Source organism: Lagenorhynchus albirostris, chromosome 13 (genome assembly GCF_949774975.1).
Source record: "Lagenorhynchus albirostris chromosome 13, mLagAlb1.1, whole genome shotgun sequence".
NCBI classification, from domain to species: Eukaryota; Metazoa; Chordata; class Mammalia; order Artiodactyla; family Delphinidae; genus Lagenorhynchus; species Lagenorhynchus albirostris.
The window spans coordinates 49,306,653-49,595,010 of record NC_083107.1 but is presented as its reverse complement, the minus strand read 5'-3'; the positions used below and the strand labels follow the sequence as shown (position 1 = coordinate 49,595,010).

The following is a 288,358-nucleotide window of genomic DNA, read 5'->3' as shown; positions in this document are numbered from 1 at the left end:
ACACTTAGGAGTAAACTTGGGACATTTAACCTTTGTATATGACATTCTGACGTCCATGTTTTTGTATATTCAACTTGCTTGTAGTTTCTCATACTATTTTACCCTTGTTTCACCTTTGTGCTGCTCTCTTTATCTACTTTCTTTCTTTACCAAACTGTCTTATATTTTGTAAACTGCTTCAAACTCTCTTAGAATGAGTTAGAATATCAGTAACTTAGTTAATTAAAAAATAAATATGGAGTTATATTTCCTTCACAGAGGAGAATATCCTTACCACTTGTCCACACAGTAATTTTTTTGCCTTGTTGTCTGTCACCTCTGGGCTGATACGAAACTTGTTTGGTTCACTCTCCTACTTAGGCCACCCTCATCTCCACCCTAGGCCACCGCATGGTGTCCAGTTCTATGGGTGACTCACACATTCACACCTCTAGATATGATTTCAGTTCTGTACCACAAACCCATAGGTAATAGGTAATATCTTTCAAGAGCTCCAATTCTGAATCTGTGTTTTCCCCTCAAACCTGTACCTCCTCATGTATCCCTAATGCAGTGAATGGGGTCACCATCCCTGAAGATACCTATCAAAGAAATGGGAGACACCCTAGACTTGTCCCTGTCTCTGTTCCTCTGTATCCAATTCATCCACTAATCTGACTGATTCTTCCTCTTGGATGTATTGTTAATTCTTCTACTCATCTCCACCTCCGCCACTAGTTCAGGTCTTGTCATTTCTAGCCTAGGCTATAGCTCTGCACAGAACCACTTCCAGCCCATTCTCTACACAGCTTCCAAAGTAATATTTCTGAAATACAAATCTGACTATACCAGCTACTAAAAAACCTTCAGCAGAACCCTGTTCTAAGGGGATAAAGTTCAAACCTCTGTATATTGCATAAAAATGCTACCAGAGGTTGTGAGGAGAATGACCATCTACCACGCCAATCTTATTTCCTGCCACACTTCTCTTCACTGTCTTTATATCTGATTATTTTGGATTATTCCGTTGGCTTTCTTTTTAAGGGTTAACTTCCTAGTGCCAGCTCTAAATAAAAGCCAGTTTGGTTGCTCACTCATGATGGGATTGAGGGGCAAGTAACCCCCCTTCCTATCAGGGTGCTTATGATTCCCTGGAAGAGTAATAGCTTAATTCTTCATTAGCCATGACTATTTTGTGCTAAGGTGAATCAGTTAGATCCAACAGGCACTTACCTAAAGGAGCGGGACGTAAAAACTGAAAGAAACAGGCAACAGATTGGTGGTTGCCAGAGGCGGGGGGACGGGTGGAGGAAATGGGTGAAGGTGGTCAAAAGGTACAACAAAAGAAAAAGAAGTGGGACAAAAAGTAGGTTCATTTGGATGAGAGAAGAGGGGAAGGGAAAGTCTGGCCACGGGGTTCTGGACAGCTCTGTCATGTCTCTGAAGTGGGGTTGCCTAGGGCGCAGGATGAGGGCACAGAGTGAAAGAAGGAGGGTCCCCTGCAGGGCGTGAAGATGAACATGTGTTCATCTGGCAACCACCAATCTGTTGTCTCTTTCTTCAGTTTTTATGTCCCACTCCTTTAGGTAAGCGCCTGTTTGAACCAACTGATTCACCTTAGCACAAAATAGTCATGGCTATCACAACTTTTCCAAAGATTAGAATGGATTCTGACACTTTTACTACATCCTAGAAGGTTAGTTATTTGATGGAATAATTCTGTTTGTGAGCTGTGAGGCGTAGGTTGTGTGAGGTTGGGGTGGGGAAGCATGTGATGAAGACAGCGTAGATCAGTCATCATCAGCCTTACATCAGGGAGAACAGGACGATGGGAAGCCACACCTCTGTGCAGAATACTTTCAATTTAATGTGGCTCAACGAGCATTTGTGGGATATCTTATTAGGCCTTGGAGGGGTGTTTATTGTCAAGGTGGTAGAAAGTCATCTCTAAGAAAGGTAGGGTATATCAGCATAATGTGCTAAATTAAAAAAAAACATTTTGAATTCATGAGCTCAAAAACGAATATCTTTTCCAGTTCTATCACCGCCAAAAGTGGTCCAGCAGCAAAAGCAGCCCTTTTGACCGCTACTGACTCTCATATACACTCCTAGCTTCCCACGTATTGACCCCCAGTAGGAGCCAAATCTTCCTGGAGGGGAAATGATTCCATGTCGTGGCACAGGAAAATTCAAGAATATTCTGTGCTTGCTGGAAAAAAAAAGGTACTTTCGAGGATGTCAGGTGGCTCTAAAAGGACAAAGGAACCAGGTTATAGAACCAAGTTGTAACAATTTGAGCATCAGAAAATCAAGGGGGTTAATATATGTGAGTATTTTGTTTCTTCTACTAAGTGTATATCTGTCCTTATGGCATCTTAGAGATATTGTTAAAAATGGATTACCAAATAGTCCAGGGAAAAATAGTAGAAACTATTAAGAACAGGACAAACTGGTCAGTATCCCTTGTCTCACATAAAAATGACGTAGAGGGCCCAAGATTTAATTGGTGCAGTGATAGCCCACACTAAGTTGAGAGAGAGGTTAACATTGTGTGGGCAAGGTTTTCAATTGTCCAGATGTCCTAAGGAGGAGAAGTAATTGCACAGACTCAATCTCTCGTCTCCTAGGAAGCAGGGCACTTGGATGGCCTTACTAATCATAATTATATAGTATTTAGGAATATAAGCTTTTCTAATAACGTTAACAAACCGGGGCAATGATAGGACAAAGTTCATGCTGACCAAAAGCTGTACATAATTTCAATGGGAGATATTAAAACCTGTGTGAAAAGTGTGATCTTAGAGTCTTACTGACATAAGAAAGGAAGTTTAATTCCTAAAATAGCTTAACCAGATCCCATGTCAGACAAAAACTCCAAACCAAAATGAAAACAAACAAAAAAATCAAAACAGACACCCACACTATCCCCCCCCTCAAAATCTCAAAGGCTCAATAACACAAAACTTGCAAACTCAATTGACTAGTCTGATATTTTTTTGAGAGGGAGGGGGAGTGGATTTGATATCATTGCTTATGCAGCCCCAGGAAGATACAGAATTTAAACTAATGTTATTAACACTTAAAGTAGTTTTAGTTTAAATTTAATAACAAGTTTATAATATCTATGGTACTTTGTGATAGTTTTGTCTACTTCTACTATGATTAAAGCATTTATGAGAACATGACATACCAGATTTGAGATTGTAATTAAATGTTTAGGAGAGTTTGTGCAAAAATGTTTGTATTCAACGTTTGAATGTTTAGGAAAATCTAATTGTTATGTCATAGGCATTGATTTATTATTTGTATAACTGAACTGTAAATTTTGAGCACTATTGATTCCTTTACATTTAAAGGAATGTTAATTATTTTATAGATTTATAAATGTTGTATACTGGGTATGAAACAATAGTTGAAGTTCCTCTCCATGAGCAAAAACCAGGAAAGAATCTTTTGTCATGGTACTGTAAGGCATGGTTACTGGTCTCAAGTTTCTCTCAAATTTATCATGGGCTGTAAAAGTAGCCTGCAAGTAATTATTTAGAGTTTAGCTGTGGTGACAAAAGAGTTCAAGGCCTGAGGCAGGTGTGATAGACATGGATCTGAGGCAAAATTGTGCTGGATGCTTTTCTTAGGCAACAGGACCTATGGTTGTAGAAACTTATATTTGTACAAAGTAGATGCATCCAACTCTGGGGGTTGGTTGGGAGAACTCAGTGAGGTCACTGACACTAGAGAGATTACAAGCTATGTCCAGCTTGTTGGGGCAGAGGTGAGGCTCTGTTCACTTTGCCAGCACCGCTTACATGGGACTGTATATGACATGCACATAGTAAGCAGCCAATAAATGAGATTAGCAATGCTAAACACAGAGATAACATAGCAGCAGTAATGTATTCCCTCATGAGAAGTTTACAGTTCAGCTGGGCAGATGAAACAAACTTAGCAAGAAGAAAAAAGTCACTGTGGAAACAAAGTTCTAACGTGTATGGGGAAGGTAGAAGAAAGAGTATTTCTACTCTTTCAGATTACTCAAAAAAAAAGACAAACAACCCAACCAAAAAGTGGACAAAAAATGCAGGCAATTCATAAAACAAGATATCCTAATGGGCAATAAACATATGAAAAGATGTTCAGCCCTACTAGTAATCATGGGAATGAAAAGAAAACAAGTTATAATTTCTCATCTCTGAGACTGATAAATATTTAAAAGAGTGTGATATTCATTGTGGGCAAGGATGGGAGGAAACAGGTCTCTTACACGGTGTCGGTTTTGATTCATTGGCCTTGGCTTTCTTTCATCTTCCCTGGCTCTCTGCTCCCATGGTCTGGCACCCTTGTTCCTGATGGTAATTGTTCCAGGACCAACCTGCTCTGCAAGGCTGCCTAGACACAATCAGCTGGCCCTTACTCACAGCTCTCCCTGGATTATGATCTGCCTGTGGCCCTTTGGCTTCGTCTTGGCCCATAGCCACAGAACAGGCTTGGCTAACCCTCTAGGATTTTCTAAGCAGGGGAGGGGACCAGGTGACAACGTGGCCAGGCAGTGTGCTGGGGACTATGCCGTGGGTGGGAGGAGTTAGGGCTCTAAAGATTCATTCATTCATTCATTCATTCAAGACAGAAGATTTTAAAAATATGTAAAATATACAGTCTGTCAGATTTTGAGAATTGCTTTAAAAAAACACGTAAAGGGGAGAAAGGGTATTGGGGTAGGAATAGGGGTAGCAATTTAATAGGGAATTTCGAGAACGCCTCACTCACCAGGAAGTCAGGCTTGTGAATGGCTTAGGGAGAAAAATACTCTAGACCAAGGGAGGAGCAAGGACAATGGCTCTGAGGTGAGAGCTTGCCTGGAAGGTTGGAGAAGAGTGAGAAGGGCAGGGTGAAGAGTGAGAAGGGCAGGGTGAGCAGTGAGGGGGGACGAGGGTAGGGTCCTGAAGCTGAGTGCTGTAATACATGGCCAGAGTGGGCAGTGCTCCGTGGTCCTTTGTCACGGCTTCAGCTCTCAGTTTCCGAGGAGACGGTCGCTGCTAGTGGGGGAGTCTCGTGGATAGAGGTGCACACCCACTCAGTGCCCTACGTTTGCACCATCTCATTCGAGGTGATGGCAAGGCTGAGTGGGAACAGCCACCTCTGCCCGGGGGAGTTGGGAAGTCTGGAAGCGTGAGGAGTTTTTCAGGCAGAGGGACTAGCGTAGGCGAGGGCTAGGACGTGCGACATCATGACATTTTGGAGAAAGGAGGATGGTTTGCTGTGGCTTGAGACGGCCGTGCAAGAGTGGAGAGGCGGGAAGGGAGCAGAGAGGAGACTGGTGAGGTAGGGGATGCCAGCTCGGAAGGGTCTTATTTGATTGAATAGTGTGGTTAGGTTTAACTCTACAGTCATGGAAAATCACGGGAGGTTTTCACATAGGGCAGTGTGACATAATTGTTGTGAAAATGAAAATAATTTTCACTCTTATGTCTCAAGTTGTCGTGTCGTCTAACAGTAGGAAGGCTCAGGATCTAGGGAAAGAGTTCTCACTTCTTATATAATCTGAACTTTCCTGATCTGTAAAGTGGAGGTTTTAATCTGTTTTATCTACCAGCCTTCTGTGAGGAATAAATGAGATAACATATATTAAAGAGCATTGCAGTCTGCCAAGCACCCATTATTTCCATGACCCCAAATGGGATGGGTGGAGTCAGCAAAATGTGTGGACATTGTGCTCAAGTGGAAAATGCATGGCTCTGGAGTTGTTCTTCAGTTGGAGTCTTGACTCCACTACGCACTGGCTGTGTGATCTTGGACTATGTGCTGGACCATTCAGAGCCTCAGTTTCCCCATCGGCAAAATGGGTTCATTTTACTTCCCAGGATTGGTGTGTAGACTGGAAACAATGTGTATGAAATACCTAGCCCTGCGCATGGTCCAGAGAAGCAGCTCGGTAACTGACAGCTGTTCTTTTTCTGAGAGTGAGCCTGGTGAGCACGTGATCAGATGGATACTTACAATAGCCCTATCGTGGGCACGTTACTGTGCCTAGTGGTGTTAGGATAGTACTGCTGCTGCAGGTAGGATGTGTCATCTGAATCTGAGCTGTTTCTTTCATAGTGAGGATGGGTTTGTGCTGATCCTTTACCTCACCTGGACCTGTTTGTACCCGTGGCATGCCGTCCATCTGTGGTTGAGGGCGTGATATGAATGTGTAAAGGAAGTGTAGCTAATGGGCCCTTAGGAGCAACAGGCTCAGGGCGGGCATGATGTAAACTCTAGGCTCTGTCCAAAAGAGAGACTGGCTGCAGCCTGACTTATGGCCATTGATTTAGACAGGACAAAGGGAAATGGGGGCTGAAACATGGGTTCATAGAACTAGTTCATAATTTTCTGCTACTGAGGGGGAAAAGGCTTATTTTGTCTGAATTTAGGAGAACAATTGTCCACGTTGATTGAATGCTTCAAATAATTTCTTATTTCCTTGCCCTGTTTTGTTTCAGAGCACACAGCTTAACATTTAAAGGAGAGAAAAAGAGGAAAATTACTGTCCAGCTGCAATTTCTCATGTCACAGGCACGCAGCCATAGGCTTTGATAGACTGTGATCTCTCATTTAACTTGCTTCCTAATACTGCCCCTGGGAAAGACTGAGTTGAATCAGACCCCGGTGCCATCATTATCTTGGCTGAAGATTCGCACCTACAGTTCTTCCTATAGATTGTTCAGTGCAACCACAGTGGACTCTGAAAAAAACAATCAGAAAACAATGTCCTTGCCAAACCGAAACTGGGCTCACTGCTGTTTCCAACAGGGCTGCCTTGCTTCTGCCTTTTAATAATTCTCCCCAGTCATTAGTCATTCATTCGTTCAATAAATAATTAAGCAGCGGCCATGGTGCAAATGCAAATAGTATAATCTATGATCTCTTCACTCAGGGAACTTACAGTTTATTAGAGAAGATAAGATGTGCACAAATAACTAGGCTCTAATATAGGAGCACATAAGTGGATGACAAATAGGCAAGAATCGGATTTGAGAGCGGGGGGAAGACAAGTTATTGCCGGGAATTATTTCGTGGAGCAGGTGGAATGGTTTGGGTGGTGAGTTGAAGGAGTGGGGTATGCAGAGATTGAAATGAGGGGAAGTAGGTGAGTATTCCAAGCTTGAGTGGTGGGAGAAGTAAGAATGTTGTGTTCTGTAATGGTGTTTTGAATTGAACTGAAATAAGCATCATTTGGAGCAGTGCAATAGCAATCCAACAGCTTGAAACTTTTCAAGAGGCTGCATAGAACGAGACCAGTTAGGAAGCTAGTGCAATAGTCAAGGTGAGAGGAAAGGTGATTTAGATGAAATTAGTAGTGATGAAGATGGTGAGAAAGGGTGGGGTTGTAATTTTAGACTTTCTGGTCTCAGCTTCCACATGTGCTGCCCCTTCCTAGAAGATCTGTGTCCCTCAGTTTTGAAAAAAAGGTACTATTGAGGGCAGTAGCTCTCTTTGTATGACCAGAATACATTTCCTCACCTCAGTCATGGCATGGCTGCCCTTTGAGTTACGGCTCTGCCCCGTTTGCATCTGTGATACTTAGGATCACAGATCCATAGAAGGAGAGAACTGGGTCTTAGGGTCCTGTAGTCCCCTGGTTTACAGATGGGAAAACCAAGGCTTAGGGAGCGATGAACTGGCTTGCCTAAGACCTGACAGGTGGTCAGTAGTGGGACTGAAATCGGGTGGCCTGATTCTGAGTCCAGTGGTCTTCCTAGATCACCACTCCCTTGTGGCAGAGACTGGCTAGCTGCACACCAAACTCCTTTCCTCTTGCTAGTCTACATTTCCCAATTTCTCCTGCAGTTGGGTGTGACCATGTGACTGAGTTCTGGCCAGTGGAATGTGGGTGGAAGTAGGACTCCTTACCCTCAGGCCTGGCCCATGTAAACCTCCCTGCTCAAGCCTCAACCTCTTCCCTCATTTCCTAACAAGATATTGATATCCCCAGCAAACTTGAAAACAATTTTGAAGATGGCAGAGCCTCCATTACCCTGGAGCCTCGAATGACTTCATAGAGCAGACACTCCTCCCACCCATGATTATAAATTCTGTTGTGTTAAGCCACTGAGATTTGTGAATTTATTTGTTAAGGTAACTAATATTAACATAAGTAATTATATCTTGCCACCCTATATCTAGAGAGAGGGACGTCAGTAAGACCACCTGAAGAGGTTAATATATGTTCCCTGCAGTTGGTTGGCACCATGGACTTGGGTTTGACTCCTGTCCTAGAAATTTAGAGGATACAACTGTTTGGCAGCAGAACAAGGATGGATGGCTCGAGATTAACCTGCACTCGCAGAATTTGTCAGGGCAAAAGGAATATGAACTAGATATTGGTCATGAAGTAGAGAAAACCTGCCTGGAGGTTTGTTTCTTTTCCTTTTTTTTTTAGTTTCATACTTTTTAATTGAGGTAAAATTGACTTACAATATTATATTAGTTTCAGGTGTACAACATAGTGATTCAAAATTTTTATGGATTATATTCCATTTAAGTTATTATAAATTATTGGCTGTATTTCCTGTGCTGTACAATATATCCTTGTAGCTCATTTATTTTGTACATAGTAGTTTGTACCTCTTAATTCCCTACCCCTATTTTGCTCCTCCTCCTTCTTTCTTCCACTAGTTTGTTCTCCATACTTGTGAGTCTGTTTCTTTTTTGTTACATTCATTTGTTTGTTTCATTTTTTAGATTCCACATATAAGTGATAATGTACAATATTTGTCTTTCTCCATCTTTCTCTGTCTGACTTATTTCACCAAGTGTAATGCCCTCCAGGTCCATCCATGTTGTTGCAAATGGAGGAATTTTATTCTTTTTTATGGCTGAGTAGTATTCCATTGCATATATACACCATATCTTCTTTATCCATTCATCTGTTTATGGACACTTAAGTTGCTTCCACATCTTGGCAATTATAAATGATGCTTCTATGAACATTGAGGTTTTTGATGATAGCCATTGTGATAGGTGTGAGGTGATATCTCAGTGTAGTTCTGATTTGCATTTCTCTGATGATTAGTGATGTTGCACATCTTTTCATATACCTTTTGACCATCTGTATATCTTCTTTAGAAAAATGTCTGTTTAGGTCTTCTGCCCATTTTTTAATGTGGTTGGTTGTTTTTTTGATATTGAGTTGTATGAGCTGTTTCTATATTTTGGAAATTAACCTATTATCAATCATATCATTTGCAATATTTTCTCCCATTCAGTAGGTTGTCTATTTGTTTTTTTGATGGTTTCCTTTGCTGTGCAAAAACTTTTAGTTTTAATTAGGTCCCATTTGTTTATTTTTGCTTTTGTTTCATTTGCCTTAGGAGACAGATCCAAAAAATATTTCTATGATATATGTCAAAGAGTGTTCTGCCAATGTTCTCTTCTAGTAGTTTTATGGCTTCCAGTCTTACATTTAGGTCTTTAATCCATTTTGAGTTTATTTTTGTGTATGGTGTGAGAAAATGTTCTAATTTCATTCTTTTACATGTAGCTGTTCAGTTTTCCCAGCACCACTTATTGAAGAGACTGTATTTTCTCCACTGTATATTCTTGCCTCCTTTGTCAGAGATTAATTGATCATAAGTGCATGGGTTTATATTGGGGCTCTTTATTCTGTTCCATTGATCTATGTATCTGTTTTTGTGCCAGAACCATACTGTTTTGATTACTGTACCTTTGTAGTATAGTCTGATGTCACAGCACATGTTACCTCCAGCTCTGTTCTTCTTTCTCAAGATTGCTTTAGCTATTCAGGGTCTCTTATGTTTCCATACAAATTTCAGGATTATTTGTTCTAGTTCTGTGAAAAATGCCTTTGGTATTCTGAAAGGGGTTGCACTGAATCTGTAGATTGCCTTGGGTAGCGTGGTCATTTTAACAATATTAATTCTTCCAATTCATGAACATGATACATCTTTCCATCTGTTTGTGTTTTCTTCAGTTTCTTTTAGTATCTTATAGTTTTCTGAGTACAGGTCTTTCATCTCCTTCTTAGATTTATTCCTAGGTATTTTATTCTTTTTGATGCACTGGTAAATGGGATTGTTTCCTTAATTTCTCTTTCTGATAGTTTGTTGCTAGTCTATAGAAATGCAACAGATCTCTGTATATTAATTTTGTATCCTACAACTTTACTGAATTTATTGATGAGCTCTAGTAGTTTTTTGGTGGCATCTTTAGGATTTTCTGTGTATAGTATCATGTCATCTGTAAACAGTGACAGTTTTACTTCTTCTTTTCCAATTTGGATTCCTTTTATTTCTTTTTCTTCTGTGATTGCCTGACTAGGGCTTCCAAAACTATGTTGAGTAAAAGTGGCAAGAATGGACATCCTTGTCTTGTTCCTGATCTTAGAGGAAATGCTTTCAGCTTTTCACTGTTGAGGGTGATTTTAGCTGTGGACTTATATATGGCCTTTATTATGTTTCACTGAGGTATTTTCCACTTTGCGGAAAGTTTTTTTTTTTATCACAAATCAATTCTGAATTTTGTCAAAAGCTTTTTCTGCATCTATTGAGATGATCATATGGTTCTTATTCTTCAATTTGTTAACGTGGTGTATCATGTTGATTGAGTTGAGGATATTGAACCATCCTTGCACGGCTGGGATAAATCCCATTTGATCATGGTGTATGATCCTTTTAATGTACTGTTGAATTTGGTTTGCTAATACTTTATATAGGATTTTTGCACATATGTTCATCAGTGATACTGTCCTGTAATTTTTGTGTGTATTTGTGTGTGTGTGTGTGTGTGTGTGTGTATGTATGTGTGTGTGTGATATCTTTGTCTGGTTTTGCTCTCAGGGTGATACTGCCTCATAGAGTGAGTCTGTAATATTCCTTCCTCTGCAATTTTTTCGAATGGTTTGAGAAGGATAGGTGTTAAGTCTTCTCTAAATGTTTGGTAGAAATTCACCTGTGTAGCCATCTGGTCTGGTACTTTTGTTTGCTGGGATTTTTTTTTTTAATTACTGATTTAATTTCATTACTGATAATTGGTCTGTTCATATTTTCTAGTTTTTCCTGGTTCAGTCTGGGGAGATTGTACATATCTAGGAACTTGTCCATTTCTTCTAGGTTGTCCATTTTATTGGTGTGTTGTTGTTTGTGGTAATCTTTTATGATCCTTTGTATTTCTGTGGTGTTGGTTGTAACTTCTCCTTTTTCATTTCTGATTTTATTGATTTGGGGCCTCTCTCATTTTTTTCTGGATGAGTCTGGCTAAAGGTTTATCAATTTTGTTTATCTTTTCAAAGAACTAGCTTGTAGTTTCAGTGACCTTTTCTATTTTTTAAATTTATTTCATTTATTTCTGCTCTGATCTTTATGGTTTCTCTCTTTCTAACTTTGGGTTTTGTTTGTTCTTTTTCTAGTTCCTTTAGATGTAAGGTTAGGTTTATTATTTGAGATTTTTCTTGTTTCTTGATGTAGACTTGTATTGCTATAAACTTCCCTCTTAGAACTACTTTTGCTGCATCCCATAGATTTTAGATCCTTGTATTTTCATTTTCATTTGTCTCCAGGTATTTTTTTATTTCTGTTTTGATTTTCTTTGGTGATCCATACCTGGAGCTATTTTGACTCCTGTACAAGTAGAGTACAGAGCAAGGAGACATTGATGATGGAGGGAGTCTCTGGGTGGTAGAGACAACCAGAAAGCCTGAGGTATAGGGAGAAGAAGCATCAGCAGAAGAACCAATGGCACTGCCCACATTATCAGAGTTGCAAGTCAGGGGATCCCACCTGGGGAACCAAAGAGGTTGGAACCTCCAAAGAACCTGGAAGTCACTCACAAAGAAAGAACCAGATTTAAACATTAGTTTGGTGAGAGTAAGACATCATCTTAAGATTATACCAGTCAGGTAAGAACCTTCTGTGTCCTTTCCCATTCTCTCTCCTTAATGTTCCTACTCCAGAGAGGGAACAGGAGATGAAGTCAACCATATGCCCTTTCTCTAAGGCAGGAGGTCTACCTACCATAGGTTTCTAGCTGGTGAAGAAGTGGAAAGGAGTCTTAATTATGAATGAAGAGAGAAATATGGATTAATAGATTGGAGTGTAAATTCTACTTTCTCAATTGAGACTATACTTTACCACTTGAAGTGACCAAACTACATCTTGTTTCTAAAAGGGATGAAAAAAATCAGAGGGCCTGCCAGAGTGTTCATCCAGTGGAAGGGAAAAATACTCTCTGATGATAAATACCTTAGGAGCAGAGGGAAGCAAAGAATAAAGGTGATTCATTCATCCAGCAGTGTTTGTTCAAGGTAATATCAGTGGTTCTAAACACTATGATAAACTCTTGGATGATAGTAAGGGCTCAGATGCTAAGGAAGCATTTGGGAGGGGCACTGAACCCAGACTTGCTGGAAATGACACCAAAGGTGAAAACTAAGGGAGGGAGGAAGCACACTGAAGTGTAGAAGGAGCAGATACAACAGTGAGCAAGCTGGAAAAAGAAAAAAAGACACTGAAAACTGTTGTAACACAAGAAGTGGGGCGGTGCAGAAGCCAGGTTATGAAGCACATGGTGGTAAACATGTTGAGAAATTTGGATCAACCTGAGGCACTCTGGGAACTCTCGGAAGGTTTTTTAAACAGAAGAGTGACATGATCAGATTTGTGTTTTAGAAAAATCACTCTGCCCTACGTGTCCAGGGGCAGGATCTCACCCCAACCCTCTAAAATTTATTGTATGGAACTTTCCCCCTCAGTCTCTGAACTTTAGCTACATAGGTCTACTTTCAGTTCTGTAAACACACCAGGCTCTATCCTACTTCAAGGCTTTTGCACATGCTCTTCTCTCTGCCTGGAATACGTTTCCTTCATCTCATGACCTTTACTCATTTTGGGGGTCGGTTTTTTTTCCTTTTCTTTGCTGTACGCGGGCCTCTCACTGTTGTGGCCTCTCCTGTCGTGGAGCACAGGCTCCGGACGTGCAGGCTCGGCGGCCATGGCTCACGGGCCCAGCCATTCTGCGGCATGTGGGATCTTCCCGGACCGGGGCACGAACCTGCGTCCCCTGCATCGGCAGGCTGACTCTCAACCACTGCGCCACCAGGGAGGCCCTGGGGGGGGGGTCTGTTTTAAGTGCCATTTCCTTAGTAAAAAGGCTTTACCGTCCACTCTATCTGAATTAGTTTTCTGGGGCCAACATAACAAAACAACACAAAGTTAGAGTTTAAGCAGTGCAGACTTATTACCTTACTGATCTCGAGGTCAGAAATCCAAAGTCAAGGTTTTGGCAGGGCTGAGTTTCTTCTGGAGAACGTGCTTCCTTTCCTTTCCCAACGTCTGTAGGTCATCTGAAGTCCTTGGCTCGTGACCTTTTCCTCCATCTTCAAAGCTGGAAACAGTGAATTACACCCTTCTCACACTGCCATCTTTTTGGTTATCTAATGCTCTCTTCCACCTTTAAAGACAGGTTAATCTCCCCATTTTAAGATAATCTGATTAGCAATATTAATTCCATCTGCAGTCTTAAGGCCGCTTTGGCCTGTAACCTAACACTTTCACAGGTTCTAGGTATTAAGACACAGACATTTGCGGGAGCGGGTGTGTGTGCATATTCGGTCTACTACATATTTAAAGTAGATCTCCTTGAGAGTCTCTTATTTAGCTCTTGTTTGCTTTCATGGCATTAGTCACAAATTTGAATTTACTTACTTTTGCCTGTTTTTTGTTCTTTCTCTCATCAGAGTGTATTCTCTATTAGGGCAGGAACTGTTGGTCTCTGTTGCCTGTGTGTGCCTGACCAGTGGATGCTCAGTAAACATTGATTGAATGAATTGACGAATGAGTGAAGAGTTGTTGAAAGGATGGATCATGGAATTTAAATTGGATGGGGATTAAAGTGAAACATTGAAGAGAAGATGGATACTCAGACATCAGTGGAATAGCTAAGGGAAGAAGACGGAAAGATGGGAGGCTGTCGACAGGTGAAAATACTAAGGGCAATTTTAATATCTAGGAAAGTTTTTCTTAACTATCTTTGGGGGAAGTTATGGTGTATCTTGCAAATAAAAAGTATAGGCTCCCTCTCAAGGAAAATACATAACTAACACAAAATTTTGCATCTATTTCAGGAGACCCACAGCTATCCAAATCTTTAGTGACCGAGGGGGTGACTAGGAGGTCAGAAAATTACAGTATAAAGAGGATAGAGAGTTATAGAGGTTAATGGCATTGAGCCTTAAAGGATCGTTGCTTTCAATACTCCTTTACGACACCTTAACTGATGCCAAAATTAGAGGGTTGCAAGCAGAAGACACATGGGTCACTTGGAATTGGTTATTGGGCCAAGATGGGGCAAAAGGGAATGAGACTTCCTCCTTCTCTTTATTTTAGGATAGAAACTATAACTCATGCTATTAAATAATAAAAGAGCTACTCAAGTTGTCAGCATTGTTCTCTTGGGACCACATGCTCTTTGAGGATGAATCTGGGGGGAATGGATAAGAGAGTTGCTGTCATGGACTCATGCAAGGGAGATGGTAAATGTTGAGTCTGGGGCCAGGGTGGTTTTTCTGACAGCTCTTCTGACAAGTTCATATCTCACAATTCTCACTACAAAGCAGAGAATGAAATCTGCAGCTTTTATGCAATCACAATGAAAGAATCTTTTATTGTTGTTAACTCTGCAGGGTTGGGAATGTTGAAAATGAAACACAGAGATAGGCAGTTGCCGGATTACAGTATCAGTTGGACTAACATCTTCGGCACCACTCTGGCTAGTTAGAACATTGTTTGGGAAGGATTGGAACCTAGACAACTGACAGGGGAGAATCTGGATCTCCACGGTGCTCTAGGACGCACCCCCTTACCCCTTTCCTATGGGAGAAAAATCTCAATTCCCACTGACTCTGAGTGGCAGAGACCACTGGTTATCCCTGAATATCCCTTTTCCCTTTCCTCTAGATAAATAGAACTCCTGATTATTTTGCAGTGCCCATGGCTGTCCAGAATAAAGATTCCATTTTCCAGTTCCCTTGTAGTTCAGTGGGACTGGGTGACTAAATCCTGGCAAATGGGATGTGAGCAACTAGTGCAGCTTTCAGGAGGGAATCTTCTCTTCTCCTTCTCCTTTCTAGTTAGTAGAATTCAGACATATTGGCTTGGACCACGTCAATCTATTGGACCATCAGGAGCCTGTTGGACATGATGGAGCCTCATGATATCCATGATAGCAACCATGGAATGCCATCCTAACCCTGTGCTACCTACCTGGACTTATACACGAGACAAGTATACTTCTGTCTTGTTTAAGACGTTGTTATTTGAAGTTTTGTTACTCTCATCTGCCTACTTCTCTCTCACCCTTCATTGCTGTTCACCCAGTGAGTCGGGAGGATCTAATAATTTTATATAGCAACCTGCTTTCTGAATTTTGGTCCTTGTTCCTGGGAATCTGGCTTCTGCTGGTTTAGAGGTCTTGGTAACCAAATGTAAGATTCTTTCATTGGGGCAGGAATGGGTCCACTGAATTGGAAGTTGAGACAGGCCATGTTAGGCTCCTCATACCATTTAGGAAGGGGGAAAGGTGGTGATGGAGTTGACTGGAGTGATTCACCTCGATTATCAAGAAGTCACATGCCTGCTACATAAAGAAAATGTGTGCAATCTAAGGAAGCCGTTATTGTGCCACGCCACGTGGTCAAATTCAATGTGTATTTGTTCTATCCCTCTACGGGAAAGACTGTCAAGGGCTAAGGTCCCTTAGAAGAGTCACTTCTCCTGTCATTACGGAACCTCAGCTGGTTCTATCAGAAGTTCTGGTCAAAGATCAGAGAAACATGAAGCAGATATTAGAGGTGGTGGTGAGTCATAAACACCGGCTATAGTTTTATGGCCAGCTGGGGAGGTGAAGCTATAGCCTCTACTTGAATCTTCTTGTTTACTGTATTATATGTATATATGAAGATTTTTCTTTTATTTTCTCTCTTCCTCAGGTTATTTGGGATTGTTTATCATTTAATCTATAAGTGTAGACAAAGAGATATGATCATTATGGAATTTTCCAGGAACGCTGGACCTAGAGAAACGTGTGTGCATGTGTATGTATTTGTGTCCTGGGCAGCCACCAAGCTGTGGACCAAGGTAGCAATTTATTTTTACCTGCCTGTTGTGTTTTCTGGACCCCCTTCCCATCCCTTCTTCTGCTAACAGTTGCTGTATCCCTGACACTGTTCCAGTCTGGGCCTCCAAATAGTATCCCACATCCTGGTTCCAGGAATAAGTTGGGCCAATTGCATTCTCTCTACTGGAACTTCTAAACCTGAGCCAAGGTATAGGAGGATGGAAGGCTGTCAGTGCAGAACCACCCCATGGTAGTACCCTTGAGTGAAGGTCTGCAAGTTCTGTGCTTGGGATTTCCAACACTTCTTTGGTTTGTGTCTTCCCTAGGGCTAAGAGTTCAGTTCTTTCTGCAGTTTTGTAAGTGATCTCAGGCTCCTTTCAGTTTTTTATTTACATTAACCAGAGTAATATTCTGTTGCTTGCAACCAAGAACATTAACACAGGATCCATAAATTTCAAAATAAACATGGGCTTCACACCTGTCCTGTGAAGTTCAGTTGTACCCACTTCACAGAAAAGAGAAGACACATGACTGTCTAAGGCAATCCAGAAAATTGGAGAAGCCAACTAGAATCAGGTTATTTGACTCTTTGTTGAGTATTCTTTGGACTTGTCTATATTATCCTCAATCTGCTTCCTATAATAAAAATACAAACAGCTAATCTTTTTCTTCAAAGTACAGTGAGTGTAAACATGATGGTACAGGTTATGAAACAAGGGAAAATGTGAAGCATTTTCGTCCATATTGGGCTTAGAAGCCAACAAGCAAAAAATTTTTGAAAAAGAAAACAAAATCTTTAAGTGTTGATTAAAGACAGAACAAATTGTCCCCAAAGTTTACAACATAAAACAAGACAAATCCTGAAGATTAAGTTGACAAGCATATACAGCAGTGTAATTTTTTCTTAATTAAACTGATAAAGATCCCCAGTTCCACATAAATCAATGAAAAACAACAAACCTACAGTGCCTAAAGGAAGGAAATTAAGAGTTGCTGAAAGGAGAATGTAAGAAAAAAACGTAATGAAATAATCCATGCTTTGCTGACCTCCTTTCCTTGGGGCAAGTGATTGGTTGCGGGGTGGGGAAGGGAAGCCGGGGAGGAAGAGAGATAGCAGATTCTACAAGTTAATTTCTAGGGTTGTCCCTAGTGGGAGGTACATCAGGCAGGAACAGTGAATACCTTCTTCCACCCTGAGAATAAAAGGAGCACAAAATTAAAATAAAGATTAAAAGAAGCATTGATTCTTGGGAGACACTCCTGATGGATTCTCTTCGTGGCCCTGTTGATACATTGCACAAGATAGATGTGCTCCTGTAATTTTGCATCAAGTTAATTTTTACAAATTCAAACCATTTAAAAATTTTAATTTCATTATCTGTAAGAAATGGCTTAATTTCCAGTAGATGGATGCAAAATACGCATGCCTCCTGTTCTCACAGAGTCACTGGCAATCAGTAACGGCACTGTTTCCCAGGGAGCTAGTTATGACATCAGAATCCTTCTCAACACAGATTCTAGGGAGCCACACCAGCCAGTCAGAGTGGGCGCACGAGGTGAAATCTGTTTGCCATCTCTGCACTCGTTATGAGGGTAGGTTTTAGAGGCAGGTGGATGAGGATGTACAGCATCCTTGCCTGCCGTGTAGCCTTGGGCAAATGATTGAACTGCTCGGAGCCCCCCTGGTAAGAACTGAGGCATATGTTGTCTTAAAGAAACATATGTGCAGCTGGATCATATTTTGAGCTATTAATTTATGTCTTTTTTCTGCCTAGATTTCTCCATCTACCTCCCTGTCTCCTACCCACTGAAGCACAGTGCAATGTCCAAGAGGAGCTGGGTGGGGGGAAAGGAAGGAGAAGTAGCCTTCAGAGACACACCAGCTTTTGTTTTTAAAAATGGAGGCGCACCAGAGAATATAGAGGTTCCAGAGGAAGTAGAAGGGAGAAGAGGAATTGTGGAAGAAGCAGAGTTGTTAGAAGAAGTAATAGGAAGGGATGCTTTCCTCAGACTAAAAGGAGACTCTCTAGATTTCGTGAGAGGTTCTGCGTGTCTTTGGGCAGTGGGGACCCGGGTCCTACTTCCTGGCAGGACCCCAGAAGACAGTGGCCACAGGTGCGTGAGACTTGCTGGGGTTCTGTGTCTCAGTAGAAGGGCTCGGGCCTCAGCTAGTGTGTGTCAAAGGAGCCACTGGATCTGAAAGACTGTGCCAGCTGGGACAGTGGATATTCTGGAGGGAGCCTGTGTGCATAGGTGACTCAGGCTAGAGGGCCCTTGCACCAGGCGCCATGGTACCCTGGTGCCGAGTACCACGGCCTCTTGGATTGGCAAGGCCCAAAAGATGACCGAGGTGAAGTTTCCTGTCATCCTGATAGGATACGAGCTCAAAATAAAAATTAGCTTATAGAAAATAAAAAGGTGTAATATTCCTTGCACCCTTGAATCTGAACTGAGATTCGTACCTACTACTTCTGCATAGCACCTAGAACAGTGCCAGGCCCACAGTGAACACCTTAAACCACAGTTATTGTTACTAAGAAAGGTATTAAAGAAATCCTTTTGGAAAAGTGAAGAATGCATTTACGCTGTGCATATCCATCCCAGTAAAACCACATTTTTCTCTTCCTGTGGATTATTCTCTACTTCCCTATGCCCCCAGTCCAGACCCATCCACTCCCTCCCCTGCTCTATTCCATGCCCCAGGAGGCTGACCTTTATGGGCTGCCTGATCCAGGCTCTCTTGCTGGCAGGCTTCTAGTTGGGTCTGAGCAGACTGAGGCAACAGCAGGAGCTGGGAAGGTGGGAAAGCTGGAGCTTTCCAACCAGCTCCCTCCCTGCTAGGTACCAAGGGTCTGGACATGGCTGCATCCCTGGGTGATCACAGCTCCTCCTTGTGGCCCCTCTTTCACCAGGCTACAATCACACTCCTTTTCCCTCTGCCCCTTTAGGCCCCAGGGTGGGAATGGCTTCCTCCTGTTGTTAATTTCTGGCAGCTGCACACCTCTTGTCGTTTCTCTAGCCCTTCCCATTCCTCTGAGGGCAGTTCTTTCTTTATCTTCATTTGAAGCATGTGAGTAGAATTGTTTCCCGCTAGGACCTTGACTGATAACATAAGCAAGATTATTCTTTGGGTTGTTTTCCCAGTGGTGGGAATGGTTATAGTGATCTGGTCACTTTGTCCAGCTCAGATTCTAGGAGGGCCCACAGCTCCTATCAGTCAGCGTGGAGACTGATGGGGACTGCAGGTCAGTCAGTGGCTGGCACCGTGGGGTAGTACTAGCTGAGTTAAAGATTAGGAAGATGTGGTCAGGGCCTTAGAAGGTGTTGGGATCACTCTGACCTGAGTTCAAGTTTCATTTCTACTTAGGATTTACTTGCACTTGGGTAATTTAAATACCCTCTCTGAGTATTCATCTCTTCATCTGTAATGTATGCTCGATATGAGCATTCACCTCCTAGGGTTGAGGAGAGAGCACATGAGAGGGTGGAAGTGCTTAGCACACACGTGTCGGCTCTGAGTATGTGAATGTGCTCAAAAGTGTTGCTCTTTGGCATCAGCAATTAGCTTCTGTAAAGTCAAGCCATTGTTTTAGCTGTGCAGGGTTCTGCTCAGTTCCAATAACATAGCTTCTCTGGTAAAGTCTTTACTGTGCAGGAATAGGAATCTAGGTGGTGATTGTTAACCCTGGCTGACCATTGGAATCATCTGGGGAGCTATAAAAAATACTTACTATGCCTGGGGCCCACCTCTAAAGAGTCTAGTTTAATTCACTTGGAGTGGGATCTGGGCATCTAGATTTTTCAGAGCTTCCCAAATGATTCCAACTGCAACCAGAATGAAGAACCACTTGTCAGGACGTTACACTGTCTAAGTTTGGTAGTGAAGGTCTTAGGTGTGGGCATCTAGGGACCCATCAATGAAGAGAGACCAACATTGAATACCAGCAATGGAGCAGGTATTTTACCTACTTTGTCCTTTAATCCCCTCAACAATCTCATGGCCTTTCCATTCCCACAGTGAAGATGAGGAAACAGACTCAGAGGTTAACATTCCCAAGGTCACACTCCTGGGGAAATGGCAGAGCTGGGATTAGAACCCATGCCTTTCTGACCCCATGGCCACAGACTTCCAGGACCTTTGTATGTTTCTTATACATTCCTTTAGAGTTAATTCATTCTTTGTAGGCAGGTCAGGTATCTCAGGATTTGTCATTATTTTTTAATTTTTTGGTAAACCAGATGGCCAGAAAAAAAATTAATTACATACTCAAGATTCTCCTGTGACAGGCTCATAATTTTAAAATGGTCCAACTTCCTTTAAAATAAACCACCGTGTCTTTCTTCTTTTCATCTGGGATTTTATCAAAGGCCTCCCCTTTGATCATATGGCACTTATGCACTGTGTGGTGTGGATGTTTGAAAGTAAGTTTCTCACATTGAAAAACATGTTGTGAGACTTGCTGCTTCATCCTGATGTAGCCAGGGACTTCCAAGCGGACTCGGGAAGGTTTTGATTTGAGAACCTGCAGCCTCATCTCATGCTTGTGTGTATGTGTGTATGTGTGGCTGTGTACACATGTGCACACATGCCTTTACATGCACTGGTGTCCATTGTGGCGGGAAGCGGGGAAGGTGTGCTTGGTGCTTGAGATGATGAGTAGCCGGAAGGCAGAAGTGAGGCAGCCCCCCCAAACCCAAACATCCCATCATAGTACCAAGAACAACTCAGTTCACTGGAGTATTCCATAAACGGGAGTCTGGATGACCGAATTTTTGAGGAAACTTAAAGATTATAAACTGGAACACATGGGTTAGAATTCTTGCTCTGATACAACTGCATGACCATAAACAACATCTTTCATTGTCCATAGTTCAGCTGTCTTACATGTACAGCAGTGATTTAAAAGCAAAGAACAACTGCAAAACCTGGTCTCATAGGACTGTAGGCAAATATAGCTAGCATAGTACCTGGCATGTAATAGGAACTTGATATATGCTAAGCAATCTTAAAAATCTTGATTGTTGGAAATATTGAAGGCTTGTTTTAGTTGACTGAGAATATGGCAAGGTGTGGGAGCCAACGGTTCTGAGTCGTAACCCTCTTTGCAGTTCCTGGGGAGATGCTTTCAGGGGAGGAGGAACTGGAATGACCTGGGAGGATGAAAAGGATTCGGGTAAAGCCTGCTTTTGAACCTTAGCTCCACCCTTCACATATGCATCACTGGCACGTTCTTCAGCCTTCCTGTGCCTCAGTTTCTTGAGGTAAAACAGGGTAGAGTGAGCTCTCTAGCCCATGCACAGGGCTTTTGTGAAGGTCCGATGAGATGCTGCTCATACTGGTAAACTGTAAAGTGCCATAGATATGTGAATAGTCATGTATTTAAGATGCATGTAAGCTGCATGTAAGTGGAGATGGGCAAGTGTCCTGAGTGTTGGGAAGGGCCGAGCTGGGGAGGAACTGAGCCAGCACAAAGGGCTCTCTTCTTAACGGAATCCCTTTAACCCACTGGCCCACGCTGTTCACTGGCCATCCAGTGCCGTTTCCTTCATTTCTGGCTTTGTTCAGGTCCCTGTCTTATAATCTCCCCTCCCGCCAACTCACCCACACAGTGGACTTAACTCTTCGAGGGCACTGACTACCTTCTATTATTAAATAATATTTACCCCTGATTAGGGTCCTAAAATATCTGTTTGCATTTCAAGTCTGCTTCTGTCCCCTTCGCGGGAGGAGTAGGTGCTGTTTTAGGGGGTTATTAACTCCAGATTAGACCGAACCCTCAGCATGTGCTAAGGGAACAACTGTTGCCTTGCTGGGGGCTTGCCTGAAACCTGCCAGGCTCCTCTTTGGGCTTCAGGACAGGCAAGCCAGTTGGGGAAGATGGGGAGAGGAAAGCACTTTATGATCTGCGGAGCAGTAGTTACTTCGTTATCCCTTCCTGCTTGGTGGGAATTTCCAAGCACAGAGGCAAGCTGAGCTGGTGGTTCCTGCACCGGCACTCCTGCCTCTGGACTACTCCTTGATTTAAATTGGTTTCTGGGTGGTAGCTAGAATAACTCCCCTCCCATTTCCTCCTGCCCCGCTCCTTCCTTGGACTTAGCAGTCCTCACCACAGTCTCTGGTGCTCAGCAGTGAGTAAATAAGTGAATGAATGAATGAATGTATACCTACCTTCTTTGCTGGGGGGGCTTTCGGGGGCTGGAGTCCCATGAGTAACTGCCCTCGTGTGCAGGGCTCTTCACCACCGGCATATAGATTCTCAGCAGCTCAGTCCCCAGGAAGAGCTTCCTCCTTTGGAACTCCTTGTTAGCCGCTCCTCTCTGCTCCGGTTAACAGCCCCTGTCCCCCACTGCCACAGTTGGTCACTGTGGCCATCCTGTCAAGCCCTGCCATGTTGAAGCCCTCGGTCTCAAACTGGCCGTCCAGTGGGCCTTTGCTAGGACACGGAGGGTGTTTTCATTTAAAATGACAATTTGGGACCAAAGCAGGAAGTGAAACCAAGCCTGGCAGTCGAGCTGGGATTCTGAGCAGTATGGCTGGGAAATCTCAGCTCTAGGCAAAACTCTGTCTCAGGCCTTAATTAGCTTGTATAACCTTGGGTGAATTGCTGATCACTTCTGGGCCTCAGTTTCCCCTTCAGCAAGTTTAGGGGAATGAAGTAAATGATTTCTAACGTCTCTCCTGGCATTCGTTCTCTACACTGCTCTCTGGCTAGACCTCTGAGACAGAAGTGGCCTCACTGGCTGCTAACCACCAGCTGTTCTGTCTGGAGCCCAGGAGCCTACGGTGGGGAAAAATGCCCACAGTGCCCTGGTAGGAAGCCATTTCCAGCCTGAGTACAATCTCTGTCCATGACTGAGGTCGTGGATACCTCGAATCGCTATGCCATTCTCACCTCTCAGCATTAGCCCCCTCTTTAAAGATTAAATGTTCTTGAAAAGGGATCATTTCAGGGACAGGGGCTGAGCTGAGCTGGGAGGGTGACTGGGTTTATGGAACAGAGTTGGACTTGGAGGAGAGCTAGGGCTTCTCTCACCTGTGCAGAAACTTAGTTCCTTCATCTATCCGTACCTTTCCTACAACACAGGTGGGCCAGTGGAGACCAAAACCCAGGCTTCATGTATCTTTTTTTTCTCCCTAGATACTCTGGCAGAGACCAGGTTACAACCCAAGCATCCTTTTGAATTGACATAGCATTTGGCAACAAATCTTTTATAAATGACAGCATTGACATTATATCTCTGTTTGAGTAATTTACTCCCCACAGTCATTTTGACTTTGTTCTGTACAGAGGGTTATTTTAATCATCCTTTCAGTTGTTATTGATGAGGGCTCTTGGAAAAATGATTAGAAGATTAGTTTAAAATTATCCCCAGCGAATTTCAAACAATAACAGGGATGTGAATACAGACTAAAGCAAATCAAGGGCTGTCATAGATGTATTAAAAGTCTGTTGTTTGATAAACTGCGGACATAATGTCAGCACTAATGGCGAGGCTTGGATCCACCGTGTCTTGGTCCGCTTGTCCTTGTTGACCCTCCCTCTCCCCCGTCCTGCCCTTTCGAGGTGCTCATCTTGGCGTCTGTGCCTCTGCTCTTCCCTTTTTGTGCCATGCTTGGCCCCTCCAGATCTCTCCAGTTCAAAGAATCCTTTTCATTCCCACCTATCCCTGGAAGCTTTCATTAGAATCAACGTTGTTACCTTCAAGGGACAGGTCGGTATTATCTGTAAAAGTGCCAGTTATTTTAGGAAGGATTTCTATTAGTTTCCCAAGATACTAATAGTTATTATGAGAAAGCAAGTCGGGGTGGGGTGTGAACAAGTTCTTTGGGGAATGTTGCGTTAAAGGTAAAAAGGTTCGTTTGTTTGTTTTTTGCAAGACTTATCAGAGCCTTTAGTATACTGTTGAGCTTTGTGAATCCCCCAATAGAAAGCCACAGTGTGCAGCTTTCTCCAGAATCCCTTGGTTTACCTCTAGTCATGGGTGTGTGTAGTGTAAGGGTACATGGGAGAATAAGGAAAATATGAACCTCTCTAAAAATCAGGGCAGTCACACTGGTGGGCCTTATGGAGATGGTGATGTGTTCAAGGGCTGGGAGGCTCCCGTGAGGATCCAAGTTGCTCACATGCAGAGCCCGTGGACTCTGGTGTCTTCTCACACATAGGACCCCCATAGTTGCTGGAGTGTGCTTCTCACTACTATAATGACCCATTCTCTATGTATTTCCAATTCAGATTCGTGAGAAAGTTCCTCCTATCTGAACCAGCTAATGACTACTGTCCCCGGTTGGGCAGAGTCTCGTGCCAGGCCATGCTGTAGGCCACTAAAAAGAATGTGAATGTGCTGCCCCGTGGGCTCGAATGCAGTCAGTGGTCGCCTCTGTGGCGAGTCAGAGCAGAGGCTGTAGGCTGCTGGAGAGGCAATCTCGTGAGTGATATATCTAAGACAGTTCACCTCTTGAGCACTGTGCGTATACCTCCCGCCCCTGCCCTTTCCTCTCTATTCATTTGCAAAGCCACCACACCTCACGTGATCTATCAAGTCTACAGCTGCGAAGCCCTCTCACCCACACGTGGATGGCAGCACACGTCATGGCAAATAGCGCATGGAGGGTCTCAGTTGTTCCGGAGCCTTATGTGACCGTTGAGTGCACAGTCTCTGGATAATTTGCTAAAAGCAAAGGATCTCAGCCTGGGGAGACTCTGTGCATTTTGGCCTCCGTGTTGAAACGCACCTCGTGTCTCCCATCTAGTGAGGGTACTGATGGCTGCGAAGCATTTGGATTAGTGGGTATCTGCATGGTTCTTGCAAACATGCAGCAAAGTGGCATATGGTCAAACACACCTTTTCCCGCCAAAGCAAGAAATCGCTCTCCAGGTTTGAAGGAAAGAAAAGTGAGTTCTATTGTAGATTCTCTGGTAGATGAGTGCTTCACTTTGCAGCGTACTGTCAGGAGTTCAGCTCAGTCAAACGCATCTCTGCTTCTTTATTTCTGTGTGGTCTCAGCTGACTCTCTAGGAAGGCATGCTGCCAGAGAAAACCCAGCTGCATGTGGTGGTTCTCTTTTTAAAAACATAGTCAACCAACCCAGCATTTAAAGATTTGTAACAGCAAATTTTCTGTTAGTCGTGGTTTTAGAGGGGTTGGAGAATGTGGTCGTATAAGTGGGTTTGAATTTATGGAGGAACCTCAAGCTGTGTTATAGGTGAAACCATCTTATGTGTCATAAACTGCCTATTCCTGGTTTCTTAGCGTGATGCTATGTTCAGTGGGGCAGGTGGGTGAATCAGCACTAGGTGCCGACAAACACAGGTGGCACCAGGAGAGCTGACCAAGACAGCGGTAGTCAGCGCTGCAGGCCAGGGGGTCCAAGGCATTCTAACCATTGCCTATCCAGGCTGACTGCTGTCGGTGTCCAGATAGTCTGATTTACAGGCTCAGGGGTGGTATCAGTCCCGCTGGGCCGCAGTGATTCTGGCTGATTCTCTGGGTTAAGTGTGTGCCTGTTAGAGGCCATGTGACAGAGTTGAAGGTGAACACATTTGAGAAGCAAACAGACCTGTGGTTGAATTTTGATTTTGCCACTTACTAGATGTTTGACCTTAGGCTCATTTTGGCTTAAATTTCTGTGAGGCTCGACATTCTTGTCTATGAGTCAACATAATAATACCTACTCCGCAGAGTTTTTTGTGTATATTACAAGAGATGATGTATGCAAAGGTTTGGAAAAATACCTGATACCTTATTAGCGCTCAGTAAATGCTCGCTGTCTCTTTGAATCAGAGGATAAGGGGATCTTCCTCTTTTACTCAACAAAACCAGCAGGCTTACCCTGGCACACACATCTCCCCACACTGCTGCCTCATTTCTTGTTCTCTTTTATTAAGCGGGGAAAAAAACCCCGGTTTTCTGAAGGTGATGGAGAGGAATTTGAATCAAAAAGCTCAACTCCTACCTGGTGTGTTTCACCCTTCCTTTTGGGTTCTTATAATTATTATTGCTGGTACCACCCTGCCACCCTCAGGAGTATATCCTCCTCTCCATCCTCTGACTTTAAATTACTTAAAAGCATGGATATACTCGTAACTCAGCTCTGAAGTTTGACTTAGATATGACCTAAGCAGACAGTCTATGGGAAGGCATCTTTCCCAAGAGAATAAAAATCCTGTCTCTTGCTTCTCTCAGTACAGCTGAAGCAGCTGACCTTTTTGCAAGCACTCCCCTAAGTATTAGGGAACAACGAGTAGGAATAGTTTACATACTTCACGCATGATTCTGCCCCAAGTCGTTTGTTCTCAAGGCTCTCAGGCCCTGTCCTGTGATCCTTCCTGACACCCTACGCTCTAGGGGTGTGTGTGTGGGGGGGGGGGGTCGTGGGTACAGGGAGCTGGGGGATGGAAAGGGAGGGAAGACGGGCACAACTTTGCAGGCATGAGCTCCTCATCCTCAGATCCTTGTTCCTCTTCACTAGGAGGTGACGACTGATGCCTTCCTCCAACGTAGACTGCAGCCACTTCACCACTTTGTAGTTTCCCTGAGGGTTCAGGCTTCCAGTTTAAGAGCCAGTTTGTCACACCCCCAACTAGTTAAAGCCAAGAATGACTTAGCCTGTAGGTGACTCCCAGCCCTTTTGCACAGGGAGGGCTCTTTCTTTGTAAGATCTGACCACATAATGGTCATAGCATCCACGTAATGACAGTACCCACAGACAGCAACTGATCTCTCCCATGGGCTCTCAAGCAGCTGAGAAAGGATGATAGAGAGGAAACCCAGTGTGGAGTCCAGTCAGAGGAGAGGCTGGCAGGGGTTACGGCAGAAGGTCTAGGGCTTCCGTGCGGGAAAGCTGAGGTCGAAAGGCCACCCCCAAGTCATTTGTACTCAGGGCTCTCAGGCCACCCCCAAGAGTACGGGTGGGGATGTTTGCAGCCCAGTGCTCATTTAGGTGTGCAGAGACTAAAAACCGTCATTCCCGAGTTAGAGGCCAGCTGTGGAGGAGCCAGACCATGCCTGGGCCCCCCCCCGATGTTTGGGGAGGGGCTTATATAGGATCGACAGTTCTGGCTCTTGTGGGCACAAGCCTTGGCAGGACTGACCTTGAACCTGCAGGAGCAGAGCTTGTTAAGGGCAGCTGTGGGAGGTGTGCTGGGGTAATGACTGGGACCTCTCTCTTGGTCTTGCCTTCAGCTCTGTGTGTCTCCTTGTCTCTCACCCTGCTTTTAGCCTTTTCTTTCTTTTCCCAGCTCTTCCTTAGATGCATAAGAATCCCCTGGGTGCCTGTTAAAATTGCAGTTTCCTGGGACTCATCCCCAGTGATTCCGATTCAGTAGTTCTGGGTGGACTGGGGCCCCACAACCTGAAAATTTAACAGCCACACAGGCTTATTCTGAAACAGGGGTCTATGGACCCCACTTGACAAGTGTTACGTTCGATGAGTACAGAAAACCTAGAACTGGAGTTTACTTACCCTTATCTGAAGTGGTATGAAGACACTCTGTTCTGAATGTCCACACACCACTGATAACTGTTGACTAAGCTTGAACTTGCTGTTGACTTTCTGACTACATCCTGGTTATTAGCCAGGAGATAAAACTAATGTAACGAAAAGCTATAATTTTAATTCGCCAGAAGCACACATGTATAGGCATATACTTCACAGCTCTGTGCTTATCTCTCTGCACCCACAGAGCTCATTTATCTCGACTCTGAGTGGCAGGATTGCCATTCAGGAATTTCTATAAATTGATAGTAGCTGCTATTGCTTCTGACTCTGGACTGAATGAACAAACAGAAAAGCTAACGTTCCTCTGTGTCATTATTGCTGCAATGTGATGTTTTCCCCCCAAACCCTAAAAGCCTTTGCAATGTTTTTATCTAATGAGGATGTGAATCACAGATGTTTCCAAAGTAATAAGATAATGTCTATGCAGGGCCTCAGAGTTTAACCATTTCTTCTCTCATGTGTGGAGCAGAAGAAACGTTTGAGGAGGCTCACTCTTCAAGTGTGTGGTGGGCAGCATCTAGTCTCCTTCCTGGGGACACTTGCTGAGGATGGTTCTAGAAGGTCAGCACTCTTCCGGTGGAGGGCCACGTTGCTGCTGCAGCCAGAGACTTCTGGCTAGTCGTGCTGATCCTAGGTTAATATGAGCACATGGATAGAAGAACAGAGTATGGGTTATATGGGAGTGTGTGCGTAGGGGGAGGCTCTTCTGGCTACAAGGAGCAGAGCCCCAGGGAAGAGGAAAAGGGATAAGGCCACAGGAACCTGGACCTCACCTGGAATGGAAAAAACCCCAGGGTCGAGGTGCACCGTTACGGGCTGCGTGGTTTCTCCTCCTCCATGTGACATCGTCACCGCCCTCTGTGTGACGTCTCTACCTCATCCTTGTCACTAGGTCCTCTAGTTCTTACTCGTAGTTTCTTCTTCCTCATAACTATGTGGTTTGCACATGGCTTCAGCGTGCCCTGGCTGCACTCTACCTTAAGGCATTTTTTTTTTTTTTTTTTTTTTTTTTTTTTGCGGTACGTGGGCCTCTCACCGTTGTGGCCTCTCCCGTTGCGGAGCACAGACTCCGGACGCGCAGGCTCAGCGGCCATGGCTCACGGGCCCAGCCGCTCCGCGGCATGTGGGATCTTCCCAGACCGTGGCACGAACCCGTGTCCCCTGCATCGGCAGGCGGACTCAGCCACTGCGCCACCAGGGAAGCCCCTTAAGGCATTTTTAAAGTTTGGGCTCCTGCTAATGACGGAGCAGTCTTTTCCATGTTTCTTAGCTTAAATTTCAGAGATAGAAAGTGTTTTTTATGGGCTGCTGACCAGCCTGCTGTTTGGTTGTCTTTGGTTCAAGAGTTCACCTCTGGCCCCATAAGCTATGGCCAGGGGACGGGTGGGGAAGGCACTTGTGGGACAAAACACGGCTCCCTATGCCTTTCCCTTGAGCAGAGACTATAGGTTGGGCAGTATTACTTAGAATGCCTCAGAATTGACAGCTTTAATATAGTGAAACAGGAGACTGTGGAGAAGTGGACACCTTGGTGGTTCCAGTGGACATTGGGACTCTAACAAGAGAAGGGAAGAACAGAGAAAAGAGAGCACACTCCCGTGAAGGGGATTCAATTTCTCCCACCCATTCTGTAGTGGCCGGATTTGTTCTGTGATGAAAAGTCATGAACCAAGATAGGCAGCTAAATTGGTCACCATGGGGGCATGACTCTTAGATTTGCCAGAAGGTGCTAGCTACCGCAGAGAGGAGCCCATGTTGTGAGGGATGTGTTGGGCCAGGCAGACATCACGTCTGCAGAGAAGCCCTGACTCACAAAGCAGCACGCTTCTGCCTGTTTCACAGGCGGGTGAGGGCAATGGCTTTTCCAGGCCGATGTATCCCAGGAATCCCCATGTGTCTTTGCAGCAGCGTCCGCAAGGTTAGAAATATGTGTAATGTTGTATTTTCCACTGATTGTCTTAGTGTACTTTTGTGGAACGAAGGTTTGTCCGGTTTGTCCCGATGTATCCAGCGGGAAAAGGAGAGTAAGCTGGAGAGAGGGTATTCCCCTGGCATCATTCCAAGACGCTGAATGCCTGGAATGCCTAGCATGTTCACCTGCCCCAAGGTTAACGTGGAGGGAGCGCTGCCAAGAAGGCGTCCAGATTTGACATTGAGGACGTTAACTGCAGGCTGTAGCAAGTGACAGATACTCTGGATGTCTGTGCAGCCTCAGGCAGAGAGGTGCCTCAGGAGTCTTTGGTCTCTGGCATCCGTTTTGTGTGCCAGGAAGAGGAAACCCCTCCCGTCCTGTCATAGAGTTTTAGGGAGGGGCGCTGTACTAAGCAGTCTGATCTTCAGCTCACAAAACTTCTGGCTCTAGGCACGCGGGCTTCAGTAGTTGTGACGCACGGGCTTAGTTGCTCCACGGCATGTGGGATCTTCCCGGACCAGGGCTCGAACCCGTGTCCCCTGCACTGGCAGGCGGATTCTTAACCACTGCGCCGCCAGGAAAGCCCTCACCTGTGTCTTATAGCTGCACTGGTTCGGTACCAAATTCAGCATAAAGTATCTTGCAACTGGGTCACTTAGTCAATATGTGTAACTGGCTATTTACTCACAATCACTTTTGAATGAGTTGAGTGGTTGGCTCATCCAGGCCACTCGAGGGTCACCCAATTAGTGTTCTTAAGATCCTGCTGTCCCCATGTCCCTCCTTGTTCCAGATCCCACCATGAGCTACCCATGACTGTGCCTTGAAGTCCACTCTCCTCCAGTCTCTCAGCGTCTCCTCCGATCTGCCCACCCCATGCCTCTCCAGTCCCCTTTCCCCTTCTCCCCAGGTGGCTCTATCCTTCTCGGTCCTGCCATCCCCACACCTGTTCTTGGTAGGGGCTCACCCCTCTGCCTGCATCAGGTCGCCTAGTTAAGTCTCATCCAGCCTGCAAAGTCTGCCTCAGTTCTTACCTTTTTGTGAAGCCCCCTAACTGTCTTCTTTCTCCTATACCGTTTCTTCTTGCCCTGAGTTTTTAAGGAGCCAGATGCTTGAGGAGAAAGTTATTACTGCTTTTAAGTTCCCAAAGCTTTGAGTATGAAGGGAAGTATGTGAATGACTTAAAGAGTCTTTATGAGTCATAGAGTAGGAGAGAATGCATGGGATGACTGAGTAGTTTTTGGACATAAGAATCCTTTCTGGGCTGCTGGTGAGGTGTTTTGGGGAGGGGATTGGGAGAGGAGAGCAAAAGAGTTTAGAGCTGCTGTTGGGCCCTGTTCCATCTCTGGGTTTGGAGGGTAGATGTAGGTGCTCCTGGACGGGTTTGGGGTCCGAGGCCACGCGGCCACACACCTCGCTTCCTGAGGGGAGCTTTGTGGGGAGGAAGCTCAGCATGTGCTTTTCTGAAGCGTGGAAACGGCCGCACAGTAATTTTGGGCAGAAAGAGGGCCTCGTTAGGTGTCCTCCTTCCCTTTACAGACAGGCCTCATTTGGCTTCCGGGAGGCGTGGAGAAGCTCTGAAAAGTCTCCTAGGTAACCGGTAGTTTAAAACCTGTGGGTTTGACAGGGATTCACCCTGGTTTAGGTCAGGGAGCCCAAAGCAGAGGCTGTTGGGTGGACATTTCGCGTCTGAGAATGAATGGAGAGAGGAGTGGCCAAGCTGGGTGGGGGGGGTCCGAGTCTTTCCAGGAGTCATCCCGAGCTTTGCTTGTGCTGAGGGGACCGGTGGCAAGTTATTTCTGAGGAGAGGGAACCTGGACACTCAGTGGTTAATCATGATGAAGGACATGAATCAGGTGTGGCGCTAGCGGATTCCAGGTGTGATGGGCAGCAGAGGAGACGTTTGAGTTGGATGCAGAAGGAGAAGGAGATGGTCACGCAGGAGGAAGGGTTCTAGGAGGGGGGACAGTGTGCGAAGGCTCTGGGAGCAGAGAGCATGTTGGGTTTGGAGGACTGAAAGGCGGTCAGAGCACTGGCTCTGGCGCTGCAGGAAGACGGTGGTATGCGACAAAGTCTGTAAGGTCACGCAAGCCTCGTGGCTCTGGAACTGAGTTTGGACTTTTTGTCTTCAGCTTCAGATGGAAGCTATCAAAGGGATTGAACAAAGGAGTGACACCATCTGATTGGCTCTTGAAAGATTATTATGGCTGTTCTGTGGAGTCCAGATTGGGAGGGGTCAAGGGTCCGGAATGGCAGCCCAGGGACGAGATCCTCCCCCCACACAGGAAAGCCCAGCATATTCAATCTCATTCTCCACCTGGTTCCTTTGCCCTGAGCATCCTTTCTGTCCTGGGCTTTGACATGGGACTGAAGTGCCTAAAAGCCTCTCAATTCAATGCAGTATATATTGTTGACTACCTGCATGTGCTCACCCTTCAGCAGGGCACTCTAGGGGATTCAAGAGACAGGACCTGATTTCTGTCCCCCAGGAGCTTTAAAATTACACAAAGAGGAAAGACATTTGTTTTTTTTGTTTTTGTTTTTTTTATTTATTTTTTTTGGGGTACGCGGGCCTCCCGCTGCTGTGGCCTCTCCCGTTGCGGAGCACAGGCTCCGGACACGCAGGCTCAGCGGCCATGGCTCACGGGCCCAGCCGCTCCGCAGCATGTGGGATCTTCCCGGACCGGGGCACGAACCCGTGTCCCCTGCATCGGCAGGCGGACTCTCAACCACTGCGCCACCAGGGAAGCCCAAGACATTTGTTTATTGATCAAATAGACAACCATCCTCTACCATCCAGGCACAGGACTTAGGGGAAGGGTAAGATATGATCTTTGCCCTTTCTTCTGGGGAGACAGAAGTTTAAAGAAAAGTTTGCACAATTTTATGTAATAGTGGTACGTGCTGAATGTTAGGGAAGGGAGGGAGGGAGGGAGGTACTGTGTCAGGAAAGCTTCTCACAGGAAGTGATATTTGTAGTGGATCTTAACCAGGCATCAGGACTAGGGATGGGCTGGCGGTGAAGGTGAGAAAGGACGTTTTAGGCTTAAGACTAGTCTTATTCAACAGTAGGCTTGCTGGACACTACACTCAATATGAGTCAGCAGTGTGAAGTGGTTGCTGAGAAAGCGAGTGCCATTTAGGTTGTATTAATGAAAGCATAGTTCCTAGAATGAGGAAGGAGATGATTGTGTGGTGCCGTTCTGATTATAGAGCTGTTATGTATAGATGAAGGATGTACATGTAGAATTGGATGGATGTGTTAATCTGGGACCTCTGAGAACTAGATGCCAAAATGAGGTTAAACATGTAATAATTGTACTAAGGGAAATTCCTTGGGAGAATAATAGGGAGAGAGTCAGGGAAGGCTGGGAGAGCCATCAGACCACAATATAAGTCTTACCCCAGTTGCAGGAGAGAGGGGAGAAAGGTTGGGTCGAAGCATTCTAGACTGTCATGCAGGCTAAGGAAGGGCAGGCAAGGGCCTCAAGGAGTCCTCCAGCCAAAGTCAGCTGTCTGAGCATCCTGTGTTTTGCCAGGATTTAATATTCCTAACGCACTTGATCGTTGGCTGGGAGCAGCCTGGTGGGAGTGTGGTCTTAGTGCAAACTTGGGAGTGGATTTCTGAGGCAGCAACTGGGGCCCTTGACTGATCAAACTCCCTATAGCTGGGGGACTGGGAGATTCACGTGGCTGCCTGTAGAGGATGCCTGGGGCAGCGAGAAAATTCAACACCATACACGGGAAAGAAGAAGCCTGAAGAAGTCTCAGAGGTGACCCTTATCAGTCATTTTCTAAAAAGTTATTTATTTGACATTATTTATTCATATGGCTATATGCTGGGGATATCTATAGTAACAGATACATCCCTCAAGGAGCTCATAGTCTAGTGGGGCTAGGCTAGAAATCGGGGGGCTGCAGCCCGATATGTACTGTGATGACGGTATGAACACAGAACGCTGGGAGCACAGCCTGGTGATGATGCTGGTGGTGACAGCGTCACTAGATTCCTGCAGGAGCTCGAGCTGGGTTGTAAGGACAAACTGCAAGTCTTTGGGTAGAGGTGGGGGAAAGGATTCCGCTAATATTCAAGGACACATGGTATATGGGATGAGACTTAATTTTCACGTGAAAAACATAATTGGATTGTTTGACCCCAATGTGTGGAAACTGTGGGCAGACAAATTTGGAATCAAAATAAACACGAACTTTCTGATGGATGGAGCTTTGCCAAGGTGGGAACGGGTGCATTTCCAGTGCCATTCAGATCTAGCTGGGCAAGCTGTTAGTAGGGGTGGAATCGAGTCAGGGAAGGTTGGTTGTAATTCTCAAGGTGATTGTTAGAGTCCATCTTATCCTTGAGATTCTGTGATTCAAAGGACCCCTTTCTGCCCTACAGTACCTGGAAGGCAGCCACTGGGGTAACCCTCTGCACCCTCTCAGCCTCAGGCTGTGAACTGGTCTGCAATTGCCTCTTGGCCAGGGATGGGAACAGGGGGCCCTATTTCTTATAAGAACATACAACATCGGCCAGGAGTCCCAGGCAGTGACTTTCTCTGGCTGATCAGGGGAGAGATTTCCACCAGCACTCTTCTGATTGGCCTCTCCAAAGAAGGAAGCCAGGCCATGAATATGCGCGATGCACTGTAATTACTGCAAAGGCTTCTCAAAAGCTCTCTCCTTCCTGGAGAAGCCCTCCCTAGAGGCTTGACAAGTATCTGAGAGAAAACAGGCTGCTAATTAGCAAAGAAGTTAGATTACATATATTCCTGACAATACCAATTTTTAATAGAATTGGATGTTAGTTGTTTAAATCTGATAGCAGAACCTACAATCAAAAAGGTGTTCGTTTTCAGAAGAGAAGTCAGAGCAGTGACAGCTGCACAGGCTGTTCATAAGACGTAACTTACTGGTAATTCTGAAAACTGAGTGTCATGGACGGAGCATTAGCCACATGCTAGCTGTGGGGTCCTGGGAAAATGTCAGTCTTTCTGGATCTAATTTTCCTTATCTGTAAAAGGGGGCTTCAAAACCTATCTGTACCTGTTAGAGTTCTCTGCTGAAAACAACAGACACAGACTTTGGCTGATGGATGCAGAAAAGCAGTGTATTAGAGGATGTAGGGAGCTCCTAGAATCAATGGGGAAAGTGGCAGAAACCAGGAAGGGCCACGAAGCAGAGATCCCAGCCCAGGCCATAGCCGGGAGCCCTCTGGTGAGGATGCCCATGTCGCTCCTGCCTTCCGGTGCTCTTCACTCACTGCTGCCCCTGAATGACTGTCAACTGTCTCTTGTGTCTGTGAGTCACTCCTCACAGATTCAAAGGCCCAGGAAGGAGCATGTGATCGCTGCATCTGGACCCTATGCTAGGCCCAAGCCGGTGAAGGAAGGAAGAAAGAATGTCCGCTCTTTCGGCTTCTATTCTGTCTCCCAAAAGTCCCAGAGAATCCCCTCAACAGGAAGGTTTTTGGACGCTGGGTGGTCAAATACAAAACAAAACAAATGGGCAGTGGCCACTATATTACCTGTCCATAATTTGTGAAGCTGATGACTGTAGATTAAGCTATCTCATACACACTAACGTGCACTGCAGTTGTCGGGAGTTACTGAGGTTAGGATTATCATCCTTCCATATATGGTTTTTCCTCCCAGGTACAGCTTGTTATTTCTTGCGCCTCCATTTCTTTGCTCTAATTCACCTTTCCCAGGAAGTCCTCCCAGATTGGCCATCTCAGCTTCTAGCTCTCCCTGGACTTCTTCAGTGCTCTGGCCTTCCCCTGTTAGATTTGTAGCGTTGTTGCATTTGAACTTTTGGAGGAATCAGTGAAGTGGTTTTCACACTGGGTTCCACGGAGCACTAGGGTTTAGCTTAGGCAGGAGCTGTTGTGGGTGGGTAGAGGGGGAGACTGAAGGACAGTCTGCTGACCTCTTTGTAGCCAGTTGGGTTTCCCAGGAAGCCAACCCAGAGAGCTAGAGTTTAAAGTGGAGGATGTTTATTAAGGAGCAGCCTTGGGATGGATCGCTATGTTGGGGTGTGGGAAAGCAGGCGTGGGCAGGGGGAGAAGCCGAGCTGTGATGCAGCCCGACAATGGTGCCAGTCAACTGCTCAGGGGTCTGGAGCTCGAATGGTCCTTCATAGTTGTCCTGAGTTGGGCCAAGATGTCTGGGCCATCACTGAATGTGGGCTGCCCGGGGAAGGGAGTGTGATCTTGGTTGAGGGACCTCTCTGCAGCTGAGGCCATCCCTGAAGCTACAGCTGAAGGCTGTCTGTTATCCTCAGCCCCAGCAGGTGTGGCATCAAGTTCTTCCTTAAAAGGATTCTGGGTGGCACATGGCAGTGTCCACCACAGGCCACCTCCCTGCTTCCTCATCCAACTTCAACAAGAGAGAAGCAGCTTTGCTTTGACCTGTTTTTATAGTTAGGGTTTCTACACAAGAGCCCCTTTGAAAGATAGATTCTATTGCTAAAAAATCTGAGGCCTCACTGTTCTTGTCCAGCCCTCTTATTTTTTAGGGGAAGAAATGGAGGCCCGGCTTCCCTGATTTCTAACATAGTGTCCTTTCTATTATACCAGGGCTGGCATCTCTTTATCTTTGTTTCCTTTCTTTATATATAACAGCTGTAAGGACAGACTGACTGAATGTGGCACTGTTGGTTTCCTAGTCATATTTATACTCTCTTTGTTTCTTCCTATAGAACCTCGGTTTGGTTTGTGCTCAGTGGCACGTGCTCAGTTAAAGAACCTCATTTCCCAGTCTACTTTGCAGCAAGTGGTACCCATGCAACAAAGTTCTGGCTCATAAGAATTAAGCTGAAGCCTTCTGGGAAAACGCTACTTCCTTAATATTGCTTATATTTAGTGCCTCCACCACTTCTTGCTGCTACCCCTTTGACTTTCTCCTGCTGCCTGGAATACAGACATGATGGATGGAGATTCAGCAGCTATTCTGAGAGAATAAGGACAAAGTTCATATCCTAAGAATGGCAGAGCAGAAAGCTAGAAGTGCCTGAGTCTAGATAGGCTTTGTGGAGCTCTCATCTGTTGCGCCTGGACTTACGTTACTTGAGGAAAATAAAAATCCCTATCTATTTAAGGTGCTGCTGTTTGGAATTTGGGTTGTCAAATCTAGTCTCAGATGGATAACACTGAGTTAAACAGAGAAAGCAGGATCTTGGACACAATGTGTTCAGATTAATATCTTCACTTGCCCTGGTTTCAGAGACATCAAAATCTCAGACCGGAAGAATCCGAGGCTTCCTGCCTGAAGACTTAGTGAAGGAAAAGGACATTGAACTGAGAACTTAGAAAACTGGATTCCAAGAAAACTGGGTTCCAAGTCCATTTCTGCCATTCACTAGTTGTGTAATTTGGACAAGTTGGGTAGCTTCACAGGGGCTCAACTTCCCTTAATTATAAAGACAGAGAGTAGAAGTAGATCTCAAAGTTTCCTTCTCTTGTTCTAAGCCACTGTTTCTCTCAACCCGTGACTGAGTCTACACTGGAAGTGGATCTGTGTAGAGGCACATTTTGGGGCAGTAGTTACAGGTTGGGATGTTGTGGGTGGCACAAGTATGAGAAATAGCTTTGCTTTCAAAGGCTCTTTCTTGCTACGTATAATCCAGTTTACTAAGGATTTTCTTCATACAAAAGTCTTTGTATTTTTTTGTGGGTTGATTATTGGCTTAATTAGTGTAATTAAGCAGAATTACAAAATTAGTGCAGATCTCTGTAATTAGGTACCAATAACGTGTAATTAAGTAACTACATCTTGTAATTATAGACTTGAAAATGCAGTGCCACTTCAGAGTCTTTGTTCTATTTTGTCAAAAAGTTGTTCTAAATCTACACACAGAACATTTAAGACATTCATTTTACCCCATAGTTGAATGGGTGTTTTTTTATTCTTGTAAATTATTAACAACACCGTTTTTTCCTATTAGATAAAAATAACATTGTATTTTATTTTCCAATCAAACATCTTTTTTTGTGGAGGGTCACAGAGTTAAAATAAATTTCCTTCACACTTTAAGAAAAAGTAGTTGTGATTCAAAAATCAAGTCGAGGGTCTGAGAAATGAAAGGAGAGAAATGCTGGTTTCAATTTAGAGCATATAAAATCGAAGCTGGCAGGCTTGAGAAGAGTGATTTGAATTCTAGAAAAGGAAACCCACAATAGCGCTGCATGAATCACACTGAAGTCACATCATTAGTTGTTGGAAGTAGAGTTTGGCTAATTTTCCAGGTATTTTATATACATTTTATTTGCATCCAAAATTTTAGATGCATAATATTTTTATCATTTGACAAATTTATTACAAGGGTTCCAAGATGATGGAAATGCTCCAGATTTGTGACATCCCTAGTCTTTTCAAATAGATTTGCAAGAATGGTCCTCCAGAGAGAGCACCCCGAAAGCTTCAAAGGGAATCTTCTGCTCCTGTTCTGTTCTAAAGAATAGCATGTCCTATTGCTGTGTGAATGGGTTAGGAGCTGGGTGTAGTCGCCGTGTTGGTGGAGTAGAAAACCATAAATAGTGACTCACATTCGAGGCTGAAGCAAAATGATATGGCCTCTAATGCTCCCCTTCCGTAGAACTTGGGGGTTGTGACTTCCTTAGAACTTAGAACCCCTAAGAGGTAGATGAGACGCCCTAGGCTGGGGGTTAGTGTATACTTAATTTGGGTGCAGGTTCTCCCTTTGACTAGTCTTGTGATTTTTCTGTTTCCTCACCTGGGATATGTACCTAAAAAGTGGTTCTTTTAGTTTATCTAGTTGTCAGGGTCAAATGGACAAAGGGTATGGAAAAGACCAAAGACAGTTGTAAAGCATATCTTTGTGTTAGGTTTTATTTCCTATTATTATTTGGGGATATGGGAGATTTGGGGGATGCCCTTCCATTTTCTTCGTGTAGGTCACTACTCACTCCTCTTATTTATACAGATGTAGCTTTTTAATGAAACACCCTCATTTTTCAGATGAAACTGAGGCCCAGAGAAGTCAAGTGGTTTGTGTAAAGTTCAAAGTTGTCTAGCAACGGAGCCATTTTTTAGAATGCAATGTTTTTTGACTTCCCATCAAGTTCCCTTTCCAATCACTCTTATTACTTATGGCTAGTGTTGTCCTCGGGGACTGATGGGAGTTGGGGAACCATCTATCCTCGTGGATATATCTCTAGGAGTAAAGCAGACCCTTCTTATGTTGACATTTTCCCGGAGGAGATCTGGATGTCGATGCTTCTCAGTATACATCTGAGACTAGATTTGACAACCCAAATTCCAAACAGCCCTTTTCCTGAAAGATAGGAGGAGGCAAGAATTGCATTTGTTGAACTAAGATGACGCTTTCTCGGGTGAATTATGAAAACTTGGGATGAAGAGGAAAAGCATAGGGTGAACTGGCTCTGCCTTATGCAGTGTGTGGGGCGATAGTCTGGGGACTCGAGATGAGAATAGAGGGGGTGAAGTTGTTAGGGCAGTGGACGAGATGCTGGGTGTCAAGGAGCTTTTTATTGTATAACAGAAGGAGTTTCGTGGCTTTGGGTAGAGCAGGTTGGTGGTAGATCCAGAGCTATGGTGTATAAATACTCTAGTTATTATGTTCTTGTAACACAAGTTGAAATACGCTTTCTTATGTCTCCACTGGTTACCATTTGCTGACTCTTAACTGAGATGTTTGTCGATCTGCTTCAGGACTTTCTCTTACAATTGGTGGAAAGAGTGCTCTTCCCTTAGGATTGGATAAAAGGATTCATTTTGAACGACTGAACCCACTCTGTGGAATGGATGTACAATTTACAGAGGACTTAAATATAGCTTATAGGCAGAACTACAACCATAGTATAGTATGATTTTTATTACCTCATCTCTCCTTACTAAGAAATGGAAAAAATTTGAGACATTTCTAGTTTCTATTCAGCTTCTCTTCTTTCAACACTTTAATTTTTAATTTCTTGTCTATGTTTCCCTGCACTTTGCATTCCATACTAAACTGCCTTAGAAAGTTTTTTTAATTGAATGGTGAACTGTAGTATCAATGAAGGAGACTATTCAGTGTCTTTACATACATATTCGGGTTCAGACTGGATTTCTAAATGGACCACTTCTCTGAAGCTCTAGTTACCTTAATTCCCATTCCTAATATCATGCTAAAACTTCGAATTCACACTTTAAACAATGCCTGCCACTTCTTTGGTATTGGGAAAGCCTATTGGGTTTTATATCTCTGCACAGGGCTGAACTACTCAGAATTGTTCTGTGGCAACAAGTTTACCAACCCTAAATTTTGTTGACCAGATGAGAACAATAGCTAGGAAGTTTAATCACCGTCTGTAGACGTGCATCAAATTATATGAAATTCTTTTATCATCTGGTATTGATGAACAGGACATCATATATTTTGTCTACCCTGGATCAAGGGCATTGTATTTTCCGTTTAAGTATTTTAAGCCCACTGTGTTAGGTCAGAAACAGTGAAGGGTCTGAGATTTTATTCTACATGCAAGCTAACGAGTCATCCTGCCATTGCGTGTCCTCTGTGTATATGTGTGTGTACTAACAGAAAACAGAAGACCTCTGGGTCAGACACAAAGACAGTTCATTATGTACAGAAAAACCTGCAACTTCTTAGCTCAGTTCTCCAAGCCCCAATCTGCACGTGGTGATACGGTGAGGGCCAGATAGTAACTGCGCATGTGGTAGGGTGCATTACAGGAGAGGAACTCCACAATAAGGAAGCTCTGATCTTATATAGGGCCTCTGGCAACTTGCCCATCCTTCACTTCCAAAAGAAAGAGACCTCTCTTTAGTCCCTTTAGATCTTTCTTTAGTAAACCAGTGTTTTTCAGGTTGGGAAGAAGTCTTCACCTCTACTACCCTGGAATGTCTCTGGAGAGGGGTCTTTAAACTTTCCCATATTGGCCAGGAAACAGATCCTTCCTCTGACGTGGAGGGATACACTGTCTCTAGTTTCCAAAGTTGTTTGCTAGTCGAACATTCTGGAAGAGATAGTTTGAGATGTGCATAAACATCAGACTCATGAAGAATTATCTCTCAACATATATGTAGACAACATCTTTCCCATAAACAAATTAATAAAAAAACAAAAACACATAAACGTTTGAGGCTCCTCGTGAACTATAGGATAAAATCTAAACATCTTAGCCTGGCATTCAAGGCCCTTCTCTCTCTGTCTGCCTTCTACAATTCCCCATCTCTAATCCTCTGCTTGGACATAACTGACTTCTCAGTGCTGTCTTTTCCTTTCTGCACCTACTTTCTCATGGCCTTCATTCTCGCTTTCCCCTGCTTTTGGAGTGCCTTCCCTCATCTCCTTTCTATTTTATTAATTCCTTCCTGTATTTCAAGAACTAGTTCATCAAGGGTGCATCACACATCAGGCACCCATTCTTTTCAGTTGTAGGGTAGGTACATCTTCCTATCTGAGCTAATACTAAAACCTGGCATTCATTGTATGCAAAAGCATGCATACAATATGACCTGATTTCCTTGCAAGGAGACTATCACCCCCAGGGCTCAGCTATTTTAAGGTCGGGATGCAGTGGTGAGTAGAGTGGATCACACTACAGGTCTGTGGCCTGGTTAGCCTGGTACCTCAGTCCTTCACAGGCCCCTTAGATTAAAAGCAGGTTGCGGAGGAAGCCAAGGCTGCGGACTGTATTCTGATCCCCTAAACTCAGGATTAAAATGCGCCCCCAGCCTCTTCAGCTATGTCCCACGTCCAGCTCCAATCAGCCTTCTAGAGAAGGGCTTCTCAAAGCTTAACATGCATGAGAAATACCTGAGGAACCTTATTTAGTAGGTCAGGGGAAGGACTTGAGAATTTGTATGTCTAAAAAGCTCCTGAGTTGTACTGATGCTGCTGGGCCATGGATCACACTTTAAGAGGAAAGGTTCTAGATAATTTTTAGTGATCAGGGTATGTGTGTACATACATGTGAATCTCTGCAAATGCTGTTTACCTAGAAAAAGAATCCAGAAAAGGAACTGATGTTTCTGAGAATATTATATCAGAGGCAGGATTTTTTTTCTTTTCCATTTTACAGCTGAGAAAACTGAGGTTAGAAAGGATAAATCTTTCTGATAATAAGCAAAAGAGCTAGAATCCATACTCATTCCTTCTCATTCCAAGTCCTCAGTCTGTCCACCACACTAAGGTCAAGGTATTTCAGGCCTGTTGACTGACACGTGGAAATAATACCCTAGGCAGCCCGCAGGCCCTGAATAACTATGCAGTGCTTTCAGTTGAGGTGTCTTGCGGAGCAGGCAGGCGGGGTATGTGGTCAGCTTGGATCCAGTTGACGAGAGCCCCTTGGAAGACAAGGTACCTTGTATACAGAAGCATGTCGGAAAGTTCACAGAGTTCTCTTCTTGCTCTGTAACTTTCTCTGAATTTTCCAGGCCATGGAAATCCTCTGTAATTTCCCAAACCTAATAGCTTTTATTTTATTATTTATTTATTGAAGTATAGTTGATTTACAGTGTTGTGTTAATTACTGCTCTACAGCAAAGTGATTTGGTTATACAAATATATACATTCTCTTCTAATATATATTCTTTTCCATTATGGTTTATCATAGGATATTGAATATAGTTCCCTGTGCTATACAGTAGGACCTTGTTGTTTATCCATTCTATATATAATAGCTTACATCTGCTAACCCCAACCTCCCACTCCATCTCTCCCCCAGCCCCCTCCCCCTGGCAACCACCAGTCTGTTCTCTATGTCCGTGATTCTGTTTCTGAGATAGGTTCATTTGTATCATATGTTAGATTCCACATATTAGCGATATCATGTGGTATTTGTCCTTTTCTGACTTACTTCACTTAGTATGATAATCTCCAGTTGCCACCATGTTGCTGCAAATGGCATTATTTTGTTCTTTTTTATGACTGGGTAGTATTCTATCGTATATATGTACCACATCTTCTTTCTGCATTCATCTGTCGATGGACATTTAGACATTTAGGTTGCTTCCATGTTTTGGCTTTTGTGAATAGTGCTGCTATGAACATAGGGGTGCATGTACCTTTTTGAATTATAGTTTTGTCCAAATATATGCCCAGGAGCAGATTTGCTGGAGAACCTAATAGCTTTTAATGGTTTTTTCCAGTGTTTATTCATTGCTCTCCTGATTAAGGTATTTAGCTTTTAACCACATGGCCTGTACAGTGGGAAGTCAATACCAGGAAATAGCCTCATGGGGCTGGGCAGAGGTGCTGCCCCTCCCCTGGCCTCTTTCTCCTCCCCTCCCTGCCCCAGCCCTACCTTCTCCTGACCACACCTGTGGTCTCTGTGCGGTCTTGGGGGTAGAGACTGGTCAGTGAGCCATGGGCAGGGTTGTTTCAACCCTCATCTTCTGGTACTCCCTTCACTAGCAGGGGCTCCCTGAAAGTGCAGGACTCCTGGGCCATCAGTCCCAGGAAGGCCCAGCAAAAGCAAGTGAGCTTAGTGACTCTCAGACTTAGCAACGTGTCACAGTCACTTGGGGAACTGAAAAAAAATACTGATTCCCAGCCTCACTCGGCTCTAGTGATTCTGAGTCTCTGTAGATGGGGATCCCATACTCTGTCTTCTTAGAAGAGCTACCTGGGTGGTACTGAAACAGCTGGTTCTTTGACCAGCCGTCAGGACTCTTGTGTGTAGGAGGGAAAAGACCCGCACACCAGGTTGGCAGTCAGGGTTGATTCCTATCACCACTTACTCCTGGGCCCTCAGGCAGGGTCATTTTCCCCTGTCCTAGGTCTCTGTTTTCACATGTATAAAATGAGGGATCAGGTTAGGTAAGTTATTTGACTGCTTATGGTTTTAAGTTTCAAAGACTCCACTGGGGTTGCTGTGGCCCTAGAGAAAGCTCAGAGTGGCCTCAGCGTTGCAGTCACCAAAGGTCCTCCGAAGTGTGGCTCCCTGTTTAGTCTTGCTTGTTCCCCTCTTCAGGCATAAGACGGAGTTCTTCCCCTCCAGGGCGCTGTAGGACGAGCCACTGCCGGGGTTTGTGCTACTTCCAGGGCTCACCTCCTTCCCCACGAGTCATGTGGAGACACTAGATATTACCATTTGGGGGTTAGTAATATTTTAACTGGTTTAATTCGATTTTGCCTAAACTTAATCAGCATTACGACATGTCTAGCCCTCTGCAAGAGTTTATGAGCTACAGTTCCTATAGATGAGTGGCATTTCCATCTGGCTGCAGCAACATGATGTCAATATGCTGAACTCAATAGGGATTCCAGGTGGGATAGTAGGTGTTCAGGGCTGGGAAGCTGGGAATGGGCTAGGAAGCTGGGAAGGCTTCATGGAGAAGCTGGTGCAGTTTTAACTGAGATTCTAGGCACAGGCAGAAGTCCCAGATGGGCAGAGATAGAAGAAGGAGGAGGCTAACGTAAGAAGACAGATCATCCTGGACACACATCCTGGGCCATTTCTAGAACAGGCAGGAGACTAACTGGAAGGAACATACTGGGGAGTGTAAGATGAGGCCAGGGTGATAAACTGACACACTGAAGGGTTCAGACCCTGTCCTGTGGCAACAGGGAGTCATGGTAGACTCTTGAATGAGGTAGGGATGTGATAAAAGCATTGTTCGGGGACGACAGTTTGGGTAAGAGTCTACCGAATAGTCTAGAGAAGAGAGAGAGCTATTGTAGTTAATACAATACAAGTCAGGGAGTTAATCCGTGGCTGTGGCTGGTGTCCTGAGAGCCCAGTTCTGGGGCTGCCTTGGCTCTTCGGCCTGATGAAAACCCTTCACCTTGGGTTGGATTCCTCTGGTGCAGTATGACCTCAGTCAATTGAGTACACATCCACCCAAACACTTCTCTGTCTGCAGCATTCAGTTAGGTTCTCTAGAGGATATGACGCCAATCAGGACAGCGACCCTCCTTTCAAGATTGTAATCTAGTAAATAGCTGTGTTCCTGACTTCTGTGACCTGGCCCCATGCCAGTAAGGTTCAGGAACTGTCTGTCATGCATCTGTTCCCGTATCCATTCTCTGAGCACCTTATTGTGCACTAGGAACTATCAAAGGCAATAATGAGAATTCAACTCACTAACTCTCATGAACCTCGGAGTTTATGCGGAGAAACCTGTGGACTTGGGATGACAAAATTAACAGTCGCCTGCTGAATGATGAGATCTCCTTAATGAAATGAAATGAACTCTTAATGAAATAGAAGCCAAAGAAGGAAGAGAAGGTGGTGACGAGAGAGGCCGGAGAAGCCTTTGTTACTGAGCAAAAGGGCTCGTGTGCCCGTGGGACAGAAAGCCAAACTCTGATGGCGGGTGTTTGCAGCAAAGCAAGGGTTTATTGCTGGGTGCCAAGCAAGGGAGTGGGAGACAATTCTTGGATCCACTCCTAACTGGTCTTTGAGTGACGGGTTTTTATAAAGGGGAAGAACTAAGAAGTTGGGATTAATCATCTTCTTGTCACATTTCTTAATCATAGTTTTGGGAGGCCAGATGCCTACAGTTTACAAGTCTCTGGTCTGGTGGCCCATGATCTAGGGGGTCTGGTAGCTCACCTTGCCCTGGAGAAACAACCTGAGTCTTTATGTTAACATCCAGACATAATGTTATTGACCACAGCACTTTTAGTCCTCTGACTCTGTTTGATTATTGTTCAGTTAGCACAGGATTGAGGTCAGAGGCAACAAGAAAGGGGATAACATTTTGGATAGAGAGGTTAATCATAAACTCGGCAGGGGAACTCGGTGTTAGGAGCACTCGGTTTCACCTTCTTGGAGGAGCTGAGACTTCATCTAGCAGTGAGAGAGGATGTGCTCAGAATGGCACAGTTCAACTGCAATATGACGCAAGCCAGAAATGTCATTTTAAGTTTTCGAGTAGCCACATTAAAAAACTAAAAAGAAATAGGCGAAATTCATTTTGATATGTTTTATTTAACCTAATACAACCGAAGTATCAATATTATTATTTCAACATGTAAGCAATATAGAAATTATTAATGAGGTATTTTACCGTCTTTTTTTTTTTTTTTGTACTGAATCTTTGATGATTTTAGAGGTGTATTTTACACATACAGCTCATCTCGCTTTGGACTAGCCACATTTCAAGTGCTCAATAGCAACATGTAATGGACATCACAGGAGGGTGGGTAGACAAGCAATTCCACATAGCTGTATTAACCCTAAATATATGGGTCTCAGTGCAGCTGTCCCAGGAGGGAAAAGCCCTGGGCCCAAGGAAGCAGACACACTATGGGAAAATGAGGAATAAAAATAAGTTAAGTTCCAGGGACTTAAAAGACTTGGCACAGGGAGGTACCCATGTTTTCTGACACAACAAATTGTAAATGGCTCTGGGAGAAAAGAGGCCCTGAATAGGAGCTGCATTTCCAGAGAAATGAGAGTCCTTAAAGCTGTCTGAATAGAAAATAAGGTTATCATTATTCCTTATCATTAGAAGAGAGAAGAATATTAAAAGGACTCAGTTCAGCTTGAATAAAAAAGATAAATTTCAAGGAAACTGGCGTACAGTTTATCCATGGCTGGATTTGCTGTAATAAAGTCAGCCAGGGAATAAGCCCGGTGATTTACAGGGACCTTGCTTCTGTAAAATTTACCAACTGCTGTGATAAAATGTCACCTTTTATGATGCATTCCACCCGGGCTGCATATATAAAAGGCACTACAATGGAAAGAGTTGCAAAAACAAAGCGGTGGCCTGGCTCCCCAGCTGCCTTTGTCTGCTTTTCCAGCAGAACTGGGGATTTATGGAAAGATGACCCAACCACTCGCCTTTTACAGTTGTGGTCTGCAAACTGCCCGTGAAATGGCATCATTTCCTTTGGTTTTATTTTGCCTCCTCAGGGCCTGCTTTCAATAATTTCGACTAGGAGAGCTTGGGGTGGGGTGCAAAAGGCTGGGATGAGAGAGACAAGACCCCTGATTCCAAGGGTTTCCAATCCAGTGGGGAAAGCAAGCATGCCCCCGAGTGATTTAACACAAATGTGGCAGGTAGGAACGTTTAATACAATCCATGTCATAATCCTTTACTTTTGTAGATCAAAATTTATCTGCTCTGAGTCTCCATCTGCCTGTTTGGTGGGAAATTAAATTCCAGTCATTACTGGGGTTCCTTCCCTACTCTATGAGATCATAGATGAATCCTGGGCTTTCACGGTACCCCAAGCCCAGGAGAGCCAGGTCCTCAGGCCATGATTTGTCCATCTTCACATTTGTCCTTTGGCCTTCACAGTGGCCCTGTTGAGAATGATCCTGTCCGTCTGCCTCTCAGTCCTCGTGTTCTGGGGGAGTCACAGGGATAGCCCTCTGGTACCTCCCCCAGTGACCGCGGCCATCCACCCAACGGCCCCAAACAGATCTCCTATCCCCACCCACCCAGGGCACTGCCTCTCAGTGAGGCCACTGGCATCTCGCCTTAACACCAGTCTCAAAGGAAACTTCACTCTCCTCAAGTCGGTGGCTTCTCTCTCCCCTCTCAGCACTCAAATCCATGTCCCCTTTTCAGCAACCCCAGCTCTATGTTCCTCAGTGGATCTGAAATATAAATTCTGTGTGTGTGTGTGTGTGTGTGTGTGTGTGTGTGTCTGTGCACATATGTGCATGTATGTGTGTGAAGATAAACTTGGATCTTGAAAAAAAAGCAGTGTTGGCTCCTTTGTCCCGAGGTGGATGTAGGGAAATCAATGTTCACACCAGTTACTTAGTTTCTCTTCTGATAATTTTTTTGGCTATACTAGGTAGACAAGGATCTGTGCTATAACGAGGCTAGAAGCAAAGTGCCTGGGGATGTCAAGGGTGAGAGAGAGGACTTTGAACATGGAGGAGCCAGGGGAGGCTCCAGGGAAGAGGTGAGGTCTGATCAGGCTGTGAAGGACAAGAGAAGCTTGCTCTGTAGGCAAGGTCAGTTCAGGCGAGGCTAATTCAGGCCTGAGCTGGGCCTGCAGTGGGGGGATGGGCGAGGAAAGAACCTTCCCTTTGTGTGTGGGTGAGACGGGAGGCTGTGGAGGAGGAGGAAGTGGGGCTACAGGGTTTGGATACAAGGAGGAGGGGTGGTGGCTGCTGTGTGGGCTGCTAAGCAATGTGAAATGTACTGTCACGTGGCTGTATCAAGTACTTAAGCTCATCCTTGGCAGTTCTCAAGTAGTAGATGTAATTTAGCTTATGAAACTGGATACGTGGTATGTGGGTGGCACTGAAAACAAAAATACATTCCTGAGACCCTGCCACAAAAATGTTTGTCCATCAGATACCAGGAAAAAATCCAGGCTGTCATAGCCAGACAGGTACGTGGATAACTTTATCCAAAGTGTGCTCCTTGACATTAACTTACCCGATACCTAACTCTCCATTGCACCGGGGGCCTGGGGCAGTGTGCAGCACTGAGATCCCTCCTAATGCCCTAATCCCTACCCACTCCCCTCGCCCCTCTATCTCTGTTGTGCAGGTACTGATGTCCGGCTCCTGCCTGTTAGACCTGGTAATCCTGGAAGGAGGAGGGCCAGTCTCTCAGGAGACAGAGTCCAACAGAGGCTCCTGGGGTTGCATTGGCCAGGGAGGCTGGCAGCTGGAGACAGGCTTTCAGGAAGGAGAACCCCAGGATACGGTAGTGGGAAAACCACTATTATAGTCAGTAGCAAGTTGGGAACAGACAACAAAACAAGCAAGCAATCCATTTAGAGGCAAGGAGAATTGAGAGTAAATCAGTTCAGGAATGGGATCAGGTCAGTGGTTCAGAACCCAGGCTTAATCAGCAGCAGAATACTGAATTCCTTGGTTACGTACTGCTTGGTATGTGTGATGCTGGGTGGCCGTGGGGATTTGCAGGGGCTGTAGACCTAGTTTGCTAAAGAGGGAATGAAGCTGGTTGCTTTGAACTTCCACTTCCCCTGAGATCTGAACCCTCTTAGCTGGAAAAGGGAAACATCAGCTTCCTTGTTCCACTCTCCCTTGGTTAGAAGGTGCCAGGGGGTCTGGTAGGAGAGTAGCCTGGACGGCTGGATAAGGTCCCAAATCCAAACTGTTGGGCAGCCCTTCTGTGTCCTGGTTCTCTGCCTCCTCAGTCATCAGGCTTCGGGAACTGTCCATTAAGGATCTGTCACTTGCAAAAGATGTATCTCCCAAATTAAGAGTTTAACTAGATTTTATTCTGGGAATTGAGCAAGGATTGGCAATAATTTAGCTTATAAAACTGTAGTTTAATGAAAGTATAGGACAATAGGCCTGGAAGAGGCTTTTTACTATCATAAGATGAGAGTTTCTATGGGTGTTCTGACAGATTTACTGTTGTTTAAACTTAATAAACGATTTCTGTTTTAGCGTTGTTACTGTTCCCGTGGTTATAGGACACTCTATATTGTTTTATTATATTATCCCTCCCCCTCGGTTTTTATGGTGGCATTTTTCTCTTTGCTTAGCTTGTAAATATACACATTTCTTCTGATCCTCCCAACTCTTCCAGGCACATGTAGAAATACCAGGTTGTCAGTACATGGGGTGGAATTTGCCCCAACCCATCCTTCCTTTCTTCCTTCTGGCTCATAAGGGCAGATTCTTCTTGAAGTCAGTACCCTCCTCCCAAATTGTTTTCATTTCTTCCCTCAAGCCATCCAAATAAAAATAACAGTTATAAGGTCTTATGCTTATAAAGCATTTTTAGCTTTAAAATATGTTGTCTGGTGTGACCTTTATGATTGTCTGTGTGGTGGGCCATATGGAGGATGGGGATGTGTTACTGTGTCCATTTTACATTGGGAAATGCAGTTCTCAGAGGATAAGTAGGATGCTGAGGATTGCTTAACAAGTCAGTGGTAGAGGCTGGACCAGAGCTCAGGTTTCCTGGCCGGGGGTCAAGGCACTTCCCAGGTTGGAAGGGCTGGGTGGAGGCAGAAGGACCAATCATCAAAGTGGTAGCCTGTTGGCCATGGAATACTCCATCGCTGTTCCATTACCCACTCAACAGATTATACAGAGCCTTAGCCTCTCTTTTCTTCTCTTCTTATTCCCCAAGAGAGAAATCGCTGCCAGGAAGGAAAAGCAAATTTAAATCTATATCCTTCACTGTCACTGGACAGAGCCCATCAACATTAGGTGGACAACAAGGTGGTCAACATTATGTAGGGGAGTTAGGACCGGCTGGAAGGGAAACCAGATCAAGTAGGAAAGGAATGGAAGAGAACCAATACCTGTGCCTGCTACCTCGTCTCAGTTAATTCTTTTAACAACCCTGCAAGGTAGGTGAGTCCCAACTTCAAAAGACAAATCTGGACAAAAAGAGTCAGGGACAAAAATGGGGGTCAAGCTCCCAAGCACGTGACAGCACTAGATTCAAATTTTCCTCTAAAACCCAGAGTCTTGGGCCCCTGTCCACTTGTCCACCTTTTACCCGTTTTTCTTCCTCAGTACCCAGGAGCCCATGTCTCTCATCAGAGTCCCCATTCTCTCCCAGGACTAGGGGTTTAAAATTTGGTAACATCTGATCAGAGTCAAAATATTGTTAAGAGATAAAGGGCTAACAAACCTAAACCTTTTGTCTATATTTGAATTTTAAAGAAGATTAAGTAAACTATTGTTTTAGATTGATCTTTTTCTGGAGGATGATTTGGGATGGGAAAAGGTGAAATGACTGTTCCTGGAGCCTCTGGCAGCCAATCAGGATGAAGCTGCAGTCCTCATCCCTCAACATCCATCAGCTGCCGGCTCCTCAGATGTGATGGAAAGATCTTTTCCAGTTCTAACACTCTATGTTTCTGTGACTGAATTCACCTAAGTTGGCCTCAGTCTGGGCCTGGACCCTGTGCTCCGTTCAGGAAGGACACGCACCAAGCCTGTGCTTCTCATCTAGCTTTTTATTTGTTGCAGCTGGTCCCTTACCCAGTTCACCTCCTCCTTCCTGTGGATAGGCTCAATTACAGCCCTCGGGGAATTTCCTGCCCAAAGTCCTTAACCCAGCCGAAGATCCAGAGTCTGGGGGAGAAGGGGGCTTCCGCTTATCAGGGTTCACACTCTCTACTGTGTCTCTTTATGTTTTCCCTCCCTCTTAAGTCTTTTAAGATTTCTGGGATTTGAGTTTCAGAATGATAGGGAGAGAGCGCTTTTCCTAGAGACTGGGCATTCTCCTTGACCTGTAAAGATCCCGTGTACCTCTCTAGTTTACTGAGGCTTCGTACGGTGTAACTTTCTTTCCTCTCTTCTTTTCCTTTCCTTCCCTCCCATTCTTCTTTTTTAATATTCGTTCATAAGGTTTTTGCTGAACCCTATCAGAGGGAATGCTAAGCAGGATGGATCACGGGGGTCACCCTAGGAAACACTGTGATGTTCTTAGGGTCCGTGCCCTGCCTGGTTCAGAAGTGCCGGAACTGCTAACTTGGGGTTGAGCTTCGGGATTTCTTATATTCCAGGAGAGTATTTTTCCTATTATTAGTAGTAGTCTTTTTTCTGCTCTATCAGCATGAGCCTTCCTAGCTCCAGGTGACTATCTGATTCACCACCAATATTTTAATTTCAGCCAATTCGGCTGTTTCTCTGAGCTCCAAGTCAGCACCCCAAATCTCAGCGTCGTAATTCTGAGAGGAGGTGTAGGGCACGGGCCCGGGCTCCGATACGGCTGGTTACAACCCCCAGTCATTATTCTGTAAGCACAGAATTGAATTTGCACTAAAAACCAACAGCCGGGGCCCAGACAGCTTTTGGGCAACGATTGTGGATCCCTGACCATAAAGTGCTGCCGAAAATTGTTTGAGGAGGTGACAGACAGAGTCAACGTATCACTTTATGAAGTATTTACTGAGATATTAAGATACTTCGGGTCAGTGACTGTGTTTTACTCAGCTTTCATTCCCAGTGCAGAGCTCAGCTCTGAGAATATAGAGGCGTGAATACTTTGAGTAGGATTAATGAATAAGTGAATGGATAAATCTGTGCATGGCACTGATTGTAGAGAGGCGAAATCAGAGGCTGGGAACGTTTTCAAAAGGCCGTGGTAATCGTAAGATAAAATGACATGGTGATTGATCACATATGGAGGGAAGGAAATAATAAAGATTGATTTTAAGTGTATTATTAAAACTTTGGAGACATTATGGCTTTGGAAATAGAAGAGATAGATAAGACTGCTGGATTGAGGTGGGGGGAGGAGATGTCAACATTAGTATAGGCATGTAGAGATTGAAGTGATACTGGGACATCCAGATGAACACACAGAACAGGCAGCTAGAGAGAGGATGGGAGATCAAGACAGAGGTCTGGGCTTGGGGTGGGGATGCTGACGTTCTTTTCTAGTAGGTGGTATTTTCTGTGGAAGAAAATTAGATATCTAAGGGAGGGAGTACAGAGAGAATAAAAGAATGTCTGAAGAATGTGACTCGATGGGAAACTATGAAGTCTTTATATGGGGCTGATGGGTTAGTCTGAATATACTTCAGTGACACAGAAAACTAAATTAGTTATGGTACCATTTCCAATGCTATACACCAATTCCTGATGACCACTGTTTAAGAGTACTTCTGTCTGCAAGCCAAGAATGAATCTTTATATGTGGTATAGAGACCCACCCATTCATCTACCCTCCCATCCATGTCTGTTTACCTCCACATACCTCCATCTATCCATCCTTCCATCAACCTACCCTCCCACTCACCCATCCATAATCTCTCCAACATTTATGGAATGGCTTTTCTAGGGTAGGCTAATGAACAGAGACTTTTTAGCATTACTGATAAATCTTAACACACAGCCACATTTGCACTGAGTCTGCCCACATGTGTGTCCCGGTAGTACCAACTCCTCAACATGTCTATCTCCTTTTCCTTCTGCTCCAGATCATATGAAAATGTGACACCCCACAACCTGCTGTGTCCTTGTAAATTTCCCTTCTGTAACCACTTCTCCCTCTTGAGCTTTCTTTTTTTCTGTTTTGTTTTGGGTTTTTTTTTGCGGTACGCGGGCCTCTCACTGCTGTGGCCTCTCCTGTTGTGGAGCGCAGGCTCCGGACGCGCAGGCTCAGCGGCCATGGTTCACGGGCCCAGCCACTCTGCGGCATGTGGGATCTTCCCGGACCAGGGCACGAACCCGTGTCCCCTGCATCGGCCGGCAGACTCTCAACCACTGCGCCACCAGGGAAGCCCTTGAGGCTTCTTGTTACCAGCTCAGTGTAGCTCCTGTCCAAGCCTGCTCTTCCCAGGAGATGCCTCTGTTTTCAGTCCACCTCCCAAACAAAACAAAACTTAGGACAAAGTCAGTAACCCTAGAATTCCATTCTCTGGTAATCCTTTTGCAACTGCCCATCTGCTGGCGGGCGGGGGTCGGGGGGGTGGAGGGGGTGTGTTCCTATTTATAGAAGGAACTTAGAGTGAGATAGCTTACCTTGAAGGGCTAATAGCAACTGTGGTTGACTCATGGGGAGATATTTGGGTAGGGCGTCTTCCCAGAGCTCGTCCAGCTACTCTGTGATGCCTGTTCTGTCAAGGCTGGTCTTTGAACAAGTCACAGTGGTTAACACCATGGACCTTGGAATTGAATAAGCTTGATCTGAAGCTGGCTTTGCCAGTTCCCATCTGTTTGACCTTAGATACTTTCTGTTACTTCTCTGAGCCCCCTTTTCTGCATTACCAAAGTGCTGATGGTATCTATCTCACAGGGCTGAATGAGAGTTAAATGGAACAGTAACAATATAGCTGTTTATCTGTGGTGCTTAGTGTGTACCAGGAACCAGTCTAAGTGATCACTATGGGAATTACATAATTTAATCCCTTATAACAACTATATTATCCCCATTTGGTAGCTAAGGCTCAGAGGGGCTAAGTAACTTGCCAAGGTCACACAGTTAGCGAGTGGCAGAGTTGAGCATGACTCTGACAGTAAGATTTTGTAGCCATGCTCTTAACCAGTTCACCATATTGCCTCCTAGATCGTGAGGGTTCAGCCCTTGACGTGTGGTTAGCACTCAGTAACTGTCAACCATTACCGTACAAATATCCTCCCTAAGGCCTCAATTTATTCAGTGCTTTTACTCATTTACTTAGTCACTCACTCAATTTCTAGGATATAAGTTCCATGTGGGCAGGAATGGGATTTTTGTCTGTTTTACTTAACTGTTGCATTCTTGGTGTCTAGAACAGAGGTTGGTATAGAATAAGCACTCAATAAATTGGTAAATGAATGCATCTACTCACTCACCCATTTGTCAGAAAAGGTGTATTAAGCACCTTCTAAGTGCGAGACTCTGTGCCGGGTGCTGTGATGGGTTAGAGTCTCTGACCTCAGGGAGCTCATGATCTGACAAGGGAAACAAACTTGTGAGCCAGTAACTCAATTTCAACATGATGTATCCAAGCGTTACCGAGCGCTGGGGTGAACGGATGAGACCCCTATCTGTTCCTTTGGGATGCCGCCTAATGTTCATTTAGTGTTGCTCCCTGCTGTCTCTCAAGTCAGCAAATTCCTGTCTATGAGAGTGAGTTTACATTCAGCTGGATGAGGTACAAGTTCCTGCACAGAGGAGGAGGAGGTGGCGGCAGGGCTGAGGCTGGAAGTGTTTTGCTGTGCAGGCTGTGCACTGCACAACCCTAGGGGGTGCCATTCATGTAGACCCTGACGGGAGGGCTGCCATTGTAGCTGTGCAGCATGGCAGCCCTGTGACAGCAGCCTTTAAGGCCACCTCTGAATCATTCCTTTCACTAGGGACCTTGGGGATTGCAGGTGACTAAGACAGAACCTCTGAGGGCACTTCCCAATGCATTTTTCTTGGTCCCAGTGACCTGTGTGAAGAGCCAGGCACATAAGCAGTATGAACAGCCTGCATTGCTAAAGGGAATGAACTCCACTGGGGTCCAGTTGCTGTTTAAGCCTTAGTTGGGTGTGGGCCACAGTGACATCACTGACATCATCAGGGACATGACTCTGACCTCCAGGTTTCTCCTTATGACAACCTTGGGCACCTTTTATTTGCCACATACTGTCTACTCAGTACCATATTGTCACCTAATAGGGTGGGGAGCAAGTTCAGTCCTTGGCAACCTAGTGGAATTGAAATGAGCAGTTTTGGGGTTTTTTAAAACAAGTTTTCTCATGCTTTCTCAGCTCTTCCTACTGGGAACTGGGGCGAAGCTTCTGAAACTCATTACCCTGGGATGGCAGGGACTGCATGCCAAGGGGACCCTAGGGTTGTAGCAGAAGACTTTGGAAAACAGTGATACTTGTCCCCAAAGGGAGGAGGATGCTCCAGTGATGGGATTTTTGTCTTGCTGAGTAGGCTGTGTCCCTTACATTAGAGCTTATAAACGTGCCCTGTATCTGGGCATGGGGCTCCTGGTACGGTGTGTGCCTCATCCTTCTTTCCAGGACCTAAATGCCACCGTATAGGGTTTTGAGGCAACCACAAAGCTTGGCCCTCTCCATGGCAAATTAGTTCCTGTCTTCTGACCTGGAACTCCAAAGAATGGGTCAGTGTTTCAGAGTATGGTGGAAAAGTTAGAAAACTGAGCCCTAGACTTGTCTCTGTCACTCTCTGGCCATGTAAGTTTGGGGTAAGTCAATTTCCATTCTGGGTCACAGTTTCTCCATCTGTAAATGGTATCATCACATCACTTAGGTCTTCCTCCTTGAGCTTTTATGAGGATAGAACAAGATAATGAATGAGAAGGGATTGCAAGCAATATTTGTGCTATAGGAAGGAGTCATGTTGCATGTTGGCTGTTTCAGCATAGTTTGACTTGATCACATGGGCCTCTGGACACAGAGAGGTGCTTTTTAGTTCAGATATCAGGGATTGAGCCCAGTGGTAGGTAGGACCAGTGAGAAGCATCTTAAGCTTCCTTTGGAATAAAGAGTAAAGTCTGGATTTTTAATGGGCTACATTAGTTAGAGTAATACTGGTGGCTGTAAGAAATAAAACCCCAAAGTATCAGTAGCTTAAAACACACTAGAAGTTTGTTTCTCGCTCATTAACAATCAAATGCATGTCAAATGCATGTGTTTATTGTCAGTGGGTGGATTTTCTCCTTGCAGTGTTTGGAGACCCAGGTTTCTTCCATCTTGTGGCTTCACCATCTCCTTAGGACAGTGGTTCTCAAGCTTGGTTTCCCTTGCAGCTTTAAAAAGGATTCTTGGTTCCCACCCCAGAGATTCTGATTTAATTGGTTTCTGGTGTGGCCGTTAAGTTGGGTTTTTTTTAAAGCCTTAGGTGATTCTAATGTGTAGTTGAGGTTGGGCACGCCCACACTTCGTGGCGTCCTCGCACTCCGTGGCGTCCTCTCCTTTCGACCATGAGAAGGAGAAAGAAACAGAGAAGAGGGTGTATTTACTTCTTAAAAACGTCAGCCCATGTTTGGTGGACATCGCTTCTGCTCACCACCCTGGCTGCAAGGTAGGCTGTGAGAGACGGCCCCAGGCCCGGCGCTGTTTCCCCATTTCCCAGCAATGGTTGTGTACTTTGGAAGGCGAGCATTTTGGTCTGTTATTTATCTGTGTCCCCGGGGCCAACAAATTGACTTACCCAGATGCTAAGAGACCTAACCTGTGGCACAGAAGCTTCGAGCTGTAGTCAGTTCAAAGAGGCTTTCCTGAGGGTTGGCAGAGGAAGGGGTATCACCTAATTGTCTGGGGTTTGGTGGCTGTGGTCACCCACTTGCTTGTTTATATCCTGGGATTAGAGAATAGTTTCTTGTTGTAAAGAGCACAGACTTTGCAGGCAGGCAAACTTGGTTGAAATCCTCACTTACTGTTATTAAACTTGTGGTTTGGGGCATGTTAATCAACATCTGTAAACTTCACTCTTCCCAAATGTAAAGTATATATAATTACATCTAAGTTGAAAGGTTTTATAATAATCACACACGAATGCCTACCTTGCCTTAAATAAGATAATGTCTGTTATGGTGCTAAGAATGACAGGCATAGGGCAGGGGTAGGGTCCTTGGAGGTCTTCTCTCCTCTCAGAAGGGAGGGATGGCGGAGCTCCCTGCAGTGGCGGGGAACCAGGGAGTGAGGAGAGAGGCTGAGTTTCACTGCTAGGCTGGGAAGCAGCCTCAGGACCACACTTGCCCGGTTAGGTTGGAATAATGGGACTGGCTTCCCCCAACAGATGGGACCCCCCTGGATCAGGCTTCTCTGCTCAGTCCAGGGGCATCAGCCCCCTCTTTCCTTTACATCTCCCCAGTCCCAGCTCCCCACCCCGCCAAGGAGGAGACTTAACTTCTAGGTCCTAAGCAGCTTGGGAGAAAGACTCCTACCCCGGAACAAGACTGTTGCAGCCGGGCTTGGGCTCATCAGAAGCCTGGCTGGAGGCTTCCCGCTGGGGTTGCTGCAGCTGCCGCCTGGGGCTGTTGATGAGGAAGATGGGGAGATAGCAGGACGCCTTCCTGTTAGTGCCTGTGAAGAGCCGGCCTGTGCAGATAACAGCCTGTCAGCTCATAGCCTGGAGTGTGACAAGACTGCCTTTGTGTGGCTCTAATTAGTTCTGTATGTGTCTGGTTGGCAGTGGCGGTGGGGAGGACAGTGGCTGCCGGAGGAGAGAGGCCTGGGCAGGACTGTGGAAACTGACAAAGATGCTTTTGGGGGGCTTTCCCTCTCCCGTCTTCACGACTCTTTCCTTTTCAGCTACTCAGCCCCTTTGGTTTCTACCACAACCCCTTTCTCCATGGGTTGACGTGGATGAGGTGGGGCTGAGGTTACTCCAGGTTATTTGGGGTGATTATCTCCTAGGATCCCAAGACAGGAAAGGTGAAGCAGCTTCTGCTGGGGGGTAGGGGGGCGCACTGCCTGACATCTCATGCTGATGGGTCTGCCACACTCCGGGAAGACGGCAGCAGGACTACAACATCATCAGTACCCCTGGGGAACCCCCCCCCCACCGCTCACCTTATAGTTTCTCTTTTGGGGTCCTTTAAGACCTTATCTTTTTGTTTCTCCTGGTATGCAAGTCTGCAGATAAAGCTTCTGTGGTCCTTCGTACAAATTGCTGAAAATGACATCAAGCACCTAGTGTGTGCAATGCACTGTGCTTGACACAGTTTCTAGTGATGGTTCAAGCTTCACAGCAGACATTCAGGGTGTCTATTTTTATCCCATTTTTACTGATGAGAAGAGGGTCCTGGAGAAGCTGAGGAATGTGTCAAGTGTCATACATCTTGTTGAGAGGTGCTGGACTGTCTGTTTTCAAAGCTGCCTCCTCTGTGCTCTGGTCCCCAGCTGGTTTTCTAAAGCACCTTTGTAGATGAACAGTGCATTATATAATAAGAGAAGGCATGCTGTTTTATGAGGCAGAATTTTATAATTCCGAATCCAAACATATCATTCTCTGTCCTCTTAAAAAAATTATTATCTGGAGTTAGAAAATTAAACCCTAAGATCTCAACATGCCTCCTGCATCTCCTTGGCCTAAGATCGCTTTTCCCAGATGACACCCCATTATTTTGGTACAATATTCAGCAAGCCCGCTCCTGTTTCCTCTTATACTCTGGCCAACCAGTACTAAGCAGTTTCAGTTTGTTTCTTAAACTATGTTCTCAGCCAGTGTCTAAGATGGGGCTCAACCAATATGATGGGATATGGTGAGTGTGTGAGCCGTCTGGGACAGAAGGATCAGAAGTTCTGGAGGGCGTGTGTATATTTTAGAAAGCGTATTCAATGTTGTAATTACTTTGATTTGTTTTAGTCATAATACTTGTGATAATGTTAAATAATAGTCGTAAGTTAATCCTGAGAAATATAAAAATTTACAATAATGTGTGAATGTTGAACATAAAATGACCTTTCTCCAAATATTTTAATTCTAACATTAATTCTAATGTGGCTGTGACAAAGGAATGATGAAATGTCTACAATGAGGCAGGCCAGTGAGAGAGATGAGCGGGAGAAGTTATAGGAGCCAGAGAGTTTCTGGGACTCACCCCCAAGTCATCCCCCGCAGAGCCCAAGGACGGGTTTGAGTAGCTTGGGGAGATTAGAGTCCTCAGTCCCCCTCTTGACTCTCCAGGTGGTAACTGTCTCCATGAATGCTCTTCAGAAAACTTCCATCAGGTGGTGTGTTTGTGGTGGGGATGCGGGGATAATGAAGGGCAGGAGAGCTTGTTTGGAATGGAGGGCGAACCCATTGGAATGGAGAGAAAACCCGCTGGACCATTTTGTTCTAATTGTCAGGGAGGACATGGTTGCAGGTGTACTCACAATGTGTTGACTTGTGATCAGTGTGTAGAGGAAGCAGGACTTGTGTGGGAAAGAGAACACCACATCACCTACCTTCAGATGTGACTCATTGAGGAGCTCTTTCTCGGCCCCTGGAGGACTGTTCTGAAAAGCTCCATGGCTCCTATGCTCATCCTCAGGAAATGCAGGCCAGTGGACTCGATCGGTTACACTACTTAATCCAGGAATCAGAATATCCAGTCCAAAATACGTATTAAGTCTTGAACATAGGAGCTCTTCTCCTGCGTCACCCCCATGATTGCACCTGTCTCACTCTGGAAGTCCCCACGTAGGACTTGCCTTGTGCTTCTCCTGCCCACCCTGAGCCTCTGTTTGTTGCTGTTTTGATCTCCTAGGAACTGGTGTGAGAAGAGGGGAGGGGATAGCTAGTTTTCATTCGCTGGGTGGCTGCATTCCTCCCGGGAATGGAAAGTAGTTAAAGAAGCCTTTGAGTGTTGACTACTGTTGATAAGCTCTTTGGGGTTTCCCTGCTGGGTCCCCTTCCCTGCCCTGCTATTCCAGGTGTTCCCTCAGGGTTCCTTCCTCAGCTCCTGGACACTGTGTGCACTTTCAGCCTCTTTCAGCTGAGGTCTTCCCATCCTTCCAGGCCACTTCTCAGGGCCCACGATGACCCCATGCCGGTTTTCATCCGTGGGTGGCGCATGTGTGGCTCACAGGGAGATCTTCCAACATTCCTTGGGAGTACAGGTGCATCCTAAAGCAGTGACCTCTCTCAGCTCCCACCAAGCAGTTCCTCTTTCTTGACTTTTACATTTCCTGGGCAGGAATAAGACCTCAGTCTACAGTCCCTGTGATCTTCCCGGACGTGAGTCAGGCACCTGTCTTCAGCATCTCCCAGCTGCAGAGATCACACTTCAGAGCATCCAGTGGTTGCCTTGGGGCCCTTCTCTAGGTGAATTGTTAGAGGCAGCACATCCCTATCCCTGAACAGAGAAGGGCAGGGTGGGGAATCACAGCTCACAACCCCTCTCTCCAAGGAAATCTCAACCAACTTCTCTTAAAATCCTTCTCTAACCCAGTTTTGTATCCTTGATCTTGTTGTGGGGTCCACACATTCACGGACTAGGTTCTCCTTCATTTTCTGTAAATTCTTACCCTATGTGTGTCTGCTTGGGAGGTCTGCTTACCACTTCCTTTGATATCCCGATATCTATGGCATTTCTGTCAAAACTGCAGCAGAAAGAATGCTGTTCTAATATCCTTTGCGTGATCCATCTGAATCTGGCTGTCATTCTTCAAGTAGACGCTTTGCTGAGTGGAGATACAGGAGACTTGACAGCCGTTGATCTGAGAGTTCCCACTATACCAGTCACAGAGCAGTAGGGATTGGGGGTGGCATAGTACAGAAGGGCACAGGTGATCAGGGGAAATAAGTGGATGGAGGAAAGGGCACCTGATGTCCCCTGTGGTGATAGAGTCCCTTGGCTGAGGCTTTGACCCCATGTGAGAACTGCAGTCTCCCAGGGGTGGGACTCTAACACTTCCATCAGCATCAGCCCATGTCCCTAAGCCACAGGCACTTGGCAAGGGCACAGGGCTCCCCTAGGAGCAGGAGGGGGCTTTCTGGGATGCTAACACTTTGATTCACTGCAGAACCTCCAAAGCACATCCTCCATCATGGTCCTGACTTGGCCTTTTCTCAGCTCCTTGTGCATTTTATCACTGTGTCCTGTTGAAGTCAGGTATAAAAATGGGCCAGATTTATGCAGCTCTTGGGGGCAGGGCCCAGGGATGAGTGCAGGTTGCCTGAGTCCTGGGGCTGGCAAATCCAAGGGCATGTCCCCATTGCCAAGAAATGCCTCTTGCATTGCAAGCAGTCCGCCTAGTAGAGAGCTCCACTCTGAGTGAGGACCTCAGTACAGAGCTCTGAGGAGGCACAAACTCCTTCAGAATCTCCATGCTTCGGTCTGTTGGCTCCTTGCAGTGGAAAGCAGCACCATGCAGGGTTTAGGAACCCTATTCCTGGGGTCAGGTGACCTTGGTTTGAATCTCTACCATTTAAATGTCAAATTGTATAATGTTGAGCAGGTTTTTCTCTGGGCCTTAGTATTCCCATCTGGGAAATGGGGGAGTAATAGCAACATGATTAATTGAGAAAAATCCTTGTAAATCACATGGCTCATAACTCTCTCTCTAACCATTACTCTTGCGAAATTACATTGTGGAAGCCCCAGAAAGACACTAGTTGGTACTCAGAAACAACTCCTTCTGAACTCGTTATGTTATTGGCCTCTTGTCTGTCCTCCTTTTTGCCCCCCTACATCTCCTTTCACTTTGGCACATAGAACTATTGCCAGATGAATTATTTGAAATGAAAACATTTTAACTTATTTGAACTCTCAAAAAATTAAAATGCCCCATGTTTTATTCACGAAAACAAACCAACAAAAACACTAAACAGCAACAATGCTTCTCATCACTGCCCCCCTACCCTCACCCAAAATACACACACAACACTCCACAGGTAGTGGGAGAATCTTTCTTGGGGATAGACCCTTAAGTTGTCAATCAACCACAGAATTAATAATATCCACGCCCCCATGGTTTTAGCACAAGGGCATGCTGTCTCATTCCATCGGAGCGCAGGTTCTGTCTTCCTTGGAATTGCATTTCCCTAAAAGCAACCTGGATTAGTGAGCAAGGGGCAGTGAGAAGGAGCCCCATTAAACTGGGCAATCCTGTTTAGGAACCACGTTTGATCCCCAGTTTTCCCTGCCCACATACCCCCAGCCCCATCTACCATCTTAATATTTGTAGTTGCAGTTTGCTGCTCCACTAGAAAAAGCCAGAGTGTTCACAAATTGCCTCATAAAAGAAACTTCATTTAGAAGGTCTTATTCACTAAGGATTTATTTAGCTCTTTATACTCTGGAAGCCTGGCATTTTAATTATTCCAGAAATCCCTAAGTTTTAATTACTTAAATAGATGGTGGGGGTGGAGATAGGGCCGACATCTCTACAAATTCATTGTCCAAGAAGATTAACAGTAAAATGTGCAGGTAATGTAAGCTCTGTATGTGGCCAGAGGCAGGGTGGAACAATAAAGAAAGGTCCCACTTGAAGAGTTAAGTGTCAGTAGGAGGCAACCTTGTCAAGGGGGTGTCAAGGGTCCAGATGAGTAACTGTGAGCTGAATGGTATAATGGTGAGAGCCAGGTGTTGAGAGGAGGATTGGTCAGGGTACAATGGGCTGGTCAGGGAAGGCTCCATGGAAAGCAGAATTTTAACTGGGCCTACAAGCATGAGTTTTATTTGGACAGGCAAAGAGGAAGGGGAAATGCTTCAACTTTCTAGCTCCCTCCACCCTGCCCCCAAGGCTTAAGAACTGAGTAACTAATGCAGGTCTAAGGGAAAATAAAAGTTGGAAGTTATTTAGTACTGGAAGTACAATCCAGAGCAATTAGGCAAGAAAAAGCAATAAAAGGAATCACAAATTGGAAAGGAAGAAGTAAAATTGTCACTATTTGCAAATCATATATGTAGAAACCCCTAAAGACTCCATGAAAAACCTGTTAGAAGTCACGAACAAATTTAGTAAAATTTCAGGGTATAGAATTGTTGCACAAAAACCTGTTGCATTTCTATGCACTAATAATGAACTATCAGGGAAATTAAAACAATCCCATTTACAATTGCATCAGAAAGAATAAAATACCTGGGAATAGATTTAACCAAGGAAGTGAAAGACCTGTATGTTGTAAACTACAAGACATTAATTAAAGAAATTGAAGACACAAATAAATGGAAAAATATTCCATGTTCATAGATTGGAAGAATTAATAGTTAAAATGCCCATACCACCCAAAGCAAACTACAGATTCAATGCAATCCCTATCAAAATTCCAATGACATTTTTCACAGAAATAGAACAAACCTAAAATTTGTATGGAACCATAAAAGACCACGAATAGCCAAAGCAATCTTGAGAAAGAAGAACAAAGCTGGAGGCATCACACTGCCTGATTTTAAAGTATATTACAAAGCTATAGTAATTAACACAATAGGTATTGGCATGAAAACAGACACATAGATAAATGGAATAGAAGAGAGAGCCCAGAAATAAACCCACTCATATATGGGCAATTTCTGACAAAGGATATACAGTGGGGAAATATACAACGGGGAAAAGGATATACAGCAGTATACAATGGGGAAAAGAGCAGTTTCTTCAGTAAATGGTGTTGGGAAAATTGGACAGCCACATGTGAATGAAACCAGACCATTATATTAGACCATGAACAAAAATTAACTCAAAATGGATTAAAGACTTGAATGTAAGACTGAAACCATTAAACTCCCAGAAGAAAACATAGTTGGTAAGCTCCTTGGCATAGGTACTGGTGATGATTTTTTGAATCTGACACCCAAAACAAAAGCAACAAAAGTAAAAATAAACAAGTGGGACTATGTGAAACTAAAAAGCTTCTGCACAGTAAAGGAGACCATCAACAAAATGAAAAGGCAACCTACTGAATTGGGGGAAATATTTGTAAATCACATATCTTTATAAGCCCCAAACCTAATTTTTTTTACTTTACATTTACTTTGTCTACTTTATATTGTCTATTTTATCAGAAGATATTATATCACACTCTTTACTCAGAGGCTGTTGACCGAATACTGGAAATGAAAAAGAAGTTTATCAATCCTTCCCACCATTCTAGTGCCAAAGCTCGGAGAAATGTCCCACAATCAGCCATGGTCACCACAAAGTGACAAGTTAAGTCCACATAGACCATCCCTATGTTTTCAGGAAGAGCTGAGGTAAAGGAATTCTGAAATAGTTACGTACAGTACAGTTTTGGAGAATCTATTTTTTAAAAAGTTGTAAGTTACGTATGTATTTTTTGTATTTAGACACCTGCATCTATGGCAGGTGTCTCCAGAATTTTTTTGGTGGGGGGTGTATTTCAACAACCTGAAAAACATCCACAGATGTGGAAGTGGGATCCAAAGACCTCTGAGGACCAAGGAGAGGAGCTGGCACAAAGCCTGTGACTATCACGCTGTAAGAGAGGCTGCAGGGGCGCCTCCTGGCCAGAGTCTGGTTTAAGCTATGTGAAAATTAAGGTTTGCCGAGGCAAAGCAAGGAAGGGGAAGAATGGAGATGGAGGGAGGGAGGGCTGCTTGAAGCTGACGCTCTGAGAAGTTCCTGAAAAGAGGAAGAAGATAGAACAATTGGAAGCCGCTCAGTGTAGAGGCAAAGTCTTCCATCTTGATTACGATACCATAGAATAACCCATATGGAGATTAGGCTAAGATCAATGAAATCAATATCAAGATTAGGGATATTAAGAAAAGCTGAAAAGATGTACTTTTTTTTTTTCCCATTTAGGTCGAGGAAGAATGTTAGCTTTCTCTAAAAGTTGGTCTCAATGGGATGAGAGAAATAGGTGAGGGAGATTAAAAGGTGCTAACTTCCAGTTACAAAATGAGTCTTGGGTATGCACAGTGTGGGGAATATAGTCAATAATAATGTAATATCTTTCTGTGGCAAAAAAAAAAAAAAAGTTGGTCAGCAATGTATTGGCATGTAAAGGGGGAGTGTGAATGCCTGCTTCGGAAGGAGGGACCTCTCTCCTGGGGACTTAGTGTGTTGGGTGCCCTCAGCCATTGTATCCTTTGGTCATCACAGCTCTGGTGAGATATTCCATTTTATCTTTGTGGAAACTGAGGCTCAGAGCGATCAGGTAACTTGCTTGTAGTCATACAGCTGCTGAGTAGTTGAGGAAGGATTCAGACCCACTCCTTAGGCCATTATAAATTCTACGACCGTTTATGTAGAAACCTTGTTTTTCAGTAATGCTCATGTCAGAGGTTTTGTTGTTCTACTTTCTGTGGGTCCTCTGCTGGGGACCTGAAGTAAAACCACCTGAGGACAGGCACTAGCTTGGTTTAATGTGAAGAATCAGCGTCTGTGCCATCCAGTATTTAATAAAGGTTTTCCAAGGATCGGAGGATGAGCTGTGATAATTCATATACAGTGCCTTGCACAGAAGAATTCAGTAACTGTTATCTATCATGACGATAATGATGATGGTAATGAAGATGATTAAACAGTCTCTGCCCAGAAGGATTTCCTCTGACAGACTATTGATTTCTGCAAAAGAATCGGCCTAATAGGATAGAGATTGTCATCTCCACGTCATTAATTATGAGGCATTTATCAAGTGGAGATGAGCAAACAGGCTCTGGAGCCCAGAGCTTAACCTCTTGTTCTACTGCCTCCCTGTGCTGCTCCAGGGCTGGACAAGGTACATTTTGTTTTGGTTTCTTGAGTCAGTGAGAAACATTAGAGGCTTCTCTCCTCTCAGAGCTAACTTGCTGAATGATCTTGCAGAGATTTTCCTTTAAGAATATTCCCAGCCGCTTCTGCTGAGTGACAGGTGTCCCCTTAGCCAGTAATCCTCTGGCTCTCCTTTTGCATATCTGGCCCATCTTCCCTTGACCTTTATCCCCTCCATCCCCTTTGTGATGACAGAGTACTCTGCATGGTGAAGACCCTCATCTTGGCCCGAGGGAAAGAGAGGGGGCACCATCTTTTGGCCTTGACTTCCATACAAGAATACCAGATGGGGAATTAATTGCCAAATGAATTATACTAAAAATAATTGCTAGAGGACTTCAGAGGAGGAGCGGGTTTTATATCTGGGCTGGGGTGGTCAGGTAGACTTCTTGGAGAACATGGGTCCTGAACTGGTGGGGCCTGAGCTGGTCCTTCAGAGTTGACTGGTCCTTAAAGCTAGACTCCTTAGCATTGAATCTCAGCTCCACCACTTAGTACCTGTGTGACCTTGGTAGGTTGTTTTTTTTTTTTTAAAATCTTTCTGTGCCTCAGTTTCCTCATTTGTAAAATAGGGATAATAATGGTACCTGCCCCATAAGATTGTTGTGAGGATTAAATGGGTTGGTAGATCTCAAGTGCTGGGAGCAGTGCCTAGCGTCTAGGAAGAGTTCAATAAATATTTAGCTATTTTTACTGAAGACTGGGGGATTTGGATAGAGTGACACCAGATCTCAGAGGCAGGAGAGAGAATTCAGGTCAAATTTATGTTCCCTTGCAGCCAGGGCAGGAGACCTGACTCATCCTGCTTCACTAGTGACACAGCCGAGGACAAAATGTGTATTGTTTGTCTTCCCCAAAGGCATAAGTGGCTCCTGGGGTGGCTGCAGTGTGGAAAACAGTTTTCTGAAGAGCTTAATTTGCTCTGTGGGAATATATTTGGGCCTGGGAAAATGCGGGCCCTGAGGGGGGACATTTTTGTTTCTTTTAGAAAACGTGGCCTGCTGGGAATCCGGAAGACTTGCCTGCTCAGCTTCACTAAAAGCCATGCCTGAGCCCAGCTGTTGGTTTACATATGGTTTATAGGGAAGACCTGGGTCTAACCTGGTCTTGCATCTGTTCTGAGGCAACATCTGGATTCTTTTCACTACTCAGTAGGCATTTATTGATTGTCTTCAGTGTGCCACTGAAGTTTCTGCCTCTACAGAGCTGCCGATTTCCTAGGTGACAGACGAGTAAAGAGGCAGTTACATTGAAGTGTGACAAATGCTCTCATGGGGGAAGTGTAGGGTACCTGGGGAGCAAGTGGGAGGGGACAACCAGTCTAGTCCAGGACAATGGAAGAAGGGACTTGCAAATTAAGCCCCAAAGGAGGAGGGGGAATTAGCCTAGAGCAGCAGGGTTGGCGGTGAGGGACAGCTGGTGTACTGGCCTGCTGACGTGGGCCAAGGTTAATGCTGTGTGTGTATGTGAGCCCAGGTGTGTGTGTGAAGGGGAAGAAAGATGCGAGAGGGGCAGTCTGGGGGAGTGAAGAGAGACCTGATCTGGATTAAGGAGAGGAATCCAGTTTTTGCAATATTTTACTGGCCGACTTTGGGCAAGTCACTTCACGGGTATGGAACTTAATTTCTTCGTCTGTGAAATGGAGGTGAGAATATAAATTTGGCCTATTTCCTAAGGCTATTTCCTAATAATAGATATGAAAGGGCTTAAAACATACATTACTGTATTCTTTTAAGGAATTATCATTGTCATCATATGATTTCATTTTGTAAGGCTGACAGTACTTCTTTCATAAACCCACGGTACCGTGGGTATGTCAAAGTGAGTGATTAGGAATCACGTGACGTCATGAACAATATCTATAATGCTTCCAATGCCTTTATCAGAAGCAGAGAAGTACAGCTTCTCGTTATGGTGGTTGACAGTGTTAGTCTATTAGCAGACAGAGTAAGTGGTCACCTTTGCTGTCCCTTCCTCCTGTCCTACAGCCATCCTCCACCTACTCATGCCCCAGAGGTGATGACTAACAGGATATACACAAAAGATGGAGACTCTTTCTTTCTAAATCCCAGTTACCACACGTCAATCCTTGCTATTTTCCATTACTTGTTTACAGAGATTACTTGGTCAGATGGCTCAGCTGATGGTGGGAATATTGTGGACAGTGGAACAATATGATACAGGAGGGGGACTTTTTCCTCAGCAGAGAGGTGATGGGAGGACTTCAGAGACAAGCTCTAGGCATGAGAGGATGGTAATCTTGTGATCTGGTAAGGCAAGTAGTCTTCCATCCCAATCCTAGTTTCAAGGTCACTGTGTGACCTTGGCGGGTTACTTTCCTTCTTTTATTTTTTATTTTATTTTTTTAACATCTTTATTGGAGTATAATCGCTTTACAATGAATGGTGTGTTAGTCTCTGCTTTATAACAAAGTGAATCAGCTATACATATACATACATCCCCATATCTCCTCCCTCTTGCGTCTCCCTCCCACCCTCCCTATCCCACCCCTCTAGGTGGTCACAAAGCACCGAGCTGATCTCCCTGTGCTATGCAGCTGCTTCCCACTAGCTATCTGTTTTACATTTGGTAGCGTATATATGTCCATGCCACTCTCTCACTTCGTCCCAGCTTACCCGTCCCCCTCCTCGTGACCTCAAGCCCATTCTCTACATCTGTGTCTTTATTCCTGTCCTGCCCTTTGGTTCTTCAGAACTATTTTTTTGTTTTTTAGATTCCATATATATGTGTCAGCATACGGTATTTGTTTTTCTCTTTCTGACTTACTTCACTCTGTATGACAGACTCTAGGTCCATCCGCCTCACTACAAATCACGCAATTTCGTTTCTTATGGCTGAGTAATATTCCATTGTATATATGTGCCACATCTTCTTTATCCATTCATCTGTCGATGGACACTTAGGTTGCTTCCATGTTCTGGCCATTGTAAATAGAGCTGCAGTGAACATTGTGGTACATGACTCTTTTTGAATTACGGTTTTCTCAGGATATATGCCCAGTAGTGGGATTGCTGGGTCAAATGGTAGCTCTATTCTTAGTTTTTTTAAGGCACCTCCATACTGTTCTCCATAGTGGCTGTATCAATTTACTACTTTCCTTCTTGAAGCCTCGGTTTCTTTATAAGCTGGTGATAATAATATACCAATTTTATAGAGTTGTTGTAAGAATTATTAAAAAGTAAAATCATGACATACAAATATAAAATGAACACCTGTCAAAGATTGTGTATAACTCATTAATTTAAAAGGAAAGCAGTAAGATGATACTACTGGCTTAAAGGAGAATTCAAAGAACCACATGTGATATAGGCAATAAGGAATGCCGAAATGAATTTCAAAATAGGTGCAAACTGAGTTTATCCACAAGGCAGTAATCAATTGCATTCCACTGGGCACATTTCATTTGCATTTCAACTGACAAATTTATTTGCATTGTTATTAGTTTTCTACATCTCACAGAGTTGTAGAATAGGTAAAAAAAGAAATCATAACCCAGCTCATGCCCAGTTTTCTATTGAAAAAATCCTGTAATCTTTTTGGTCCATTTCAGAGTCTTTCTCACACTTAATTAAATAGAGGTAATGCATATAGAGTGCTGGGCAAAGAGTAAGTGCTCAATAAAAGCTAGCTATTATAAAAGTCAGTGAAATTAATAGTAATAATAAAAATCTTTTGCACTGCTGGCAGAGTTATCATCCTGAAGTGAAGCTTTGGTCATGATACCTCCTTCTCAGAACTTTCAGTGACTCATCATTGTCTCTGAAATAAATTCTGCACTTAGCTGGACATTCAAGGTTCTCTGATCTGTCCCCATCCAGACTTGCCAGTTCATTTCCTACACCTAACTCCCTGCAAGATTTGTCATGGTGCCTGGAATTTCACCCTTAGGGATCAAGCTTTGTGGATATTGAAGACTTTTGGGTCTCTAAGCACTCCCTCTGAAAATGTAAATGCCACCAAAGGAGGATTTTGCCTGGACATGATCTGACAGCACCACAGTTGTCCAACTAGTAAGTGTATCAGTCTGCTCAGGCTGCTACAACAAAATACCATAGGCTGGTGACTTAAACAACAGACGTTTACCTTCTCACAGTTCGGGAGACTGGAAGTCCATGATCAAGGTGCCAGCTGATTTGATTTCTGATGAGTGCTCCCTTTGAGGTTTGCAGACAGCTGTGCTCACATGGCCTTTCCTCTGTGCACGAGGAGGGAGAGAAAGATCTCTGTTGGCTCTTGCTCCTCGTATAAGGGCACTAGTCCTATTGGATCAGGGCACCACCCTTATGACATTTTTTAACCTTAATTACGTCCCTAGAAGCCCTATCTCCAAATATAGTTATATTGGGGGTTAGGGCTTCGACCTTTGGATTTTAGGGGGATACAATTCAGTCCATAACAGCAAGGTATAAGAAAACAGAAGGTGACCAAAAATGGAGATGGGGAAGTCTGGCCTCATCATTATACCACAAACCAGTTCTGCTGAGCTTTCCTTGTGGTAAGACCAGCTCTCACTGGGATGACTCTGCACATGGCTCCCATATCTCAGAACACCAACCCCAGCTGGGGAGGATGGTGGGTGGGTGGACTGGGTTCTTTCTTGCCATCTCTCAGCCTCCAGTGGGTGTCTCATGTAATTTAAAAACCTTGGACAGCTGCCTAGGTCTGGCTGAGATTTTCACTGGGAGAGAAATACCTAGCAATGCTACCAGGGTCTCTTTACAGGTTCTTAAGATTATATGGTTTACATTTCTCAGCAGCTGAAACGTGATTTTCTTTGTTCACACGTTTGATTTTTTTTTTTTTTTTTTTTTTTGGTCCAGACGTGTTTGTTTCAAAGAGGTCTTTCTTTCATACCACCTTTTTAGAGACATTATAGGGAATAATGTGTTGCCCTGGAAACTGTGTGTCCCAACCCAGGAGGATTTGGTAATGTGGTAAAGAGTTTTATAGCAATGGTTCAAGGGTGGGGTTGCTAATAAGATTAGGATATGTGCAGGGCCTGCACTCCTTTAATCTGGTCTCAGGTAATCTCTTGATGAGCTTCTCTGGTTCCTTTAATCAGGTGGTCTTTTCTGGAATGAAGAATGCTAACTCCATTTGTTGGGGGTTTTGGTTCTGTAAAGAGCTCAAAGATACTGTTACGTGTATCCCTTGAGGCAGAACCAGGACCCTGCCCCGAGGCTGCACTATTGTTTCTTGGCTGCTTCTCCCTTGTCTCTGCATCCACTCCTTCCTCTGATTAGCAGCTGTTTGAACCTGCCCTTTGGAACTCAGGGAAGGTCATGGAGGCCGGACAGAAAGGCTTCTGTACCCAGGAGCCCCACAGGGTCCTGCTCGGTTTTAATATCTGGAATATTTATTAGGATATGTCTTGGTACTGGCCGTTAACATCATTTATCTCTAATATATGGTGTGCCCTTTCAATAGGTAGGTTCAAGTTTTTAAAAATTATATCTTACAGTATTGTGGAAATAAACTCAGAGCACCCAAACAACAACGAACCAAGGCTATTTATTCAGAGCTTACTATACAAGGAAGTCAGTAAATATCATTTGTGTTTGACAGAAACTCAAAGTAGGCAGAGGAGTGGGACAGCTTTATGGTGGCCAAAAGGGTAGACTTCAGGTGTGCCCTGATTGGAGGAAGATTTGGGCGTGGGGAAACTTTAGGTAGTCTAACGATAAGCGGGGTATCCTATGTGACTGGTTTGGGGAGCATATTTGGCTTTCTCTGATTATCTCTAAATGGAAGTGTGGGCAAAATTAAGGAGGCTGGCAGTATTGATCAGGTCCTGCCCATTTTGGGCTACTTGCTACTAGGAAAATTGTTCAGTTTCCTGGGCTGCAGAGAGTGAATCATAATTGTATTCTTACATGTGGTCTGAATATTGTCCAATTGTATATTCAGTCTCAATTTTTATTTCTTCCATTATTTACACTTTCTTCCTTGGCATTCTAATTATGCTTACTTTGACTACCCTTTATCTTCATATCAATCATCTCTCAAGTCCTTTTAAACGTCCACTTGTCCTGTGTGTTTTTTATGTCTCATACAGTGTTCACTGGTGTTTATTTTTCCTTTTGCTCCTTCTGATTTTGCCTTTCTTTTTGTGATTGCTTTATTTCTATTTGTTCTACTTCATTCCCGAATGCTGCCAGTCCATATTTAATCTCCTTTTCTTGTGCTATGCATTCCCTGAGCTCTTGCATCTGTGCTTTATACTCCCGTTTAATAGAAGGAATTGTTTTATTAGGTATTTTAAATTTCCATCACAGTTTCATTTTCTCCATGACAGCACTGTTCTGTGTTCTTCATAGCCATTTGCTTTTCTTGATTTTTTTCTTCATTTTAAAATTCTTATATTATTTTTGTGTAAATCCTATGCTTTTAAAAAAATTATTCCGCTTTAAAGGAGGCAAGTTATTCTTGGTCTACTAAATGTTATATAAGGGAGGAGCCAAGGCTATTTAGATTAAATTTTTTTGTTTGTTTTTGTTTTGTTTGGTGATCCAGGGTTTTGTGTGTGAGTTTATTTAGACTTCTCTTCATCTAGTGAAGACAGTCAGCTTTGTTGCTCTTTATTTATTATTTATTTACTATTACTATTATATGTATGACTGTCTTCTCCTCTGATGCCACAGACACAGACTGAAAACATGCCATTTATCCCAGCCTCTGTTTCTGGTATCTCACTAGTGCATCCCAGTTTGTATATTCCTGTCCTTCCTATTACAAACTAACATTTACATCATGGTGTGTACCCCTCATGGTGTACCCCTCACCTTCAAGAAGTATATGTTGTCTCATACTTTAGGGTAGCTGTGGTTGAGTCTTCCTTTGCAGAATCTTTTTTTTTCTTTTTTCCTGCTTCTTCCTACATGGCCCCTTCTCACTTACAGTGGTTGTTTAAAGCTCTTGCATTTTTGGGCGTGGGGGTGAAGGTGGGGAACTGAGGTTTTAACTGTCTACCAGTTGTTGAAAATGGACTTTGTTTCTTTTTGTTCTTGCCACTTTTGGATGATTTTGTATATTTTTTTAGGAAAATAAGAGGGAAATGTTGATTCTTTGCCATCATGTTGAAACCATTTCAAAGTTGCCCTGTAAGGGACACAGGGAAAGATGGCATCTGGCAGTGACTGGGAATGTCCCATGGCATGGCTGACTCAAAAGAAGGGATCCCAACACTTCTGTGGCCAGATCAGTCTCTTACTCTGATCTGTTCCCCCACTTCAAGTGGCATTTAAATTGTTGCACAGTAGTCCTCATTTAAAAAAAAAACTTAATTATAAGGTATAACAATCAGGCCTCTGGTGTCTGCCTTTAGAAAAAAATACATCTTCTTTATCTTTTTATTGTCACATGGTGGAAGACAGACTGCAGATCAGTGTTAGAATTAGTATTTTGGGGAGAAATTGAGAAATAAAGTTTAGACTTTGGTCTTGGTGGCATATGATAGAGAAAATATTAGGGGGGAAAACTGCGGTGGGGTGGGGATGGTGGTGTGCTGAATTGGGCGATGGGATTGACATGTATACACTGATGTGTATAAAATTGATGACTAATAAGAACCTGCAGTATAAAAAAACGAACAAACAAACAAAACAACTAATACTAAACTTTCATTGGGTTATTTGTATGGAAATATGTTAATATAAATGTTTCAGACATTACATGAAATTTCTAAAAATCTTATATGTTCTGGTATAATGTTATAAGTCATAATGCTAGTTATTACTTTACAATGTATATCTCAGAAATAACTAAATTTCCTTGTCAATTGCATTATTATGAACTTTCATCAAATCTTTAAGTGTGGTCATTTTTAAATCTTCTGTCATTTACAGACAGCTCTGGGTGTACTCTGATGCTTTTGCAAATATGTTTCTATAAAAGGGTTTCATCTTCAAGGAATTCATGACAAGTACAGGTTTCTAGTAACTGACTGTAGTGCTGAACTGAATGAATAAGCATTTTCAGAACTCTAATGAAAAACTGATGAACTCATAAAAGTGCTAACAGAAGGTCAAGATGAAAAAAAAATTACATGGGACTGAGTGAACTGGTGAGGATGATTATAATTTTGGTGACTTTCTGTTTGAATTAAAAAAAAAAAAATCCCACAAAGACTCAGAGGCAAAGAACATACAAATCAATTTTCACTGCAAAGTAAAGGAGTGTTACAGTGGAGGACTACTGGACTGAATGTCAATATTATGACATAGTATGAGAGTGTTTTTGTGTTTGGTTAATTGCAATCATTGTTGCTTTTGTTGTGGTCATCCATTTACAATGCTTGGTGTCAGTCTGTTTATCTCTTGTAAAAATAAAATACAGTGGGTGTGTGTGAAAAAAAAAAGTAAAAAAAATTTTTTTTTCTCATTGAATCAACTTTTCCTATAAAATCATCCTAGATCTGGTCTTAGAAGAAGATGAAAAGACAGTAATCTTTGGAATGTGATTTTGAGAGGAAAGCCCCCTGGAAACCCGCCCGCGCCCCCCCAGTGTGTCATCCAGGGGCTCTTTTTCCTGCTTGAGTTTGCAAGGACAGCCATGAATCCCTTCAAGCCTGCGCCTTCAGTCCTCTTCCAGATTTCCATGGGCAAGGCAAAGCACTAAGGATGTGTTCTAATCAGTACTGAACTATTAGCCATTCTTCTTCTCATTTGATTCTGTTAAAAATCAAAATTGAACAGAGTTAATTTAAATATCTAAATGGTTTTATTCAATGATTCATGAATCAGGCAGCATTCCATCTAGCAACTAGAAGGGTTCTCTGAGGGGGTTATACAAAATGGGAGGTTTTTATAGGAAGAAAGGTGGGGCAGGGAAGCTATTAGCAAAAGAAAAGAGAGGATTATTTTTAGGCCAGGACATATTTTTTTTTGTGGGGGGAAGAGAATGGTACAGGTTTTATCATGCAGATTGCCCCTTCTTCCTCTGGGGGATGGAGAGGGCTCACGTGGCAGATTACTTCCAAACTGGTTGATTAAGTTTATATTTCTGGGGAAGGTTGAAACCACAGTGAGGTTGGGTATTAAATCTCAGTTTGGTATCACAGGCTTTTACCATAACTGATACTATTTTGGGCCTGTGGTTTTTCTGTTTAACAATTCTCACAGTAGTCCTTTGAACAAAACCTCCCAGACAGTTTTCTGACTCTTCCTCCTAGGGTGACAGCTGTTGGAGCTGAGGGCAGGCTGACCTCAAATATGCCTCAAGGGTATATTGATTATTTTGAATTAAAGTTTCTTAAGAAATGGCCAATGCAAGGGAGACACTTTGACCCTCCTCTCTCTCCCTGAAAATAGGAACTCTTCCATGTGAAAGGTGCCTTCCCTGTGCCAGGAGATAGAAGGACACCCTTATCACCAGAGATAGGGAATTAGGGTATGAGAAACCTGTATTTAAAAACAAAACAAAACAAAAAACAAACAAAAACACCCCTTCTTACTTCTTTAATTTACTATCCCAAGCCCAAACTTCACTTAAATTCCTTGCTAATTAAGCACCCAAAGCCTAAGTTTCTTTATCCTATCAATTCCTCACAATTTTGTTTCTCTGTGTTGGGGAACAAAACTTGCCACACTAAAATGTGTCTTTTTAGCATACAGATAGTTTTGAGCTGAAAACAGTCAAGGCCCAAAAGATTCAGGAAGAAACTGTGACCTTAACTGCCTAAAAGAATTCAGATAGAGGGCCTGTTCCTGGAATACAGCTATCATCAGTGATATCTGCAAAGAATATGGGCTAAGTGTGGTGGTAGTGGTAAACTTAGTGGAGCCTAGAGATCAGAGTCCATTCTGTGTCCCAATCTCTGCAAGGCCCAGCAAATATTTGTTTATCAAACATTTGATTTTCCATCTCCGTGTGAATTACCTTCCTTCCCTTTGAGGTTCCAAACCACTATCCCCAATATCCCCTTTTGTCTTTAGCTGAACATGATATTTGAGATGAGGGTTTTGGTCATTTTGGTGAGTCTTTCCCATGTATACATGCCATTAAACTTGTCCACCAGCGGGTAGACAGCAGAAGCAAGAAGAACTACAATTCTGCACCCTGTGGAAGGAAAGCCACATCCACAGAAAGATAGACAAAATGAAAAGGCAGAGGATTTGGTACCAGATGAAGGAACAAGATAAAACCCCAGAAAAACAATTAAATGAAGTGGAGATAGACAACCTTCCAGAAAAAGAATTCAGAATAATGATAGTGAAGGTGATCCAGGACCTCAGAAACAGAATGGAGGCAAAGATCAAGAAGATGAAAGAAATGTTTAACAAAGACCTAGAAGAATTAAAGAACAAACAGAGATGAACAACACAATAACTGAAATGAAAAATACACTAAAAGGAATCAATAGCAGAAAAACTGAGGCAGAAGAACGGGTAAGTGACCTGGAAGACAGAATGGTGGAATTCACTGCCACGGAACAGAATAAAGAATGAAAAGAAATGAAGACAGCCTAAGAGACCTCTGGGACAACATTAAATGCACCAACATTTGCATTATAGGGGTCGCAGAAGGAGAAGAGAGAGAAAAAGGACTAGAGAAAATATTTGAGGAGATTATAGTCGAAAACTTCCCTAACATGGGAAAGGAAACAGTCACCCAAGTCCAGGAAGCACAGAGGGTCCCAGGCAGGATAAACCCAAGGAGAAACATGCCAAGACACATAGTAATCAAACTGACAAAAATTAAAGACAAAGAAAAATTATTGAAAGCAACAAGGGAAAAAATGACAAACATACAAGGGAACTCCCATAAGGTTAACAGCTGATTTCTCAGCAGAAACTCTACGAGCCAGAAGGGAGTGACACGATATATTTAAAGTGATGAAAGGGAAGAAACTACAACCAAGATTACTCTACCCAGCAAGGATCTCATTCAGATTCGACAGAGAAATCAAAAGCTTTACAGACAAGCAAAAGCTAAGAGAATTCAGCACCACTAAACCATCTCTACAACAAATGCTAAAGGAACTTCTCTAAGTGGGAAAGCAAAGAGAAGGAAAGGACCTACAAAAATAAACCCATAACAATTAAGAAAATGGTAGTACAAATATACATATTGATAATTACCTTAACCATGAATGGATTAAATGGTCCAACCAAAGGACACAGGCTTGCTGAATGGATACAAAAACAAGACCCATCTATATGCTATCTACAAGAGACCCACTTCAGACCTAGGGACACATACAGACTGAAAATGAGGGGATGGAAAAAGATATTCTATGCTAATGGAAATCAAAAGAAAGCTGGTGTAGCAATACTCAGATCAGATAAAATAAACTTTAAAATAAAGAATATTACAAGAGACAAGGAAGGACACTACATCATGATCAAGGGATCAATCCAAGAAGAAGATAGAACAATTATAAATACATATGCACCCAACATAGGAGCACCTCAGTACATAAGGCAACTGCTAACAGCTATAAAAGGGGAAATCAACAGTAACACAAAAATAGTGGGGAACTTTAACACCTCACTTACACCACTGGACAGATCATCCAAACAGAAAATTAATAAGGAAACACAAGCTTTAAATGACACAATAGACCAGATAGATTTAATGGATATTTATACATAGGTTTTTTTTTAAAATATTTATTTATTTATTTATTTTTGGCTGTGTTGGGTCTTCGTTTCTGTGCGAGGGCTTTCTCTAGTTGCGGCAAGTGAGGGCCACTCTTTATCACGGTGCGTGGGCCTCTCACTATTGCGGCCTCTCGTTGCGGAGCACAGGCTTCAGACGCGCAGGCTCAGTAGTTGTGGCTCACGGGCCTAGTTGCTCCGTGGCATGTGGGATCTTCCCAGACCACGGCTCGAACCCGTGTCCCCTGCATTGGCAGGCAGATTCTCAACCACCGCGCCACCAGGGAAGCCCGATTTAATTGATATTTATAGGACATTCCATCCAAAAATAGCAGGTTGCACTTTCTTCTCAAGGGCACATGGAACGTTCTTCAGGATAGATCACATCTTGGGTCAGAAATCATGCCTTGGTAAATTTAAGAAAATTGAAATTATATCAAGCATCTTTTCTGACCACAGTGCTATGAGATTAGAAATCAATTACAGGGAAAAAAACGTAAAAAAACACAAACACATGGAGGCTAAATAATACGTTACTAAATAACCAAGAGAGCACTGAAGAAATCAAAGAGGAAATCAAAAAATACCTAGAGACAAATTACAATGAAAACATGACGATCCAAAACCTATGGGGTGCAGCAAAAGCAGTTCTAAGAGGGAAGTTTATAGCAATACGAGGCTACTTCAAGAAACAAGAAAAATCTCAAATAAACAATCTAACGTTAAACCTAAAGGAACTAGAGAAAGAAGAACAAACAAAACCCAAAGTTAGCAGAAGGAAAGAAATCATCAAGATCAGAGCAGAAATAAATGAAATAGAAACAAAGAAAACAATAGCAAAGATCAATAAAACTAAAAGCTGGTTCTTTGAGAAGATAAACAAAATTGATAAACCATTAGCCAGACACATCAAGAAAAAGAAGGAGAGGTCTCAAATCACTAAAATTAGAAATGAACAAGGAGAAGTTACAGTGGACACTGCAGAAATACAAAGCACCCTAAGAGGCTACTACAAGCAACTCTATGCCAATAAAATGGACAACCTGCAAGAAATGGACAAATTCTTAGAAAGGTATAAGCTTGCAAGACTGAACCAGGAAGAAATAGAAAATATGAACAGACCAGTCACAACTAATGAAATTGAAACTATGATTTAAAATCTTCCAACAAACCAAAGTCCGGGACCAGATGGCTTCACAGGTGAATTCTATCAAACATTTAGAGAGGAGCTAACACCCATCCTTCTCAAGCTCTTCCAAAAAATTGCAGAGGGAGAAACACTCCCAAACTCATTCTATGAGGCCAGCATCACCCTGATACCAAAACCAGACAAAGATACTACAAAAAAAGAGAATTACAGACCAATATCACTGATGAATATAGATGCAGAAATCCTCAACAAAATACTAGCAAACAACAACACATGCAACAACACATTAAAAGGATCATACACCATGATCAAGTGGGATTTATCCCAGGGATGCAAGGATTCTTCAATATATACAAATCAATCAGTATTGATACACCATATTAAAAAATTTGAAGAATAAAAACCATATGATCATCTCAATAGATGCAGAAAAAGCTTTTGACAAAATTCAACACCCATTTATGATAAAAACTCTCCAGGAAGTAGGCATAGAGGGAACCTATCTCAACATAATAAAGGCCATATATGACAAACCCACAGCAAACATCATTCTCAGTGGTGAAAAATTGAAAGCATTTCCTCTAAGATCAGGAACAAGACAAGAATGTCCACTTTCGCCACTATTATTCAACATAGTTTTGGAAGTCCTAGCCATGGCAATCAGAGTATAAAAAGAAATAAAAGGAATACAAATTTGAAAAGAAGAAGTAAAACTGTCACTGTTTGCAGATGACATGATACTATACATAGAGAATTCTAAAGATGTTACCAGAAAACTACTAGAGCTAATCAATGAATTTGGTAAAGTAGCAGGATACAAAATCAATGCACAGAAATCTCTTGCATTCCTATGCATTAATGATGAAAAGTCTGAAAGAGAAATTAAGGAAACACACCCATTTACCATTGTAAAAAAAGAATAAAATACCTAGGAATAAACCTACCTATGGAGACAAAAGACCTGTATACAGAAAACTATAAGACACTGATGAAAGAAATTAAAGATTTTACAGATGGAGAGATATACCATGTTCTTGGATTGGAAGAATCAACATTGTGAAAATGGCTATACTACCCAATGCAATCCACAGGTTCAGTGTAATCCCTATCAAACTACCAATGGCATTTTTCACAGAAGTGGAACAAAAAATTTCACAATTTGTATGGAAACACAAAAGACCTTGAATAGCCAAAGCAATCTTGAGAAAGGAAAATGGAGCTGGAGGAATCAGGCTCCTGGACTTCAGGCTATACTGTAGCTTTGTCGAGACAGTATGGGACTGGCACAAACACAGAAATATAGATCAATGGGACAGGACAGAAGGCCCAGAGATCAACCCACGCACCTATGGTCAACTAATCTATGACAAAGGAGGCAAGGATATACAGTGGAGAAAAGACAGCTTCTTCAGTGAGTGGTGCTGGGAAAACTGGCCAGCTACATGTAAAAGAATGAAATTAGAACACTCCCTAACAGCATACACAAAAATAAACTCAAAATGGATTAAAGACCTAAATGTAAGGCCAAAAACTATAAAACTCTTAGAGGAAAACATAGGCAGAACACTCTATGACATAAATCACAGCAAGATCCTTTTTGACCCACCTCCTAGAGAAATAGAAATAAAAACAAAAATAAACAAATGGGACCTAATGAAACTTCAAAGCTTTTGCACAGCAAAGGGAAACATAAACAAGATGAAAAGACAAGCCTCAGAATGGGAGAAAATATTTGCAAGCGAAGCAACTGACAAAGGATTAATCTCCAAAATTTACAAGCAGCTCATGTGGCTCAATATCAAAAAAACAAACAACGCAATCCCAAAATGGGCAGAAGACCTAACTAGACATTTCTCCAAAGAAGATATACAGACTGCCAACAAACACATGAAAGGATGCTTAACATCACTAATCATTAGAGAAATGCAAATCAAAACCACAATGAGATATCATCTCACACCGGTCAGAATGGCCATCATCAAAAAATCGAGAAACAATAAATGCTGGAGAGGGTGTGGAGAAAAGGGAACCCTCTTGCACTGTTGGTGGGAATGTAAATTGATACAGCCACTATGGAGAACAGTATGGAGTTTCCTTAAAAAACTAAAAATAGAACTACCATACGACCCAGCAATCCCACTACTGGGCATATACCCTAAGAAAACCATAATTCAAAAAGAGTCATGTACCACAGTGTTCACTGCAGCACTATTTACAATAGCCAGGACATGGAAGCAACCCAAGTGTCCATCGACAGATGAATGGATAAAGAAGATGTGGCACATATATACAATGGAATATTACTCAGCCATAAAAAGAAAAGAAATTGAGTTATTTGCAGTGAGGTGGATGGACCTAGAGTCTGTCATACAGAGTGAAGTAAGTCAGAAAGAGAAAAACAAATACTATATGCTAACATATATATGGAATCTAAAAAAAAAAATGGTTGTGAAGAACCTAGGGGCAGGGCAGGAATAAAGACACAGACGTAGAGAATGGATTTGAGGACACGGGGAGGGGGAAGGGTAAGCTGGGACGAAGTGAGAGAGTGGCATGGACATATATACACTACCAAATGTAAAATAGATAGCTAGTGGGAAGCAGCCGCATAACACAGGGAGATCAGCTCGGTGCTTTGTGACCACCTAGAGGGGTGGGATAGGGAGGGTGGGAGGGAGGGAGATGCAAGAGGGAAGAGATATGGGAACATATGTATATGTATAGCTGATTCACTTTGTTATAAAGCAGAAACTAACACACCATTGTAAAGCAATAAAGATGTTAAAAAAATATGCTAGAAAAAAAAAAGATGCTGAGGAGAGGAGGCTTGCGCCAAATTGCCACTGTTTCTGTCCCCTGTCCGAGTTCCATTCACTTGGGACCTCTCTAGATTTTGACTATTAACTGGTTCCCGGCTAAGGCAGTGGCTCGTGACTACTGATGATATTACCTCTCAGAAAAAATTGTGTTACAATAGCAGAGGCTTGGGCATAAACACACTGCCCTCATGCTAAGGCATCAGTGGGGCCTTTCACAGGCTCTTCCTTTCCTACTGGCTCAAACCAAGCTCTGAATGGAAAACCTACACCCTCTCTCCCCCACATACACATACAGGTACTGCTCTATTGACAGAAGCTTCTTGCAACTGATTAGCTTCCTAATAAATGCTCTTAATAAATGCACGCCCACCCACTCCATTCCCCAGTCACACTTAAACTTCAACCCAGGTGGCTCCCTCTTTCTCTGGACTTCCATTTCATCAGAGAATGAATTAGTCACTCAACTAGCAAACCTGATGAGTGAGCTATCCCTAGAATCCAACACTGTTAAAACATCGAGCAGATTATGTCACGTCTCTGCCTAAAACCCTTCAAAGCCTTCCCATTTCCAATGGAATAAAAGCTCCTTAACCTGTGCTCGGGGCCTTGCCTGCTGTGCGCTGCCCACTTCTCCATTCTCCTCTCCTATAGGCTCCTGTTTGCAATGGCACCTTTCAACTCCAGGAACTGAAAGCTGGTCCCATCTCAGGGATTTTACACACAGTATTCCTCTGCTGGGAACACTGGTCCCTTTTCAATTGACTAGTCTGTTACATGACAGCTCAAATGTCACCTCCTCAGAATAGGTTGTCTATAGCAGATTCTAAATTAAGCTGCTTTGGTTAGGCTACATAACACATTCTTGTTTGTGTTTTTGCTGATTTAATATTTTTCTCTCCATGTAGACAGTCAGCTCCATGAAGAGAAGGACCACAATTCATTACTAAACACCTAAGCCTACCATCATAATCATACCTGGCACATGAAGTGCACCCAATAAATATTGGCTAAATATGTTTTCCTAATTGTTTCCTATCTATCTATCTGTAATTTTTCCTCTCTCCCCATCATGCAAACTCTTGGGGCCCAAGATTTCTGCTTCTCCTGTTTCTACCGCAGCACCTAGTACAGGGTCCACTCAATAACTGTTCACCTGAAGCACTGTTTTCAATACATAGAGAAGGGACCTTGGGGAATCATGGCTTCATGAGAGGCTATTTCTTTAATTTTATAGTTTTCTTGTATAGGATATAATGTAGTTTTTAAAAATAGACTTTATTTTTTAGGGCAGTTTTTTAGAGCAGCTACATCACAGCAAAACTGAGCAGAAAGTACAGAGAATTTTCCCATATACCCCCTGACTCTGCACATACATAGCCTTTCATACCATCAACACCTCCCATCAGAGAGGTACACTTGTTACAATGGATGAACCTGCACTGACACATCATTATCACTTAAAGTCTGTAGTTTGTGTTAGCGTTCATTCTTGGTGTTATAATTCCATGGGTTTGGACTAATGTACAATGACACGTATCCACCATTATAGTATCATACAAGATAGTTTCACCACTCTAAAAATCCTCTGTGCTCTGCCTGTTCATTGCTCCCTACCCCGTAAGCCCCTGAAAACCACTGATCTTTACTGTCCCCATAGTTTTGCCTTCTCCAGAGCATCGTATAATTGGAATCAAATAGTAGGTAGCCTTATCTGATTGGCTTCTTTCACTTAGTTGCATTTAAGGTTCTTAATATAGTTTTTTTTTAAGCTATAATAGTATTTAACTCGATGTATGTTTCATGGTCCCTGCACCTCTAGATGAAAAAGTGGTCCGTGCTCAGTTAGCTTGGAAAGCCTGAGTACCCTCTCCTTAGGGAGGGTCAGGTTCACATTGCATTATTAGCATTGCTAACCCACTGTTTGCCTCCGAGACTTTTCCAGGGAGAGCTGTTAGTTCTTTGCCATGGGATGCGGTCCATGAAACCTTTTTGGAACCCAGTCCCTTGTCTTACTCCCTCTTCTTCTGTTTTGGTTCCTCCTCAGAGACAGTGGCTCATTATATCCTCTTTAACTCTTCTGGTGGAAATAATACCAGAAAGTACTTCATAAAGCAATATTTTAGCAGTACCACCTGTTCTGTGTCCACCTGTTGCTGTGGTAACAACAAAAACAGCCAAACACTAGATAACACAAACCAGCAGGCAGAACTAAATTTGCTCTTAATAAATTCATGGTTGCCTTGGGAAAGCTGGGCATGCTGATGAGATGTTAATTTAAGTTCTTGGAAGAATTGCGCTATGACTAAAGGCAGAGTCAGTGGCTGAAAGTTTCTATCCATATAGCATGGTCAAGGTCATTTGAGTACATGTCAAGCAAGCTAATGTCAGAAGCTGGCTACCGTCTGCCAATTTTGTGCAAGTATGACAATGCATTGACATTTCCGTTCAAGTTTGATAACTGGTTTATTCCCCCTCTGTTATCTAAAGTTGGGACTCTTATGTCAGGTATTGGCAGTTGCCCCAGTGGATGTTCTATTGTGTCACACCCCTGAGTACATCTTTTTCCTTCTCTCTGCAATACTCTTCCCCATCTCAACTGAAAAACACTCATCTCTCGAGACCCAACCTAAGTTGTCTTTTTTTGGTGAGGCTTTGCTTGACTCCTAACCATCCTCTCTTCCCACAGAACTTTGAGTTTTGTTGTAACTCTCACCTCTCTCACTGTTTCACAAAAATTCTTGTCATGCTAGATTGTGAATTTCTTGAGGATAGTCACAATGTCATATTTCTCTACCCCAGAAACCAGTCCCACGTCTGGCACGTAGTAAGCATTCTAAAGCATTCTGTAATAAATGTTTGTTAAACGAAAGAAAGAATTAAATGAATAAATCAATCACTCAAGTATATAAGGCCTTAAAAATCAGAAGTTAATGCTGAGGATATGAACAAACGCAAATCTTGTTGATTGCTTTTTAGGCTTAATTAGCATCAGTTGATGGGAATACCTTTTAGTAAGGACAATAAACATAATTTAGACTTTCAGGTTTCCAACTAAATGATCAAAGCAGGCACACAATACTAACTTTGCCTCCAAGTAACAAAAGTTGTTCGTTTCACACTTTTTGCTGTGGCAAAGCACATGTACAATTTTTTGCCTAATTAACTCTCAAAAGTTTAGAAGTTGTTTCTTAATTTATGAAAATGATTTTAAAGTTAAGCAAGAGTTTAACATTTACGGAAACAATTTCCTTTTGCTTTTCTGCTTTTTGCCATCAACTATGCAAAAATTGGAATTTCTCTGAGTTTCATTACAGGTCACATATGAAAGGTAGAGCAGAATAACTAAGAAACTAAAGGTTCGAGATGATGATGGAGATTTTGTTCTGTTGAATCAAGGAGACAAGGATGAGAATGTTGAAGTTTTCCTTTCTGCCTTTCCTCATTTCTTATATTTGTTTGTTTTCTCTTTCTCGACAGTAACAAATAAAACGCATCAGAGCAAGTCTGCTATCTCATTTGGCCCCTGCTGTATTGCCAGTGCCTGGTAAATGCCTGGTATGTGATAGGTTCTCAGCAAATATACAGAGAACAAATAATAGTTGAAAAATTGTGGTCAGAGTGGAAGAGAATGAGGGCCTGAATCAGAGTAGTGGCCTTGGGGAGAGAAGGGAGAAAGGGATGGGGAGAGATCAATGCAGATACAGACCTGACTGCCCCTGGAGATGGTTAGATGAGAGTGCATTGGGAAAAGAAGGAGTTAAAAGAGCAACAGAGTATGGAGACTGATGGATTGAAATGGTGAATAAAGGGCAGTGGAGTTGGAGGGTAAGTTGCTGCTCTCTGATTTAGGCATGTTGAGTTTGAAATTCCAGTGGGGAGATATCCAGTAGGCAGTTAAAGATGTGACACTAGAGCTTAAAAGAAAAGTCAGGAATGGAGATACCGACATGATAGTTGAAGTCACAAATGTGACGGATTGTCAGGATAAAGTGAAAAGAATAAAAGGAGTCCCAAGCTAGATCTTTGGGGGATATAGCCATAGCTTCAGAGGCATGGTGGGGGAGGGGGGGACTAAAACTAGAGGCGTGATCAGAGAGGTATGCATATCATCAAGAGAGTATATAGGCCAAGGAATTAAAGATAGAGAGTTTGAGGAAGAGCACTTGGTCAAGGGTGCTAAAAGCTTCAGAGAACCTCATGTTTAGGACCGAAAAAAGATGACAGAATTGAGCACTGAAAAATACTCGTTTAATAGGATTCCATAGGATTCCATAGGATTCTATGGAATAGTGAATGGTGTGTGCAAAAGCAGGCTTGCTAGAGGACTGTTCAATACTTACCTAGCATATTCATGTTATTTTTGAAGCCTAGAGCATGTGTTCAAAAAATACTTGATGTTTGAGCATAGAATCAGAATTCATGTTATTTTTAGAAGTAGCTTGTTTTGCTTGAGTAGTGCTTGCTCAATTTTCAGGAAGTTGCTAAGATGCTTTGAGGTCCTTTAGTGAAGTAGAGTCTAGCTCTTACCCCGAGTTGTGTTCATCTATAATGATCTGCCATGTGGTCCGTATCTAGTCTTCTTTCGATGCTTCTTTGCATGTCAAGCTCTAGGCTAAGAACAGTCCACTGGCAGGGTAGATCGTTACCTATACATGAGTCTGAGTGTATTGACTTAGTAAATGCCTAAATATTAAAATCATTTAAAATTTACTCTGTTTTATATAAAAATTCCTTATTCCCTCTGTAAATTATTTCTGTATGTTTGATGGAAATAATGACGGGGTGAGAGGTGGGCGTGGGAAGAGGGCAAAAGGGGTGCAAGGATCTGCCAAGATGTGGTGTGTAGCCTGTAGTTAGTAGCTCTTACCACTAGATGGTGACCTTGCATTGGCCTGGAGATTGCCTGTTAAAGGGTGGCAGAAAGTCAACTGTAGGGGGTTGAAACCCACCACAGTGAAATAGAGAAGCTTTTTTGAGGTTGTGAAATAACATGGTTGATGAGAATTGAAGTAATAAAAGTGGAGAAATGCCATTGCCCTCCCAACTCTTTGCACAGGCTATGATGCATTGAGAATACTTGAACATCTAGTTAAAAACCTACAGTGTTGGGCGATGGGGAGAAGACTGTTTTAAGAAGTACAAAAGCTGCATTCTAGTTCACCCGTTGCCACTTGTTTGTGGTATATTTGGCAAGTCATTTAACTTCTAGGAGCCTCAGTTGCTTCATCTGTAAAATGGGAGATGATGATACCTAACTTGTCAGAGGCTGGGCCAGTTTTCCCCAAGACCTTCTCCTGAGGTTCAGTGTCTCTTTGAAAGGAGAAGAAAGGGACTAAAGAATCTTGGTTGGTCATTATCTACTTTTCTCAATTTTTAACTTTCTTTTTTTGGTCAGGTGGGTGGAGTCTTAGTAGATATTTCTCTCATTGGGAGAACCATATGTATGAGTTTTGGCTACAGGTTGGGAACAGAGAAGGAAATAAAGGCAAAGGCTGAGAGGGGAAAACATTCTGTAATGGTGTTGTGTGTGTCTGTGTGTCTGTGTCTGTGTGTCTGTCTGTGTCTGCCTGCGTGTGGGTCTACTTAGGTCTAGAACCAAAGAGAGGAGGAGAAATCAGAAATGCTCCTTATCGCTGGGAACTGTATTGTTATTGACCTGTAATGATGATCTCATGTCCTTGTTTTACAGTAGAGGGACTTGGGGGAAGTCTTGTAATGTTCAATATATTAAAGATTTAGGGAAGTCTTGTAATGTTCAATATATTAAAGATTTACTTTCAATCTCACCATTAATATAATTCATAATGACAGCATTTTTATTTCATGCTTATTCAAAGTGCTTTGTATGAGGAACACTTTAACCATTTATCCAGAAGTGATTTGGCTTTTAAATTGATATTATTTCATTAGGTGAAAATAATGTCTCCAGCAGGGCAAATTCCCAGGAGTCGCAAGTCATGGCCGCCTTTCTCAGTTTTCCATGGGATACTGTGGAGATACTGAGTTGACTTTGGCAGAATAAGGGAGCTTGATTCTGTCCTCTGTAATCCAGAATTTCTGTAATTGAGCCATGGGAGTGTCTTGCTCAGTCTCAGAGTAATTAGTGTTTACCCAGAATTCATTGAAGGAACCAGATTGTAGCCTTTCTGATATGAGAACCCATGAAACCCTGAAGGACTCTTTGTCCCAGCCATTGTTCATATCTTTTCATTGGAACAGAATCAATAAAATTAGAATAGATGAGTATTTGATATCAGAGAGGGAAAGGAACAGAGAGCTATGAAAATGTGAAAAGATATGTTAAAAGTAAAGGTGAATTAAATGAGGTCACAGACTATGCCCTATAGGATATATTTCTGTGAGTGTGTATGCATTCCTCTCAGGAGTTATTGCCTTTGGGCAATCGTTGGAAGTAGTCAGACGTTCTCTCTCTAGTGCCCCTGGTGGGCTTTGATTAAATTAAATTGATTCTAAAGTTCTCTCTTTGGCTTGAGGATGGTCAGGAAAGCTATGCAGCCTGAGCTGGGAGCTGGCATGTAATCTAGCTCTGTACTCAGTCATCAATACCTTTGTCTTAGTGTATTTTAAAAAAACTTCTCTTGACAAAGTTTTTATTGTGTAGCCTAAATATACCTGGGGTCCCTTATCACTCAGTATTTGCATGGTGTTGGCTTTCTTCTCTGAACCCAACAGTGGAGATGTCACAGGAAAAAAGATTGGTGGATCTCAGCCGTTTTCATTAACTAATGCAAAAACTGTGAGAACCCCAGGGAGATGAATGTGATTTGTTGCCAGACTGGAGCGGAAGAAGGCCAGGGACATCTGAGGGACTGGCTGGCAGAGACTTTGAGTGTGTCCTTTCTCTTCCCCACATTACTCTGGTGCTGCATTTCCTGCCGCCTTTGTGGACAGGAAAGCAGTGGCACTAGGCAGAAGTGGCAGGGTAGTGCCAGGGCAACCCCAGAGCCAAAGTGAGAAGCCAGTAGCCACAATACCTGTGTGCCCCCTGAGCGCTCCCTTATCGAGCCTTCTCCTTCCATCCTGTGGGCTAGGCAGTGATACGAGAGACTATCTGTGCTTATAAGAACATGCCTGGTGATGAGATGTTCCCTAGGCCGGGTTGGTGGTGATGGTCAGAAAATGATTGAATTCAGGTTGCAAACTTTGAGATATTTTTCCTTGAAGATCATCTTCCTTTAACTCACTTGGAAAACAAGCAAAGCCTAAGTTTTTACATCTCTCTCAGGTATTAGCAAAACAGTTGATAGTCCTAAAGGAATACAAGATGAGCTTACAAGGAAAAATGGTGAGATATGTGAGGAGTAAATGTTCTATGAAGAAATTTAACAAACAAGATAAACCAGGGGAAATAGAATGAACAATAATTTAAAAATTAAGCACAGTAATTATCCTTATAAATAAAGGAGAATATTGAAAAAAATAAAGGAGAAGCAAATAGGAAGAGAAACCAGTTGGAAATATTGGGTACCTAAATATAATTGTTGAAACAAAGAACTCAGTGGCTGGGCTGTATATGGGAATGGATACAGCCAAAGAACACTTTAGTAGGCTGAAATACTGGAATGAGGAGTTTTCTCAGAAGGCATTGGAAAAGGATGAAGAGATAGCAGTTTGATAGAGACGAAGGTTTGAAGTAGAAGTGGAAATTTGCATCAACAGAATCACAGAAGATCCTGAACTGACAGGACACAGTGTGTGGAAGAGGAGAGGTGACCTCACACAGAAACATTCCACAGTGACAGTAAAGAATATAAAGAAAAAGAGAAAATTCTGAAAGATTTCACAAATAGAAAAACACATTACCCAAAAGGAGCAAGAAAATGAGATTATAATCAGACTTTGTATGATTATACTTATATACCTTGTATGACCATATGTATAATCAGCTACACCAGATATGGGAAAGCAGTGAATTAATATCTTCAAAATGTTGAAGAAAAGACAATAAAAGTAGAGTTTTATAGTGAGCAAGATTATTATTTAAATGTGAGGGTGGAATACAGATATTTGGGGGCATACATTGTCTCATAGTAATTACTACCAAGGGTTTACTGTGAAAGAGGTGAAGGATGTATTCCAGCTAGAAATGAAGTGAATCTGGGAGGAAGCAGTTAAATCGAGGAAGAAAGGTAAATAAGCAATGAACAAACACAGAATGCACATCAGTTTGAGTAAAAAAGATTACTTAAAAAAACTGGCCATGAAACTATGCCACAAAGGATTTATCATTAAATTCTAAAGAATCAACTTCATTCAGACCAGTTCTCCAATATGAATAGTTCAACAGTAATTAAAAGCAACTTATATGTTTATTGGTGTTTTTAAAAGAATGGTGCAGTGATCATTTTTGTACATGGCTTTTTGTGCATAAGGATAAGACTTTTCCTTGGAACATATTCTAGAAGTCAGAATTCTAAGTTTCATGATATGTGCATCTTTACTTGATACAGCCAAGTTGGTTTCTAAAGTTCCATGAATCTCTACCTGTGAACTAAAGCTGGGAATTTCATTGAATTTATACAGTCATTTGGGGGGAGGGGATAATATCTTTACAATATTAAAAGTTCACATTGGTGAACATTATTTTATCTTCACTTAGGTCTATTCTCAATAAGTTTTATAATTTTCTTTGTGAAAGTCTTACACTTCTTTTCTTATTTACTCCTATGCTTTATAGGTTTCATTGCTATCATGAGGGTTTTTTTTTCCCCTCCTCTGCTATGTTTTCTAATTGCTACTAAAGGAGCACTATCAGACTTCTTTTGTGGATTGTCAAAAAATTGAGGTATAATTTACACACAATAAAATGCACAGATCTTAAGTGTTCAGTATGGTAGGTTTGATAATTATTTACATCTGTGTAACCACCACACAAACCATAGACTATGTCCATCACCACAGAATGTTCCCCTTTCCAGTCAAGGCCTCATCCCAAGACAATCACTTACCATAGAATGTTCCCCTTTCTAGTCAAGGCCTCATCCCAAGACAATCACTTTGGACTTCTGTCACCACAGGTTAGTCTTGCCTGTTCTTGAACTTTATAAAAATGGAATCATACAGTATTTACTCCTTTGTGCGTGGCTTCATTCATTTCACATAATGTTTTTGAGATTTACCAGTGTGCGGTATGTATCAGTAGTTTATTCATTTTTATTTCTGAATAATATTCCGTTGTTTAAATATACCAAAGTTTATGTAGCCATTCACCTTTTTTTATAACCTTTTTTTTTTTTTTTTTTTTTTTTGTGGTACACGGGCCTCTCACTGTTGTGGCCTCTCCCGTTGCGGAGCACAGGCTCCGGACACACAGGCTCAGCGGCCATGGCTCACGGGCCCAGCCGCTCCACGGCATGTGGGATCCTCCCAGACCGGGGCACGCACCCGTGTCCCCTGCATCGGCAGGCGGACTCTCAACCGCTGCGCCACCAGGGAAGCCCTCCATTCATCTTTTGATGGACATTTGGGTTTGGAAACGTTTTTGGTTTTATGAATAAGGGTGCTATGTACATATCTTTTTTTGAAGTATTTTAAACGAATTTGTGTAAATATCTAAGAATGGAGTTGTTGGGGCATATGGTAGATGTGTTTGTTATCCTCTTATTTCTTAGATTATCTTTTTATTGTTCATTTGTAGTTTTTTAATGTGCAATCCTTTGTCAGATATATATTTTGAGGGTATTTTTTCTCAGCCTTTGGCTTGTGTTTTAATTTTCTTAATGTGTCTTAATTTTGATCAAATCCAAATGATCATTTTTTTAAATAGCACTTTTAGGGTATAAGAAATCTTGGCTGACTTTAAGGTCATGAAGATAATTTTCTGTGTTTTATTTAAAAGCTTTATAGTTTTAGCTTTTACAAGCTAAATGTTATATTGCCATTTTTATTTTGTTGTGTTTCCATTAAGTGATTATCCTTTTATTTTAAGCATACATTTTTTTTCTTTTTGGTGGCAAAATATTTCATTGCTGCCATCCCCACGGTGGACCACTGGGGGTTATGAGGATTGAAGTTGGTAAGCATACATTGTTTACTAAATTTTTTTCTCCATCTAAAGTTATTTTCTTTCTTTCCTTATCCAAGACATAAGGAGTTAATACTCTATACAGTTTGAACAACTTGGTATTGATTTTTAAGCAACGAAAAAACAGTTGTTCTTAAAAGACTCAGTAGTTGATGACATTGACTCATATATGTTGTTTCTGTGCTTACCACTACTTCTTACACCTCCTATTTCCCTGTGAATTTAATTCCTCTCACAGGTTTAAGGTGGTCAACTCTCACAGTCATTGTAGTCTGGAAAGTCTGCTTTGCCCTCATACTTGAACAATGTTGGCAGAAAGAGTACAGAACTGTCCATATTGAAGCTGTAGCCGAGTTTTACTAAGTATTGATTTCTGTTGATAATCCTGCCTTCCTGGTTGGTCCTTTGTGACTGACTCTCCCACTAGGGCCCATGCTGGGCTCTCACTGTCCTCTGGGCTGGGCCCTGGCAATGGAGGAGTCTGAGTCATGTGACATGGACTGGGTTGTTCTTCAACACTCCTTCATTTCCTTCCAGCTGTTTCTTCTCAAGGATGTCTTGAGTTTGCATAACTCACTGAGGACGTATGAAGGCCTTGAGTTTGGTTAATTCACTCTCTCCAAAGTTCTCATGTTGCCTATCTGGCTGCCCAATAAGTTCTCATTTTACGTGCGTCTGCCCTGTCTCCCCAGCACCCTGACTCTCCTTCCTCTATCAGGCAAGCCCTTGGGTGCCCTGTTCTCTAAGAGTAAAGCAGTAAGAGGCAGCAGGAGCTCAGTTAATTAAATCACTCTGAGTTAGACACTTTTCCCAAGAAACTTTTACATTTCAACTGGGCCAATATTCATGATGTTTGGGTAGTTTCCAGTGTTCTTTCATGCATTCTAAATCATACATTCTTTCCAGAAATAGGATATTTCCCCTTATTTATAGTTGCAGAAACTGAGACTCCTAGACAGAAATTGAGAATCCTCGTGATTTCCTTAAGGTCACAAAACCAGTGAGAGGTTTAAACTTCAAACTAGGTCTTTGGGCATGTTGTTCCTTGCTCTTTCCACCATAATGCATCTGATTGATAGGGTGGGGATTTCAGGTATTGCAGGACACTGGTAGGGATGGGACTCTGGATTTGGTGGGGGAGAGGGTGGTGGTGATGAGGGAAAGAGGTGAGTAAGCTTTACTTTCCTTCAAATCACATCACGTGTGGGACACTCCCACCACACATGCAGCCTGCAGATCATAGTGTCCTAAGTAATTATCCATAGGCAGCAAAGCATACACTAATAATTTTCTTATGATCCTTCATCTTTGGTCATGCATCGATACAGGCACAGACCTCCTTTTTATTCTGTTGAGGGTGAGAAGCATTTTATGAATTCTGCAGCATCTTAGGAAAAGACTCCGAGAGTCATTGGCAATGGTACGGTTTGCAAATATTTGCTAGACTTGGAGTTAGTTGTTGAACATGTGGAATGAAAGTGGATTGTCACATAAACTGCAGAGGCACACTGGAGGGATGGAAGGGGTCATGGAAAGAGCTGTGGTTTGCAACTAGACAGATCCTTTATCATCCTGTCTCAGCATACATCCCCTTCCCAGATCCTCCTGATTATATCCCTCTGTTCATTTATTTATAGCACTGTACCAATCTGTCTTTGTGTTGCTTCTTTCTTGACTTAGTTGTTCGTTATCTGCCTTCCCTGGCAGAAGGCGATCTTCATCTGGGCAGTGGCCACCTTGGCTATTGTGTTTATGTCTGTATCCAGGAGCCTGGCATAATACTCAGAACATACTAGGAGCTCAATAACCATTGAAGGAAGGGAAAGAGGGAGGGAGGAAGGGAGGGATGAATCAATCCTGGCTCTGCCACTTGCCAGCCATGCAATGTTGGATAACTTCTTTCCCTTTCCTCCTAGCTTTATTGAGATAAAATTGACATTATAAATTTAAGGTATACAGCATAATGATTTGGTATATGTATTTATTGAGACATGATTACCATACTGTTTTAATTACTATAGCTTTGTAATATAGTTTGAAATCAGGAAGTGTGATGCCTCCACCTTTGTTCTTTCTCAGGATTGCTTTGACTATTCATGGTTTTTTGTGGTTCCATATGAATTTTAGGATTTTTTTTTCTATTTCTGTAAAAAACATGCTGTTGGAATCTTGATAGAGATTGCATTGAATCTATAGATGGCTTTGGGAAGTATGGAAATTTTAACAACGTTAATTCTAATCCATGAACAATCTTTCTGTTTGTGTCTTCAGTTTTTTTCATACCTGTCTTACAGTTTTCTTTGTACAGATCATTTTGTACAATAAATTTAGGTTAAATTTATTCCTAAATATTTTATTGTTTTTGATGCTATTGTAAATGGGATTTTTTCTTTTTCAGATAATATATTGTTAGTATATAGAAGTGCACCTGATTTTTGTATGTTGATTTTTGTATCCTGTAGTTTCACTGATTAGATATAACAGGCTTTTGGTGGAGTCTTTAGGATTTTCTATATACAAAATCATGTTGTCTGCACACAGAGATAATTTTACTTCCTGTTTTCCAGTTCTGAATTCTTTTTTTCTTTTCTTTTCGGGGGGGGGGCGGTACGCGGGCCTCTCACTGTTGTGGCCTCTCCCGTTGCGGAGCACAGGCTCCGGACGTGCAGGTTCAGCGGCCATTGCTCACAGGCCTAGCCGCTCCGCAGCATGTGGGATCTTCCCAGACCGGGGCACGAACCCGTGTCCCCTGCATCGGCAGGCGGACTCTCACCCACTGCACCACCAGGGAAGCCCCTGAATCCTTTTATTTCTTTTTCTTGCCTGATTTCTCTGGCTTAAGACTTCCAGTACATGTTGAATAGAAGTGTTGAGGGTAGGCACCTATGTCTTATTCCTTATCTTAGAGGAAAAGCTTTCAACCTTTCACCATTGAGTATGATGTTAGCTGTGGGCTTGTCATATATAACCTTTATTATGTTGAGGTATGTTCCTTCTATACTCAATTTGTTGAGCATTTTTATCATGAATGGATGTTCAGTTCTGTTAAATGCATCTATTGAGATGATCATGAGTTTTATTCTTCAGTGTATTCATATTATGTACTACATTCATTGATTTATGTATGTTGAACCATCCTTGCATCCCAGGGATGAGTACCACTTGATCATGGTATATGATCCTTTTAATATGCTGTTGAATTCAGTTTGTTAGAATTTTACTAAGAATTTTTGCATCTACATTCATAAAGGATATTAGCCTTTAGTTTTTGTTTCTTGTAGTGTCATTATCTGGCTTTGTATCAGACTAATGCTGGCCTCATAAGATGAATTTGGGAGTGTTCAGCTTTTTGGAAGAGTTTGAGAACTATGGTAATGATTCTTCTTTAAGTGTTTGGTATAATTCACCAGTAAAACCATCTGGTTCTGGGCTTCTCTTTGTTGAGATGTTTTTGATTACTGATTCAATCTTCTTATTGGTCTGTTCAGATTTTTTATTTCATCATGATTCAGTCTGGTGGTTGTATTTTTTAGTAATTTAATCTATTTCTTCTGGGTTGTCCTGTTTGTTGATGTATAATTGTTCATAATAGTCTCATTATCCTTTGTCTTTCTGTGGTATCAATTGTAGTGTCTCCTCTTTCAGTTGTAATTTTATTTATTTGGGTCCTCTCTTTTCTCTTGTTGCTTAGTCTAGCTAGAGGTTTGCCAATTTTCAAAGAGCCAACGTTTAGTTTTGGTTTTTTAATTTATTTTATTTAGTTATTTTTGGCCGTGTTGGGTCTTTGTTTTTATGTGTGGGCTTTCTCTAGTTGTGGCGAGCGGGGGCCACTCCTCATTGCGGTGCACGGGCCTCTCACTGTCGCGGCCTCTCTTGTTGCGGAGCACAAGCTCCAGATGCGCAGGCTTAGTAGTTGTGGCTCACGGGCCTAGTTGCTCCGTGGCATGTGGGATCTTCCCAGACCAGGGCTCGAACCCGTGTCCCCTGCATTGGCAGGCAGATTCTCAACCACTGCGCCACCAGGGAAGCCCCAACTTTTAGTTTTGTTAATCTTTTCTATTATTTTCCTGTTCTGTCTTTCACTTATCTGCTCTGGTCTTTAGTTCCTTCCTTCTGCTAACTTTGGGTTAGTTCTTCCTTTTTCAGTTCCTTGAGGTATAAAGTTAGGTTGTTTGAGAGCTTTCTTTTTTCTTAATGTAGACATTTATCACTATAAATTTTCCTCTCGTAACTGCTTTTGCTGCATCTCATAAGTGTTGGTATGTTGAATTTCCATTTTCATTTCCCTCAAGATATTTCTTTATTTCCCTTTTGATTTCTTCTTTAATCCATTGGATGTTCAGGAGCATTTTTGTTTAACTTCAATGTATTTGTGAACTTTCTAGCTTTTCTCCTGTTATTGATTTCTAGTTTCATACAATTGTGGTCAGCAAATACATTTGATAAAATTTCTATCTTGAATTTGTTGCAACTTTTTTGTGGATTGATTATATGCTTGATCTGCCCTCACAGATGTGAGACCTCAGGCTCTCACAGGCCACAAGAGTATTTGTAGGCAAAGGAAGTAGCAGGGATGCTGAAAACCTTCCTTCCCTTTGCCAAGATTCCCATTACACCCCATCCCTCCATTACTATGTGGAAGCTGTTGTGATTGTAGTTTGTATATTAAAGAATTTTTGTATTAAAATGCCTGTCTAAAAATAAAAAATATTTTATCTAGGGGGAAAAAAAGCCTTGAAAACCTTCAGTAGTTTTCTCAGTAGTAGGGATGGGGGGCATCCGTCCATCTCCATTTCTTCATGCAAACTCATCATTAACATCTGCAGTATTCAGGTAAGGGTGCCAATGGAGGTATTGGACCCTAGCTCCTCCCTTCTCCTCCCATCCTGATTCCATCCAGCCTGGGGCCGCCCCAGCCTGTGCCTCTGAGCTCCATCAACACCCTGTGAACTGTGATCCTCAGGCCTTGTGGTCTGCACACTGGAGGTGTGGTTCACCAATTTGGGCAGGAGATTTGGGGGGCCCTAAGTATCAGCACATTCAGTGTAGGCTTGGGTGGTCATGTTCCCTTGGCCTGTGGACTCCTAGATTCCTTGGCTCTGGGTGGGGCATGACTGCAGGAGGCCAGAGTGGTGTGGTGTCCAGGGCAGGGACCTTGTTGCTCAGATCTAAGGGCACTTCTGTCCTCATATTGCTTTGTTGTGAAATGACTGATTGTGGCAAAGAAAAGGGCCCAGGCCATGGAATGGTCTTATTCTCTTTAAACAATGGCTCTTTTAGGGATGAACAAAAATACACTTAAAGATTATTCCCTTCTTGAGGAAATAATTTAGTTTTCAAATTCCTTCTTAACTACCTCGGCCCACAGCCAAGTTTGGCCCATGAGTTAGGGCTCTCCTGGGTTAGAGTACACTTCATGGACTTCATTGTTTTTCCTTCTGGCTTTTGCTGAGCTCAGCTGCCTGCCAGTCAGGGGGGTCCTGTGCTTGGAGTCAGGAGGAGAAATGTTGTACAGGGAATTAGTAAAAATCCTACTTGAGTGCTGGGCTTTGCTTTGTGATTCTATTTTCCTTGTTCATTGGATTAAATTCACACCATCAAGGCTTCACTGTGACCTATGAAAACCAGCTGTGAGAGAACGTGGTCGCTGGTTAGCTGTTGTTCCGGTACTGCTGCCGGAAGTGTCTGATTTAGGCTACTGCCCTTCATTTCATGCTGAGACTGGTGTTTCCAATATCTCGACTTTTAAGTAATTCTAGGAGGGGGAGAGCAGGAGACTGGAATTCTAGTCTCACTCTGCCTTCCCTTAGTATGTCCAAACCGCTGAACGGTGATTTCTTCTTTTTATAACAAAAGAATACTTCCTACCTCACAGAAATGTTTTGAGGACCTAATGAGCCAATGAAAGTCAATGTCTTCTGGAATGCGTAAAACTCACTGAAATTTAAGAGATTATTATCACTATGGTGTGAACCATTTATCATCTCCTTTACAAAATGACAGCTCTGCAGGAGAGCAGCTTTGTAGCAGGGAGGATGGAGAGACAGTGGTGGAGGATGTAAAGTGTGGGCTGGGGAAACCAGAAGGATGGGGGCCCAAGGAGGATGAGGTGGAGCAAACTGTTAAAGGAAATGAAAGTGGCTGAATTCAAGATCTCCTAGTGTTCAGTGAAGGCTAGGCCAGGCCATCCACGCACAACAGCTCAATAAATACTTACTACAACCTTTCCAGTACTTTTCTGCCACTTCACCTTCACCTTTCCAGAAGTAAAGCTATCACAGTGACCTGGCTCCCTGTAGTTTTTGTCCTTGTCCCTTACTACTCTCTCCCACCCCCTTTTCTCTGCTCCGGCCACACTGACCTTATTTTACTGGAACTCAACGAGCTTATCGTAGCTGGAGGGCTTTTGTGCTTGCTCTTCCCTCTGCCTGGACCGACCTTCCCTCAATATTCACGTCTCACTTTCCACTTCCTTCCTGTTTTTAGTCAAACGTCACCTTTTCAGGGAGGCCTTTAGTTATTTCCTGACAGTTTATATCATATCCTGCTTCCTTGATCGGTGCTTTGTCCTGGGCACTTACCACTGTCCAGCATTCAGTACATTTTACTTATTTCGCTTGTATGTCCTCTGTTCCCTCTCCTAGAATGTAAACTCCATGAGGGCAGGATTTTTGTTTGATTATTTACCACTGTTCTTCCAGTGACTGGAAAATTCTGGCTTACGCTAGGCACTCAGTAGATATTCTTTGAGTGAATGAATGCAAAACAGAACTGTGTGGGCTTCTTCAGAGTTTTTGATTTCTGGAGGTAGCCACCGGTGATGTAATTTATCCCAACAGCAAATATTTACACAATTCCAAATGCTAACCATTATGTCTTTCGATTAGATTCCCTCCCACAAGTAAATTGGCTCTTGAATTTTGATCTAAAGCTGTTCACTGAAATACATAGCAAACTAAGCTGCCTTAAGCACTCCAGACATCCTAGGAAAGAGGGATTAACACACCAGCCTGACTGACCCACAGCCAACGTTCTGTTAGCTTAAGGTGCACGGGGCTCTTCCAGGGCTGTTTCCTGGAAGCACTACCTTGGACTGTGGCACTGGGGAGCCTGGGCTGGAACCAGCTCATGCTATATTTGGAATAAATGGAGAGGAGGATTTTGTCAGAATTTCTGCAGCGATGTGGCCTGTGAAGGATTCCCATCACTTTATAGACAGAGACAGTGTATTCTTATTGGTGTTTTTCAAGTTTTCTTCCTTCCTCTCCTTCCTTCTCTTCCTCCTCCTCTCCCCCACCTAAAGGAAAACAGAAACATATAACCCCATTTGGTAGATTGATTTTTGGGAGACTAGGAACCTGTGGTACAGCTTATGCTGTTTATGAAACAACTTAAAACCTTCTTCACCCAAGCCTCATCTTTATGCACCTCATTAATACATGGAAGTTTAAATGACCCTAGCTAATGATACATGGGGGAAGAAATTGCCTGAAAGTTCTCTAAATGCAGATCCAAAGATGCTCTTTGCATCTTATTATGTGGAAAATATCACTAAAAAGAAGATGATTTTTATAATATTCTCTTTTTGTATTTGTTTATGAAGAATGCGTCAAGATTCAAGGAACCCTGTGTTGTAAAGAAAACAGAAGAACAGGAAGCAAGAGCACACAAATCGTGCTCTTACAGACTTTGGGATTTAGTGCATTTCTGAGACTTTTCTATCCCAGAACAGAACACGCAGAGGCCGTGGGTAATGCTTTTGGAGAGAATAGAATATTATGAAGACCTGGGGTCCTGAAGAAGATCAAACTGTCCTTATACTGATGTCTGAAGTGAGGAGGCCTTGAAGACCTTCAGCAATATTTTTCCATTACTAATCCTTTGAACCAGATCTTGGGGATCCAGATCATGTCATAGAGCCCTGGGAAGTCTAAACACCATGGTCTGACTAGTGGGCCTTTCTACTGGGATCTAAGACTCAGGCCGTTCAGTGTTTTGAGTTGAACCCTTTGCAACAAGTTGAAAGCATTTTAAGCCCGAGATGGGCAAGTTCTAGCCCAAAGAGATGCAGTCTGGGCCTGGCTCCCTTCCACAGTGCTCCTTTGTTTAACTTGTCCTGCCCTTGTCTCTCTCCTTCTCCTCATGTCTTCCTTCTTCCTATCCTAGTGCGTTTCTTTTGTTACTTTTTTTCTTTATTCTCCTTTTTCTTTTCTACGTCTTGCCTCAAACAGGCGGTTCTTGGGCAGTGTCTGACTCTAGTGGTTGCTCTCAGATCTGAGAAACTTTTAAAGTTTGTTCCAGGGAGGAGTAGAAGAGACTAACATGGGGAGGAGGAGAGGGGCTAGGTGGAGGGAGAGAGGAGAGAGGGACGAGGGCACAGAACGTGAGGTGTCAGTGTGCCGTGTGCATCTGACCTGGAGCCTCACGGTCTTCATCCCACGGGAGGGGATCTGAATTGACTCAGGGCGGAGGATGAGGTTGCCATCATTCCTGCCGCTGTAGCTCCTCCTCTGCCGCCCTGGCTGGCAGAGCCATCCTGCTGCCCTAGAGGCTAAATACGGTACGGCTTCATTGTCCCACCTCCCTTACAGCCAGGGTAGTAACCTTCAGGAATGGGGAGGAAGGGATGTTTGCTGAGGGTCTTTGGGGAGAGATTTTCTCCCCTTGAAAAGAAAGGTGCATGGAGGAAAGACCTCTCTTCTTTGTTTCTGGATTTGTTCATGCCTACCTGTGGTGTCTGGAACTGCTATGGCAACCTTGCTACCACGAGGGAGGCGTGGCTGAACACTCCAAGGATGGTGGGGCAAAAACATGGATAGGTCTTAGGTCCTTGAGACCACTAAGCTGCCCATCCAAGTCTGGAGCATCTTATATAATTGGCCTCATTACTTAAGGTATTTTTAGTTGGAATTTCTGCTGCTTGCAGCTGAATGAATATATTTTGATGAGAGCCAGCAAGCATGACCTCATGGTTGGGCTTTATTTTGTGCTGACTTCTAGTTAGTTTCTTTAATGTTATATATTAAACAGACACAACTTTCTATGTATTTGTCCTCTTTATCTAATGCTCTCTTCCCTCTCTCTCTGGATCGCTATCCAGAGTCGGAAACTTCATTCTTTGCTTGTCTCTATACATTTTCCTAATAAAATGAAATACTTCATAAACCCAAAGCTTGCAGCCATGACACTAGAATAAAAAAATCAGTTTCAGTGATGTTTTGCTGATTTTCTCATGAATGCTAAATGATGCTGGCCTAAATAAGGCAGAGTATCACTTCTGGTATGACCTGTTCTATCCTGCTGATGCAAGCGCAAGAAGGGCTTTTCCTCTTGTTTTATTCCACCCTCCATGTATCCCTTCCAGAAACAGGGTCTGAAGGGTACCTTATATTTAACATACGGAGCCCTGTGGTGAAATACAGTTTCCAGTGCCATCACTGCTCCTCCCATTATTGCTTCTGAATGTGGCAAGATAAACATTGTTTATTGATCTGTATACCCAGTCCATCATTTCACTCTGTTCCCTAAGAGCTTCTGGATTTGCTCATTCAGTTTCTTTGCTCTGACCCCTCCAAGGAGTATCCTATACTGTCTGACAGCTTCTTGGGAGTCAGTGAAGGAGAATCAGGAGGAATGGGGCGTTGAGGAGGAAGGTGATATGAGAGGCTGGCCAGGATGGGACTGAAAGAGTTTATGGTGGGTTAAAGTTTGAGGAAAGATACATGGGAGCAGGTCCAGGTTGAGGTTGGGGGGTGGGAGGTAAACATGCAGGGCTGGCATTCACCCAGTTTGTATCAGGATGGCCCAATGGATTGCTCACAGCCAGGGTTCATTCTGAGATCAGTACCTGGGTTGTAACAGTTGTTAATATTTTGACTATCACCTCTGGAGCCATGTGTACTTTAAGAATTCTCTGGGAGATATTGGCCCTCTATGGTGTTCAGGATTATAAATAAAAGTTTTAGAAAAAGAACAATTTGGGATAACATTTTGGCATTTATTTTGGTTGTGTTTCTTTTCTTTTTTTGTTTTTGTTTTTCTGTTCCTTTCCTTCGCCTTTCCTCCTTCCCCATCCCCCTTTCTCCATTTTCCCTTCCCTCTTTCCCCTTTCCCCCTTCCTTTTTCTTTTATTTTCCTGGGTCACCACTTACACTGAAGCATCCCTCTGGGAGGTGCAGACTAGAGGTGTTACCTGTATTGTTACTGTTTAGGGGCAAGAGTAACTGATACACTGGACTCAAGTTGTTTTTCATTCAAATACAGGAAACAGAGAAGGTGTTTTTCCCTTAGGACTTGTCTGAAGGGTTTAGAAACACTGAATTTAGCTACCTATAAATATATTTGCTTACTTGAGAAAAGTCTTCTCTCTTACCAGGAAGTGTAGTGACAGAGTAATGCAACAAAAGTCTTCTGAGCTTCTCTTGGTGTAAGTTTATCTTTGAACATATTCTTGACTCTCAGAACCACTGTCAGTTAAACCACTGGGTCATCAGCAGCTATGCTGTGAAATAATTAACACTGTATCCTGTTTTTCACTTAACTGCTACTTGCTTTTGAGTCCAAATTCAGAAATACATTCCCTCTGGCCACAAACAAGGAAGAAAAATGATTGCAGATGGAGTTGGGAGAGCCCAGCAGTGCGGCAGTGTGGCATGGGGGCCTGGGGAGGAAAAAGCTAAATAAAAATGCTTCATTTTCACATAGCTCTAGACCTGTGCTCTCCAATAGAAATATAACATGAGCCACAAACATGATCCACTTAGGTAATTTTATTTTATTTATTTATTTTTATTGGAGTATAATTGCTTTACCATCGTGTGTTAGTTTCTGCTTTATAACAAAGTGAATCAGCTATACATATATATACATCCCCATATCTCCTCTCTCTTGCATCTCCCTTCCACCCTCCCTATCCCACCCCTCTAGGTGGTTACAAAGCACCAAGCTGATCTCCCTGTGCTATGCGGCTGCTTCCCACTAGCTATCTATTTTACATTTGGTAGTATATATAAGTCCATGCCACTCTCTCACTTTGTCCTGGTTTGCCTTTCCCCATCCCCGTGTCCTCAAGTCCACTCTCTAGATCTGCATCTTTATTCCTGTCCTGCCCGTAGGTTCTTCATAACCTTTTTTTTAGATTCCATATATATGTGTTAGCATATGGTATTTGTTTTTTCTTTCTGGCTTACTTCACTCTGTATGACAGACTGTAGGTCCATCCACATCACTACAAATAACTCAATTTCGTTTCTTTTTATGGCTGAGTAATATTCCATTGTATATATGTGCCACATCTTCTTTATCCATTCAGTATGGAGGTTCCTTAAAAAACTAAAAATAGAACTACCATACGACCCAGCAATCCCACTACTGGCACTTAGGTAATTTTAAATATTCTAGTAGCCTCATTAAAGGATATTAAAAAAATAGATGAAATTAATGTTTAAATATATTTGTCTCAGTATGTCCAAAATAATATTGTTCCAAGATGTAATCAATATCAAAATTTTTGAGATACTGTAATTCTCTTTTCTCTGCACTAAGTATTTGAAAGCCAGTGTGTCTTTTACTTACAGCACATCTCAGTTCAGGCTTGTCAGATTTCAGGTGCTCAATAGCTACACGTGGCTAATGGCTCCTGTACTGACCAGCTCAGCTCTGTACTATTTCTACGATACTTATTCCATTTCTCACTGATGCTCATAATAGGTCAAGATGGTGCCAGGTCACATCCGCAGAGGTGATTGCTTTTTCTTCAGCCCTCTAAGGACTCCCCTGTTAATGCATTTGGGACCAACTTTTGAAATGGGGCAAGAGAAGGAAGGATTGGCTTTGACATGGAAAGAAGATGCTCTCTGAGGAGACTCAGAGCTTTGTGGGCTGGTCATGGCACAGTGCTTGATGGGGATTTGTGGTTGGTATCTATGATCCGGATTATCCAGATGGAGTCAAAGGTGAAAATAGGTAGGGGAAGTATAATTATTTATCAGGAGTAACATGATGTGATGGAATGAGTTCTAGATCATGGTCGGGAGAACTAGGCACTAGTCCAGGCATTGATCTGGGAGGAGAGAAGTAAATTGACATTCAACAAGCCTATTACAGCATCAGGCACTCTACACCTATTTCCTTTTCCAATTCTTATCGTAAGCCCAATAGTTAGATGTTATAATCAACTCCCATTTACAGAGGAAGACACTGAGCCTAGGGAGGAGGAGTCCTGGCTTATCATGGAGTAAGAATAAAATCTCAGCTCCGATTCCAAAGCTGCTATGTTTTTAACATTATAATCCATATGCACGCCATATAGGTTGTGTCTTCTATCAGGGTTTGACTGAAGAAGCAGAAGCAGTCATGCATGCATGTAGGTATATATGGGGTAAATATTTGTTACAGGGAATTGGCTTACGTGATTGTGGGGATTGGTTAAGTGGTCTCTGTAAGGGTGTTGTCTCTACATCTGATGCTAGAGCTTGAAGTCCATAGGGCAGGCAATAAAGGGAAGATCACGAGCATGCTTGAAGCCAAGCCACAGGCACGAGACGGAACCCCACAAGGTCAAACTGAGCTCCATTTCTGTTATTGTGGCTTCTGACCTTGGTGATAAGTGTTCTGCAGAAGTTGGGGTTCTTCATCGTGGAGCTAAACACGTATACTTGGCTTAGGAAGCAGAGAACCTGAAGAAGATTTCAGGGGATAGTGGAGCCATTGCAGGCCCAGCTGTTGCATCACAAAAGTGAGCTGAACCAGCAGCTGAGCAACAAAGCGTGAGTGAGAAAATAGCTGCAGCTTCCCTTCCACCCTCCTGTATTCCTGAGAGTCATCCCTGTGGCTCACATGGGAAGCATATAAGAAAGGGAATTCTGGGAAGTGTAGTTCAGCCTACTCAAGTTGACACATTACAAAGCCATCACATTGGTGCTCAGTAGACATTCGTTGGGTGAATGAATGAATGAATGAATGAGTATTGTGCTGCCTCTCTTGGAAGTTCCCTGGGAGTCAGAACACTTAATTTTGGCTCTGCCTCTTGTAAGCCAAGCAATTTTGAACAAGTCACTTAACCCTTCGAGTCTTGTTTTTCTCATCTATAAAACTGCAAGAATAATTCCTGTTCTGCCTGTTTAATAGGACTTTTCTAGGGATAGGCTGAGACGACCCGAACAGAAGCACTTTGAACATTTATAAGGGATAAAACAAATGTGATGTAGCATTACATTATTTTAATTATTAATGTTGTTATTAATACTTCAGCTTCCTAATGAATCACATAGAGTTAATAGTTTCTGACTAATTTACCTTATGGATGTGCCCGGAAGATTAAATTAGATGAAGCACGTAGAAGTGCTCTGTCAGCTGTGCCATGGCATATTCTTCAAAGGCAAGACTTAATTGTCGTTCAACACTCAGAAGCGTTTGCACAGTGTGTTTTAGTTCTGGGCTAAATGGCTTAGGGGGATAAGTGTGTAATTGGAACCATTGGTAACCCTGGCAACTGGAGGGCAGTGGCCATTCCTTGGATGAAAGTTGTGGGCAGTGGATGAGGTTTCTGTCCTATAGGTCTGGGCTTGCATTTCATAGCAGCCAAACTTGCTCAGCAGAATGAAGAAATCCCTGCGGAAGTTCTTGGTGAAGATAGCGTAGAGGAAGGGGTTGGCACAGGAGTTGATGGGGTAGAACAGGACCAGGAGGATCTTTGACTTGGACACAGTGATGAGGGGCACCTTGAGGGAGGCAGAGATGGCAAAGAAGGAGATGGGCGCCATGCAGAGGAAGTCAGTGAAGATGAGCATGGCCATGCGCTTGGCAATCTTGGTGTCGCTAGAGGAGGATGTGATGTTGGGGTTTCTCACTGTGAGGTAGATGTGAGTGTAGCAGCCACAGATGACCACAAAGGCCAGGACGTTGAGCACAAGGAGGGACATAACATACAGTTGTGACAAGGGGCTGTCGATATCCATAGGCAGGCAGATGCTCACCTTCATGTAGCTGCTGATGCCAAAGATGGGAAAGAGGGCGACTGCACAAGCGAAGATCCAGCCCACCAGCATGACGCTGGCAGCATGGCGGAGCTGCACCTTGCGTTCTAGCTGCATGGCGTGGGTGATGGTGTGCCATCTTTCCAGCGTGATGGCTGTCAGGGTGTAGACTGAGAGCTCACTGGCAAAGACGGTGAAGAAGCCGGCAGCGTCACAGCCTGCTCCAGTTTGCCAGTCAATGGCGTAGTTGTGGTACTGGCTTTTGGTGTGGATGTCAACTGACGCTATGAGCAGCAGGTAGATCCCAATGCAGAGGTCGGCAAAGGCCAAATTGCACATCAGGAACCGGGGGACTGTGAGTTTGTATTGGCTGGTGATCAGTATTAAGAGCACTAAGATGTTCCCAGTGATGGCCAGGACGCTAATGAACCATATCAGGACCCTGAGGATACCATACCCCATGATATCTTCACATGGATTGAATGCATCTGGCTCGGGGGAGCAAGTGATGTCAACCACGTCATCGCATAAGTCATAGTCAGACTCACTGTACATCATGTCAAATCCTTTGGCGTAGCTGGACTCATCGTCTTCTGCCAAAGAGACTCTCTGACCCCTAGCCTGAGTCATATCATCGACTTCTTGCCTTAAGATAGATTTGTTGCAAATTGGATGCAGGTCAGAGCTAGAAAAATACAAAAAGGAATAGAATCAATATGTTGGATCCAGATTGGCAAATATATCACTGTCTTTACACGGGGTAGAGAGTGGGGTTTCTTCCTGAGCGTTTTTTTTTTTTTCTTCTAACAGTTTGTCTGCCCTTGAGGCTAAACTCAAGGGTTAACGCTGCTTACTGTAAATGAACGGAACAACTCGTGCATATATTCCTAGAGTTGGATGGCCCACTGGGGAAACCATCTGGCCACAACCTGAATGTGGGGAGGAAGGCGCCTGGGACTAGCTAAGCTTTGCTGTTAAGTGCAAATAATTTACAGACGATATCAACTCTACCCTCACCCTTCCCCATCTCCATTCAGCTCTCTCTTCATATGCCTGAGTAGGGTATACCCCCTTTCCTCTACTCTAAACTCCAGTCCTGGAAGATCTGGACTGTTCTCTGACTCAAATAAGAGTTTATTTTATCTACATAAATTAGAAGATCAGAGGCTGTAGTTGGTTCCCAGCCAGCCCTGTCCCTGGCTCTTTGGTACTCAGGCTACCAAGAGGTCTGCTAATTTGCCTGAAATGTTAGTGAGGGGCCTATTCTTTATTATTTCACTCCCCAGGGGCCACAACAAGCCTCAGGCATGTATTTGCAAGGTAATCCTGGCTCTCTCACATTAAGTAGTTCGCTAGTGAGTGCCCAAAAGGGCAAGTGCAGGTGCAAGGGGGCCTAATTTATTCCAAGATTGTAACTCATTCCCCGAGGAGCTGCCTCTTCTCGGGCTCATATTTCTGTCTCAGCTTTCCCTTTAAACCCCAATGTACAAGAGGCCTCGTCAACAGAACAGAGGCACTTGCAGAAGGGATGTGAGTGAAAGCCAGATGATAAATATTCCATCCAGACAGGTGGACAGTGCATGTAGAGCCAGACGGTACTAGTTCTGTTTTGAAGCAAAAGCTTAAGGAATGGGAATGTTTCACATTGGGTCTTCTTTCGGATGGAAATCGTGTGTGTACACACAGACACACACACAGACACACAGACACACAGACAGACACACAGACAGACACACAGACAGACACACACACACACAGACACACACACACAGACACACACACACAGACACACACACACACAGACACACACACACACACACACACACACACACACACACACACACACACACACACACACACACACACACACACACACACACACACACACACACACACACACACACACACACACACACACACACACACCCATTCCCTTCCTCCCTCCCTGAGGGGCAAGCTCGCAGCAATGGTATTGCATTTCTCCCGGTCCTTAATGTAATCTCTTAAGTGAGTGGGGAGGTGAGTGTTAAAACTCTTCAAAGACCCCCCTCCCCAATAAGATGGAGAGAGTGACTGGGGCGTGGAGGAGGTAAAGACTCCATTAGGTACTAAACGATGAGGGCTGGCCAAGCGTGCCGGCAGACCCGGACTGAACTTTTCCACATCAACCTCTAGGAGAAGGGGCTGTTAGTGAGAACCCTCTCCTTTCTCTCCCCTCCAGAAAGTGAACTGAATTGCCAGAAAGTCATTTGCCCTTGGATCAAGGGACTCCTTTGTTTTTTCTTTCCTGGATAATGTGTCATTTGTTGTTTTAGAGACTGATAGAGCTTCTCACATCAGTCACAGTTTACACTAAGGAGGTTAAACAGTTAACATACGTGTAATTGAAAATGTGCAGAAAATCTTTTGGTTTAGTCAGAGATCTTACAAGAAAGGTGAGGCAAGGTCAGAGATGGGCAAAGAGGGGACAAGAGAATCACTTTGTTTCTTATTCTAACTCCCAAGTCCTAAACCCTGTCATTGGATTAGCGGCAGCCCAGTTCTAGGAACAGGAAGTAAGTAACCTGGTGCCAACAGACTGTGATTCGGTTCACTGAAACAGATCTGACCATCTAGACAGACACAGCCTTCACTTCCCAGGGCTTACGTTGGCTTCGGTGAAGATGCTTATTTTTGATACTGCTACGAACATATTTTAAATATAGATGCTTCCCTTTCCCGAAACAGCAGTGACCCAATGACATGAGTGGGGGAAAGGTAAACAATGGATGTGTCTTAGAGAAGAATAGAAAGAAAAATGGAAGCAGGGGAAATAAAATCATGCCTCTGCAGTACCTCGGCAAATCCTAAGTATTATAAAGAGTTGGGAATTCAGTTTGGGGTGAGGTTAAAAAGTAGTACTCCTGGATCCCAGTAAATCAATGAACAGATACTTGGGAAATGCATGGCGGAGTGGCCGAGAGCCTGAGCTTTGCAGACAGACAGGCAGACCAGAGAGTTTGGATCTGAGTTTGTTTGGTGTTTGTCAAGTTATTTACTGTCTCTGAGCCTCAGTTTCTGCCTTTGTGAGAAGGGAATAAAAATGGTGTTTTTACCTTTGTGAAAATTAAATGAGATAAAGCTGCAAAGTATTACAGTGCCTGGCAGTGAGTCCTTGACAAGTATCAGCAATATGAACAGAGAGGATGTGGTTACTTACTGAGTTCATGTTGAGGTCTAGGCCCTGTGTGAGTACTTAATGAATATGCCACAGTGCCTCAATTTAAAATCTAGCCGGGAAGAAAAGGCCTAAATACAATAAATAACAAAACTAGGGCAAAATATCAATGCAAGCTGAGTATGGACATAACTGGTTAAATGACAGATGAGGGGCATGGTTAATAAGGTCTTTCCATGAAAGTCCATGGGGTCCATGGGCCAAAATGTCACAGTCACAAGGGCGTAACATTTACACTTCAGGCATTATTTCCAAACGGGGATTGGAGGAACAATTTCATCACACAACTTTAAACTCAAATGTCATTACCTAACCACACCTACAGTTATCTTCTGAATAGCAGAACCATATTGCTTTGGGTTTGTGAATTTGTTAAACATAAAGACTAAACACCATTGCTATTTTTGTTACCCCGTTTTGGCATGTCTTCCTAGAAGAGGCGTGGGCCTCTCCTTTGCCGCACCTGACGAGCCCTGATGTAAGTTACAATAGGGACCTAGAGAGGGTGAGAGTCCGGTGGTCTGGAGGGATCAGGGAAGCCTTCAATCACGGTACGATGTAAGGCAGATGCGGAGATTTCTAGTCGGGAGAGCCCTGAGGCCACATCTACACTACGAAGGGGAGTCTGAGCAACAGAGGAAGAGGATATATTTCTCTGGGGTGTGGGCGCTGAGGCAGACCACACACGATGTACAGCTCCTTCAGTGGTCTTAACGTCCTCTGAGATTTCTCCTGGGGGGTATTTAGTTCCAGGGTTCTGGCAGTGAAATGGGTGTCTTTCTTGCCCTGGCTGGAATATCTCTTCCTGGAATATAAAAGAGGCGGGCCATGCTGCCTTAGCCCAAGCCCTTAAGAATTCTAGTCATTAGGAAGAAATCCCCTGGCCCTTGAGCTCATCTGTGAGGAGTGTCTGATTCTGGAGAGTTCCCCAATGACGCATGCTAATTCTGAAGAGCGGCCCCTTTGCCGCAGATCCTTTAAATGGGTCTGAGTGTGGACTGCTAGTTAACTTAGGGTGTGTACTGTTTGGTTGTTTCACTTTGCTTTAGAGAAGGGGACCCGTCTGCATGTTAAGGTTGAATAATAGAGACCGCGTTAAGCAGTTGAAAGAGTATCCCAGAAGCTGTATTCGTGCTGGGCTACTGTACAAGAGTGGGAATGAGGCGTCATCTGATTGAGTGCCACGGTGTGGTATGAATTTTATCGGTGACTTTAGGAGAGGCAGAAAGCTTTGAGAACTCCTGATACCCAATAAACTATATCTCCAGCGGATCCTTTAAATACCTGAACATGTAATCTCTAAAGTACTCCCTCTCCACTCTCTCCAGAACCTCAGCTTTTTAACCCGTCACCCACTAGGACTTGGCTTTGTTTGGACTACCCTCTGTAATTTGGGGCTCTGGAAAGCCAAAGTGAACAGATGTCACAATCTTAGTCCTCCCTCTGAGGTGCTAAGCTCCAAAGATGGGTTAGGGAGGTTTCGAGTTGCTGGGATGTGTTGCGGGTGTGTGCATCAGTCTTTGCTACGGCATCTATGCTTCTCCCTTCCAAAGTTGACTTTGACGGTCCCTGGCACGCTTATGGCGTGCAGAGTTTGGAACTTGAAGGATAAATCCATGTCGGGACAAAGGGAAAAGGGAACAAATATTTATTAAGCGTCAGCTGCGAGTCAGGCTTGCTTGGTGTTTTTCATGTTAGCTCATTTAATATTTGGTAGGTAGCCTGCCATGTGGGTAGCCCTCTCCTGTGAGCCCATTTTCAGAGAGAACACTAAAGCTTTGATCTAGACTCTGCCTAAGGGATTTCATCGTGGGTGCCTCTGCCAGGGGATCCTCTTCATGCCACACAGGTGTAGAAATTGTGGACCAAGGTCTGCATTGGAGAAATGCCCAAGTGGGGCTCGGGGGCGGACACGAGAAGACTCACATCTGCCGCCTCCAGTTGGCAAAGATGCAGCAGTGGCTGGGGTAGGTGAGGCTGGCCTCCACGAGTGTTACAAAAGCTTCCAGACTGGGGAGCTTTTTTAAGTTGTAAGTTGACTTGGCCCGCAGCTTCTTAAGATTTCCTAAGCCATAGCTGGGCAGGGAATGGATCCTCGTTCTTGAAATATCTCTGTAAGGAGAAAAGGTAAACATAACCTGATTACTATGGGCCTAACATTTTCTGCTCTGTTAGCCGTCAACATAGCAGCTACAGTAGTAATACTTTTACATGGGTGAGGAGGGAGACTCCAATTCATCCAGCACGCCTTAGTCAGATTAATATTTGGCTGAAGGGACATTTGGCCCTTATATTTGTGGTAGGAGGACATAGATAACATGCCACTCTGTATCCTGGATGTACTTGCAGCCTGGCTGATCTGGGGCTTAAATGTATCTCTTTCCCCTTCCGCAGTCTATCTATAGAATAGATACCCACGAATTTGCATAGGACCAAGGAAGTGAGATCATTTCCTCCTCACCATAAAACTAGATGTAAAAATATATCCAGTGAGCTGGGGTGGCATCTGTGGCCATATTTCAGCAAAGGATGCAAAGAGAACACACCATAAGGGGAAAAGGTATCTGGTGGGCAACAGAGGTACCCTCAGCACAAAGTCAAAGTGGCAATAGAGAGTGGTGGCAATAGAGCGTGGCATCCGCAGCCAGACTTGCCTGCTCGTGTACCCTGCCCCTCTATCTATTAGACTGGTGACCTTGGTCAAGTTATCTCACTTCTCCACGTGTCAGTTTCCTCGGCTATAAAACAGGAATAATAATCACACCTACCTCAGAGGGTTGTTGTAAGACTTAAATGAGCTAAAGTACATAGAGAACTTCCTGACCAACAGACAGCACTTGATGACTGGCCGCTGTTATCAGAAAACATCACACACACACACACACACACACACACACACACACACACACACACACGCAGTTGTTCTTGCTTTGTCGGAGAGCCTCTGCCTTGGTGAACCAGGAGGTCTATATGGAAACCAGTGTAAATGGTCATTTTAACCAGGTCCCTGTCACTGGAGGGTTCCAGAGTCCCATCCTTTCTGGCAGCAACACCAGTAACATGGGCCATTTTCTGGCAGCACCGTTGGCAGCTGAAACCCTCAAAACAACCTGACCAGTGGGGTGGGAGTGAAGAGATTTAAATGGCAGCGGCTTAGACCTGTTGGGCCCAGAAGGTTGGCCGTAAATGAGTACTTCTGATGGGAGTGGTAGCAAGTGATGACCAGGATGGATTCATTTCAAGCATCCTTGGATATACTTGGTGAAGGAGAATCTTCTAATGTCTGCATTTCCTGTAAGTCAAAGCATTGGGCACTAGGAGCAATGAAACTCGGGGGGTGTGCATATATATCTGCTCCCCCGTATGTTCTTCCAGTCTGGTGAAAATTACTTTCTCAAAGCCTTGTTTTCATTGTGCCATTCATTCTCTTGCTCAAAAGTTTATAATGCTTCCTGTTGTTCAATGAAACCTACTCGTAGCGGCTGCCCTGTTGTCACTTCCCTTTCCCAATCAAGCTTCTTATGCTAGTTGTCCATACTTGATGTCACCATTTCCTCATTTCCCAATCCAACTCTGTTTCTTCCCAGTCCCTAGAGAAACAATACACACTAAGGTAGCTATGATGACCAGTACATCATAGCCAGCGCTTTGTACTTCATTAGAAGTTCTAACCTTAGTTCTTCATTGGAAGTTGCTCTTAGTTCTAACCTTCTTGATTTCTCAATTACATTTCACCCGTAAAACACTCCTCCTTCCTGAGACAGTCTTTTTCTTGGCATCACATTCTTTTCAATTTCTTCTGACATCTACTTTGACTTATTTCTGATTTTTTCTTTTTCCTTTATCTATCGGAGTTCCTCTAAACTCAGGCCCCTTTCTGACTGTACACAATCTTCCCAGGTGATCTCACCCACTTCCTTGGTTTCAGATACCAGGTATATGCTGATGGCTTCCCAATGTATATCCCAGTTCAGATACTACTTCTGAACTCCAAGCCCAGATAATCCACTGTCCATCAGATCCCACTCTTTTGATCACTTGCAAATATCAAAACTGAATTTACCATCTTCCTTGTAAATATGTTCGTCCTTTTGCTTTTCTTATCTTAGCAAATGATTCCTTCATCTCCCCCTGTCGTTCGGGATAGAAGCCTGGGAGTCATCCTTCACCCCTCCCCCTCCCTCCCTCGGACTCAGTTTTCTTCTTCTCACAAGCCTAACTTTTACATTTGTTTCAAATCGGTCCGCTTTTTTTTTGCCACAGCTTTAGTCTAAGTCACCATAATCTCTGCCTAGAGAGAAAGGCAACAGTCTCATAACTGTTCTTCTCATGACCATTGTATTAAGGTTCTTCAGAGAAACAGAACCACTAGGATGTATAGAGATACATAAGAGGAGATTTACTATGGAATTTGGCTCATGTGATTTTGGAGGCCGACAGGTCTCATGAGATGCCATCTACAAGCTGGAGAACCAGGGAGGTTTGTGGTATAATTCAGTCAGAGACAAAGACCTGAGAACCAGAACAGCCACTGGTTTAAGTCTCAGAGTCTGAAGGCCCAAGAACCAGGACCCCTGACGCACAAGGCCAGGAGAAGATGGATGTTCCAGCTCAGGAAGAAAAGAAGCACATTTGCCCTTCCTCTGCCTTTTTGTTCTATTAGGGCCCTCAACTGGTTAGATGATGCCCACCCACACGGGGAGGATGAATCTTCTTTACTCAGTCTATTGATTCCAATGCTAATCTCTTCTGAAAACGCTCTCATAGGCACACTCAGAAATAATATTTTACCAGCTATCTGGGCATCCCATGGCCCAGTCAACTTGACACATAAAATTATTCATCGTGGCCATCTAGCTCTCTCTCTAACGCAATCTTTACACTGCAGATTGGGTGATATTTTAAAAATGCCAATTAATTGGGACTTCCTGCTTACAACTAGTCAATTGTTCCCCATTACACTTCCAATGAAGTACAAAGCATTGGACATGATGTGCTGGTCTTGCCTCACTCCGCTCATATCCGTTCTGTGCCTTTTCTGTGTTCTGCTCTGTATTGCAGGAGAGGTGGCCTCCAAGGGTTCCATTTCCCAGGTACCACCTTGTCAATCAGCTTTCAGTTGGGTTCAGCAAATGGCACTGGTGGGACTGGAGGGTGGGTGGAAGGGTGAACTTAGGCATTTCTCATCCCTTCTTTACCTCAGGCAGCAGCTCCTCTGTGATTGCAGCTGTCATCAAACAGATCTGCTGAGGATCCAGCAGCTACCAGTCGTCCCAGTTCCCACATCCTCACTGGGCCCTTAAGTCCTAGGACTAGTAGCGATAATCTCAGGACTGCTAAAGCCCTGCTTGATATTTAGACAAATTTACATTATCAGAGTTAAGGATTACCATTTATGTAAAACCTATGTAAATTTTACTGAGTTCCCCTCCTTGTTAGATGCCAAATAGATCAAATTTGTCAATGCTGTTGTTCAAATACTTCAGTGTGCTTGCTGATTTTTTCGCTTGCTTGTGCTATCACTCCTGAGAAAAGTACACTAAAATCTCCGACTACGATTTTGGATTGGTATACTACTACTTCAAGTGTTGTCAATTTTTGCTTTACATATTTTTGAGGATAATTTTTTAGGTACATATAAATATAGAATTTTTACATCTTCCTGGTGACATTCTTTATATCTAGTTATATTTGTCTCCTGACTCTTTGGACATTTCTTCTTTGCTGGTTCCTTCCTGAACTCCAACTTTTAGACCCGTGGGCTCAGAGCCTAGCCTTCTTTCCTCCATTTTCACTCAGCCTGTAGGTGAACTCCTCTAGTCTTATGACTTAAACACCATTTATATGCTGATGTCCCCTCCCCCTCCCAATTTTTATCTTGAGGCTGCTTTTCTCTCCTAACTCCGGGCTCATATTCCAGCTACCTCCTTATAATCTCTACTTGGATGTCGAATAAGAAGGTGAAGCTTTAGATATTAACAATTGAGCTCCCGATATCTCCCCAAACCTGCTCTACTTACAGCCTTTTCAGTTGTTCCTGCAAAAACTTGGAAGTCATCCTTGACTCCTCTTTCTCTCACACCCCACATGCAAACCCTCAGCAAAATAACTTGGCTTTACCTTCCACATAGATCTGGAATTTAACTACTGCTCACAACATTCATTGCCATCACCATGAGGTGAAAGTTCTCGGTGTTCCAAGGTCTCTTTTCTAGTTCTTGCGTACGTATTCTAATTCTTCAGAGCTGGGGTCCCTGGAGATAAGTGTCTGATCCATGAACCTGTGTCCTTGTGAGGAGGCTTCGCTCTCTGCTGCTGAAAGATCCAGCTGTCCTGTCCTGTTCTCCACTTAGCCTTTCCAGTGTTCCAGAGCTTCTCAACTTTATTCTCTGCCCTAAAATAACCTTTCTAGTTTCTCTCTTCAGGCAATTTCTCCTCTGACCAGTTCTGCTATTGATACTCTGGTCCCGGTGACGAAGTTCTTGTTTTGCCTGGTCTATGGGGTCGTCTTTTTTCCCTCAAATATGGAAGGGAGCAAAGATTGCCTGTTTTGTCTAAAGCAGTTCAAGGCTTCCTCCAAGGAATGAGGTGAAGGTATAAACAAAGTGCTTCAGGAATAATTTAAACCAGGGCAATCATTTATTACCTGCCGTCAACATTTTTCATATTTCTAAAATCAAGTGATACAAAACAGACTATTTTTTCTTAGTTATGCCTTTCCCCCTTGATTTTAAAATACACAAAAATCACAGCAATTGAATATTTCCAAAAACAGATTTTTGTATTCTGTGCAATGCCATGGTATTCTCTCATTGACTCTGTAGTCGATTAAAGATGACTGTAAATTCTTTATACTCTTCCATAGAGGGTCTGTTTGCCCTTCCCTTGAATCCAGGCTGAACTGTGATGTCTTTGGCTTATAGTAGAGTGTGATGAAAGTGTTGCTGTACCAGTTCTGGACCTTGCCTTTCAGAGCACTGATAGCTTCTAAATTGGTCTTATAGAGCCCTAAGCTGTAGTGAAAGAACTCTGATGCCCTGAGAGTGCCATGCTGGAAAAAGTCTAAGCCATGCACAGAGGGTTCTGGAGGACGAGGTGCCGTGTGTGTGTGTGTGTGTGTGTGTGTGTGTGTGTGTGTGTGTGTGTGTGTGTGTGTGTGTGTGTGTGTGTGTGTGTGTGTCTGTGTGTGTGTGTGTGTGTGTGTGTCTGTGTGTCTGTGTGTGTGTGTGTCTGTGTGTGTGTGTGTGTGTCTGTGTGTGTGTGTGTGTGTGTAGAGGTAGCAAGGAGCACAGATGCACCAGATACATGGGTGAAGGGTACAGCTTGGAGTAGACCCCCCAGACCCAGCCACCTGAGGCGACATCACATGGATCAGAGACAAGCCACCCAAACTTCTAAAACATAAAACTGTGGGGAAAATGGAATGATTGTTTTAAGGCACTGAGTTTAAGGATAGCTTTTATGCAGAAATAGAGTACCCAAACAGACTCGCCTTGACATCTCTGAGATTCTGTCATCCCCATCATTTGTAACAGCTGTAGATGTATTTTTCCTTGAACGCCATGAAGAGTGCAATAGCACTATAGTCTGTATACTTTCTGCCTCTCTCACGTACCGTCTTTTGCTTTATATACTAGCTGTTTGTATTTGCATCTTCTCTCTCCTGGAGGGCAGAGGGCTCCTTGCATTCTCAGCAGTGCCTTTCACATAGTAAGCACCCAGAAAATTGTTGCTTTGTTCAAAGATAGGCTGGGGAATGGCGCTGATGGAGGATTGGGAAAGGAACTAGATAGATCACCCCAGCCAGCTGTGATGTCTTCTGACCTCTAGCACTTACAGAGACTCTAGTACCTTGTATTATCTCTTCTGCTGTTTCATACTATTCAGCTTTTCATGTATATTTGTTTGTTTCCTCAGCCAGGTTTCAGATGCTCTGAGAGCAGGGATTACTAAGATACTTCTGTGTTCTACACGGTATTAATATTTGGCACAGAGCTGTGTTCGTGAAATCTACTCAGTGGATACTTGTCTGATTAGCAGAGATGCCTCAGCATCATAAAAAAATATGAGAAGTTGAAGCAAGTCTTACAGAAGAGCAATTCTAAAGGGAGAAAGATGCAAGGCAGATGGAGGAAATCTGGATTTAAAGGGGGCTCAGCAAAACGGTGCTTCTGCAGCAGGCAATTATATGTGACTGAGAGTATCAAAGGAATCAAGGAAGAGAGCATCCTTGTGCAAAGTTTACAAGGAGATAGACACAGATTGAAGACGAAATAGACTAATGTGTGTGTGGGTTGACCTGCATGCAATCCAGTGACTGGGTGTTGGATGGGGAAGCCTGCTCGGGAAGCGTCGGTGCCTCTCTGTCTGCTCAGTGTTCTGGAGTTAGCTTGTATTTCGGCTTCCTCCTCATCACAGCTCCAAAGTATGTGAGCTGCTGTCTTTTTCACTAGGTGGCTTTGCTTCTGGGGGACTATGGCATCTTGTCAGTGTCCTGGGATCCCGAGTGTCTGCTGGTGGATATTGAAAGGAGGGAGTGGTTGGTAGGAGAGAGATGCAGAGTCACTTAGAGTTTGGTAAAGCACAAGTCTTTAGCAGAAGTGGTTCCTGGGTGATAGGGAAATAAAAGTGTTTGTAGAAGTGTTTACTTCAAGCTTACTGCATACTTGCTGGGGTGAGCAAACATGGAAGCTATCGTAAGACTTCCATATTTTGGACTGGCAGAAAAATGTTTCTCTGGTATCTCCACGGATTAAGAAAAGTCCATAGACATTTATATCAGCAGGGGAAGGGGTAATCATGGGCTGGTGCTTTTAATCCTTGTCTTTCAGGCTGGTCTCATGCCGGCAGCCTTTCTTTTTAAGGTGCCACTTTGGTTAACATTTCAGCACATGCTACATTGTGGCTGGTTTTGAGAATTTAAATCCTGAAACATAGTGCCAACAGGAGACTCATAAGACAATGGCTGAAGAGATTTAGTAATCCTGAACTGTTTCAACATTGTTAGGGTTCTTGATTTTGAGATACAAAGTAGAAAGGGAAACAGCAGTCAGTAATAAGACACTGAGTCAGGAGAGTTAAACTGTGCTCTGTGCCCCATTTAATAAAGCGTGTTATAGCCAGTGCCACAAATTTGATTTGAACAATTTCTACTTTTCCCAGCAAAGATATTGTTACAGGTCAATCATTTCCATAAGTGAGAGCACATTTCTGGTGTATACTACACTGACAAATGGCTAGAAGACCTCTCTTTTATGATCCCAGGCGGAATAAAAAGGCAATTTGCTTATCTGTAGGATTGTGCGTACACTGGTAATGGAAGAGAATCATTCTTATACAAATACCTCAGTGTTTGAATCTGAACTATCAAATGAATCTGAGCTATAGCCACATCAATTTGATAAACCATCAGAATATGATTGTACCGGCTCCAGCCTGCAAAGGCAATGCATTAAATTTTCCCCACAGAAAATGGTTTCCCAAGGAAACAGCAATTGCTTGATTGCTAAAAAAAAAAAAAAGGAAGGAAGGAAGAAAAAGAAAACTTGAGTGAGTTCAGAATATCACGTGAAAACTCAGATGGCTACTGATAGTCAAGGTCAAGACTCATGAGGGGGAAGTCAGGATGCTAGACTGCTCCTCGGAAGCTCAATGGAGCTTGTCTGTGTGCCCCTAGCTTTCTCTGCATCTATTTCTCTTTGCAGTGGAACGTCTTATCCTTGCACCCTCAGGTGTTCAGAGGCTCCCTGTTTGTTTTGCACTCAACTAAAATTTTTGCCTTCAGGAAAGGAGTTATGTTTGGTTTGGGTGCCCTCCCCTTAACTCTTTCAGAATCCCTTGCATATATCTACTGGGGACAAAACACGGAGCCTGTTGGGGAGGGAGATTTCCCCACAGTTAGCTCTTGGAGGAGATACTCTGGAGACCCGGCCAAGCTTCCCCATTCCCAGCACTGGTTCTAGGGCAGTGATTCTCAGTGTGCTTTCTGTACCAGCAACGTCAGCTTCACCTGCAAAGTTGTTAGAGGTGCAGGTTCTCAGGCCCCCCCTCGACCTGCTGAATCAAACATTCTGAGGGTGGGGGTCAGCCATCTAGGGTTTTACAAGCGTGCCGGGTGATTCTGATGCAAGGTCAAGTTTAGAACCATGGCTTGAGGGCAGCTGAGGACCGCTCACAGCGTAGGTGGCCCATAGCCGAGTTCTGCTCTGGGATTTGCCCTCGCCTGACTCACCCGAGACTTGGCTCTTCCTCAGGGCCAGCCTGCACCCAATGACTGTTGATGAAAAGGCCTGGCCCCTTACCTTCAGTCAGTTTTGAAGGGCCATCTTAATGCCAGAGCTCCCCATAGGATCAGCGGAAGCTTCTGTTGCAAATGCATTGTAGTTTAGCTTCCCTGTTAGCCTGCTTGTGCGTCCATCAAGCACTCCCCACAGACTCCAAGAGCGCTCTCCAGTAAACCTTTTGCATGCAAATATCCACATCACAGTCTGATTTTCTGGGAGGGGAATCTGACCTGAGCCACAGTCACAGCCCTAACCTGAGCCGCATCTACTGTGGGCTGAGTGGTCTGCACACACTCCTTCTCCAACCCATGAACCCACAGCACCAGCGTGGGCTGGTCCTCTGCACACACTAAACAAGCAGCTCTCAGGCCAGGGTTTCGCGGGGGTTGGCGCATCAGGTTGCAGAAGTAGGGGATGGGATAGGCCCTAGAGTCCCAGGTTAGCAGCCAGGGAGGCTGGTAAGACATCTGTGGACTAACCTGAAAGCCCCAGAAAAGGAAGCTTGTTGTTAAGCTGATCAACCCTCTTGCCCCTAAGGGGAGGAGAAGGAGACCAGCAGTTACAGGCTGGGCTTTCAGCCAGGATGTTGCACGTATATCGTCATGCATTGAAATGAAAAGATGTAGGGATGTATTATCACTCTCTACCTTTTTAAGTCATGGCAAGTGCTTCGTAATTCCTTTGGATTTTCTATCAATTTTATTCACTGTTTCTGTGGTAAAAGGGTGGAAAGTGGGCCTGTAACTCGAGGACCCTGCAGAACTGCTGGTGATGACGGCATCCCTTCCTGCCGGCATTCGTGGCAGGGCTGGCTGTGGATTCATGTTTGTGTTTTCCACTGAACACCGATCAGACACACCGCACCATGCCTCAGCCTGGGACCTGCTTGTCAACTGCAGGGGGCGTTCTTCTGTGCTGTGTGTGTGTGTGTGTGTGTTCTTGGGCTCAGGGGTCTGGTGTTTGTAGTTATCTTCCCCCATTTTAGTTCACAGTTAATTTTAGGGGCCCTTTTAGATGTCTGATTGGACATGTTTATGTACTTTTGGTGACATGGTATGTTGGGACTACATGGGATGTAAGGCAAGACACCTAGTTACTGGTTTAAGCTCTGCCACTTAACGACGGCGGTGTGATCGATAGCAGGGCACTTCGCATTTCTGTCCCTGGTTTCCTCAGCTGGGTGATGAGCTAGTTGGGGATCCTGTCCAGCTTGAGTGTTCTCAGTAGCAGACAGTGGTTAAGGTGCTGTGATTTTATAGTGTACCTGGTACAGGTCACATATGAAAACCTACCCCATCACAGGTATGTTCTTACGTAACAGATAGAGGGGCCTGTTTAGGCACATTCAAAACCCTCAGGACTGTTAGCTAAGTGAAATTGACACACTGCTATTCTGCTGGTCAAAGGCCTCAAAAGCACTTTCTCTAAGTCTGTCTGTCTCCCAGGTACTCTAAGAATAAGAAACATTGACTAAGCGTTACAAGTTCTGAAGACTCTGTACATTGGAACGCAGGGACTATGCCCGGCGCTTCCCGTTCGTTACACCCGTGTCCTGCTTGGTGCCTCATAGGGCACGTCGTGACCTGATATTATTCAGTTGCATATTTAGTTCTATTGTCTGACTCTGCCTTATAAGAATGCAAGCTTTCTGTGAGGAAAAACTTTTGTTCCTTGCACTGTATACAGTGCATAGCACACAGCTGGTGCTTAAGATCTATCTGTGAGTGAATCAGTGAGTGAATATAAAAATATAAATACACACATATATAATATTATTATAATATATGTTATATATATATAATATATATAAATATATAATATATCATATATATTTATATATAATATATAATAAATTATATATACATAATATATTATATATAATATGTAATATAATATATATTATAATATATATATTATTATATATTATAATATATATATTATTCAAACAGTATTAGGAAATAGGTATTGTTTCTGCCATTTTTTGTTTGTTTGTTTCTGCCCTTTTTAGGTGAGGAAACCGAGGTTTAGAGAGGTGAAAGAACTGGTTTTAAACCTAGGTAGTCTGCTCTGGCATCTGTGCTTTAATCACGTGGATACTCCCTTCGTTTGTACATATTGCCTATCTGAAACCAGGCATTCTGGAATAATCTTTGGACTTCTTCAAAGAGACAGAGTCCCATATAAGGTCACAACATATCCTTTATCATCAGTAATGACCATTTATGGAGTTTCTGCTCTACCATACAGGATCTCATTCCAGAGATGCCTGGGTTCCAGCCTGAAGGAGAATACAGTCGCCCCTTGGTGTCCGTTGGGGATTGGTTCCAGGACCCACCGCAGATACCAGAATCCACGGATGCCCAAGTTTCATAGCCCTGTCCTCCTTATCCATGATTCCACATCGAGGATTCAACCAACCACAGATAGTATATATTTATTGAAAAAAATCCACGTGTAAGTGGACTCAGTTCAAACCTGTGTTGTTCAAGGGTCAACTGGATAAACTCTTTGGTGAAAATGAAGTGATGTTGATAGATGGTACGTAGATAGGTAGATAATATATATACTGACTGCCAAGTAAGAGGTGCTGGCTAGTGGCTCCCAAATGCCCCAGCTGGCCTTAGGCAGGCTATAGGAGGATCATCTAGCAAACCTTACATCTAGTCACATGTTTATCTATTTCTTTGCTCACTATTTCTTCTTGGATCTGACTCCTTCCTTCCAGATTCCTTTCTTATTCCTACAGTACATTTGTCAATAGATGTAGTGGGTCTTGCTTGGAGCCTAGGAAAACACATTTTTAAAAAGCTCTTGTAGATTTGGGCCCCTGCAGCCATGAAGACTGTGTGAATCACAGGAGGAGGCATTCACTGTTGGCTGAGATTGTCAGGGAAGAGGTGGGTGACCCTTGTGGAAGGGCAGGGACTGATGAGAAGAGAATAGGGGAAAGTCACTCTTGGGGGGAGAAATGGACACGAGGAAGCAATAATAGGAGGAGAGGTGCTGATGCAGGGCTGAGAGGCACTGGATACATCCCAAGAGATCTGGAATCGAGACAAAGAGGATCCAGACATAAATGTGTGTGTATATCTCACTGATTTGAGGGAAACTCCTGGACATTGAGAGTGAGGAAGGAGAACTGTGCTTTCCCTTTCAGGGAAGAGATGTATAGCAGAGTGGTTAAGAGTGTACTATGAATTAGACCAGTTTGGTATGGAATCTGTGCTCTAAAATTTCTGTGACCTTGGATGAATTGACCCCTCCAGGGAAGCCCATTTTTTCTTCTCTAAAATGGGACTAATAGCTCCTACCACAGAGGTTATTGTAAGGATTAAATTAGAAAATTCATCTTAAGTTTTTAAAACACTGGCTGGGACTTGGTAAGTGCTCATTAAATGTTAGTTGTTGTTGTTACTCTTGCTACTTCACTGAAATTTAGAATGTGGATCAGCCCTAAATTGTCCGATAAATCTTTGCAGATGACACAAATAAAATGTGAGCTTAATTGCCAGCCCTGCGTCATAAGCTTCCCTGAATTGGAGAAGGTTGACTTCTAAAACGTAAGATGCTGGTCTCTTGCACACGGAAGTGGGGGAAGCTACTCACAGAATGACTGGTCCAGAGGCTCCCTGGAAAACATCATTAGGCAATTCTTCCAAATTATTGTTATCACTTAGATTCCTGGGGATGGAGTTGAGGAAAGAAGAAGGGAAACACAGAGCCATGTAAACATTACTGCTGTAAGAGCCATTTCCCTCTAAATGACCTGGAAGAGTAGTCAGGGCTACTTACAGCTCATCTAGTTGGGTTCCGTTGAATGCACAGTTGTGTATTTCTTGAATCCCATTCTTACTCAGCCATCTGAAATAAAAGACCCATTAAAAAGCCAATACTGTCGGATGCAAACAATACATGGGTTTCATAATTGGAAGCACTGGGGCAGGGTCAGACAGCACAGGTCAGTGGCATAAATAAAATACCACCCTTAAAGCTTGGGGTTGGGGTGGAGGGGAGACTGATTTATCACTGTATAACCTTTTGTAACATTGGAAGTTTGCATTATGTGCATGTATTATTCAGAGAAATAAATGAAATTTAATTTTGAGAAGGCACACTTAGGCATAGCAGCCTGGATCCCAGAAGGTCTTTGCACATATCAGTTGTGTGCAGAGACAATGCCATGGAGAGAGCAGACAAAGATCTGTCCTGTCCTGAAGGACAGAAATCATACAGTTATCGAACAAGTGTTTATAAGACGGAGTTGTCACCTTTCTGTATGGCCTTAAGCCTCTCACTCAGGCTCATTCACAGCAGCAGGCTTGGCTGTCATCAGAAAGTGATCTAATTAAGCTGTCAGACAACCTGCACATCTCCCGTGACCTGCAGGGACTTGGTTATTGGTGGTTTGTGGAGGTGGCTCTGGGTTAAGCCAGAAAGGAGGAAAAATCAGTGATAGAGACTGTGGGTCGTGGCGGGGTGAGGTTGTGTGAGTGGGCGCGGGGGGGAGGCTCTGGGCGAGGGGGGGTTGGATGTGGAACAGTCATCCTGATTGTGCCAAGAAGGTCAGTGAGCAGGTTTGCCTGGACAGGGGAGCCCAAGGACACCTTGGGCTGACAGCTCTGCATTGCTGTGCCCCTAGATGGATCTGAAAACAAAAGCAGAAATCCAAGGTCAGGAGAGCTTAGCCTGAAGAGCCTCTGATCCGTTGCTCTTGATTTGCTGTCAGGTCCTTTCCCTTGTCTGGCTCAGTAGGTGTGCAAATAACACTGTTCCAAAAGCTGACCCAGAGAAGTTTCCGTGTGTTCAGGACATCGATGGTTTCCGGTGCTGCAGTGGGTAGCTCAACACGCTTAAAATCACAGGAGGACAACTGCATGTGTTTTTCTTCCTCCAGAAAGCCAGTTAGCTGAAAATCCACACAGGAGTAATGCAAGTCTTTCAAAACGTTAGCAACCAATTGGTGGCTTCCGATGGCCAAGAAGTGTCTGTGCATCCCAAGTCCTGCCTGCCCCACGCCTACCCAAGTGTCCCCAGCACATCCAGCCTCCGGACTGATTTGTCAGCCTATTCCTGGGGGGGTGACAGTCGCTGGAGCAGCTGCCCCTAACCTGTGGGAGGTGGATCCTGGGGGTTTTGGATCAAACAAAGGGGTCAGCAAACTTTCTGTAGGAGGCCCAATAATAAATTTTAGGTTTTGTGGGGTTAAGAAGCAAAATGAGAATATTATTGTTACGTAGGTACTTTATATAGGTACTTATAAAACAATTGCCACGAAATTTTTATTGACCAAACTTAAAGTATAATAGTAATGATTGAGCACAATTTTTTTTTGTAGTATAGGTCTACTATTGAAAAGAATGAATTGTTTTCTTTTGTTGGGGGTAACATTTTGCTTCATTTAGGTTTAGTGTTTGTGTTCCCTACCATCAAAATCTTCACTTATAAAAGCTAGTCCTAGATCAGGGACCAGATACGCCCCATTGGGTGTAGTTGGCTGACCCTTAACCCAACAAAAGCAGTGTGCAAATCCATATGAGCTCTACCTAACGTTTTTTCTATAGACTAGATAATTAACATTTTCTGCATGTATATGTCATGCAAATAGATGTTGCTATGATTAAATAAAATGCAGACTAATTTAAAAGAATTATTGTATTTAAAGTAGCCCTTTGTCTTTATGGATTTTCTTAATAGATGCCATCACATGGGGAGCGGGTGGCATTTTTTGATGTCAACAGATCAGCACACAAAAAACATACTGTGTACAGAATTCTTGCCCTGGGTTTACATTAGGCTGTAAGACTCTCAAACTACTACCAGAGAAGCTGATATTTATCACCTATATGCCTAGTTTCTTAAGAGAAGTAGTGCTGGTTTTAAAACCAACCTCATGATGATGGTGACGACAAACAGGGCAGAGCGTCAGCTAAGGAGTAACTGAATCATGCTTTCCTTAGTCGTTTTGTTTTGTCCCTTCCCTGGTGTGTTCGCTCAGTGCAGGCTCAGGAGGCTCCAGAAGCAGGGTCTGCCCTCATCCTAAAGAATGAAGGTGCTGGGGGACCTGGTCCATGGAATCTCCTTGAGGGGCAGGCAAGTGAGATGGAAGCCAGCTGAGGAAGGGAGGAAACGCACAGGAAGTGAGCAGTTCCTGTGGCCGGGCTGTGCTGGGAGATGGCACACATGTAACCTCATTTCCTCTCTTCTGAATTAGCCCATTCTGCTGGTCGGCCATAGCTAGGTATTTCCCTGTTCAGAATTTCTGGTTGCAGGGCAGAGTAGGGGTGGCTGCTAGACAAGTGTGATAATCCTTCATTGTTGGGCTGTTTTGAAAACAGTATATATTTATATATATAGAACAGGGCTTCACGATTTTGAAAGATGCCAATGTATAGAAAGCTTTTCCGGTCATCAGAGCCATTTTGCCAGGCTTTTTTTTTTTTTGCGGTACGCGGGCCTCTCACTGCTGTGGCCTCTCCCGTTGCGGAGCACAGGCTTCGGACGCACAGGCTCAGCGGCCATGGCTCACGGGCCCAGCTGCTCCGGGGCATGTGGGATCTTCCCAGACCGGGGCACGAACCCGTGTCCCCTGCATCGGCAGGCGGACTCTCAACCACTGCGCCACCAGGGAAGCCCCAGGCTTTTTTTTTTTTCCCTGAGGACCCGTGGATGTCCCCAGGAGGAGAAAGTGCCCCTGCATCCAGACATAGCGCCTGGACTAAGCACAACTGGAGACTTAAATTGTGGTGAGTGTGGATCTTCTGATTCTGTTATCTATGGATTAAGGGCCATCTGAGGTTAAAAAAAAAAAAAAAGACGCATTTCTCACAAATGTGAATTTATCCTTTAGAGACATGTCTGAGAAATGCTGACTCTTAAGAAAGCTGTCCTCGCTAGGAGAGTATGCTCTCAGCTCTGGGGAACCACACAGTGTCCGTGGACAGGAATCGGTGAAGAGTGGCTATGATCTCTATGCTTCTTTTGTAGTTTTGGGCTTGCAGGACACTCTCCAAAGTTCTTATTTCCTGAAATTCTTTTCCTCCACTTGGGAAAAGTTAAGATTAGGTAGATCAGGACAGGTTGCCTTCTGTCTTATGTTCTGGACAAAAAGGATGTGTGTCAGTATGCAAAACTGTGAGAACATTATTAATACAAACGGACTTTTTAAAAAAATTGAGATAATGGACATCTAACATTGTATTAATTTCAGGTTACCACTTATGTATTTTCTGTAAAAATACTCTGGGAGTTCCCTGGTGGTCTAGTGTTAGGACTCTGTGCTTTCACTGCTGTGGCCTGGGTTCAATCCCAGCTCAGGGAACTAAGATCTCACAAGCCGCGTGCCACAGCCAAAAAAAAAACTGTATTAATAAACTTGCCACATGAACTAATTTTGAATCACTATATTTAAAAATGACACATATGTTTAGAGCAACTTTCTTTTTTTAATATAAATTTATTTATTTATTTATTTATGGCTGCGTTGGGTCTTCGTTGCTGTGTGGGGGCTTTTCTCTAGTTGCGGCGAGCGGGGGCTACTCTTCGTTGCGGTGTGTGGGCTTCTCATTGCGGTGGCTTCTCTTGTAGCGGAGCACAGGCTCTAGGCACGCAGGCTTCAGTAGTTGTGGCGTGTGAGCTCAGTAGTTGTGGCTTGCGGGCTCTAGAGCACAGGCTCAGTAGTTGTGGTGCACGGGCTTAGTTGCTCCGCGGCATGTGGGATCTTCCCGGACCAGGGCTTGAACCCGTGTCCCCTGCATTGGCAGGTGGATTCTTAACCACTGCACCACCAGGGAAGTCCCTAGAGCAACATTTAAAGAAGCACAAGCGTCCAGGTACAACTGATTACATTTATCACTAATCTCCTCCCTCCATTATGTAGCCAAGGAGTCCTTTTGCTGCAACACACCAGGCCGGTATTACTCAGGTACTCACTATTTTCCAAAAGTTCCTTTTTAGCTTTTTTTTTTTTTTTTTTTTAACCTCCTTGGCCTTGAAGATTCTGTTTCCTCTGCTCGTCCTTTGCCAATGCTGTGGCTAAATCCCACTCGTCTTTTAATGGCCATCTTCGACCCAACATCCTTTCTCAGCCACCTTCCTTCCCTCATTTAACTCTTCCTTCAAGCCTCGCGTCAAATCACATTATACCTTCTTTATGCTTAGAACAATTGCTTTTATTTTGCACATATTTCATGCTGCTTTTTTCCTTTGCTTTCCCTTTCTCTCATACTTCTCACAGCCCATCAACTCTTTCCAACACACACACACAGAGATTCCAAATATCATGAGCATATTAAGTGAAAGGATTAGGTATTACCTACAGTTTTGTCCCATTACTATGTACTCTGAGTACAGGACTTTGATTTTAGTTTTTCCTTCATACATCCTATTTCTCTGCTAATCTCTTTCAAACCTTTTCTGTTCTCTGTAATAAATTTACATCAAATACTTTGCTTAGCTTTATTCTTCAGTATGTTCTCATCTCTGCCTACAGTTTCTCTCTGGCCCCTGCCACCACCTTGCTCCTTTTTTTTGTTTTTTTTTTATATAGATGGGTCTCTAAATCATATTATTGCTTTGAGAAAGACTAAAATTCTTTCTGGACTAGAACTTACCTTTTGTACATATCAGCATATTGAAACACATGTATATTTTTTTAAAAAAACACAACATTGGTGAAATGTAAAGAGAAAATACTTTTCTTACAGATGTAATTGCAATTACCAGTTCCCCAAATGTCGTTCAATGCATCTGACTTCCGTGGATCCCACAAACACTTGGGTACCCCCTAGTGCCCTCTTTCTTGGCCATCTCGGGAAGTGCGTGAACTGCCACGCAGGCTACTGGCACAAACAATTAGAAGGTAGTCCGTTAATAATGCAGAGTGCATTTAAAAACTCTCCCCAAAGTCAGAGGGATTAACTCAAGCTCATTAAAAAACGTGACTGTTTCAAGAAAATGAGAAGTCATCTTATACGCTCAGCGTGGGGCTGAACAGAAGCTGCTTGGCATGGTTATGAGGGAATATCCATGTCTTCTTGATTCAGACTCCTCCTTGGTCTTTTTCTTTGGGCAACAAAAGCCTTGCCAGGCAGTAACTAGCTTTATTGATGCGTGAGTTGTTCTGGCCCTCAGAACAGATGTTGCATCACAGGAGACCACCATTCAAAGAGCAATTTTAAATACGTGAATTGCACCACAGAATCATACATTATTAACATGTCTCCATGTTGTGATTTGGAAATGTAAAGATGGGAAATGAGAGAAAAACACAGAACCAGAGAGAAACTGGAAAGGTGAAATGCCAAAGTTACCCAAACAATAAAAGGAGCATACCATTATGAGAAAGAAATCATTACAGGAAAAACCAAATGTTCCTCCATTGGAGTTTTTTCCTTTACTTACAGAATCATACTTTCAAAACTTAGCCCCACGAAAGAATTTCTTTCAACTGTGTGGATATTTATATTATCTTGAATGTCTCTAGAAGAAAGTACAGACAAATTAGGTATTTATGTCAGCTCCACTCCATGTCACCTCCCCACAAGCAGTCTACTTGGCATGGTGTAGTCTTTAGCTGAGGTAATGTTGGAATAGCTGTTGTTCTGAAGGTTGATGAGCCCAATGTTTGGGAAGTGGATGGCATCTCATTTACCTTTAGTATATCAGTTCTTCTTAACAGTGGAATTGCAGACATGCAGCCTCTTCCCTCTCTGAAAGTCTTCTTAGCTAATTCAACTGTGCTGAGGTTCTAACAGATTCACTTGTTACCCTTGCCTCCACAGTTGGTACCTGATCAATAGGACAAAGTCACTTAAGCTGACCTTTCATCTCCAGACCAAACTTCTCCATCCACCTTACTTGGGCCTTCATCTTCCTCCATCTCAATCCCCTTCTCAAAGCTAGTTTCCTTCCTCTGTTCTCCTTGGGTCACAGAAATTTTTATCATTGGTTTTTCTCCTCCTGACTGAAAGGATGAAGAAAGTCTCGGTTTTCTGTTTGTACCCCTCATCCTCTGAAGCTTCCCTGTTGGGTCTGATCTAACATGTAAATGTAAAAGGAGTAAATTGCTTGGAACAATTTGAGAAATGGGAGATATTCTCTAGTTTTCCCTCTCCCTCCCGCTCTCCTTCCTTCCTTAGCTCATTGCATCTCTTCCCTACCTCTTCCTTTTGGGTCTGTCCAGATTCTTACAATTTCACTATTGAAAATAAACTTGCTATTATACATTGCCTTTTCTCTTGCTCTTTCAAAATACATCGTCATTAACACTTCACTGTGAGTTTGTCAGGTGGTTTCTTTATGCTTAGGGCAGCATGGGAATTCTGGAGGGAAGAGGAGACGATGGTGGAAGACAAAGGGGTACAGGAGGGAGGTGTGTACTAAATAGTGAAGAAAGGGGAGACGTCCTGATTTGCTACAAGCTGGCTCTGTTGACAGCTGTCTTACTGAGGAGCCTGCTGACTTTCTCCAAACTGAGATTAGCTGTTCTTAAGGTAAAACCGAGGACACTTGCTGTTTGCCTTCCTACCTCTGCTCACCCAGAGCAACATCTTTGGAGGATGTAGACTACACAGTGCATAGTACAGGCCCAGAGGCTGTTGGGCAGGACAGCTATCGAGTAAAGAGTTGGTAACCACTCTTCAAACTTACAGTAACACCTTTTGGAGAGATTGAATCTTGTGAACAGCTGGCAAGTGCTTAATACCTGTGTTGGATATTAACCTAGAAAGAGACAAACTGAGAGTGAGTGAAAAACGAAGCTGGTTATTTTAACAATTGCTAGAGTCTAAGCTTTCCAAATTCAAAATATCAATTTTGAGCTTTCAGAAAAACCTACCAGAAAATCCCATAATACACCTGAATCATGCTAATGTTTTCTATTTTAAGACTCTAACCAGGATATAGGAAGCTACTGATACCTTAGAGAAAGGAAACTTACATTTCAGGCACAAAGATCTGCTAGTATACCACAAGGCATACCTTTTTTTTTTATTAACATCTTTATTGGAGTATAATTGCTTTACAATGGTGTGTTAGTTTCCGCTTTATAACAAAGTGAATCAGCTATACATATACATATCTTCCCATATCTCTTCCCTCTTGCATCTCCCTCCCACCCTCCCTGTCCCACCCCTCTAGGTGGTCACAAAGCTGATCTCCCTGTGCTATGCGGCTGCTTCCCACTAGCTATCTATTTTACGTTTGGTAGTGTATATGTGTCCATGCCACTCTCTCACGTTGTCACAGCTTACCCTTCCCCCTCCCCATATCCTCAAGTCTATTCTCTAGTAGGTCTCTGTGTTTATTCCAGTCTTGCCGCTAGGTTCTTCATGACCTTTTTTTTTTTTCTTAGATTCCATATATATGTGTTAGCATATGGTATTTGTTTTCCTTTCTGACTTACTTTACTCTGTACGACAGACTCGAGGTCCATCCACCTCACTACAAATAACTCAATTTCGTTTCTTTTTATGGCTGAGTAATATTCCATTGTACATGTGCCACATCTTCTTTATCCATTCATCTGTTGATGGACACTTAGGTTGCTTTCATGTCCTGGCTATGTAAATAGAGCTGCAATGAACATTGTGGTACATGACTCTTTTTGAATTATGGTTTTCTCAGGGTATATGCCCAGTACTGGGATTGCTGGATCATATGGTAGTTCTATTTGTAGTTTTTTAAGGAACCTCCATACTGTTCTCCATAGTGGCTGAACCAATTCACATTCCCACCAGCAGTGCAAGAGTGTTCCCTTTTCTCCACACCCTCTCCAGCATTTATTGTTTCTAGATTTTTTGATGATGGCCATTCTGACTGGTGTGAGATGATATCTCATTGTAGTTTTGATTTGCATTTCTCTAATGATTAATGATGTTGAACATTCTTTCATGTGTTTGTTGGCAGTCTGTATATCTTCTTTGGAGAAATGTCTGTTTAGGTCTTCTGCCCATTTTTGGATTGGGTTGTTTGTTTTTTTGATATTGAGCTGCATGAGCTGCTTGTAAATTTTGGAGATGAATCCTTTGTCAGTTGCTTCATTTGCAAATATTTTCTCCCATTCTGAGGGTTGTCTTTTGGTCTTGTTTATGGTTTCCTTTCCTGTGCAAAAGCTTTGCAGTTTCATTAGGTCCCATTTGTTTATTTTTGTTTTTATTTCCATTTGTCTAAGAGGTGGGTCAAAAGGATCTTGCTGTGATTTATGTCATAGAGTGTTCTGCCTGTGTTTTCCTCTAAGAGTTTGATAGTGTCTGGCCTTACACTTAGGTCCTTAATCCATTTTGAGCTTATTTTTGTGAATGATGTTAGGGAGTGTTCTAATTTCATACTTTTACATGTACCTGTCCAGTTTTCCCAGCACCACTTATTGAAGGGGCTGTCTTTTCTCCACTGTATATTCTTGCCTCCTTTATCAAAGATAAGGTGACCGTATGTGTGTGGGTTTATCTCTAATCTTTCTATCCTGTTCCATTGATCTATATTTCTGTTTTTGTGCCAGTACCATACTGTCTTGATTACTGTAGCTTTGTAGTATAGTCTGAAGTCAGGGAGCCTGATTCCTCCAGCTCTGTTTTTCGTTCTCAAGATTGCTTTGGCTATTCGGGGTCTTTTGTGTTTCCATACAAATTGTGAAATTTTTTGTTCTAGTTCTGTGAAAAATGCCAGTGGTAATTTGGTAGGGATTTGATTAAATCTGTAGATTATTTTGGGTAGTAGAGTCATTTTCACAATGTTGATTCTTCCAATCCAAGACCATGGTATATCTCTCCATCTATTTGTATCATCTTTAATTTCTTTCATCAGTGTCTTATAATTTTCTGCATGCAGGTCTTTTGTCTCCTTTGGTAGGTTTATTCCTAGATATTTTATCCTTTTTGTTGCAGTGGTAAATGGAAGTGTTTTCTTAATTTCACTTTCAGATTTTTCATCATTAGTGTATAGGAATGCCAGAGATTTCTGTGCATTAATTTTGTATCCTGCTACTTTACCAAATTCATTGATTAGATCTAGTAGTTTTCTGGTAGCATCTTTAGGATTCTCTATGTATACTATCATGTCGTCTGCAAACAGTGACAGCTTTACTTCTTCTTTTCTGATTAGGATTCCTTTTATTTCTTTTTCTTCTCTGATTGCTGTGGCTAAAACTTCCAAAACTATGTTGAATAAGAGTTGTGAGAGTGGGCAACCTTGTCTTGTTCCTGATCTTAGTGGAAATGGTTTCAGTTTTTCCCCATTGAGGACGATGTTGGCTGTGGGTTTGTCATATATGGCCTTATGTTGAGGAAAGTTCCCTCTATGCCTACTTTCTGGAGGGTTTTTATCATAAACGGGTGTTGAATTTTGTCGAAAGCTTTCTCTGCATCTATTGACATGATCATATGGTTTTTCTCTTTCGGTTTGTTAATATGGTGTATCACATCGATTGATTTGCATATATTGAAGAATCCTTGCATTCCTGGAATAAACCCCACTTGATCATGGTGTATGATCCTTTTAATGTGCTGTTGGATTCTGTTTGCTAGTATTTTGTTGAGGATTTTTGCATCTATGTTCATCAGTGATATTGGCCTGTAGTTTTCTTTCTTTGTGACATTTTTGTCTGGTTTTGGTATCAGGACGTTGGTGGCCTTGTAGAATGAGTTTGGGAGCGTTTCTCCCTCTGCTATATTTTGGAAGAGTTTGAGAAGGATAGGTGTTAGCTCTTCTCTAAATGTTTGATAGAATTCACCTGTGAAGCCCGCTGGTCCTGAGCTTTTGTTTGTTGGAAGATTTTTAATCACAGTTTCAATTTCAGTGCTTGTGATTGGTCTGTTCATATATTCTATTTCTTCCTGGTTCAGTCTTGGCAGTTGTGCATTTCTAAGAATTTGTTCATTTCTTCCAGGTTGTCCATTTTATTGGCATAGAGTTGCTTGTAGTAATCTCTCATGATCCCTTGTATTTCTGCAGTGTCAGTTGTTACTTCTTTTCCACTTCTAATTCTATTGATTTGAGTCTTCTCCCTTTTTTTCTTGATGAGTCTGGCTAATTGTTTATCTATTTTGTTTATCTTCTCAACCACCTTTTAGTTTTATTGATCTTCACTATCATTTCCTTCATTTCTTTTTCATTTGTTTCTGATCTGATCTTTATGATTTCTTTCCTTCTGCTAACTTTGGGGTTTTTTGTTCTTTTTTGTCTAATTGCTTTAGGTGCAAGGTTAGATTGTTTATTCAAGATGTTTCCTGTTTCTTAAGGTAGGATTGTATTGCTATAAACTTCCCTCTTAGAACTGCTTTTGCTGCATCCCGTAGGTTTTGGGTCATCGTGTCTCCATTGTCATTTGTTTCTAGGTATTTTTTGATTTCCTCTTTGATTTCTTCAGTGATCACTTCGTTATTAAGTAGTGTATTGTTTAGCCTCCATGTGTTTGTAGTTTTTACAGATCTTTTCCTGTAATTGATATCTAGTCTCATTGCATTGTGGTCAGAAAAGATACTTGATACAATTTCAATTTTCTTAAATTTACCAAGGCTTGATTTGTGACCCAAGATATGATCTATCCTGGAGAGTGTTCCATGAGCACTTGAGAAGAATGTGTATTCTGTTGTTTTTGGATGGAATGTCCTATAAATATCAATGAAGTCCATCTTGTTTAATGTATCATTTAAAGCTTGTGCTTCCTTGTTTATTTTCATTTTGGATGATCTGTCCATTGGTGAAAGTGGGGTGTTAACTTCCCCTGCTATGATTGTGTTATTGTCGATTTCCCCTATTATGGCTGTTAGTAATTGCCTTATGTATTGAGGTGCTCCTATGTTGGGTGCATAAATATTTACAATTGTTATATCTTCTTCTTGGATTGATCCCTTGATCATTATGTAGTGTCCTTCTTTGTCTCTTGTAATGGTCTTTATTTTAAAGTCAATTTTGTCTGATATGAGAATTGCTACTCCAGCTTTCTTTTGATTTCCATTTGCACGGAATATCTTTTTCCATCCCCTTACTTTCAGTCTGTATGTGTCCCTAGGTCTGAAGTGGTTCTGTTGTACACAGCAAATATACGGGTCCTGTTTTTGTATTCATATAGTGAGTCTGTGTCTTTTGGTGGGAGCATTTAATCCATTTACATTTAAGGTAATTATCAATATGTATGTTCCTATTCCCATTTTCTTAATTGTTTTGGGTTTGTTATTGTAGGTCTTTTCCTTCTCTTGTGTTTCCTGCCTAGAGAAGTTCCTTTAGCATTTGTTTTAAAGCTGGTTTGTTGGTCCTGAGCTGTCTCAGCTTTTGCTTGTCTGTAAAGGTTTTAATTTCTCCATCAAATCTGAAGAGATCCTTGCTGGGTAGAGTAATCTTGGTTGTAGGTTTTTCTCCTTCATCTCTTTAAATATGTCCTGCCACTCCTTTCTGGCTTGCTGAGTTTCTGCTGAAAGATCAGCTGTTGTTCTTTTGGGGATTCCCTTGTGTGTTATTTGTTGTTTTTCCCTTGGTTCTTTTAATATGTTTTCTTTGTATTTAATTTTTGATAGTTTGATTAATATGTGTCTTGTTGTGTTTCTCCTTGGATTTATCCTGTATGGGACCCTCTGTGCTTCCTGGACTTGATTAACTATTTCCTTTCCCATATTAGGGAAGTTTTCAACTATAATCTCTTCAAATATTTTCTCAGTCCCTTTCTTTTTCTTTTCTTCTTCTGGGACACCTATAATTCGAATGTTGGTGTTTTTAATGTTAATGTTATCTTAAAAAAAGATAAATTAACATGATCCAAAAGCAGCTTGCAACTAGAAAACAGAATTTTCCTAAATCATCCCCTGTTTCCAATTTCCACATACTCTTTGAAGAACTGCCTCTTCTCCAAGTGATTCTGTTGAGATTAGGGCATGAGTTCCATATCCTTTGACCTCGGAGTATGTATGTGACCTAAGCTGGGCTCATCAGACCCTCTCCTGGGAAGAAGTTGAAGGTTGGTTACAGATGAGTCCATTGATACCATCACTCTCAAGCGAAAGTCCATATATTTCTACAGCTGAGATTTCCAGAGCTATATTGGATCATTTCCAAGGCCTGTGTGTCTTGGCCTGGGTTCCCCAGGAAGCAGAGCCTGAGATAAAAGCTGGCTTGCATTTAGTATATTTGATAATATGTGTTCAGAGAGTTTGGGACAGGTGGACAGAGATGGAAGAAAGGGAATCAGTACAAGAATGAGTTATTGTACTGTATTGAGTTGTCGACCACTACTAGTGACTGGTCTTTAATGCCAAGGACTTGACTTAGGAGATTTTCAAAATGGGTATCAGAACTATTGCTCTGAATGGGGGAAAAGGGGAGGCATTTATCCACAGACTAGTATTTCCTGTTGGTGGAAGGTATCCCCATGGTGTTAAGTCCACTCTGACGTGCACACTTGTGGGTACCCAGCAAGTTCCTACTGGGCATCACTTACAGTGGTGTAGAAGAAGCCCCAGGACTAGAAATGAGAGGTACACAAGGCCAGAGTAGCTGCTCTACAGTTGAAATTAAGCTGCATTAAGCTGGTTGAAATTTGGGTGGAACTGGCTTCCATAGCAGTGGTGAAAAAGATTTTCAAGTTGACCCATGACAGTTGTCTGACACACTGTTCTTCAGTATTTCCCGGGCTCCTGTAGGTTACTCAGAATCCTTCCAGTTCCTTCCCACTCCCATTCCCCTTTTCTCTGTGTGCCTTACCTAAGACAAAGTTGGTCTTAGTTGCCTGCAATCTAACGAACCTTCACCGGTGCACTCATCATTGTGAAAGATCGTGTGTCTTTTGGGTTTATGATTCTAGAGGAGACTTTAGTGTCTTGTTCTCTGCTTATGTCTTCAGAAAGCCAGTGCATTCTCCCTACAGGTCCCTGAGAACCTGTAATGGTTCTCAGATGTTTTGCTCCTTCTTGGTTCCCAAGTGATCCACACAGAACCCATTTTGGTCAGTTCTTCCTTTGATTATTTCAATAGCCCTTGAGATCGTCTCCCTTTGTTTATTTGTGGGAAAGAGCTGTTAACGTGCTTTTGTTAGGAATTTGTTGTGTTATTTACTTTAAAAATTTTCACAGTGAAAAATAAATTGTTTTGTATAGAGACCTGAGTGAACACAAGCATGTACAGCTGTTTAAATACTGGCATACTCAAGATACAGCCAAGTTCCAGGACCCTCCAAGTTATGTTGTGTTGCCCTTTGTAGTTACCTCTCCTTCTACTTCCTATTCCTACCAACCACTGATCAGTTTCTATTTCTATAATTTTGCCTTTTCCAAAATGTCATATCAGTGCAACCATATGTTATGGAACTTCTTTCATACAGTATAATGCATTTGAGAGTCTTCCATGTTATTGTATGTATCAGTAGTCCACTGTTTTTTTTTAAAATATTTATTTATTTAATTTATATTGGCTGCTCTGGGTCTTAGTTGCGGCATGCGTGTGGGATATAGTACCCTGACCAGGGTTCGAACCTGGGCCCCCTGCATTGGGAGATGGAGTCTTACCTGGTGGACCACCAGGGAAGTCCCAGTAGTTCGCTGTTTTTTATTGCAGATTAGTCTTCCATTGTAAGGATATACCACAGTTTGTTTATTCATTCATAGGTTGAAGGACATGTAGGTTGTTTCCAGTTTTTGTGATTATAAAAAAGCTGCTTTAAACATTTGTGTATAGTGTGTGTGTGTGTGTGTGTGTGAGAGAGAGAGACAGAGAGACAGAGACAGAGACTGAGACTGACAGGGAGGGAGGGAGGGAGGGAGAGAGGGAACATTTCTACTTTTCTTGGGTAACTACGTATGAGTGGGATTACTAGGTCGATGGTAAGTGTATGTTTAACTTTATTAGAAACTGCCCAACTGTTTTCCAAAGTGGCTCTACCATTATGCACTCTCACTAGCAATGTACGAGAGTTCTAGTGGCTCAACATCCTTTGGTTATTTTAAAAAGTATATTCTTTGAATATAAAAGGAATACATATGTATTGTGAAACTTATGGAAAATATGGAAACATCTACAGCAGACAGTAAAAATCACTTCTAGTTTCACTACCCAGAGATAGCTTCTGTTAACATTTGGAGTTTGAAGTTTCTAACCAAAACAAATAACTTCCATGATTGCTCTCCACCACCTCTGAGTTTCTACTCAGAGAAGTTCCAGCAGAAACATTGCCATAACTAAATATCTGCTAGCTTGACACAGGCTTATTCTACATTTGTTATATAATCATATCCAGCTTTCTACTATTTTTAGATCTCTTCCCATGGGTCTATGCAGTATTCTTTTAATGAGACATCAAAGCAAGGACCATACTTAATATTCTTTGACAATCTATACTACTGGTGCAGATCGGGAATACAGTATGTGCTCATAAAATATTAGGTTAATTGGTTGTTGGTTCTAAAACATTTCTTGCTTCTGTCACGAAGAATGTATTAAAACGCTTATGCAGTGAATTTACTTGTCAGGTATCACGGATACTTGGAGTAATTAATCTTAAACAGAGGCAAGGAGGTCTGGAGGCCAGGAATCAGGAGAATGTACATGCCAGCTCTGGCATGAACTAGACGCAAGCCATTTCATCTTTCCAGACTGGAAAGGCTGTGGAGTGTGTGAATATCAAGGTAGATATTATATCAGACACCGCTGAGCCCTGCTTCACATCCTCTTGCTCCATCTTTTACTCTAGCGGTTACCATAGCAACCATGTACATACGGATTTAACTTAGCAGACACTGGCCCTCAGTTATGCTGAGTATCTCTCATTCTGTATCCTCGGCTCCTCTACCACCTCTGAGTGGGACCCTTATGGGAATCTGCTCAACTATTTTGAGGCATGGGGCAGATTGGGAGGTACAAGGGAGTTAGGACCCCATAGGGCAACTCTTCTAGTGGTGAACTCTTCCACTCCTTGGGTGAACAACTCTTAATGTATTCTAAATGACAGCTTAGATGGGCTCTAGCATAATTGGGCCTTGATTTCCTGGTGGCATTCAGCCGATAATACATTCTTGAGTTGCCTTTCCCTCATTCCTTCTTTTCTTCTTAGTCATCTAATCTCTTTTCTCCAGTTTGAAAGTAAAATAAAATACTCACTTGTTAAGTCCTTGCTCAGACGTATTTTGGATCACCTAGACTGAGACCGATACTAACTTGTACTGAATTTCACATTTTACACAGACTCACTGATGGTTGCCATTTGCCTTCACTCCAAATCTGTCTCCACTTGCAGCCCAGCCTTGTTTCTCTTCCTTCTTTTACAGTAAAGTTTCTAGAAAGAGTTGTCTGCGTATGCTGTCTTCATTTTCTCATGTTCTATTCCTCTTTAATTTGTTGAGGATGCCCCGGTTTGTTTTCATTCTATACCCCTCCACTGAAACTACTTTTGTCATGCCCCAAATCTACCAACCCATAAACAGTGAATCTAATGAACAATTTAAATTCTTATTTTTTAGACCTTTCAGGAGAATTCAGTACTCTCTGCCAGACTCTCTCTTCTATTAGTTTCTGTCCAATCACACTTTTCTATTATTCCACCTCTTTCTTTGTTACTCCTTTTAAGTTTTTTGTTGTTGACGCCCCCTCCTCTAGACATACTCCGGAGCCTTCTGCCTTTTTTCTCTATAGTCTTGCTGGGAAGGTCTCATTTCCCATGGCTTCAAGTAGTATCAATATGATGACGACTCCTAGATTTATACTTGACTTCTGACCTCTCTAGTTTATCCTAATTAAAGTTTACTTTACATATTCTCTTCTGAATGTCTCATTGACATAGCAAACTAAACTAGTTCCCACCATCACTTTCACAGAACTGCTCCTCTCAATTCTTCCTCATAAACAGCACTCCCATCTATCAGTTATTTGTTAGAAATGTGGCATTAAACTTGGCTTCGTCCCCTCATTCCCCAACATCCAGTCCATCTCAACATCCTCTTAGTTTCCATTTCCATACAGTTTCTTCCATCTCGGCTGACATCATTCTAGAACAAGCCACCATCATCTTTCCTCTAGATTTCTGCAATAGTCTCCTCCTTTCCACACATTTAATCTTGTCTTTTCAAACCCATTCTCCATACAGCACACAGAGCATTCTTTTAAAAAATGTAAATAAGCTGACATTAGTCCTCTGCTTTTCTTTAGTTGTTTCCTATAGTAAAATTTATACTCCTTCCTACTTACACTTGAACCCTCGACTCATGCCATTCACCCAATTCACTTCAGCACCAGTGGCTTTCTTTCAGTTCTTCACATGCACTAAGTTCTTCCCTGTATCCAGGCATTTGCACATGCTCTATCTGGAAGGCTCACCACCCACACTTCACCTGGCCAACCTCAACCGATCCTTCAGGGTTCAGTTACAAATGTTGTTTCTTCAGAGAAGAGCTCCCTGATTGCCAGTCTAAATTAAGGTTCCGATTTATTCCCAGTATAATCATATTCCTTTTTAGCACTTTTCCCTTATTAGCACTCATCAAGATTCTCAATTGTATATTAGCTTGCGTTCATGTGTCTATTCAACGTCTGTCTCTTCAACCAGATTGTGAACGACATGATGATGGAAATCTGAAAACTCAGTGTTTCTTCTGAAAACTCAACGTTTTCACAGTGGTTGGCACATGTATAGTGCTTGATGTGTATCAGGCCAGGCAGTGTGTTATGGGCTGTCAAGAGATGAGCACAAAAAAGGAATCATTCACTAGCTGTGTTCATCACACCTAACTGATTTGACGTTATATGGATAACAACTTGGCTCTCTTTCTGTTAGTGAATGAGTAAGAATTTTATATAATTAAAGGAGGGAAGAATTTATGATTGTCAATGAGAAGAGTACAAGTACATTATTTAATATCAATAGTATGAGCTCCCAAAGCCACTATACTTATGGGACATCTATAAGTGTCTATAGATGCACACTGAAATTTTTGGTCTTTATAGAAAAGAAAACACACAGCAAAAATGGCTAAGATTATTCCAGTAGTTCTGAGTTTAAGGCACTTAAAAAGATCTAGTGACCATCTAGTGAGATGGATTATTGGTAATAACTCTACAGCTGAAACTCTCCATAACCCCAAGGTAACTCAGGAAATGGAGTTCGGATGAACACTTAGTTTTCAATTCATTTTTCCCCTTTGATCAATAAATTCATGTCTGTTGGAGGCTGGAAGTGGGTAATCAGCTAGGAGCTCTATGTCTCAATGGGTTTGCTTTGGTCAGATGACTGTTTGCTGTGAAATTATTTTGATTCATTCAACCGCAGTTTATCTTCAAGAACAGGTAAAGGCCTGAGGGCCAAATGTCAGCAAATTTAAGTTCTGCAAATGGATCTTCTAAAGAAAGGAAACTGGCTCACAGGCCTCTCTAGTCAACATTCTGAGCTGGTGTTAACACCTTTCATGCCTAACTGTCGCCAGTCTTGAGGCTACAGTGATGAAAATGGGTACTTCGCCTTCCAGGATGAACTTAGTGAGGTCCCTTCAATTGATGGGAACCAGTCCCACTATGTCTTGCTCCCTAACTAGATACTATACTTGCTTTCATGAACAGTTGACCCCAAAGCTCTAAGGCTCATTGTCCTAAACATCATTAGTGCTTTCATGAATCTTCAACAGTGCTGGTGGGTTGTTTTTTCTTAAATTTATAGTGTGTGTGTGCTCACTTGTTTTGCATTGGGCTATACATCTTCTCTTCATACAACCTCCATCCCATCCAAGAGAGGACACCAAAGACCATGCCCAAACCACCAAAGACCCATGTCTTCAGGGTTTGCAGGTGAATTGAGGAGTTAAGACTAGTATAGTGGAAATACTCAGACAGGTCTAGTGCTAAAATCTATGTTACTGACTGTGAGTGTCTTAAGAGTTCAGGGAATGGGAGAGCAGTATGGGTTGGATTAGTCAAGGAAGGAGAGCAAACCAGATTTCTGAGAGAGTATGAAGCTTACTGGCCTGAACTAGGGAAGTGAGTGTGTGTAGCTTAGACCACAGGAGGTTTATAGGAGGTGGGACCCAGAGGAAAAGAGGATGGAAGGGGAAGGAGGAGGCAGTATCTCAAGAATCTTTAAGACCAGGTAAAGGACTTGATGCCTAAGTGTTTAGAAGCCACTCTGAGGTGCTGTAATGGGAAGTAAGAACACTTGGGGACCCCCTGAGCAGAGGTGGCCCATATTTGCACCATCCCATAACCCTGACTTCACAGTAGTGGTCAGGACAAACCAATGGGTAGTTATTGAGAACCTACTGCATAACTCACTGAACTGAGAAAAGTCAGGTAGAATAACATATCAGTCTCCATCACACATGCTAACCAAGAATGCAATTCTTTATCTCTATTCCACTCAGAATCCACCGTGGCAGGGAATGCTGAATTCTGAGACGGTGCGAACCAGTTTTCTTTTAGTTTGTGAACGGAGGCAGAAACAGATTCCCTACCATGGCCTTAATGGCCCACTGAGATATTTTAGGCAAATTTGATTTAAGAATGGGACGCTGCCAGTTGTGTGTCTAGGTTAGGGGTTTACTATTTTTGCCAAAGCGCATTTCCTAGAAACCAACACTGAGGGTTTGAACTTGAACTCCTTTTTCCATCTTCTAATTGATTTCCCGTGATATAAGCTTTGTTTGCACCTAATTTAAGTCTTTGTCTCCCTTATTTTTTTACATTTTTAATTACACTTTTCTGTCTCTTAGATAAAATGTACTTCTTCCTTCTGACCACTCTGGGAGAAGTTAGTTATCCAATGATACATAAGAAGGAGAATCATGGACTATACTATACTATAATAATAATTAATTAATATTAATTAATCTATGAGAAGCCTCCTTACCTTTTGAGGCTCACTGACATTGAGTTTCCTATTAACTGTAGATCCTTATTGACTGGGAATTTGCATCTCTACCTACACCATTAGAAAAGATGCTAACATATACTTTCCAAATCATTAAATAAAGATTTGATTAGGTGTAAAATCACGTAAGCTTGGCGTTGGATGGGAGTGTGTGTAATAAGCTGTAGTTCAATGGAAAGGGCCTTAGACGTAAGATGAGGGACCCTGGATTTAAGTGCTTTCTCTCTCACTAGTTGGATGGCGCTGAGCAGTTCACTTACTTTTTCAGAGCTTCGGTTTCTCTTTCTGTAAAATGATCTTGGGTAAGGAATTACCTGAGACAGTGGGAGAGCCTTGTTTCCTGCCTCCCCAGTCTCATGTCTTCAAAGCTGGAAATATTTAACTCATATTCAGATCAGACTTGCCTCAGTCTCCATGGAAACCAAACTCCTTAGCAATCAGGGGGAATTTAATGAGCCCGAAGGCAGGATTTTGAAGATCTCAGCCTTATTAGCCTGGCTGCAGATTCTGTTTTGACCTAATATTCCGGTTAAACAGTCGGGCTCTGGTCCTATTCTCAGATAGGACGAGTAGCATAGCTTTAAACTAGCAGCTCTGTTGCTAGAGGATCTGGGTTCAAGTCCTGACTGTATCACTTTTTAAGCTGTATGGCCGTAAGGAGTCAGTTGAAGTCTGTAGGACTCAGATCCTTTATCTATTACTCAGGGAAATAAGATTTACCTAACAGGAAACCTTAGCACTGTGTCCAGGCACTGTTATGGTCATGGTTCAGTCACATTCCATTGCTATAACTGAGACCTTGTCTGATTTCCTGGTTCCCTAGAACCTGGGCCATGCCTTGCTTTCCCCCAGTTCTCTTGGGCACTGAGATGCTGTTTCCGTGTCTGGGTCCTTGTTGTCCTTGTGGGACCTCCATGATGCCTGGGCAGGCTGGTCTGTTATCTGCTGCCTGAGGCTCTCTGTGCCCTGTTGCAACCACTGGAAGCCGCAGCTGAATTTCCCAGGTTCCTCCTTCCCTCTTTCTCTAATTTCCTCCTTCTTCTTTGGACAAACCTGCCTGGATAAACCTTCTTGCCTGTCAGATTCTGTTTAGTGTCTGGGTCCTGATCATACTATTACCTAGAGACTTGTTGGTCATCTCGAGGAAAATTACTACAGAGTTGACAAAATGGAAGATGACTTACAAATTAAAAGAAAGTCCAAGTGTTCCAATCGGTTGAGTTTTTCTGTGATGAAAAATGACTATCAGAAATAATGTTACAAAGCAGATATTTTCAAATTAGACATATTTGGTTTATCTCTTTAAGGGAAAGGTGATGTATTAATAATGAGGAAGAATACAACAGCATTTCAAAGGAAAGAATTTGGGGAAAAATGGAAATTAATTTATTGCTGAAAATGATGCATGTCATCAGTTATGAAAACTCTCATATTGCATATTTTAAAAACAAGGATATGCAATTTTCTAACTTGTTTATAGTTTTTCACTGGGTTTTGAACACTTTGATTAGAAATATAAAACTACAACATCATTCAGGTTTGTAAGAACATCTGATTGGCATTAGGGAAGAAAATTTACTAGCTGAATTTCATAAAAATATTCGCATGAAAGAGTAGGATTGAACACGGAGTCTGGGTGACTCAGAGTGCAGTTATAGGCTGGTCTTCCATTAGACCTATTTGTTTTAGTGAGATTTTGTTCTCAGCTTTGACAGCCATTGAAATCTATTATTGAAATGACCTGTGAATTGCTTTTCTGAGTGTTAAACTAAGGATTAAAAAATAACGAAACAGGGGCTTCCCTGGTGGCGCAGTGGTTGGGAGTCCGCCTGCCGATGCAGGGGATGCGGGTTCGTGCCCCGGTCCGGGAGGATCCCACGTGCCGCGGAGCGGCTGGGCCCGTGGGCCGTGGCCGCTGGGCCTGCGCGTACGGAGCCTGTGCTCCACAACGGGAGAGGCCACAGCAGTGAGAGGCCCGCGTACTGCAAAAAAAAAAAAAAAAAAAAAATAATGAAACACATCCTATGGTATTGCTTTCTCTAAAATATTGTTATAATTAGAGCAAACTAGGCTTATTGTGCCATATAAAATGGTATATAATAAGGCAAGGTGTACATGTAAAACATATGATTTATTCACCTTTATTTCATACTTCAAAATATAATTTTTGTGTATATATGTATCTACTTTATAAATAAACTTATTTTGGGTTATAGGGTTTTTGTTGTTGTTTTTTGGTGGTTTTTTTAGCTGATGGGGTGAAGAATCAAGACCGTATTGTTCACTATGTAGGATATTTTGCTTGGGAAGAGAAGCCTGTGATTCTGAAGAGCTTCCAGGTGGAAATAGTAATAGGTTTGTGCTGTGTTGCTTGGGAAAGTAGGTATAGGATTAATAATAGTAACGGTCAACATTTATTCAATACTTCCTAGGTACCAGGTACCACACCAAGCACCTAACATCGATTATTTTATTTATTCCTCTCCTCTACCTTAGGAGATGGGTATCATTACCATCCTCATATCAGAGTGGAGGAGGCTTAGCCGAGAGGTCCAGTCACTTTCGCAAAGACGCACATAAGGGGGCAGAGCTAGAGGCTGAATCCACATCTTTCTGACTCTAAAGTTTGTGTTCCTACTGTGATCAGACCGAAGAATGAATTGTACTGCAAAGCACTTGGTTGCCTACCTTTGGAAATGTGTCTGTGTGGCTGGGTTTCCTCATGAGGGGTGTGGTATGGTTATTTATGATACAAAATATATATTTGGTCTCCATTGCCCTTCCTGGCATAGACCTTCTGGGTGGGGAGCATGGTGGGCTTGGAGAAGGCCTGGAAGCTCTGAATCCTTTCCCCATACTTTGCCCTATGCATCTCTTCCATTTGGCTGTTCCTAAGTTGTGTCCTTTTATAATAAGCTGGTAATCTAGTAAGCAAAATGTTTCCCTGAGTTCTGTGAGCCTTTCTAGCAATTAACCAAACTCAAAGAGGGGTCCTTGGAAGCTCCAATCTATAGCTGTTTGGTCAGGAGCACAGGTGACAACCTGGACTTGCAATTGGTGCCTGAAGGGGGACAGTCTTATTGAATCCTAGGGCACCCAGCTGGTGTCTGAGAATTGCTTGGATGTGTGAGGGGAAACCCCACACATTGGAACGGGGTGTAGAATTGGAAAGGGGAGTTGAACTCTGTGACCTCTAAGGTGACTTCCAACTTAGAAACTTGGAGCATTTCTCCATAAATGCTGTTTCCAAAGGTTATAAATGCTTTGCTTACAAACGAAAGGCCACAGTCATCAAATAAGTCTAGGAAGTGCTGGATTAATAAGGTTAAACAGTTTCTTTCCTGCAGGATTCTCAGAGCCTTTACCACAATATTATTCATTGTAAATGCCCAAGAGGAGGAAGTAGTGCGCTGTCTTTCCCCAGACATATTGACCCTGGATTCTTCCTTTATTGTAGAGTATCTCCTGAGTGTGGTGTTTCCTAGTTCAACCCTGGAAGCCCTGCTAGAAGCTAGAGTATTTATGCTGATTTATGCTAATTCTCCAAAAATGCTGTTACCATTTAGAACATGGTTGGCAAACTCTCTTAGACAGAGTGTTCTGTTAGTCAGCCCCCTGCATTCCTCTACCATGATATAAATCAGAAAGTTTACAGAACCACACTGGTGAAAAGGCACACTCTGTCAAATGAACTTTGATCCAATTTCTCCCGGCATTTCAGGCATTTTAGGATGGGCCCCTTTAGGGTACAACCTAAAGAGGGAAGAGACTCTGAATAACTCCCCTGCAGCTGTACAGGGTCTGTCAGTCAGAGGATCAGATTCCTACTCCTAGCCCAACAATTAACCTCTCTACTGCACACCCTGTCTGGGTAAGACGAAATCATGTTCTCTGATGGCAAAATGATCAAAGGAGGACTAAACTGAAGTGAAATCTTTGACAAAATGGGCCTGAATGTAGGAAACAACAAAGTTTGTGATGGGTTACTGAGCAGCTCTCACTTTGTTGTTATTCGTCCTTTCAATTTGGGGCCTGCAACACGATGCCTTTGTGGCTAGGGCAGGTCTCAGTGTAACAGGATGTCAGAGTTGGAGTTTTTCCTGAGATGCCGAGGTATGAGACAGGCTATAGTCCAGGTTCCTAGAAACCAGTTACACAACTCTTAACCTCTCGTGCGCAGTGGGCGTGAAAACGGTGTAGGAACCTTGTGAGAAGGGTTCCTGGAGACGCCTGAGAATCTGCCCTTCCCAGCCCCCCACGATGGGGAAGGGTGGGAGCTGTTGTTGTGTCACTTCGGCTGGGAGAAGGACTTTAAGAAAACCACGTGGCAACTTTCATCACTGTCTCCTCCTGCTTGGGGACACAGTGACCAGTGTCTGACTTGGGCCTGGGTGAGAGGCTGCCTACAGTGGCAGTAGACCAGAGGACTGGTATTTGGGAAGTAACAAGTCCTAGGAACTGATTACACAGGTCACAGTTCTGACCCAGACTTCTAGGAAGAAAAGGCTGGAAAATCGCCTTATCTTATATTTGTATAGCTCAAGTGACTGACAGAGTTATTTCATATTACCTCATTTGACTTTACTGTGAGTTTCTAAGGTGAATACAATTATGATTCCCGTCTTACAGATAAGGGAGGCAACACTCATAGAGGATAAATGAATCACCCAAAATTCTAAGCTCAAACCAGAAATAATCATAGTTAATACTTTCCAGTTACCTTACCACATGTCAGGCACCATCATACAGGCCTTGCCTGTACAGAGTCACTTATTCCTGCCCACAACTCCATGAAGAAGATACTATTATTAGCTCCATTTCCTAGATAAGGAAACTGAGGCTTAGAGAGTTTCAGTTAACTTGTTTGCTAGCAAGTGGAAGAAATGGGATCGGAACCTGGGCCCTCGGGCTCCCATGCCTCTTGTTGATCTTTCCATGATACCACACTGGCTACATAAGGACTTTTAAAACCTAAAGATCTCTCCAAGTTAGATTCACTGCTAACAGAGTGTTCCTAAGAGGTAATCTTTTGGGACCTTCTTGGATGCCAATGTATGAATAACTTTAGTCAGACTACCAATCTGTGGCAAGCAGTTACTTTTAAATTACATAGGGGAATCGCAAAGGAGTTAATATTTTAAACAGTTTGCACACCCTTCCCCACAACTCATTTCAAGCATTCATTATTTAGAAAGCTATTTCTTAGGTACACTTCAACATAGCCGCGTAGATGATCACAAGTTCCAAATGGCAAACAGGAATCAGGTGTCACTCTTGCGCTCAGAACACTGGGTACGTTGACATTGGCTTCACCCACACTCTGCACCTTCCCAGCCGCGGAGCCCCGGAAAGTGGGGAGAACCGGGATGGAGTCAGACACTCCTGGCCTCAGATCTCAGTTCTGCCAACTACAGGATCTCTGAGTTTCAAATTCCTCATTTATAAATTGGGCAAAATACACACCTCACTGTTTTGGAAGGTTGGAAGATGAGTTGTGAGAACAAAATACCTAGTTTAGGGTCTGCCATCTAGTAGATGTTCAATTAGTATCAGTTTCCCTGTCTCTCCTGCTCCAAGATCCTTTCTTAATCCCATTTGGGGAATTAGGGCAATTCAGTCAGCATCTCTGAACCTCAAGTTTCCCACCTGTGAGATGGAACCATCAGTAAATATCTCAGAGGGCTTTTGTAAGACTATGTAAATTAATATAAAGTGAAAGTGCTTTCTAAATTGTGATTTCTGTGTCCCGCCCCGTATCCGCCTGCAGTGCCCTGTCCAGTCAGCAGTGCTTGCACTTGTTTGCCATTTTGAACTTTCAAAGCGTCCCCGCACCCTGACTCATCTTCTCCCTTCCTTTCTCTTCCTTACAACTTTTGAAGGAGATGGGGCTGTCCCTTTCCTCTCCATCTTACATGAGGCCCAGAGAGGTCTCGTTACTTGCTTACAACAAGCAGGACCACGGCTGGAGCCTGAGCGTGCGGCTCTCCCATAAAGAGAAGAGCTTTTCCTTGGTGTCCAGGCGGCTCCTGTGGTTTGGCCCTTGTCCAGAGAGACTGTGCTGGGTGAGCTTTGTGAGGGAGGCTGCCTAATTTTATCTTTGAATCCCAACTGGTGGGGGAGGAGCTCAGCCCCTCTTGAACTAGACATTATTTGTGGGGTGTTTGCTGTGGGTGACCTCATGATTAAACCGCAGCAGAACATTTTTGTAATGTCTGCTGGGGACAAAAATATTCTTCCTCAGACCATTTGTCACTGCAGTGTTCACACTCTGGAATGCCCCAAGATATTTCTCTAAAAACAGCAGCTGCTTCCCTTCCACTACCCAAACAGAAAGCTTCAAATCCAGGCCCGCCCACATTTTCATTAAGGACCTACTCTGTGCACGCCCTTCTGTAGAAGCTCAGAGATGAGCTAGATGCAGCCTTTGCTCTGGATTAGAGGTCAGTTGAATCAGGTGATGCCCTCTCCTGCCGCTTCACTGCTCCCCAGTCCTGAGCCAGCTGATCTGGCTGGCCGAGGAGCCCCCTGGAATGCCTGCCTCCTATAGCCATGCCCACGGGAAGACAACATCTTCCCAGATGGACAAACCAAGGGTTCAGGAGCAGCGGGGCCATGTGGCTAGTAGATGCCTGTGTTCTTAGCTTACAACCTAAGAGCACACACTGTGAAAGATAAAGCAGATGAGATGAATGAGGGCAGCAAGGAACAAATGGGTCCCTCAACAAGCGTTACAGAGTGAGGCGAGAACCAGGTGCACAAGAGGTCTGGCGTGAGAGATCACAGCCAGTGTCCTCTAAAAGGAGAAATAAATAGCTGAACGCCTTTTTTTGTGCCACGTACTGGGGGTATGGCCGTGAAGACCACCTGGTCCCCGTCCTGGAGGAGCACACGATCTGGTAACCAGAGTTGACTGCGTGATGCCCTCCCCTCTCTCCTGCTCACCCCCTGTTGCCCACGGCACTGCCCAACCTCCTGTGGCCCATCTCTGCTTCCAGGGGCTGCACCATCCTGACAGAGACGGTAGCTGACAGTTCTTGTGTTAGCTCCAATATCTTAATATGTGGCCTCTCCCAGGGATAATTGCAAATCTAAAAGGGTCAGAAAGGACCAAAATACCTTTGAAACCTTCCTATATTGAATTGAGGCTGCAGTGGTGGAAGAAGAAACAGCAGTTTATTTTCCACAGAGGTGGGACTTCACTTGATGCCCTTCAGATTCTCGCCAGCTAAGCTGTCTCTCCTTCTGCCTGTGCCTGGGGCCAGCCCTGCCAGGGATTTGCCCTCCCAGGCCAGCTCCAATGGCTGCTGGGCGTTGTCTGCCTCTTAAGCCTGGTGCCACGTCCAGTACCTCTGAGGCTCCACTAAGGCTGGCTGTGCTCATTTTGTAAGGGGCCGACGTGGCAGGGCTCATGCTGTGAGTCCCCTTTAGCTTAAGCAGGGGACTTCTTTTGAGAGTAATTTACAGCCGGTTTAAGTGTTTGATGCCTCTGAAGGGTCTCAGCATTTAAAGGGTCTCCTTGAATCCTGGGGAAGAGGAGCCTGATCTGGGAAGCAGAGTGGCCTGCAGGAGGCTGGATTTTCCTGTCTTATAGAGGGACTTTCTCCTTCCATACAAGGCCCTTTGTACTGGATCTGAATATGCTGAACTCAGGACAGGACAGTGACTCTGGGATCCCCGGATTCGTGAAGAACACAATTTAGACACCAAGCGCCTGAGGGCTAGAAGAGATCTAAGAGGATGTACAGTCCCTTCTCCTCTTTCATCGGCCTCTTGAAGCATACTTGATGATTTCCATTTTGTAGGTGAAGAAGCCGAGACTTGAAGCGATCAGCCCATCACTGTCTGGGGGGAGGTGGAGGTGATCTTAGCCATGAGGAGGAGGGCAGGGCTGAGTTTCATGCAGCTAATAGGAGGCTTGTTTCTCTCGGAACCCCCTCTAGGCTTGTCTTTACATCTGATTTCTGGTGACGACAGAGGTCTTATTTCAGAATTAACGAGGTGAGGATATACCTACCTCATAAGAGGTATAGCCTGCGAAAATATAATCCAGAGACTGCAAGCGGCTGGAGTAGGCGGTCACCTACATGCTATATGAGTGGATCCTGTTGGACTCTCTTTCCCTCTCAGAAGCCCCACGCCCGGGAGTCTATCATTATCAATTCTTGGGTTTCACATTGCCTTTTCCAGGCTCCTTTTTAAAAATATGCCACTTCCCTTGAGAAGAAGACCATCAGTCTGAACATACTGATGTGAATTGATAGATGCAGTAATTGCCTTGCTGATGGAGAAGGCCTGAGCTTCTTGGTGCACAAAGCACTGAACAGGTCAGAGGAGTGAAGAGCAGAGGTTAGCAGCATGAAAATGTCACCATTGTTACAAGCAGGCCCCAAGACAAGAGGAAGTTCTCGCTCTCCTGGGGCTGACATGCTCGGGCTGAAATCTCATGCTGAACTCCAGTGTTCCACAAGGAAAATCTGGCTATCCTCTCCTGGAGTTGACAATGGCAGGCAAAGTTGGCTCTGCTAGACAGATTACTGATAAAAGAAGCAATTGTGTAATTTCCATTGTGCCCAGACATCCTTGTAGTCATGACAACATCCTTAGACGTTTACAACACTGACAGCCAGAGAGGTGGCTAATAATTTATTTCTAATACTCACAGCCACTGTGTAAGGTGATTTCTGGCCCAGACTGAATTCTTGATGAGTACTGTCTGCAGGGTGATTCTGTGTGGGAGTCACTAGGGGGAAGGGAGGCTTTGGGGGTTACTAGAGGTTAGTGGGCAAAAATCATTGCATTCACTTGGGTCGTCCGACCTAGAGGGAAATCATATGCCAGTGGTACAGTTTTGGAAATGTGTCCCCCGTTGAACCATGCCTTTCTATTCCTCCAGGTGCCACCATTACTGTACTCCTGCATTATGGCAACTGGTCCTTAGCAGGTCTCCCTTGAGTATAGTCTATACCCTGTTACCTGTCAATCTACAGTCCAAATCATTGTCATCCTGGCACTGTGCTGCTTAAGAAGCTCTTTTTCTAAAAACAATTGAAGTATAGTTGATTTACAATGTTGTGTTAGTTTCAGGTGTACAGCAAAGTGATTCACTTATACACATACATATCTATTCTTTTTCAGATCCTTTTCCCTTATAGGTCATTACAAAATATTGAGTATAGTTCCCTGTGCTGTACAGTAGGTCCTTGTGGGTAAGACTCTCTTATAGCTTATTCTCTGCTCCTAAACTCCTTGCTTAAATTTAGTTTTCCAATCTCACTAAACCCAATCCATCCTGATATAGTCAGACTCCTTCTCAGTGTACACCTTGCTTTTATTGAGCCTCAGTATCTCGTCATCCTCTGCCTATTCCACGGCCCTTTTATGTTCTATGCATTTACTCACCTCTTTCTTTCACAGAAAATGCCTTCTTTTCTGTCTTTCTAAATTTTATTCATCCCCCAAGTTGCAGCTAAATTCTCCCTACCTTGAAAGAAGCTTTCCTTGACTAGTCCAACCCAAGGCATTGGATCAGTCCTCTTATCTATGGCCAGTGCCACACAGCTTGAAAGATGTATTATATTCAGGGGTTAACGAATGATAGTCTTTTCTCCCCAGAAGACGGAGCTCCTTGTTTTGGGAGCTGTCCGTAGATGACTCCTTTATCTCTCACAAGGCCATCCCCTCTATCCTTTCTCCACCACCCTTTTTAAACCATCACTCAACTTTCCCTGCTTTATTTTTCTTCATATCACTATCACCACGGACATTATACCACATCATTTGTCTCTCCAATTAGAATGTAAGTTCCATAAGGGCAGAGGCTTCATCTGTCCTGTCATCTTTTGTACACCCAAGAAACATCACAATAAAGCCTGGGATATAGTATGGCCTCAGTAAACGATTGTTGAATGATTGGCTGAATGAATGAGTCCTTACTGACTGGCTACTTCACATCTGAAATGATGGAGGAGAAGTGGGAAGGCACCGATCCTTTCTACTGTGCACGTGGCTGCAGTAACTTTGAAAAATGAACCCAAGTATGGCTCTTTCCCCACCACCACAGAGAACCAAATGTTGCTGAACATCAAAAGTATCGGAACAGTCCACAGGGACATTGCACATTCCTGTCCGAAGAGCTCTGTGACCAGGGAGTACAGGCATGGCCAGCTGGCTTCTGTAATTGCTTGTACTTTTACTGCCCTGCTTACTCCTTGGACTGTTGTGAGGTTCAAACGCAATGAGGTGTGATAAAAAGAGTCAAATTGTAAATCAACATAAAAATAGGAAGCATTATCCAACCAGTTGGTTGATGGGGATGGCATGAGGTATTGTGGACCACTAGTGTTGAAAATGAGCAAAAGGAGGGTTAGGATTATGCAGGATTATGTCATTTCACTTGTTTGGAGGGGCCTTTCTGGATTTGTCAGGAGTTTGGTAAGAAGGATGCCTTTTACTTTTGAGAAACACAAATGATATATTTTCATGTGTGAATGCTGATCAGTGGGTTCTGTCCAAAAGAAACAAGGCCTTCAAAACCTTAGAAATATTGGAAGGGGAAAGAGATATCACCACCACCAACACATCATCATCATCGTCATCAAATTAATCCTTACAAGACTCTTAGAGATAGGTATTCTTTTTTTTTTTTTTTTTGCAGAGGAGAGAACTGAGATACATAGAGGTGGAGTCCCTTACACAGGCTCCCTTAGCTAGTAAATGATAGAGTCAGGAATTTAATAAGAATTGCTAACATTGATTGAGAATTTTTAAAATGTCAGTCATTCTTTTCAGTACTTCATTTACTACAATGCAGAGATGCAGGCAATGTTATTACTCATTTATAGAAAGGAAAACTGAGACCTAGGGAAGTTAAGCCAGTTACCCAAGGTCACACAACTAAGAAGGGTAGGAACCGAGACCTGAGCCCAGCCAGATGGCCCTGGAGCCTCTGTGTTTCCTTGTTATTCTGTGCCGCCTCCTGAATCCCTGCCCTCTGTCCCTTTTGCCATGCGCTGTCCAACAAATGGCTTAACTTTTGTTAACCAAAGAAGCTACTTTCATCACTCCTACCAAAACAAATGAAAGAGAGGAACGCAGAAAAAAGAGAGAGAGGGACTTGGGAGGGGTGGGGGAAGAAACAGCCAGAAATGCTGAGGTGAGTCCCAGTGAAGACTCTCCTGGAATCATCCCTGGCTGGAGAAAGCAGATGGCGTGGCTGCCGTGAACAGCCCCCTACGAAGCTCTAAGAGTCCCCCACGTGAGAGGAAGAGAGTTGTCAGTTGAGGGTGCGGGCCCACCCAGCTGTGTGAAGGGTTTGCCAAGATGGAATTAAGGTTTATTGAGTAGCGAAGAGCAACATCCAGCTGCCTAAGAATTACGCTGACAGGATGCAAAGGCAAGAGAATATTGTGTAAACCTTATTTACAGATCAATAGATAATCTTTCATACGCAAAAGCTCAGCTCCAGGAAGGCAGAGTGGTAAAGAAAGAAATACTGCTTTGCAAATACAATATTGACTTGAAAAAATCCACCCAGATGAATCCTTTGATGTATATTCTTCTAGTCAAAGTACATTTCTTTATTCATGAGTTTTTTTCTCCCCCCCCAACCCTTTCAGGTTCCTTAATGAAGGATGAAGGGAATAATGAAGAACGCCTGATTTCTAGTTGTCTTGAATTCTGTGCCATCAATGATCAGCATGAAATGGAATCAACGCTGAGAATCTCAGAATAACATTTCTAAGTGCGTGTGTGTGTATGCAGCGCTTAGGGTTCTCAAGTCAAATGACAACACACCCCTACCCCTTGTAATTTCCTGCTCTGCTGGCTGTGATGATAAACATTTAACCTGGCTTAAGGGAATAAACAACTACTCCATCCTACCAGTCCCCTCTGGATTCCTTCATCCATTTTGTGTTTCCTCTTTGCCTTGAAGCAAGTAGTTCATCATTCCCAAGAATATCTGAAATCGTTACCACCCACCTCTACCTGGCTGCTGGATTGCGGAGCTGTTCATGACCGCTGCTCAGACACAAATAAGAATGGAAAAAGAACGAAGCTTAACTGGGCTTTTTTTCCACAAAATCATCTTTTAGATTAGAGGACCAACTCTGAATTTAGGTGATTCCTCTTAGCAGTTTGGAAAACACTTCAAAGGACCACGGTCTGAGAGACCTGAATAGATGTCTTGCTGGTAGTGTCTTTGGAGTGAAAAGTTGCTCTAGTTCCCAGGGTCACCCTGTGCTGCATTCCGGGAGGAGTGTGCAGCTGGGAAAAGTCCACCCTGGGCAATAAGTCCAAAGGCTTAAGATGGACGGCTCTTCAGCCCAACTTCCCGAGGGGGATCAGCATGGCAGTGGATGTGAAAGGACCTCATACTCTGTAGGATTATGTAAGTATATATATTTTTCAGAGCCATCGAGGAGGATCATTTAACAGTGACACAATTCCTCTAAACTGCTTGCAAGTTCTTTTCTTTCTCCAGTTAGAAAGCGTGTTTCAGATACACTCAGAACGATAACCTCCTCTTAGAAACGGATGTGGCTGGAAGTGGTCACCTCCAGCTTTGTCTGGACTTGATGGGGAGCCAGGTGTGCCTGAGGATTACTGAACACCTCAAAATGAGAAAAGGACACAAAGGGGAGGCTGGACTTGACGACAGATGACACAGATTTCCAGAGTCAAAGTCGGAGATTTGTCCCCTCTGTTCTGCCGGAGTTCCCCCTTCAGTCTAGGGCTGTGCCTTCCACGCCCTCATCCTCCCAAGTTCCTCCCCAGCCCTCATCCCCTAGAGGGAGGGCTGAGGGTCCTTATTAATAAGAACAAATGGTGCTGGCTACAAGGTGCGGGCTAATATTAGGGCCAAATGCTGGAGCTCTTGATTTCAAACTTTGCAATGATTGCCCATCCCTTGGTCACGTGCTCCCAGGCCCCCATTCTCAGACGTGCTGTTATCATCATAGCTGTGGAATGTGTGAGTGAGGGGGTCCCTTTCTTCTCGAATCTCTCCTCTGCAGGAGCGCTTCTCGTGAGCCACATGTGACAGTTTGTGAATAGGGGTGTCCCTTTGCATATCCTAATGTGCTTTTGTTCTGCTGTGGAAGGCTCTGTGGCCGCCCCTATTCCACTCAGACTTTTTCTAAGAGGAAGGGGAGAGGAGAAGGAAGGGAAGAATGGCAATTGGGAGGGAAAGAAGAAAAGAAGGGGTGAAGGAAACCACCTGGGTAATAGGTAGTTTTAAGAATTTTATATCTATATAGTTCTTTATGGTTTATACACTAAAAACAACTTGCAAAATGTTTCTACAGGCATAATCTTACTTAGTTTTTACAACCACCCAATTTACATTACAGATAAGGAGGCTTAGAGAAGGTAATGGTTATCTAGCTAATGAATAACAACATCCCATCTGGAATCCAGTCCTTCTGACGTCATATATAGTTTTTTCTTTTTCTTTCTATACTGCTCCATTAAATGTACAGGCATGTCCCAAAGTCCTTTTTTTTTTTTTAACTCATGCTTTCTAGGTGAAAGCTGAAGGTCTTAGGGGCCACCATAACTCTGTATTAAACCCTTATTGGACTTTTTCTGAGGGTGGACTTGTAGACTTTGACTGGTTGGCCAGAGAGAGTATCCTACAAATACTTAGTACATTTATTAATGTTTTTGAGCAGTTTGTAGTTTACAGTATATTTTCCCATGTAAACCTCACTTGAGAGTCCTATAAGCTATGCACCTCTCAGAAATCCAGTGATTGGCCCAAGAGTAAATGGTGGAGTCAGGATGAGGTCCTAGATTTTTTTTTTAATCCTAAGGCCCATGCCTTTTCTGTTACCTCAGATTTCCTCCACTGCTATGTACCTAACCCAGGTTAGATTCTGCAGAGAGCATAGCAAAGTCCATTTAGAGAGCCACGGCTCCTGAGTCAGTCATGACCCTGACCTCTGAGCATGAATGGCTACATAATTTGTGAGGTGCAGTGCAAAATGAAAATGCAGGGCTCCTCGTTCAAAGCTGTTTAAGTGTTTCAAGATGGCGACAGCAGAGTGTTATACCTGGGGTGAGGCCCTCTGAGCGTGGGTGCCTTTAGAGCATGGAGCCCCGTGAGACTGCCCTGGTTGCGTGCCAGTGAAGCTGGTCCTGCCTCTGACATGAACTCAGGAGTGGAAGACCTTGTTTCTCTCTCAGATCCTTCCTGGGGCTCCTATCAGAGAGCGGAAGTTCCAGGTCGTAGGGACTTTGTTCTGTTAAATCTCTTATTCCCTCAGTCAGCCTCCATTCAGTGAGCTAAAACCACAGTGGCGCGGTGTTCCTTATTTTACTTGCTAACTCCAGGTCTCCTGGATCAAAAGTTAGGGACAGAGTCATAATATCACTAGTAGCTAATCTTTATTGAGCATTTACTATGTCACAGGAACTGTGGGAAACTTTTTACATGCTGTAAATTGATTGCAGAGATGGCCTCAATTCCCTGTCCTTCCCTGTATCCACACACCTTGTCTTGTGACTCTGCAGCTTTTTCCATCAAGTAGTGGAGTCTGGTTCTCCACCTCTTGAACCTCAGCTGGTCCCATGCATTGCTTTGGCTAATAAAATTCAACAGAAGAAATGGTGTGCGAATTCGGGGTTTAGGTCTCAAGAGGCTTGCAAGCTTACTGTCTCTATTGGAACCCCAGGACATGTGAACAAGCCTGTGTGAGTTGGCTGGAAACGAACACCACTTGGTGGAGAGCCGTCATCTCAAACCGAGACCACCCAGAGCACCAGCACCCACTTCGCCTGCCAACTAACTTCAAATACACGCGTGAGCTTAGCTGAGGTCAGGCCAACAGAGTCCAGCTCAGCAGAACCATTACACTGATCAACTCACAGACAGGTAAAAATGATACATCGTTGTTGCTTAAAAACTGTCCTTTGGGGGTAGGTGGTTATGCATTATTATTATGTTAATAGATAACAGATACACGTTCATCATGATTTCCATTCTCTTGACAAGGAAACAGGCTTTAAGAGGTTAAATTCTTGCCTGTGATCAGTAGCTAATAAATGGGTCCAGAAAGTTTGACTCCATAGTCAAATTCTTATCTGTTATTTTGTGGGGCCCCATCACAACACTCAGGGCTCTGACAAGCCCTCAGCGAATCTGAAAGCTGTTTGAGTGGAAGAAGCAGAGTTCTTGCAAATGGAGGCAGGCCCACGGGATAAAGCTCAAACACCAGGAATCTCTCTGCTGATAAAAACACCATGCCTATTATTAACCAAAACTTTTAATATAAAACACTGTAATCTATCAAAGAAAAAAATGCTTAAATGCAGAACAAGAGAGATGATGTCTTTGAGGTCAAGGTCACAAGCTAAATGCTAGCGGAAATTTTGGCTGTATCTCATTAACACTAAATTATGACTGAGTTCTGCAAGAGGTCCTTGTGACAATCCCATTAAATGCAAATGGCATTCCTTATGATGTCTGTTTTTCTAAATGAAAACAAAATGCAATTATGTCAGTGGAATTCACTCATTTAACTAAACTAAAATCCACCAGCAAGTGTCTCCCCACTTCACTTCTGCCCCACATCTTTGATTAAAAGCAATGTTCCCCAGAGTTGCAAATGGATATTTTGCTAAAATATGAATGCACAATTTGATCATAGAGCAGGCACAGGAGTTCTTACAGATATTGGAGGTTGGGAAGGTTCTGGAAGGCATCAGGGTCGATGTATAGCAGGTTGTTGGCTTTTTCAATTCTACTGTAAAAGAGGAGAGAACATGCACGTGACCTCAACGGTAAGGAATGCTGTGGTGTTTTTCACATTATGCAGAGTATGTTAATGTCATTCACCCATCCATCCATCTATTCATCCATCCATCGTTTCAACAAAAATTGAGCATACATGCGGTGTCTTTTACTATACTAAACTGCGCAAACAAAATATTAACCCTGTCCCATATAACTCTCATCACTGAAGTCTTCCTGGAACCTATTCCTCAGAGACAAACAAAGCGCTGACTGGGTGAGTCATTTCCACTGAGCACAGTTGAGTCTTTAACCATTAAGGATCTCCCAGGGTCTGAGGAGGCTAAGAGGGTAGGGACAAGACTAATGGGGGAAACGAGCTTTTGTCCGGTTGGGAGACAAGAGAGAAGGGCATGGAAAACAACAAAAGAGGGTGGGAAGGAAAAAGGCTGAAGGGCCAAAGGAGATTAGAGAAAAGGAGAGTGAAGGGGCAAAGGAGAACAAAGACTGGGGGAGAACCAGTGGGCATCTCTGTGCAGTCCCGGCAGACAGCAGCTGGGAGTGCGCCAGTGAGCCCCCTCACGCTGCACACTGAGGCTGCTCTCTCACAGCTCATGGGAAGTGATGGCTTCTGCCCCAGGTTGACCTGCACTGTGTCCTGATGTGGACACAGTGCAGTTCTGGAGGTGAGCATGTTCACATTGGGATTCCGACAGAGAGAGGCTGCCCTTTCCCCATCTTGCTAGATCAGTGTATATTTGCAGAGATGCTCTGTGTTAATTACTTCCTCCCTGTTTCATTAGCTTAATGTTGCAGTAACCTGTAGCTACCCAGTTCCAAGTAGCAGGTAATTAATCATTTTAAGTACGGTCAGTGCTACATGGGGGTGAGAACCTCTCCATTCAGCAAAGAGATGAAAGAGCCATCCCATTAGCTCCACTGCCCATTGAAGAGCATAGAGGGACGCCTGCTTGACCTTGCCCGGAGGGCCAGCTGCCCTTTGGTTCATTTCTCTGATATTCTCTGTGGGTTCTGAGACCCTGGTCAGATCTCTTTTCCCAACTAGGGTAAGGAAGGGCCAAGCAGAGTGAGAAGGAAGGAAGGAGCACGAGGGCAATGCGGGGAGGGAGGGAAGGCGTCAGTTGCAGAGGCTTAATGACAACGAGGAAGAATGAGAGCGGGATGCAGAGTGAGTAGGAGAAAAGGGAAGGAGGTCTGCCAAGATGGACAGACTGTCATTCTTAAACAAATTCATATGGATGGATGTATGCATACATGAATTAGCATGTGTGTGTGGGTATGTATATATGCTCGACAAGCGCTAAAAAGTGTTCAAAAAGATACGAAGGAGTCAGGAGATTTATGTTCAAGTCCTTATCCTGCTGTGGATTTGGCTGGGTGACCAGACAAGCCTCACAACTTCTCTCTGTCTTTCTTTCCTCACCTGTAAAATTAGGGAAGTGGGTCACTGGCTTTCCTAACTGTGATCCATGAGAATTTCGTGAGATATTAATCAATGCTTCACAGAGAAACCTTTCCAATGACATTAGCTGAGAAACTCTTAATACGATATCCTTCTTGGAGATTCCAAGTGTATATTCGCATATTACAGGCTCTGAGTTTTCCTATAGTAAGTGAATCTGTCCAACTTAACCTTATTTGACCATAGACTTTTTTCCTTTTTTGGAGCACTTAATAATTTTCCAAGTGTTTAATGACACACAGAATATACTTTGGAAAATTTTGCACCAGATTGTCTGTGAAGTCTCTTCTGGCTTTGATAACCTATGGTAATTAGAGACTGGTATGAAACAGAGGTGGATCTGTGTGAGTATTGGCATGTATGTAAAACTAGAATGTCAACAAGAGGAAGTAAATTTGGTTGGAGTAGTAAAGAGGCCAAGGATTGTGATGACCTTACCGTATGCCGGTTGGTGTGTTAGATCTGTTTAACATGTATCATCTCATTTATTCATCACAGTGATCCTGTGAGGCATGCAATTTTATTATTCTCACTTACAGATAAGAAAACTAAGTCTTAGCATGATATTTTATCTTGGCCAAGGTTTCATGGTGGGTATATGGAGTCAAACTAAGACTGCCCATCTTCAGCTACATCATGGGGGATTTATTCTGGGCTTTGACTGTGGAATAAATTTGAATGAGAGGATGAGGTAGACGCACTTGCAGTCACAGAGCTACATTCTTGAGTCTACTATGCAAGAAATTCTGGGAGGGAAGAAGCAGGATAAGACCAAGCTCTGGAATGGGACCTGGATCACCAGGCAGAGACACATGACTTTGGACTTTTGGACTGACTTTGACATCTTAAAATGAAATTCTAGGGGTCTGAGGGCAGAGCAGAGCCAGGGCCTCCCAGGAATATAAGTGAACTTCAAAGCTATGGCCGAGGACAGCCATGAGCAAACAGGTTCTTGCTTACATTTCATGTAGTTTGGGCAGATTGGAGAACACATTTGCCTCTATCACTTCCAAGACATCATTCTGCGAGATCTCTCTGCAAAGAAAGAAATATAATTCAAGTCAGTTCAGTTACACTCCAGAAGTGGATTTAGAGCTCAGCATAGAGCCTTGTGCCTGCAATGATTCATGAGACACACAAAACTCTGTTCCTCCTCACAAAAAAGGCAGCTGTAATGATGAGGCAAAGCTAACAAATGAGATGTTAATACTTGCAGAACAATGAGAGAATAAACCCAAGGCAGTGATTCAGGTCAGAGGTTATTCAGTCTACAAATGTAGCACCTGAGGCCCAGAGAGGGAAAGGGACTTGGTTAAAGATATTTAGGGAATATGGGGGATGGGAACAAACTTTACATTCCCTAGACCAGGGGTCAGCAAACATCTTCTACAGGACCAGGCAGTAATTTTGTTTTTTTTCTTTTTTAGCTTTGTGGATCATTTGGTCTCTGTTGCAACCACTCAGTTGATATTGTCGTGTAAAAGTGGTCAGAGATATCATGTAAATCAATGAGCATGCCTCTGTTCCAGTCAAACTTTATTCATAAAAACAGGGGGCAGGCTGGATTTTGTGTCATGGGCTGTAGTAGTTCAGTGACCCTGCCCTAGACCATGGAGGCAAGTTCTTCATTCTGCTAATCTGGCTTTGGGAGATGAGAACCTCAATTCAGTCTCTTTTAAAGAAACATCCATGCCATTTTACCCAAGCGGCGTTTGTTATTCCAGGACCTTTGGCATTAATGTTGTCTTGGCCTAAAATCCCCAGAAAAGATCCTTCAGATCCCAGCTTATTTCCTCCTGGAGTAATTTGAGGGGAGTGGAGGATGAAGTCCCCTCTGCAGAAGCCCAGAGCTTATGAGGAGAGAAGGGTAGCTTAATGAGTTAATGTTTATAAAGTGGCTCAAAGGTGAAACACGGTATTATTAGGCCTCCTGAGGAAGGCTCTCATGCAGTTTTAAGAGAGTCTCAGAAAATCTCATAGGCAGCATGCACTCAAACTGGCTGAGGTGAAGCGCTGTCTGCTGGCCTGGGATTTAGCTGAGAAGCTATAGAAAGGCTCTTGATCAAGGGAAAAGCCTGGAGGGCAGGGCAGGGTAGGAAGAGGGCCTGTTGAGGGAGGGGAAGTATGGTTGTGAGCGCAGTCAGCTCAGGGAGGGGAACTGGTAACATCCGGGGCTTGTCAGCTCAGAGGTTGGCAGGGTCGTTTCTCACACTCCCCGGTGAGTGCAGAGACATTTTGTGAGAGAAAAGCACCTCTGATTCTATGGTGGCTTCCTTCGTGATTCATTTGGTAAAGTGAATTGGTCTTCACAATTTTCATAGTTGAACATAGATGAGGGTGGTGTGTACATGTGTGTATTTAATAGGACATGTTGGCCATTGGGCATTTATTTTGCTCCTCTGTCCTTCAAGTGGAAAGAGTACTGGGAGGTGCAGAAATGAGAAGGAGTAGGAAAGGAGTGGTAGACCTTGAAAAATGAGACATGTATTTGCACACTTGAAGGAGTCAAGTGAAAGAGTTGCACAGGTAGAAAATAAGCATGGAGGAAAGCACTAGATGACAGAGAGGGTTTAAATGCAGATAGGCCCATATTGTCCAAAAGCTATTTCCAGGTTCACTTACAGGTCCTGGTAGGTTTGGTCACCCCCTTGCGGTAATATCTCAGCCTAATACTGCCTAAAAGGTGGACATTTTGACTTAACTGAATTCATGTACCAAGCATTCCATTATATGGATTTTTTTTTTCCAAAGAGAACTAAAAATTATTAAAACAAACTAGCCAAGAAACACTTCTAAATTAATTATTTCAGAAGGCAGTTCATATTTTCTGGCCTCAACTTCAAGGACAGGAGAGGGTATTGGGGTTGGGTGGAGGCTGAGGGAACCGTTGGCTAGAGGAGGCTTGGGGGGAGGTGAACAGCATGCAGTAGTGGAAAAACACCTCACTGGAAAATTCAGGGATCTCGCTCCAGTTCAACCCGGTTCTGCTTCTAGTTATTTCTACGCTCGTTGACTAGGTATCTACTATTTACCAGCCACTCTACATACATTGTCTCCGATCCCTTTAGCATGCCTGTGAAGTCAGTGTTTTAATCTCCATGTTAATAAACAGCCCCATCTGTATGCAGAACCAGCTGTGGCTGACTGCCGGGCTGGAACAGTTTCTTCTACATGCCCTGCCTCCCAGGGCCACGCTGGGCCTAATATTTCCACTCCTATATATTTACTCAAAAGAAATAAAAACTCATGCCCTCCCAAAGAGTTGTACAGAGATGTTCATAGCAACTTTATTTGTAATAGCCCCAAACTGGGAACAACCCAATGGATGAACTGTGGAATATCCGTACAGTGGGATATTACTCATCCATAAAGTGGAACAAACAGCTGAACCAACATAGTTGAATCTTTAAAAAATTATGCTGAGTGAAAGAATGCAGACAGGAAAGAAAGCATACTGTCTGATTCCATTTATCTGAGGGTCTAGAAGAAGAAAAACTAATATGCAATGATAGAAATCAGAGTAATTGTCACCTGGGGCCTGGGATGGAGGTTGCTGGCAGGGAAGAGGCAGAGAGCTCTCTGGGATGATGGAAATGTTCTATATCAAGATTGGGGAGGTCTGAACATGAGTTTGTCTAACTTATTGAACTTTTCGGTTTTTTTTGAGTTATTTTTGGCTGCGTTGGGTCTTTGTTGCTGTGTACCGGCTTTCTCTAGTTGCGGCCAGCTTGGCTACTCTTCATTGCGGTGCGTGGGCTTCTCGTCGCGGAGCACAGGCTCAAGGTGCGTGGGCTCAGTAGTTGTGACGCACGGGCTTAGTTGCTCCGCGGCATGTGGGATCTTCCCGGAACAGGGCTCGAACCCGTGTCCCCTGCATTGGCAGGCGGATTCTTAACCACTGTGCCACCAGGGAAGTCCTAACTTATTGAACTTTAAGTTTAAAATGAATGCATATATTTTATTGTATATGAAACATACCTTAATACAGTTATTTAAACAGTGTCTTTCATTCAAAGGAAGGAGAGTAAATTCCATTTTGTTTGTGTTTTGAGAACTCTGAATTAAGAGAATTAATGGAAGAATGTTGGTTATATTGTCTGGCCAGAAGGTGGTGTTCAACTCCTAGCTCTATCCTGGAGCTTCTCGATAAGGTTCCTTCCCTCCTGGCTGTTCTCCCCGCAACCTCCCATTCCCTCTCCACAATCTGTAAAGTGCATAGCTGAACTAGGTCAGAGGATCAGAGTTTCTCAACTCTGGATGCACATTAGCATCTTCTGGTGGACCTTTAAAAACTTCCGAAACCTGAGTTCACATCGGAGAGTTGGATTTATTTAGTCTGGGGTGAAACTCTGGTGTTATTTTATTTTATTTTATTTTTCCCTTTAATTCTCCAAGCAATGGTGATTCTAATGTGCATGGTCTCTGGTGGTCTCTGTGGTCAAAACTATTTTCATAATCATGCTAAAATATAATTTTTTCACTCATTCTATGAGCATACAGTGGAGCCCAGGGGCTAGTTGATGTGTGGATGCAGAAGTAGATACGAGAATCCATCTGTCTTCTATTAAACAAGATGTTAAAATGTTTTGAAAATATGTAAAAAACTATGGTATTCTTCTCCCTAATATTTTTTGAACATGGTTATTTTGCATAACAGCTGTTATTTATGTTATTATGTAGAGATTTATTATTGTTTTAAAATGGACTAGCAAACTATTTCCCAGTTTGAATTTCTAGAATGGTAAGTGTCAGTAGCTATAAGCTACATAAGCAAAATCTGTTTGGTGTCTTTAATAACTTTTAAGATGTAAAGAGATCCTGAGCCCAGAAAGTTTGGGAACTGTCCAATGTAGGCATTGAACGTTGTTCTTTTTGGGTGAGGGATCCTGATTCTGTGGAAAGCTTATTTCCAGAGATGAGGCTCTCATCTCAGACGATGCTTCTCAGTTGTTCATGCATATATGAATCACCTGGGGATCGTGTTGAAATGCAGATTCTCAATGGGAAGATCTCGAGTGGGGTCTGAGGTTCTGCCTTTTTAATGCCTCAGGGTGATAGGGATGGTGCTAGTCTTGAGACCACACTTTGGATTGCAAGGTTCTTTAGAAGAATGGTAGTAACACCCTAACAGGCCTTTCTCCCCAACACACACCCAGTGGTGGGTATGAAAAGCATGATAGAGGAGGAGTGGAGTGAAGTACTTGATTTTAAAAACCCTTTATCCCCTCTGGAAACCCTTCCCTTACTCTCTTATTGAAGTTTTTCTGTCCTCTAGATTCTCACAAGACTTCTTTCATTTCTCAGTTAAAGCAATTACCATGTTGTTTTGTCATTGCTGTTTTTTGTGGGGGTTCTCATTGTCCAATTACCTAACCTGACTTTGAGTTCCTGGGTGGTATCTTATCCATCTATCTTTCTATCTCTAGCATCTAGTGGTACGTTGGCGTGTGATAGGTACTCAATAAATGCTTAGTGGGTGGATGTGTAGATGAAGAAAAAGTCGTCTTCAGGTTCAGAAACAGCATCTGAAAAGCTGCAAAGGAGATGAAGTTTGTCTTCTGTAGTCTTTCACCCCCCTTTCTGTAGCCAACGTGCCCAAGTATGGTATGTGATGGCCAAACCTAGCTTGTCTGTGAGTTAGATTTTTGTCCCAGGGATTTTTCTACATTGAATACACAGCATGCAAGGGACACATACCTGGATTTGGTCTATGTATGGATGTCTAATAGAGTCTGGATGCTTTTAGCTCTACCCCTATGGGTCATAGCATTTCCAGCTCCTCTCTGGCTCACAGATGAGGTCCTTGAATTTACAAAACACCCATGGAGGAGAGAATGGGAGAGATGACTGGTGTGCCTGTAGGAGTTCTTAAAGCATTTGATTGGGTGTTAGATCTCCTCTGTGCATGGAATTCCACGTTTCTTTGAAGGCAGGGGAGATGTGCTTGCATGAAGTGCTGGACATTATCAGGACATTCCCTCTGGAGTGAGTTTCAGAGCCACAATCAAATTCTACTCCAGATTGCGTTGTTTTGGCCAATGAAGTGGCATTCATATACAAGTACACTTGTGGGTGGGGGTCGGGTCAGTAGGAGGGACTTTAGGGAGAGAATGAGCATGTAGCATTCAGCTGGGTCCAGCCTGAAATGTCAACGTATCCTAGAGTGATATTCATTTGTCCACCATTTCACCTGACACTCAGTTGCCAAACGCTGGGACTGTTTCATTCAGAGAAGAGATGCTACAGGTTTGTGGGATTAGGAAAAACTGAAGAACTGTTACCAGCAATTCAGGACCTCCCTAGAATTTCAACGACATGTATGAATTGGAGAGCAGGATGTAATAAGAAATCAAACACTCACAGAAACATTGACTTTGCATTTTTTCTGATATAGGAGATATTCTCCAACCAGGTTTTCCCCTCTTTTCCCTCGTCCCCTGACCTTCCTTAGAGAATTTTCCTTCAGTAAATCTGACATATCCCTCCCTAACTGGGCATTCAACTGCATTAAAATATTTTCTTTTCTTTTCTTTTTTTTTTTGTGCTACGTGGGCCTCTCACTGTTGTGGCCTCTCCCGTTGCGGAGCACAGGCTCCGGACGCGCAGGCTCAGTGGCCACGGCTCACGGGCCCAGCTGCTCCGTGGCACGTGGGATCCTCCCGGACTGGGGCACGAACCCGTGTCCCCTGCATCGGCAGGTGGACTCTCAACCACTGCGCCACCAGGGAAGCCCTAAAATATTTTTAATACTCACTGAATCAGATTTCTTTCTTTTGTCTTTAATAACCTCAGGCTAAATTTAGTTGACTGTTTCTCTTCCCTGAGTCCCCTGTGGGACGCCCTCACACACTCTCACATAGCCCTCACAGACCGCGCTGGGTTTGCTTTCGGGTTTGTCTCTTTCACCAGGTAAAGAACTCCTGGAGGACGGTGACATTGCCTTTCAGCTTAGTATTTCTGCTCCCAGCCAAGTGTTTGCTGAATGAGTGAATTATCTTTGAAAGATTATAAAAGATTTTCCACCTTTGCTCTTGCACAATGAAGCTGTGTTCTTGAAAATTTGCAGTAAACGGAGTATTTGCAAATCAGAATGTGTACTAACGCAAGAAGGAAGCTTCTGGTTTCGCAGAGCCTAGGAGTGCATTTTTAAAAGAGTGAAGAGCTAATCCAACAAATGTTCAACAAGTTTTAATTAAGCAGCTTTGGTATTTCAGGCACTAGGCTTCGCGTTGGGGCTCTAAAGATGAATAAAATGGGTTCTGGGTTTTGTCAATTGTCTTTAACTCAGCGAGTCTAGTATTCTAGGCTTTCCTTAACTGGGTGCTATCTTTATTTGATGGGCTACATCTGAGTTACTAGAAAGAATAAAATGGATTGTTGGTATGTTGTATTTGAATATAACTACAGATATATAAATAATATACTTTCATATATAGTATATATGTATATATATAGTATATACATAATTATATATGTATTATACATTGTGTTATATACATGATTATATATTGATTATATATATATGATTATATTATATTATTATATATTGATTATATATATGATTATATATTATACACACATAAGTGTGTGTGTATATATATAATAATATATATAATATATATGTTATATATATATAATATATATATATATGTATTTCTACCATATGTCTACTCCCTTAATTCTTCTGGAAATGTGCCAAATAACTTAAGTAAATACAGAACAGGGTGGGTGAAAATGTCCATGAAAATACATTCCAGTAAATTTCATAAATTTCTCCAAATATATACTTCCACCCTTATTTAGAATTCCCTTAAGATCAGATCTGGAGACTTTACAATAGAGACCTGAGTTTGAATCCTGCCTCCATTTCTTACTAGCTGTACAACTGTGGCAAGTTACAGCAGAGTCTCTCTGAGCTTCAGTTTCCTTGTCTGTAAAATGGGAATAATTGCTATATCACAGGGATGTCAAAGGTATTAAATAAGATGGTATGTGTGAAAGCACAACGCTTCTCACGTGGTAAACTCAAATATCGCTGTGCCTGCTTCCATCTCTCTGTGGAGCTGAGGACTGAAGTCCTCTGCATCTGGGAAATACTGGGCTCGCTGATCACTGAACTGGGGAAAACGGTGTGAGCAAGTGTTCTAGGAATGCTTCTCTTAACCCTGCCCACACATCATTTAAATTCTTAAGCCAGGCTATGGCATTATCCCAGACACCATCCTGAGTCTTAACCACAGTGAGACCTGCCATCTGGTCTGTTGGCCAACAAAGGAGATTAGGCAGAGCACGTAGGTGCCCCAACAAGCATGTCTCCACCACCGAAGTCCTAATCTAAAAAGGAAGCTGGTCCCTTTGGGAGAGGGTCAATACAGAGTGGAACACGTTGTCAGGGTGGGGTAAGGACATTGCCAATAGGCTCCTCTCACTTCCCCAGGTGGCAGCAGGTAGGTGCATTCCTTTCCTGACATGTCCCATCTGCTTCCTTCTCCCTGGGCAAAGTGCGTCTTTGCTAAAGATGCTGTAAAGATGTCCCCAAATGAGACAGAAATTAAAGCACCCTCAGTGACTCGAATTCAACTCCTTCACTTTTAAATTCATCAACAACAAACTTGTGTCCATTTTTAATTTTGTCTTCATTTAAAATGTTAAGTAATAATCTATATTTTGGAATATTTCCCTTGCTTTGCTCAGCAGGTGAGGAAAGGAACTAAAACTCACAGACATAATAGCTAACGTTTATTATGCACTTCTTATGTGCCAAGCAATTTTTCTGCACTTTACATTTGTTAAATTGCTTAATCCTCACAACAACCCTTTGAGGGAAGTACCATCCTTGACCCCTTTACAGAAGAGGAAAATGAGGCATACAGAGGTTGAGTAATTTCCCCAGTGCCACAGAGCCAGTGAGCGAAGTCGACCTAGGATATGAACGCACCATTCATGGGGCCTCAAAAAGATGGCAGAAATCAGATAGGCCATATAGCCAGTGACCCGGAAAACTATTTCCACTTCAGAAGATCTTGTTGTTATTGTTTTAATTTCCAGTAGAGGATAAAATTTTGGCTCAGCAATACGCCTATAAAACAACTAAATACTGCCCCCTTCCTCCATGCTGCATGGTACTTGAGTTCTGATGAGGCAAAATATGTCGACATGCTAATTCACCTTCTGCAGATAAATCAAAGTCCCAAGCAGTGACTCATAGGGTAAGTGCTTTTTTAGGGCATTCTCTATGCAAGGGCAAAACACGTAAGACAATAAAAAGCAGTGCCCCTGCCTTCCCAGAGTCTGCACTTTAGTTGGGTAGAAGCAACATGCATGGGAAGTTGGGCATGCAAAGTCAGTAGAAGTGGAAGAAAGTATGAGAGGAATGTCCAACACAGAGCAGGGCAAACAGTGGGCATTCAACACCTTTTGTTTTCCCTCTCACACCCTCGCTAAATGTCAGCATTTCTCAAGCTCTGTCTTAGTATCCCTTTAGGTTTCCCTGTTAGAACCTCTCTGTTGATGCCTCACATGTCATCAGAACAAGTTTCCCTCTTAGACTGGAGACCCATGTCTGCAATGGCCAAAGCCATGTTCTGCATACCCTTGATGGACAACTAGTCTGGAGCAGGCTTATTATTTTCCTCTCCCAATTCTCCGTCACATCCCCCCACCCAGGCACAACCCCAGACACCAGCTGCATTGTCATTCCTATTGGTTCATTGGACCAACCCTAGCTTTAAATCTTGGGGTCATCTCTGACTCCTTTTCGACTTTTAACAGATTCTAAATCTTCTCAATTACTTTTTCTTTCTTTTTTTTTTTTTTTAGTATTTCTTGCAAATATCCCTTCATTTCCCACCATCATTATCGTAATTATGGCTCTTTGCAATTTCCGCTGGACCAGCGGTACTTAACAGTCATGTGATGACTCAGGATTTAGGTCTGATGTGGGTCGTGAATCATCTTTTTTTCAAACAAATTAAATGTCCCAGTGGCCAATGATTTACTCAAAAATTTGGAGTAGATTCAAGGATGTATATATATATATATACAGAGAAAAAAAAATATATATATATATACACATATATATTTTTTTTTAACAAGAAAGTGGAACGGCTAGTGGGGAAAAGAGTGGAGTAGAAAGTGAGGACCTGGGGCTTCCCTGGTGGCGCAGTGGTGAAGAATCCACCTGCCAATGCAGGAGACACAGGTTCAAGCCGTGGTCCGGGAAGATCCCACATCGCGGAGCAACTAAGCCCGTGCACCACAACTACTGAGCCTGCACTCTAGAGCCTGCAAGCCATAACTACTGAGCCCGCATGCCACAACTACTGAAGCCTGTGCGCCTAGAGCCCATGCTCTGCAACAAGAGAAGCCACTGCAATGAGAAGCCCGCGCACCGCAACAAAGAGTAGCCCCTGCTCGCTGAAACTAGAGAAAGCCCATGCGCAGCAACGAAGACCCAATGCAGCCAAAGATTAAAAAAAAAAAAAAAAAAAGAAAAAAAAAATGAAGGCCTGGAGTTTACTCTGCCTGGATACAGGAGTGTAGCGAATATTTATGCTTGGGAGCCATGAGTAGGGAAGGTAAATGGAATTAAAAGAGGATGATAAAAAGGGAAGGAGGAAGAAAGAGCAGGAGGTAAAGGGAAAGAGGTTTTCTGGAGGTAGAATGATATTAGAAGTTAGAAAAGGTAGGTAATTTCTTTATTACTCTGTATTCCTGTCAGAAATTATTTAAACAGGAATTCATTACATTCTAAGTGATGGGAGATAAGGGGTTGGGCAGGTAATAAGTGAGGGGACGTTGATTGGGTCACTTGGCTTCAGTGCGGGCTGCCAGCTTTAGCAGAGGACAAAGAAGGGGAGGTGGGAAGGCTGGAGGCGTCTCTGACCCACAAGGATGGGTAAATTGTCTGTAGGTTTGGGACCCTGGCAAGTTTGAGCTGTGTAACTCAAGGCTGTAGGAACAAAGATGATGGTGATAATTACCTTTATTAGACAGTTACTGTGAGGCGGGCATAGTGCTAAATGTTCTACATGGGTAATCTCACTAATGGCCTTGTCTTATCAGGGCCCTGCTGACTTGTATGTCTAAGTTCATATGCACGTGTTAGTGGCAGCATGAACCTGGAAGCCAGATAGGCCTGGATTCAAATTCTAGCTTTATCATTGCCTAGTTGTGTGACCTTAGACAGGTCAGGTAACCTCTATGAGTTTTATCTCGATGCGGGTAATTATAGCTACCTTTTAGGGTTTTATGAGAATTATGGATATAACATATGGCACGGAAGAGGTTTCTAGCTGCCCACCATAGTCTATTTTCCCCTCTTATTTCTGGGTCACAGCTTGACTATGTTTCCTGGCAATCTTGCTGTTAGGTATAGCCTTGAGGGGAGAAGGCTTCTCCTAAGGAATGGGAGCAGAAGTGACGTGTGCTGTGCCAGGCTTGCCCGTAACCCCTCTCGTGTGCTCCTCTGTGCTCTGTCTCCCATCCAACCTGGCTGAAGGTGCCGGGACAACCTTGGGGGCCAGGATTGAAAACGGAGAAGCTGCTGGTGGCTTGGGGTCCTAAATCAAGTGCTGAGGGGTACCACCCGACTACGAGGTGAGAAAGAAAGAAGCTTGTTCTTAAGGACCCTGACGTTATGGAGTTTGTGGTTGCCATCTAACCACTCTGATACCTAAGGTAGGAGTCTAGCATCCAGCATCCTGTCTGTATTTGCTCACAAATGCTCCTCCCATCAGGGCAGGTATGAGTTTTGCATCTACCATCTGCTGAAAAATGGGTCTATACAGTAGGTGTTGAGTACATTTTTGTTGGCTGGCTAATTAGGAGTCGTGTAGAAGTGTCGCTTGGCCAAACTGGGAGGAAACAACCAACAACCAAAAAAATCCCTCCTCAAAACTGTCTATATGTGACCTCGTTTAGCCAGAGACCTCTGTTCCTTGGTGACACAGTATTTACTCCCTGTGATTGAATTGTTTGGCCTCTTGCGGGGAACACACCAGCTGGCTGCTCCTTATTGAATTATGGGCCCTTGGCTTTTTTCTCTCTCTTTCAATTATTTCATGAAAAAAAATGCCAGAAAGAACAACTTTTTAACAATGGGGACTACTAAATCCATTAGCACACAGACCCTGGGAGGATGTTCAGGTTAAGAAATTTGAACCCTCAGCTCTGTAATCTCCAGCAGCGCAGAGCTGCGTGAGGTGAGGTCTCCCCAGTGGGCAAAAGCAAGTCCTTCATCACTTTGGCAAATCACTGGAGCTCTCTGAGATCCATTTTCCTCTGTAAGATGTTGCTAAGGCCCTCTGTCCCTCAGTAGGTTTTCCACTCGATCCTTTGTAGTTGGCAGGGCTATTGAAGATCACATGAATAATGCATGTCACGCCGGAAGAAAAAAGCACATAGTGTTATGCAAAGGTCGTGCTGCTTACTGTTATTTTTATTACTTCAGTGGAGTCAGGAGACCTCAGTTCTAGTCCTGACTCTGCCACTAATTAACCGCTTTCCTTGAGTCAAATCAGTTACCTTCTCTGGGCCTTTGTTCCTCATCTATAAAACAACACTGTTGATCCAGATGACCTCGTGGGTCCCTTCTAGCCCTAAAATTCAGTGATTTTAATTATATCTATGATTCTGTTATTAAAAGGCAGCCAACCACATTGTTGGCAGTCCTCCATGACAGCCAGCTTCCATTTCTAAAAAGCCGGGCTGAAGGCAAGGGAGCCATGAAGCCTCCTGATTAAGGAGCTGCACCTGTTCCCTTACGAGCAGGTCTGCGGGTGGACCCAGGAGGGAGCAACGGGACGGTAGCCCCCAAGGGCCATCCTTCCTGAGCCCTGCACAAGGTGAGAAAGTGCCCTCGCCTGAGCCATCAGACTCCTGAAGACAGTGCTTGTTTTACTGTCAGCTTAAGGAGGGCTTCATTGATCTTCCTGTAAGCCAGTGTTGATTTCTTCCTTGTCATACATCCCGAGCCTCTTTACCAAAGAAACTCAAATCTGTGTGTGTGTGTGTGTGAGGCTGGGGGGGGGGGCAGGGAGGCAGTTGTTGTAGGCTTTTCTGTCCACTTGCGTCGCCCCGCAGCCCCTCAAAAGCTTCCTTAATTATTTTCTCTGGGCTCTATCGTGCCTTCCTGCTACCCTCGCCACGCTTGTAACGTAATTCGCCCTTCCCCAGCGGGCTTTCATCCTCCTTCCAGCCTCTGTCTTCACTCTGCAATTCATAATTACTCTCGCTTTTATGCCCCTCCATTTTCCACCTCATTAATTCTTATTCTCGGCACAAGAGCGTCTCCTTTATGGGCTGCAGTGAAGGAACTACAAGGAACTCACATTTGGCTTCTGAATTTGAGTCGCTTTGATTGTCTCGTTTTCCTCTTTGGAACTGCTTGAGTCTAGTGCCCTCATAAGCACCCTGCATGCAGAGCTGTTATCCACCCTGCCCTTTGCTACCTTTTCTGAATTTCTTTGAATTTAGAAATTCAGGAGCCTAATTTCATCAACCCCCTATTTAATGGATTTTGTATCCGTTTCTGAGCAGTAGGTTTCCCTCCCCCATCCCAAATGGTAGTTGAAGGCCCTACTCCAGGGCCTCCTTTGCCTCACGATGGTCCTGAAAGTGTTTTTACAGCAAAGAGACGTGTATGGTCAGGAAGAAGAAAGGAAGTTTTTAAAAAGAGCTTCCTATTTTATGAAACTTTGCCGTGCCTGGAGAAATATGTGGTCATTCTAGAAAGTGAGGAGGAAAGTGGATTCTTTTCCAAGCTGAATCTTCGGTTCAGTTGGTTAAGGCCACCCAAGATGTTGGGAATCATCAGCCTAGTTCAGTATATGTCCAGGCGCCTTCTGTGCCTTGGAAACCTTTGTTTAAACAAAAGCTTAGAGAGTAGCAAAACAAATAATGATGGAATTGTTCCCGTCAAGGTCTAGGGCGTTGGCTGGGTGGGGCAGAAGAAGACAACCCAGATGTCCTTCCTCACTCCAGCAGCTTCTGAGGGGCGCTTCCGTCTCCTACGCGTGTGTGTAATTTAATTATGAAATATGCATTTGTCTGGTCCCAAGATAATTTCAAGTAATGAAGATCCTTTTAGGAAGACATCTTTTAGGAAATTTTTTAATCTTATTTTTGTAATGCCACTGAAATGAGAATTTCAGGGTATCAGAAAAGGAAGGAAAGGACTTCAGTGGTTATCTTCTGAATTTACTTTCCTGTACATGCCTCCTCTCCCCTTTTTTCAAACAGATAAAATAACAAAGGCACAAGAAGCTGTAATTACATGGGTAGTTAATAATTGTGCTGGTCTCGGCTGAGATGTTCTTTACCTATGATGATAAGAGTGCATTTTCATTCATCCGCTCAAATTCCGTTATATGGGTCTCCTTGCTGGAGCTGTAGAAACAATGTCAAGGCTAACCGAGTTCCAGGAGAGGGGATATCTGTATTATGAGCCAGACAACAGAACTAGCACTGTAGACCCGTACAAGTACTTGTAGACCCATTCAAGCTGTGTGAAGCTGGCAAAGTTACTTAACCTCTCTGAGCCTCAGTTTCCTCATATGTGAAATGAGGACAGTGGTATTTATCTTGCAAAACTTTGTGAGGATTAAATATTAAATAATTACATATTAAGTATTTAAAGCTTAATAAGTGTTAAAAGAAATGCTATTTATTATCGTTGTTGTTATTTTTCTCTCAAGTCTAGTCTAGTGACTGTAGATCCCTTAGGGTCAAGGACTTTGTTGTCTTCATAGCTTGTCACCTGTGCCTCTAGCAGGTACACCAGAAATGTGTGCTGAATGGACAGATGACATTTGCAGCCTTTGAAGTCCTTTCTTTGTATTGATTCAACATGTATTTTTACCCTCACATTTGAGTAGTTGGGCAGGAAGGAAACCCTTTCCAATTTTAAGGCGCAATCTTTAAAGTTTTCTCCAAGGACACCTTCCCTAATGCTGCAGAATTAAGACAGTTGCCTTCCTCCGAGCTTCCCTCCTGCACTCCTTGTGTCTTTGTCATAGTGGGACTAACAACAGTCGCGTTAGCTGTGCTTATGGCTGCAGGCCCCTGAGGTTTGGAGCTGTGGCCCCTGTCAAACTTTCAATAACGCTAGGCCCAGGCATCGTACTCAGCAGACTTTCAAATGTATTGAGTTGGAGGGAACAGGTATTATACAGTGTTTTAGTATATTGGGCACCAAATCTTAAATTCCTTTGCAGACCTTTTCTTCACACATATTCAAAAGAATACAATTCCTGCCTTCAAGGAACTTTTAATGCAACAGGAAATTGCACTGTTGTCTTCTCCATGGTGACTGATTTTCAAGGCTTCCTGTTCAACAAGTGATTGTTGATTGACTAAATTAATGAGAGGAGCAAAAGCTGTTATCTTGTTTATCAGTGAAGAATGATTAAGCACAGAAAGGTTAGGTGATTTACCTCAGGCCACACAGCAAGTTAAAGAGAAGTAAAACCTGGGTCTGCCAACTCCCATGCTGATGTTCTTTCAAGCACACAATGCAGCATCCCAGATCTCATACCTGATTTTAAGCTATGAATAGCCACCTCCTTCTTGCTTGTCCATGATACATTTTCTTTCTTTCTTTTTTTCTAAAAAAGTGTAAATATTTGGAGGAAAAGAAAAACCTTCAAACCAAATGTGCCTTTGGTAGAAATTCTGGTACCAATTGATTACATCAAATCCGGATTTAGATTTCAGAATCCATTTGAATATATTCATTTCACAATTTGTTTATCTAACTACGTTTTCCTCTGTCACCAGCCAGAAGCAACTTCCCTCCATTTAGGATCATTGTGTCTTTAAATCTAAGACCTAAGACACAGGAATTACCATAGCAACTTGCTTTCCAGTTAGACTGCAGTTGCTGACAATCAATATGATTAGACAAGGTCAGTGACACAGTAAGCCCCACAGTGTTTAAAGAGAGCTGAGGAAGTGCAGGGACGCGGAAATGATAAAATGATTGGAAAAATGTCTCCCCAGGGTTGGGTATGAGCTCCTTATTGCTTGCTGCTTGTATAACCTAAGGAGATGTCTCATAGTAGCAACGGTTTCCAACCTGCCAGCAAGAACTGGGGGAGGCTGAGAGATGTTTAGTTGTTTTGGTTTTCCTTTTTTCTGGTCCCCAAACACTACAAAACTAAAGACTGAAAATCACTGACTTGAAAGTGAGGATAAATAGTAGCTGAAGGGGGACTTAATGAAGAGGCAAACCAGGGCAGCTGTTTTCAGACCAGAGAGGGAACGAGGGTGTTTGTGAGGAAAGGGGATGGTCCACAGCTGAGTTTGCCTGGAGTGGGGCTGTGGAACTGGGGTAGCTCCAGGTATCATGGGAAGTGTCGCTGGCCTCGAACCCTGCATCATTTAAGCCCCTTTCTGTGGCTTCCTCTCCCCCTCTTCCTGTACTGATCTCTGCTTTAAAGAAGAAAACCTCATTCATACCAAAGCGTCAGCATCTGGTAACTGATTACAGTTTGATTGCAGGGGACGGCATTGCATTTTAATAGGGAGCAAAGCGTAAACGGAACCGTCATTATGTCTGTTAGGCCCAGAGGAGCAGATAGCAGAAGTACTTCTGGCTCCTTTCTGGAACTCCTGCAAATCACATCTGTGCCCTACCAGGATTTCATAGCAGGCTGGTTTAACCTGAGGACCTCACTCACTTAAGGAAAAGATGAAATGAGCTGATTGTTCTAGTGGCTGAATTGTAGACACTTCTCGGGCACAAGGCAACACCACAAAAAGGAAGTGCAAACCCACACACCCTGGGAGCGTTTGTGTGGAGGAGAGAAGACCCGACTTCTGGAGGGCTCGCATGTTTGCTATCCAGCAGGAGAGCCTAGAGTGAGTAACTCCCTGCCTGATACTCCCCGTCTCCCTCTCCCCTTCCCGAGCTCTTCTCTGCCGGAGGACTGAGTGGAAGGAAGCCAGTTCTAACACGGGAAGGATGAAAGCTGGAGCCCTTGGAAGGCGGTGTGAGGGCAAGCCTTGGGTTATCAGTTTTCGCCTGACCCCTAAGAAACCCTGAGTCGTCAAGGAAGGCCAACCTGTTAATCCTGTGGTTGACACTTCCATCTCTCTCTCCTCTCGCAGAGAGTCTCTGTGGTACTCGAAGCAAAGCAAGGTAGTGGGTGCGGGATCCACAGCTGGCGTCTAGTTTTAGTTTTCCACCTGCTTATCAGTAGTGTGACCTGGGACGAGACTCTTGACTCTCCAAATCTCATGTGTAAAGTGAATAAACAACTCTTGTATCTACTTCATATAATCCAAATCAAAAGTAAGTGATGCCTGTGAAAGCATCTGGCAAACTGTAAAGCATGAAACACACGAGCCCATTTTTGGAACGATTACAGCGATTACTCTCAGTGCTGTTATGACTGGTATCCTTCTTTGAGCAGACCCCCACTCGCTGCCCCATTCTCTACTCCTTTCCCTCATTTCCATTACGCTTTTCCCCCAGACACCAGTTTTTGAGATAAAACTCGTAACTCAGAACCAACTCGATAAATTCACCCCAAGAACTGTTACTGTAGACCCAACATCTCTCTCCTCCGGAGAAATAGATAGAGGGGTTGGAGAGAGGGTGACATTTAACATATAAAATGCTGTTGGGAGGTAGAATTAGGCATTAAGGATGAGTCAGAGAAGGTGTTTTAGTCAAGAATTGTATTTTGTGGAGGTGACCCCTGCCAGCGCCTCTCCCGTGATGCTGCAGGTGGTGCCGCTTCCTCTGCCGACCCAGGTGGCTACCCTCTGTCACATTTGACATGTTTGTGTCTTTAAGCACCAGTGCTGGTTTTTATAGACTTTACACTTTATACAAAGTGTTGCTCTTTTAGAACATGGGATGACTGTGTTACAGATAAACTGTGTTCTGATTTGCTGCTGGAAAGACACATCACCGAGAATTGCAGGAGAGGGGAGAGAGCAGATATCCTAACGAGGCCCTGAGGAGGCCCTTGTGTGCAACTTTCCCCTGTAGGCATAGTTTTCTCCAGTGCTTTATTTGATTTCACGCTGCCTTTCATTTTCAAAGGGTCTTTACTAGGAACAGAAGGGAACAAGGGCAATGAACACTTGATATACGTTAACATCATGCCCATCTAAGGGGCAAAGCTGTGGGGTGTAACTCTTTGGCAGTATCCTCTTCCCTGCCTTCCACCAGGAAAGCGTTTTGGGTCTCAGAGGAGTTCAGGGTGATGCCTATATTGGTTTTAACCATGCCTTCACCCCTCCTGTGCCAAGTGGCATTTAAGGCTATGAATCCACCCTGATTCCTAGTCTTCTATAAAACTTCTCTGCCTGTGAGTTTATCGTGTTATGGAACTTTAGAACTACAGAATAAATCCTGGTAAGAGGAGACACCCAAGAGATCATTTGTTTCCAACTCTCTTATGAATCGAAGACCACAAGAGGGTGATTGTTTCCTAGCTGGTCAAGACTTGCGTGGGTGCTGGTACTTTATATTTCCAGGCATCAGTGTTGCATTTTTATGAAGGGCTGCAGTCTTCGAACCATGAGTAAGGTGAGAGTTCCAAGCACGCTACCTGGCCAGTAGGAGAGAGATTTGAGACAATAGTGCATTTTAAATACATCTTAGATCACAAGATGTATAACTTGATGCCATCTGCTCGAGGTGACTGTCACCAGCAATTTCAAATGTGTAGCTTTCATTTGAAAAGGTGAACACCACTTCTCTCCCTCTCATTCTCTCTCTCCATCATCCATAATCAATTTGTGGACAGGTAGGTATAGATACTATATACACTAGATTCTAACAAAAAGAAAGGTTCCCACATGTTTTCGATTATCTGCTATGGACATGAACCAACATCTTTAGCCATGATTATTTATATTACATGGAACAATCAACAGGGTTAATTATTGTCATGAGGGAAACAGTGCTTGACATCTTGCTGCTCAAGAAAATTATTTTCTTTCTCTTTGGGGATCTAAAATTTATTCCCACCAAGACAGAATTTGTTATCTTTGATCTCTGTTTCATCATCTTCAGTCATCCTTTATGTTCATTGTCTGTTTGTATATTTACTATCCACCCTTCACTTAAACATTGTACCATGTTGAAGCTGTGAATGTCCCCCAAAGATTTATTCAAAGAGGCACAGAGTCTCCTCCTAAGTATTCTTGCTGCCAGCCATCAGTTCCGCATTATTTTACTTTGATACCTCAGCTTCTCAAAAGCCTGCTTGAGCATTGGAACTTCAGGTTCTATTATGATTCTGGGAGTCTAAATACGATTCTCACTGCGGCTTGTCCCAAAACACAAATGCCTCATACCTATAACCACTTGGAGCTAGTGGGAAGGGAAAGCTGGAACAGGCTTGGTACTGGAGAAGGATGGTAGTGACCTGAAAGTCAGGATCAGAAGGGGAGCAACCATTTGCCACATACTCTTCTGTCTAACCTTTGGATCAACTTCTCTTCTCTCTCTTTACAGGTGGTGCCCATCTATAAACTGGTAAAGCCAGTTTAATGCCCTGTGCTAGACAGGGTAAGGGTTAGGAGTCAGAAGAACTGTTCCCTACCTACTTTTCCTATTAACTAGCTATTGGCCCATGGGCTAATAACTTAAATGGGGTATGCCTGTTCCTGTGATTTATGTGAAGATGATAATACCTATTTCATCCCTTTTCTAGGATGGTGTGAGGATCAGCTTAGCAACATGTGCTAAATGGATAAATGAACAGTAGGTAGGAAAGTGCTTTGAATAGTTAAATATATTTTCGAAAGGCAAAGTATATAACTAATGCAGGCATAACGTTACCTAGCTTTGGAGTTGCTATGGTAATATGATTGCCCAGTTTGTGATTGGACTCACTCAGTTAGCGTTCTCAGATCTATTACCCCAACCGCACCTTCTCATCCCATAGTTTTAAGATATTTTTCTGTTCTTTGTTTTGGATTCTCAGCTATTCTCACATGTGAATGACAAGATTTAGCTTGTTCAGTTTCTGTTGCTGAATACATCCTTTGATGTTTAGATCTTATTTATATGGGAGCTTTGACTTCACAAGTGTGTGTGTGTGTGTGTGTGTGTGTGTGTGTGTGTGTGTGTGTGTATGAGAAAAGTTGCCTTTGGTGTCCTCAGCACCTTGTTTCTACAACTTCTTCCCTCTTTCTATCATTCCTTCTTCCTCGAGATGCTCGGTACCATCAGGCAGCCCCAGTTTGTCAAGGTAGAAGGTAATCTAAACTGTATCTTCCACTAAGATGTTGGTTACCTCCTTCTGACATCTTCCTATTTTCAAAGGAGAGCCAGGGGAAGGTGATTTACTGCCATAAAGCATGAAACAGTGATGTTGGGAGTTTGGGCTAATATGGAAGTCTGGGATGAGGGTCTCTCTACCTCCAGGCACATAGAAATACTGGATAAAAAGGTCAAACAGCCAATTAAGAAACTATGTAAGTAACACTGTTCTTAACCTGGTCAGAATGGTTAAGTGTACATTGAAGCCAAAGGGCAAAGAAAAAATTCTAATTAGGTTAATGGCTGGGTCTTGGAGCTTCGCCACCCACTTGGGAAGATGAGCCCAAATTGCAGATATGTCTTTGTCTGAGAGGAGCTAGAACTGACGTACCTGCATAAAGTCAAGAATCAGGAAAGGCTGCACATTAGTGAAATGGAGGACTCTAGAATTCCATTAAGTGACCAGGGAAAACCTCAAAGAAGCAGCTGGGGTGGAAATAGTCACCTGCAGGTATGTATAATAGCAGGTCATCGTCACGTGATTACATTGGGTGAGAATTTACAGTGACTTCAAGCCAAAAAAATTACTAGAAAAGTCATCCCGAACTGGAGAAAATGAGGATGCTCAATAGCAGCAAATGAGAAACTGTTAAGATGTTTCCATACTAGAGCACGGGACTCCCACTGACCACACCTCATCACTCCTAAGATGCATGGGCTGAGAGTAAATGATACAAATCATACAAGGAAATACCACGTGAGAGAGAATGACTGTACCTCCTTGATTGGAGATTAAAATAAGATTGAAAGAGATTTACGATTAAATATTTTTCAATTCTCAGATAAAGGAAGATACAGAAATCACAGGATAAAACCGGATAGTGTGAAAAAGGACAGGCTTGGGAAAAGAATTAATGAAAAATATTGATGTAAGAACATACAGTCAGGTAATTAAAAACTTAATTGGATTTAATAATGGACTAGATATAATGAAAAACAAAATGAATGAATTGGAAAGTAGATAAGGCAAATCGTGCAAAATATAGTATAAGAATTTCCAGTATAGATCTAGTAGGAGATCCAGAAGGAGAGAAGAAAGAATAAAAAAGAGGGTAGAGATAATCATAAAAGCTTTTCCAGAGTTGAGGAAAGACTGCCTTAGTTTGAGGAAGCCACTAAGTCACAAGCAGAAAAAATAAAAACAAATCTACACTCAATAGTGAAAGTATAATAAGCAAAGGGAAAGAAGATCTTAAAAGCTATCAGAGGGCTTCCCTGGTGGCGCAGTGGTTGAGAAGCTGCCTGCCAATGCAGGGGACACGGGTTCGAGCCCTGGACTGGGAAGATCCCACATGCCGCGGAGCAACTCGGCCCATGAGCCACAACTACTGAGCCTGCGCATCTGGAGCCTGTGCTCTGCAACAAGAGAGGCCGCGATAGTGAGAGGCCCGCGCATCGCGATGAAGAGTGGCTCCCGCTCACCGCAACTAGAGAAAGCCCTCGCACAGAAACGAAGACCCAACACAGCAAAAATAAATAAATTTATTTTAAAAAAATCTATCAGAGAGGAATTAGACTACCAAAAACTAGACTGACAGCACACTTCACATAAGCAACAGTACTTACCAGAAGATAATAGAGTTACTTGCTGAGTGTAAATTCTGGTCGACCCAGGTTTATAAATTCACCTAGATTATTAATAGCTCAGTAGGGGGCAGAGGTGACATTTTCAAATACACGAAGACTGAAGAAAGCTTACTGCTCATACATGGACAATTTGATTTTGTTTTCCACAATTAAGATAGGACTTTTTATGATTAAAACAGCACAGTAGAAAAAACGAACAATGCAGAAAGTTATAAAGAATAATTATATTATGAAGAACAATTTTCGTCAACAGGAAGGAGATTGAACCCAGAAGAAACAAGTAGAGTTTAAGAGCAAAATTCCTGGCAAAATGATAGTAATATTGGTCAATTATTCAATTTAAGTGGTGCTAATTTGGGGCTATTTAAAAACTAGATAGAACTAAAGTGCTGGAGAGAAATGACATGGAAAATTGCGAGGGGAAATGCTGTGTTCAGGTAAAGTGATGTTGATAAATTTGGGGGGTTGATAAATATGTTTTAAAATGATAAAATAACTATAAGATAGAACATAACTTCTAGAATAGAAGAGAGGAAAAAATAGAGACCAAAGAAATTGTAATGGTGACATTTCAAGCACTAACAGGAAAGGTTTTATTATTGGATGTGTGTATGTGTATATATGTGTGTATGTGCTGGATGCCAAAGGTCCTCTGATAGCTCACAAATCTATTTCCATGAAGCCCTACGCATATCCTAATTGTAAATCTGAAACAAATTTTAACACCTGCATAGGCTCAGAATGGCAGTTTTTCCACAGTCCTCTGTTGTAGCAAGTACAATTGCACATGTTGCTGCAGCCAACTGATTCTTTATCTCTGAGAAACCAGGCTGCAGGTGCCACTAGGGGCCCTTTTACATCCTTGTTTTCTGGTCAGTTTTCAAGGGAGTCCAAGGTCTCCTTTTTTCTTGTGTAGCCAGGCTTGTTTTCTAGAGAGCTGCCATCTTTTACATTGATTTCCGTCTAATGATATTCACTATCCAGTGACAATAAAGGTAACGTATGCCTTTTAGAGAGATCTCTATCTACGGCGCTTTCCAGGTTCAGCCTTCATGGAGGTGGGCACAGGGCAACACACACACACACACACACACACACACACACACACACACACACACACACACACACACACACACACACACACACACACACACACACACACACACACACACACACACACACACACACACACACACACACGCACACACACGATGATCTGTTCTCTCATCTTCTTTCCAAAATGATTAACAAAGTACTTTTCTTGCGTATGTGACTCTTCAGTGTTTTTCTCCTGCATTCTGCAAGCCTTTTCATTCAAACTAGAGGTGACATGTTCCCTGTAGGCTCCTACTTTTTCCCGAGCTGGTATCTGATCTCTTCCACTTATCATAGTCATAGATGTGTTCTAATTTTCCTAAATTAGGGATTCTTACCCCTGTCTTTTAACACTTTATCATCCATCAGTTTCCTCTAAAACATTTTTGTCAACATACAGTTACATGAAAAACGGAGGTTACAAAAGAGCATGCATAATATCTCATTTTAATTTAAAAAAAATGTGCGTCAGCAGAGAAAAAATTGTGAAAGGCTGCTCACCAATGGATTCACAGTGGGTACGTATGTTATTGTAGAATTACGTGGAATCATCATTCTTCCTGCATTGTTTGTTTTTTTCTATAGCAAGCATGTATTACTTTTATAATCACAAAAAAAAATCCTATCTTAATTGTGAAAACCAAAACCATGGCATCAGGGACAGCATTCCTTGTTCCACAACTTGGGAGAGACTGGGATGACAAAGGCAGGTGGGCAGTACGGAAGTATGCAATGCCTTGTGAAATAATATACATTGTGGTTTGGGGAGCTACCTGAAAAAAAAATGTTATTGCCTACTTTGTTTTTCCTATTCAGTTGCAGTTAGGTTTATCCTAGGAATAGGTTCACAGACGTGTTGCAGTGATGGCCACAGACATATTATGGCATGGTAAGACCAATGTGGAATTTGAGCATCTTGTGAATTACTAGACCACAGACTAGGGAGCAAGTCTTAGAAGAGACACTCCTGATCCCCTTACCCTGCTCTAATTTTTCTCCACCCGCCACTACTCAGAACTTATCATCTCTATATCATCTCTATCTCTATTGATCTCCTTAAAAACAGTTTATTGTTCATTTCCTGTCTCTTACTCCAAGAAACTAAACTCCAGGGCGAGGGCAAGGATCTCTGCCTTGGTCAGTGTTGTCTCTCTAGCGTCTGGCACACAGTAGGTGCTCAGTAAGTATATGTGGAAGGAAGGAATACATGCTAAATGGTTCTCTACGTGGCGAGAGGAGTGGTAACCCTGAAGGTAGGGGAACAGCATGAGTAGAGATGAGAAGGCAAGAAAGGAGATAGCATGAGGAGCCTGACTTGGCCGGCAGGGAGGGCCCTTCAAGGTAAGTGTTAGCCAAGTTGGATGGCTGGGCTGGGGAGAAATGATGAAAGGGACTTGAAAATAAAACAGGAGAGAATCAAAGTAAGGAGGGGGCACACTCAGGGCATGTACTGAGAGCAATGCAGGATTTTCTAATGTGGCGTTCAGTCAGGGCTCTGGCATTGATACAGAGGAAATGGTTTCTCACTCTGAATTACTCTAAAGGGAAAGTGGACGCTGGTACAAAATTTGGAAAAGGAGTGGGCTAGATTGTTTCTTTTATTGTCTGTCTGTGATAATGTTACCCGAGTCAAACATTCAGGGTTTAAAGGCTTTGAATTCGGAATCATTTTCACTTCAAACCACCTGACAATGCCAGACAGCTATACTCGTACAGAAACAGAACACTTAAGGAGATACAGACCTGTTTTAGGCTCATCTGAAACTCTAATTAAATGAAATGGATCTGTGCCTCGAGCTTAGCTCTGGTTTTTTTTCGTACAGTGCATTCTAGAGGCACATTGTGAATATGTATTTGAACATTTTGGTGGTGCTCATTTGTGATGAGTATGGGTAGAAATGGAATTCACTCAGTATAAAAATGTTTACATGCTACAGTGAGCACGCCTCTGCTGTTTCTGAAAAGAGACAGCATGCCTTTTTGCTTAGTCCAGCTTCTGAGGGTGGCATGTCAGGGAGCTCCTCCGGCCATGCAGAAATCCTGAGTTATACTAGAAAATGGAATTTGCAGTTAGGATGGGCAGAACCGAGACCGTGTCTCTGTTCCAGAAATGTGCATATCTCTTATAAGATTTCCAAGCTGCATGAAGAATTATTTCAGTCCTCATATTATCTTTGATTTATGGCCCTAGGGGATTTTATATTTTAAATATTACTAGATTATTCTGAAGAAGACCCAAGATAGTGGTTGCTGGGAAGCAATGCAATGGAATATTCTAGAACTGAAAAGGAGTCTGGTCTGAGGAGTTCTAGACCAAGAAATGTATTTTTTCCTTGAGCCTACCCCCTGACATCCTTGCCTGAAGGGAAGGGAATAGATTCTCTGAGCCTAGGAGGGAGCTTCTTTCCTCCCTCATCATGGAACACTTACTTTTAAGAAGTGAAGAGGGAGAAATGGTGCAATGATAGTGGCTTAAAGTACTTCACCACCCTCCCACCATGTACATAGCAGTTCATCTTGGAAATGTTTCCAGAGACATGGACAAGGCAAGCGCCCATCCTTCCATATCATATTTTATACTGTAGAATCTAGAACTGGTGCTTTTGAAACTCTGCCTTCCCCAATTTTACCCAGTGACGTAGGTCTGGGGCATTTAAGTCGTGGCTTTAAAGGTGATCATCTACTCTTGTGTTTAAGAATTATTTGGAGTGAGAATCAGGAGAGATTAGATGTTGATGGGGAGTGAAGATGTTCTGAATGCCAAAGAAGGGATGATAGAACAAGAACAGAGAAACACTGAACCTGAAAATAGGATTGTCAGAGCAGTGTGTGGTATAAGTCTCACAAGGGGACTGTGGCAATCTGACAAAAGTTGGTGGTCAAAATTTATCACTGCTCTTGATAAAGAGCAGAAAAATTCATTGCATCCACATTTTCTCCTCTATATAGGATGGCTACAGAGCCCACACATATGTTTGTTGTTGTATCTTTTGAAGTCTTCAAAGGCGTGGTTTTGCTTTTAATCATACATTAGTGAATGTTGGAACAGCAATTTCTTTTTTTTTAATAGCTCTAAATGTGGCATCTTAAGTTCAAAAGAGCCAAATACATTTCTAGGGTTGGTCATCCCTAGACTCCTGGGGCAGAAGCAGGAACAGGAGCAGGTTTGGACTAAAAAGACAGAGTTAATGAGGAAGGACTGAGGAAGCGGCATATTTAATTCAGTCATATCCCACCATTTGTATTGTTCAAGTAGAGGATTGCCAAGAGGCAGGGACCAGCTATAGTATTATGTCACCCATGAACTCACTGATCAGACGGAGCCTGTTTTTCATCTTGACACTGACAAGAGTTTATGGAAAAAAAGCAGAATATAGCAGCTCTTAGAGCATTTTTAAAAGCGCACCAAGACCTTCTCATATTTCTGCAGTGGAGACAACTGGGCTTGGGAATGGTGAGCATTCACTTGGCTTTCTCCAGAGGAGATCAGGAAAACACTTGCGTTTGGTCAGGAGCAGCATATTTCCCTTTCTGACTTGCTTGCTGCCCAAGTTTAGGGAGCACTGAGGAATTTTAGGGACAGCCTAAGGGACATCTGTCTATGGAGAGCTGGCCTTCTTAACAACAGTTCCCCCAAATCAATGAGACTAAACAGTTTTAGATGTAATTTGAGTCTGTCTGTTGTACACCGACCATTACACTGTCTGGATATTGATGGACAATCTCTTAGCATCTTGACTGCAGAGTCATGGGTGGGGCATTAAAAGAGTCAGTATCCTGGTGAATTCAGATACAGTTATCCCAGTGCATGAATCTTCTTTTCTTCTACTCCTGTTTGAACTTTCTGAGCTCAGTGGGAGCCCTTTGTGCATAATGTGATCAAAAGACAAGGACTGTGGGAGCCTGCAGACCTCTTTAGGGAGACCTCAGATCCCCATTATGACTTTGAATTTGTTTCATGAATATCTGCCACTCAGAACACTTGGCCTCTCTCCTTTTTTTTTTTTTTTCTTTTTTTTAATAAGCTTTGCCACCATTCTTCTTATTTCTTTTCTTTTTTTGGTTTTAAATTTTATTTTTGCCTGCATTGGGTCTTTGTTGCTGCACGCGGGCTTTTCTCTAGTTGCGGCGAGCAGGGGCTATTCTTCTTTGCAGTGTGCGGGCTTCTCATTGTGGTGGCTTCTCTTGTTGTGGAGCACAGGCTCTAGGCACGCGGGCTTCAGTAGTTGTGGCACACGGGCTCAGTAGTTGTGACACACGGGCTTAGTTGCTCTGCAACATGTGGGATCTTCCCGGACCAGGGCTTGAATCCGTGTCCCCTGCATTGGCAGGTGGATTCTTAAGCACTGCGCCATGAGGGAAGCCCTGCCCTCTCTCCTTTGATTATGGAAATCTCCACAAAACCTCTTCTGGCTTCTCTGCACCACACTGATGTAGCTCCCATCTCTTCAAACTGCTTTCAGCACCCGGGATCTGGACAGCAACATTTAGAGGTTGCTTCTGTTCTGGGTTGTGACCTCTGTTTCACATGAATTCCTTTTATTTCTATAACTACATCACAAACTTCTTAGGAGCTAGAACCAAATCCTATATTCTCTTTCAGTTTCTAATATGGAAGACTGACTGAAAGATGAATGGATAGATAGATTGGTAAGAGGAGCTTAGGAACATCTAATAAGAATGAATCTGCGGGCTTCCCTGGTGGTGCAGTGGTTGAGAGTCCGCCTGCCGATGCGGGGGATGCGGGTTCGTGCCCCGGTCTGGGAAGATCCCACATGCCACGGAGCGGCTGGGCCCGTGATCCATGGCCACTGAGCCTGCGCGTCCGGAGCCGGTGCTCCGCATTGGGAGAGGCCACAACAGTGAGAGGCCCGCGTACTGCAAAAATAAATAAATAAATAAATAAATAAATAAATAAATAAATAATGAATCTGAGAGTTTGTGAAGTGTTCTTTCTGATTGCACAAAGTCATAAGCAGGTGGGAGAGATTCACATTTCCAGTTGGTGAGGATCACCTATTTTGCTTATTACCATTGCCTTCAGAAACCCTCTCACCCTCCCACCTTCCCTTATTACTTATATACACCACACTTAAAATTGGAGGCATAACCTTGTTCAGGAATCTGCAAAACAGGAACATGGTAATGAACTCTTGTTGCTGCTATAAACTTGATGAATGGCTTGTGGTGGAAGGGCATTAAATGGCAATCTCAGTCCAGTGATTAGCTCTGTGGCATTCTTCCCTTGGAACTCATGCAGACCAACATAACTTTCATTCTGCTCCAGGTGTCCTGTGAGCTTCGTTGATTGTGCCAGGAATGTTTCTTGGCCTTGGCTGGAAGGGTAAGGAACAAAGAAGGTCTCTTTGTTTCTTTCCAGCATTCCCACTGCCTTCCTCCATCTCTCTTCCCCCAACCCATTATCACTCACGACTCTGGCTGTACTTGATCTTGAATGAAATGTGTGCTACCTTGACCTACACTGTCCCTTTGACCTGTGTCCACTTCAGACTGCAAGGACATAAATGCCTGTATTCAGTCTCCTACTTTTTGCCTGAGATACACATATCCTTCTGCCACAAGAAGGAGTGCTGAGGCTCAATTTGCCCAGATGAGCCATACAATGGGTTTGCTCCTGAAATAGTTGTAAGTGAATTGCAACTTTCAGTGTTCAGCCGTGTTTCCAGAGTACCGGTAGAGGGACATTCAGAAACTGAGACAATACTTTCATGAGTGACTAATTATACTAAAAAAATGAGAACGGTTTGTACTATCAAATGTGATCTAACAATGACAAAGAAAATAAGAAAACTTTTTCCCATTACCTGTCATTTGGTTATAGCAGTGGAGCACATGTTTATGCATTTGTTCTGTGCTTTTCTTTAATTGATTCATGTGTATTTTATCGACAACTACACTAGAGCAGGGATTGTGGTCCATTTCTCTTGAATCCTCCACCATACACCTCCTTACACAGGACTAATATTTTTTTAGATCTTATAACTCCTTCTAGACCGGACTAGCGGTGTTGGTATCACCTGGGAGCTGGTTAGCACTGCAGAATCTCGGGTCCCACCCAGACCTCCTTAGTCGGACTCTCCATACGAGTTAGATTCCCCAGGTGATTGTATATACATTAAGATTTGAGATGCCATGATATAGGAGACACTTAGTAGAAGGTCATAAAATGCTCACTGCATTTAACTAAAAGAAAAATCCTTTCTTACAGAGATGAAATTCTGTGTCTTGGCTAGGAAGTTCTGGTTGAATCTACATGTTACTAGAATGTTAATTCCAAGGAGAGACAAAGGGGAGTAGGCAAAAACAGGAAGAAGAAAAGCCAATAAATATAGCTGACTTAGGAAATTTCCATCAAAAATGATGTTTTGATGAAATAGCATGGGCCAGTTTTTAATGGACCCACCCTATTAGAGCATTTCCTCTTTGGCATGAAAAAGGCCAGTTTTGCACTTGGATTTTCAGTTCTTGGGCCAGACATCCATCCATTCCTAGGGCGTCTTTTTTTTTTTTCCCCCCACTGCCAAGTGCTCAAGACTGAGTGGGAAGTATGAGAAATGCTGAGCACCTGTATATAAAGTTTATGTACTTGGCAGAAATATAAGGGTTACTTTTTTCTTCTGACTTGGACACTCTGTTACTATCCTACACTGATATGACTGTAAGACTCTCAAGATGTAATTTCTCTTTAATAAATGAGGGACAGCGTCGCAAAAAGCAAAGCATTATATGGAGAAAATGCACGGCGTGTGGCATCTGAGAAATCCCACCTCTATCACTTCGTAGTTGTTGATCTCAGACCAGTCACCAAACTTCTCTGAATTTCATTTCCTCACCTGTGAGGTGGGCTCAAATTCTTGCCCCAGCTGCCAGTGAAGGGTTGGTGTGTGAGATTAAATAAGCTAATAGGTGTACGAGGCAGTTTTGAAGTTGTAAAATAGGAAACCGATGCAAAGCTATTCAAACTACTACTACGAATAAAATGGACGAGGACTCTGTGACTCCTACTTCACTCCATTAGAGAACAAGATTATCACTGTCCTATATCATTTATTATTTGGACTCCTTTTGTTGCATTCATAGATATTACAGAATAATAGATTACTTTGTGAACATGGGAGTCAGAAAGCCCGGTTTTCAGGTTTCACCATCCCAGCCCTACCCTTCATTAGATGTGTGACATTGGGCAAGTCACATAACCCCTTTGACTTCAGTCTTCTTTCTGTAAAATTGGGATGATGAGGTTATGGTAATTAAATAAGATAGTGCATGTAAAGTGGCTTATCTCAGTTTCTGGCAACATAATCACTCAACAAATGACAGCCGATTGTTGCTGTTCTCCTTGAGAGCTCCTGGAGAGCAGGGACTTTGTATCTTCATCTTTCTTGCCCAGAACATCTAGCAGTGACTGGCACGCAAGCTTCATCAGATCATCGCTCATCTAATTAATGTATCTTGTGACTCAAGAAGAATTTGTGGAACTTTTGGCTGACTGATGGATTATGCTTCTCTGAGTTCGCCTGGTCTCTCTCAAGGTTGCTCACAAATAGAATAGACCAAACACAACCGCCTATACACCAGTCAGAGGAGGTGTCCCCGGCTTGAGGAAGCATCTTAGCTCTACGGGCCTCATCCTCACAGGTGTTCAGGGAGTGATGGAAGTCACAGTCATTTACTCTGTGAACCCTGAGAAATCACATGATGGATTAGCTGGTGTCGTCCATCAGGCTGCACTTGTCTTGAGTACTTGACTGAAGCCTATACATCTCTTCTCTTTAAAAAGCTCCAGCCAGTGATTTCTGATTTGGCCTCATTTCCTTGAGGTTAGTGAAGAACTTACCCTCGATGCAGGATTTTTTTTTTTGTTATTGTTATGGAACTTGGTGCTGCCGTAAACCACCATCCCTTTTCCCCCCAAAGCAACTGTCTGCTTTACTAAATGGAAAGTCACATCTTAAGTGTTTTATCTGATTGGACTGAGAAGTTACATGTGCACATGAAGAGAAGCAGGGAAGACAGTATAAGGGGACATCTAAGGGGACACATTTTAAACAAATACATGAAGACTGGAACCCCAATTTTTTTTTGTGGTACGCGGGCCTCCCACCGTTGCGGCCTCTGCCGTTGCGGAGCACAGGCTCCAGACGTGCAGGCTCAGCGGCCATGGCTCACAGGCCTAGCCGCTCGGTGGCACGTGGGATCTTCCCGGACCGGGGCACGAACCTGTGTCCCCTGCATCGGCAGACGGACTCTCAACCACTGTGCCACCAGGGAAGCCCAGAACCCCCAAATTTTAACATTCAGTAAAGGAAAAACAAAACAGACGCCAGCCTGAGTTCTCCACCTGGTGTCAGACCGTGAGGGGGCCCATTCTCAGTAGATGGAATCTTGAAGGCACTAATGTTTGTGATTACAGGAAGCTCATTTTTCCCTCAAATTTCTGTTCATGTACACATGGACTTTGCAGTGCAAACAAGTAAGTCAGTCTAGATATGATTCTTCAGGTATTAAAGCGAATCTCCTTAAGCACATGTGCCACATTGACTAAAATCCCACCATTAGCGATTCAGTCCTTTGGAAATGGCATCACCCACTTCATGGCTTTTTAAAAAGGCAAATTGTCTTGGAGTATCTAATTCAGAACTCCTGAGAATTTCAATGCCATTACATTATTCAGGTGTTGTTATCGTTACTGGGAAAGAAGAATGAAGAACAAGATAAAAAAGATACTGAGAGCCTGATTTGGGGAAGAGGTTCTGAAAAGTTGGGAAAGGACCGCAGGGGCAGAGATGACAAATTCACAAACTTTGCCTGCCATTATCTTTCCAGTGTGCCCAGTCCCATGCTAGGTGCGTTGGAGAGGAATATGAGAAGAGAGAAAGGCGAAATCTGTAATCAGTATGTAGTTGAGCTGAGACACCATGAATGGGAAGCAGAGCACATGTGCTGTCTTTATAATTCATACCTTGCGTTTGTGTGCACTTTTAACTTTTCAAAGCATGCTCACATCCAGGCACAAATTACATGTTTGTGAAACACTTGGCATCAACAATTGCTATCTCTGTGCCCAGACTCTCTCAGAATCTCAGACCCACTGGGGTGGTTAACTTCCGCTTTATTCATTTAGGCTCCTCTGGCATTTGTCCCTCACTCTTCTGCTTTTTCTCTCTGCCTGTTTAACCTCTGGAATGGTTTGAACTGTAAAACCCCGTCTCTGATCATTCAGTTTCTGTGTAGGCTCTAGCCGGAGTGGATCTGAGCACCGCAGAAGAGGTTTCTGGAGTATAAGATTCAGGTAGTTTGTTTGTTACGGGTGGTGGGCAGGCAGGTGGGGGTGTGTCCTATCCGAGTCTTTTCCTGCTTAAGGCATCTTATTAAGTCATAAACAGCCCAGATGGATGTGGTTGTGATGGGCATGGGCTAAATGAGGAAATAAAAATAAATAGTTTGTGCATCGATCGGAGCTTGTGTGTAGATTGCATCTTTTTATTTTAATACTACTCTATTAGAAAAAAAATCTAGCAAGAGTCTGTAGGGCAGAGCCACGAGGCTATTTTTCACTTGAGTGTTTTGCTACCTTAATTGTGTCTTCTCTGAGTAGACACAAACAATGAGTTACTGGCAGAGAGAACAAAAAGGCCAGTTCATTTTCTGGTATATCCGTGAGCCCTGACAAACATAACACATTTGGAGGTCTTTCCCACAGCTTGCCTTGTCAAGAAAGGTCAGAAGGGCAAGCAGAAGCCTTAAAAGAAAGAGAAGATGGCATTGCTTGGGTGTTGATTAAGAAATGGAAGGAGATTGTATTTGATGGTAAGCCAAACGTCTGGCTTGAGGAAACTCTGTGAAGTCTTGCCACCTGTAAGCTTTAGCTGCTGAATTAAAGGCAGCGAGCAGAGGTCACCAGGACCGTGAATGCCTTAGAGCATCGAGTAGCCAAGAGGCTGGAGGATCCTAGAGATGGAAGATGGTAATGAGGGCATATCTGTGCTTCCCAAGCAAGGGAGCATCTACAACATACATACTATACATACATACATACTATAAGCTTGCTAGTTCACAGTGGGGACTATGGACTGAGTGTTGATGTCTCCCCCCCCCCACCCCAAATTCATATGTTTAGGCCCTAATTCCCAGTGTGGTGGAATTTGGAGATGGGGACTTTGGGAAATAATTGGGTAAGGTCATGGAGGTGGAGCTCTCATGATGGGATTGGTGCCCACATAAGGGGATAAAGAGACCAGAGCTCTCTCTTAACCATGTGGAGATACAGAGAAAAGGCAGGGAGTGGGTTCTTCCACTTGGACTTCTAATCTTGGACTCTTAGAACTGTGAGATTTAAGTGTCTGTTGTTTAAGCCACCCAATCCAGTATTTTATTACAGCAGCCTGAGCTGATTAAGTCAATGGGGCTCTCATCTGTATTCTTTCAGTATTGCCTTTTTGGAATCTCTTCCAGCAAAGGAAACCCTACTCTACCTTCATGGATAAAACAGAAGGGACTGAGATGTGGACACTTGCAATGAATATAAGGTTGAAGGCATCCATAAAATTACTAGATCTCAGGAACTCTGTTTCCTTTATCAGACTCCTCCCCACCATGCACACATAGAAAGAAATCAAAGTGAAAACAAGCGAAAAAACAAAACCAAGTATATAAATGCAAAGCTAATAAATTATTCTCTTTTCTTATCTGGTCAGCTATTAGATATTGTAGAGTTTATTTTGAGGACCCACCTAGAAACAGTTGAAAATAAGGAGACTTAATGGAAATACTAAAACCACATCAACCCAAAAAGTGACAAGAAAATGGCTTCTTGTGTTCTTGGTTGAAGCAGTAAATACAACAAAAATACTTATTTTCAGAATATTTATGGAGAACAGGAAATGAGATAAGGACTTTCACCTTCTAGACACTAACTCATGTTTGACCTGGGTCAATAATGACAACTTGATTGGCCCAACTTTTACATTTCCCAGCTGCTGACTAAGTTAATTTGCAACTTAACAGGCAGCCCAGTTTGCAAAGCCTTGAACTAAAGCCAGTCTCAGCAGGATCTTTACCCAGAAATGAGTTGGTATACTGAAACTTGAAGGTGAAAAAAATATTCCAAGAAGAGGTTTCCTCTCCTCTACGACTGTCCCAGGAGAGGTTTCCTCTCCTCTATGACTGTCTCCTCTAGACTCTAGGTTCTGGTTTATGGCAATTCCAAGTGTTTAGGCACAGAAATCCTCTCTTCTAATTTTAAATGACATCAAAGGAAGCTTTCACAGCCTTAATCCTCCCCTTTGTCGCCTTTTACTTTAGTAGAATGATTCTGGAAAATGGTAGACGCCAACAAAAAGGAAGCCTGGTGTAGCCGAAAGAACCAGATTACCTTGGGTTCAAATCCTAGCTTCCCTGCAAAAGAACTCTCTGATGCTAGTTGATTGCTAACCTTTTCTGAATGTCAGTATCCCTGTCTATAAAGTGCAGATGAACTGAAATGTATTTAAAACACCTGGCCCCAAATAGGTGCTGAAAAATTGTTGATTTTAGACAGTCAGCTTCATTTACTGAAGTGTAATTTAACAAATAATACTATTCACTCATTTTAACTCTTCCAGGAGTTTTTTTTTACAAATTCATATATTTTGTAACAACCATCACGGTCAAGATATGGAACATCTCCATCAGCCTTAAAATTTCCTTTGCACCCCTTCCCAGACAATCCCAACCATCACCCTTGGCCCCAAGTACTGATGTGCTTCCTGTCACAATAGATTGGATATTCTTTCTTCAAGTTTCATGTAAATGGAATTGTTTGCTGTATGGTATATTCTTTTGTGTTTCGCTTCTTTGCCTTAGTAGAAATGCTTGAGACTCATCCATGTGGTTGTGTCAGTAGTTTATTCCCTTTTATTACTTATTCATACTCTGTTGTATGAATAGAACATAATTTGTTTACCCAGTGACCTGGTGATGAGTACTTGGATCGTTTTTAGTTGGGAGCTATTATGAATAAACTCTGTTATCAACATTCTTGAACAAGTCTTTGTGTGGACATATGTTTTCATTTCTCTTGGGTAAATACTTTATAAGGAACTGTCAAACTGTTTCCCAAAGGGGTTGTACTGTTTTGCAGTCTCACCAGATACATACGAGAGTTCCAGTCACTCCACAGTTTCACCAATGCCTATATTGTGAGTCTTTAATTCTAGCTATTCTAGTGGGTATGGGTATGTAATGGTATTCCTTTAAGGTTTTAAAATTCATTTCTGTAATGGCCACTAATATTGGATATCTTTTTATGTGCTTATTGTCCATTTGTGTATCTTTGGGAAGTATCCATTCAGATCTTTTGCCTATTTTCAATTGGATTGTTTATCTACTTATTTTTCACCTTTAAGAGTTCTTTATATATTCTTAATACAAGTCCTTTTTCAGAAGCGTGTTTTGGAAATATTTTTCTCCCCGCCTGTGGCTTGGTTTTTCATTTTCCTGATAGCTGTTCTTTTGAAGAGCAGAGATTTTATTTTCACTTCATCAAAATAAAATCTGATCTTATGCTTTTTGTGTCCTATTTAAGAAACGTTTGCCTATCCCGAGATTGTGAAGATTTTCTCCTACATTTTCTTCTAGATATTTTAAAGTTTTAGCTTTTACATTTAAGACTATGATCTGTTCAGAGGTAGATTTTGTATATGACATGAGGTAAGGGTTGAGGTTTATTTTTTTTCCCATGTGAATACCGAGTTGATTCAGCACCGTTTGTGGAAAAAAAGTATTCTTTCCTTATTGTAACCAACTCTTTCAAGACACAGAGGATGAGGGGACATTTCCCAACTCATTTTATAGCACCAGTGTAACAAAACAAAACAGAGCAATTATAAGAAAAAAAATATACAGGCTAACATCTCTACAAATATAGACACAAAAATTCTTAACAAAATATTAGTCAATCAAAATCTGTGTGTGCAAGTGAACTGTAACAAATCCAAGTCAGATAGTTAGTTGCTCAAAATAACCCATGTAATTTCCATCACGCTCACTATGACACTCAAACTTTTCCCCATGGCCTATAAGGTTCTCCATGACCTCACCCCAGCTTCTTCTATGACCTCATCTCCTACCACCTCCCCTCTGTTTGTTCTCCTTCAACCACACCATGTAGATACACTATATGTGTTGTGGTGAATACTCTTTCTACAAATTGGATTCAGACTTAAATATCATCCACTCAGTAGCTTTCACCTGTGAACGTACGTTAGCGTCATCAAGGGAGTTTTAAAAAATGATCAATCCTTGGCCCTACCCTAGACAGATAGAATGAAAAATCCCTGGAAATGACAGTCAAGCTTGTGCATTATTTTTTTTTTTTTTTTTTTTTTTTGCGGTACGCGGGCCTCTCACTGTTGTGGCCTCTCCCGCCGCGGAGCACAGGCTCTGGACGCGTAGGCTCAGCGGCCATGGCTCAGGGGCCCAGCCGCTCCGCGGCATGTGGGATCTTCCCGGACCAGGGCACGAACCCGTGTCCCCTGCATCGGCAGGCGGACCCCCAACCACTGTGCCACCAGGGAAGCCCTGCATTATTTTTTAAAATAAGCTTTTAGAAGTTCCCCAGAGGATTCTAAAGTACAACCTGAACCTCATTATCACTTTTTTTTTTTTTTTTTTTTTTTGCCCTGGGATTCAGATCCCCTCTTCCCATTCAGAGGTCCAGCCACTCCAACACTGGCCTTCAGTTTTTTATCAGGAGACTGTAGAATCATCAGCCTTTCCTTCTTGCTTTATTTCACTAAGTGGGACTCAAGGCTGCTTTGCCCATTAACTCTCAGAATCACAGACGGTCAGAGTAGGAACAGACCTAAGGAAATGTTAGGGAGGCAAAGCAGGTTGGAACCCAAATTTTCCAGCACCGGTGCCATTAGTATTTTAGTTACCTGACTTATTTCCTTTCCCTTTATCTGTGCTGAGTGAGCCCAAAGAACTGAGAATTGGAGGATATCAGCTTTTTTAGTGTGCTTGCAACCGTTTTCATTCAATAAATGTCTTCCTCTACAAGTCCCTCTATTAACTTTTCTTCCCCCAGTGATCTGGGGGTGGAGGCTGGAGTGTCAGACTAGTATTCTCATTTTCATATGCGAATAAATCACTTGATTATACTTTTTGTCCTTATCATGAATATTTCAGATGAATTTTATATGGTTCATATTTATGGTTTGGGAGCTGTTTCACATTTTGGCTCCTTGCCGTCTCATCTGCATGTACCACATCTCAGCTGATGTTGATTGGTCTCATTTACATATTCATCATGCTCCTATTTTCAAAGATATTTTATTATACGCTGGCTTTTCTTCCCCCTCCAGTGTTACAATAGCACGTAGATGTGTTTTTAAATTGCACTCATTTCCATACATAACTTTTCTGGTTACCATAAATCACCACATTGTCACCTCCTCCCCCCCACCCTATTTAGTGTAGTCTTCACACTTTATACCAAGCTGATATATGACTCCAAGATAATTAAAGATAAGGTAAACAGTTTACAGTGCACTTTGAAAAGCCACTTCACACTGCAGAGAGTTTAATGATTTCCTTTTCCCCCAGTCAGTCCCAAAGCAGTGAAGAGTCAGGAGGTTTGAGAGAGTGATGCTGAGGAAAGCTAAGGTGTGACAGTGATCATTTCATTTCTATTGGAGAATCTCCTGCTCCACTTCTACCAAAAGACTCTGTTCCCTCTTGACTTCTTATAGAAGCAGAGGCGGGTGGGTTAAGCTGGATTAATCAAAGATGGATTAGCATGGATTGGGGCAGAGTTACTGGATTCTTCCAGTTATTCTAACAGGAGGAAGGGGGAAGAATCAAACGTAGCAAATCCCCAACTACCCAGGTCACAAAGCCCTCTCTCTTCTGGATGAGAAGAGGACTAATTTTCTTTTTAGACATTCATTGTTTGCTCCCAACTACCAGCATCTAGTCTCCACTTTTTTTTTTTCATCAGTGGCCTCAGTTTTTGTTTGTGGATCTCCCTCCCCCCATTCCAAATCCATGTGGTTGGGGTAGGTGTTCTCACCTCTAGGTATGGAGCCCGTTACCCAGGCCACAGCCAATTTGAACATTACATTCTCTTAGCTGCAGTGGTTGGTCCAGGAATGGTTGTGTGATCTAAGCAAGTCAGACTTAAATCTTAAGACTTTTATGGGATTGAGCAAGAAAAAGGGCAGCACATTCCCCCTGAATAGAACCTGAGATGATGTTTGAAGGCAGGACTGCTACTGCTTTCTTGCCACCAAGGGTGGGGCTCAGGGCTGGAATGAACATAGTGAAGGGAGACCAGAGAGAGGGGGAGAGGCCGAGTCCTAAGGACCTTGAACCTGAATAGAGCTGTTTCTAAAGCCATTCCTTCTCGCTGACCATCAAGTTAAATGAGCCATTAAACTCCCTTCTTTCCTTCAGCCTGTTTGAAGTTTATTTTCTTTTGCCCTCACACAACAGAAAGAGTCCGAACAAATACAGTGTTTGTATCACCTATTTTGCACATATTGTCCTGTACATTTTTGTCCTGGGTTTGATTTTAAACTATAGCCATGTAAGTGCCTAGATCAGAGCAGAGTCTCAGCCAGTGTTTGTATGTCTGTTAATTCCTCCATCAGTTATCATTATCATTCCTACGACTTAGTATTTTCTTGTTATATCTGGGTATCTTCTCTCTCCAACTACTTCTATTTTTTCATTTTTATTTGTGCATTTATCAGATATTTATTGTGGGTACCTGACTCTGTGTGAGACATCATGGATCCAATAATGAGTAAAAGCAATCGTGTCCTTGTGCTCATGGAAATTACAGTCCAATAGGGGAGTTAGAGATTAATTCAAGTAATACATAAGTAAGTGTAAGAGTGTTAAAATGAGAGTCACCACCTAGAGTCTAGTGGTGATATGAGAGTGTATTATATTAGCAGGAGGTTTTGTCCTAGTTGGGGAGGTCAGGGGGAGCGTTCCTGGGCAAGTGATACTGGTGTCAGGGTCTGAAGAATGAGGAGGAACTTACTAAATTAAGAGGGCAGAGTGGAAAGGAAGTTCTAGTCAGAAGGAGCAAGCAAGGCCCATGGTGGGCTGCATAACATGGTACGTTTTATGAACTGAAGAAGAGCCGGTAGAGCAAAGGACAAAACGTGAGCAGTCTAGTTTCTTTTTTATGTTAAGAGCAGCAGTAAGGTATGGAGAGAGAGAGAGAGAGAGAGAGAGAGAGAGCGAGCGAGAGAGCACGTGCGTGTGTACCAGGTGCACCAGGTGTTGAAGGTGACATGATTAGGTATGAATTTAGAAAATGTCACTCTGGTTGCTGTGTAGAGAATGGATGAGGGTGAGGGGAGAGCATGCTGGTGGATGGGGAGGCACAAGTAGAAGACTGGTGCAGGTTTCCAGGACAAGATAATGGTAGCTGGAGAAGGAGACGAGCGGATAGATTAGAGGTGAAGCCAGGAGATAAAACAACAGGACTTGGTGTTGTACTTAATACGAAGTTAAGTTACACTCTGACCTTGCTCTGAAAGAACAATCTTAAGGATCTGGAAAAACGTGTAAACTCCAAATGCAATCTGATAAATACGCTATTGCTACTACAAGCACGAGATTATGGTTTGGAAGCACTGGGAGAGTTCTGGAAAGGCTGTACAGGGATTGGGGGGTAAACATTTGCTCTGGCTCTTGGGGGAAAAGCAGGCTTCTACCAAGTGGAATTTTAGGCAGAAGGACAGCATCTATATAAGACCGGTGTGAAAGTATATTTGTTCACTTGTTCATTTATACCTTCACCTGCACCTATTTTTTGGTCTACGTGCCAGGCATTGTCCAAAGAACCAGCCATCACATTCTAAATAAGCAATACGATGTCTGGTAATGGTAGTGCTTGGGAAATGGCAAATCTTCCTACCTGGCAAAAGTGTGGGGTATACTGTGTATGACTGTGTATGGTGGGAGATAATGAGCTTTGATTTCTGTGTCAGAGACTTAAGACTGAAACCCATAGCAGTGATGGTCCCTAGAGGTACCCAAAGTCCCTGCAAGGGACTTTGAGCAGAGCAGGTCTGGAAGCAGAGTGGTGGGAGATTGGAGCTGGGGCAGGCAGAGCAGCCTCACGCAGTAGGCTATGCAAGTGACTTTAAACCTCATAGCTGCAGGAGTAGGATGAGGACAGGGTTCCAGAGATAGTTTTGAGAGGGAGTCAATAGAACAGGAAGAGCACCTGCACAGAAGAAAGAGAGAAGGCACATGAGTCGAGGGAGACTGAATTTTCTTGCTTGGGAAGCTGGGCAGATGGTGATGTTATTCATTGGGCAATATGGGAAGATGAGAAATTTAAGGGTAAAGATAATGAGTTTGTCTGGATATGCTGAATTTGAGGCACTTGTGGTTCACTTAAGGGTAGATATTGAGGACTCCCTCCATTTCAAAACAAGAATTATGGCCTCAGAAGAGAGGTGGGGTTTGCAGATGAAGGTTTAGGAGCCCTGGTAGTAAGATATAATTGATAAATAATAATGAGGATGTGACTATAAAAAAAGAAAATGGCCAAAACTGGCACCCTGGAATATCTGAACTTTTGAGGAGCAACTGAGGAAAAAGAGAAGGGACAGAACTGGTTATGGAGTAGTCTGGAAGGTTCAGAGGACAGGCAGGAGGATGTGGTGTCACCGACGTTAAAAGGGGAAAGAGTATTGAGAAGGATGGCATGAACGGTCAGTGTAATCAATGGCTACCTATCGGTTAAATACTAAGGGACAAAGTAGCAGTCATTAGTTCTGACAGTTTTGGTATTGTTGGGACCTCTGACAGAGTAATTTAGTGTTAGAGAATTTGTGGTTGAATAGCAAGAGGACAGGCTGAGGAGTGATTGAAAGGAAAGGGTAGAGAGGCAGTGAACACGGGCTGCTTTTTCAAGAGTGGCAGTGATGGGGAAGAGAGAGGATGGTAGCAGGGAAGGAAAGCAGGATTTATCCAGAAAGCTTTCTCCCCTTCCTTTTAATAAGGATATGTGAAACTGGGCCACATGTGCAGAATGAGTGAAAGGGATTTTGTGATTTGTGAAGAGGGAGATATTGAAGAGGAAGCCAATATTTATTAAGTTCAGAAAACTGGTTAAAAACTGGAGGAAGAACATAAATGAAGAACATAAATGTGGAAAGGAGATGAGAGCTTATCAGTGACCAAGAATAGGAGGTGAGACAATGGATGAAGGTGAGCCTAGGGACTGAAGGGTACAAATAGTCTGTTCAGAGTTCAGTTCGGTACTGGGTTCTCTGCTCCGGAATGTTTTGGAAATCTTAGGACATAAAAAGTGTTGAAAACATAAGATTAATTTTTCTGGCATCTGTGGCAGTGCAGGCTGACTAATAAAGGCATGAGGTAGAAATGGACAACCTGTGTCTGAGGAAGTTGAGTTTCTGAACCAGCTGTTCTGTCTCTGGTATTATTGCTATGTCAGCTCAGATCAACTAGCTATCGCCAAAGGAAGGTCTCATGGTAGCCTGAGTACTCAATGAGAGGTCAGTCACATTTGCTGGATTGAATTTATTAAGGTGAATTATTTGTGGTACCTGGGATTCCTGTCTTTAGAATTATTTCTATGTAATTACAGAACTTTTGTGGGGGGAGACCTATCCAATAGTCACCTAGTCTCTTAATTCCAGGCAGGGCAATGGCTGATCCATCCAGGAATACACCTCGAGTCAAAAGCTCTCCAACTCTGTTCCTTCCCTGTTTTCCTTGGTGAGCTCTGCTCAGATGAGTGCCCCATCTCCCAGTTCCTACGCATGTTGAATGTCTTCAAGAATTGTAAACATGGAAGACTCAGGTCTTAAACTGGGCTCTCATCCAACTGGGAGAAGCTTGCGCATAGAAATTAGAGATCACATAAGCTACCCCCCCCCTTTAAAATCTCCTCCCTTAATACACAGATGAGGAAGCCAAGGTTCTGAGAGATAAGGTGATTTAATCAAGGTTACACAGTAAGTTTATATTAAAATTAACACTCAGACCCAGGATTCTGACCAACCTCCTCTAAGCAGTTGGCATAACTGCTCAAACACATTGCCACTCTCTCTGCTTTGTGTTTCTTTCATTAATGGATTTCTTTCTCGCTTCCTCAGACCTGGGCAAGTGTTCTTTTTAAAAGTGCAGTGAAAGAACCAAGACGAAAATTGAATGACTTAAAGGAGAAACTTATATAACTGGGGGGGGGGGGGCGTGGGCATTGCTTTATTCTTATAATGAAAAAAAACCATTCTTTTCTGTGTAATCCATCTATATTACTGTACTTACTGTCATTAAGTTCTAGATTCTGGCTGTGGTGAAAAACACTTTTCCCATCCCTAAAAGCCTAGGGGATGGGATCAAGGACCTTCAAAGGCAGGGTGGGTTACCTTAAGCATGAAAGAATTTGCTGTTTTTTCTTACTCTACCCTACTTTGAGAAAAGCCTATTTGGGGAAACCCGTACATTACACTAGCCCAGTAGATAGCGAGTGTTCACATTAACAAAGTGTCCTCTTTTCAAAGGAAATCGCCCTCAGTGCTCTAAACTTTCCCAATACTTTTGAATGTTTATATATCACTTACCACTTGTCAGCATGGCTTAGGAACAAGAAGTCCAGAAAATCTCTAAAGCACAAATGTTAGGCCCTGCTGTCAATTAAAAATTAATCAGAGTTAATAATAATTAACTCTATTAATAGTTAATTAATAGAGAGGATCTCTTAAAAAGAATGGATGTCAGCAGAGAAAATAGGCTTTGATTTATAAAACTTTCACTCACAGGTTTGAGTGAGCAACACCTTATACCAAAAAAGTGAGCAACACCTTATACCAAAAAAGTGAGAATTGCTTGGATTCACCTTATGCTGATTTCAGTGGCCACATGCTGAAAGACACTACTGTTTAGGACCTGTGGTAAGGAAATACAATGGGACAAGGTGCAAAACCTTCGCTTAGTGTGTGATTCTGGTTCCTAAGCACAGAGAATCATGCTAGACGTGGTCTGAGGTTGCTGCCCATAGCCCATGTGAAGCATTCACCCACTACTCAGGTACATACATTTTCTCCAGGTCCCCAAATCCCGAAAATGCTCCTTTTGGGATGACTTGAAGCTTGGTGAGAACAAACCTCCTGAAAAGAGAGTGGACATAAAATATCACAACCTATCCATTCATTGGTAAGGCATCGAGTGCCTAGTGTATAATAGCAGATAACAGCCAAGGTATACCAAGTGTTACGATTGCTTCTCCATGGTCTCTTTTCACCCACACCACAAAGCAGTGATGTTGGCAGTATTGTTATCCCCATTTTGTATAAGAGGAAACTGAGGTTTAAGGAGGTTAGCAAACTTACCCAGGGTCACATGGCTAATATGTGGCAGAGCTAGGATATGAACCTTCTTGTCACCACTACTCCATTTGACTCCTACAGCCCTGTGAGGCCGCTTCTCTTTCTCTATTCCAACTCCCAATACCTCCTCCCTATTATCCTTCTTAGCTGACCTTGCTTCTTACTTCAGAGAAAATGAAACCAGTAGAAGAGGACTTCCTCATGCTCTCACATGGCTCCCAGCCATCCTCCCACCTGTACCTGGGCTTTATATACCTTGCCTTCCCTCCTGTTACCATGGGTGAGCTGTCCAGGGTCCTGACTAAAAACAGTCCCTCCAACCCCTGCCATATCTCTTTCCTTGTCTTGTAGTGAAGGTAGCCACTACAGCAATTCCCCCCTTTCTTTCATACATTTCCTTCCCATCAGTATACAGACATGCCTTAATTTCTCCCATCTAAGAAAAGTCTTAACCTCAGCCCCCTTCAGCTTTTGCCATTTTCTTCTGCTTGAAATATTTGCCTCACACCTGCCTCAAAATTCCTTCCAATGGCTCTGCATCTCAGTCAGGAAAAAAACCCTCTTGTATTGTGTTGACCAAAAGGTTCATTCGTTTTTTTCTGTAAGGTGGCTCTAGTAACACTTAGTTGTCTTTAACTTCATTCGAAACAATTTTGTTAGATTGTATGTGACAGCTGTCATATCAGCGTGCAATGAAAAAAAAGACATCAAAATCGGTGAATTTTGGTGTGGCCATTTTGATATTGAAGATGGAAGAAAAAAAGCAACATTTTCGGCATATTATGCATTATTATTTCAAGAAAGGTAAAAATGGGACCGAAGTGCAAAAACAGATTTGTGCAGCGTATGGAGAAGGTGCTGTGACTGATGGAACGTGTCAAAAGTGGTTTGCGAAGTTTTGTGCTGGAGATTTCTCGTTGGATGATGCTCCACGGTTGGGTTGACCAGTTGAAGTTGATAGCGATCAAATCGAGACATTAACTGAGAACAGTCAATGTTATACCATGAGGGAGATAGCCGACATACTCAAAATATCCAAATCAAGCCTTGAAAATCATTTGCACCAGCTTGGTTACGTTAATCACTTTGCTGTCTGGGTTCCACATAAGTTAAGTGAAAAAAAACCCTTCTTGACCATATTTCTGCATGCGATTCTCTACTTAAACATAACAAAAACATTCCGTTTTTAAAACAAATTGTGACTGGTGCTGAAAAGTGGATACTGTACAATAATGTGGAACAGAAGAGATCATGGGGCAAGCGAAATGAACCACCACCAACCGCATCAAGGCCAGTCTTCATTCAAAGAAGGTAATGTTGTGTATATGGTGGGATTGGAAGGGAGTCCTCTATTATGAGCTCCTTCCAGAAAACCAAACAGTTAATTCCAACAACTACTGCTCCCAGTAGACCAACTGAAAGCAGCACTCGATGAAAAGCATCAGGAATTAGTCAACAGAAAATGCATAATCTTCCATCAGGGTAACGCAAGACCGCACGTTTATTTGATGACCAGGCAAAAACTGTAACAGCTTGGCTGGGAAGTTGATTCATCTGTTGTATTCACCAGACATTGCACCTTGGGATTTCCATTTATTTCAGCCTTTACAAAATTCTCTTAATGGAAAAATTTCAATTCCCTGGAAGACTGTAAAAGGCACCTGGAACAGTTCTTTGCTCAAAAAGGTAAAAAGTTTTGGGAAGATGGAATCATGAAGTTGCCTGAAAAATGGCAGAAGGTAGTGGAACAAAAGGATGAATACATTGTTCAATAAAGCTCTTGGTGAAAATGAAAAGTGTGTCTTTTATTTTTACTTAAAAATCAAAGTCACATTTTGGCCAACCCAATATATCACGGCCTGCAGGACCCTATAGGATCTTCCCACTCTCCCTTCCCGTATATCCTCTAACCTCAATTTTGACAGCTCACACCATTGCTTATCTCATTCTCTTCACAGTAATCTTGCTATTCTTTGTACATGCCAGGTTCCTTCTTGCCTAATATTTCTGCATTTGCAATTCTCTCTTCCTGGAGCATTCCTCTCTCAGATATCCTTCTTCCTTGCTCTTTCATCCAGCTGCTTACTCACATGTCACTTTCTCAGTGAGGCTTTCCCTAACCACCCTATTTAAAATGACAGTTTTCCCAACTTAGTCCCTTAACCCCTTTCTTCATAGTACTTCTGACATGTTACACTTTATATTATCTATTTATGTATTCATATACTTATTTATCTTTTACCCATAACTAGAATGCAAGCTCTGCGAAGGGAGGAATTTTTGTCTGATTTGTCTACTGTTGTATACCAAACGCCTAGAACAGTGGCTGGTACGTGACACATATTCAGAAAAACATTTCTTGAATGGCTATTGAAGTCTGAGAGTTCAAGGCTTGAGGGTAGAATTACAAGTGACTCTTCGGGAATCTCTACAGTGGGAATACTATTTCTTCCTCTGCCTTTCCTCCCTCCCACTTTCTCTTACTTTGCAGTTGGTTAATAGGGAGTTGGTTTTCTTTCCACTTTAATCCTTCCTTCTGCAAGGCAGTCTGTCAGTAGGAATTCAGTACTGTGGACTTGGATAGTTTCACAAACTTTCATTGCTTTTATTCCTATTATTTATTGGTATTAGTGAAATTCCCATTTCACATAAAGTTATCGTTCAGGCAAACAGTTCTTTTCTTCCACTTTGTTTGTTTGCCTTTGGTCACCATGTGCACCAGCTCCATGGTGAGGAATCATGAGAGAGAATCCTGTGCACTTTTCTCGCTCTGGAGGAGTTTATATACATGGGAAGGCAAAAACAGAAGCCTTGGAATCACCAGGAAACAGATGTGGGATATAGTTGATGTAATAACTATAGATGTTATACAGGAATGAAATGTGAAATATCCCAAAGTACATAAATATATAAGAGGAAGATTGGAAGGAGTGGGCGAATTTGAGCCTGGGTCTCAGAACTATCAGATCATACTAAAAGCATAGTCTCTGTGAAACTATTGGATCTAATTTAGGATTGAGTGTAATGGTTCTAGAACAGTATCAACTTCTAGAACACTCATCTGAAAAGAATCAAGGTCAGTTCATAGTCTCTTAATGTACTCAATCTTAGTTAACATAGACAAATTCCTTTTGTTCCTATTTATCACAAGACAGAAGAATGAGGAAAACAAATTGGTAAAAGCAAATAATAAAATTGCTTTAAACTACCCAATCAGTCTAAAGTTTCAAGGGAGTTGAAATATTAAGGTAAATATTAGTTAATAAGATGTGCAAAGAGTAGAATCTTGGATAATTGACTCTATTTAATAACAGGTCAACTAGATAGTTCTTTTTGGTTCAACTCTAGTAGAAGGCACATTTTCTAAAAATTTCAACATCTGTGCCTGTATTAAGTGGTTCAAACTAATTAATATAATTAAATGTTTTTGAAGATTGAAAGTCTTGACTTCCATTTCCTGAAATGCTATAAATTAGATAACCTGAAGATATTTCCACCAAAGATCACCCAGAAATTTTCTATAAAACATAACCACTATTGTTTTAATTGCATAGCTGAGCTTATTAGAAAATATAAGAAATTCCTAGGGTCCTACAGTAGAACAACTGAAAACCAGATGGAACCTTGAGTTGTGAATGTAAACAGAATTCTAAGAGGGTTAATTGAAGTCAGTGTATTTGGGGGGGGTGGGGAAGAAGGGAGGAGTGGGGAGAGGGTTGTCTGGACTTGGTAGACAAGGAATTTGTGTTTTGATGCCCAACTGGTACATGAGATGAAACATGGATGATGGAATGCAAAGATCTGTTTCTGTGTGTCATTTGTCTGTCTACCTAGCTACCTGCCTACCTACCTATCACATGTGCATTCTAGAAAGAAAGATACAGAAAATGGAGAACAGGCAACTTTCAATGAAATAACATGTGGATAATTTCCAGAAATTATGAAAGGCATAAATCCTCAGATTCAGAAATCTCAACAAGTTCCATGAAGGATAACAAATCCACTGCTGGATACCTGTGAATTAAAACTGTAGAGCCAAAAAAGAAAATATTTTAAATGCAAACAGAGAAAAAAAAGACATATTATCTTCAAAGAAAAAACAATTAGAAAACTTCGTAAAAATATCTTCAAAATTATTAGAGAAAATAACTGCCAGTTTAGAATCCTGTGCCCAGAAATAATCATTCAAACATGAGGGTAAAATAAAGACACTTTTAGACAAATTTAATTAGCCATTAACAAAGTTTTAGCAAAAGAATTCCCTTAGAAAATAAGATAATTTAATCCAGTAGGAAGTCTCCAAAAATAAGAAGGAATAGTGAACAAAGAAATTAATGCTCCTTATTGAACAGGTTGGTTTTTCATAATGGTTGGAAAATTCACCTATTTAATAAGGAACACTAAAAGAATGTTGACCAAGAAGCGGGTCACAAAGGAAAGCAAATTGTTATCAAACAAATCATTTTCTTTGACAATGATGAATTTGAATTACTTAGAAGTCAGTAATAAGAGATAATTATCCCCACCGCCCCACCACATGTACACACGCATTTGGAGAGCCAGAACAAAACCAAATCAAACAAAACACTCTTTTAAATCATACATGGGCCAAAGGAGAAATTACATTAATAATTGGAAATTATTTGGAATTGAACCATGATGAAAATGCAACATATCAAACTTATGAGATGCAGCTAAACTGCTTCTTATAGAGAAATTTGTAGCTTTAAATTATTCTACCAGAAAAAGAGACAAAAAAGATGGAAAATTAATGTGCTAACACAGGAAAGTAGTGAAAGAACAACAGAATTGTGTTAACAGAAAACTATAAAGCAATGTTCATTCCATTTCTGGCTAGAACTTAAAATGCAAACTCAAAAGCAGTTTAATAAAAAAAAAAGGTAAAATGAGGGGCTGTTGATAGAGATGTTTTGAGAAGATAAACACTCATCTAGACATTAAAACTTGATATATAGAGTTTAAGTTTTAATTTTTCATTTTAGAAATAAAGCAAATGAGAGTCTAACAGATTAACTGTAAACACTTTGCAAAATTTGTTTGCCTTGAGAGAAGAAACCTAGGAGAGTAGAGAGAAAAAAATAATAAAGATAAGAGTAGAAATACATTAGAGAGGATCAACAAAATCAAAAGCTAACCCTTTGGAAAGACTAACAGACTAAAAAGAAATCTGTTCGTATCAACCAAGGGGGGAAAAACCCAATAAAACAATGAGAGACATGAAAAATGGCACTCAACTACAAATAAAACGTGTTTTAAATCAGAGAGCCCTAAGAACAATTTTATAACATTAGATTTAAAAAAATCAGTATGGATAATTTTCCTAGAAATATATACTTACTAAAACTGACTCATGAAGATGTAGAAAACTGAACTGATCTATAATGATCACCAAATTGGATTGGTAGTTTAACACCTATTCACCAAAAACAAGGTCAGCATCATATGATTTTAGGAGTAAATTCTACCCCTTTAAAGTGATGGAAAATCTCAATCTTTTACAAACTATTCCAGAGACTAGCAAAAGATGGAATGTTCTTCAACCCATTTAATGTGGCTGGTGGAACACCAGTAATAAAATAGACAAGGACAATAAAAGAATGGAAAGATTTAGACCAATCTCACTTATTAATGTAATTGGAAAAAATCTGAAATAGTGTAGTGACAGTGTATATCAAAATGGAGGCTAAACGAATAATATATCATTATCATTTGGGTTTGTCCCAGATTTCAAGGGTTGCTAAATATTAGATAACTCTATTAAAGGAAATTTCCACATTGAGAAATTAAAAGTGAAAAATCACGTGATTTTATTAATAGGCATAGAAAATATATTTGATAAAAACCCAAAACATTTTGACAAATGAGAAAAGGGGGGAATATTATTAATCTGATAAGGGGTAAAATCTATCAACCACTACAATAAATATCATGCTCAGTGGTGAAATATTAGACACATTCCAGTTAAAGTTAGGAATGAGGCAAGGATGTCTACTATTATGCCTTCCATTCAGTATTGTGCTAGATGCCCTCGCCTGTACAGTAAGATAAAAAAAAAGATATAGGGCTTCCCTGGTGGCGCAGTGGTTGAGAGTCCCGCCTGCCGATGCAGGGGACACGGGTTCGTGCCCCGGTCCGGGAAGATCCCACATGCCGCAGAGTGGCTGGGCCCGTGAGCCATGGCCGCTGAGCCTGCACGTCCGGAGCCTGTGCTCCGCAATGGGAGAGGCCAAAACAGTGAGAGGCCCGCGTGTCGCAAAAAAAAAAAAAAAAAAAAAAAAAAACGTATGGAGGAAGATGTGGATTAATCAATAAGGGATGCTGAAACTATTGATTATCCTTGTGGATAAAAATAACACCTTTGCTTATTACCATATTAAAATATCAGCTCCAGGTTTATTAAAAATCCAAATGAGGAAAATCAACACTTTAAAATTTTTAAATAAAATATAACATTCTATTGAGGAGACTTTCTTTAAAAAGGACACAAAAAGTGCACACCAAAATTGAAAAGCTGATAGACTTGACAATAATAAACTTAAAATTTCTCTAAAACAAAGATATATTGTAGGTTGGCGAAAGATATCTGCAACACATACAACTAACAAGGGTTAGCATCCAGAATACAAAGAACTTTACAAAATTATGAGAAAAATACAAACAACCCAGTAGAAAGATAGGCAAAAGATATGAACAGGCAGTTCATATAGGAGAAAATGCAAATGACCAATAAACATATGCAAAGATGCTCAACTTCACTAGTCATCAAGAAAATGCAAATTTAAGCAATAATTAGGTACCTTTAAACACCATCATATTGGCGAACAATAAAAGGAAAACCTCACAATAACAGTGCTGGTGAGGCAGTGGAATAATAGGACATTTTCTACACTCTTGAAGGGTAATTTTCTACAAGTACTTTCAGTAGCCATTTGGCAAAATGTATTAAAGTCAAAGAAACAAATTCCTTTGAATCCAGTTATTCTATGTCTCCTGGCCACATGTGCACCTGGAGACGGGTAAAAGATTAACTACTGCAACATCATTTGTAATCGTAGAAAACTGGAGACAAATGCTTATAAACAAGGCGATGAATAAATATTAATAAACTATGATATATTGACACAATGCTAAATTATAAAGCAGTGAAAAGGAACAAATTGACTGGAGCTACATACAACAATCTGGATAAATTCCCAAAGCATAATGTTGAGGAAAAAAAAAAGTCAATTATATGCATAATATGTGCGGTATGATATGCTTTTCATAGAGGTTAACAACATACAAAATAAAACAGTGTATTGTTTTGTATGAATCATGTTTTTTCATTCCATATTTTTGATGTTTTGACATCTTGGGGTCTGCTGACTCTGGAGGGACTACTCCTGCTACGGCTAACTCCTAGAGATAGCAAACAACTGGCCTGAGAGTGTGCCTTTCTTATGCAAACCAACTAATCCATACCCCCAGGCACCTCCTTTAAGGGCCCCTTACACCCTGGGCCACCATTCCTCTGTCCTAATCACCCCAGGGAAGCTTCTACACCACAGAGTCCGCTGAAATTATTTAGACTAGCCAATCCTAAACCTGTTTACCCTGTTTCACCTGTTTTTTTTTCCCTTGGAAGCCACAATAAAATGTTTTCCCCCAGCTCCCTCTGCCTCACGACCAACCCTGGTGCTTCCGCATGTGCCCCCTTCTCCTGGGAGCTGTGAGAATAACAAACTATCTTTTCAATGGTAGTTTTCTCCTAATCTTTTGGCCTCACCATACTCAGATGGCAATAAGACCTATATTGCAAACCATGTTTAGAGATGCATACATATCTATCAAAAGGAAAATTCTGAGAACCACAACACCAAAATCAGCATAGTGTTTACCTCTGTGACAAGAAGAAAAGGAGTGAAACACAACTATATCTAAAATGTTTTGTATTTTTTAAAAAGATCTAAACCATTTTGACCAAACGTTAAGAGCTGGCAAAGCTGAGCGGTGCTTTCTGAGTGTTTATGATACCATTCTCTACGCTTCATACTTGAAATATTTCATAATTAGTTTTTCAAGATTGAAATTCTCACCAGGCCATATCCCAAGCATCATTTATTTATCTGTTTGTTTTTAAACAGGGAGAGCTATTTAAAAGTAGCATCGTACCCTTCATGCCAGATGGCAACTTTATCTCACTCTGTTAAGGGGGCACGAAGTTCCTGAACGATTTCTGTAAAGATATGCACAATTCAAGATGGCTCTGAAAAGAACATTTTCTTCACTGTATTGCAAGTTACTTACTGTCTCTTCCATGATAAATGGAGTGGGTGGGGTTTAATTTTTTCTTTCCTGAAATGGAGAAGCTTTAGGATTCCCTTGAACTCTGTCTCTGTTAGAAGCAATCCATATCTTGGGCAGTCCGTTCACCCTTGGCCAAATTTAATTCCTCTTTGTGGATGAAAGGAGAAGAGTTTAAAAGATCCCATAAAAAGCTTTCTGGCAGCCTGGAAAACAGCCAATATTCTTTTTGAGGAAGCTGCCTTTTTATGATGTGGCCCAAGTTTAAATGACACTGGGCTCTGTGTTCTTTGAATTTCACACAAGTTTAAAAAATTAAAGTGAGAACAGCTTGGCCCAGGGTATACAAAAAGAAATTGATCACCATCCTGACCTCAAAATGCCAAGAGTTTTTGTGCTTCACACTCTTTAGGTCAAACTGCTACCCTAATTAACTTTCTGGGAATGTGTCCAGGAAAACTATCTAAGGGGGTGGATTGAACTAAATGAGGAAATCATCCAGAAAAAAAGAGAGTTTAAATAACTTGCTTTGGCTTTTTACCATGACCCAGGAGATAACTTACCCCACTGTCAAAATCATTTAGGCACCTAATTGGTGGTATTTCTCATGTTGTTACACATGAGTCTTGAAGCCAGTGGGGCAGCCAATAGTAGGAAGGAAGAGGTGGGAAGGTAGGAAGAGGTGGCTTCCTTATATAACTGGACTTTAAGGTTTTTTTAAAGAAAAAAAAAACTTCACATTTGGCATAAGTCTTAACTGCCTAGATGTGGGGTGCTTTGTAATGTGTAATGTGAGGTGCTCTGTAAAACACAGAGAAATTGGTTCAGCTAGCATTAGCCCTTCATCCACCTTCCGGCTGTGTATGAAAATGCCAGCGGTTCATTGGGGGTTGCAAAGCCTCTCATGGGGTTTCTTGGAATAGAGGTGTCAGTGTTCTTTGTATCCTTCTTCCATAGTGTGGTGGAGACCCTTGTCCTCAACCTTAAACCAAATGTATTAAAGCAGAGGTATTAGGAGAACTAATTAAAGGGGTTGTCACTCATTTCCTGCAAATCTGGAAGACATAGAGCCTGGCTTATGACTGGAGTCTGACCTCTAAAGGTGAGAAGTGGCCAGCTGCTTTGGGAGAGGGCTGCAGTTCCACGGAACCCACAGTTCCACAGTGTGGGTTTCCCAGAAGCCGGACCTATACCCGGCTGAAGGGAGCTGGATTCTCATCCTCAAAAAAATGGACTTGCCTACCTAGTGACCAGACCCCAGAAGAAAACCTGTCTGGAGCTTCTACTCCCAGAAGCCAGTGAGAGGAAGGAACTGCTCTCCCAGAACCACAGATGGAGGTCATAAGAATTAGCCTTTGAGTATCTGCCACACCCAGAGGGGTCCAAAGCCAGGTGGCCACCGTGCCATCAGTGCTGGATCCAGTTCCTTTCCCTCCAGTCTCTCTACCTCCTAGGCCCAAGCCAGGCAAGGCCAGAAACAACAGCAAGTTGGGGAGGAATTGACAAGGAAGAGAGAAGAAATGCCCCCTTCCTCACCAGTTACAGGTTTCTGAGTCTGAAGTGGGCCCAAACAGTGGAACAGGGAGGTTTTAAATAGGATGAAAACGTGGACCTTTAATAACAGTCAACACTAGACTTTCATGACATTTATGAGACTGGAACAGCTATGACGCTTGCCCCGAATTTCATCTGGGATGGGGGAAAATGAGTCAGCAGAGTAGGGTTTGCCTGCCAGTGGTAGGAAAGAAGAGAGCTACTTCTGGTTGTACCCTGTTGAATCCATCTTGATCAATATGTTATGATTTCTGAGTTGGTGAAAACCTTCCCCAAGTCTTCCTCTGTAGAACTTTATCTGTGAGAGAAAAAGTATTATGAACTGAAGTGGGAGAAGGAATGGAAAGCATTCTTATTCTTATTTCCTCCCCTGTTATTTAGCTCTTATTCCCTGGGCTGTCAATGAGCAGTTTAGGACAGAGAGGGTAATTTGGCTTCTCCTTTTGGTGCAGTTTGCCGTAGACGAAACGTTTGCAAGTCAGAGCCCCAGCCATGGGGATTACCTACATAATAGCAGAATGGCTGGCTAAAGGAAGGGAAATGATTGCCCAGATGTTCAGTTTCCATTGACCTTCTCTTCAGTTAAAGTTCCAGATAATCTGTCTCATGTAGACACTGCCACATGCCATTGTGTCAACTGGCGATACCATGATGTTTTCTTTAGGAGAGAAAATTTATGGTTGTAGGATAGAAACGCATGAGGCAGGCGCACTCCAAACCCAGCTCCCAGGACACCTCGCTGTCCCCTGAGTCTCCAGGATTTCCCCTCACCAACCTTCCTGGAGTGGTGATTCTTCAATTTTACCATCTTCCAGTGAACCGGGATTTCTAATAGCTCTTTTGAATCTGCTTTCCTTTTTATTCCACTTATGTCCCCTTATCTCAACATCTGTGCTGGGCTGATAAAGGGGATGTTGGCTCTCCTGCTAACTGTATATCACTGCTGACTTTATCTCCTCTTTTGTATAACCTTTATATCAAGGTGGTGGAGACTTTTTTTTTCCTGTCTCCTCCCTTGTTTGCACTGAGTGGCCCTGGAATTATTCTTTACACCACGTTTTATCACCTGTTCACTTTCATTTTATCAGCTGTGCACTTTCGTCGTCTTACCTGAATCTGATGCCTGATTTGTAACTCATTTATATGAAAGCTCGGGATGAAGAAGCAACATGGTGAAGAGAAAAGACCACTAGGGTAAAAAATTAGAAATCTGGGTTCCATTCTGGCTCTGCTACAAAGTATGCAAATAACTGAGAAAAGTCAGGTCCAATCTGTAAAGTGAGGGGGATGGGCCTGATGATCTCTAAAGCCCTAGAGGATAGATTTTACACTGTGGTTTTGTAGTGGAATCATACTCAAATGCTCTCCCATTTCAGTCACATTCTGTTTAAAGCAAAAGAAATAATTTTACATTAAGTGCTCAACACAGAATGAAGCCCATCGTAGGGGATTACTGAATGATAGCTAGCCCTCCTTTTTCTCTAGTCAAGGTTAAAATCACTTGAGCCTGCCCATTCCTTCCCATCCCTCTGCCACCACTCGGGCAAGACCCTCATCCCCTCATGTCTGCAGCCTTGGCTGTGACCTACGAACAGGATTTCCTCCTCTGGTCTCTACTGTCTAGTCTGTCTCATCTAAGACCAGAGTGTTCCTTCTAACACTGCTTGCCTCAACACTCTCCTACTCAAAAGCAAGACAAAACAAAAGAAAAAAAGCCAACAAAGATTAAAGACACATAAAGCCCCTTCAATTGCTTGCCAATACCTCTAGGAATCTTAACTCATTTGTCATCCATTTGAGGCACTCCACAGTCTGCCTCCACTACTTTTCAGAGAACTGTTCTACTACTTCCTACATAGAAACTCTAGCCAGGGCCTCACCATTAATACATGGCTTGTGTTGTATATGTACTGAAATTCCATGGGTGTATGTCCAGTCTCCCTAAGTATATGGAATGGTCTCATAGAGCAGGAACCATGCCACTTGTCTGTATTCCAGAGGGCCTCATCTCATCAGTGCTTTGTGTATTTCAAATATTAATGCATATTAGTAGATGGGGGATAATGTATATAATGGCAATAGCTCTAAGTTTCAGGCATATGAGCATCTCATACTCTCAATCACAGAATTTTTGGCCCTTTAAAGTTATTCCAACCATACCAATCAGTTTTGTTCAAAACAATACCTAGAACATACATGAATGATGAAAAAGAAATCTAGCTTTCTAGGAATTTAATACAGACTTGGTGAAGAATATAGAAAGGGTTTCTTAGGATATGGGAGAGCAGTTGGTAGAAAGTAAAAACTGCAAACTATTGGCCCATGAATTGAATCCAGCTCCAGACATGTTTTGTTCAGCCCACACAGTATTTTAAAGAAATTTGAATTGGTTGCCAGCACTTCAAATTGTGAAAGTTCATCTAAAATTGCAGATTTGTGGCCTCTCTTGAAGACTTAGAATATCTAGCAACACTGGGCTACATTCCCACATAACTGCAGTTGGCTACAGTTGAGTGATGGCTGACACAGCATCAGCTACCGGTTGGTCAGATTCCTTGCTGGCTTGTTTTTCTGTCTTGTGCCCTACGACTTTGTGTTTGGGATTTCTGGTGCTTGAAAAGCTAGTCTGAATGGGTTTGAACCTTTTAGAACCCAGTGGTTCTCAACCTTGGGTGCATATGAGAATCACTTGGGGCTGTTTTTGTTGCTGTTGTTTTCTCCATACTTATAAATGCCTGAGCCCCACCTGTGGGTGGGTGGTGCAGTCAGGAATCCTTATTTTAAAAGCTCCCTAGGTGATTCTCATGCACTGTGAACATTAGGAACACCTGCTTTGGAGGGACAGCACAAAGAACCAGCAACAAGCTGCCTTGATCAGTAGTTAGGGAGTAGGCATGATGGGAAAGGTGTTTACAAAGCTGCTTCTAATTCCCCTCAGTACATGGTTGAGGGGTAATCTAAGCAGTTCCTTATAATCTAGGAGCAGTAGGAAGCCCTAAATTAGACATCACCATGATTCAGTGGAATAACAGCACATACATAGGACAGGTGCATGTTCCCTTGGAGACCTCCTTCTTCAGTCAACGGAACTTAAGTTTTTGGCTGGGGCTGGATCAGGGTAGAGAGGACTTGAGCTCAGCGGGTGTATAGTGCTATGAATAAGAGTCATGTATTTCACAGTAAAGAAGGAGGGCATTGAATGGAAGTGAGACAGCAAGCCAGAGAGGGGAGTCCAAGGGACAGGACCAGAGGCAGATTTTGAAAGTCAGAGTCAGAGAAAGTCCATTTGTTCTTTTGACAAATATTTATCGTGTTCCTACTTATATGTCTGACACTGTTCTAGGCCCTGATGACATAGTGGTAACAAAGACAAAGTGTCTTCTCTGATGAGTTTATATTCTAGCCAGAGAAGTGAGGAACGAGAAATAATTTGAGAAAAAAAGCAGGTACAGTCATGGGGCAATTACTTGGAATGAAAGGAAGGTCAGTGATGTATAAATTAACGGCTATAAAGAAGAAACAGTTCTTTAAAAATTATATCCTATGGATGGATGGGGAGAGAGAGAGAGAAGAGGGAGGCAGGGAAGGAGGGGGTGGGAGAGAGAGCGAATGAGCTACCATATACAGTTATTCATTTACTGATCAACTACTAATGACACACATTATCTAAAGTTCTGGGAAAAGCAATGGTGCGCAAGATACATTTCTTGCCCTACCAATTTTAATTCTATCGTGATATACATATACATATATATATAATCTAATAATTATAGTACAGAGTGTATGGTGATGATGACAATGGGCATTTTTAGCACTTGCTGTGTCAGGCACTATGCTAAATATTTCATTTGCATGACTTCCCTGGTGGTGCAGTGGTTAAGAATCCACCTGCTGATGCAGGGGACATGGGTTCAAACCCTGGTCCGGGAAGATCCCACATGCCGCGAAACAACTAAGCCCGTGTGCCACAACTACTGAGCCTGCGCTCTAGAGCCTACGAACCACAACTACTGAGCCCATGTGACACAACTACTGAAACCCATGTGCCTAGAGCCTGTGCTCTGCAACAGTAGAAGCCACTGCAATGAGAAGCCCGTGCACCGCAATGAAGAGTAGCCCCTGCTCGCCGCAACTAGAGAAAGCCTGCGCGCAGCAAGGAAGACCCAACACAGCCAAAAATAATAAATAAATAAGTGGATTAGTCCACAACATGGAATATTTCATTTGCATTATCTAATATAATCCTCAAAACCACCTTATGAAGTAACTATACTGTATCTATTTATAGATGAGAGCATTGAGTTAAGAGTGGTGTAGTAAGTTGATCAAGGACACAGTGGCAGATCTGATTTTCAAAGTCAAGTCTGGCCCCCAAAGCCCATGCTCACATATGTATATGTGAATTCATATATACATGAGAGGGATAAGAGATTGGGGCCAGGGCTGGTAGGATTTTAATGGGGGCAAGTGGGATGAATGAGATCAAAGCAGATCTGGAGCTTAGATGTTTTTTTAAAAAGCAGTACCAGGTAAGTTAATTCAAAGGGGGGACTGCAGTCATTTCAGGTTGTGCTGGGAATTTGGGAAAACACAAAGATGGCTCAAGAAGGTGAAAGGAGAAATCTTATTAGAAATTCCTCTGAAGGCCAGTCTTACTACATTAATTCAGAACTGGGTTTTTGTTACTCTAGATTCTGGGTCTTGGTCTAGATAGAATTCAGGGCTGCCCTTACTCTGTTGGAGTGAATAAACAGAATTCCACTTTAATGACTCGCCAGGGTCTCAGACAGCATCTGATAAAATGGCAAATATATTAAGCCTCTAAAGCAGTTCTTTCGGTCCCCTTGGTTAATGTCAACCTGGTTTAACTGTGATTTTTATTGACAACATTTAGCTCAAGAGGGAATAATGAAAGGCGACTGACACATAAAGGTCAGTTTGGGGCAACTTCTGCTCAGATATAGGAGGATTAACTAGGGATAAACTTCCTTCTGGAATCTATGGGCTCTGCCTGACTGTGACAATCACTGAGAATGAAACCAAAAGAACAGCACCAAAAAAAGTCATCACTGCTCCATGAACCAAAGATAAATTTAAGTCTTTCATAACTCACTTAAAACTAATTTCCGTTTTCTATTTGTGAGTTTCACACATTTAATCAAAAAGCATATGCGTTGAATAATTATCTTTTACTGACTCTGTAAAATGCAAATGTCGAATGTTCAAATGAACTCTGTTAGAGACAAGAACAAATGAATGAAACTATTTAAAATAGATTCAGAGAAAAGCGAACAAGACATTGCTCAGAATGCAACCCTGGATCCAAAATCACTCCTCAGATAATAAAAATGTTATTTATTACAGGATTTTGAAGAATGCTTTATTTAATCGTTAAGGTAATAATCTGATGATATCTATACCTAATCCTTAAGACCAACATGTATTTTGACAGAAAAAGATTCCCTGAAAAATTTAATTTCCTCTGTGAGGATAAGAAGAAAGCATTATTTAACATTGTTTCTTTTGAATATGGACCAGAGATTTTACTGGAAATCAAGATAAATACCTCTGCTTTGCATCAGAAGAACATTAACTATTAAGCACACATGATGCTTCTCTAGATACTAACTGCTAGCACAGAGTAGATCCTGAATAAATAGTTCCTATGTTGTAATAGAGGCAAAGCATTATTTGTCTATACTACTTAACTGGTAGAAATAAAGAGCAATGACCAGTAGAAACACAAGGACTCTATACTTCATTAAAAATATTACAATCTATAAATGATAATTTCTAGATTAACTGTGTGTGACAAATGCAACAATGATGTAATAGTATTGGTACCTTGCATGTAACAAAGAGGGTCATGTCTCCAATTTTTTGAGCATGGGATGTATTTCATTTTACTCTAGGAATGAAACCTCTATCTTGGCTTTTGACATTTCCTATTTTGAAAACACCCATTGATCTAAGAAATAAATGTTCCTGTTAAACGAGGCCTTTGTACTCATTGAAGACTAAAACGTGGTGAAGAGCTGGGTCATTGCTGGTGGGATGCACTCTCCACCAGCCTTTTCTAATTCTAAGCTGTGCAAAGCACATGGATCCTAGCTCGCGGGGACACTGACCAATGGCAAGGGGCTTAGCCTTGGCTGAGAGGAATAAAAAATGGGGGAAGTGAAGTAACATTTGTTGAAGACTTGCTATGTACAGCCATTGTTCAAGGCTGTTTACCACATGCTCTTACTTTTTTTTTTTTTTTTTCTTGCGGTACGTGGGCCTCTCACTGCTGTGGCCTCTCCCGTTGCGGAGCGCAGGCTCCGGACGCACGGGCCCAGCCGCCCCGCGGCACGTGGGATCCTCCCGGACCGGGGCACAAACCCGTGTCCCCTGCATCGGCAGGCGGACCTTCAACCACTGCGCCACCAGGGAAGCCCCTGCTCTTACTTTTTAGTTCTCACTGCAGCTTAACAAAGTAAATTCGTTTTTTTCAAACTAACATACAGTTTGAGTGTATGTGTAAAATTCTAAGAGTTTTAACACATGAGTAGATTCATATAACCCTCACCACCACAATCAGGATACAGAACAGTTCCATCCCATCGCCACAAAACTCACTGTGCTGCCCCTTTAAAGTCACACTGATTCCCATCCCTCCCCTCCCCTACCCCACAAGTCTTAAGCCCTCTTAACCACTGATCTGTGTTCTGTTGCTACATTTTTGCCTTTCTCAAATATTATATAAGTGGTACGGCCCAGTATATTACCTTTTGAGACTGGCTTTTTTCCATCAGTACTCTTCAGTTTGTCTTGTTTATCAACAGTTTGTTTCTTTTTGTTGCTGAATAGCATTTCATTGTATGTATATACTACAATTTGTTTACTTATTCACTTGTTGAAGGACATTTGGGTTGTTTCCAGTTTTGAGTGATTAGGACTAGAGCTACTGTAAACACTGATGTGCAGGGTTTTGTATGAATATACATTTTCACTTTTCTAGGATAAATACCGAGGAGTGAAATTACTGGGTTATATGGTAAATGTAAATTTAACTGTATAAGAAACTGCCAAGTTATTTTGCAGAACAGCTTTACCATTTTGCAGTCTCACTGGTTATCTGTGACAGTTCCAGGTGTGCTGCATTCTTGTCAGCATTTGGTAGTATCCGTTTTGTTTTTATTTTAGCTGTGCAGTTTTATCACATTGAGATTTTAATTACTTCCTTAATGGCCACTGAGGTTGAGCATCTCTTTATGTGCATCTTTTTGTCCCTTATATCTTCTTTGGTGAAGTGTCTGTTCATATCTTTACCCTGACTTTTTTTTGTTCTAAGAGTTTTCCTTTTTTAGAACATAATCTGGATACATGTTCCTTCTTAGATATGTGATTTACAAATATTTTCTCCCACTCTGTAGTTTGTCTTTCATTCTCCTGATAGTATGTTACACAGAGCAAAAGTTTTTAATTTTGATAAAGTCCAATTTATCCGTTGTTTCTTTTATGGGTAGTGCTTTTAATGTTATATCTAAAAACTCTTTGCCTAACTCCAGGTCATAGAGATTTTCTCCAATGTGTTCTAAGAATTTTATATTTTACATTTAGATTTATGATCCATTTTGGGTTTGTGGTTAATTTTTGTATAAGGGGTGAGGTTTAGGTCAAGCTTCTTTTTTTGGATATGTTCCAACAGTATTTGTTTAAAAAGACTATCCTTTTGCCATTGAATCACTTTTGCACTTAAATCAATCAGCCATAATTGTGTGGGTTTATTATTGGACTCTCTAATCTGTTACATTGATCTGCGTCTATCCCTTTGCCAATGCCATATTTTCTTGATTACTCTAGTTTTATAGTAAGTCTTGAAATTTCATAATGTGAATTCTCTTTATTCTTTTTTAGAATTGTTTTGGCTATTTTAATTCCTTTGCCTTTCCATATAAATTTTAAACTCAACTAATCTGTATTTATAAAAAACCTGCTGGGACTTTGAATGAAATTATATTAACCTACAGATCAGTTTGGGGAGAATTGACATCTTAACTATATTACTTTTTCCAATTATGAACACAACAGAGTATATCTCTTTTATTTAGGTCTTCTTTGGTTTCTTTCGTCAGCATTTTGTAGCTATCAGGATACAGATCCTTTATTTTACAGGGTTTATAACTAAGAATTTCATTTTTTTTAATTGATTGTCAATGGTATTGGATTTTATTTTCTAATTGTTGTTCATTGTTAATTTAAATGTAAAATGATTTTTACTTGTTGCATCCTGCAGCTTTCCTAAACTCACTTATTACTTCTGGGACCATTTTTTTGAGATTGCATGGACTTTCTATATAGACAATCATATCATCTATTAATGGAAACAATTTATTTCTTATTTTCCAATCTGAATGCCTTTTATTTATCTTTCTTGCCATATTGTACTGGGAAGGTTTCCAGTACTGTGTTAAAGGGAAGTGGTGAAAGTGGACATTCTTGCTTTATTCCTGACCTACATTCTTGCCTTTCACCTCTCATGATTATGATATTAGTGGTAGCTATTTTTCTTGATGCTCTTTATCAAGTAGGAAGTTACCTTCTATTCCAGGTTTTCTGAGTGTTTTACTGAGTGGATATTGAATTATTTTCAAATGTTTTTTCTACATTAATTTATATAATCTTGTTGTTTTTGTTCTTTAGTCTTTTCAGTCTGTAGGTTGCATTGTTTGATTTTCAAATATTAAAAGTCTTACATTCTTGGGATAAACCCTACTTGGTCATTGTGTGTAATTCTTATTATATGTTGCTGGTTTTGATTTGCTTATATGTTGCTGAAGGTTTATCATCTGTGTTCATGGGGGGTATTAGTCCTTAGTTTTCTTCTGTTGCACTATCTCTGTTTAGTTTTGATATCAGAGCAATGCTGGCCTCATAAAATGAGTTTGGAAATGTCAGTTAGATCCACTTGACTGATGATGTTGTTCATTCTTCTAGATCCTTACTGATGTTATACCTACTTTCTCTTTTCATTACTGAGAAAGGAATGTTAAAGCCTCCAAATATAGCTGTAGATTTGTCCATTTCTCATTTCAGTTGTATCAATTTTTGCTTCATATATTTTGAAGCAATGTTGTCAGGTGCATACACATTTAAAATTATTAAGTCTTCTTGACCCTTTTGTCATTATGTAATGTGTCTTTTTATTCTTAGTAGTTTTCTTTGCTCTGAAGTCTACTATTTCTTTGCTCTGATGTTTGATATTAATGTAGCCACTCCTACTTTGTTTTGATCAGTGTTTGCATGATATATCTTTATTCATCCTTTATTGTCAACCTTCCTATAACATCATATTTAAAGTAGATTTCGTTTAGTGTATAGTTTAATGTCTTTATTTTAATTGGGGTGCTTAAGTTATTTACACATAAGGTAAATTATTAATATGTTTAGACTTAGGTCTATCATTTTCTAATTTGTTTGTTTCTTCTATTTTTTTTACTCTGTTACCCCTTTCCTTCCTTCTTTTGGATTATTTCAATTTTTTTCAAATTTTATTTGACCATATTTCTTTATATAAATTATTAAGTGGTTGCTCTAGGGATTAAAATATTCACACTTTCAAAATTTTCAAAATTCACAATTTCAAAATCCACTTAGAATTTATATTTTATGATTTCAAGATGAATGTAGAAACCTTACCATCATATAGTCCTTTTAACTTTCTTTCATGTTGTACTTGTCATATGCATTTCATCTACATATATTGAAAAACCGATCAGATAAAATTATAATTTTTTCTTTTTAGTTTGTTATATTTATCTACATATTTCAGATATTTTATTATTTATATGTGTCTCTATTATATATATTATTTAATATATACTATTAGCTGTTAATGTTCTAAGTTTACTTTTGGAATAATTTTCCTTCAAACCGAAGAACTTTCTTCAGAATTTCTTTTAGGGCAGTTTTGCTAGCAACAGATTCTCTTGGATTTCTTTCTTTTGATAATGTTTTATTTTATCTCTATTCTTTAAGGCTATTTTCATAGGACATGGAATTCTGGGTTTTTCTTTTAGAACTTTAAAATGTTGTTCCATGAATGAAAAGAAAAACACAACATACTAAAGCTTATGGGATGCCAACAAATTAGATAACCTAGGTTAAATGGACAAGTTCCTAGGAAGACACAAACTACCAAAACCTACTAAAGAATAAACAGAAAATCTGAATGGATACAATAAATCAATACTCTGAATTAGTAAGCAAAAAATCTTTTCACATAGAAAAGCCCAGGGCAAGATGTCTTCACTGGTGAATTCTGTCAATTGTTTAAAGAAGAATTAACCCCTTTTTCACAAAATTCAAATCCTTCACAAAAGTTTTTAAAATATAGAAGATGAATGAGTAGTTTCTAATTTATTCCATGAGACAAGTATTACCGTAATACCGAAATCAAAGACATCACAAGAAAATAAAATTACATACCAATAACCCTTATGAATACAGATGCAAAAATCCTCAACAAAATATAAGCAAACCAAATCCAATAACATATAGAAAAGATTGTACACCATGATCAAGTGGAATTTATGCCAGGAATACATGGTTGGTTTAACACGCAAAAATCAATATGTTACATTATAATAATAGGATAGAGGACAAAAATGATATTATCACTCCAAGAGGTGCAGAAAAAGCATTTGACAAAATCCAGCACTGAACAGACTAGGAACAAATGCACACTTCTTCGAGCCGATAAAAGGCATCTATGAATACCTCACAGCTAATAACAACATACTTAATGGTGTAAGACTGAAAACTTATCACCAAGATCAGGAACAAGACAAAGATGTCCACTCACAATTTCAGTTTAATAATACTGGATGTTCTAGCCAGAGCAATTGAGTAAGAAAAATAAATAAAAGACCTCCAGATTGAAAAAGACGTAAAACTATCTCTTTTCACAGATGACATGATCTGTGAAAAGAGATAATTATAATACAGAAAATTCTGTATCATAGTTTCGTTGTGATACAGAAAATTCTAAGGAATCCACAAAAAAATTAGAGCTGATAAGTTCATCAAGGTTGCAGAAAAATCAATTGTATTTTTATACAGTTGCAATAAACAATTCAAAAACAGAAGGAAGAAAACAATTCCATTTGCAATAGCATGAAAAACAATAAAATACTTAGAAATAAACTTAATAAAAACAGTGTTAAATTTCTACTCTGAAAACTACAAAATATTGTTGAAAGAAATTAAAGAAGACCTAAATAAATGGAAAGACATCCTGTTTTATGGAACGGAAGACTGAATTAGTATTGATATGGAAATACTCTCCAAATTAATCTACAGATTTAAAGCAATACCTATCTAAATCTCAGCTGTCTTTTTTTTTAAAACAGAAATTAACAAGATGATTCTAGAATCCATATGATAATGCAAGGGACTCAGAATAGCCAAAATAATCATGAAAAAGAACAAAGTTGGAGGACTTACACTTTCTGATTTAAAAAGTAACTACAGCGTTACAGTAAGCAAGTTCACGTGGTACTGGCAAAGGATAAAAGTATAGATTAATGAAATAGAACTGAGAGGCCAGAAGTAAGCCCACAGATTTTTGGGCAATTGATTTTTGACAAGGCATTTTAGTGGGAGGAAGAACAGTCTTTTCAACGAATGGCATTGACACAACTGAATAGCCATATGCAAAGGAAGGGAATTGAACCACTACCGCACACCATATACAAAAGTAACTCAAAATGGATCAAAGATCTAAATGTAAGAGTGAAAACTTTAAAAGTCTCAGAAGTAAATCTCTGTGTCCTTAGACTAGTTCTTTCCTTATTAAATATGATACCAAAAGCAAAAGTGACAGAAGAAAAATAAAGTTGTAATTCATCAAAAATAAAAATGTTTGTGCTTTAAAGGACACTGTCAAGAAAGTGAAGAGTTATCCCACAGATAGGGAAACAATATTTGTAGATCATATATATGATAAGGGTCTTGTATCCAGAATATATATGTATATATATATATATAATTCAACAATAAGACAAATAATCCAATATAAAAATAGGCAGGGGATTTGAATAGATATTTCTTCAATAAAGATATACAAATGGCCAATAAGTGTGTGAAAAGGTATTCTACATCTTTAGTCATTAGGGAAATGCAAATTGAAGCCACACTGAGATGCCACTTCACATCCATTAGATCACTGTAATAAAAAAGATGGAAAATAACAAGTGTTGATGAGGATGAGGAGACATTAGAACATTCTTACATTGCTAGTGCAAATGTATAATGATGTAGGTACTTAGAAAGAATTGCTATGATGGTTCTTCAGAAAGTTTGTAGAGCTCTCGTATAATCCATCAGTTCCATTCCTATGTATCAATATATACCCAAGAGAATGGAAAACATGTATCTACAAAAAAACAAGTCCATGAATGTTCATAGCAACATTATTCATGATAGTCAAAAGTGGAAACAACCCAAATGTCCATCAGTGGATGAATGGATAAATAAAATGTGGTATATCCACACAATGGAATGCTACTTGGCTATAAAAAGGAATGAAGTACTGATAGATAATATAACATAGTTGAACTTTGAAAACATTATGCTAAGTAAAAGAGCAGACATAATAGGCCACATATTGCATGATTAGTTTACGTGAACTGCCTGTAGTAAGCAAATAGAGGCAAAAAGTATTTTAGTGTTTTCCAAGGGATGGAGGGAGAAGGAGATAGGGTGATTACTAATGCATATGGAGTTTCTTTTTGTGATGAAAATATTCTGGAATTATATAGTGGGGATGGTTGTAAAACCTAGTGAATATACTAAAAATAACTGAATTGTTCACTTTAAAAGAGTGAATTTTATGGTATGTGAATATCTCAATACAGCAGAATAATAATAGCAATAATACTAATACTAATAACTGTTGTACTTCTTTCCGGCTTCCATATTTTCTGATGAGAAATCCATAATCATTTGAATTGTCATTCCCTTATATAAAACGTGTTGTTTTTCTGCTTTCAGTAAATTTTTTTTAAAGCATTACTTTTTTTTATCGCTTTTATTTTTTAAAATTTATTTATTTAATTAATTTATTTCCTTTACTTTTTTGGCTGCATCGGATCTTAGCTGTGAGATTTTCGTTGAGGCATGTGGGATCTTTTGTTGCAGCACAGGCTCTTCATTGTGGCCCGCGGGCTTCTCTGTAGTTGTGGCACGCAGGCTTCTCTTCTCTCTAGTTGTGGCTCATGGGCTTCTCTCTAGTTATAGTGTGTGGATTTTCTCTCTCTAGCTGTGACACGTGGGCTCTGTAGTTTGTGGCACTCGGGCTCTCTTGCTGAGGTGCGCAAGCTCGCAAGCTCAGTAGTTGTGGTGCGAGGGCTTAGTTGCCCGGCGGCATGTGGGATCCTCGTTCCCCGACCAGGGATCAAACCCACATCCCCTGCATTGGAAGGCAGATTCTTTACCACTGGACCACCAGGGAAGTCCCCAGTAAATTTTCTTTTTCTTTAGTTTTCATCAGTTAAATTATATTATTCTGGACATGGATTTCTTTGAGTCTTTCCTGTTTGAGATTTGCTAAATTTCTTGAATCTATAGGTTTATGTATTTCACCAAAATTGAGAAATTTTCAGCTAGTTTTTCCATTCTATTTTCTGCTTCAGCTTCTTTTTCCTCTCCTCCTGGAACTCAGATAATACAAATAATAGACCTTATGATACTGACCCACAGGTTCCTGAGACTCTGTTCATTTCTATTCTTTCTTTTCTCTGTTTTTCAGGTTGGATAATTCCTCCTGATCTATGTTTAAGCTTTTGACCAGGATCTTGGATTTAGTAGAAAATGGATGAACTTTTGGATAATTTGGAATTGTAGTGGCTATTTGGAGGAATCTTTCACTTAGATAAGGTAGTCTACCTTAGGGGAACTCTTAAAAAGAGAGGATTCCTAACCTCTCAGAGACAATAGAATGCATTCTTTGATTGGTATGCAGAAAATGACTCCAAAAATAACTTCTCTGAGTCCTTGCGGCATGTAAATAAAAAATATTTGGTAAAAACTTTAGCCATCTTAGCAGGTAACTAACTTATTCTGTCTCCTAGGAACACAGTTTGGATCCAGCTTTTCTTTTGAGTTTTGTGTTGTTGTACCAGATACATGCTTAAAATTTTTAAATGAAAGCTGTAAGATCCCTGTTTGCATCTGTCTGTATGTTTATGTACATCTATGTATGTATGTATATTATGTATATGTGATATTTTTTAAAAGCTCTATTTAATTGGTTTTAAAAATAAGCCAATTAAGTATTCCTAAATTAGGTATTATATAAAGTATTCCTAAAACTCTCAGAAATACAGAGGCTACCCCAAAGGTTTTCCAAGCTCACACGATCTAGGATAATATTCAATAAATAAAAGCTAGTTTAAGTTTGTTGGTTTAGTTAAAACAGGCATGTTCTCAGAGTTGGCAACATAAAATATAATTCAAACATACTGCTTTTTCTACCTAGATTTACTAGTCAATTAAGCTCATGCTATCTCTATGTTACAAAATTTGTCAGCAAGAAAAATAACTAAAGATGATGGTTAGCTGTTTAACATCTAATCCAAGCATACTTGTTCAGAAAAACAAGTAATTTAAATAAATGTAAATAAGATAAAAGTTTATACTAAATTAAGTTAAATGATGGATATTCATTGAATATAGGTCATTTCTATACTAGAACATTAATAGCTAAACATAACTTTAGCTACCATTGGCTTGTTAATTTTTACAGATGAAAAATATCTGGGTCTATTGATAACTATGTCTTTTGCCACATTAAAAAATTATGCTATGAAAAGATGTGTTAAAAATTATAATTTTTTTATAATTATGTATTCATAAATTTGCTAATCTACTACAAGATGCTGATATATGACAGACAGTTCCTAATTGCCTGCTTCCTAGTTTTCACTAGAAAATATAGGTTACTAATAGTTAAATTTTATGATCAATATGTAAAAATAAAACTACTAGAAACAGTTAAGAGTGAAGGGAAACAGCCTTGTATACAAAGTATGGCAGGAAAAGGGGATGTGTTTTTAAATGAAGAGCATGCAAGGAATATAGGATGTGTTTTTGTTAAAGAAAAAAGGGAGTAATTTTGTCCTAAAGTAAAATGGCTGGTTGTTCCAGAATGAAAAAGAAAAAAAGAAATCGGACAAAATATAAATGGATGTAGAAAGTTGCAGAAGGTTTGTGGAAAGGAAATTATTTGTTGTGAGATCAAGGCTAACAAATTCAATGGATTTATTTATGAGTTTTTAAAATGTGCTCCATAATGTACTGATTAAAAAAAAACCTTGAGTTTAATTTTCTCTCTGTTAAAATGAGAAAATTTCTTAAACTATTAGTCTGCTCTTAATAAGAGATTGTAAAAGATTTTTTTTGTGATCTGCCTAGGAAACAAAGATCCTTTGTCTTATCAAAATAATTTCCTGTGCACATAGTCTCTATCAGGTCTTTGATTGTTTAGAAAAACAGAGTCTTTCCACTGTTAAAAGAGTTGAGGTTTGTTTTGTTTTTTTTTAACAGTTACTTGATCTTCTATATTTGGTTTTGAAATCTTTTAATTGTCACTGTGATTGAATGATTAAGTTTTGTTTCCCAGTGGCCTATGATCCTGTTTGATCAAGTGTTTTAAATCTTTTGACATTTTTGACAGACTGCCCCAAATCAAGTCTGAATGAAGTCTTTTTTTAGGTTTTTCCACAGGGTCCTTGGAAGATCTCAAAAGATTTGTTCTCTCTTCTTAGAAAAAGAGAAATATTAAATTAATAGGCTTATTTGATATATTCAATTACATTGGAAACATTGTCAAATAAAAGTGATGATTAACCTTCTTTAGGTTATATATGTATGCGTATATATTACTAATGTTCCCAAAACTATACAGAATTCTGTAAGATTTGTCATTGTCCGTACTGTCTATATAATCAGTCATAATTCCAGTTTTTTCTTAAAATATTGCATATCACAAAAATAACCAAATTCCTTTGTCAATTGCATTATCATGAACTCTCACCGTATCTTTAACAGTGGCCATTTTAATTATAGACAGTTACTCTTTTACTTTCATGCTTTCCTGAAAGCTTTTGTAAGCAGCTATGATTTAAAATTGCAAGAGATTAATGGGAAAGACCCTGAAAAGTACTCTAGAATACAGGTTTCTGATAATTTTAAGATCATAACACTGACCTAGGTAGGGATTTCTAAAATTCTCATTGAAAAACCGATGGATTCTTAAAACTGCTAACCAAGCAAAACAAGAATTAGTTACATGGAACTGAATGAACTTATGGAAGTGATTACAATTTTTATGACTTTGTTTGAAACATTACTGGTTCTTCAATGTTTTGTTTTCTAGCTGTAAAGAACCTGTGCCCCACCCCTCCCCCCACCAATCTCAATCTCTCTCTCTCTCCCTTTTTCTCGCCTATCCATAATTTATACCTGTTTGGTAAAGTATACTTTTATAAGCAAAATAAAACACTTATCTTTTTCTCCTTACCTGATCCCTCCAGAATACTCTTATTGAGTAATCTCATTTTCATGGCAATATAGGTATTTAGATAAGTTCAATAAGAATTTGTATTCCTTATAACAAGATACAATTGGGCAAGTCTTTAACTTAGCTTCTTAGCCTAAGGAGATTTTTAAAGATATAATTTTAAATTCCTTATTACTAGACAGTTTTAAAGAACTAAGGTTGACTTTATGGAGCCAGGAAAGCCCCTTGGATATTAATAAAGCTTTGGCTGGGATATCATATTTGAGAATATTGCATAGACTCACTATTCTTGCTGCACTGTGTAAATCATCAGGTCAACTGTAATGAGACTAGACTTGTTTACAGACAAATTAGTCTTACCGTGATTGTCTTTGATAAAAATGAGATGACTATAGAAAAGAAGAGAAGAGTAAAAAGTAGAGAAGAGTAGAAAACTATAAGTGCTCTTGTTATCAGATTCTAGTTGTGTTCATTGCCTTTGAGGTTTTGTTATCTACCTGTAAACTTCAGAGAAATCACAGCAGGTCATGTATGTACAACCTTCTGTGTGGTTGTACTTCTCTGTGGGCCACTCAGAGAGTGCAACAGAACACCCAGTGACATCATCAAGGACATTCAAACTGCAAACCAGAAAAATCCATCCGATTGGAACTGCCATTCCCATTCTACTATCTAAAGATGCTTTGAGCTCAAATCTAGAAAATTTCTTGACTGACTGCTTTCTAGACTTGGAAAGAGAGTTTATAATTTGCTCCAACTATTAAGCTTTATTTTTCTTTTGTTTCTATAGGAATCCCTCTTATAAAATACCCGATTCCTTATACCAGTAGAGTTCTAACCCAGGTGGAAGCTCGCCTGCAACACCACCTCCTGGAATGAAACATCCCCCTGCTCTAAATAATTATGATGTGGTTCAGTAATATAAAGCACTAATACAATATTCAAAGGCTTATTTCCACCAAGTATAAAAAGCTTTCTGTGATCTGCATTCAAAAGAAGACAATATGTCCCATACGCTAGAACATGGAGTCTTTAATTTATTGAAGAAGTCGCTGATGAAAGACTGCATTTAAACCTCCTTAAAAGAGACCTTATCTGCTTATCTACAATTTCAACAAGAATCTATGAATTTTTTTAGACAGAATTGTATTTGACAGTTGCATAACCTTAGACCATTTACTGGCTGAATGAGAAAGAATATATGTCATGTTGTGTCTATGTAAATAACTCAGGAGAAAAATGGAAACTTAATTCACGTTATCCAAAAAACACAGATTGGCTTTGAAAAGTAAAACTTGAATCTGGGGACTTCCCTGGTGACGCAGTGGTTAAGAATCTGCCTGCCAGTGCAGGGGACATGGGTTCAATCCCTGATCCAGGAAGATCCCACATGCTGCGTAGCAACTAAGCCTGTGTGCCATAACTACTGAGCCTGCGCTCTAGAGCCCGTGAGCCACAGCTACTAAGCCCACACGCTGCAACTACTGAAGCCCTTGCTCCTAGAGCCCGTGCTCCGCAATAAGAAGCCACCGCAATGAGAAGCCCGCGCACCGCAACGAAGAGTAGCTCCCGCTCTCCGCAACTAGGGAAAGCCTGCGCGCAGCAATGAAGACCCAACCCGCGGCCAAAAGTAAATAAATAAATTTATTAAAAAAAAAAACTTGAATCTGATTATAGCTTCTTTGATTTTTTTAGTTGGTTAAATCTTAGTTCCTAGGAATATCTGGTCTGGGGAGTTTTTCAATACTTGGCTTGTTATTCTACGCATAGTCATGATATTAACCTCCCAAGTGCATCGTGTCCTCTTCGAGGGTTTTAAGTGCCTTTCGGCAGCCACTCACACTTCAAATGAAATCCATCAGGATTAGACAGCTTGAAGAACTCAGTCATCTGAGTGCCCATGTCTATGATGCCTGTGCAACTATTGGAAACAGTGACTATATGACCATCTGTCCCAGCAACTATATTAACAGTGGTACCAAGAGTAATGCTATACTATTTGGTCACACCCTCAGCTTGCGGAAAGAATGACCAAAAGGGAAGAATTATTAAAATTTAAAAAATGGAGACCAGCGTTGAAGATCCCTCAGGCAGACAAAACCAGTTAAGCCACATAAGAGAAGCCATCTTGCATATTTCATGAATATAAGCAAAATTTAATTTAGGCTATTTCTTGCAAATGCCTCTGACAATCATAAATGAAACTTAACGACACCTTCCTAAAATGATATGTGCTAATAACTTTTAACCTCCCCTGTCGTCTGGAGACCTCCATTATAATAACCAATCACTGTAAAAGTCCTCATTTTATTTTACAAGCCACCCTGTAACATCACATCCTGCTTCTGAGAGTCAATACCAGTTTCAGGTTTGCAGTATCCTGGTGCATGACCCGTTTGTTTCTTGCTCAATAAAATATTCATATCAAGTAAAGCTCTCTGAATTTTCTTTTGACAGTACGAAAGGTCATTGTCTAAGCAAACCCTCACATGGAAGAAAATTAAAGTAGGTTTAATCTTTACAAAATGCTGACCCTGGGCCCAGTGACCTCTTGGAGCAAGGGGTGGTCCTAGAAGCTGGCCAACTGCTTTTCTCCAGGGTCCCAGCAGGCTGATCGGATGAACAGGCCCACCGGGACTTTCTCGTCAGCCACTGCCATTTCCTTCCCACGGACAGAGAATAGCTATGCATTGAGTAGGAGCAGGTGGTGCTGTGGAGAGGCCACCTGAGTCAGAATTCTCTGTGAAGGAGAAAAATGGTGAAAACACGAGGGTACTCTGCTTGGTCAGGGTTCAAAACAATCCTCCGCGGAAAGTTGCTTTGAGAGCCGTTCTGCTTCCATGCTCTTTCACATCCATCAGAGCTTTTCTTTTACGTAGGAAAAAAGGAAAAGTTTAAGAAAGAGAAAATGTTTCGTTCAGTCTTGTCTTTGCATTCTTTGCAAGCTGTAACCTTGACAGAAGCAAGTTGATTAGCAGAGTTAATAAGGGGAAAATAGTTTGCAGAAAGGTCTCGTGTTCCAGAGGTTATGTGGCATCATGTGCGAAGGGGACCGGAGAATGCCATGAACGTGAGGAGGACGGGAGTTGCTTCAGTGGGTCTTTCTTTTGGTTCCTGTCTACCTCTGACTATTGTCCTCAAAGGAGCAGGGTAGGAGAAGGGAGCAGTCACCCCATCCCAACCAGAGAGTCCAGCTGGTCCAGCTTTGCTTGGCCCCAAGGTACAGGTGGTGGGGGAAGATGGAGCACATTGGTGGTGGAGAGGAGACCAGCCTTCCAAAACTGCTTGGGGCGTGTGGAGGGTGAGAAGCGTTTGGCACTGGGACTCCAGAATTAAAGTTCAGTGAATCCGGGTAACAGAAATATCTGTTCTGAGTAGAAAACCCCACAGGTTCGAAGACTTTGGGGAAAAGGGCTTAAGCCATCAATCCTGGACAGGACAAGGGCAGGGGTTGAGGGTCTGGGGCCAATCATACTTTGTTCTTCTCAAAGAAACATAACACAGAGCATGAAGATTGTGTGTTATTTTCACCAGTGTAGTCTGGTTTCTGTGAATATCAGGAATGGCCTTGAAAAGCTAAAGCTAGCCTGTATTGAAAGAGCAGGGGTGGTGTCCTCTTTGCCTTGGTGTCCTGGGGGAGGGCTGTTGGTATTTATAACCTCAATCATGTTGCATTGGAAAGCTCCCCTCCTTCACTTTCTCCACCACCTGCTGCCACCCCATTCCTCCTGAGACCGGATGCCTTATTTCCTAAGTTCAGTGAAAGGGCTGTGGTCCCAAGAAAGCCCACTTGAGGTCTCCTCATACATTAGAAGGCCAGACGCCTCCCCTTTTGTGCTTGAAAAACAGAAATTGACAATTAAACTTCAAAAGTCAGGAGGATGAGAAAAAATAAACAGAAAAGATTTAAATGAGGAAACAAAGTTTCTGCTTTCTCAGAAAGATCAGCCTCTACAAGCCAACTCTTAACAATGTGCCTGTTGGTTCCCACCCCCCAAGCGCTCCATCTCAGTCTCAACACTGATACATTCAGTCTTTTGGGACAAAGCACCTCTGTCCTCGTGAGCTGCACTCCCCTGCCAGACAGCTGGGAGCTGCCGGACCCAAGGCCGCCAGGCGGACAAACAAAACTCTTCGAGGAGGTTCGTCTGGATGTACTGACCTCGATTCACTGTGGGGGTCTGGTTGGTTTCATCTGCTTCCAAGAGGAAATGGGAGTTGAAGAACACTGATGCAGAAGAGGTTCATGGCAAGCTGAGGGTACTCCTCCCCCCAGCCATTCAGCAAGCTAGAATTTACCCAGAGAGTGAACTGTGTGGCCTTAAGCACATCACTTGGAACCCCTCCAGATCTCAGTTTTCTCCCCTGTAAAACGGGCATATCACCATCTGCTTGCCTTCTGACCAGGTTATTAGGAAGGCCAAATGAAAGAATATTTGGTAACTCTTAAATACCATACAGGTGTTTTTAGAGACACCTTCCTAGTGTGATTTCAGGAGTGTGAAGCTAAGGCTCTCTACCTGCCCACCTCTTCTTCCTTAGCCTTAAGGCCTGAAATAGCTTGAAAAGGAAGCAAGTCTTCATGTTTACTAATAAGATGCCACCTGACATGCAGTTACTCCAGGGAGGCGATGTGCAGTGATACACTTAGGCCTCCGGATGAGTGACTGCATCAGAGGTGCAGAGCCAGGTGTGATAGGAGGAGGGAAAGAGAGAACTCTTACAGTTAGAATGTGGGTGCATAGGGAAGGATGAAGGTGAGGAAGACAAGATTCCCGGGATAAACCTCACTTATTTTACAGTTTGGCTGGGGACTGATCCAGCCATTCAGGGGTTTTCTTCAGAGATACAGATTGAAATTATTAAGGAAGAAGAAAGATGTATTTCATCCCATCTGGCTCTTTAGGAGTTTTGATGCCGTGGAAAGCGGCATTTTATTAAACTCCACCAAACCCCAGGCCCATGGGCATGGAGCAACATTCTTGACACCAAATCTACGCCCCTGGCCATTACCCACATTTCGCTCATTAGGATTTGCCCAGACAACCTCAGTGTAGTTTATTTCCTGAGACATTTCTTGCCTGATGATCTAACCTCTCCTCTAGTCCAAAGCTTCCTAACCCACGTGCCACGTCACACTGGTGGGCTACAAGGACGCTATGTGTGTGCAAACCCTTTCGGCCCCCTGGGCAGCTGTGTAGCACCAGGATAGCCTCTCACCGTAGGCAGTGCTGGAACCATCCCTTCATTGTCTAAGTCTGTGTGTGCCATGATGTGAACAAAGTTGGAAAGCATTGCTCTAGTCCACGTTCTACAACATCTAAAGAAAACGTTCTCAATGCAAATCCTGCCCCGTCATTTCCTTTCAGTGACGCCTTATTACCCACAGAATAAAGTTCAGGCTCTTCAGCAGGATGGTTGTGAATGTGCCCTGTGTGATCTGGCTCCTGCTTTTCCTCCCAGTCCTCAAGCTCCCTGCTGTTTGCTGAATGCATCATGCTACTTTTTTTTTTTTTTTGGCGGTACGCAGGCCTCTCACCGCTGTGGCCTCTCCCGTTGCGGAGCACAGGCACCGGACGCACAGGCTCAGCGGCCATGGCTCACGGGCCCAGCTGCTCCGCAGCATGTGGGATCCTCCCGGACCGAGGCACGAACCCGTGTCCCCTGCATCGGCAGGCGGACTCTCAACCACTGCACCACCAGGGAAGCCCCCATGCTACTCTTCTCTCTGCTTTTTGCACGCGCTGTTTCCTCTGCTTAAAATGGCCTTCCTTTTTAGTTCTCATGGGGATTTCTTCCCTTCCTTTAAAATTCGTCTCCACTATCACTTCCTCTGGGCAAGTGTCTCTGGTCTCTGACCTCCTTAGGCTCTGCTAAGCCTTTATTTGGAAGCGCTCATGTGGCATTGCACATACCATCTTATGGCGTTTATCTTAACTCCTGTGATCATTTGCGGACCTATTTTACTCCATTATAATTAGCCCCAGGAGGGTAGGCTCTGTGTTTCATTTATCTTGAGACTTGAAAATAATAGGTGTTTAACAATTACTTATTGGAGAATAATTGATCCATCTATAATGTTACAAAAGAAACTGTTTGATTTTCAGATGAAAGCCGATTGACAGTATGAAATCACAGAATTCTTCTTTGTGATCACTAACTTTTATTGGAAATGTGCTATGTGACAAGCACACCGTGTGGAGAGTTTTATGTGCCTACTTTGTAGCCCTACAGTGTAAAAACAACTATCTCTAATTTTCCAGGTGAGGAAAATGAGGCTGAGAGAGATTAGGTGACTTTGCCAAGTTCACAAAATTATTTAGCAGCAAAGATATGTTTCATTCAAGGCATTTCTGCCTTCAGAGATGGAGTTCTTTCTTCTCTCCCACTGCAGCTTTGAAATGCACATTGGGGTATATGTTGAGTACACATTCCTTACCTGGACACTTCAGTACCTGTCAGTACCTAAGTGTGTTTGCTTCCAAGTCTCACATGCATTTTGCTTCCCTCACCCCTTGCTCTGCTCTATTTGGCTAAACCCAGCCTAGAACCTTAGCACCTTTGGATCTGGTCATAAAGTGGGCAAAGGGCTGAGGAGGATCGTTAAGTGTTGACTATATGTCCCATCTGTAATTTCTTCTGCCGAGAATCTATTGTGTAGAAGCTAAGCATAAGGGTTTTCAGAAATGAAAGTGGAACAGAGCAAAGCACACTGTAGAGGGAGGGTAAGGAGACCTGCACGGCTAGTGTTGGGTGTGCTATTGAGGACACCGAGCCTGGCCTTGCACGGAGGGAAAAATCATGACCTAAAGGTAAAGGTACCTGTCATAGTGAGAATGATGATGAGGGGATACACACCAGAGATAGTTAAAAGAGTCAAAAGCCAGATACCTTGTGTGGGGAGGGGGTTTAAATGGGAAATTTCTGTACCTTCCTGTCAATTTTGTTAGAAACCTAAAACTGCCAAAAAAAAAAAACAAGTCTTAAAAAAAGAACACTCAGTGTTCTTAGGCAGACGTGTTAGGCAGACGTTTTTGGCAACACTTTTGTTTCAGATATATATATGTATATAGACACACACATATATATATATACACACGCATATATATATACACACATATGTGTGTGTGTTTGTTGGATTGTGATGTAAAATGTATTTTTTAGGTCAAAAGAGTTTGCAAGCCACTGTAGTTAAGTTATATTTGCAAATAAAAGCTCAAATTAACCTCAGAAGAAGTTAGATGCTTAAATAGATGCAGGACATTGAAAAGTCATTGATACCTTTACTCTAAACATTTATAACCTAATATGTGCCAGGTGGGTAACAAAAGGACAGTTAGGACCAAAGGGACAATTAGGACAGTTGGGGGAAGGGGGCAAGTCTAGTTTTGGATATGTAGACCAGACATACTGAGAGCCAGTCAAATAAAGAGGAAACCGCCAGTCACAGAAAGTTTCCTGCACCTGACACAAACCTGCACAGCCCAGTGTCACTTCTTCTGAGAAGGCCTCTCTGATCCCTTAGAAATTAAGGGCTTTCTCCTTCCCACCACCATGATGGGGATAGGGGAAGCCATTCTGCCACATTAGGAAAATGAAACTAAAATTTCAAGTTAGGAAAAGGATACAATATCATCCAGTAAAAAAAAAAAAAAAAAAAAAAAAAGTTTCCACTTCTCCTAGGAAATCAGGACAAATCTGTTCAGGTGGGACCAGAGATAAGGAGTAAGGAAAAGAGGCCGTCTAGGATAAGGGCAGTGGGCTACCTAGGTGGCAGAGCATGCAAGAGTGCCTGAGAGGCAGGCCAGGACAGTTGCAGGAGGAGAAGGCCAAGAAGAGTGCATTTGGGAGCAGAATTTGCACGTTGCAAACCGAGTCATTCAAGAATTCTCATGTTTACATGTGGTCTGCACCCTTTATGTTTAATACAGCATTACTCAGTAACAACAGCCAACATTAACCTGCAAAGCACGGTTCTAAGTGTTTTACCTTTATAATCCATCTAATCCTTTCAGTAACCCATGAGGTAGGGACAATCTCCACCCTCATTTTATAGGCGAGAAAAAGCACAAAGCAGATACATTTTGGAAGTAGCAGACTCAAGACTTGAACACAGGCGGTCTGTCCCTAACGCTGATCCTTAACCGCTTAATATACTGCCTCCGCTCGTTCAATTCTTCAGTGTACATTTCTGTGATGAGTATTTGTCTTGTAAATCATTTATTTCCGGGCACGTATATGACATTCGTCAATATCCCATAAAAGTAACGTAGCTGGCGCAATTCAAGGAAAACGGAATGGGAGGAGGTTTAACATCTAGTTAGTTGTTAGTTGATCGCACATGTGTCACCCTCACTAGGTTTTAAGTCTCTAGGGTCCTCTTTTCTCCCTTGATCTCCCTTATAACAGGTGGTTTAGATCTTCACACAAAGCAGGTGATCATAAACACCTTTCAGTCAGTTCCCCCCTCCCAGCAATTTAAGTTCTGTACAGTTTCCAGCCATACCAGGGTTTGTCAGAATCACCAGGCCCACCTCCTTGTGCTACCCTCCCACGGCCTGGAGTGGTTGCCGGGAAACGGTTGCCCAGCCAGGAACAACATGTCCAGGCCCCCGCATCCTGGGGGGGCTGTATGGAATTCTGGAAATGGAATTGAGCGAAAGAGCTACCCAGCCAGAATTTGCCGGAAGGAGAGATACATTTTTGTCATGTTAAGCCACTGTGATTTGGGGAGGCTGCTTGTTAATAGCAGTTGAGCCTACCCTTATGAAGACATGGTGATCTCTTTAACTAAAAAAAAAGAAGGAAATGGGAGTCCGAGTCTGCCTCACATATGGCTTTTGGCCGTGTAGCTTAACTGGAGGCAGAAGCCCCCGGGGACTTGTTTTTGTCCAGATTAGTTATTTGTCACTGTCTTGTCCTTATCCAATCGTTAGAACACAGGAGAACCCCTGTTCTGAGTGTCAGAATGGCAGCCCCAGGACGCTTCTCTGACAGACAAAGGGCTATTGTGTAATCAACCATTATGTCATCCCTTGCAGTGCCTGTTCTTTTTTGGCCGGCCCTGTGAAGAAAACAGGTGAGGGGAATTTTTGTTTTAATCCGCTGACCGTTGTTCTCCCCGAGTGTTTTGCCTTTAAAATGCCTTTGGTCTTCAAATGCAGACTGATCATAGTTTTTGCTGAAAGAATCATCATCTCCTTGCTGCTCAGCCGGTCACTTTGTCTCTCTGTCTGGCAGCGGCAAGTATTATTATTAGACGATTTCTCTTCTCTCCCAGGGGAAAGAGCAGAAGGTGACAAACACACTTTTTCTGGTGGCTTTTGTGTCTGAACCCTCCACACAGTGGAGGAGACAGCCACTGCCCAGGGTGGCAGGTTCATTGACCCAGATAGTCAGCAGGGAGGCCTCTCCCAACACAGTCCGGCAGCTGGCATCCCCCACGACTCCTCAGCAAGCATCCATTACGAGCTTGCACAGAGGGCCCCAGGAGCCATAACAGGAGAGCTGGCAGGGAAATTCTCCATGTTCTGTACACACGCCCACTGAGCTCGGCTTCTGCAACGTGTCTTTTCTTTTTCTTCTTAGTAATTACGTCCTACACTTTACAAAGTGAGTCCGCGTGGCTCTCCCCATGGGCTTCTCACATCCTGGTGAAGTAAGGGGGCAGGTTCTATGACTCCCAATTTATAGAGGAGGAAGCGAAGGAGAAAGCAATTTACTTAAGGTAACACAGCGTCTGAGTGCTAGGGGTCCAGGGAGGAGACTCTCTTACACATTCTCTTCACTTTATGGTGTCAGTTCTCATAGAAAATGAGCTGAAGCCTTGGGTGGTGTGTGAGCCTGCTTCCACTGCAGTCCTCAAGTCCAGCAAAGAGAAAAATCCCCTGCTAATCGTTACGTTGCCATTCATGAAACTACAAATCCGCACGCCCAAGGTACTTCAGGATAATGTATACGTATCGGAGTAAGGAGGCAAAGTTGGGTAAGAGAAAGTGTCACTTTTTTCCAATAAAATACAGACGAAAATATGGGTAATAATAGTCCGGGATTTTCTTTAAAAGAATATAGTAGAGGAGGATTTGGGGGGAGTGGGGGGACCTAGATGAAACAAGGTTGGCCGTTTATTGATAATTGTTGAAGTTGAGTCTTAGGGACGTTGGAGTTGTTATGTTACTTTCTACACAGGTTTGAATATTTAAATATTTTCAAAACAAAATGCTAAACATATAAAGATGCATTGATAGGGTAGAGAAGCCCCTGTCTTTGGAATCTGCAGGTAGAAGTTGGAGACCCCTTGATGAGCATATGCACGAGAGCACCAGGTGAGAGGACCCCCGCCCAAAACCACTAGAAGCAGAGGCTGGCTGCCACTGTGTTTTTATTCTGGGGAGAGAAACTTCCCGATAGTAACTAAGTAAAGGAGATCGTAAATCCTTCTTGCTCCTACCAGCTTTTGTTATCGTGAAGCATGCTTTATTTAGGTTTTCGAGTTGCACCAAGTGTTTGGATGAAATGGTGGTCACACTGTGTGTTTGAAAGCTGCATTAATGCCAAATAAGCCATTAGGGATCCAGCCCTGAGAACCTTTATTCCTGAGACAAACCCCAAATGCCCTGTTGGGAGAAAGCAATCGGAGAGGAAAAGACAAGCCCCCAGGAATGTGAGAGGAGAAGAAGATAGGAGGGTTGGTAGACCACGTTGGAACAGCAGGAAGGAGGGAGGCGGGACAGCACTCTGGGAGCTGTGAGGTAAGGGGTAGGGATGGAGGCATTGCGGGCAGGGTGCCCTTCATCACCAGCCTTAGCTACCGGTGACCTTGAGGGGATGCCACTGCCTCCAGGCCTGTGAGGCTGGCAGCTCCCAGAGCCAGTTCTGCCTGACAGGGCTAAGCCATTTGAACACATTGCTTATTCTGCTGGCGAGGCACGGGCTGGAAATCCGTAGATGGCCTGTCTATGGCTCTGCGCAAGTCTGGAAGGCCCGAGGTGGGGGGATGTTGGGCAGAGAAGAGGCTGAGCCCTGAGAAGTTTACATTCTGAGCTTCTGTGAGCCCTTGTCTCGTCAGTGCCGGAATTTTTATTTTATTTTTTTGTCTGCATACATATAGAATTCTATTATGTGGTTGCCTTGCACTGGAAAAACATCACCAAAATAAGACATAGCCTGGGGACATTCATATCATTATCTGTCAGGTTATGCTGGTTTATTACGGACACATAACGTAACACATAAAGGACTTCTCTCCAGAAAACTATGTCAGTGCCGGAATTTAAAAGGATGATTATTTGTGAAGACAGTTCATCCCGCTGCATTCCCACCTTATGTTCTGGGAAGCTGCGGACTCACACAGACAGGGAGAGAGCTGATGTTAACTCAGCAGGTTAGGAGATGAGATTGAAATTGAAAACAATTCAGGCTTTTTAAAAATTTGTTTTCCTTTTGCCTAAATGTATTTTTCCCCCTTTAACTAGAGGATAACTAAATAGGGCCTGTGAGAACATGAGTTTGTTCATTTGGTCCACTCCCACCCCCAGCAGCTTGTCTTAATTGAGCTAGTAGTTCCATTAGAGACATGGCCGCTGGTTTCCTATATGACAGTGACATTTTGTGGGAGGTGGTTTCTGAACTAAACCTGTGCAGAAGAGGACCCCAGGACCTCCGAGGAAGCCCTCGGAGCTCAGGTACACAGGTCCTGACACAGGTGCGAGACTTACTGGCAGTAAATTCTGCCTTTCCCTTGATTACATGCAAAGCGCCTTTAATGTTTTACACCCAATCTCCTGTCATTCTCAAGTGACCTGGGAGTGGTCTCAGTGAGCCTTTTACTCCCATTTAGAAGATAGACTAATTAAGGCTTAGAGCTGTGGCAGAGCTAGTTAAGAGCTCATTTCCCCAGATCCCGGGTCACGGCAGCAAAGCATGCTGCCGTTCCAGTTAACAGGGTTGTTATGCTCTCATGCCTCCCTTGCTGCAGACTTGCTTTCCAGCAAATCCATCTTTTTACCTCCCTTCTTGGTTACCAGAGGGTGACGCAGAGACCACCGTGCGAACCAATAACTTTGTAACCCTAGTATTACCACATTGGCAGTACAACCACCTGCACTTATGGAAGCTTTGCTGAGTCTTACGTCACAGGGCCGAGTGTTACCTAAATGCTAAACATGGTGATTGAAGAACAATCAATTCTGCATCCTGGGGAGCCTCTGTGGGCTCATACGTTCATTCTAGACCAAGACAATATTCTCTTAATGCATTGCCTTGACATAATGCGTCAGAACCAGCCTGCTCTATTTTCCTTTGTTTATAAACCACAGTCTTGCCTTTGGGGAAGTGCTTCAGAGAAAAAAAGAATCAACAAGCAGGTTTGCACATTAGCTTGGAGTCCCACGTTTAAACTTTGGCTCCAATACTTAACAGCTATGTGACCTAGGGTAAATGAGTTACTGTTTCTGCGTCTAGGTTGCCACAACTCTAAACAATAAAAGGAGTACATAAAGGGGACAATATTTGTGAAGATGTCTTGGAAAGGATAATAAAGATGATAGCAACAATCATAATACTTTTATATTATTGAAGAAGTAAGAAGTTGGGATGGTTTTTCACTCTGCCTTGGGGAAGCTGAGATGCCCTGAATTCCAGTCAAAGCAGAAATCTTGTGGTGGGGAGGGTGCATGAAAAGCATGCTAGGCTCAGAGCTGAATGCTGTTACAATGATCAAACAAGCCTTTGATTGTGGTGAAAACAATATGACACAAAGGAATAAGGATCCTTTGAAAGATATACAGATATACACAAAAAGTATCATTATCTAATGCTGAGACACAAAGGACTAAAATTTGATTTAAGTCATTTGGTGGACAAATTTGTTCATCCTTCTTCCTGCTCTTAAAGAATGATCCAATGGAAGCCCAGTTCTAGGGGACAGGAGGTACACGGGAAGCAGACGGCCCCCTCCAACCACAGAGTGGTGAGTGGAGAGCACCTGGCTTACAGGAAGAAGGGCAGATGGAAAAAAGACTTGGCCATGGCATGGCCCTTCACGGGGCCCAACCAGAACCTCTGGAGGGATGAGAGCAGAGAGAGTTTATTGCAGCCAGATGCACCTCCTTAATACCTCCAGACGTGTTTTGAACACCAGCTCTGAACCCAGCACTTTATACATGGGAAACATGCCAATCACCAGTGATATTCATCATTATCTCACCCCAAGTTCAAAGAGGTAGATCATTCATTCACTCAGCATGTATTTATTGAGCATCTTCTATGTGCCAGACAGTGTTCCAGGTTAGTGGAAAGAGGGAAGAACCAGGTTGACAATGGTCCCGTTTTGTGTGGACTGTGAAATCTAAAGGATGCGATGATTGTAATTTGAGGTAAGTGCTGGGGTGAAAACAAAGATGGGGCTGTTGCTGTGAAGATGAGAGGAAAATGACAAGGAAAAGCTTCTCTTGATGAGGACTCACTTTGGGGAATTGTTGGTAACAGCTGGGACTTGAAACTAGGACTTGAAACACATGCATTCCAGTAGGACACACCGCTAGAGACACAACCCCCTTAAAGCATGCTGTCTTATATCATGAAAAGGGAAATAAAACCATTCTGTCAGGATCTCCTGCCCTCCTTGCATCATTAGTAAGAGTTGGCTTTTAGCACTGAGGTTTCCGCACTTGCTCTGTTGATTTACGGAAGACCTGGTTTATGTCAGTCATGGTGCCAACTTCAGGGGATAAGACAATGAATAAGGTACTGTTGTTGCTCTCAAGGACCCAATCTAGAGGTTAGAAAGAAAAGTGATTTGGTGTGATATGTGCAGTGACACAGGTGCAGGGGTGGCTCTAGGACCCCCGAAAAAGGAGCAGCTTATGGAGCCTGTGGGATCTTGAAGACTTCTGAGAGGAGGTGAATCTGTACCAAATCCTGTAGGCGTATTTGTATTAAAATAAAATAGGTAATCAGAACAGGGGAGGGAGAGACAAGACTGTTTTGGTAGGGGGAGCTTCTTGTTCTGAGACTTGCAAGGAAGAGGAAACTTGGCGTTTTCCAGGAACTGCAGGAAAATCATCGTGGGTAGACCAGAAGCGTGAGGAATGTGTAAGAACTGAGGCTGTGTGTGAGCAAGCGTCAACTCAGGAAGGCTCTTGCTAAGCTGTATTGGGGAATTTCGGGTATACAGGGAGCCCGGAGAGGGTTTAAGCAGGGCTGTGAAATGGTCAGACTTGGGTTTCGGAAGTCCCCTCTGCTGCTCTGTGGCGACAGGTGGGAGGGATGAGACTGAGGCAGGACACCATGATGAGTTCGAAGGCTCCAGCAAACACATGGCTCAGAAGCTACCTGGTGAGGTTAAGGGCATGGCTTTAGCATTAGACAGATCGGGCTCTCAGTCTTTGCTATGCTATTCATATGCTATGTATCCTTTAAACATGAGTTTTCCTGTCTGTAAAATGAGGATAAAAATAGTGCTTCCTAATAAGCATGTTGTGAAGATTAAATGAGGTGTTGTGAATGCATGTAAAGTTCTTAGCACAGGGCCTAACACGTGGTAGTTGGAAAAGCAAGCTAGAATTTTTTTTTTCCCCCCGATACGCGGGCGTCTCACTGTTGTGGTCCCTCCCGCTGCGGAGCACAGGCTCCGGACGCGCAGGCTCAGCAGCCATGGCTCACGGGCCCAGCCGCTCTGTGGCATGTGGGATCTTCCCGGACTGGGGCACGAACCCATGTCCCCTGCATCCGCAGGCGGACTGTCAACCACTGCGCCACCAGGGAAGCCCTAGAATTTTTTTATAACCTCCAATTATGTCACCAATAGCTTTTCATGTGACCGCATTTTGCTACCGTACGTCTTAGAGTAATGTTCTTAGTTCAAGATTCTGGCCTCCTTCCCCAATATCTGCTTTGTTGACTTCAATTAGAAGCCAAAAAGCAAACAAAGGAACAATCACTCTGGCCTATTGTATTTCTGTCTGAGACTGATAAGGGTGGAATCATTTTCAGTCCAACTAGCTCTAGGAGTAAGAAAAACACATGAGAAAGGAGAGCTTGGGGAGGAGAGGGGTTCTTTTCTCTTTTCAACTACTGCTAGGTAAACATGGCCCTGGTGCTTTGTGAACGCCCAACTGGTGTTAGCTGGGATTGTTATTGTTGGCTTGGTCAGAGTTTGGAAGCTGCCGGCCCACAGTCAGGCCAAGAAAAAGGTTCACAGGTTTTAGATTAAAAATCACTGAGGGCAACTCTGGCATATGCAGCTTCTGTGTTTAATACTCACCCTTCCAGGCTACCAGGATGATTTTTCCAAATCAAAGCAACCCCTTCTATCGCCACTACACGCACCCCTTTGCATTTCAGGTCTGTCATGGGTGTCATTGAAGGAACGCCTCTATTGAATGGGACACACCTGCTAACACCTTTCATTTGATTTGGCGTCCTCTGGCTCTACTGAGTATCTGCATAATAATAGTTGACGGATGACAGAGTAGAAGCAAAGAAAAATTAGTTTATACGGGGGTAATCATTTTACCATTTGCTCCTCTGGAATTCAGTCTGAACCATACAAACTAGCAGCTGCTCCTGTTTACCTGTGCTGAGGACTAATTAGAGTTCTAAAGAGTAGAGTTTTATTCCAGATAACTGGGGCATCTGGAAGCACTGGGCAGTGCAACTGAAGAGGAAGAAAAAAGGTTTAGTGCTATTGAGAACTTGATCAATGTGTACCAATGAGTTAGACTGAGTATACCACCGAGGAGATGATGTATGTCATCTTCGCTCTCATTCTCTTCTTCAAATTTCTTTGCATATGTGCCCCTATGGCCACCTTCACTGTTTATTTTGCTTGACCATTCTTAGAGGTGAATTATTTCATCTCAACTTTTCTCCTGATCCCATGTTATCATTTTTATTGACTACTCCCATGGGCTCTGTTTTGTATCACAGCAGTACTCGCCCACTATAGCAAAGAGAGAGAGAGAAGAAAAACCCAGTGCAAAGAAAAGGTATGGGATTATTTTAGGAAACTGTGAAGTGGCACCGCAACTTCATCGCTTAGCAATATTGCTGAGCCTTTCACTAAGAGCTAGGGTGACATACAGATGTATGGGATCCAGATGATTTTAACCTTTAGAGATTTGGAAGTGTTTGAACTTAGTTGATGAGTAGATGTGGCCAGTAGCTTTGGGACAGCTCTTTCAAAATGCTGATTTGATGGATGGTTGAGTGAGAAGAGGATGCCCCTAGGAACCTGATTTGTGTGTGGAATGCCTGGAAGCAGTCAGCTCAGGGAAAACTCAGGAAGATCTTTAACGTCTCCCAAGAACGTGGACGGTGTTTGAGCACCCTGAAGGGAGGGGCTCTAGGTGGAAGTTGAGGGAACTTTTTCCACGGGAGGGGTGAGGAGTGGAGGGGCAGTGGAGGAGTTGGGGGAGATGGAGACAGGCTTAGGGTGTGTCAAGGACAGCGGCCAACACAGGAGGCTTTGGTTCATGGCCGGCTGAATGGGACGTAGTGAAGTAAGAGTCCTCTCTTCTCAGTGCAACTAATGAGCTATTGCCCGTGAGAGACAGTGGATCCTCACCCCCGTGGCTCTCATCGTGGCAGCAGTGGGACTGGAGAGGCTTCATATGGAGTGACTTCATGGGCAGTGGACGTTGGCACGTTGGCCAGAACCAGAGGACCACATCTGACCACATGTGATCCTCCCCCAGAAATTGCCAGTGTATCTCAGGGACCCTTTACAGGCGAAGTGAAAGCTGACTTTATAAAGGGAGTGAGGGAGTTGGGCAAGAAATAAGATACTTTATAATTTACTGTTACTACAATATGATTTGTTTCTACTATGCTGGTGGAATTTGAGGAAATTTAGGTTAGATATATATTGGAAAATGTTCCATAAGCAAATAATGCATGATTTGGCCAAACATTCAGATAAGAAGCATCCTCTGGTTTTGGTTTGGGTTTTTTATTTTTTAATTGTTTTGTTTTTATTTTATTTTATTTTATTTTATTTTTTTTATCATTCCCATCACCTTCTTTTTTTCTGGTAAGTTTCGTGCTGAAAGCCTAAATCATTTCCTTAATGTTCCTTTCTAACCCATCAATTCTACCTACCTCACACCTGCACAGTTTCCTCCCTTTTTTCCAATGACACATTTAAAATCACTGGTTTGTTTTGTTGTGCTTGACCAAATCTGTTAACACTGAATTATCTTCCCAGATTCTTGTGCAAATATTATGTAAACATTTATAATAGATGGCCACTGAAATCCCAGGCAACACACATTGCCCTTGGGCACCCTCCCTTTGCAGCTGTTATGATTGTAAGAGATGATTTTCAACATCAAAAAAGTGGACAGAAGTAAAAAGTGAACAAAGAGCCCAGACTCAGGGCTTAAAGCTGTGTGAGCCGGAATGTCATGCAACCTCTCTGAGTCTCAGTTTCCCCATCTTCAAACTGGGTCTAATAATACTCTCTACATCCTGGGGTCAGTGTGAGGATTAAATGAGAGAACGTGATCACAGCACACAGCTGCGGCAACACATACAGAGGCTCAGTGAAGAAGGAAACCCTTACGACGCTGTGCTCTAGGTGTAGAATTTCATCTTCTAAATCAGGATGATAGTGGAATCCCTTGTGAATCAAAACTGGGGGGAAATGTACTGTGGCCCCCTGAAGATGATACTAAAGAATTCTGGTTTCTGTCCTTGGACCAGGTGGCCTTTTGTGGTTACCTGACACTTCAACATAAGTCAGCAGGGAACCTGGCACTTTGAATTATATAGATGCAGTGATGTAACATTATGTCCTTGAAAGAGCTGGAGAATTTGGTGGGGTTAAGTAGCACTCAGTAGAATTCTAGCAATTTCTAGAATCAAGAGGTCTGTGCTATAGTTGAAATAGAATGGACTGGGAGGCAGACACACTTTCTGGGGTCAAATCTTGGCTCAGTGATGCACCAGTCACACCGTGGACAAATCTTACAGTCTTCCTGGGCCTCGCTGTCTTGTGTACCAAGAGGCTTTAATGCCAGCTGTCTCACGAGGTTGTTTTGGGCTAATCACAGTTGCTGACGTATAGTAGGTGCTGGGTAGATCTTGATTTCCTTTCCATTGTGCTTCCGCCTTCTAAGTTCTGCACCAACATTATGCTCAGTATACGTTAACTGAGTATTAGAATATGAGAGCAAAATGCATTGCAATGTTCCAGGGAGACACTGGTGAATCTGGGTTTTTCTTCTTTGCCTAATAAATTAGCAGGAATTAGAAATCCTTTTGAGACGTCCAGACAGCGAGTAATTATGAACCAAATTATTCTACTTTGTTTGCATGGTCACCCTTTGAAGGAAGAATTGCTAAAGTATTTGACAAGTTGTTCTGGTGAAGTTCTTGTGTGTTGTGGTATATAGGTGGTACTATTTATTGAGCAGCATCTATGTAACAGACACCGGACTGAGTAATTTACATAACCTACCTTTGGTCTACACAGCAACCTTGGATTCAGATTCTGTTTTCATTTTAAAGTGTATACTTTTGGGCAAATCATTTAACCTCTCTGACCCTCAGTTTCCTCATCAGTACAGAACAATAACCTCTGTATTACTGCTATAATCTGAATGTTTGTGTCCCCTAAATTGGCATGCTAAAATTCTAACCCCCAAGGTGATGGTATTAGGAGGTAGGGCCTTTGTAAGATGATTAGGTCATGAGGGTGGAGCCCTTATGAATGAGATCAGTGCCCTTATAAAAGAGGCCCCAGAGAGATACCTTGCCCCTTCTACTATGCGAGGATGCAGTGAGAAGGTGCTATGAACCAAAAAGTAGGTTCCCATCATACACTGAATCTGCCAGCACCTTGAACTTGGTCTTTTTAACCTCCAGAGCTGTGAGAAATAAATTTCTGTTGTTTGTTAAGTCACCGAGTCTATGGTATTTTGTTATAGCAGCCCAAATGGACTGAAATACTTGCACATTGTGAGAATCAAATGAGATAATGCCTGTCGAAGTGCTTTGCAAACTGTCAAATACTCTGTAAATGTTAGCTATTGTTATGAATTAAAAGAACCATTAGGAACAGAAATCTGGGCTATTTTGATGTCTCTAAAAGCCGTAGCCCTGTGCGTCACTATAGTTGAGAACAGTGCAGGAAGGGACTAATCTTTTGGGGGGTATCTACTATATTCTAGATATTCAGTGAGGGCTTTTGCATACACGTGCCTGGAGTTCTGGGTATCAGTGGTAGACTCTTCAATAACTTCCTTTGCCTTCAAGTTGTCATTCTGAGTGCCTCCGTGCATATGAAAAATGCAGCTCAGGGGCAGAGCTACATGCATAGCTATCTAAACTTCAACATCAAAGTCCATCACAGGAAGACTGAGGACCACCATATCAAAATCCCCAAGTCTTTCATTCTTAGTAACAGAGGTCTTTTTCCCTTAAGAAAAATACCCATAAGGTAACATCTCTTCTCTGCCTCATCCTCTCGTGATCTGTGTCTTCAGGACAAAAATGAGCCCACTTTTTCTTGAACGGGATGCTTTTCCAGTTATTTATTTATTTATTTGAGAAAATTGTCATCAAAGCACTTCAATCCAGTCTCCTTTTGTATTTCTCCTCCCCGATGCCTGCTCAGCCAGGCGACACGCGTGCCACTTCAGATTGCGCCTAACTGAAGAATCAGAACACTTGCTGCATCTTGTTTTCTTTTATCCATTTCTTGGTGCTTTCAGAATCCTGGCACTGATGGCGTGAAAGGTGAGCTTTTTTCTTTCTCAGCTTTGGGATAAAATATGCTTTGCCTAAAGCACGCTCTGAGCATTTTCCTTTGTACCTTCGAGATGGGAAAAAAAAGAGCTGGAAACAGACTGACAGACCTACGTGTGCATGTTCTTGGCTGGCAAAGGAATGAGCTGATGCCTTTCTGATGTTGCTGACAGAGCTGCCATCCTCCTAATGGAGGGGTGGGGGAAGGCCCTGGCTTTCTCTAGGAATGGGGCCACAGAGGGACTACAAGTTTGTGAAACAGCGAGCCAGCCTCCATGGTTACGACAGTCGGGTTTGTCTTTGACTGTCTCTTGTTCTCAACCCTCATTACCACAAAATCCGGTTGCTTCTTCCTTGGAAAATTCTCCTGGATCCACCCTTTCTTCTCCATTTCTACTTTTATTCTGGTCCAGAGTCTTGTTCACCTCATGACCGAATAACTGTAATGGCCTCTGTTCTGGTCTCCATTTCACCAGTTTCTCTCTTTTCCAGTTTGTCTTGAACACTTACTTTCAAGCCAAGACTCCAGAAACATGACTTCACACTCCTGCTCCCAGGCCTACAATGGCTTTCTGTTGCCTGCTCAATTGGACCTACAATCCTCTGCCTCACTTTCAAAGTCCCTCCTGGTGAAGAGGTCTCACTTCTGCTGAAGATCAAGGTCCAAAACCTTGGGTGCCATTCTTGGTTTTGCCAAATTCTGGCTCTGGGTCTTTGGGAAGGTTGCCTCAGCCCTCTGGAATCTCAACTTCGACATTTATAAAATGAAGGATGTAGACAGAGCTGGCGGCCCAGGGGACATGGCAGAGTCCGGAAAATCTCTCCTGCGCCTCTGTGTCAAATGGGGACTGTACAAGAACATCTTTTGGAATCTTTGCAAGAAACGGAGTAGGTATTCGTACCACTCCTGATGGAACTGTCTACAGTGGAAGCTGGAAAGATGACAAGGGTGGAAGGTGAAGGGCAATATACTGCTATCCAAGGACTCGAATGGTGTGGTCACTTTCATTTCACAGCTGCTCCAGGCCTGCGACTAAAGTTCCACATGTAGATAATTTTGCATTAAAGTTTTTAGCTGTAAGGAAAACAACTAAATCTGTCATCTGAAATAACTTCCTACACTACCTATATATTATAATTTTGCCAATAAAACCATCACTCGCTTTAAAAATAAATAAATAAAACGAAAGGATGTAGTAGCTATGTTGGGGTCTATCTGCCTAGTCCACTGGAATCGTTTTCTCTAAGAACTGTAGTATTTCTCTCTCCTCATTTCCCTCAGTGCTTTCCTCCTTCCCTCTCCCCCTTCTTCCCTCCCTTCCTCCTTTTATCCACATTTTGATTTGAGATAGAAACATTCAGGGCATGAGGCATTTAAGTGACTGACTTACTTGAGTCATATAAACACTATGTTCTATACACATGATGGCCGTAAAGTCTGTTTTAAAAGGAATCATGCCCTCCAAGCAAGGTTCAGATGTCAGGGAGCTCCACCCAGAGTTGCTTGCTGGGGGAGGGGGCGGGGAGGGAGAGGGGGAGATGGAGTAGAAGCGCCAGGACTTTGCCAAGGGGCAGGACAAAGCGAAGAGTGTTGGTGATAAAATGAACAGATGCAGCAGTTTTCTTCAGGGGAGAGAGGGTCCTCCCTGAACCATCACTAAAAAAGAGGGTACATGGTTTACGTCCGTAGCCAGAGGGAACTTGCTTAGCTATTAGGAGGCATTTAAAAAAGCTAATCCTAAGATATAATGTAATTATTCAGAAGCTCTTTTTTGTTTTTAAGTGTAAGTTTTTAGTGTAACATTCTGAGAGCTAGGGACAGGCATAAGTTTAGCCTGGGCAGCATCAGAAAACAAGAATGTAATTAAATATCCAAATCACGATCTGTAGACTATGGAATGATTTTTAAGAAGATAAAGGTCTGTTTTCTTTAAGGTTACATCTGTCTCATAATCCTTACTGTGCCTCCCCTCCACCCCAGCCTTCACCTCTTTAAGGAATTTTAAGGCCATCCACTGCCTCAGACTTCCAGGGCTCTTGGTTTTAAATATTGGACTTAGGAAAGGAAAGCCAGGAATTATCACATACATACACACCCACTGAAATGGCCCTCACTCCTGCGTTGTGCCACTCGCTGTAGTGATGAGGATACAATGTCAGCTGCTGACAGACCTAAAGCCTAGGAAACTGCGGATGGCTGATGGGCTCTGTTAACCTCTGCTTCTGCTCCTCTCGGGGCAGGGTCTACAGGGCAAGCTGTCAATAAAAAGACACCCGGTCCTTTAGCTTTTCCCTGCTGCCACTTAATCATGACAAGCCTGAAAAAAGAGGCTGGCAAAAAATGCAGGACTTTCACTGCACAGGTGAGATTCCTAGAATCACATATGACAAAGCTGTCAGAGTCTCTGGAAGTGGTAGGCTGGGAAGGACAGTGACCGTGTCATGAAGCTGGTGTGATTATTAAAGGGTTGAATGATTTCAGTCAGAGTTCATTCTCAGGGCTCAAATTTTCCTGCTGTTTGGTGGGGAGGGAAGTGACCTCAGGGATTCTCGTGTTCAGTTCTGTGACTTTATAGGAGCGTAAACTGAGGCCCTTAGATGTTAGATGATTTTCCTAGGTTGGATAAGAAGGTGCTCTTGGGATTAGAACCAGATCCCGGGTCTTCTCACGCCTAGTCCTGGGATCCTTCCCAGATGCTGTTTGGCCTCCTTGCCCTGTGATACACCTATCATATGGTGGAACGTGAGGGTTTCAGAGATGGCCTGCAGGCCTGCCCCGCAGGGAGGCATCTGTCCTTTCTCTCTGCTTCCTGAACTCACCAGAAAAATTGTCGACTTCCGTCAAGGTGCCAGAGACATGGTGAGGGACCAAGGATGGGTTTGCACAAACTTGTGGAAGCCAAGGGACTCTAAAGAGCTGGGATCTTCAGAACTAGAATACAGTAATTAGAATCATGTGTGTGGTTCTGATTCTCTACGATGGTTAGAACACCTCTATGTGCAGGGCTCAGTGGAGGCACTCAGTCACGCCTCACTGATGGGAGCAGAAAATTCAGCAGTGGACAACAGGCCTTTTGGTGCCCACAGGGCAGGGAGATAACGCCATGTCAGTATTCCTGCGTTCTGGAAGTATGAACACGGTGTCCAACACTAACTAGGGCCTCTGTGTCCCAAGACATTAATTGAACATTTTCAACATTATGGGGCTATGTTTTGGATTATAAAGTATAGATAAATATAAATATGAGATTATTATTTTTAAAAACCTTTTATTTTATGACATTCCCAGAAATTAGAATCCTGACATACCTACACTCTGTACAATAGGGTTCAGCAGATCCTACCAGGGTCAAACTTCAGGAAGTCCAAGAGATGTGAAATCTGGATGTCTTAAAAATGTTTACATTAAGGAGATTGGAACAGGTTTATAATTGCACGTCCTCAAGAGCACAAAAAATTCCTCCTTTCTGCTGTTTCTCCGTTTCCTTAAATTGTTGTCATTATCCTTTCTTCAAACTTTTATTTAAGCTGTGGTTATAAACTCTTTTTCTTCCCTGCCCATGATGTCTTGCAATGGTTAACAGCAGTGTCTTGGGGTCTTGCTTCCTGAGTCCAAAAATCTTGGATGTGCCCCTTGGGCAAATTACTTAATTGCTTGATACCTAGTTGCTTTATCTGAAAGTGTGGGTAATAGTGGGGCTTGCCCCAAGGGGTTGCTCTGAGGAGTAAAAAAGATGCTACAGTGAGACACTTAGAGCTGTGCCTGTCATTCTACTTACACAGTACACATAAGCCCAATTATTTGTCTTTACTGTTATTATGTCTGGAGGCTCTGCTCTGCTCCCACTTTGCTATCTGTCCTTGGGAAATCACTTAACCTCTGGTCCTCAGCAGCCAGGAGGGCCTGGACTCCCTGATCATGCTGAGTTCTGGCCCTGATCAGCTAGTGAATGGCACACCCTTACCTTCCTTCTGCTTTCATGATAGCTACTCTGTCAGTGCAGAGAAGTCCAATTCAATTCATTTCAATCCAATCCAATTCAATTTAACTCATCAGTTCAACTCAGAGCAAGCCATTCATTTCATTTATTCAGAAATATCACTTGCGGTAGGTCTAAGACATGCATGATACTTGCCAGACCTAAGACAGGGGCATGGGCATCCTTGTTTTTGAGGGTCTTACAAATCTAAATGCTTTCTGTAGATGTCACATCTTTCTAAGTAGAAACAAAATGAAAAAGACTCTATCCCTTTAGGGGTTTAAAGGAGTTTTCCTTTAAACAATCTTGAGAAAAACAACATGGAGCCAGTCTCTAGGAAATGCAATTCTGATATCTAAGTAGTTGTAATTATTCCCTACTCAAGGGGGGCTGTTCCTAAAGGCTGGCAAATCTTCCCCAAAGGCTGCAGGAGACAAGCTACTCAACTTCGGCGAAAACAAGATGGTGGCTGTCGGCTGTCTGTCAAAGTGTTCAGACAACAGCAGAATCAACAAAAGTCCCAATTATGATTCGAGGGAGGATTTTGTATTTAGTTCAAAGGAATCGATTTCCCCTGGAGTGTCACTTACACCATCGTGATTATTGGAATTGGATTAAGAGTGATGCAAAAACAAAAGTAGATGGTAGTATACATATGTCAATGCTACTCTCTCACTTTGTCCCAGTTTACCTTTCCCCCTCCCCGTGTCCTCAAATCCATTATCTACGTCTGCGTCTTTATTCCTGTCCTGCCCCTAGGCTCAAATGTAAAATAGACAGCTAGTGGGAAGCAGCCACATAGCACAGGGAGATCAGTTCGGTGCTTTGTGATCACCTAGAGGGGTGGGATAGGGAGGGTGGGAGGGAGACACAAGAGGGAGGAGATATGGGGATATATGTATACGTATAGGGGATTCATTTTGTTATACAGCAGAAGCTAACACACCATTCCAAAGCAATTATACTCCAATGAAGATGTGAAGAAAAAAAAAAAAAAGTAGATGGGCTGCCATCAGTAGCTGATCTTGACTGCTCACCTTGAAAGCAGTTAGAAGAAGACAATAGATGGAGAGGCAGAATATTTGGAACATTTTCTTGATATTTATTGTTTTATGCTCAATTATTCATTTTTTTCCTTTCTTTTGAAAAACAGTTGGGTTGGGGATCAACAAACAAAATGGCTAATTTCAGGTTAATTCTAGGAAAAGTTATCTAGATCTAATTGGTGTCTATTTGCTTAGTGTGTGAAAGAGTAAATTAGCCCAATGTTTAAGTAAGTTTCTCTGAAAGAATTATTTATTTCAGAAACATACGGTTTTAGATCCAGAGATCTCCTAGGCGTAATATGACCTCAGCTAGTCCCTACTCCAGACAATTGAAATAAATAATTGAGTAAAAAACTGATTCTATTTGAAAATACTTCTAGTGACTTAAGTAATTTGTATTTCTTAACTGCAAAATCAGGCTGGGTCTAGTCTGTTCTGCATTCAGTCAAAGAGATTTGTAAAGCCATTTAACACACTCCACTAAATTTCTCTGAATCATGCCTTGGTTCTTTCTACCCAAACCTCCACTAATTATTAAAACAGAACATTTTTTTTCCCCTGATAGATAATCTTTCTTGAATTTGGAGATCTGGAATGGAAATGCTCCAATTTCCCCCACTCTCACCCAAGTGCTGTGCTTGGCACATTTTGAGAAATGAAATTGGTAATTCAGAAACAACACTGTTTCCTTCTGGAGAAAAAGCTATTTCTTTGATTTGCTGCTGTTGGACTAGCTCTCCAGGTGTTCTTTCTATCTACTAAGCATCTTCCCTCACTGTTACATATTTAAATCTTTTTTTCTTTATATCCACCACATGTCTCACCTATTCAAGGAAGTACCCTTGTTTGTTTATTGAGAGCGTGGGTACCTCTCCCTTCAGGGAACTTCCACAGTAGTCAAATTTTGTCCTGAATTCCCTGTCCTTATTGTGTTATCACATGATCACTTGAAAAGCCTTGTTCTCTTTTTCTATGTCTCTGTGTGTGTCTACTCTCTTCAGCTACATTAAAAGGGTCATATATCTGGGCTGCAAAATGGGCTCTTATATCCCAGCAAATGGCTGTACACACAGTAAGTATTCAATAAAGGTGTGATGCGTGTAGTAGCAGGTCGTGTATGAGGTACCACTTTGTTTAGGGTCTCAGTGATTTTTCGGGGAAGATGCTGAACTCAAGATTTTGATATTGCTTTTGGCTTGTTTTCCATTTGGTACAACTGCATGCTCCCTGTTGCTGAAATTACTTCAGTCAAATGGTCAGGACTGTCAACACGCAGGGAGAAGGTCATTTTGTCTCTAGCCTGCTCGGGAGGAAAGAAATCTGTTTTTCTCTTTTGATCTAATAAACTAGAACAACCCTGGAAACCATCCTTTCAGATATAATTCCATTTCCACTTGTTTTGCTCGCCATATTACAATGTTTAAGAAACTGTTATGCCTGCCAAGAAAGCAGTTAGTGGCCTTATTTGGTAGGTGATAGAGCCATTACTATTCACCAGACCAACATTTAGGACATGTGTACTGAATTATTTAAAACTAATAATGTATATGAAAAACATTAAAGTAAAAATGGGGTGAAAAATTTATTCCTGGCTTGCCCAACTGTCCTCCTTTGTTCAAGGGCACACCAAGAACTTCAGAGAGGATAATCCTGGGTACCTGACTGCTTTTCTGCTTTCAGTCACAACCAGCTCCCCCTTTGCTTTGCTTGATCAAGAACATAGTGGTGTGATTGATTTTCAGCACGACTGTGTGAGGAGCTCAGCTGACCAGCTCTGTAGTGAACCTGGTAAAAATTATAAAAACAAAGCAAACCAACCGAAGAAGAAAGAAAACTATTCAAAGCCTCTGGAAATGGTCCTAAGGGCAAAGAGCAAAGGAGGAAACATCTATTCAAGAAAATCTATGAAAATCTAGTTAAGAAAAGGCAAGAGTGTGTTACTTAAATCAAAACTACGGCCTCCCTCTCCCCTCCCACCTCAGAGAAGTGGAGACTCTACTCCAGAAGGCAAGAAGTCAAGAACACAGGGTTTCGTCTCTTCCCAGCTTCCAGGTGGAGGGCTTTCTTCCAGGAGAAGCAGGACTTCAGCATTTCTCATTCTGCCTCCAGCTGCGTGTTGCTGAGGCTGCATTCTGGGCAAGTGTGGTTGGGAAGTGGGAGCTCCTTTCTTTTTAACCAAGGCACACTTGTGCACCAGAGGCTCTATCTTGGGTATGGCCTGCTGAGAATATTGGAGATCCAAAACTCTTCCCAGGGCTCATGAGGTGGTGGTTCCAAGCCAAAAGAATCAAGCCAAGAACATCTCAGGTTGTTACTCTACCTTCCTTCAAGTGTTTAACTCCTGGAATGAGGGTCTCAGAGAGAAGTTTGCCTTTGAATCCACTCCTGGCTCCAGAGCCCTGGCTGAGATTTTGCCCGAAGTGAGAAGCAGACTGTGAAGTGCGTATCTGGTATTCTCTTCCCAAGGGAACTGATTTTATTTGCAGCAGAGGATGGAGAAGTTTAAGCCTGAGAGCACTCTCAAGAACAGCAAAGGTATGGTAAAGGCAATTGGGATATTCATGGATCTAATAGATATATAACGTAGGACAATTAGTTTGCAGGAGAGAACCGGGGGAATAAGACAGCTGGAAGGAGTCCCCCTGGGGTCAGAATGGATATCAAACATTGACCCCGTAAATGATTATTTGAAGGAGCCACAATTTGACTGGATTAGTTTATAGAGGAATTTGTGCCCTGGGAATTGTTGAAAGTAGTAGCATAATCTGCCTGCAAGTAGTAAAGTTTAACATCTGGGTGTGGTCAGGGAAAGAATGGAAGGGAGCCCTGCCAATACCTTGTCTTCCCAGGGTGACTGTGGGCATATTCAAAGCTGTGCCTTCTTGATAATCAACATCAAAGGCTTTCACTAAAATAATCTAGCTAGTAGTCACCAAACAACAAACAAACAAACAGCACTAATAAGTCATGGAGGTGGAACCAGTACCCAGAATGCTACAATAGATTATCTGAAATGTTGTTTCCAGCAAAAAAATAAAAAGAAGAAAAAGAAAGGAAAAAAAAAACCCAAAAATCAAAGGGATACAAAGAAACAGGAAAATAAAACAGGCAACAGAAACTGCCTGTGAGAATAACCAGATGTCAGATTTAACAGAAATATATTTGAACATAGTCATTATGAATATGTTCACAGAAGTAAAGAAAAGCATGATTAAAGAAATAGAGGAAAATATGCTGACAATATTGCATTGAATAGAGAATATAAATAAAGAGATAGCAATTATTTTTTAAAATAAAATGAAATTTAAAAAAATCACGAGTGTCTCAAATCACAGTAGATTTGAACTTGCAGAAGAAAGAAATAGAAAAATTGAAAATAAACCAATAGTGATTATGCAAGCCAAAAACAGAAAAAAAGAATGAAGAAAAATGAAAAGAACCTCAGAGAAATATGGGACAAAATTGAGCACACCAATATGTGCATAATGGAAGTATCGGGGAGAGGAGAAAGAAAAAGGAGGAAAAAAATATTTGGAAAAATAATAGCTGAAAACCTCCTAGATTTATTGAAAACATCTAGTAAGCTCAATATTATTCCAGTAGAATATACACAAAGAGACCCATAAACAAACACAATACAGTAAAAATGCTGAAAATCAAAGACAAGGAGAAAATCTTGAAAGCAGCAAGAGAAGAATGACTCATTTCTTACAAGGGACCATCAACAAGGTTAACGGCTCACTTCTCATCAGAAACAATGGAGACCAGAGGTGGAGCTGGGATAACATATTTATAGTGTTCAAAGAAAAAAAAACCCTGTTAACCAAGAACACTATAACCAGAAACCCCATGTTTCAAAAATGAAGGCAAAATAAAGGTTTTCTAAGGTAAACAAAAGCTTAGAGAATTTGTTGCTATTAGACCTGCCTTATAAGAAATGTTAAAGGAAGTTTTTCAGGCTGAAACAAGTGACCCCTGATAGTAATTCAAATCCACACAAGCAAAAAGCATTGGTAAAGGTAATTATGTAATTATAAAAGACTCTATAACTGCAAATTTTTTTCTTTTCTTCTCTTAATTGTTAGGGAGTAGAGCTATATAGGGGTAACATATTCCACACCATACAGCTTGCGCTCTCTCTCTCTCTCTCTCTTTCTCATTAACCTAGCTGATTCTGATAAGATGCATATGATAAACCTTAGAGCAACCACTAGAAAAACAAAATCTCAAAAATATAATAAAAAGTCATTAAAAAATTTAAAAGCTACATTAGAAAAGATTCACTTGATGTGAAAGAAAGTAGTAAATGAGGAATAGAGGAAGAAAAAAGACATGAGACATATAGAAAACAAAAAGTCAGATGTAAATAAAACCAAAGTCAGATGAAAACAAAAATGGCGAATGTAAATCCACCTATATCAGTAATAACATTAAATGTGAATGGATCAAACAATCTAGTCGTAAGACAGAGATTAACAAACTAGACTAAAAATATGGTCTAACCATATATTTTCTAAAGGACACATATTAAACTCAAAGGCACAAATAGACTCAAAGTAAAAGGATTGAAATAGTATATACATCATGCAAATAGCAGCCATAGGAAATCTGGAGTAGCTATACAAATACCAGCTATACTAATACCAGTCACAGGAAATCTGGAGTAGCTATACTAAAATAAGAAAAAAGAGACTTTAAAACAAAACAGTGTTGCTAGATATAAAGAGGAATATTTTATGAGGATAACAGTTTCTATCCATCAGGAAGATGTAACAGTTAAAAACATATATATACCTAATAACAGAGCACCAATATATGTGAAGCAAAAACTGACAGAAATTAAGAAATAGGTTATTTGAAAATAAAAGTGGAAGACTTCACTACCCTGCTTTCAATAATAGAACAACTAGACAGAAGATCAACAAATATATAGGAGACTTGAACAATGCTATAAACCAACTAGATCTAACAGACATGTATAGAACCCTCAACCCAACAACAACAAGAGATTATACAGTCTTCTCAAGTGCACATGGAACATTCTCCATACAACCAAGACAGTTTGGTACTGATACAAGGATAGATATATAGATCAATGGAACAGAATTTAGAGTCCAGAAATAAATTCACATCTCTATGGAAAAATAATTTTCAACAAAGATGCCAAGACTATTCAGTAGGGGAAAAATAGTCTTTTCAACAAATGGTGTTGGGACAACTGGATAGCCACATGCAAAAAATGATGTTGGACAATTACTTGACATCATATACAAAAATTAAATCAAAATGGATCAAAGACCAACATGTAAGATCTAAAACTTTAAGTCTCAGAAGAAAACATAGAAATAAATTTTCGTGACCTTGGATTTGGCAAGGAATTCTTGGATATGAAACCAAAACCAAATATCACAACAACAAAAAATACACTGGATTTTATCAATATTAAAAACTTTGTGCTTCAAAGGACACCACCAAGAAGGTGAAAAGACAACCCACAGAATGGGACAAAATACTTGCAGATCATACATCTGATAAGGGACTTGTATCTAGAATGTACCACAAATTCTCACAACTCAGTAATAAAAAGATATTGTTAAAATGACCATACTACCCAAGGCAATCTACAGATTTAATGTAATCCCTATCAAAATACCAATGTCGTTTTTTACAGAAGTAGAACAAATAAGTTAAAAATTTGTATGGAAACACAAAAGACTCCAAATAGCTAAAACAATCTTGAGAAAGAAGAACAGAGCTGAAGGAATCATGTGCCCTGACTTCAGACTATACTACAAAGCTACAGTAATCAAAACAATATGATACTGGCACAAAAACAGACACATAGATCAATGGAACAGAATAGAGTCCAGAACTAAACCAACAAATTTGTGGCCAATTACTCTTCAACAAAGGAGTCAAGAATATACAATGGAGAAAAGACAATCTCTTCAGTAAGTGGTGCTGGGAAAACTGGACAGCTACATGTAAAACAAAGAATTAGAACATTCTCTAACACCATATACAAAAATAAACTCAAAACGGATTAAAGACCTAAATATAGGAGCAGAAACCATAAGACTCCGAGAGGAAAACATAGGCAGATAGGTTTATTCTTTAAAGAGAGTAGAATAGAGAGTTTCTGAACTGGAGATCACAGAGACCACTTATGGCTGCCGGATGCTGAGACCCCCAGCCCTTCTCCCCAGCCATCAGAATGCTGGCAGTAGGGCTTCACTCTCCAGGTAGGAGCTTGGAAGAATCTTCTCCAGGGACTTTGCCCAGCCCAAGAGGCAAGACCTAGATATTGACACAGTGATTCCCCGACTCAGTGGCCCAGCCCCTCCTTTTATTTATACTTCTGTGGCTCTTGTTTTGTTTCTTCTTACCCTATAGCTCTGCTTCCAGAGCTACTTTGTAATTTTCCTATCTGGTTATCACAACCGTTTGTTCTCTTTCCTCTTGTGCCTAATATTTGTTTGGGGGAATCAGATGCCATTCTAAGACGGTATGTTCTTATTGAAGGAGCTCAGCCGATTTTCACAATCAGGGGCCTGATAAACAATTTTGCTACTGTGTGCAGGATTCCAGATGACCGCTTTGCTGTTCACCATAAATCTCATATTTGCTTTCATTGCCTTTCCAGTTTGTTTTCTAAATTAAAAGAGTGTTTCTTGTATTTTCTGCTGCACCCCACCCCCAATATATTTACTTATGGAAAGTCTACACTGCTTGCCCATAAAAGAAACACCAATTAAGTGAAGAAAGAAACACCATAAAGAAACACCAATTAAATTCGTTCCTGCCCTGAGCGGAAATTAGCCTTGGTGGGCATATGGCAGTGGAAGGGTTTGGGGCTGACTGTTGATACTTGCTCAGGCTGTGATCTGATGATGGAGAGTGATCATTTATTTTTTTTGCATTCAATTTGTTTTTCTATTCTAAACATAGCCATGCAAAAACAGTTTGAAATTTAGAAGGAAGAGAAATTGCTTATAAATTCTAGAGCATTCAAGAATTTATTAGTGGCCTGCTTATGCCAAGGTAGACGTTTTTAAGGTATATCATTTTCAGAAGAGACATCTGGGCTTTGTTAAGACTAACTCTGTGTGATTACCAGATTAGATGACGTTCAGCTGCTCTGAAGGGAAGCTGTCATACACTGTGCATTGACACGTAAACTCCTTTTACCCACTGTCTCCCCAATATCACTTAATAGTATTCACGGGCACAAGCAGCTTTGGGAAATTATGAGGGTAGCAAAGAAAACAGTGTAGCCTAAGATTCCACTTTTGGTGCTGTTTTCCACCTTCTGTACCCTTCTCCTCTATCCCAACTCAAAGGACCCAGACCCTTGTATTTGCCCAATTTGAAAATTTCTAGTCAAACTTAAATATTTGGACGTCTGCCAGTTAAGCCTTACCATAAATTTGCTGGTGTTCATTTGTCGTTCTGTTTTATTTGAGGGCTGTGTTTTCCTTGTAAAATAAAGATAGGAGTTTCTGACCTTTTAAAAAAATAAAGTGTCTGGAAGTGGCCCTGCACAGCTCCTGAAATCAACCCTAGGTGGTCAAAAGAGCAAATCTATTGTAGATGGGACAGGCAGACACCCATCTTCGCATCCATTTTTTCTCCGGCATCAGGCAGGCAGACGTCTCCTCATTGGCCTTCATTAGGCATCTGTTTCTTCCAACCCTCACAATCTATGATTTCAGATTGTACAAGGCAACTTGCAGTTAATTGTCAAATGAGTGGTTTTGACAGTGACCGTTCCGGGTTCTGAGGGGGATTTTTATTGTTGTGGGTAAAAGTGAGGAAAAGCATTATTGTCGTTTCTTGTTTGATACTCTTCTCTTTTAGCAGCTCCATGAGAACAGGCCCCGTGCCTCCCCTATTGAGTCTTTTCTCCCAAGTGTCCAGTATAGTGCCTTGCACAAATATAATCAATAAATATTTGATGCTGAAAGAAAACTTCATGAAAAATGAGCGTCTTACCTGGTCTCAAAAGCTGACTCTATTAGAGTAGGATTCATTTCAGGTTGGAGAAAATAATAGTATTTAGGTAGGGGAATATAAGGTATGTTTGGGAGCTGGGGATTAGGAAATAGTCCATAGAGCAAAGCGCAGAAAGGCTAGAAGCTGAGAGAGATGACAGGAGACTTAAATTTGAGGACAAAATATGGAGGAACTTAATGTCAAACTTATGACTTTGGACTTTTGTCCTGAATCTGGGCATTGGAGCCCACAGAAGAATTAAACCAGAGCCAGGACTCAGAGCAGAGGGTTGGGAGGGGAGAAGGCTGAAGGCATAGAGGCTGATTCAGAAGCTGTTACCCTGAGCTGATGAGTGAAGCACAAGTACAGGCACCCTGTCTTCTAGGGATGTGATCCTATCTTCTGAACCAAAACTTAGTAGACTTTCTTAGAAGGGACAGGATATTTTATCCTGGGGCCACTCCTGAAATCTATGCTCAAGGCTCTGGCTCTTCTTTTATTTTTTCAATGCCCTTCTATTCCAGGAGGTTCTGTATGAAATGTTCCATGACCTCCAATCAGCCTCTCTTTATCTAGTTACAAAGTTATTTTTGGAGCTGGGATCCCTCACAAAGTCTTTGTTTAAGACCCCAAACTGAAAGTAACCATAGAGAGGTGTCTGTGGGGAGGTTTTCCGTGTTGCATTTATAAATAACAGAACTTAACAGAACTGTCTGTTAAGCCTAAGAACCACACCCCCCTTCAAAATCCCACAACTGAAATACAGAAATTTAGGAATTACATACGTGTTGGACTCTGGAGGCCTAGAAAAAGCCTGTTGCTTTTGGGAAGTTTGATGCCTGAAGGTGTTTGTAAAATCAAAGCATTTTAAAATTGAAAGAAACCTCAGCACTGTTTTACTTCCACCTTTCACCAATCTACTGATGAATTTTCTCTCCCATATCCTCAATTGATCTCTCTGATTCATTGAAACAGCTGAACTCTTAGGGTTCCTATTTCTTAGAAGTTTTCATCAATCTTAGCATCAAGGAGATACAAAAGTTGGCTCATGCTGTATGTTTTCCAGATTTGTGATAACAGGATTCTGTGATGGCTGTGTGTTGGCTCTAGCTGAAAAGAGAGCCAACTCTGGGAGAGGGTATGAGAGAGAGTAGACGTTAGCCACTCCTGAGACTAAAACTATAATTGACTTCAGGTCTATGGCAAGGGTTTGGTTGCTTTACCCAAAAAGAGTTTTTGAACATCCCTTGAAGACTTTCAGATCAGTTGCCATATTCCATATGAAAGAACAAGGTAATAACATGTTCAGGTCAGAGACCCAAAACATGCCCAGAGATACTTCAGGGAGAGGTCAGATTAAGAAGAAACGTCCAATTCTCATTATGATCATCAGATCCTAAGCAATTAAAAATAATTACTCTCTTTCCTAGGTGACCTTATGGGATATATAAGCTAGAATCTAGTCTAAATAAAGCTAAATTGGAGAGTTTAAATCTAACAGCTTAAAAATAAATAGTCCAATCAACCACAGTGACTGGATAACCCAATTAGTGGTTTTGGAGAAGGAAAATCAAACGTTAAATGAATTTTCCATTTGCTGCCAAGATTTCCTGCTTCTGAAGCTTAGGCTTCTTTGGCAGAAGACTTGGGGGAGGAAGGACAGCACTGACCTTTAGGTAAGCAAGGGGATTTTATCATCACCAAGTAGTGCAGTTCTACACTATCAAACCCTTACTTTTCAATAGCTGCAATGACTCTGTAAATTATAGCTCTTAGCCAATTCTCAGAGTAGATTTCATCTTCTACTTTAAAGAATTTATTTCCGCTGCAATATAATTTTTACTTTTCCCCTTTCAAGTTACTGCATTCTATAGCTGTTCCTTTTTCTGATTCCTCTGCAGGAAATATAAACCTACCTTATCCCAGTCCAATTAAATTACAAATGTTGGACATAGACATATCATTTCTCACTAAAGCAGGTGCAGGGTTTTGTTTTGAGAGGAAAGCTTATGTATGCATTAGCATGAAAACTGTGCTGTTTGTTTCTTTCAAAGAAATATCTAAACAAGACAGTAAGAGTCTCCAGATATGGGCACCCAGAGCAATCTGCACAGTGGGGTGTTTGGTTTTAATATCCAAGCAGACTACAATAATCAAAGCACATCTGGGAAACACAAGAAACCTAACATTCAGGCTTTGGAATTTGACCTTAATTGGCAAAAATTATATTTCTTTGAACATTTTTATCTGGTTTCAAGTGATTTTGTTTAGGTAATTTCACTCATCCTTTCAGTATGCTTTTTAGAAATAGACAGGTATTATTAAGTCAAGAGAACTGAGTGGCGTGCCTAAAATATAGAATATTCAGCTTTTAACTCAGTAGACTTTGTTTCTAGTCTATGTATCTCTCTTTCTGAATAAATTAATGGATTCCAGAATGATATCCAGGCATTTTAAAAAAAATACACACATAAAAAAGCGAAGAAAACAAGGAAACTATCAAATCCTATAGTAGTTCACCACAGGGAGAGCAATAATCATCTTTTATAAGAATCTTTTCTTCGATACTGAGGAGCGGAGCAAATAAATAGATGCAATTCCCCCTTATTTATTGTACCATTTGTTCTACATGTAATCGAGGCCCCAGAAACTACATTGCATTGAGCCAGGCACAATAAGGAGTACAAAGGAAATTTTCACTTCAGTTGCGGAAATAAGATACATACGAAAAACTAAGGGCAAAGCAAGATTATGAAATGAACAGCACCGGGATTCAGATTAAATGAAAATGTAATGGTCAGGGAAGCAACCTTTGAGTAAGCTTATGATAAGTAGGTTGGATTTCAAGAGACAAAGAAGTAATTGAAGATTACATAAGCATGTAATATGTATGACATATGTATGACATAAACACCCCGGGACACAGACTGAGCTTGAGAGCAAGTCTTTATCAACCTGGCGGAGTAGATGGTTCCTGTTGGTGAAAGGTGAGAGGTAAAGTCAGAAAGATGAGCCACGGAATGATTGTGAACTAGGGAATCATAACATGGTGGCAGTGGTGTTTAATGGAGAAGCCTAGAATGATGATGTTCAGGCTGGTTTGGAGAAGAGAGAGATTGGTAGCAAGGAGGTAGATTAGCACATAATTATTTAATCCAGGCTTTAGATGTTCAGATCCCAAACAAAGAAGATGGCAAAGAAAAAAAAGAATTACTTCTTGTAGCAGTATGAAGGGAGTTTGTAAAACATTAGATGTGGGCAATTGGAAACATGAAACCTACATGATGAGGTGAATTGAATTATCAATATTCAACAAATGAAGAAGTCAACAGTGGCTTTAGTAGTTTTATAATCCATCCCTTTCTACACCTCTGAAAGAGTAACACCTAGTTCTGTTGTGGCTTTAGTCCATAGTTCAGAACCATCTCCTTCATGAGGGCACATGGTGGTCTTAAATAGTTGCTTGTCAGGCGTAAAGCAATGAAAATCAGCCAGAGGTCCACCTTTAGCTGTTATTGAGCACTGAACTGGGAGTCAGGGGATCTGGGCTGCAGTGCAGACTTTACAGGGGATCTGTACTGGTGGCTGGGGTTGGATAGACCAACTTCGAACCAGCCTTTCTCAAACTGTTCTCAGAATACTAATCCTGGAAGACGCTCTTAAAGAAAAAATTCCACAATTGAAATTGTTTGCAAGCATCAAAAAATCTATTTTCCTCTTGGAGATCACAGAACCTTATTGGCATAGCGAAAGGCTTTCCTTTCGGCATAATACTGATAACATCCCTCCGAACGAAGGACCTACTAAGGAAAGACTAAACTAGTTCCTATCTAAACAATAGTCTATGGTTATGGGATATGGCTAGTGATCTAAACCAAAACAGCAAAACAAGGAATATATAGCAAAGGAAGAAAATAAAAGGGAAAAATATAATTAGATAATTAGAAGTAAGTGCTGGTCAGTTGAGATGGCAATGAGATACAGGAACTTGCTGTGAGGAGAGGGGTCAACACAGGCAGCCTATAATATAATCTCAGTACAGATCTCCCTACGCCAAGAATGGCCATCAGTGGAGTCTTTTCTTCTAGTATTGTGGCCATCTGACCCCGCTGGAGAAAAAGATATCTGTATCCACACAGTCACTTAGACTTAAAATTTCAAGTTTTGAATGGGTGCTCACATTCTTCTTAGAAATTCTAACTCCAGGAAGAATTAAGCGAGATCAAAGGGGCCTTTCTAGAGTCATTGACTGCCCCCAGGTAAAGCTGAGTTTCTAAGTTAAGTCTGAAATCAAAAACCCTTTGACCATGATCAGGATGAAACCTGGTCCTTGAGTTCTTGGAAAATACTGAAAGCCTAAAGGAACACATTTTCTTACTCGGAAAGTAAGGGAACGGAGAGGGAGAGCTCTGGCCACTGGGAGGAGGAGGAGATTATTCTTAAATCAGTGGGTTGCTGTAAACTATCTCAAAGTTATGAAGCGCTTTACATCCATTTTTCAAAGCATTCTCATTCCTATTGATTCATTTGATCATCCTGAATGCCCTCTGTGGTGTTTTTTTCTCTAGTATTTTACAGATGACGAAAGCAACAGCAATCCCCCCCTCCCCTGCCACTTGCAAGGCATTGTGCTGGATGTTTTAATCCTCCATTTAATCCTCACAGCAACTCTGAAAAAGGTACACATTGCAATTTCCATGATACAGCCAAGAGCCCACGTGATAGAACAAAAAGCAGTGTCATAGTCTGGGTTAGAACCCAGGTCTCTTGCGATCTGGAGTCCACACTCTTCCATCTCTGACTTGTCATAATCAATTAAAGGCCCACCTGTGACTATAACCTGAGAATTCCCTCCATTCCTGACCCTGCTCACCTAGTTGAGTACTTTATTCACGGTGCTATGTTGTCTCAGGCTGCCTAAACCCTACTGAAGCCAGAAATATTTAGCCACTCTCAGCTATAGTCTAAATCAGAAGTGGGCATTCCACAGACTGCGGCTCACATCTGGCTACTCCCTGTTGTTCTATGCAGAATGAAAAAAATTCTCTCTTCTAGTAAAGAGATACCAGAAAGCAGACAGCCTAGCACAGAAGGGAGTTTTGGAGAGAGGAGTATCACCGTAAAATTAAGTCTCGTTAGAGGCTGTCTGCTTTAGCGACTGGTTGGCGCTGCTTGGCCCATGGGGAAACATTGAAAAAAGAGAAGGGCCAGGAGAGGTAGAAATTGTGTGTGTGTGTTGGGGGGCCGTATCATTTAGCGTTCACCACCATCCGACTAAGCAGGTCGTATTAAACCCTCTAGAAGTTAGGAACCTGAGGCTCAAAAGAGGTTCAGTAATTGTTCAAAGTCGCTTAGGAATGGGTGACTTCTTACAGGAGCTCAGGTACACCGGCTTCCTCCTGTGTTTATGATCAAGTAACAAAGCAGACTGTGCATAGGTGCGTTCTTCCTTATAATCGGGAGTAGCTGTCCACCTGAGGCGGTTCAGCCAGAACACGCAGTTGGTCGCTTATTTTCCCTGCCGCTGCAGCTGCCTTTGGGTAGGAATGGAGGGCTTGTGATGTCAAGGGAAAAAGGAACAAGCAGAACCTAGTCAGTCTTGCGGCCGTTTGTCCCTGAATGGAAATCTGAAGTGCAGCACCATCGTGTTTGAGTGTAGGTAAGGTAATTGGTAAACAAAAAGGTGACCACCTTCTGCAGTAACATAAGAGTCATGCATAGCTTTGGGGAACCAAGATTAAAACAGGCTTCCAGAATAGCAGCTTCTGTTTCAAATCCTTGGGATAAAACCACTGAGCAGATCTACAGTCTCTCAGCCACCACTTGCCAGTTCTCGGGGGGAATATCAATAGTAATTGGACAATTAAACAGTTCCGCTTTCCTCTTGCTCTAATGCAGTGGACATGGGACTTTAAGGGAAGAATAGTTGACTGTGAGGCGAAAGGCCTGCTTTCTAGTTTAGGCTCTGTCTCAACTCATTGTGAGAGTTTGGGCAATTCTCTTTACTCTCCAGACCCCGGATTCCTCCATTGCAAAGTAAAGAGATAGAGTGAAATGATGTCTAAGATCTTGTCCAATTCTTAGAGTCCATCTACTTCCTATTAAAATAGTTCAGTAAAACTCTAAAGTTGGGAATCGCATTTTCCCAGGGGTATGAAAGATTATCCTGTCTCTCTCCATCCCTCTCTGCCTCCTTTTCTCTTTTCTTTCTTCCTTTTTTCACACCCCTTCCCTCTCTTACAATTCCTTTTTCCCCAGGAAGCAGAGTCTCAGTTCAGGGATTACTTGCTGGTGCCTCCCAAGCAGTAGTGACTCTTGCCTTCTTGAATTCAGTGTCCTCAGGAAACACACCGTGCTTTCCACTTAAATCGAAGGCGTCTTTCTCCCTCCAACCCTAACTCTTCTAGGTTTCTGATTTTTCTTAGTTTTATTTTTCTGGTTTCACCAAAGAGTCTATGGCACCCAAGAGCAGAAGTGTTGAAAACAACGAAAAACTCTTCCCTTTGCATTTGGATTTGGGTCTCTGTGCTGCCCTTCCCCGACAATTCTAAGACAAAGTCTCACTACGATCCTTAGGGAACCGCAGGGCGGGAGTGTTGGGCCGGGGGAGTTTGTTTTATGTAAGCCTTTGGTCAGGGCCGAAATATTTTAGCCCAACAGTTATCAGTCCAATGTGAAAATAATAATAGCATGCAACACACAAATACCGGCCACGCTGTCGTTCCCACTGTCTCTGATACTCACAGTTCAACCGCATTCCTGGGGAGGTCGGAGGGAATCTCTGTCACCTTGCTCTCCTGGCAGAGGAGAACCCTGTTAGAGCAGTGGCAGATCCGATGATGACATCCTGAGCCCAAGCTCAGGAATGTGAGCAAGGCCACTAGGAGCAAGGCCATGTTTATTTATCCCACCTGCTTTCTTCCTGCGTCTGCAGAGAAAAACCGGCACAGGTTTCAGAGGCTCCCCACCGAGCCCTTGTGAGAAGAGATCTGCCTTGGGAGCTGGTAGGGTCACGTGACCCACCCAGGGATGCTTCCCCCCCCCCCACCCTTCGGTCACTTCCAGACAAATAGCAAAATGCCTGTGTGCTAGCATTGATTTTAGGGGAAGCAAGATAAGTTACTCCCTTATCTTTCTTGATTGAGTTTATTACACCCTGACCCAAGGAAGATGGCAAATAGAACCTTGATGCATGTCTGGAATAGTTTATGTTAATTTGACTGTAGAAATGTCCTTCCTGGTCACTGTTTTTTTCTCAAACCAGTGACATGACTGGTCACCGACTTTGACTTTCTCCAAAAAAGACACAGTCTGGAATGTGAAACATCATTAAGAGTGTCACTGGGTGAAGGGCAGAGACCTGTTTCCAGTCTTGGCCTCAGCGTCTTCCTCTAGTCCACTTGATATAAAACCAGAACTTCTGGGTTGTACTCATTGATCCTCTTCCTTGCTGGAATTACTAACCAGAAATGGTGTTGCTCGGAAGACAGGCAGTGGGTTAGTGAGCCCCAGACAGATCGTGTTAGGTAGAAGGCACTTCTGAGAGGGGAGTCCACAGAGATAACTGACTCCTCTGAGCGACCTGTGGAATGGGCTGTGTTTTCAGCGGGGTTTAGTAGATGCCGGCTGTCCACTCTCTATGGCATAGCCTTTCTGGCTTCTCTCATTTCCAGGCTCTGAAGATTGCCTTTGCCTTTTGCAAGCTGGCACAAATGAATTTATTTAATCTATGCTTTTAACTTAGTTTTACATGTTCTCTGTAGGTGACGATCGTGGCGCTTTTGTTGACGCTCGCCATCAAGGAGATGGCGAGGATCTGAGGAACGTTTGGCCACACTGTCAGTAAAGGGGCTTCAACTTTCAACTCCAGAACCTATGAAGTTTAAAAGGCGGAATATTCTCTAAGATCCTGCCTAAAGCTTATTACTTGCTAAAATTAGCTTCAACACTATCTTTAAGTAATTAGTTGCATAAAATTGAGTTATGTGAAAATGCTAAGCAGTATATATTGATCCCACTCCTTTCTTCCTCTCTACTAGCTCGTCAAGGAATAATGACATATGATGAATGGATTAAATAATCATTAAGGGAAAAACAGAAGCAAGTGACTTTTAGGGTGAAGTTGTTCCCTGGCTTCTTCTGGGAGCAACTGATTCATTCTAACTCCAGAACTGGAAGGTCAAGGCAGTATCTATATAGACTCTATATGCCAGCAGTTCTGGCTAACATGAACAGTTAAATTATTTCATTCACCAATCGATGCATGGAGTCATAGTCTTTCAGATGTGGAAGGGTCTTAATTCAATAAATTAACTAAGGCTTAAGTTTACTTTAAAATATCCACATTGATGTAAAGGGGTTGACTTACCTCTGTTTGAATAACTCCACTGACCAAAAAACTCATTACCAGTTGAACTTCTCACCCATACACCTACCCCACAAATCCCCACTGAGATGTTGGAGAGCTCTAGTTATAACTAAATTAGTCCTCATATAACGAGCATAAATTTGAGCATAAATGAGTTATACATTTTTTAACTGAGATTTTGATTTTAAAACTATGTCCTCTTCACAATTGACAGATGACATATATAAGGTAAATGTAAATTATTAAGCAAGATAGTAGAACAGTTGTAGACTGAAGAAGTAGATGCCACCGACATTGCATCTATGTAGTTGTCTCTCCTTTATCCCTCTCATGTTCCTATGCCTAGAAGTGACCCTTAATCTGAATTTTGTGTTTATTATTCCTTTGTTTTTAAAATTAATTTTATTACCAAAGTATGCATCTCCAAACAGTATATTGCTTAATTTTGCTTGTTTTTGAGTTTTATACAAATTGTATTACTCTTAACTAGTTTTTGGTTACTTGCTATTTTACACTATGACATTCTAAAGGACCTTCCGTATTTCTATATGTAGCTGTAGTTTGTAAAATTTCACTACTGCGTAATATTCCATTATATAAATATACTACCATTTATGTTTTCATTCTCCTGTGATCTTTCTTTATTCTGAGGCCATAAAAATATTCTCCTGTGTTTTCTTCTAAAACTTTTATAGTTTTACTCTGCACATTTAAGTCTTTAATTTATTAGGTATTAATATTTATGTGTGGTACGTGTCGGGAACCCAATTTCGGTATTATTCAATGGCATATGGTTTTTATCCACATGGATAAACAATTTTCCCAGAACCGCTTTTTGAATAGACCCTCTTTTTTTTCTTTCATTTGTAAAATTATCACATCTCAAGTAACTACTATTTTGCATAGGTTTGCATTTAAGCTCTTTTATATATAGACCATCATCCTTTCTACATGCACCAATGCTATACTGTCTTAATTACTAGAACTTTAAAATCATCTTGACATGTGGTAAGAAAATTTCTTCTTTTCTAATTCCTTCCTTCCTCCTTCTTCCCTCTCCCTCTCCTTCCCTCCTTCTTCCCTCTCCCTCTCCTTCCCTCCCCTCTCCCTCCCTCATTCTCTCTTCCTTCTCTCTGTCTCTTTCTCTCTCTCTCTCTCTCTCTCTCTTCCTTTCTTTTTCTTCTCTGGTTGGGATACCCAGTGCAATGATTAGTAGAAGTTATGATGAGCATTCTTGTCATGTTCCTGATTTTAGAGAAAATGTTTTCTAATTTTTCACCTTTAAAATGATATTTGTTATAGGCTTTTGATGCCTACTAGGTTAGATATCAGGTTAAAGATTGTAGAAAAGTTTTCTAAGAAATTTTTTCTTACCATGAATAGAAATGAATATCATCAAATGCCTTTTCTGCATTTGTTTTACCCCTAACCTATTAATTTGCTGAGTTACAATGATAATTTTATACTATTAAACTCCTCATATTCCTAGGATTAACAGACTTCGTTAAAAGTTACTGTTATTTTATATGCCAAGAGATTTGACTTCCAGTATTTTATTTAGAATTTTGGCATCTGTGTTCATAAGCAATTTGTAATTTAGTAATGAGTAATGCAATTTCTAATTTTCCTTTCTCTTGTTGTCCTTATACGGTTTGGTATCATGGGTGTATTTACCTCACAGACTAAGTTGGGCCATAATCCCTCTTATTTGGCTCTTAGGAAAAAACTGTTTCAGATTAGAATAATCTATTCCTTGAAACTGTGGATTTACTTGCCTGTAAACCATCCAAGCCTGGTCTTATGGGCTGTGTGTGTGTGTGTGTGTGTGTGTGTGTGTGTGTGTAGATTTAAAAATATTTGTTCAACTTCTTTAGTTGTTATTGGGCTATTCAAGCTTCCTATTTCTTAAATTTTACACTATAAGTTTTCTAGGAATTTTCCATTTCATTCAAGTTTTTAAATGTATTGTGATCAAGGTTTTTAGTATTCTCTTTTTAAATCTTTTAAAAACTATTCCTAGTGTTCTTTATTTCTGTCCATTTTCTTCGTATTAGCCAACCTTGCCAAATTTTTTTCTATTAATTGTCCTCTCACGGACTGACTTCTGCCTTTGCCAGTCATATTCTATCTTTATTTTCCTTTTCCACAGTTTTTCCTATTGTTTTCTCATCTGTTTTCTTTTTGCTCTTTTTTTTTTAACCTCTTATTTGGATGTCAGTTCATTCGTTTTTCAGCCCTTCCTCCTTTCTAATATATATATGTATACTTACATATAAGTATATATATATATATATATACACACACATACTTAATCTGTAAATTTCCCTGTAGTCTTTGCCTTAGCTCTATCCCATAAATATTGATGAGTAAATTTTTCATTATAGCTAAGTCCTAAGTGTTCCTCAATTTTCCATTATGATTTCTTCTTTAACTCCCAGATAATTGAGATGTACAGTTTTGAAATCTACAAAATACAGATATTTAAATGTATCTGTTTGTTATTGACCTCTAATTTAAATTGCATAATGGTCAGAGAATGTGCTATTGATTTTTCCCCCAAATATGTTGATATGTGTTTTATGGCTTAGTACAGTTAAATTTTGTAAATATTCAATGTGAGCTTGAGAAGGATCTCTATTTACCTGTGACATTCTCTATTTACCTGTTCCAGGCTCTATATTTGTCCCATAAATCCAGTATATTATTATTTTCCTAAAATTGTCTATATATCAATATTTACTAACATTTTAAGTTTTAATTAAACTAATGAAGGGATTTCTGTTGAAATTTCACATGGTCAGAATGACACAAGTTGTCCCTATATTTTTCTTCACATATAAATGATACTTGGGGCATACACCTTTAGAATGGAATATATACATGGTGAATTAAACCTTCTCTAATTTTGTAGCATCTTACTGTACACATAGTATTGTCTTTTATCTTAAAATCTATCTGTCCGATATTAGCATAGAGATACCACCTTTTCATTTGATAAATATTTTTCTAGTATAACTTTTTCTACCTTTGTGCTTTCAGCCTTTCTGTGTCTTTATGTTTTAGGCATGTCTTTTATAACCACTGGTAGAATTTTATAACCACTTAGCTGAATTTTTTGTTTTAATACATTCTTACCATCTCTTTTAACAGATGACCTTAATAATTTACATTTATTCTGATTATTAATCCATATGGATGCTTTTTTCCTGCCATGCAGCTTGCTTTCTACTTTGTTCTACTTTTACATGCTCCATTTTTTTCCCTTTTTTGTCTTTTATTTGTTGAATCTTGTGTGTTTGTCTCTTTTATTGCTTTGTTTTGTTTTCTTATTCTATTTTGTTCCGTCTACCATTTCGGATGTTATAGACTCTCCTTATTAATTTTAGTGGTTACTCTGAAATTTTTACCACATACTTTAGCTTATGCCTTTTATTTAAAAAGTTTAATTTTATCAGTATTTAAAATCCCTTCCTGAAAGATGCATGGACTTTAAATTTTTAAGCCTACTCACTGGCTAGATAAAATGTATTTTTTTGCTGTCCAATATTTTAGTTCTGTCATTATTATATATCTTCATTATTTTATACGTTCAATATTTGCTTAGATTCTCTGCCACTTTGGACATGTTAGTGGATCTCCAAGGAGTTTGTATTCTCATTTTCCTTTACCAATACTGCATTGGAAAGCTTTGAGAAGCTTTGCTTATGACCAAATATAATCTCTTTCCAAAGATAAGCCTCAAAATAATGGAAGACAGCTATTTTCAGGGAAATGCTGGTAAATGTTTAACAATCAGCCTTCCAGGGAAAAAAGTCCTTGTTTATAGTGTTTGTTAATTTCCACGGTGTAAATTCTCCTGCCATAGCTTATATCAAGCTACCAATGTGATGTCAACCAGCTTGCGAAATTCCTCCACATTTGTCCATCTGCTCTTATGAGTTGGTAAGAGCTGGTTCTAGCACATCACTGGCTATTTTGTACCTCTTGAATCATCTTTTTACTTGTTTAGATGATATCCGATTCCTTCAAGCCATTCCTTACCTGACATAGCTTTGAGTGTGTGATAGTTTATCTGGATCTTCACTTTAGAATCATCTCCAACATGGGTTGCTGTATCTCAGGGGCCAAAGCCTAGAGTGTTGTTTGGGGTTGTTTAACATCATCATGAGTTCTGTGAGCTTTATGAGTCTGGCTGGATGGGAAGTGTTGTAGGATGTGCATATATAGACATACTCTCAGAAGCAGCTATTTGGAATTGCGGTCTTCTCAAATGATCGGAGAATTGGACATAGCAATTGTGGCAGCAATGTTTGGCTCTGATATTGGATACTGAAGGGGAAAACTCTTCTCTAACATAAAAGGGAATCTAATACATGGAATATGAGGCTCTAAATGAGCTTACCAGGAGATTAGTGGTGATAAACCTGAATTAAATGCCTTATTTCTGAGTGTTTAGTCCTGAAAAATTATGTGGGATACAGATCTTTTTCTTCCCCTGTATATCTCCCACCAAACCCTCATCATTCTTTTTATCCTGTCATTAGCTTCCCTTGCCTTTTCTTTTACTTATTCTATTTCGAGAAGAGCTTTCTTTTGAGGTCATTTGCCAGTTCTTCCTTGCATCAGCGGACACCTTGTATTCGGCACTGCCATCAGGTTGCTCAGATTTCCCTGTAGATTTCTGAGAGTTTAAGAACAGTGCAAGCATCAGGTGATGATGATTATGATTATGGCTGTCATCTTAAGAATGTGTTCTTAGGAATCTATCTCCTAGGAAATCAGGGTCCCTTTTAGCTTCCTGATTTCATAAGTTAAAGTTTGTCAGATCACAGAGATCGTGAATCTCAGAGATGAGGCAGCCTGTCTGCACCATTGGAATGGAGGACGAAATGCAGTTTCTTCTGGCGGCTTTTATTCTGTGGACTCTGATGGTCTCACACAACTATGTGCAGTTCTTCACCCAGGAAAGTTTGTCACAGGTTGGAAATTCGAAGTGGCTTATAAATCTGAAAAATTAATTTCCAAACCAATTTTCTTTTCATTTCACGGTAGTCATGTAAAGATAGGGTCTCTGGGGTCACTGGGAGAACATCTGTGTGTCTGCTGATTGGGCAGAAAGCTGTCCTATTGATGGAGATAACTTCTGTTGCAATCTATTGGTCATGCCAAGTGACAAGGCTAGATCAGATTCAAGGGCTGGGAAACAGACTCCACCTTGGTGAGAGGAACACAAAGGTACGTGGCAAAGTGGCGTGCACACACGGGGAAATAATTGCAGCCACTTCTGCCAATATTTACTGCAGGTATCTAAGCATTTAGAGAGGACATCATTGTTTATGCTAGGTAACTTTTGCTTCTTCTTTCCTTAATGTTTTCCAAAGTGCCAGTTAGGCCAACTAATAGAGATACTGACGATGATAATGTTGAAGATTCATTTTCAGCCTTTAGTAGTTTGTTCAATTATTAACTAACCATGTTGCTACCCCACGAAAGACAATAATGTAAGCTGGTCGTTTTAACACTATGATGTTTTCAAATGACCAAAGATATTTATTTTCCATTCAGAAATTTGTATTTGGTAGGTTTGTATTTATTTAAAAAAACTAAATTCCTTTTCTCCTTTTATACATTGTTATACTGTAATTTCAGTTGTTCATGTGAATCTAATGTAGACTTGCTATAATATTAGTGGCCTTAGTGAAGTATACTATGAGACTTATGGCAGGAATAAAAATTCCTTGTGATATGACAAGAGCATAAAGGTATCATTTGTGAATATGCAGTAAAACATGATAATCTTTGGACACAAAGTCTTTCAAGTAGCAGCCTTGAATCCACTTTATTATTTAAGATTATATTATAATCTTAATTACAGTTCCTATTATACTTATTTTTTATACATTAAGCTTTATTTATTGACATTTTATTGTTCTATCATATAATTTCTAATAAGAATTAGATGGGATTATGTAAACCTGGTAGGGCATTACATAGGAGCCTAGCACACCAGCCCACCAGTCATACCTGGCACGTTTTCATATTGAGACAGATAGTCATTTAGGCCGTAATGTTAATGAACCCTCATGGGTTGAGCAGTGCACGACCTGTACAGCTGCACCTGACGGTCCTACACCAGGGAATCAGGATGGGTACCATACCAGTGATTAGTGCTTGACCCGGTGACGGTAAGTTTATTGGACAGTAGCAGTGGAGGCTGAGGAGAAGCACTTTGACAAAATACTCAGAGTGCTGGGGTGGTGGTCCAGAGGAGCATCCTTTAGGACATCACACAACTGATCATCTGCATTACCTATTCCTAAGGTCAAGAAAGGAAGAAGCAGTGCACTGGAGTTGGGAGACCTGGGCTCTGTCCATAACTCTGTCACTCCTGTGGCATCCCTGGAGATTTTTAATCATCTGCAAGTCAGTTTCTTCTCCTCCAACATGTGAATGTAAACACTTAACCTACAGGGCTGTTGTGAAGACAGCCTGGGATTCACATGTGAAAGCACTGTGACAGAGCCTGGTGTCAATGTGTGCTATTCTTCTTGTGGCTGTTGTGATGAAAAGGAAAGGTAAACAGCTCATCACTGGAGGAGAGAATCTTTTTCATGACGACTTTCCATTTGGTTTATGTGGTGAGCTGGTAGGCGACCAACTTTGGCCGCATGATTGTTTAACCCTGTGTGCCCCTGACCTTGTCCGAGCCAGTCATCACCATTACTCCAGGGGCAGCACCGACCTTCACGGACCCTTGTCTCCCCTTCTTGGACCCTTTCTCCCACTCAGGACTTGGGGAGTTCAAGGCCAACCTGTTGTGGGCAGAGAGATGATGTAGCCTCCCAATATGTCCTTGACTGATTGGGTAACAAACGAAGTATACGGTCAAGACAAAAATGTTACAATGAAGACTAACGATAGGTGAAGGGGAGGCCTGTTTGTAAGCCTGATGGCCAATTGGTGCCACTTTTGAACAAACAAAGCGGAGTTTGAAATTCTTGCATTAGTTTAATTTCTCATAGGTGTGGAATGTCTCAGGCTCTTTTAAAAACACAATGGGGAGTATGCAAATCACACCTTAGTCATTGCAAATGATCTTTGGTCCAGTGTTTTGACCCCCAACATTTCTAGGCTTCAGAGTAAGTTGAAATTGAAAGGGAGCACGCTTGGGGATTGGGGTGCACTGATATAAGGGTCAGATGCATCGTATGTTCCGACACCAGGCAGGGGCTGGTGGAAAGCAGGGTAGTGACTGCATCTAGTCACTGGTTTGATCCTGGGAAGTTTCATGAAAAATTCAAGGGCAATGAATGTTTTCAGGAATGGTTGTAGTGAAGCCATTATTAATATAAATCTACACCTGGTATCTTCCAAAAATTTAGCCCTAGGAATTGGTCCGTACCAAAGTCTAGGATCCTGCCCCTTGCCTCGAGGAGCTTAAATGTTTGGTTATGACAACGTGACTATACAACGTATGATGTTCTTTACTTCACAGGAATATAACCAAGAATTAAAGTATTGCCTTATACCTAATTACAAACTATGTAGGCTGCAGTGCTCCAGGAAACACTGATTTTGAACTGAGTCTCCGTAGCTCTGAAGATAAATAGTTTTGACAGTTTTCTGACTTAGCTGTTTCCTGCACCCACTTAGACCTCTCCACCAAACATCCAGTTAAACAAAATATTTTAAATATGAATATATACATATATATGCAGTATATAGACATATTCAAAAGAATGGCATGGCAGAGTGGGGTCGCTGTTTATGAAAGCATGAGTGTCAGTTGCCAGCAACACAGCATTGCAGGCTAAACTCCCAGGGTCTATTTTCTGTTTCTATTCTTTGGAATGAAGAAAAGTAATACTGACATTCCATTATTTATGGACATGGTTAAAGAAAAGAGAAGCAGTGAGATTTCACTGCTTTCAGAGGCTAGTTTATTTTGATTCCACATAGGGCCCTGGGCCTTTGCCTCACAATGATGTCCCTTTCCCTGTCGATACCTCAGCAACCCTGGTGCTGTGATGTCTCCGTGCCCTCTAGGGTAAGGGAAAGAGCTGGCGGAACCTAGCCATCAGTATTCCCTGGGCTTGGGAGGCAGCTGGTCAATGGATCAGGAGCGTGTGGAAGGCCTGCTTTGTGTCTTGCACTCTGGAACCTTGGGTGCTGTGAGCGAAGCTGAGGCAGAAAATGGAGACTGTTCTCAGGGGATTGCTGGTGCACAGGACTGACGGGAGCTGGGCCTATCAAAATAGGGTCCCATGTATATAAGATGGGCAGAATGCAGAGCACAGCTTATGTTTATTTTGTGGTAACTTTGCACTAGACCCCAGGCTAAATACTTGCATAATCTCTGGTCCTTCTACCAACGCTACAAGGCAGCTCTGATTATTCTCATTTTGTGGATGGAAAAACTGAGGCTTAGAAAGGTTAAGTGTATCTGCCCTGGGTCACACGGCTGGCAACTGATAAGCCTAGAATTGGAATATGAATGGTATCCCTCTGAAGTCAGAGCACCTCTGCTTAGGTGCAGCAGGGCCTTGGAAAGCAAGGCAGCCTGGGAGGGGGGGCTGGAAGCAGTAGGCTGGGGATGGTTGGCAGGCAGGCTGACTGACACAGTGACTTCTGCTGGGCTGTGCTCAGCCACCTTCCAGGGAAGAGGAACCCCTCCCTCTGTTGCTCCTTGGTGACCCTGGAAGGCAGTGGACCCTCATTTGTTTCTGCGGGATAGCCCTGCTGAATCATTCCAACCACACTGTGGCCAACTTACCTACTACCTTCATGTTCTATTTTTATGTTTGTGGCTCTCAGCAGGAAGTAGCTCAGCTTTAATGGCAGCTTTTAGAGTGAGGTTTTTAAAGAACCCATTTAATTTATCATGTAAACTAGGACAATTTTGAGAGTGAAAGGGAAATCTGCTAGTAATTATGCCAGGGCTATCCTGGGCACCCAAGGCTATGGTCACCCTACCGATATTGGACCAAAGGATGGAGCTACCATGGAAATAAGATCTACATTATTCAGACAAGAACATCTTTAGAATAGGGAGCAGCGAAACGGAAGCTTCTTCTACTACAGCAGTGTTATCTTCTGTCTGATGTTAGGGCATGAATTAGGACAACTTAAGTCCCTCAACCTTCACCCACCTCGGAAAAGGCCAAGGCAGCTCTGATTTACCATGTCAGAGTGACATTGTTATGTGGAGACCTCGTGCCTACTGCCAAACTTAATGAATCTGGACTGTTCTAACTTACAGGAGTTAAAGAACTTCTTATTCTTGAAGATCTTTGAACATTTTTGCTTACAATTTATAAATTGGACTATAGCAAGGCACACTGGGGTTTCCCTTAATAGGTCAGCTAACCAAAGGCATTGCAAGAATCTGGAAAATGTCACATATTGCTGGTCCGGGACTCCAAAAGAGGGGAGATAAGGAGTGGAGAGGAGGAGAGGGAGGGAAGAAAGGAGGAAGGAAGGGAGGGAGGACGGACTAGATGGCTTTAAGCCAAAAAAATCCAGGAACATCTTGTGACAGTGGACTTCGAGCCCAGGATCCTGCTCTTTTCAATCCCTGACCCTCTTGTCGTTTGTTCTCTTTGGGCTGACAAATGGGTGCTGATTCGTGACAGCATCATTGATCGAATGACATGTTGTCTTGTATCATGTCTGATAATAAAGAAACGTAAGAATGCTTCTAGGCTTAACTTGACAGTATCCATTTAGATGGTAGCTTCTAGTCCTAAATCTTTCCGAGAATGACAGAAAATTCCCTTTGTCTAAAACATGAGTGTTTTTCATCACTAATACCCCAAATAATGCTTGGTCTGAGACCAGGCTCCTCACTAATTTCCATCAAACGACTCCTAATGGGGGGAGGGGTGGGTTTCCAAAGAGATCCTCAATAAAGTCAGCATTGCTTTGAGCCTCTTATTTTATATTATAAATGTATGCAAATATGTTTATGTATGCAAATATTCTATTTTACAATATACCCATGTTTGCTATAGAATTTGTCAGAATATCTTTAGTAAGAGTTATATGCAAAGACGACGTGCCATTTTTATTCTGCAGTTTCACATTATCCCTGACATAAGACCACATCCTCCATTTTAAGAATGAGGGAATAAAACCTCCCCACAGCGCTGACAGGAGGGAGGAGTTGATTATTTTTGGAGTCAGAGATCTAGAGTTTTGCTTCTGAAAGTCAAATAAAAACCTGGACATATTGATTTTATTTCAAAACATTTTTTTTCCTCCAAATTCTTCAGAAGATCAGAAATATAGTACCAGATAAACAAGTGATTCTGACCATGTTACTGCATACAGTATTGACCTGCAAGGAGCCAGGGAGAGGAAACAAGGAGAGAAATATCATAACACGATTTTGGTACCAACCAAATAAAACCCTTAGTGACTCTTTTCTCCCGCATGGCTCCATCTCCCTAAACAGTTCATTGGTTTTTATCAGAAGGATAATTTACAATTTGGAATTTCAGAGTACAGTAGGATTAAAATAAAGTCACAAAATTCAGACTCAACTCTGAATTTTCCCTTCTCTCTCTTTTTTTTTTTTTGTGTTACGCGGGCCTCTTACTGTTGTGGCCTCTCCCGTTGCGGAGCACAGGCTCTGGACGCGCAGGCTCAACGGCCATGGCTCACGGGCCCAGCCGCTCCGCAGCATGTGGGATCTTCCCGGACCGGGGCACGAACCCGTGTACCCTGCATCGGCAGGCGGACTCTCAACCACTGCGCCACCAGGGAAGCCCTCTTTTTTTTTTTTTGATGGAGATGTGTTTGTCCTTCCCTGAGGGAAGGACAAATGAGTATGAACTTTGGTATTCTTGGAGTAGACTTAAAAAAGAGATGTACTTTCAAATTCTTTTGATGTTCTGATGAGAACATAATTAACCTCAGGATAAATCTGTCGGCATAATATAGTCCTTCCCTATATATTACTGTCAGTATCCTAAATACTAAAAACAGAAAACAAAAAATGAATGACCTCCCTAAAACCAAAACAAAGCAATAAAACTGAAGATGTTGATAGCATTAAAGGAAAAAAGCCAATTTGATTTTAGAAAACATTTTCTCTACATTTTAAGTACATATGTTGATATAGATAATCAGATTTATCTTCCACAGTAGAGTCCTTCTATATTTATTTAGTCACTGGAATTCAGTCTTATCACATGAGAGATTTGATCCCCAGAATGCCTAATACCATTCGCACCATTACTCCGAGAACGGTTGAACACAAATGCCTTCTCAGCTATATTAGTGCCCTTCATTCATTGTCCAGACCTCTGCTGAGTTTCTCTTAGGCCCCGTGCTTGTTGCTGAATAGTTGAAAATGGATTGAAACATACTCCCTGTCTTCTGATATCATAGTCCAGAGTAGAGACAGACAGGTAAGGTGTGCTGGACCATGTGAGGTCAACTCGGCCAAATCTGGGAACTGTGTTTCCCAGGAAAACCTTGCCTGACTCCTTTTCCAAAAGAAAAAGTCCTTACATGTGGTTTGGCCATCACAAATGAAGCCAAATCCATTGCTCTCAGGTCTTTGTGGTCAACTACGGCCATAGACAGAGGCACAGGTACCTGCTGGGCTCCAGCCATTCTCTCTTCCATTCCTCATCCAGCTTGTCTTCATGCAGTGGTTCCAGGCCCACCACCAGGTTCTTGGCTGGTGACCCATCAAGCCTACAGCTGTGCAGAGGCAACTTCTTCCCCAGAGGGGGGCAGTTTCCAAAGACTTCCCTATGAGCTCTCTTTTTGGGGTCCCACTTTGGTGGCTTCTTGGATTTGTCTTTGAGCTGCCACCCCTTTGCTCCATGGAGCCTGGCTAATGACTTTTTCTGACCCTCCGACTTCCCCTTCCAGATCATCTCTTCCCCAGCTCCTGGCGTACTTGTATACAGTCTAACTCCGATAATAAAGCCTTTATTTCCATACTACTTATAGTGGCCCTGTTTTCCTGTCTGAATATTATTCAAACCACTATGAGAGGATGCTATAATAAAGGCCAGTGGTGGGCACAAAGGAAGATCAGAAAGGAGTGGTGTCTCACACAGATTGGCAGTGCTGCAGGCATGGTCAGAGGAGGTTACCTGGAGGTGGGGCTGGATGGGCAAAGAAGGGAAGGGCACTCCGTAGAGACGGCATGAACATTTTGGAGCTGCAAATAGTTCTAGATCATACGATACAAGTTGAGAGGTGTAGTGGGAGATAAATTTGGAGAGGTTAGGCAGGAGCCAGATTATAAAATCATTTTGTGCCTCTGGCCAAGGAGTCTGTTTGTGGATAATGGGGAACCTTGGAGTGTTTTCTTTTTTGTTTCTTTGTGGGTTTTTTTGCGGTACGCGGGCCTCTCACTGTTGTGGCCTCTCCCATTGCGGAGCACAGGCTCTGGACACGCAGGCTCAGCGGCCATGGCTCACGGGCCCACCCGCTCCGCGGCATGTGGGATCTTCCCGGACCGGGGCACGAACCCGCGTCCCCTGCATCGGCAGGCGGACTCTCAACCACTGCGCCACCAGGGAAGCCCTTGGAGTGTTTTTAAACAAGGAAAACTTTGGGGAGACTTACTTTGGAAATTTTCTCTGGCAGTTATATAGAAGCTGAATTGGAGAGAAGCAAGACTAAAGGCAAGAGGACCAAGGAGACAATTGCATCAGAACAAAGTAAAACAAAAATGTAATAAAACAGCCTGGGCTCACTGATGCAGAGGAAGAGGGACCAGAGAGAAAGAGGGAACATCATATAATGGGCTGAAGGAAGAAATTTGTGAAAGAAGCTGATGAGGAAGGGTCAGAGAGGTTGTAGGATAATAAGAATGGGAGCAAACGGAGGGGAGGACATTAAGAGAGGAAAGTGGTCAACATTGCAAAGAAATCGGAAGGACAGGAAATTGCCCATTCTTTTTTATTTAAACCAAGTATATGTTATTGGTAACCATAAGGTGGCGTAGTTCCAGTTATATTTGTATTATTATTCTTTCACTAGCTTTCTGGACACAGAATCTCTGGAGAAAACTGCATTATGTGTATAGTGAACTTCGGCAATGAAGGGAACAAAGCAGTCTTAGCCCCTTAGTCTTAGTGATCAGCTAAGTTCCCTGGTTCACAGAGTCCAGCTCATCCACAAATAAGAGAAAATGTGCTGAGCAAGGTCTTAGAAAACACCTCCCCCCACTATCCCTCAAGAGAAGTCAATTCTGATTCTTATAAGTAGTAGGCCATTTCAAACCTTTCAATAACTTGTCAGTAACTTGGATGATGACGAGAGAGAGGTGGGACGTGAGATAGCTTTTACTAAATCTGACGCTTGCTTTGTTTTTGCCTCTTCAGTCAGAAAACACAGTTTTAGATTTCTCTGAGTCATCATCTTCCTTCGCGAGACAAACTGCATGGGGTGATTCTCCATCAGTCTCTGCTGGAGCCCAGGTGACCCAAGGAGGAAGTTAAAGCCACTTCGCCATGTTGATAGGAAAAGCCCACAGAGGCTGAAACCCAGAGTACAATCTTCCTCTTCCTTATTAGCAGAGGAAGTTAATTATATGCTACTGTCTTTGCTTCTTTTTGCATTCAGTTCACAGAGATTCATTTTTTCCTCTGCTTTCTCCTGATGTTTTTTAAAAAAATGCTGTTTCTTTCTTTTGGTAAATCTATTCATTTACTCTGTAAGGAGTGGGATGAACCACAGTCCCCATGGAGCAATTCCTACTTTCCAGGGGTCTGTGACTGAGGAACTACTGCTCTAGGTTAGCAAGGGCTTGTTACAGAGAGGGAACATTTTGAGGCATCATATCCTTTCCTTTTATACAAATAGATTACAAACCTGGAAACGACATTTCACACTTTGAGCTCCTATTGTTAAAAGGCAACCCTCCCAAACTGCCTATCACCCCCTCACCCTCCCAACATATACACACAGGACCACCCACTAGATTTTAAGAACCTTGAAGGCCAAGGCCATGCTTTGTTTACCTTTGTAATATATATTCAACAATATATCTCCTCAAGTCTGAGATACTACCTTTGTAATATATATCAACAATATATCTCCTCAAGTCTGAGATATTCTCATTTAAATAATACCACTTAAGGAATATTAATTATTAATCTTACTTTAGAACAGTTATCTAAATCTTTAGGGGCCCGGTCTGCCTTACAACGAATGCAATCAAAACATGCAAACTTCAGCCTACGCCATCTGCATTCACATTTGTGGGGAAACCATGGTTTTCTCTGAGAACAATTGTTGGCATCAACATCTGCATTTTCTATGTGTAACTGAAGGGTCTATCCTGTTGATTTCTCCCAAACCAAGGAAGTCTGTTTCAAAAGATTCTAACAATACCCAAATAGAAGTTTTCCCACTAAAATAAAAGGAAAACATTTAAAGTTTGTCTTTATGGGTACCCTATTACATGAGTATTTGTTGAATTAATAAATGAATTTTAGGGAATTCCCTGGCGGTCCCGCGGTTAGGACTCAGCGTTTTCACTGACGTGAGGCTGGGTTCAGTCCCTGGTTAGGGCACTAAGATCTCGCAAGCAACATGGCATGGCCAAAAAAAAAAAAAAAAAGGTGTGGGGGGGATTTTAAAGTCCTATGATATTAAAAAAAAATTACCTTTAATAATTGCATCTCAAACCAATGGCAAAGAGAGTAAGTGGCAATGGCCAGAGAAGTTAACCTAAAATTCTCCATCATAAGGAGTACTGTTATTGTTGTTGTTGTTGCTATTTTTAAAATAAGAGGCTCCAGTATTATATCTTAATACAAATGCATACTGGCTCCTTTTAAAAGAATTTATTTTATTGAAGTATAGTTGATTTACAGTGTTGTGTTAATTTCTACTGTATAGCAAACTGATTCATTTATACATATATATAAATTCTTTTTCATATTCTTTTCCATTATGGTTTATCACAGGATATTGAATATAGTTTCCTCTACAGTAGGATCTTGTTGTTTATCCATTCTGTATATAATAGTTTGCATCTGCTAACCCCGAACTCCCTATCCATCCATCCCCTCCCCCCCCATAATGGCTCTTGATTCTTCCTTTGTTCTTGTGTACCTCCTCCCTCTCTAGTCGTATTAATAATGTGGGGGTCCCCTGCTGCTGCAAAGTGGGCAGGTCTATTAGTCAGATGAGCTCGTGTGTTTTAATGAGAACAGTATGAACCCAGAGCCCAGGAATCATGGGTTCACATTCTGGATCTGTAACTTCTTCCTTCAATGATGTCAGACCAGTCAATTCTTTCTGCTACAATTTCTTCATCAATCTAAAGAGGGTGATGAGGCTTCTCTCCCTACAAGGAAAAGTATAACAAGTCCATGCAGGGCTCAGGGCCATTCCTTTCCTTACTGATGTACCTCTTCTGGGGAAACCTGGGTGCTGGGAAACAGGAGTTTCTTTGTCGGAGGGTGGGGCATATAGAAACAGGAATGTGGGGCTGGGTTTAGGGTCCAGTAGAAAGGTGACTCTAGGACCAGGGTTGTTTTTTTTTTTTTTTTTGGCTGGACTGGGGCTTCGTTGCTGCGCGCGGGCTTTCTCTAGTTGCAGCAAGCAGAGGGCTACTGTTCGTTGCGGTGCGCGGGCTTCTCATTGCGGTGGCTTCTCGTTGCAGAGCACGGACTCTAGGTGCACGGGCTTCAGTAGTTGCAGCACGCAGGCTCAGTAGTTGTGGTGCACGGGCATAGTTGCTCTGCGGCATGTGGGATCTTCCTGAACCAGGGATCGAACCTGTGTTGAACCTACATTGGCAGGCGGCTTCTTAACCACTTCTTAACCGCTGCGCCACCAGGGAAGTCCCAGGACCAAGGTTTTTGTTTTGCTTGTTTTGCGGTACGCGGGCTTCTCACTGTTGTGGCCTCTCCCGTTGCGGAGCACAGGCTCCGGATGCGCAGGCTCAGCGGCCATGGCTCACGGGCCCAGCCGCTCCGCGGCATGTGGGATCTTCCCGGACCGGGGCACGAACCCGTGTCCCCTGCATCGGCAGGCGGGCTCTCAACCACTGCGCCACCAGGGAAGCCCCAGGACCAAGGTTTTTTAATAGCAGAGAATTCTTCAAGGAGCTGCGCCCCTTTCTGTGCACTGAATGCTGGGAAATCAGCAGCCTCGGTCCATGTTTCTCAAACTGGAACGCATGGGCAAATGTCTCAGAAAAGAAGTTTTAAAAGTCGGTGTGGCATTTCAAAGATAATCTAATAAATTAACAGGCATATTCTGAATTATTTTAACATCATTCATTCCAAGAACTGCCACATCATATCCACGTGGACATTTGCATTTGTTTTTAGAAATTTCATTTTCACTAAGTGAAGATCAAATGACTTCAGAGATGGATGCACTAATAAAAGTATCACAGGAAGAAATATAATGGGAGAACTGAGCCATCAGAGAGTGCAAGGGCCTATATGCACATCCCACTCAAAGCAGGATACTCCTGGGCAGCCCTCCCCCTGATTACACAGATAGCCACCCCAGAACCCATCATTGGACAAGCCCTACCATCCATGCTCATTCACTTTAAGCATGGCCAGACACAGGAAATGAGACCTGCTTCTGGCAATCAGGGTTTAGTCAATGAAAATGTCAGTAATGCTGCGAGCATAACCCTCTTTTCAAGTAAACAAGACACCATTACAGAGTTATCAAATGACTCTTAATTACAATTGACGCTTGAAGATTGTTCGTTGGCAGGTTTTCGGAAACATGTGAGGTCTATTTATTGTGAACCAGCAAGCAAAGCCTTGAAATAATTAATAACATACTTACGCTAACAGGCATTATCTGATTTACTGAAGCCAAAATACATGCAAAAATTATATTAAATGCAGAACCTGACCTGAGGCTCATCTTTCTCCTATTAAAACCCACACTGGCAATCTAGTTTCAGCAGCAGAACATCCTTCATCACACTGAATTAATGTTTTTAATTGGAATGTTATGGGTCTTATAGTTTAGTTATTAAATATTTCTAATATATATGTTTGGTTTTGGTTTCATTATTTTAGAATGAGTTTAGAGCTAATTTTATATTCACATTTTGATAACATTGTAATAAAAGTATTTACGTCAATACTGGAAGTGCACCAGATTTTTATTTTTCTTTAAAGGGGTCTGTGCATCCTTCAAATTTAGGAGACATTGTTATAGGGGTTAAGAGCATAGCATTCGTAATCAGGGAGACCTGGGTTCAAATCTATGCTTTGTTGCTTAAAAACAGTAAACTTGAGCATGTTATTGAACTGAATTGTGCTTCATTTTCCTGATTTAATAAAAAGGTGTAATAATAATACTTCATCGTGGGGTTATTGTGAGGAATAAACAAAATGATAGCTTCCCAGTATATGATCTTGGGCACATAGTAAGTGCTTAGAAAAAGTTAGCCATTATCATCATCATCATTATTATTATTATTTGCGGTACGCGGGCCTCTCACTGTTGTGGCCTCTCCCGTTGAGGAGCACAGGCTCCGGACGCGCAGGCTCAGCGGCCATGGCTCACGGGCCCAGCCGCTCCGCGGCACGTGGGATCCTTCCGGACCGGGGCACGAACCCGTGTCCCCTGCATCGGCAGGCGGACTCCCAACCACTGCGCCACCAGGGAAGGCCATCATTATTATTTTTTAAACTTTGGTCTGAGGGACCCAAGGGATGGCAGAGCCATTCAAGTAGATAAGAATTGCTGTAGCAGTAGCTGCTAGGAGCCCTTGCTGTCAACAAGAGCAATGTCTTTTAAGGAGTGCTGGGCCTGAGCAGCCTCAGTAACTCCCAGAGGGAGTAGTTTTCACCCAAGTAGCAGTCTGGTACAACCACTATCTTTGCGAGCAGCCGAAGCTGTCAGTCTGGTGAGACCTTATTACCTGGAGGTCCCACCCTCTCTAACAGCCCTGAAGTGTGGGTCACCTCCGAGGAAGGAAACCATGGTTCAGTACCTGTTGTTGCTTTGACTGTTGCTTCCAGAACTTTCTTGATGTGCTCAGCGTGGCTGCCTGCCCTGTGCTCTCACAGTCACCCCTAGCACGTGACCCATTATATAGATTTTCTGGTCTTGGTTCTTGAGTTTGTTCAGATTATGTCTGTTGTGGCCATTCACGGGACATCCAGCCTCACCTACTGTGTTGTCTGGGACCTCTGTGGCTGTCATCCTCTGTGGGTTCCGTCAAATCCTAACCAGGGAAACTGGAGACTTTCTGTGGGCGTGAGATGGCTGGTGGGAGCATTTCATAGTGTCAGTTATCTTCTACCATTGTTCTCTTTTCATGCCTGGAGGTTTGTTGAAATATACCTATGAGTCCAAGACCTAACAGCAATCCTGATTAGATCATCCAGTGGGGTCCTCCAACTCTAACTCCCCCTGCAGTTTTTGGAGCACAAGTTTTTCAGATTTGGTCCAGATACCTCAGAGCTACTGTCCTGCAAAGCAGGAAGGCTGGGTAGATACCAGTGGCTTAAGCCGACCTGGAGAGAAAGGAGGCAGAAACCTGTAAGGATTATGGAGGAGAAGAAAAAAGGTGGGCTGTTTCAGGCTTGCAGAGCACGCAGAATGTTCACTGTATGATGATTTTTTAAAAATCATTTGCAGAGCTGGTTCAACTCCCACAGAAAGCCAGCCTGATTCCTTATCACATGATCTACAGCAAGATTTGCTGATCCGGACACCTGGCTAGAGTTGCATTAGAATGTAGCACACATACCCCTCTCTTCCCAAACCCACAAACCCCTCCGGACAGCTTTTTTTCCTCCTCCTCCTTTTTCCTAGAGCATCTCAAAGCCTTCTGTGATCCCAGAGAGCATGAATTATTCACTCTATGTAGCATCAGGCTTCAAAGCATACTTTTTAAAAAGTAAATCTGCCTAAACCATCCAAGGCTTTGCCTCGGCCTTCACTGTCATCAACTGGAGGGTCATCTTTAGAATCACTACCCATCTTCCTTCCTGCCATCTTGTTGTTGGCTTGGTTCCCCTTCTTCCCTCCCTCCACCTTTATAAGTAACACAGGGGCTCATCCTATCTTGCCTCAGGCATGTCCTGCTCAAGGGTGTGGTTTACACCTATAGCCATGATCCATGTAAACGTCATCATTTTCATTTTAAAGGGCTTCACGATCACAAGTGGAAGTATATAATATCTCTCTCACGCAGTGTCAGCCCAGCTGCAAATTGTACTCACTGAGGTAATGACCACCTACCTGCATGTCTTTAGCATTTATTAAGATTTAGGAAGCACCTACAGCTTAGGTTTGCTTTCTGGCACTGCCATTAATTAAAGGTATTTCGGTCAATCATGTAACTTTCTGAG

The 288,358-nt window shown here is 42.2% G+C and overlaps 1 protein-coding gene across 2 annotated transcripts; it reads right to left on the bottom strand.

Moving 5' to 3' along the window:
- Positions 1-104,045: 104,045 nt before the first annotated feature.
- Positions 104,046-267,567, bottom strand: FSHR (follicle stimulating hormone receptor). 2 transcript variants are annotated; one of them, XM_060168664.1, is made up of 10 exons: positions 267,416-267,567; positions 201,192-201,263; positions 159,093-159,167; positions 156,588-156,662; positions 128,742-128,813; positions 127,494-127,571; positions 121,887-121,955; positions 121,701-121,775; positions 109,738-109,923; positions 104,046-105,279 (listed from the first exon to the last, which is right to left on the bottom strand). In XM_060168664.1, exons 1-10 carry the CDS (start codon positions 267,565-267,567, stop codon positions 104,046-104,048), a joined length of 2,088 nt encoding a protein of 695 aa, XP_060024647.1. The 2 variants fall into 2 exon arrangements, with proteins under 2 accessions (XP_060024647.1, XP_060024648.1); XM_060168665.1 differs by lacking the exon at positions 127,494-127,571.
- Between the last annotated feature and the right edge of the window lie 20,791 nt (positions 267,568-288,358).

Bases quoted from the DNA above. Each gene is read 5' to 3' on its own strand.
- FSHR (XM_060168664.1), bottom strand. From the start codon at position 267,567: ATGGCCTTGCTCCTAGTGGCCTTGCTCACATTCCTGAGCTTGGGCTCA. The intron at 159,168-201,191 runs GTATGTACCTGA...CTTTCTTTGCAG, and splicing joins TTTGGGGACCTGGAGAAAAT to AGAGATCTCGCAGAATGATG. The intron at 127,572-128,741 runs GTAAGTTTGAAG...ACTTTCTTCTAG, and splicing joins TCTCTCCAAAAGGTGTTACT to AGACATTCAAGATAATATAA.